Below are 288,358 nucleotides of genomic sequence, written 5' to 3'. Positions count from 1 at the left end.
GCTTTGCTGAATAGGACTGCTTTGATTACTTAGTGCCTAAATAAAAAATAATAATTCTTTGTCTCTTTGTTGCCAGGGAAATGGGAGATAAATGCCATAAGAAATTGATGTAAATTTCTGAGCTTTTAAAAGAAAGCAGGAATGAAGGAGGCCAGGGAGGAATCACACCAGAAATTATAATCCTGAAGTATTGAAATCTGTGTTGGAAAACTTAAGAGATAGAATTAACATAAAAGACTTGGGACTGAGAAAACTGTAGAATTGCATTGGTTTAGGTGTGAGAAGGCATTGATAAATTTTTCAAAGACCCTTAGGAGATGCATTCATAAACAGGATCTAGAAAAATCTGCTTTTAAATCTGACTTTGGAATGGGAGAGTCAAAGAAACTCTATAAGAGCTTAAATAAGATACAATATGGAAAACTTTTAAATCAGGAGAATTAGTGTTCATTCAGAATTACATAATCACATGTGGTATCTAATTCTTTTTAGGAACCCATGTCAGTAGCTAAAAGAGAGAGTCAAAATATATTGGGAGTTTGGTAGAGCTGTCTATAGATCATGTAGCATTCAAAGGCTCATCTTCCTCTGGTAGCTGAGAAGGGCAGGTGTCTTTAGTCTCTACTTCAGAGGCTAGGATTTCACTTGGAAGACGAAGCAATTCTGAGTTATCGGCATAGAAACAACAGAAGGAATTGTAAATGCTTCGTATGTTAATAACCTGGAAAGGGGAATTTGCAGCAGGATAAGAAAAAAAATATACAGTGATACAGAACTGGGAAACAAAGAGTTAGAGCAGAGGAGGTAAGCAACCTATAATACTTCTGAATACATCACAGATTAAAAGCACAGACAGATAAGCAGGCTGCACAATTTATGGTAAAGCTAGATAAGCCTATGGACAGACAAAGCACGAAATATAAAAAGATGCAGCAAAATAACCTCCGTGGCTGTACACTGACAAGATGGAAAAAAAAACAGATGAGAAAGGTAGTTGGATGATGTTGCCTTCATCACGAATGTTATCATCAGTACATTACAGCAAACAATATATTAAAGCACGTGTAGCAGAATGACATTTAAATCGGATGAAATAATCTGGTGCCAAACAAAGGACCGGGGACTACCTCTGCAGTCACACGTGTGTAGCTTTGCTTGCATCTTTCTCGGCTATAGGCCCAGACAACATACAGGAGAGGGTCGCCACGTTTTTCTTCTGAATTCTTGAACCGTTTATATGTACTGTCCTCACATTTACATATACTGTATTGTTAGACAGTGTATTGAGCATGTTCATTAAAATTAACCAGAAGCCATTACAACAAATTGGTTACACGCACAAAATTGCCGTTGTCTTGCAAAGGGGGGGGGAAGTATCAAGAAGAAATGCTATAATTACATTCAAGACTTCTAGAATGAGATTTCTGTACTTGCTAAATGTAAATTCATCCCCCAGATAGTTTCTTTCAGCTATTTATCCTCTGAGAATCTATTAGCTGTTGCTATTTCTGTGCAGGTTGTATAAAGAGCCATGTAGATAAATCAATAACATTTGCAAATCTGATGAACTAGGATGTGCTGCAGGTTGCTGTGACCGGACTGCTCGGTGGCCTAAGTACAACTCACTTGACTCACAGTCTATTCCCAGGTGCAAAAGTGTGACTTTCTTTTTTTTTTTTTTTGCCAGTCTTCTCAGTGACATAGTCGTCTTTTCTTTCTGGTGATGCAGCTACAAATTATGGCCCAACTCCAAGCTAGAGCAGGGTGAATTCCCTTCCTTGGTCTTCTTGCCTCTGTCCTCTTCTGATGGCTGACAAGGAGGCAGAGTCCTGGGCATGCTGTGAAGGTGGTAGGTGGATTGCCTTTTCCTAGACATCTGTGTGGCTTGTGGCTTACTTGCCATGTGCCTCTGATCTTGAAAACCCAGTTCCTTTTGTAGATCAGTGATGGGAAGCAGCTGCAGTCTTCTCTGCATCCTACCTGTCTTTCTTGCCAGCTCAAAGACATGGGTTGCTCTTGGGTGCACGCTTCAAAGAGACTGTCCTGCTTCCTTATGTGCAGTTGTGTTTTTCTAGGTATTGTGATATAGTTGCATGGTGAGCAGGGTTCACATCTTTGAACTAAAATCAGCCCTGTTCAATTTTAAGCATGTGGACTAAATTATTAGATCTGTAATCTTACTTCTGTAGGCAGCAGTGCTCCACGTGTTTGGGTGCCTGACACTGGATTAGTAGGGAAAGGCTGCTGCATCCACACAGATCAATTGAGCAGAGACAGCATGTGGGTCTGACGTGACTCATCTTGGACGTGCTGCTTTCAAATCTAAATCTGTTAGTTGTGGGACCTTTGGATCGCCGGCTGTATTGCACTGAGGATGAAGAGCACAGCAGCTCCTTCCTAAATCCTTTATACAAGTGATGTAGCACATCTGAAATAACCCCAGAAGAATTTGCTCTGTAGCTTCCCTTAAGTCATGTATTTTGAATTTGATGACAGCTCCTAATCTCACCGCGCTGTAGATGTTCAGTGGGTTAGAGCAGCAGTGGCTGTGTGTGCTGTAGTGGTTGCATTTGCCTCTGCTGTAACAGCAAGGGAGAAAGGTCTTTATTCACCAGAAGATCAATGATTAATTTTCAAGCTGCAGAGTTTGGAGCTGATCCAGCCTAGAACTTCTCCAATATTTATGGTGTTTAGCTCCAGGATTTTCCAATTTAAGCGTTTCTGTAGTCCAAGTAGGGTTATGAAGTGTTGAAGCAAACTCTCAAAATACTTACCTTGCCCTAAGAGGAATAATCTGTGCAATAATGTAAAAAGGTTTTAATCTATGCACTTTGAATAGTGGTTCGATAGTCTCTGAAGACGTCCCATTTAATTTGGAGTTAATTCCACCTTCATTGCTCCGTGGATGCACTTGAGGTGCTCTGTGGTGTTTAATTTGGGTTCTTTTGAATGCCAGATGCAGAGAATTAGAGTAATTATAGTGTGTAACTCAGCTTTTAAAGGCTGTTTCCTTTTTAGAGAGTATAAAGAGTATATAAATTGTTCTAAACGTTTTAGTTGGTATTGATGTCCTGGAAGATTATCCAGCTGGAAATAGAATGCAAGTTCTTTGTGTTTCTCTATCCAAAGACAACACCACCATTCCTGGCTGCTTTCTTAAGGAGAAAAAAAAAAACAAAAACAAAAATACAGCCCTGTGTGTGTGTGGGCGGGGGTGTTGTCAGTGGAAATGACATACATCTACACGTGTGTGGTGCTCTTTCGGAAAAATACCATCACTTTGTTGGAAATCTTCTGGTAGTGCCACCCTTTACTTTAGGGTCTAGGAGACCTAGTCACAGATTCACAAGCTACTGTGATAAATACTCTTTGGATACCAACGTACTGCCAGTACCCATTTTCAAGTCCATATTTTATGTCACCTTGTAAGAACTGTTACTCATGGGGGGAGATTGCCATATGTATCTGCAAAAGGACCTTTTATTTCTCTTTTGAAAATTAACCTTTGCGCCCACAAAACCCCAATAAATATTGGTTTTCCTTTGTACTAGTGCCTATTGTGGAATCTCACCCCACTGTTTCTATGTGCTGGCTCTTATGTCTCTCCTGAAGCTGCAGTGCCAGGAACAAGGACTTTGGTGTTACTGCAGCACCTGGCACAAATGGGGATGAAAACAAAGCTTTTGCTCTTGAATTAGTCCATGAAAAGCTAAGAAAGGAAAAAAAAAACCAAAAAAAAAACCCAAAAAAGCCAAAGTGTCCAGGGATATCAGGGTTAACTCAACTCTTCACCCATTCTGCAATTCAGCTGAGATTAGGAGTCTGGAGCTATCGACTGCAGTTCTTGTAAGTTTTTAAGGTGCGCTGAAGTTTAGAAAACGAAATAATAAGTGTTAATAAAAAAAAGTAATTGTGCTCTCTCAGTGCAGTCATGACAGCAGGTTTTTAGTACAGAATAAAGGCAGTGGGCACAGGCTTTGTTTTCTTTTCTGGTAATTGCATGCAATCCTACAGTCGTTTCTGGTGCCTGTGTTTTCGGCAGTCGGGTTTGGGGCATGTGGAACGTGTTTGCACCGGCTGGCCGTACAGCGAGGAGCAGCTGCCGTGGGGATTTTCACTGCACTGAAGAACTGACTCTTAAAAGCAGTCCTAAGTTTTCTGCACATTTAATCAGCTCTCCCACTGGGGAGCTAAAACAAAAGGAATATATGTACCGCTAAACCTAAATCAAATTTCCTGTGAAAATGTGAATATGACACTTGGGTATGACCTGTTTCAGTGCACCATAATTCACTTGGGCAAAATGTGGTCCTAGAGCTGCCTCACACGATGCACAAGCTGTGATGAGATGTACCGTCTCTGATGGGGGCTTCCGAAGCAGTGGCTGCAGTGGGAATTGTGTCTGACAGCTTAATATTTCAGTTGCGACTGGCCATACTTACAGTAATGAGGATGTAATTATATTTTTTTTTAGTCTGGTTAGAGCCACAAACATATGCTACAGTAGCAGAAGAAATTATTTTGGGTAGCAAGCCTTAAATATTTTTTTGGCAATCAAATGACTAGGCCTTTCCCAAAGGAAACAGAACTTCCCATAAAAGCACCGTATCGGTAAGTCTTCGTTACTGCTCTTCCACCCAAAGACAAGCCATACTTTCTCCCGTCTTTCATTTGGCTGTGAGTCTGGACAATATATTCGCTGTTGGCAATGCTTTCTTAGCTTGCTGTCACCTGGAGGAGAGGATAGCACAGCAGGGTCTCTTTCCTTGCTATGTGAAGGGCTAATGTGTTGAGAGAATTACTTTAGGTTTGACTTATTTTTTTAATTGTTATTTTTTTTCCCTTGGAAAGTGGCTATACCTATGTTCATTATTGGTGCAAGAGGAAGTGATGGGTTTTTGGAGTGTCAGTAAAGTTTTATAGAGTCCTATTGAATAAACAGTGAGCCATTTCTCAGATGTGCTGTTTATAGTAAAGCATGCAACTACTGAACGTTGGAGATCGGTAGCATCCTCTCCATGAGGGTCTATATGTTTTTGTGGTCCTCCTTGCATCCAGGGCTCTGTGCAGTGTAATACACAGACCTAGTTTTTTCTTTCTGCAGAAATGGGAAGTTCCAGTTAAAGTATCCTGTAATGAGTCTGTAGTCTATGTTTGCATGTCCTTAAGGCAGGTAACACATATGTCGCTTCTTCGTTACCATGTGAAACTCCGCCAAAGAAAGCGAGCACGTGCCTGGGATCCCAAGTTCTGCATGGGGGCTGATTGCTCCTTCTCTTTCTTCTGCGTGGAATAATTTCTGTAGCAGCTTTGATGTGGGCAACGCGGTTTGATGCACGAACTATCACGCAGGTTTGTGTCCTCATGGTAGCTGAAGGGGCTGTTTTGTTCAGAAGCAGGAAGGATCTGATCTCAGGTGAAAGAACAAAGTCCGGTGATCCCAAATAATATCTTTGTCAACATTTATGGATTTATGGGGCTGTGAATATATTGCCTCAGCCCTGCGAGAGCCTTTGTAGGGGAAAACAAATCTAGCATAAGTGGTCCTCCAACCAACCTTATTTTCCCTCCTTGCTGGAACAGAGCACACTTCCCAGTGTTTTCAATGTAAAAGGCACGCTTTGAAAGCGAGACCTCTGACCTTGCTCTGTAATGCAATGGTTTCTGGAAGCTGTGTTTTGCTGAAAGCTTTTGCTTTTAAAGAAGAAAAAGAGCAAACAAGGATGCTCCATGGAGTCAAAGCTAAAAAGAATTCCTCCTCTTTAATGTTTGCTCTTAGAAGTTGGAGAGGAATTTAGGCCCCAAAATTAAGTGTTGAGGTGTTAGTATAGGGAGAGCTGGTGCTGTACAAATGTTGAGACGAGCAGTATAGGAACACCTCCCAAGGCAGTTCTCTGTTCTCCCATCCTGCAGCATTCACAGTCCTGACCCCTGTCCTAAACTCCGTATTTAAATTTAATTTCTTGAAAGGTGGAGCCAGTTTCCCTTTTTTTCCCCTGCTAAAGGACGGCTGGAAGAGGTAGAGCTGGAGCAGGAGGAGCCGCAGCAGGAGCTGCCGTGCTCGAGGAGGGAATGATGGCGTGAGTCCTCTTGGGAAGAGCAGAGAACTGAAGTCACATTTTTTCATGTGGTGGGCACGTGGCGAAGGCTGCAGGCTTTCCTACTGAAGGAGTGCTGGTTATGCCCTTCACCTGCAGTGCTAATGAGGGGAAAAACTACAGAGCACAGGCAGGTTAGTTGATAGCTTTCCCAGGAGTTAGAAGGCCATGGAGACAAGTCGGGTATCAAAGTTGCTTTGATTTTTCTAACTCATGAAAATGACAGACAGATTTGTCTTTGCTTATAATTTACCTCAAGTTTGGATCAGACAAGGAAGGCGCTTTTTTTTTCTCTTCTCTTTATGGATAAGACAGCCATAGTCAAACCATTTGGTTTCTGGCAGGCAAAATGGAAGAGGGGGGGCATCAGGGTGAGAAAACCCTAGCATTAATTTTTCCATCTTTTAGCTGAGGCCCTTTCTCTTAGAAGCTTCCTCATAAATGCACATTTTTTTGTTTTGAATCCATTCTGTGGAAAGACTAAATGATAAATTGGATGTAACAATAAAAAAAGTCATCTCTTCCTCCAAACTGATTCGTTTATCATGTGATGCGCTATTGTTACAGAAAATTACTCTAAGTGCCTATTGATTTCACACAGTTGTATGTGAGGACTTTATTCTGGAAGAGCCTGGGTTCCTCTTGGCTTCTGGGGATGGCAGTGGAGTTGGAGGGTGCATGGTACCCCACCGATGTGATGCAGCGCTTTAGGGGAGCTGGATCCCAAATTCAGCCGGCTGCTTGATACTAGTTCATAACTTGGCTCATAAATAAGAGTTGGGAGATCAGTTCTCAGAGGCTGTTTTGGGGAGGTCTTCCCCCTGTGTTAAGTAATTTGCTAATCATCTTGTTCATTAGTTCTTGAGGGGAAGAAGGGGACCTTTATTGGGCAATGTAAACTGAAACAGGCTCAGAAGAGCTACCAGTATAGTGATGGATGGGGAATAGCAGAACTGGAGAAAATCTCCTTTAGCCTTTTTCCTATGTTAAGTATTGCGGGTGTACTGGTTTTTTCAATGGGATAAGGTTAATTTTCTTCATCATAGCTAGTATAGGGCTATGTTTTGGGTTTGTGCTGAAAACAGGGTTGATAAGAGGGATGTTTTCATTACTGCAGAGCAGGGCTTACCCAGAGCCAAGGGCTTTTCTGCTTCTCACCCCACCAGGGAATACGCTGGGGAGGCACAAGAAGTTGGGAGGGGACACAGCTGACCCCAATTGACCAAAGGGATATCCCAGACCATAGGACATCATGCTCAGCATATAGATCTGGGGGAAGAAGAAGGAAGGGGGGTACTTTTGGAGAAATGGCGTTTGTCTTCCCAAGTCACCATTGGGCGTGCTGGAGCCCTGCTGTCCTGGAGATGGCTGAACTCCTGCCTGCCGGTGGGAAGCGGTGAATGAATTCCTTCTTTTGCTTTGCTTGTGTGTGCGGCTTTTGCTTTACCTGTTAAACTGTCTTTATCTCAAGCCGTGAGTTTTGTCACTTTTACCCTTCTGATTCTCTCCCCCATCCCACCGGGGGGGAGCGAGTGGCTGCGTGGTGCTGAGTTGCTGGCTGGAGTTAAGCCGCAACAGTCCTTTTTGGTGCCCAACATGGGGCTCAAAGGTTTTTAAGGTAATGACACATTTGATTGGAATGTGCTAGGCCAGATTTATAGCTGTTAGTGCTGTTTAGCTGTTAATTGGCAGACTCCTGTGCTTGCTATGGGGCTTCCTTGCTCCATCATATACTAGTGTCTAGTGCTCGTTAATGACTACTTTTTGCTTTTGCTGCTTGCTGTATTGCTGCAGTGCTTATCATCTTACTCTGCTGTGCCTGGGAGTGTTTTGATAACAGCAATGGTGATGCTCCTGGGCTGGCAGATGGCCAGGGCATTGCTGGTGTTTCTGTGCTGCTGTACTGGACGGGCTGGAACTCCCGTGTGAACTCGTGTCGAAGGGACTGTGACCTGGGGATGAGTCCGTGTGGGAGCAGGACATCCCAAAGCATCCACGGCTGTGGATTGATAAGTGTCAAAGCGTCTGTGGCCGTGGTTATGTCTGTGCCGCAGCAGGTGTACCTCTGGAGGGATTGTGGCCCAAGGATAAGTCCACGCTAGAGAAGTTACACCTCAAAGTATCTGTGGGTAAGTCCATGCTGCAGTAGGTACACCTGGAAGCATCAGTGGCTGGGCATGAGGTCATGCTGGAGTATCTCAAAAGCGTGTGGCCATGGATACGCTCACGACAGAGCAGGTACACCCCTGGAGGGACTGCAGCCGTGGGTAAGGCCGTGTTGGAGCAGGTTTACTTCTGAAGGGACTGTGGCTGTGGGTAAGGCTACTCTAGAGCAGGTGTATCCCTGAAGGCGTTGTGGTCCATGGAGAAGGCCACGCTGGAACAAGCGCATCTTAAAGCAACTGTGGCTGTGGATAAGCCTATGCCACAGCAGGTAAACCCCTAAAGAAACTGTGGCTCCTAGATAAGGCTCCGCTTGGAGCAGGTACAAAACAGGGACTTGAGATTGGGTGGGTGGGCAAAAAAACTGTCCCCAAGGGCTGCCCAAAGCCTTGGGTGCAGAAGTGACTTTGAGTGACGGCTGGCAGTAGTCTGTCAAAGCAAGAGGATGCTTCAGGTTGTAGCAGCAAACTACAAGTGGCATTTTCTGAAGTAAAGATGTCAAAAGACTATATGTGCTTTGCTAGGAAAGTGCTTGATAGCAAACTAATTTAATTCCGCTAAAACTTGTCTTGCTCCTTTCCCTCTGCTACATAAATTGGTGATGTTTTATCCTGCTTTAGTCTATGGGAAGATGCACACTGTCTGCAGGTGGGACAGGTGTAAAGTCAGAGCTGGCTGTAAGCGTAAGTAAGGCTGGCAATTGCCTGGGGCAAAGGATTGCCAGGAGCAGCAAAGCAACCATGAGCACTGCCTTGCTGGTGTTTACGGAGCCAAAATAAATGACAGAAAAGGCAGGAGGAGGAGCAGAAGCCCTTTTTCCTTTTGTCAGGGCTGGTCCGCTCCTAAGGGTGTCCACTCATCCATGGGCAATAAAGCTTGACCCTGCTAATGGTCCCCAGAAAACACAAGCCTCTTGCAAACTAGAAACAAGACATGCATTTTACATAGGGAGGATCATCGAAATCATTGCCAGAATGCACCATAGGCTGTGGCATTCTCCATCAGTGACTATTTCCAAGTCCTGTGTCCTATTTGGTGCAGATCAGGCGAGATGTTCCAGTAGTTCCTTCAGGTTTTATCACCTACAAAACTGCAAATGTGTCCAGAGGAAATATTTGCTTTCTTCCCAACCCACAATTTCTTCTAGAGCTAGTGGGGTTCGTTATTAAAAAAAACAAACCAAACCAAACAAAAAAAATTCTCCTCTTGTTACACAGTCTCAGCTGGGTCAGGTAAGATGTCCATATACCACCAGAGGTGTTAATGGGAATGCTACTGGTCCCCTTTAAATCAATACCTGTAATAGCGGAAAGCACAAAGGCTCACTGGCACTTTTCGCCCGAGCCAGAAGCCGCCTGCTACCTTTGGGATGCAGGCAATAAAGTGCACAAATCAACAGGGTTGCATCTTGTGTGTTTGTGAATGTTTCCTGGTTTTCTTCACATTCTTGTTAAAGTGAAGCTGCAGCTCACCCCTGTGCAGGAGGCCACCGCAAGACACCTCCTGTCTGACCTTCAGGCCCTCGAGGCATTTTGGTGGGCATCAGGTTAGTGGTGTGGAAAGCGATTGCGAGAGCAGGCCTGATCTAGATTGTTAACTTCTCTCGAACACGCACACAAAACCCCCTAGACTCTTCCATCATTCACAGCTCCCGAAATACCACTAATTAGTGTCTGAGGAATACAGACTGCGTGGGAAGTTAGACATTCACCAGGCTGTTCATCTGGGAGCCGTCTGAGGAACAGCTCTTCCACGCCGGACATCTGCAGGATTAAAAAAAAAAAAAAAAGGAAAAAAAAAACCAGAGAAAGGAAAAGACACAGTTCATTAACCAACAACAACGTTACCCATAAAGCAACTGGGGAAGCTAATCACTGCCACTAAATCTTACTCTGTTTACCATCAATTAATATTTAGTCTCCCAAATTTGGAGCTCTTTTGTTCGTATGCCTCATGTCGCGTAGAGATGCCACAAATCTGGGAATTGCGACTGGCGGTGGTTTGCATCAGCATGCCCCACGGGCCGTGATGCTCACTGCAAAAGCCTTCAGGGTGCTAGTCTATTAAAGAGATAATAGTACAGATTTGAAAGCTTCAGCTGATTAATTAAATGCAAACACAAGATTGTACTCGTAGGCCCTTTCAAAGGACTCCAAGTCCTTTTCTTAAGTCGGTTCAACCTTGACCTGAGTAAGTGCTTGTGTAATAGATTAAAGGTGACCCATAAAGAGAGAAAATGGATTTGCATTGGTTTTAAACTTGGTTTTGTATGTTGTGGAGAGAAGATCTTTTCCACCACACATGCATGCCTGCTTACTCCCTTATGAATGCGTGGAAAACAGCATTTTGTGTTTCCTGACTATGTGGGGGGGTTAGGGCAGCACATCCAAAGAAAGCAGGGAGGGGAGAAGCTTTCTGCCTGGTTTGTGCAGCACGCTGGCAAGAAGCAAGTATGGCACAAACAGCATTTCTGGTGAACTGCTCCGAAGGACCCAAACCGTTAGAGGCTTCTGACAAGATTTTCTGCTTTTGCCCTTGGTGTGTGCATCAAAGCCCATCCATCCAGTGCTGGGTTGTCCGTGCCAGAGGTCCTGTATGTCTCTCGTTGCCTCTACTGTATGCGTGCACCCGGTCATCGCGGTGCAGATCAGCTTTATGCTGACCAGGCAAAGACTCTGACATAGCGCTCTGAATCGGTGGGACCGTGAAGTCTGTGCATCCTTCACCCGTGGAGGTGGGCGGCTGCCTCTCTGAAAGCCGTCGGTTTTGCAGTGGCGTTGAGGGTGGTGCGCTCTATGAAAAGGTATCTGCTCTGCTGAGCCCCTGATGGGGCAAGGCACTGAAACCAGGGGCTGCGTCGGGACCGTGGGAAACCAGCAGTGCTGGGACCCACCGTCTGTCTGGGAAACACATTTCCATCCTACTTGTTCTGGTGGAATTTAATTTTGGAAAATGCTTCATTAAAATTATTTGAATCTCTTTTGGGACCAGTCAGAGCAGGCTGTTGAAGGAAATGTTAATGTACTTGGGGATTCTTAAGGTACGGTTTCATTTGTTTTGTTTTACTGTTTAATTCTGGCCGTGCTTCTTATTTTAAAGGGCTGAGCTGTATGTCTTGCATTCGCTGAACAGTGTGACAACTCGTGAAGTATGTGACAACGTGGCTTGAGAAAAATAGTGTGGTGGACATCATAAATTACCTCTTCAGTTATATTTCTGAAGCTTTTAAAACAACTGAGATTTGATCCTTTCTAGCTTGAATTGAACCTTATGAATTGCAGATTACTATTATTTTTTGATCAGAACAAAAAAGGTTTTCATTTTCAGGCCACATAACGTGTTTTTCTAGCAGCTATTTCTTAATCTGTAGCTGTTGTAACCCCTTAGACTGTTTAATTGGGTGTTGCCAGCAAATATACAGAATTATAGTGTTAACAGTCATTGTACTACATTACAAAGCTGAGTTCATCCAAGTGTCCAATTTTTTTCTCAGTAAGTTTGTCCCTGCAGACTTCTCTTTAAAGTTAATGTTTGTCCTTGACAGCGCGCATATAACAGAAGCGGTAGAAAGGACCAGATGTAGTGTTATGGAGCTTCTTTGTTCTTCCCTTCATGATAAAGCATAAAAAATCCTACATAGTTTAACAAAACTCTAGTATCTGGTCCTAATTGCTGTAAGTAAAGCACGTGTGATCTAAATGTTAATCAGATTTCTACATTTAATGAGGGAAAAAGCAGCTATTATATGAGAAATGTTCAGGAGCAGGAGCTGTTCGTGTTCCAATCAGGTGATTGTGTATTTGAATAGTATTTCCATTTAAATAGCTTTATCGCCCCGCTGATTCCTAAGCACTGAGTCAAAACAAAAACTAACAGCTAAATTGATATTATTACTAAGGAGGAATGAATAATAGGCAGTAAATCCATACCTGCTGGGAATTGTCAATGTGTTCATGGACTATGTAGGTGCAAGGGTTTGCACCAACTCTATGAAACTGTTATACTTACAGAGGAGCATCGTAGGGATGTAATTCTGTCCTCCTGAGTTCATGTTACGTTTCCATTAAATTCTTCCTCTGCTCATTTTACTATTGATTCTCATGAAAATGCTTGGTCATGCAGTGGGCTCCTTTCCCAATTTGCAGCGTTTGGAGAAGCCAAGCCTTTCAAGCAGACGCAGTGAAATTTGTAGAGGTAGTGCAGGACACATACTCATTTCCCCAAATCACGTTCGCGGTTAGAGCATTTCCTGGGACATCAGTGCGAGTCTATTGCTCTGGCCACCCGTATCTCCTAATGCTCCTGAAAGGATTATTTTATAATCTTATCCTGTGAATGCAACAGCTGTAAGCCCAGATAAATTGCATTCCTCTAGGGAAAGTGAGTTGGGACTCGTTTTAACTGCATCCCAGTGGAATTACATCATCTATAATGTTAAATGGTATTTGGCTGGCTGTGATTGTGGCTGATTCAATGGAAGAGCCACCTTAGGATCTACTGGCCTCTCTCTGTTTACACAAACCAGGCATAAAACAGGCTGGTATATACTGATGCTGAAACCAAGCCACTAGCTCTGATGTATTTGCAGTGGGACTGCCCTTCAAATAATGGCCTTTGGGAGAGTGTCACAAGAAACACATTTTATTTTAGATTTGGCTATTCTTCTAGCACGTGCAGCTGTCATGCTAGGTTGGATACAGATACAATTAGACCTTACGAATGTTCAGAAACTCTGGTTCTTTCAGGCTACGCTTCGCAGCTTCACAGATGGTAAAAGCCAGATGAGGTTATATCATGATCATCGAGTCCTGCCTCCTGCGTAGCCTGGGCCAGAGGATGTCACTCGGCAACCCTTCCATCAGGCTCGATGCTTTGTGCTTGAACCGGAGTGCTGCTTTCAGGAATACACTCAGGCTTCTGTGAAACGATGGCGAATGCAGCCTGCCCTGCTTGTCAAAAATAAAAATAAGGGAGAAAACCTGCTGCTTCTCCCAAATGGGAACCCCAGTGTGACATCTGAGCAGAAAATGCTGTATTGGAAGGGACCTGTACCAGTGTGATTCAGAGCATATGAACTTTGGTCCCGGTGCAGAGACTGATCATTGCTTGCTTTTAAGTGTTGAGGTATTTTTGAGGCCATTTCATCACAGCTGCTTAAGAATTTGCTCACATTTTAATACATCTACTTGTTATTTCTTTTCCTCTTCCAGCTCCCTCAGGAGCTGGTAAGCAGAGTACTCCTATTTCTGCAGTACTTCTCTGGTCTTGATGTTTCTGTTCCGATCGCTCCCTGCTTTTGCATAGCCATGTTCGTAAAAGTTCAGGCCCCCCGTGCATACATGCAAAATAGATGAACACTTGTACTGTGTTTTAGGTAGTTAGTTAATAATGGCTAAAGAATAGGTATTTCTTCTTTAGGCTATTTCACGTATTTAGTGGAAGGGTGACTTCCTTTTTCAACTTTATGATTTTTGACTAGAAAATAAAAAAAAACTCCCAAGAAAAAGTGATTGCTTTGATTCTTAACAATATAACAGTGGTAACATCAAGCTTTGGATGTAGGGACCACACTGATTTAGAAATTTAGTAGGAAAGGATGCAGCAGTTTCTGTAGGAGAAAGGCTAAGCCCCAGTGCTGCAATATGCCCTATGCAATACGAAGGTGGAACGCTGCTATTGGGAAGGCAGACTTCTGTGAAACACCTTCTTGTCCTGTATGTGTATATATAAATGTATATATGTGTAATGAGGGAAAGGTGGCATATGTAGGTCTAATAGAATTGAGTATGAGGGTGATGCTCCAAGAAGATAAGTGCTTTGTGTTGGGAGAAGGTCCCCAAATACATTAAGTCCTGATTTAGCGTTTTTAACTACAATTTCTTCTTTCCTTCCTAGAGTATGTACAATTATAATAATTGTATGACAAATAACAGGCTGCATGTGAATGTTGGTTCCTAATGAAGAAGGCTGTATTCTTGAAAATGTGGCTGAAGGTATCAAAGATGAACAGGGCACAGCCAGGAACTAATCAGAAATGCATATATCTGTTGAATGAGAAGTAAGTCCAGCGATAGCGGAAATACATATGTAGCGTTGGGCTATTTTTGCCACTGGGTATTAGAATTTCATGTTGGGCTTGGTAGAGAGATATATTTGGCTTCAACATTACAACTTAACACCTGGAAATCAATTCTTACACGCAGCCTCTTTCAAAATGTTAAATGGAAAATATTTTCCTGACATGTACAAAAGCCACACTTTCGGCGATTAAGATTGGAAATGTTTACTAGAAATTAAATCAATGGTGAAGTCCAGAAGAGATTTGATTGCAGGTTTGAAATCTGGGATAGATGCTTTGTTATTCTCCCATTACCACTGATTGCGTTACTAAAGAAAGAAATCGATAGTGTGACCATACCAGGGAAGTGGAATAAAATGATTGAATGATTGGCAAAAAGACTTCATAGTATGAGACCTGTAGAGATCCTTTGCACAAGATGAGCATCTTATAGTAATGAGCAAATAAGTGTTTGCATGATAACTCTGCAAAATTCCCCAGCTAGGGGCTTTCTGCAGATCTAGCTCAGCTTACCTATGGGAGCACGAGAAGGTTCCCCTCCAGTGTCAGGCTTGGGGGAAAAAAAAAAAAAATCAAGCCCCACAGACCGAGTCAATAGTGCTGAATTGCATTTAGCTTTATGTTGAAGTGACAATTTTTGCATAGTTTTAATGAGAGGCAGCCCTGGGCCAGAAACTTCAGCCTGGGATGCTTCTTGCTTTCTGCCCTAGTTTGTTTTCTGTCGGTCTGAGAGTGTTTTCATCCCTATCGCATGAGAGTGCTGTCCTGTAGCGCATTAAGCAGCGGGACTAGCATCCATCATGTGGTGTTTATTCTGTCATCTCTCCCCAGGAATAGAAGTATGAGCAATGGAGTGGTTTATTTTAATAGCGTTTTTGTTTGGTTGGTTCTGTTATTGTGGAAGTCTTTTCTGAGGCAGGAGAAGGAGTTTTTTGGGGTTTTAATGCATCAGTTGCTGTGCACTGAAGTTAAAGCGGGGAGAATCAAGGCTCGTATCCTGCATTTGGGGCGGATGGGTGTGAATTTTCTCCTAAGCTTTGCAGATGATTCCACAGCCTTATGCTTGCCTTCAAGAACATCTGCCTTCTGCCCGGGTAAGCTTTAACTCATCGTGCAGAATGAGTTCCCAAAGGATGGCCCGTGGGCAGACGCAGTCTGCAAAGTCATTCCGTGTAGCTCACAGAAAGACTTTTTAAGATACTGAGTCACGGATAGATTTTGGTAGGCAGACACCAGCCTACCATCCTGCCTTCATCCCAGACTTTAGGGTAGTCTTTTAAATACCCTGGGCTAAGATCATGGACTACTGTGACAGACAGGGACAAAGCTGTCAAAAGATGACAAAACCATTAATATCTTTGGTCTGGTCATCATTTCACATTAGTGTCCTAAAAAAAACAGAGCTGGAGGAAAGCCGTTGCCATAGATGGCAATGTGAGAGCCCGTGGCCACAAAAGACCAAGAACTACAACTTGCCTCGGGAACAGCCATTGGACACATTGACCACGGCAGGTGGGAATATTTGAATGAAATGGTGGTGCGCTCTCCAGAGCTTGGTCTGGATCCAGCTGTGTAGTCTCCATACCTCTGTTTCTCCGTCTATAAAATTGATTTTTTTCTTTTTCTTTCTTTTTTCTTTTTTCTTTTTTTTTTTTGTTTTAATACCACTGTTGAAGTATAGACCTTTCTGTGCTACAAAGCCAGGTCAAAGTTAGATAGCTTCACAAGTAATTTAAAGTGTTGTGGGGCTAAAATGAAATGACTGGAGAGGTATCTGGGTACAAAAAATGGGGGAAGGGCAGAGGACAGAAAGAAAAGGAAAGGGAAGGAGGAACTAAGCACATCCTCTTCAGTTCTTCAAAAGGCTGCCAGGGGTGGAAAGTCTTGGGAATACATAATTTCAAAGTTTATACTCCTCACCTGGAAAATGAATGTATCTGGGTTTTATAGGATTAAGCAGTAAAAGTTTATTGCAGCTGGATATGAAGTGGAGAGGAGGAATTCATGGGGAAAAAAAAGAACATTAAATGTGAATTATTCAGCAAAAAACCAGTTAGTTAGCATGATATTTGATAAGGAAATGACTAGACACTTTCTTACTATTAATAAAATCAGCCTGTAAAGGTAAAATAAGAACAACAAACTTCAACATGTAAGAATAAGAGAAATAAGTAAAATAATGGTTTTTTTGCTGTTTGTAGGATGCATTGAAGATGATGAACACAGTAATAATGCTAAGATTACTGTTGGGCACAAAGTGAACTCTTAGTCTCGCACAAAACCTCTAGCCAACCCAAACGACTGGGTCAGTAGAAATTAAATCAGCACTGAGCCCCAGATAATATCTGATTGTGGGTTTATGTCTGGATGGATGGTTTCTTTCTTGTTTCCTCATTATGACTGATTGCAGTCACTGCAGAAATCAATAGTCTGGGCATAGCTGGGAACTGAAACAGAAAGGCAGAACGGCAGCATCACACAAGAGCTTTTTTGGAGGCTTTACAAATCCTGGTGCCAATCCTCCCAGGTGCACAGTACCTTCTAGTAGGGACTGAATACAGAAAACGTAGAGCTCCCAGTCCTGCCTGGTCAATCAGCCAGGCAAAATATTTCTTGTATATTCTCATGTCAGTATATGCTTCATCGTGGCACTGGAATTCCTCCCTGGCCTTCGTATGAAGGGTGTGCAAGTCCAGCTGGGTGGAAGGGAGCGCTCCTTGGAGAATCCCTGTTAGGGACAGCAACCCAAAGCTTGCCAAAAAGTTCTTTTTGGTGCTGTAGTAAACAGAGAAAGAAGGAATTATGATTTCTCCTGGGGGGGGAGGCAGCTAAAAGCTTTGAATCTGGTCTTCTGAGAGCAGTAACTGAAATTAAATGATAAAATTTTGCTCTGGTTTTCCAGTAAATTTTTAAAATACAAATTTAGATATAACTTTTAAAAAAGGTTTTCTCATTCACTACACAACCAGTTTTATTTTACTCTTTCATTGGTCTTATCGCTCCTTGGATTTTTATGTGGTATTTGTGAACAGCAGCAAAAATGTTATATACCTGTAAAATTAGTAAGTAAAATCCACTCTAGATCAGGTGGCTTATCATCTATTAGTTGATCACTAGCATATGCTTTAATGGATTTTTAAATCAGGCTTTCGGTTTGTAACTGATGGATCTGCACACCTCTGAGTTTTATAGGCAGGGTTCACACAGAAGCTGGACTGGGTTATTGAGTTTGATTTCTACAGAATCCTGCATGATTTTCGGGTATACATTAAAACCCACTGCGGGTGGTGGGGTTGGGGTTGGGAGGGGAGTGGGTGGTGGGACCTGCCCGGGTTTGTCTCCCAAGACCTTGGGGAGGTTTGGGTCTGTGTTACCAACTTTGCTATGTTTCAATATTCAACAACTTTTGGGGTATGCTGTGTGTGCCTTAGGCTGAGGATAAGCAGAAGCTTAATTTGTTCCAAATGATTTTCCACCCTTTTTCCTATTGTTTATTATTTATTCTGCTTTAATTTATTCACAAGATTAAGTGGGTAAACATCATCACAACTACTTATTGCTACACAGTCCAGTAAGCATAATGATGCCAGTTTTAAATGCCGAACAGCGCTGATTAGAGCTGTTATGCTAATATTCATTTGTTTGCTTTACCTTTACCACTTTGCTCACATACTTCACAAATTAGGGTATTATCCTTTTTTTCCTCTTACTGTTTTTATCATCAAATGAAGGTAATTTACCATTTTTCCATTTGAATTGTAAAGCTAATTGAACTTAATGGCTTTAGAAAAATCAATAATTTCCTACTGTTATTGATATAATGAAGCACATGTAAGAGATTATCCAATAAAGACACAAACCACTTAAATGAAGAATTCAACTCCATGTTGAACTATTTAAATTCTCTATGTGGACAATTAAGGGGAGATCCTTGTACGTGGGGAAACAACAATAATTTTAGTACATTAAAGTTATTACACAAACTGTGTAAGTCACAGAGGAGTGCGCCGCTCTGTTCAAAAGCCATCCACTTACACCTAGAAAATGCATTTAGAGTTCGCTCCTGCCTTCCTTTGGACATCGTATCTCCCATGGTTTGCAAGCTGTTTCCCCTCACATGCTACTAACTAAAGTTAATATTCTTCTCACAGGACAGTCGTGAACCTCTGATGGGTTTGTGCTTGTCCCATGCAGCTGAAGTACGTGAGGGTTTACCCCGGGAGGCTGTAATTTTCTATGCGTTGTCTGTAAGAAATACTGCAGTATTTTCTGTGTTGTAGTTTGAACTGGTAAAATAAGAAAGGCTGGTATCACTAACCTGCCTTCCAGGTGTTCACCCATCACTGCCCAACGGGGTCGCAAGAGAAGCAGCCCACGTTCTGCAAATAGAGTCCAAGAAATTAATAAGGATCTCAGTGGTCATAACAAGCCAGCTTTAACATCTCATTTGCAGCAGCTGGGCTTTTGTGATTTAACATACTCTATTTTTCATGGCTGGTTTTCAAAAGTAATAATTCCCATATTGAAATGTGTTTGGGGTCAGAAATCATCCCATGAGAAGCCTCCTCAGCTGCGCTGCTCTACCATGAAAAGGGAGAAATGGGGGTTGGTTGGTTAGAGATGGAAAATGTTGAGGTTTCTTCCCCAGTTTAAAAATACAGATTTATTTGGAAACTACGATTAGCTTGCACCCGGTTTCTGGCAGAGGTTTAATGGCTCCTAGGAGAGTATATGAGAAACTCCAAACAAAACACTTCTAAACCTTTAAATCTGGATCAAACCCGTTAAATCCCTAAATAACATAGGAGACATTAGGGTCCTTAATTTAGGGATCAGTGCAGTAAAAAGGGAATGGCAAATATGAAATTAATGACATTTAAATTACGGTTTCATTAGAAACCAATTTTGCTACAGTATTTTACTGAATTTAGGATACCCAGAGATCAATAGCAATCCCCTTTATTTAAGGCACTTGTGACGTTTACTATGTGATTTTTTTGGAAGGCAGTTGCTATTTGTAAAAATGTTCTTTGTGAAATATTAGTGGAATTAAATGCATTTTTAATTGCACTCTAAAGCTGTATTAGTTTGGCAGTTGAAACTTCCGCATTAATTCGTATGATGAAGGGATGTTGAGGATACAGGATGGACAATTTCTGCTGGATTTGCAAAATGGGAAAGGTAGTGCGGAGTCGTTTCAACGCCGTATGTTAAGGGATGAAGAAGAGAGGGGACATAATGTGCGGCTTTAGCTCAAAAAATGGGGGGGGGGGGAGGAGTGCTAAATGCTAAAACCTGGAACTTTTTAAATTCTCCTCCCCCAAAATTTTGGTAGGTGCCTTGGTGATGCTTCCCGAGCACCACCACGATGTCCACGTTGCCTCCGTTTCATTCGGCGTGCCAGGACTGTCCTCCCACGGGGCGCTGGAGTCCCCTGTCAGCGTGATGAGAGAAGGTACATCCCAATATATTTAGGTCTAGACTGTACTGGAAAATAATCTCCGTGAAGTAATCCAATTAAACCCCTCCCAGAGGCACTAAGGGAGGATGGCTGAGTGGAAACACTTTAATTTAGGAGGCACCGGCTTTTGTTGCAAATACCTGGAAGATTCCAAGGAGAATGAATACCTTTATGGAAATTGCCAGTCCACAAAGCTGCGTTTACAGAAGAAAATGTTTAAATGAGCTGTTGACAGTCAGCAATAATTGCCTGAATGCTGTGCACATCCACCATTTGATGTCTGATATTTTTACCTCCACAGTAAAGAAAAGGACAGTGAGTCCTGCCACGCACGGTGCCTGGACTTGCATATGCTTCAGGAGTGTTTTCTCAGTTTGCGGTTGAGTTACTTCTCTTCCAGTGCTCCCCGTAATATTTTCAGGATGACACTTATGGGCATGAAAAAAATGACAACAGTCGGAACAAACCACTCCTTTTTAACACTATAAAAATCGTGGCTATTACCTTCCCAGCATCCTCTCAGCTAATGGCCTGAAACAGGACCAATATTTGATTTCTACTTGCTGTATTTGCTTTATAAATAGATACTTCATGGGTTTCATTCTTTACTGAGATTGAATTAGTGGGTTAAATAGACAGAAATATTTCTTACCATGGCATACTGATCTCTTAGTATCTTGCGCTGACCTGATAACAGGCTAGCAGGAGAGTAAACTTAATTATTTTTTTAAGCTAGGGACTGACAATAGAGGACACTGAATATTTCTGAAACTGAGATCTTCTTTTCTGTCATTAAAAAGCCGGGGAAATCTGAAAGGAGTGTGAATTCAAGGCATATATCACTGCGATTATTGAAGGGTTTTCAGAGAGTGGCTTATCACCTCCCCGGCTTATTTACCTGATAAACTGAAGCCTCATGCTTCAAAAGCCCAAGCTCCTCAACCCTAGCGCGGTAGCCACCTCTTAGCGAGGATGAATAAAGTACAATGGCGTTGGCAAGCAGGACGTCACCGAGGCTTTTTGTTGCGATTTGCACTTCAAAAAATACCCCCCAAATGTTTCATTATAAGCAATAACTGTATAAAATGAGCTTGAGAAGGTGTCTGGGGGGGCTTTCCCTCTCCCATTTTGCTCTTTGAACTTGACTTCTTCATGAATAAAGGTGATGAAGAAGGTGAAGGGTGAGGGTCTGTGGTTTTAGGGGTGTTGGAGATGATGCACGAGCTGCTGAGCCCAGGTGAGATCTCTACCAGCCACCGGGCACGAGATTAAGATCTAATTTCAGATGGCCTTTACCAACCTCGGTGTGAAGAACAGTAATCTGCAAAAGCAACGATTACCCTCTGTGTCGGTGTTCGCCAGACGGCAGGGCCTCCGAAAGCTGCTTCTGTCCCCGGGGAGGTTTGTGAAGGGTTCCCATTTCCCCGCGCATCCTTCGTTGCTGCTCCCCAGCTGCAGAGCTGGCTCGCCCTGCCCGTCACGACGGCCCCCCCGCTTCAATGTGCATATTAATCTTGATTCTAAAATATCCTACGGACGCCGCATGCAAATGTATTGAGCGATTCAAATTGGTTTTCTCTGTTTGTAAATGTAGTGTTCTGTGACTGCTCAGGGGCACTTCTAACATATGCTCCTTGATATCTGACATTTTTCAAAATTTCAAGCAAGGAGTTTATTGGCAGCATAGGCACGTATGGGCCTGTTGTGCTGCCCTGCCTCTCCTCCCACCCCGCGGCGCACACCCGGAGCCTGCCTTGTGCGAGAGCGGGTTCAAATCCTTAAGTGAAAGGTTTTTCTTTTCGGATGGGTGTATACAGCGGGGACAGATACAAGCGGCAGAATGCAAATTCTCTGTGAATTAAGCAGAAAAGCCCTATCCCATTCCCAGCATTTCAGCTACTGCAAAGTCTATTATTCAGGAGGTTTGCGTGAAAATAGCATTACTTATCTTCTTGCCTTAAATTGTCTCTGCAGAGACCTGCTCTCTGCGGGCTGGTGATACGGGAGGGGAGAGCCCCGCTGCTGCTTTTACTCCCAGGTTGGGACCACCAGCCCTGGTAAGAGGGCCAGGGAATGGGGAAGGCACGCAAGAGCCTTTTGCTGCCCATTTCCACACCAAATCCATTTTCATGACCTCCACGTGTTCGTTGGTGCTCACGGTGAGACTTCTCAGTCCCTCTTCTCTCCTTGGGCAGCGTGATCTAGTGGGTAGCACCTGAAGGTCATTTAATGGCTCGAGTCACTGGTCTGTAAGCATGGATGGGTGGAAGTGAAGTGGCTGAAACTCCTGCTGCTCTCACCTGGTCGTCCTGCCGGTCTGTAAGAGGTTGCTGCTTGCGGATGAGGCATCCCTGAAATACCTGCGAGGCTGACGCTAAGCATGGTGGTGTGTTTTCAAACAGCCCTGATGGGCCCAGCTGCAGACTGGGAGTGATGAGGAGCGGGCTGTCGTGCCGTTTGGCCACCTCACTGCAGTGATGCTCCCCAGTGCAAAGACAACCTTCGGTCATCTGGGTCGAACCCACCTGCATTTGCAAGGCAGCACTGATTGATTTCTCTGGATGAGAAGGCTGAGGTCACCAGAGAGATCCTGCATTGCCCGTTGGGTTCCCAGGCGCAGGCTGCACCTTGGGCGCGAGGTTTGCAGGCGGCAGTCGAGGTTACGTGACCAGAAACCGCCGCGGTGCGTCCGACGAGAGGCTGCGGTGGTCGCGGTGCTGCCGGGATGGAGCTGCGCTCCCCGGGCTCCAGAAATGCACAGCCTTGTTCCTCGAATGCCTGGCTGCACCGCAAGAGTTTAGGCACACATTTTCACACTAACTCCTTCCACTGAAGGGGAATAAGTACTCGAACAGTTAGTTTGCTACAAAATTAAAATTCATGTTATCTTTCTTTAAGCTCAGAAGACTCTCTGTTGTCAGCACCTCCAGAGGTCCTAGTTTAGCTTCTTCTGGTTCGTTTAATGATACAACAGTGAGAAGTAGAGATATTCCTCTTAATGTTGATGTGCAAGGTTTAGAATTAAATGTCTCTGCTGGTTGCTGGGTACTTTCTGCTACTGCCAACCCCATGAACTCTTTAAACATATGCTAATGAGCCTGACTTGCTCCCATTCCTTCTGTATAATCCATGAAGGAAGAAAAGTCAATCTTAGTCTTACTGCCTAATGGTCTCTATACATTGTAGTTAGCACAAAACCACTGTGAAGTGATGGAGATCAAGAGTTAAATGCATGAATTAAGCAGAGTCCCTCTGACCACACTCCATTAGAAGAGAAACTGTCTCTAGGGAGACAAAACAAGATTTCTCTTATATATACATTATGAGAGTCGCCCAGTGATCCTCCAGGCATTTTGAAACATTACTGGCGCCCTAGTGATGTGGACAGAATATAATTTATCAATATTGCTACAACTTCCTACCTGAGATGTTGCTGGAATGCAGATGTGCTACAGCATAATAAGGTTTGAAGGAGTATGTATGTTATACATAGCATCGCTTTCTATCATGTACCTGACTTCTGAGCCTCGATAGAAGTCTAAAAGGTTTATTAATAGGAATTGCATTTATTTCAGCAGCCTAAATGGCTTTTTATTTTTAACACTGCTTTTGAACACCTGCATGCAGTTTTCTGGCTTGGCCAGCAGCTGTTTGTGAATGCTTTGCTCAGAAGATAGAGGGGGAAAGTTATCCAGCAAAGCTCCTGTCACGGGTTAACGCAGCAGAATTGCAGTGGTAAACCTCGTGCGATGGCAGCAGACTCGTGACCTTCAGCCATGGGACAGGAAAGTCTTCCACGGTTCTTTCAAGCAAAATCTTTTCATCTGTAGCAGCTGGGGAAAAAGCAGCTGCTGCAAAAGACTGCCTCCACTCCAGCACTGTGATGCTATTCTTAGTGTTGTTATGATTGATTACGGCATCTTATAGATTCATTGGGTAAAAATAAGAGACTAAAAGATCTCATCCCCTGCCTCATGTTCCTGCAGCTCCATTCAAAATGCTACTGCTGTAGTCAGCTTCTTACCTGGAGGTTTTGATGAGGATATGGGCCAGCCTTCTCTGCTGCGTTGGACACAATCATCTGATGTCGACTTTTGAAGCTATTGACAGCTTAATTTCTCTGCATTTATCTTATGGTGATCCTCCTGCTGCTCCTCTTTCTTCAGGCATTTCTCCCATAGCACCTTCCCCTCGCTGTCCCAGCCCCAGACACTGCTGTTGTCCTGCACACGCGTGGCTCTTGCCTCCCTGTGCCTTTCCAAGCCTTCCCCTGGTGCAGGCTGTGATCTGCTGACTGTCCTTGGTGGGACATCTCAGATACCTTTAGCCTGTGCCAGCACCGTTCCCCACTTCTCTGCCTACCACATCCAGTAACTGTGCTTCTATACCCATCTCCGACTGCTTTCCCTGTTTGGGAATGCAAGAAGTATCTGTTACTATGTTTTATATGTTGTTGTGTGTAAGTACGTTATCTTAACTGGGGTCTCTGGCTGCTGCTCTAGCACAAACAGGAATGTTTCCAGCAGCAGCGGTGACCACTGCGGTAACTTCTCCAGGGTGCTCGAGCAGTTGGCCTCAGCATTTTTGCTCTTCCAATTTTAGCGTGGGCAAAGAGATACCAGATAAGAATCTGGAGGAAAGGGACACCTGCTATTCGCCTGTAGAAATTGTGTGTTATGGAATGGGGTTGTAAAAATCTTATGAGTTATTTGGATAACGTCTTGTTAGCATTCTTCCGTAGATACTGCATGACCTTTCAAGAGAGGGTCTACTGTCAGCTATGCCTTTCAGTAGGGTTCAGTACCAGTACCGAAAATTCTGCTGGCTACTTTGGAGGGAGAAACTTTGAAGAATAAAAGTACAGCGAGTGTAACACCAGAGAATACTTATTTTTCAAAGAAATCCATGAATATGAGTTAGTTTTGTCACAGTGATTTGGGCAGACACATTTCTTTCTGTCGCTCTTTCAAATTCCCCAGAAGCCTTCCCAGTGGGGCCTCCGATCTTCCACAAAACACGTTAGGACATTTTAGCCCTTCTAATAAATTGTTTAGAAGAAATCTCTTAATCTATAATGAGAATCTCACTTGACATTGTTTGTCTTCCTTTATATACCTAAACATGAGAAGACTTCTGCAGAAGTTGGGTGTGGATGTTTACGGTGGAGTGTGATAAATTATTTTCAAGAACTATATGCTGCACTGGCTTGTGATGGCTTTCAAAACAGAAAAAAAAAAATCTTCAAGTGCTGTCTTTATCAGTAATTCCTCAGCCACAGGATCCAAATGTAATTATTAGAAGGGAGCAAAAGAACAGGAAGAGCCAAATTGGGTGTTCATACTTTTTCTGCCAGATGTAGTGTGTAGGTCTGAGTCTATCTGATTTCAGCGTGAACTTTGTAAATTTGTAGTCTGCAGTAAGACAACACATTGAGCCTCGAGTGCAGCATGATGCTGTACAGTGTTTACAGCTATTTTCTTTCCTCTCTGGGTGCCAATAGCTGCGTCTTAGAGAAACCAGCTGGAAGAGCGCTCCAGTAATCCTTTTAGAGCTTGCGGGATCCGAGTTTAAGTACTGCTTTTGCAGCTTCTCTCTTGAAGACAATTCCTTACGGTAGGATCAGTGTGATCAGATACATCATTGCTGAGGTTCTGTATAGTGCATGCAGCCTTTCTTCCAGCCCTAGCATGCCATGTGTATCAAGCCGTCCCCCCAGGAGGTGAGGTTCCAGATCTCCATTGCCTTGAACTCGAAGATGGTCACACAGGAAGATTTTTTTTGTGGTACTTCACTTCTGGTGCTCGCTCACATAATGCCATGAATGTGTTCTTTCTATAAAGACATGAGCTTTGGTTTAGTTTTGTGACATTACCACATTTCTGGGTTTCTTTCTGATGTTTATTCTTCGTGTTCTGGTCTCCCCCATCGTGTTTTGGTTTGATGCAAGCTTCTTAATGGAAGAGCAACTGCTTAGGGAAATATGATGCCTATCAACTGTCTGATCATGGCTATCAGTTCATGGACTTAAACTGAGACTGTATCAGTGTAAAGGCTCCATGAAGAAAATTTGCTTCATAAAAATCATCTTGCATATCATGACTCTCTTTGTCCGTAGCATTCAGAAGCTCACGGTTCTTTTCCCATAATCTACTGAATTGTAACGGTTAGCACTTGCATCTGCAAATCAATACGCAGGCTTTGGCTCCCGACTGTAGTGAAAGTTGTGTTATTGTATTAAACAGTAACCATTTCCTTTCATGCCTGTAACTGATTGTTGTGTTCTGTGTTTCTGTCAAATTTATAGAATCAAAGAATAGTTGGGGTTGGAAGGGACCTTTAAAGGTCACCTAGTCCAACCCCCCTGCAATGAGCTGAGGACATTAAGAAATTTGACGACAATCACCTCCTGAAGCTTTAACAAAAGGCAGAAATTCCCCCGGTGCTTCTGGCAATTACACATTAGTCTTCGCGGAGACAGAAGATTATTTGCTGATTCCTGTTTGCTGATTCCATTATGTATGCTCCAGTACATAATGGTTTGTTAATCCTTTAAAACAGCATAGCTAGAAATATTCTTTCAGAATTACACTGTTTTGGTTCTATTAAAAAAAAAAAAGCCATAAAAAATGATGAATTCCATAGAGTCTCTTACAACCACTGGGGTTTTTAATGTGATCACTATCAGGAAACTTATCATTATAGTAGCTGGACTGTGTGCTATGTGGTGAACTGTTTCCTTTTGAAGATACTCATTTTCCTTCTGTCGATTTGATGCGATATGCTTGCAGTCTAGCTGGGCAAGAGTAATAGTGGCGATGAAGACAGCTTGGTGTTTTATTGTGCTCTAAAATAATTCCATTAAGATCTAGTCTCTTTCTTGAGATGAATTCCTGTTTTCTCTTTGCTACATTTGCGACCACTCAGCTGCAAGCTTCACCCACAGCCCCGTCCTGGTGGAGAGCCGGCACTGGTTTGGCCTTATTAAAGTCAGGCTTTACGCTCTCATTAGGTTGCACCTCAGCCTTACTTGCAAAAAATGCAACGCTGTATAATACTGTGCTCCGTGAAGCAGGATTAGGACGTGGAAAACAGAACGTGATAAAAAGTTTGGCCTCGTCTTGCTTTGTACTTCGGTGCAAACCTCACCCCGCTAAGCTCAGCTCTGTGCTCTGCAGCCTTGTTCTACCCTGCACAGCTCACCTGCCCACGCTTTGGGCTTAGCTTAGCAAGGAAGAAGCATTCCTCATGGAAAAATGGCCATAACAGTCACTGCAAAGCCCTGCATCGCTTTCCCTCGAACCTGTTTTACGTTCCTTGCGCGCACACTTGGCTCACGTGAGGATGGCAGCGGTGCCATCCCGTGAAAGGTCGCGGCTTGTTGCTGCCACTGTGAGTTTGAAGGGGCAGAGCAGCAGGAGGTCCTGCTCTGATCCCGTCTCCGTTGTAGTCGATATTGTCCGTACAAGCTGTGATAGATAGTCCTTTCCCTGCAGAGCTCGCAATCTAATAGACAGGTCGGAGACTGCGAGAGTAATATTATCCGTGTTCCGCAGATGGGGAAAAGAGGCGCAAAGAGATTAAGCCCAAGGTCGCAGAGGGAGTCTGTGGCAGGACCAGGAATTGAATTCAGCTCTCTCAGGTCGTCGTCCAGTGCCTTAATCGTGAAACCCGCCCTCGCCTCTGTGCTTTTCTATTATTTAATCAGCTGAAGAAAAAAATGCAAATTGATTTAATTAAAGGAGAGAGCAAATTTCTAATTTCAGCCTGGATTCATTCTATGGTTATGGAAATTTTGGAGAATAAACATCTGTAACTTCTTTTCTTGACAGATGTGTTTTCATTTACACAGCTGTGCAAAAATTATATATTTTGTGACGTATAATTTTAGCCTAGAAACGGACTGGATGTTGGACTACCAAGAGGTGTCATTTTCTGGCTTGCAGAATAATCTTCTTTCTGGCAAAAAGTCAGTCATGTTTCTTCCCACAGACATGGTTTCTTCCTTTAAAGTGTCTCTCAAAATTATTTTATACTCAATGAAGCAAATCCTCCAAAGGCTTCATTATTCTGATGGTAGCATCATCTGATTGAATATTTCAATCATAATGTCCTTTGGAGAATTTTAGCAGTATCCACTTGGGATTTTGGAGGCTTGGATTCGTGTGTGTTCCCGAGGTTTTGAGGAACTGAGGTAGGAAATTCGGGTAATTTCAAATGCACAGAGTTCATTGGGGAGGTAGATGTTAATGTTTACTCTAGCTGTTGATTAGAATACATTAGATCATCTCTTTCCAACGTGAAAAACACAAATGCGGCTTCTTTGGGCCCTGCTCAGCAAAGCATTTAAGTATGTGCTTCTTTTTAAGCACACGAGTGTTGGCTGAGCATGTTCCTGCTGCGCAGTATTAGTAAATCGCAAAGGTTAATGCGACAAAGTGTCACTTGTCAACGTGACTGCTAGGGCCATCAGCAAGAAAGTGTGTGTTTCCTGATGCCAGGAAAACATTTGGTATTTGCAGTGCACGCTGCCCAAGATTCTCCCCGTGAGAGCTCTCCACCAAACTCCTCCTCTTATTTTGGTGTCGTTCCCCTTCGTATTGCCACGTTATTCAGAAGGCGGGGGCCGTGAGGCTGCAGGCGCTTGGGGACACGCTTCATTTCCACACGTGACAGCAGCCGTGTCGGACTGAGCGGGGCTGTGCGTGTGCTTTGCTGTCGGTGTTTTGCAAGTGTTGGTGAGATCAGGGCCTCTGTGAAGGGCAGAAGGGGAGGAAAGCAGCTTTTCTGCCTTCATCCTGGGTGTTTCTTCCTCGTTCACTGAAAGACTATCTTTAGATAATTCTGAAAAAAATTCTGTGTGTGTTTTGATAAGTGAATTCCTACAAGGAAGCCAATTTTAGAGCTTTCTAAAGAGCTACGACAGCCCTTGGTGCCCCGTTGCCTTCTTTCCCGCCTTGCATCCCCTGGAGAACGTGTGCGAGATTTTGGCATCCACCTCTGAAGGAGGAGCTCCTCAGGGCTACGTTGCCACCTCTGAGTTGCCGCGTAGCTAAGGACTACTTGTTAAGGTTGTTCTGCTTATTTCAGGCTCACATTTGGTTTTATGAACTTTAATGAACAGTAAGTAATAAATTCGCTGAAGAAATTGGGTTAGCCTGTGATTAACATTCAGAGTGATGCAGATGAGTGTACCAATGATGGGAACATGTGCTCACATCACGATGAAATGCAGATGAGAGGCCCTGGAGCAAGCCCAAGGATGTGGGCCAGCGCAGTTTCATCTCTGTCAGCTTTAATCTGATCTAAAGAGCGAGTGCTACCGGCCTGCAGAAGGAATCTCAAACCCTGGGAAGACCTAAACACAACTTTTGTTTTCTATTAGAGGCTATTAAAACATTTTCTTTACAATCAAAGCTCTACAACATAAAAGCTCAAGACACTGTATCTAAAAAACAATATTTCTATCAGTAGGGAAGAGAGAGGAAAATGGCTGGAAGATGCCTCTTGATTTTTGTTTAGCTTTTATAACATGCTGCTTTACTGAACAGTCATTTTAGTCAATTGAAACCCAGCTGAGCCTCATCGTCTTATGACAGCACTGTTGTACAGAACAGAGAAAAAAAAATCCACCACCCCCACCCCCCTTTTAAATGAAGTGCAAAGTAATGCTAGAAAGGGAAAGAATAAATCAATTTTAAGTGGTAATCTATGAAGTTGGACAGAAAATTATGAGAAATGAAGCAACTGGTCATAGGAAATTGACCTTGAAAATGGTGTTTATCTTGCGGACGCAGTGGCAGAGCCCTGCTGCTGCTGCAGGCCGGTGGCTAAGGGGGGAATTTAAATCAGAGTTTCTTTGCTTTGAATCTCAGTTGGGTTTTGGGGGAGTTTCTTTTAACTGTGTTCTCTGACAGTTAACGCCAGTGGTGTTGCTCGACAGCATCTGTCAGGTAGGATTTATTCCTTTGTGGCAGTCTCATATTTTACTCTGTTGCTTGAAAGGCTGCGTCTGTTTGGGAGTGGTAATTGGCCAGGGTCAGGAGAATAGCCGTGATTGTGTAATAGATACATATGCTAGGAAAAGAGATGGTATTTTTACCTGACTTTAATTTCCATACAAATAAACACATTAAAGCTAGTAAAAGGACAAATGAGTAATACATGTCACCTCTGCTATTTTAAACTATAACACCTACTTACACCAGAAGGATGGCTATTGCAGTGTTATATACATCTTTATTTACAGTAAAGGTACAGAAGGGTGTGGGAGGTGGAATATATTGAGTTTTCACTGAAATTCCTCTAGCAGAAAACAATTGACAGTGTATTTCCATGATTTGTGTCTTCCTAGGGCAGATGGTCAGGAGTCCTTCAGATTATCTAAATGCTTTTTGGTTCAATTGATGACGATCTTGTTCTGCCTTTTTTAGCATCGGCTGTGTCTGTAAGTGAGCCATATGCAACTCATTGTGGTGGGTCATCTCCTGTTCTCAGGCACCTACTTACTGGGTGTCTTGACTATTCCCAACTAAAACGTGAAGGTACAAGTAGCTGTCTGCCACACCACGGAGACTTTATGGTTTTGACGGTCAGCAAAATAACCTGATATTAACACATTAACTTTACTGAAACATTAGAAATCTTTGTGTCAATTCTAATCTGAACCATGTGAGTGGGCTGTTGGGTTTACTCAGTTGGTTAATGTAATCACTCACCTCCTTTGCTGCCAGCACAGATTCTCTTTCAGCGTAAGTCAGGTAGCAAACACAGGCAGGACGGTTGCTGGGGCTGCCCAGGTGTAAGGGAGACCAGGTCAAAGCCCTTAAGTGCCCTATATTGCGCCTGGTCACTTGCCGCAGACTTTGACTTATACATGAGCTTCTAAGAAGCCTGAGGAATTGCTCATACTGGTCTTTAAAAGATGTGGTCCAGGCAATATCTGCAAGTAGCAGTTGCTTCTGCTTGTATGGCCAGCGTCCACCCTAGCTCTGTGTATGTAAGGGCTTATTTTCCCAGATGGGACCATGCAGGGTTTGGAAATGCTCCAGCTCGGAGCTGAAGGTGTTTCCCTTGGCTGGGAGCGTTTCCTGATCCATTCGGTCCTGCGTGTGTCTCCCAGGATAGGATTTGGGATGAGCATCCAGAGCAGGCGAAGGGAAACAAAGGGAGAGAGGTGGAAGCGGGGCCGCGGCGGTGCTCGCTGGCCGGCAAAGCTCCGGGAGGAGAGGAGGGCAGCCCCGCGCGCTGCAGCTCTCCGTGGAAAACTCGTATTGATCAAGCGGTGGTGACATTCGGGTTGGTTGTGTTATTACGGCGCTTGTGGTCTGATGGAAAATAACAAATAATAAATCTAAGCAGTGTTTTCAGATGGTGCAAAAATTAAGAATTTTGAAGCAAGCTTTCTCCAGATATTTAAAATTCAGCGAGCTTTTTTTGTCCTGGGTCTTGAGATGTTAATGACTTTGACTAATTGTCAACACCACCAATTACTATGACTGATACCTTATCATTTCCCACAATGAGCAATGCTAATTAAAATTGATTGTGCTGCTGTTCTGGCACAGCAGCAAGTTTCCTTTTCATTTTTTGTTTAAACATGAGCTTATTGTGCCGATTTGGTGAATTAAATAAGGAAAGCTCATTATTCTGATGTTTATTTTTGAGCAGGGGTTTTAAGCCACATTGGAAGCCTGTTAGAAGTGTCAAAGAAATAGAAGAGCTTGAATGCATTGTATTTTTGGAGTACCAAAACATACACCTAATAATAATATTTAGCACTTTTATACCACAGTGCTTTTAACATGATCGCATTTCTGTACAAACATAACTACTCCTATTATCTCTGTGAGGTGGGTAAACACTATTACTTCTGTTTCACAGATATTGAAGCTGAGACACAGGAGCTTTGATTCTCTAATAGCAGTGCACTTCAAACTATTCACTTCAATTAGATTACAGATCTCTGTCTTACAGCAGTGTGAGCTGGCTAAGTTATGATTTGCAAGACTGGCTTGCTTGAATTTTATACAAACTTGGCCTTTTATTTGTCACTTATTTTTTTAAAGTATGATTATTTCTTTCTCCCAAAGATAGGATCAAGACTTCCTTGCTGCTGGCTTGCCCTGTACCGGCTCCTGCAGTAAATGTCAATTCTGCACGTGCAAGGTACAGCCGTACAGGAGGGCTGGAGCTGTGCAGCCTCGTGTCCCCCTTTTTTGCAGTCTTTGCTTCATCGGCTCAATCTCCTAGTGTCAGGAAGGGCTGTTCTTTATCGGGGAAAAGCTGCTTGCAGGGAGGAGAGATGGATGGATTATAGTGTGGGACGGTACCCTGAAACTCAAGTGTTACATATCTCCTATGCAGTGCTGTAGTTGTATTCCAAATTCAACTGTGGTTTTTTTATGTGAACTTTTCCGTGGGGAATGTTTATGGGACAGGTTATCAATGGAAAATGTACCTGGTTTTTGAACTGTTCTGCTGGTATCCTCTTCTTAAGTGGCTGACTGCAGTTAATAGCACAAGTCTATGACCTTATGCTGTTGGAGATTGATTTAATCTGAACAATTGATTCCTTCCATGATCGATATGTAATGAGTTAATATGTAATGGATGTAAATGCATGGAATTGTCCAAGATATTCCTTACTTCCTCCTACTTAGTCCATAAAATGAGTCAACTACTTCTTGGTAGTTTTTTTAAAAAAAAATCTTCTAAAGAATTCTACGTGTTGCACTTTTTCATAAACAAGATCTCTCTTAGGTCTTGACAGCAAGAGAACCCATGTTTGCCTGCACAGTGTCTTGCCTGAGCAGTTATAGAGGAGTATGTCAATCAAAAGATGTTTTACGTTTATTGGGGAAAAAAACATTTTAAATGCCTAGCACTTGAAAGCAAGATAAAAATATTTATATTACAGAAATACCAATAGTCCTGGGCTCTATTTCTTGATTATTTACAGCTACATGAATTTCCCATGAGCATTAATTTCTCTTCTGATCCTGATATGAGCTAGGAACAACCTTATAAATCTGTAGCGCTCCTTATGCCATACTGCCACAACTGACTCCAGGGCAAATCCTCCTTGCTGCAAAAAGTGGAAGTCCTTCTCTCCACAACCCTCTTGGTTTGGCTCTCCTGTTCCACCAGTAGTGTTCATGGGGACCTAGGTCAAGTTAAAAATCTCGCTGAAAAGTAAAAAAAAAATTTAAAAAATAATAATAAAAAGAAATGTTTTCAGTGGTGACTGGTTGTTTGACGTGGGTTTTCTGCATGATTTTGTGAAGGTCAAGGTGGCACCAGGCAGTGGGGGCTGAGAGTCAAGGCTTGGGTGTGGGATCTCGGAACCTGCCCACCTCCACCGCAGCGTCACGGTTTGATGCCTAATAGAGCTGACCCTGCAAGCAGGGCCTCATGCTGTCTCTCTAATGGCGCTCTCCTGAGCATTTCACCTAGGTTAATTTGTTTATGTTGGGAAAGCGCTAGGAAATGGTGCCGGAGAAGTGCAAAGTGTTCTGACTGGACGTAAGCACTCCCTCTTTTTTAGCAGTAAAAGAGCTGAAAAGAGCGGTGGTGTGTGTTCAGCTGCCATGCACTGATGGCACCATTATCAGAATGTAACGTGTTGCCATTAGCACGTGAAGCTGTGAAATAAAACGCCAAGTGTGTCTTCTTGAAGCCCATTGGACCTAATTCTCCTCTCATCTGTATTGATGCCTCTCCACGGACTACGCAGAAGTTGCTCGCAATTTAGACTGTAGAAAATCAGAGGGGAATCACGGGTGACTGACTCCCTCAGTGTAACAAGCTGTACGTGGAGGCAGAAGTTTTTACTTTCATTTCCAAGTGTCCCCTGGAGTTTTGTTGTGAAAAATCAGTTATGAAAATTGAGAGTGTGAAGGGGGGGAATATGTCATTTGGGTTGTGATTTGCCATTAATTAAACTTTAGCGTGACACATCCTTTATGTCAGGGGATTCCTGATTCTCATCTTAGTGGCCTGGTACGACAGAGGAGCATCCCCATCGAGATCAATGCTCATTATTATTTTCTTCATTATCATCATGATCCTCATCAGTATTTGTTCTACAACACTGGCTGTGGAATGGAAACGTAGGCAGAGATGACCCTCGCCCGTTCCCATTCAAAACCTTTCATTTTTAACAGATAAGAGATACAACGGCTGCGGAGGGGAAAGGGACGGTGAACTCATGACAGAGGATTAGATCCAGCTACTTGGAAGTCAAAAATCAGCCTTTCTTTCCACTGCAAATGACATGATGAGATAATCAGTTTTCATTATTTTCATCAGAGTACAAGCACTCACATGCAGGTTGAAACCCACGGCGCACAAGATGGTGATGGATGTTATCAGACAGGTTTTAGCTGCGTGAAGCTCACACATCTGTGCAAGAGAGGGACTCAGTGGTGGGTGGGAATGGAGTCTGCCCAAATAACAGGCGAGGCAGAGGGGAAAGGTGGTCGAATTTAGTAAATGTTCCCTAGAGAGAGAAGATCTGGCATGGAAGGTAAGGTCCACAGCCTTGACCTATTCATGTTTGATACCCTAAGTGGGATTTTGAGAACTGTTCTTCTTGCAACTGAGGAGAAAGAGTGTTACTGTGGGGGGAAAATACTCCTTTTAGAGTCTCAGGCCTGAACCATGGCTTTAGGGTGGCACTGTAAGTGGCAGGGAGCCCAGTATGATTTACTTGCCTAGCAGTAGCTCCTCCTTGAGGTGCAGGTGGGTGACATCAGGACGGGGAAGCTCGGCCTTGGAGGGAGACCAACAGAAGCAAGGTTCAACTCCTGCTCAGCGCCCCTTGAAATAACCTCCTCAAACCCTGTTACACTCACCGCGGGGATGCTGCTGGCATGAAACGCCGAGAAAGGGCAGACGCTGCCAGAAGCATGTGGGAAACAAATTCAGAAAGATTGTCCAGATGTGGAATGACATCTGGGGGCAAACGCAGGGGCAGAAGACCTGACTGAGATCCCGTTCCTGTCTGAATGATAATGAATGTAGGGCTGGAGAGAAGCTGGGCTCAGACCGTGATTGTAGACGTACCCTGGCAAGTAGACCTGTTTCTGGACCTCTTTTGTGCTATGTGTGGCACAGCAAGAGAAGCATCTGCACTGGCAGGTACCTGCGGGAGACCTCAAACACGGCAAGCATTTGATGACCTGACTACTTTGTTTTGTTGGTTGACCTCTTGTAAAATCTGCAAAAAGGACTACAGAAAAAGAGGTGTCCCTTCAACTTAGGGACATGGACCTTTCTGCTTAAAATGTTTCAAATCAGTTCTTTTGGATGCTCAGGACCAGAAAAGACTCTTGCCAACCTGACAGCTCATTTCTTCTGGTTTGAGATGTAGAAGGAGGGGTGCGATTTCTGTGACTCGTGTTCTGACAACCAACTGATAATCCCACAACCATCCCCTTAATACCAGTATTTTCTCTTTCTGCTGATTTCACATAGAAATGACGGGATACAAACATGTTGAAGTTGTTGTAGGCTGTGCCACAGGAAAAGCTGCAGCTTTCTCGTTGGGGAAAACCTCAGCTCAGACTATAACAACTATTGAAAGCTTTGGGGTTCCTGGAACAGATCAAAACTAGTCAGGATCAGCCTGATGAAAGAGGTGTTAATCCTGCTGCTCATAAAGAATTTAAGAATATAAATGTATGAGCTGCAGCCTGGAAGATTAGAAGAACACTTAAATAAATGATAGAGGCAGGATTGATGGAAAGGCTGTCATGCTGGGATCAACTTCTCTGTCTTCTGCACTTGCCAGTTCCCAGCTGCTATAGAGCTTCCAGTTAGGGAAAAGCACTGTTGTAATAGTGGTTATGAAGATCCCTGCCTATGGCCAGTGTCCACTGGTCCCTGTCATACCATTCAAACACCATCTGCAGGTCCTGTACAATGCACTTAACTCTCTATGGGATGCTGGTTTGACAGCAAGGTCTTCTAAATAAACACTTAGAAAGAAAGATGTGCCTGCCAGGGAATGGACAAGTGCGGTGGGTTGACCTTGACTGGCTGCCAGATGCCCACCCAGCCGCTCTCACTCCCCTTCCTCAACAGGATGGGGGGAGAAAATGTGATGGAGAAGCTTGTGGGTTGAGATAAAGATAGAGAGATCGTTTACCAATTACTTTAATGGGTAAAGCAGTCTGGACTTGGGGAAAATTAAAATAATTTATTGCCACTTCAAGATAGAGTAGGATGGTGAGAAACAAAGACAAAAGCTAAAACATCTCTTCCCTGCTTCTTCCCAGGCTCAACTCCACTCCTCCATTCCCAGCTCCTCTAACTTTTTCCGCTCCTAGCAGTGCAGGGTGGGTGGGAGCGGGGTGTCATGGTCAGTCCGTAACAGCCTCTCACTGACGCTCCTTCCTTCCAACGCTTTTCCCCTGCCCCAGCGTGGACCCTTCTATGGGCTGCAGTCCTTCAGGATAAACCTTCTCCAGCGTAGGCTCTTCACGGGTCATGGTTCCTTCAGGAAATACCCTGCCGCTCCAGAGTGGGGTCTTCAGTGTGGATATCTGCTCTGGTGTGGTCCTCTCCATGGGCTGCAGGGAAATACTTGCTCCACCGTGTTGTAGGAAATTTGTCCCCGTGACCGGAGGCACCAGAGCTCCCCTGGCCAGGAGGAAGCAGCTTCTGCTTGGAGGGGGGTTTGTAGCTGGCAGCGGTGGGGATCTGCACTGGGTTCCTGGATCCACGAGGCAAAGAGGCGATTTTGATGCGTTTTCCTGGCAGCACCAGCTGTGCCTTGTGTCTGTCGCGTGGTAGCTGTGGTCTCCCCTTCTGGGAGTCGTGTTAAGTTGCAAGTGTCTCATAAGGTAATCTTTTTTTGTTAAATGCTTATGGAAAGGATTAGCTATATTTCAGAATACCTAAGTATAGATAGCCTTCATTTAGAAAATAGATGACAATGCTAATTTATTGTAGAAAACAGAATACTTTTTTTTCTGAAAAAGATTCCATTGCAAGTTATAGAATTAATGCGTTACTCGAAAAAAAAAAAAGAAAGAAAGAATTTTTTTCTCCAAGTGCTGAGGATCTGCTCAGGTTCACCCTCTTGCTCAGTTTTGCTGCATTAGTGGGCTCTCCCCACTTTGAGCCCTGCGCACCCCAGCGTGTTCTCAGGGTTGCTCCAGGAACGTGGTTTGGGGAGATGTTTTGGTTGCATCAAAGTGTTTTGCGGATCAACCTCTGGAGGTGAACTGGCGTCATATTAAAACGTTTGCTGTGTGTAAGAAGAGATTTGGGGCTGGTACGGACCCAGAGAGGGTGGCAAGCTGCTCCCTCTCGTGCGAGCGTTCTAACCCGGTGCGTTTGCGTAGCACATGGGTTAATGGGCCGCGGCTCAGACTTGCTGGAAATTGCCCGTGACCGTAGCACCGCGGTGACGTTTGACCTCTCCTGGCCCTGAACCAGAGCGGTGTCCCCTTTGGGTGAGATCTCTGCTGCTCTTTGCAGCAAGCTACAAGTCTACAGCTTTTTATGCACTTAAAATGGCTGCCGGGGAGAGGACGCGGAACGTACTTTCCTCTTGTGAAACCCCCTTTTATGGTGATAGGTATATTTTAGCATTATGGATTTTCCTAACGTATTTTGTTGAAAGGCAGCGAGATCGCCAGTGTGCATCTGTGTGTGCTGAGCAGCTGCTGGCGCGCAGAGCTGGGTGTTGGGCCGGCTGCGAGGTTCGTCTATGGTAATTTGCCCCTCTAGAGCACGGCACAGCTAATGAGCACAGTCCCTCCAGTCATAGGAAGCACACAGACACTCATCAGAACAGATCGGAAACAGCCTCTGCTGACCAGGCTCATGAAAAAGCTGTATTTTGTGCATAGCACATAGCGGGATGTTGCATATTTTTCATTATTAACTTCGAATCCATACAATTAGGGGTAAAAAAGAAAATAATATATTTTTATCCCTTAAGTCTAATGATAAAATAATACCCAAGGAAAATATTGATCCCAACCTTGACCTCTCTCTCTTATAAATAGGAATTTTCATTGTTTCACCGGTTTGTCAGTGCAGTGCATGTACTGGAGTTGGCAGTACATCTTGTATAAACATGAGCTCTGCTGTCCTGTTCCCTTCCCTTCCTTCCACCAAGACTTACCTCTTTTTCCCTTCCTGTGGGTGATGAGGACTGTGTCTGCTCAGTGGATAGAAAGGACAAAATGCCTTCTTGTGACACCAGAAAGAAAATGATCCAGGGAGTTACAGAGCACTAAGCCTTTCATTTGTACCTGGTAAACTGGTTCAAATGATAAGAAAAAAAGAAAACATTTGGGAGATGCTGATAAGATCAGGCTTATCCAGTAGAAAGGTACTGTAGGATGTGGCTGGAAGTGATAGGAGAAGCCTAGGCTTGATGACCCAGCAGGTCACTTACAGTCTTTCACTCTTAATCTCTTAGAAGTCTTTGAACTTGTCAATAAGAAAGGAAGAGAGAGGAACTGGCTTATCTCATTTATTTACGATATTGAAAGGTCTTTAGCAAGGCCTCTCGTAGAAAGCAGTTAAAAAGACAAGGTAGGCGGGTGAAAGGGAAAAGTATAGTTGTGAATCAAAACCTGAAGCGAAGATTAGGTATAACTGGGCAATTTTCACCATTGCAGAGGGTTAAACCAGGGGTTCCTTGTATGTTTCTAAGTCCTATACCAGGTCTTTGATCTGGGATGGAGAAGAGGTGGAAGGGTAGCCAGGTTTGTGGGTAGCAAAAAGCCACTGAGATCAAGTCCAGGAAAGGCAGTGAGGAAGGTCAGAACAACCTCAACAAGCCAATAAATACGTGACACAATATCCAAAAAATGTTCAGTGTTAACGTATGGCTTTTGCCCATCCTGCGGTTTCCATTCGAATTTGCTATGGTCAAACTAGAAATAAAAGTCTTCCATTCTGCAGCCCATGTAGGAGAAGATCTTGTTGGGGGTGCTAATGAGAGAAGAGATGACTTCTCCCCCAGAACCTCCCCAGGAGGGTCTGCATTTCAGGAAAAAACGTATGTGCTTGTTTTGGCTGGGACAGAGTTAATTTTCTTCACAGTAGCTAGAATGGGGCTATGTTTTGGGTTTGCGCTGAAAACAGGGTTGATAAGAGGGATGTTTTTGTTACTGCAGAGCAGGGCTTACCCAGAGCCAAGGGCTTTTCTGCTTTTCCCCCCAGCCCACCAGCGAGTACACTGCAGGGGGCAAGAAGTTGGGAGGGGACACAGCCGGGACACCCGACCCCAATTGACCAAAGGGATATCGCAGACCATAGGACGTCATGCTCAAGTATATAAAGCTGGGGGAAGAAGAAGCAAGGAGGGGGACGTTTGGAGCGATGGCGTTTGTCTTCCCAAGTCACCATTGGGTGTGCTGGAGCCCTGCTGTCCTGGAGATGGCTGAACTCCTGCCTGCCGGTGGGAAGCAGTGAATGAATTCCTTCTTTTGCTTTGCTTGTGTGTGCGGCTTTTGCTTTACCTGTTAAACTGTCTTTATCTCAAGCCGTGAGTTTTGTCACTTTTACCCTTCTGATTCTCTCCCCCATCCCACCGGGGGGGAGCGAGTGAGCGAGCGGCTGCGTGGGGCTGAGTTGCCGGCTGGGATTAAACCACGACGCTGCGCCAGTGACTTCAGACTCCAATTAATGATACTTTTTCAGAAATACAGAAGGGTTAGACAAACACGTACATGGTATTATCTAAAAAAACAGCAATGGTACTCAGCATGAGAGTAGTCCTGTTAGTGAAGGAACCCAAATTAAGAGGCTTCACCTATCAGTATGAACAGTTTCCCCAATTACCACGGGGATTTAAGTTAGATTTTCTCCCTGTCTTTTGACACCACATCTTGTTTCTTTTAAATAGCCATGTCTGTCTCTTTATCCTACACAGCAATTTTGAATAGGAGTTAAGAAAATATCATCTGTTTGTTTTGCCTGCTGGTCTGACTGTGACAGCTGAGCGTGTTCCCTGCACCGCTGATCTAAAAGACGGCGGCACCTCTGAATTGAGGGAGCCTCCTGCCTGCCTGCCTTGCTCATCTCTCTGCCTTTCCCCGCTACCTTTTAAGCCAGAGAAGAGCTACTAGATGTCCCTTTCAAAGCTGGGGACTGAAGTCCTGAATGTTGCTAATTAGCGGTGAGAGCCTTTTAAGGAATTGAAACGTTGCATTGTTATGATTTGGGAAACAAAAGCTGAATAAGAACTGTAACACTTAACTATGGAATTCCACTTTATTTTTCTCTAATGCAGGCTAAGCTGCCTTACAGCAATCTTTTAAATGTAATGATTGAGACTATTATAGGAAATACTATACAAAGCAACATTTTTTTTTGCAGCCTAAATAATAAGTAGGGCAAGGTTTTAAATGAGGCTAGAGTAATGAATGCTGTACAATAATTTTGATGATAAATTTCCCCGGAGGATAAAGTGGAAGAACAGAAGCAGGCTGTATTTAATCATGCAAAGTTAAAGGAATGCAGACCAACAAATATTTATAGAGATGTACAGTTTTTCTAACCTTTTCTGAGATATTCTTGCCCCTTTTCACCTGAGAAACTTAGTAGAAATTCAGGTCTTTCGGTGCGTAATAATTAGGAGGAGGAATTGATCACATAGGGTCAAGTGTTTCTTTGATGTAGTGCGCAGAAATTCCTGCTTCCTTGCAGGCTAGAGGACTCAAACAATAAGACATTTGTTTTTCGCAGCTATTTAATTCATCAGAGAGTCTGAAAAGCTTGCTTTGAGCAGATATACAGCACGTGATGACATATTCCGCAGCTGCTCTTCACCTACTGTTGACCCAAGCAAATATGTCCCCACCATAGAGTAGAGCACTGCGCAGAGATGCTACCTTTGCTCCCAAAAGCAATATAGTTGCCTTCGTGCAATTCTACGTGTGGAATAATAAGAAGGCCTGGGCATTGCATTGCAGGGACAAGATCTGGGCTTCCACTTGCTGAGCAAGCTCAAAATCTTTGCTCTGTGCTCCATCACCAGGTGTAGACCTGCCCTTCCCATGCCTGTCCCAAAGGCCATTCTCCTCAAAGGTGACACTCCTCAGCTGTCATTTCTTCTGGTCTTTGCTGTTTGTCTTCAGGAGGCAAGCACGACTTCAAAAACTAAGAGACAGTAAAAAAGTCACTGCTGACATCTGGCTTAGCATGTTTCTGGTTGTTCTGCACAGATGCACATGCTTGTCGTAGAGGTAGGCAATCATTCCATAAAGCACAGGGTTGGTTTGCTTTGTGTTGTTTTTTTTTTTTTTTTTAATAACTGCTAAAAGTAGGGTGTTTCAGAGGACTTTAGCTCAACCTATAACAGTATTCACTCTGCAGAGGCAAAAACCTGAAGATTTCTGTTCTGCTGATCAATACTTAGAGCATATATCGATTTCCAATTTAGGTGTTAACTTTTTAGCTCTTAGAAATGCTCTTTATATCAATTTTCACCTTGCCTGATGTTCATTATATGCTGAACGTTATGACAGTGAGTAAGCTAGGATCTCATCTGGCAAGACAATTAGTTCTAGTGACTTTAAGACTGCAAGGTGGAAAGATTTACTTGTCTTGTGTAAGCGTCATGGTAGCACGAAATACCTGTGTTTAAGGCAATGACCTGAGAAATGCTTTTATTCTGGCCTGGCGCAGGCTGCTTCTAGTGTTTCTTAGTCTGTGTAGTCCATCCCTGAAATGATATACTAAACTAATTAATAGCGCTGTTTATTACATTCATGTTGTTTTCTCATAATAATTCATAGAAAATGAGCCTGAGGTCCACAGCTCAGGTTGCTGGATGGCTGGACTTTAAGCAATAAGACACACATGGTAAGCAGTGCATTCCTATGCGATTATGCTTCCAGTAGTGTTAGGAGGCACAAGGTCAAAAGGCTCAGTGACTTTAACTACCTGAGAAGTGCCATGTAATCCCCTGCAAATGGGCTGTCTACAATGTCTTATTGCTGTATCAGAGAGGGAATTATTTCTTTTTAAAGGCAGCTACATGAATTACCTCTGTAAGTGGCACAGGTATGACATCACTGACTGCCAATCAGAAATCCTCCTTGTCTTGGATTTTAACACCTTAATTTCAAGTTCAGGTCACCTGATCAAACTGATTTTATTAGAGTGGTGGTTTATCCTCTGCGCTCTGAGTCCCATCTGCTTGCTTTAGCGAGGAAAGCGCTATTTGTACTTCGCGTGTGCGTGTTGTGAATTGCTCTGCAGTAGCTTTTGCATCGCCATCAGGCGCTAACGGTGGCTGCAAAGTCTTTGTGGTGACGTGCAAGCCATGGCCTGACTTGTAGCGCCTAGAACATTATTTAGACTTAGGAACTCAAGCAATCAAGGAAGCAAGAGGAGGGCAGACAGCAAGGTAAGCACTTCAGGAGGCAGGCAGCACGGCCAGGATTTCAAAATCAATGCGTAGCCATCAAATTCTTTCAGCCTAGCTCTGTCTTTTCTTTTTTATTGGCAAACATAATCCCAAAATAATAAAATCATCCCAATTTACAGTTATTGTTGATAAAATAAGTACACATAGGTTACAGCTTTACTAGCCTGAGCAGATGAGGAGCAGGCTACAGGAAGGATGCTATTTATCTTAGTGATACTGAAAGGACTGTAGGCAGTTGCTGCCATTTTGAAGGGGGGGATGAGGGCCCCCACATGGGGAGATTTCCCCCTTTTTTTTTCCCCCCCCACTTTAAGCCCCAGCAGAAGAGAAGGTAAAGGCACAGCCCCTAGGAAGCCCCTTGGGCTCATTTCACTGGCTTCCAGCCAGTCGCTCCTTTGGCAGGGGAGAGAAGAGCCCGCACTAAATCCTGCGGTCAGTCCTAGAGGATGGTTTTCCTTTGGGAAAATGAGAAGGGATGCCAGAGGTCATGGCTTGCTTGCGTCTCGCGTCTGCTGCTGTGTGGGATGAGAGCGTCTGCGCGTGGGAAGGTGCGAAAGCCGCTGGTCGGGGGGATGCCGTGAATGTTGCTGTTCAGTTGCAGAGGGTTTGGGGACAAAGTGAGAGGAGTCATCATCCTGTTAGAGGGCAAAAATTTAACAAATAGTTTTAAAGGCTTAAAATAAATCTACCTTCGTAACCCGACTGCAGTGCTTTCTTCCTTATATATGTTATAGAGGTAATGATGCCTCTACAGTGAACTCAATTAACCTTCTGCAGCCTTCCGTGTGACAGGGAATCCTAAATCTTCTTTTTTATGAGTGTATGTGCAAGATTTGAAGCTACTCTGAACTTAGCATTAATAAATGCCATTTCCTAATTGGTGCCCATTTGTTTGTTTTTTTACAGTGAGAAAGTCATGGTGGCTGTGAGTGGGATCTAGCGTTCATGGTTGAAAAGAGCTTTCCGCACTGGAGTGAGGTAACTTTATATCATCATCATTATTATTATCGTAAATCTGTTGCTTGTGCGTGGGTGCCTTTTTGGGTTTCTGTTGTTCAGTGATGTTATAAGATGATCTTAAGGAATTTAGCTTTGTTTCTCTGTGTTGTTTTGTATAAATGGACATCCATTGCCAATAAGAACTATGTGGTTCTCCTCTGTCTGAGCCCCAGTGCATTTTGAGTGTCTTTTGGAAGTGCTACGGGAAAAAGGATGGGAAGAAAAACCTGTGTATTTAGGCTTCCACAGCTCAGTTTCCCTACAAATCTTCCTTTTGCTCTGTGGTACATCCTAATAGGTGCCCATCGCGTCAGGAGACTCAGTAGAGTTCGCTCCTGCCTCACTTCTGAGATCTTTGCATGAACACACACTGTACGAAGCAAAATGTTTCATCTGGGAGGGAAGATGTCAGCGATAAATGAGAAAACAAGAGAAATGGATGATCCCCCATAATGCATACCCTATAATATAATCATTGTTGTTTGATAAAAGAGAGACTTCTAGCAACTCTCAGTGCCCTGCTAGGTATGTCTGGATTTATTATTCAAAAAGGCACAATCAAATCTCTTCATTCGGTTGACAAATGGGAGCTATTCAATTCAGTATCTGCCTCTTATTTATAGCATATAGTGGGGTGATTTATATGCTAGCTGCAGATCTTCCAAAACAGTTTTAATTAGCAGCATTGGCTATTAGAATGAGAGTCCTGTAGCTTCCCTGTCATACGCGTCCCCTTAAAACCGGATAGAAATCTTACCGTTTGCCAGGCAATGCTTCTCTATTTTTTTTTGTAATGCCAGCAAGAAAATGTACCTGTGCTTTAGTAGCTCAGAGGATGCATTCAGGTTTGCAGCTCCGAGGGGGCAGGCAGGGGAGGACGAGGAAGGTAATGCCATTTATTGCTGTGCCTTGGGGAAACAGGGCAATCCTTGGGGCATCAGTGCTAATATCACACAGGAGTTTGCAAATGTCATAAGTGACTTTGGTTTTGAGAACAAAGTAGGCGCCAAAGAGGCCAAGGCCAGTTGCTCAGGCTGCTGGCACTGGCGTTTCTGGATTCTGCTCTGGATTTCTGTGCTTGGAGGAGGATGGGTGTGAGAAGGCAGGAGCCCTCATCTCGGCGTGTCCTGTGGTTGGAGCGTTCACAACATTATTTTTCCTGTGTGCATTGTCTGATGATATAAGTAAGCATTTCCCCAGCTGTTCCCTTATCCGCAGAGCTGCTCTGGCTTGTGGTCTAATTGGTACCCCTGAGGTGCAGACCAGAGTAAGGCACAGCGCGGAGGTGAGTTCAGTAAAGGCACTAGTTTGAGTCTCTATTATTTTCACGCATCTAGTGGGAAGGTAATCCCTTTGAGGCCTCTGCCTATCTGTCAAACCTGAGATCAGCCAACAGGTTCAAACATTATTTGGGGAAGCGATGACTGACAGAACAATTGCTCGTCTCTTGTTTTTTTTTTTTTTCCAGGAAACCAGGCTAAAAAAGCGCAGAAAACATAAAGAGTATTTTTTGTGGTTTATACAGTGTGTGTAGCATGCAGAATGGTCTGTTGTTACGTTTCCACTGATCTTTTTTTGACACGAGCAATGCAGTCATTCTGTCTTCGCATCAAATAAGCCTTTGTACTACTTGTCACCAGCGCGCAGTGTCTCTGTATACGTGTAAGCTCGATGTTTGCTACATCCCCTCGTCAAAACTCTGCTGCTGCTGCCTGCAGGTGGGCGGTTCTGCTAAATCTCTGGGTGTTTTACAGCAGCGTGCTGTCAGTGACATTTACTCTGGAGAGCAAGAAAACCTTAGAAAATCTTAAGTTTAAGGGTGACAATAATACGAGAAGAGTGGACATGAGCACTGGACCTGGTCGCAGATCCTTAGTGTCTCTGCATGTCCGTTCCTTGGCGGTGGTCAAGAAAGGAGGTCACAACTGAGAGACAGGAGGCGGAATAAAGTTCGTCGCTGCCGCGCCACCACTGTACATGTGTGATGCTTAAGCAACTGATGGGAAAATGAGGAAATAGGAGATGAGGACATAAAAAATCCTGCTACAAACAAGCCTGAAATACATGTGGTCAGAAGAAAGGGGAAATAGGGTGGGGAACAGCAGGGAGCAGAGATGGTTCCTGCAGTTTGCAACTGGGAGTTGATGGGCCCTGCAGCCAGGGCAGCAACACGGCCACGGGGAATTCACAAATCAATGCCTACACTGTGAAAAAGTCCAAGTCCTCTGGCTGAAGGCAAGTTAGATTTTTGTGGGTTTTTTTTCTCATCTACAAAACTTCTGTTTCGGTATTTTTATTTCCTTTTCTGAGCATATTGGTAAAGCCTATTGTTTAAGGAGGCTTTCACGTTATTAACATATTTGGTCTTGTCTTTGAGCCAAGTGAGTAGTATTTGGTAAGCTGTCTTTGGATATTACACTAAGTGCTTTTCTACTGCAATTCTAATAGAGTGTAGGGCTGAATTTGATAGTGTTGCCTATTAGTGATTAGAAAGCAAAGGGCTTTCAGTGTGTCTGTATTGCAGAATTGGCTTTGATTGATAGATCAGGCATTATGCATTTCATCATTTTAAAATTTGGTCTTAAAGTAATGAGATTTCCTTTTAAAATTCCTCTTTTCCCCAACGTTTTGAAAACATTTTGAAGGCAGGGATCAGGGAGGAAAAGAAAGAGGAGAGAGAACAGTTTTGTTCATAAACACTTAAATTGTGCATTAGTCAGTGGTACGGGCTGAACTCTGCCGGAGAAAGGTACTTTTAAATTACCAAAATATTAACATTGTAATTATTGAGCATGGATAATAGTCATGAATTATGGATCAGTCAGGTTAGCAAAGTCACAGCTGCCTAACAGAGAAAGGTATGATGGGAACGTGAGGCAAGATGATTGAGGATTCCCTCTTAATATTTTCATATGCTCCTCTCGGCTGCTTTTTCTGCTGGTCCCAGAGACCTGCGAAAGCCCACCGAGGGCTGGAGCATCACTGCCTGAGGAGCACTTGCTCTGCGGGGGGACAGTCGCTGTGCCACCACGGCTTTTTGGTGTGCCAGCCCAGCTGGAAGGCCCTAGGTGCTGAGCTTTACTTGACACTGTCACCGCTTGTCGCCACTGAAAAGTCCTGGCGTGCTCCGAGGCACAGCACCCGCAACGGGAATCGCAGCCGCTTTTAAACCTCGTCTTCCCTGAGGAGGCTGTGGAGGGTGGCAGCGATGCTGGAGTGGTTAAGGACCACGGCTCTAACTTTGCTGATGACCCGCTATCTCATCTTGAGAAAATAACTTCCCGTCACCGCCTCTCAGTTCCCCTGTCTGTAAAATGAAGATAACGTCATGTCATACCTCTGCAAAGTGTTTTGACATCTACAAAGGAAAAGTGCAACCTCGAAGCACGCAGAGAATATCCTACTACCAAGCAACTCCAACAGGAGCTCCGGGCAGTGCTCACTGTTAGGATATGTATTTTTTTCTCGGTGACAGAGGGTTGCTGTGGCAAGAGGTCCTGCCCTGTCCCTCTCCATTTTAGAAGGGCAAGTTGCTGGTGGTGCTAACACACAGCTGCTCTTCCATCAGTTATTCAATTTACATCTGGCCAGCTTCTTGCTTTTCTTCAGCTGCATCTATTTTCTCCAGACAAAATCGGTTTTGCTTTTACTTCATTTTTTTAGAGGAGACCTGTAACATGTTTGAATTGTTTGCAATAAACTTTTGAGATTCAGTGACCTTTGTTAATCAGGAAGGAGGGTTTTTTTGAGGTCTACAGGAAGAATTAATCATATGTAAACTGTTTGCTTTAAAAAGTCTCTTACTGGATTTGGGATTTCCCAGGTAGCCATCGAAAGGTCAGAGGCTGGAGGCAGAAGCTGTGAGCAGCTGGAAAGAGGGGAGCTGCAGAGCACTGCAGAAGGACAAACCGTCTCAGAGCGGTTTCAGAAGTAGGGAGAAACCTGTGGTAACACATGGCGTTGGGGAGAGCCCAATGTGTTTGAAAGGCTGGCCTCAAGCCAGAAATTTGGAGCCTCTAAGGAAACAATATACAGACTAGCAGCATGCCATTGTACCGCGCTCATCTTTTCTTGCAATATTCTGTGGTTTCAAAAGCAAGTTTGTGCTTTCAACAAAATGTTCCTCGGCCCTACAAGAGTTTTAAGTCATATGTGGCTCAAAGGAACCATGAGAATTTTGAAGAAGTTTGCAGTTGGCTGCTGGTGTCTCAGCTGGAGGTACAGTCCCTTCTCCCAGGCACACAGGGCACAGGAGTCTCTAAAGGAGAAGATTTGCCTCGTGGACCCTGCCACTGTCAGCTGTTGCTGAGAGCAGCGTGTCCCTCCAAGTGTCCACCTAAACCTTCCCAACATTGCAGTCTGGACCATCCAGACTCCAGTCCCCTCCTGCTGCTGAGAGCAAGTCGCAGGGCTGTGCCGAGGAGGGACATCCCGAGTCTCTGCAGGAACCAGAAGAGGCACTGCTGCCTGCATCTGTTGCTTGATGGGCTGGGGGAGAGGAGGTTACACGCAGTTCATCCTTGCAATTGCAAAAATGGGTGAAGTTACCATCAGCATCCTGAAGTAGCAACGGCTGTAGACGCAGAGGAATGGTAGGGACTTTCTAGGTTATCCAGTCATTTGTCCTATACCTTCGTGCCACACTTTGGAAGTGGATTCCCCAAAGAGTCCCTTTCCCAGAAGCTCCCTGGGATGAAGCAGAGCTGTCAGTCACGTTGGGTGGTTCATGGTCAGAGCGGTGGAAGGCGTCTCCAAAGCTGGCAGTGCAGAATCCATGAAGAGAGAGAAGGCTTTCCTCTGCAGGTCTGCTTTGCGTCGTTGCTAAAGAGGTTCGATGAAGTTTAGCTTGGGGGATTTCACTGTACAGCAAAACCCTGTGGGGTTGTCTCCTACCAGCCTCTATAGCAGTGATCATGGGGACCTTATAGCTCTGGGTTAAACCCAGGCAGGAAAAAGAGTTCATGGAGAAAAGGGCAGTTGTCAAAAGAGAGGGACAGTCAGTGTCATCGATATCCTGCAATGGCGTGGTGTATGAGGTCCTTACTAAAGAAAGTATTTGAATTTTACAGAACTCCGCATGTTTAAGCCAAATCCCTTAGTGTTGTTTTAATGTGTTTTGCTGTATTCAGTAGTGGTGTTTATCTGTGAGCCCTTGGCACGCTGTTTCTCAGTGAAGATAATGTTGGGAGATGTCTCACCAATTAGTTGCAGTGCAGTGAAGTCTTTGATTTCCTACTGTGCAGCTCTGTTGTTCACCCCACTTAGTTTCTTCAGATGATGCAGCAGAGCCTGTTCTCAAACTTGTTTTCAAATTTTTATCAAATCTTGGAAAATAATTGCATTACGTGTTACCCAGAAGCACATTTGGAGAGTTTCACTCACGGAAGCGCATCGCGTGACAGACATCTTCCTTGCCCATACAGAAGGAGGAGATCTTGAGCACTGTTAACCCTTCCTTCCCTTGCAAGCAAGCGGAGGGAGGGAGATGGCACCTCACCAGCCATCCGTCTGCGGTGTGCGCTCTTCACTAGGGATGTATTTAGGGCCTGATTTCTGCCGGTGTTCAGAGGGACCTCGGTCCAAGATGGCTCAGAGCCCAGGGACTTCTCAGGGCTCGTCCTGCGGTAGTGAAGCATTGGCATTGCTCTTTCTCCTGATGATTAAAGAACAGGGCTTTCTCTTTAAAGAGTTCGTTCCTCAAAAACATTAATGGAAAAGTTACGGGCTAGAAACATTTCTGTCCAATCCAGAACACACAAGGTCTGGATATGAATGATTTAAAGACTATGGGAAAGCATAAAGATGTTGAGGTGAATTTACTACTTTGTTCAGTGCCACAGATTGTGTGAGGGCTCTTCAGCATGAATTAAAGAAAGATCCCAGTCATGAGACATTACAGTCTAATTCAGACATTAGTACAGCCAGGAAGAATGCAGTAACGTAATTGCACAACCAAATAGGATTTCCCATACTGGATTGCTCCTATGAAGTATTTGGTCCTGTTTCTATATGGACAGTGCTATGTGTGTCAGAAAAATACTGTGATATGGGATAATAGGCAGCTGTGGAAGGATTTACCTGGAGCAAGCTCTATCTACTGATAGTTGGCTCATATCCCCCAACCCTAACCGTGAGAGTTCATTGTTAAAAAGCCCTGTTGGATGTGAGCGAGGATGTTCTCCTGACCTTCATCAGCCTCGATGCATTAATGAATCGCCTACATCTGCACCTTGTTCATATCAACTAGCAGTGGTTCTGTGGGACAAGGTGTTTAAAAACATGCACAACGTTTTTTTAAAGGCGGTTTTACATGTGACGTTTGTCAGTCATCTGTTGCCTCATTTTTGTACTGAGAAGATGGTATACTAGTGAGCCTGCTTTATCTTTGTTAAACCACTTGCCTCTCAAGTATACCATCCCCCTTCACTTTTTATTCATCTCTTCTCCAACTGAAGAAGGTACCAGTTCTCCTTGCCTCTGAAAATATTTGCAGATTGTATCTAAGCTTTTTAACTGTTTTTTTCTTTTCTTTTTGACGTCAGGTGTGCCAGAGTTTTAGTTGAGGTTGGACACATTTCCTGGCTTGGTATTTTAAGTGTCGTTTCTTGTTCTAGTGTCTCTAGATCTTCGCTTTGACTTTCTGACCGCTTCTGTTTATAGACCTATGACTTTCCTGGAGCTTTTATTTCTTCTAGAAAACGTGGAGGAAATAGAGGTGGCCGGGGAAAAGCCCTGTGCCTGTGCGACTTCTGTGCTAGAAGAACCTTTTTAGCCTTCTGGCAGCTTTCTTCCCCCCTGATTTTTTTTTCCAGCTTAAGAATTTCCAGCAATGGCTCTGAAATAATCCCAGTGCTCTGTCTCTTTCCATTTTTCGGCTGAGAAAGCTTTGCACTTTGTGTTACAGAGGCCATCAAACCGGGGTCTATTGCACATCAGCGGTCCGCCGGGTGTTTGCTGTTCTCTTCAGAAACAGCATTCCCGGAGCCATGCCGTGAGGAGCTCAGCGAACAGATGGGCCAGGAAAGTACCTTGCTCTCGGTGGGTCTGGAGAATGAACTCATTATCCAGCCAGTGGTCTGTCACACGAGCCTCATTTACCAGCGGCTGGTGTAAAAAAACAAACTCTGGAAAGCGGTGCCTTGCAGGGTGTGAGCGCTGCGGTGCCAGCCACGTCGGTGTCATTCAGCAAGCGAGCTTGTTGGGTATGAGGAATGGGGAGGAAGTCTGGAGAGGCAGAGAGCTTACAAACAGGCATCCAAAAGCTTCATTAAAAAATGACAGGAACTCCAGCTTTTGGGAATGAAAAGAAGTCACGTGGAGAGGAGTCACATTTCAAGGCTGGCTCTGAGATTTGGACACACCTGGGATGAAGGTCCCATTTCCTTAGTTGGGACGTCCTGCCATGTATTTCCTGAAAAAGTCATAAAATATTAACAAAACGTGTAAAAAAGTACTATGTTCCACCAAACAAAAGGGACCTAAAGTCCCAGGGTTATGTTAGACTGGATAGGTAACTGGACAGCTTTCCATCTTTCTCCTCTTCATATGCCAACTGGGAAACATCTCTGTCCTCCTTGTGGCTCAGCCTCCTGCGTTGACAGCCGGGGAGCATCTACGGGGCTGCTGAGCTCAAACCACCTGAGAAATGTAACGTCTTCCTTGGTTCTTGCCCGCTCATCAGCGAGGAGCACGCTTTGCTAGAAGCGTGGTGCAATTCTGAAAAGCCACGAGAGATGAAACTCTGGGGTTTAGCCAAAGGAATTGTTTGAAAGTTCGGGGCTTTGGCTCGGTTGTTGTGGTGATGGGTTGAGGATCGTAGGAGTTCTCAGTAGCTGCTGCTTCGGTTGCTGTTAAAGATAGGAAAGTTTTTGGCACTGGTTTACTTGGAGGAATCTAAAAAATGTCAGAGTTGGCAGCAGTCTTGGAAAGGGAAAGTACAGGGTGGGAATGCTTTTGTTTATTTATAGTAAAATCCATTAGAAAGATAGGGGAAATTATTGTCTCTGGGTTACTCTGTGGGTTTGTAAGTGTGTGATTGATAGCATGTTAATAGTTTTAAGCTCCCTGCTTCAATAATATCGTTGGGAAATCTGGCTGAAAATTATTTGGCTGCCTGCATAATCCAAAGTTTTATGCAGGCAAAGCATATAGTACTCACTGCTATCATGTGGAGCGGGGTCCTGCACCCTCATGGGAGAGTGTCATCAAGTAAGCACATATCTGATCGGTGCCAGTAAGATCTCCTGTGTTGGGAGAAGTGGGAGGATACTTTAGCTTTGAATTAAGCAGAATTTTGTATTTTTAAAAAGTATAAAGACACTGAAAATATGTCCCCATAGGCTACTGCTGGGGTTTTTTTTTGGTGTTTTTTTTTTTTTTTTTTTTTTAAAAACTAGTACCTGACACAGCTGGCACCGCGATGGTACGTAACCTTTACCATAGGTGAAGAGGCTGGAGGCAGACAGATGTTCCAGCGTTGTTGGCTGCGGATTCTGCATTCTGTGCCCGCACGTCGTGCCCAGATGGTCCTTTGTAGTAACGTGGCAGGCTCTACCTCCTAACGCCCCGTCCCACCTGTTGACACTTACAGTATGTCTCAAAAGAATAGCCGACTTGCTGGGGAGAGGAAGACAAAAAGATACAGCAGCACTTCTGGCTGTGAAACAAGGCAAGCTGTGTTGTAGTGCATAGCAAGGCAGCCAACAATTACAGATCTCTCCAAAGCAGGAGCCTTTATATAAATAATACATTCTGGTAATTCACCAGATTGCGGCGTGTATGGAAATACAGAGGGTTTTTTTTTTTTTTTTTTATTTTTTTTAATGAAAGGGAGCTTCTGTCCTGAGAAAAATTAGTCGATGCTGAATTGGACTTGGTTCTCCTCCTGCATGCTCAGCTTTATACAGAGAATAAAAAAGGGCAGAAAAGAGCAAATTGCCTCTGGAAACCACCTCTTACAAGCCTGGCTTCAATCCTGCCAACGCTTCCTGTAGAAATGAGCCCCCGCTCACACAGAGGAGCTGAAGTGGACAAACCCCTTTGCAGAGGCAGCTATGGAGTTTTCTTAGAGCAGTTTCACAGCAGTTTTCGGCAGACTGCACCCACGTTGCCTCTCAAGGGGCCTTTGCCCTCCCGGCTGGCTGGGACAGGACATTTCGCTCCTGCTCGCCATCCCTCGCCCTTGTCCTCGCCGCAGGAGCAGGACCAGAACTGCTGCCCGGTCCCTTCCAGCATCGGCACAGGTCGGGTTGGCTTCGGCCCTTCATCCGAGAGCTGGAAATAAGCCCCAAATAAGCTCAGACCTCGGTCTCGTTCACGTCGCCCTACTCTGCAGGTGACAAAGGAGCGTCTTCAGAAGTAAGATGTAATACTGGAGGACCATCACTCAGCACGTAGGGCTTCACCGCTCTCCTTAGCGGGCTGTGGGGAGTGTGCCAGGCTGACGGTGAGCTGGTACAAATTGACCTGGCGTCACTCACCTCAAGGACTACACTGACTCCCAGCAGTCAGAAAATAAAGTAGTAGTTAATGTTTTCTAATAAATTATAACTTGCCGTTATAAAATGGAGCACTGACTCAAGCTGACATTTGGGTTGGGTTGGTTTGTACCGGTTCAGAGCAGGAGAGCTGTATAGCAGGGTGTTTGTTAGCTGATGCACCACGCAGACCTTCGCAGCTGTTTAAGGAATAGTACTGGATCATGCAAAATATTTTTCAGGCAGGCACTTTGCAAACCCCAGAAAGTGTTTTACGGATTCTTCTGCAGAGGAAGTTGCCATTCAGTAGCATGGTTTATTTATTTTGTTTGGTTTATTTGGGTTATTAAACATGTTTTATTTATAGAGTGTGCTTTCTAGAGAACCATCTGCATATATGTTCTTAAATAAAACACGCGGGACTCCGTATTTGCAGATGCTGGGTTGCCATTTGTGCGTATTGGGCCATGTTTGGGCACCAACAGCCAGCTCTGTGGGATTTGTAGGAACGGGTGGAGCTGTGCATGGAAGTGCTCGCCAGTCACCTGAAGAGAAGAGCCAACGTTGCTGAGCTTGCAAAGAGAACACGCATGCGGCTCGCTCCGTGCTCCATCCATGGCGGCAGATCTCTGCCGATCCCTCGTCGCACCGCGCAGCTCCTCACCTGCTGGAGTCCTTTCACAGCTCAATTTTAGTGGCTAATCCAGAATGACTAACTCTAGCCGTAATCCTTCTAAGCATAAGCACGGAAGGATCTTGCTAGTAACCTTGTGTCATAAAAAAGTGTGAATTTGTGTGTGTATGAATTTTTGCACCATCTGTTCCCTTTCCTGCAGTACAGAGTGAGATTTTTGTCTCCTTTGCTCAGTTCCAAACAGGTACGTGTGATGCTGATGTCTGCTACAACATAGTACAGATTGCACAGATTTTTTTCCACTAGAACATGGGCATAGGTTTATCAGTGCAATGCAGGTAGATATCTATTATGATAAAAAAACCCTCCCTCCTTTATCTCCTCTTGTCATCCTCTTAATTAAATTGAAATTCCTGAGATGTATTCAATTTGGGATTTGTTTTTTCCGTACTGAGAAACCCAAGTAGAAGGAATTATGTGCATAATGGTGTGGCCAGCTGTCAGAGCTGTACAGAAATACAAATTCTGTATTTCTGGGTAGGCTTTGTCCTAGCAATCTGCAGAGCGGCCAGTGGGCAAGGAAACCCTGCTTGTAAGAGTAATTTCACATGATTATTAATGCCCTGGAAGCCGAAATGAAATACTGCCAATCTCTCCCACTCACAGTGCTTTGACACTGAGCCATTGCAAGGAAAGAGAAGTTTAAGTTATACTTTGATTATAATGGGTTTTGAGAAAACTAAGATTATAATCTAGAACAAAAGTCTCCAATTAGTGTTGTAGAATGAATTTAAAACTCTTTGGCTCTCCATCTAAACCCTCGGCCGTTTTAGGTGTGGTTCAGGGCATCAGAAGCCGTCTGCAGCGTGACGCTCATTCCGCTTCTTCTGCAGACTGCTTCTGGGGCCAAGGGTTTCATCTGTTTGGCAGTCTGTGATATTCTGGGGAAGAAAGGCTTACATCTGGATTGCGGTCCCTGCAAAAATGTGGCAAAATACTGGCTTAATCACCCACAGGGTGAGGTGGTGGTGTGTTTCAAAGATGCTCGGCTCTTCGGAAGAGCCACCCTTTCGGGTAATTCTGGCGTGCTGCGCTGCAGTGTTGCAGGTTGCTGTTCCTCTTGGCTAAACTGAGAAAGCCTTAAGGACTCACGAATGGAACGGGCTAATGCACTGACACCTCGCAAGCTGTGTTTGAAATTTCCTATCTTCCAATTGCATTACTTTCTCAGTCATTGCAGCTCCGAACAGAAGCCCAAGTGGTGTTTTATGCAATCATTGATCAAATTGGGATGCAAATGAGGTCCTGAAAGTATAGGTATAATGTGGGAAAAAAAGTACTTGTATAGATGGAAACCTTTGAAATGACAAAATTTTGTAGCTGAGGCTATCGTAATTTATGAAGATGAGCTATAGATTTTGTGTGGCAGCATAATTCAGAGTTTTCACATCTTGGCATTTCAAATAATTTTAATTAAGCAATAGATTTACAATTTGTTCCACAAGTAATACAGTCTGCTCAGATTACGCACATTTTCTGTAGTTTTGATTTTACTACTGTATTCATTTAGCTCAGCAAATTTATAAAACTAATTAAAACAGAAGTACTTTTTTGATTCAAATTGTAAATGAAAACCAACGATCTAATGTAAAATGATGCTTGCAGAGAAAATAAGATCAATTGCAACTCTATAGGTATTTTATAACTTAGTTTTTTAAACTAAAAGCAAGTATTTTTATAGCAGATTCTTGGCACGGTCCTACTTGTTTTCATGTTTTGAGATGCCAAGAGAGTGAGAGATTAGGATCTGATTCAGCAACATACTCAAACATGTCTAACGTTAACCATGTAATTAGTCCTCATTGAATTCATTGGATTTCTTGTTTGCTGAAGGACTTTGCTGAACTGAGGTGGTGTTTTAGAGCCGGCACTGACCCCCAGATTACCACTTCAGGTACCAAGGTGTGTCGTGCTGCTCCCCAGTTTTTGTTAAGTCTCGTGTCACCGAGCGAGTGAAAAGAAGCTGCAGTTCCCGAGCTGTCAGCGTCCCGAGGCAGCTTCTTCACACCAGGATTTTTCCTCATCTTTGGAGTCCTCCTGTCCCCAAGTTAGTGCTGACAGCCGAGCTTCATTATGGTACGGAGAGCAAGGCACATGTAACGTTGTTTGAACTCATTTGATGACACGCCATTGCAGGTTTAAACACCAATTACCACGTTTCAAGTGACAAATCTGGAGGGAAAAAAGGATGATCATTTAATAAATTTATTATGAAGGCAAATGACTCGTACATAAATCAAACTGCTTCATTAAGGGAGAGACTCAGTTGGCTAAATACAGAGGTGACAAAGGTTAACTCCACAGTCATGACACGAACTCTTGTGTCATTTCTCCTGAGCTCTCACGATGAGTCAGTATTGCAGCAGTGCCTGGTGTTGCCGTCCCCAAGTCCTCTGGCAGCGATGGCATTTCTTGCGTGACCTTTCGCAACATCTAAAGCAGTCTAAATGTTAGGAGAAATTCATAATCCTGCTTTTGACAGAGGTAGAATTAAAGAGTTTTGTTCCTTTTTCCTGATCGCATCTCGTGCAATCCACAGCGTTCCCGGCGCCTCTGTGATATGTACAGCAGCACGCTTCGCAATAACCCTCCCGGAGCAGGGTCCTGGTCCTGCTGTCTTCCAGATCTCTTGCATTAGTAACGTATCTGTCTCAGCTGCTGTCCTTGCCGTGCTGTGAGCCCGTGCCTTTATCTGAACTGCTATCCCGTGCCATTCCCGTGTTTGCTCCTACTGCTCCAAGACTGGTCTTTGCCCATCGTACTCCTGCGCCAGCCGTGGCTGCTGCAGGGCAGCCCACGTGAAAGGCATTTTGCAGGACCCATCTCCCACGTCTGGGCACCCGTGGGCCACCCTGCACAGGCCAGGGTGTTTGGCTGACACTGCAGGGCTGTTCCCAAGGAGAGCAATTTGTGTTTTGGCCTATTTCACAAGCTGATGTGTACCTCTCTGTGGCGTAGTTAATACACAGAAAGAGGTTGCGGAGTGCTCTTGGGGATGGGTGAGCCATCTCAATTATTGTCACCTTGTTTGCAAATGCCATGTTATTCTTTCATGCTCTGTGCTTTGGGAGTTTGTGAACAACGGTGGCAATGACGGGGCATATCAGCTGCAGTGAGAACAGAAAAAAGCACAGGAAGGCATTGGCCACACAAAGATAAAATGAGCTAAATTTGCGGTGCCTTTGGAGCTTTTAGAATTGATGAAGATGTGGCGAAGATTTTAAATAACCCTGATAAAGAATTTATGCATCCTTCTGACCCCATATGGTTTTGCTCTCTGCGACGCTGTGCTCACAAGCGCAGCCTGAGTCTCTCTTAATTTACTTATACCTTGAGCAGAAACAGGGCAGGCAGAGAAAGGCAGCACGAACACCAACCCGCCATATGTTGTTTCTAATGATTGAGAATACTGGGGGTGCGCGTCGGTCTCCCAACACATTCCTTAGGCCAGGGGCCTGTGGCACTACAGCTGTTGTGCTTTTATTTCCCCCCGTATTCTCCCCTCTGCCGCTGAAATCTGCAGCCGGGAAGTTGAAGATGCTGTTGCTGTGATACGCCTTTGGAAGACGGCTCTTCTGCGAGGATGCAGTTGCCACCACCTATTCCCCCTGAGTTACACAGCCCAGTGCTGGTGCCAGTTGGCAGGGAACGTGGTTACGGTTTGGGAATTTTGGGGTTTTCCAAGCCTCCGGCATTAAATACTTTTGTTCTCATTCGCGTGGCAGAATCCATTGCATTTTCCAGATTTGCGGTTGGTCCCAGTGCACTGCTGCTTTTGCACGTCGACATATTGCAAGGTAGTGCCTGAAATCAGCCATCAGAAGAGACAGGGGAAGCGTGTCATTGCACTATTAGTTCATATTTTTATAAAATGGCAGGAATTCGGAATATAGCTCTTTTAATGTCTCATTCAAGCAGACAGTAACATTGAAATGTATTTTATTTGATGCCCAAGAGACACACGCTAGCATTTATAGTGACAATAGAAATCTACTTGTATTCCAAACTCTTCAGGAGAAACATTGATAGCTTTATTCAAAATAATGGCATTCAGAATTGCTGAATTGCGTTCCCAGAGCGTCTATCCTGGAGGAAAGTCAGCGCCGTCATTCTAGTAGTATTTCCAATAATTAAATAATGGCTAAGTGAGGCATACGTGTCTTCTGGTCTGTACCGTAGGGAGGGGATAACCCATGAGTACAGAGAGGGGAAATGCATCAGGATGGTCCTGGCTCTGCTGTAGTCCCTCTTCTCCCCCATTTTTGGGGAAAGAAGTTGTCACCCACTATGGGTCACTGATTTTTGTGAGTTAGGCTGGCAGAGATGCTTAATAACAAGCAATAAGGAGAGTCACACATTAAATGCACTTTATTAATCTGACAGACAGTGTTTATTTGTTATATTTTTTGATACAGTGGTGAATTATCCAGCAGTAGTGAAGCCTCAGGCATAGTTGACCTTGTGGTGAATCTTGGCCATTTCATTTTGCTAAGGGTTAAAGGGAGGCTCGTTTCATTTTTATAGAAAAACTCTGAGGTCTCTGTACAAGCTTCACAAGAAGCAGCAAGATTCTGCTGTTACATTAAATGTAGTATTTGCTATGCATTCAGATCAAGTGGAAGTCTGTGTTAAACTGTCACAAGGCAGAAATTACCCTCCTATTCTTAGGCACTGATACCACACAGAAGATAGTCTATTTGGAGATCATTCTGCTGATACTTTTCTCTGCTGTATCCTTCTGGGGAGGAAAACAAGCTCTCAGTGGCTGAGGAGTCCATTTTCTCCCGCTGCTGCTTTTTTCATTGAAGTCATCATCATCCTCCATTTGTGACATCAGAGTTACTGGCTAGTGGGATAATTATGATTTCACAAACTGAAGATTATGACCTTCAAATGAGGAAGGCACAGTGGGGAGGACAGATTCCTAAGCAACAGCCATCAGATATTTGTGAAATATTTGCAAAAATGTCCTTGCAGTTTAAAAAAAAGATGAGGGAGAGAGGGCAGGAGGGAAACATCCAAAAAATATTATCAGCAGAATGAGTTGCCAGCCAGTGTTTTTTTCCCCGAGTTTTCCATTTGGTGCCCAGGATTCTCTAACCTGTCTCATTTAGCCTTAATGAACACGAGACGTTTTTTTAGCATGCCATATGTGCTGTGGTCCTTAGGAAAAAAAAATGCATCCAAATAACTTATTTTTTATGTTCTGACTCTACCCAATCATAATTTACATTTTGCACAGTTTGATGCCCATCTGCAACGTCTTTACTATCAGAAAAGGTAATAAGAAAGGGAGGAAAAAAACATAGGAACATTTTGAACGACTGACACAAGAAAACCTGGTTGGAAGAAAATCAGTTTTGTCCCTGTGTGAATAAACAACTCGGAAAATGGGTTGAAATCCTGTTTCCAGTGGTGGGGCCAGCTTCTGTATCAGCAATGCCTTGAGAAGAAGAGCCCCAGTAGTCGTCCGTGTGTCTCTGGGAAGTCTCTTGCTTCTATAAGGGGGTGGGCGAGTGGTTCCCTCATGGCTGGGGAGGTTGAGGAGCTGCTACACATCTTGGAAACGAGCCCTGCCTCTTGGCATGAAGTTCAGAAACAAGATCTCTGTACGTAGGAATTGTGCCTCAACTAATGACCACAAACTCTCCCCTGTCCAAAGCTCCTTGCAAACATTCCATCCTGAAAAGGTGAAAGACCTTGAAAGGATATCTTTTCAGTCTTCCCTGTCCTTAAAACCACCGGAATTGTGTATTTTGACTTTGGAGTTTGGCAGGAGGAGGAGGAAAGGAAGGGAACGCCAAAGGGTGGTCCCAGACCGCCAGCTCCAGAAGCACATTTCCACCACGTGGCTTTCTGCCTGCTCAGGTCGAAGTCCATCAGGATGGCACTGATGGACTGTGAGCTTCTCTGCATCCTCACGTTCTGCCGAGTGCTACGTGGGACCTTCTTCTCAGCGACTGCAACAAATGAGGACAATTAATTACATTTAGAAAACAATTAATGTTTTCCAAAGCTCCAACTGTAATAATCCATATTAGTCACATCAAGCCGTTGGAGAGCCTTGATATGGCCAGGCCAGAGGTCTGGTATCTCTGCAATTCCACCTTGGCTTCCTTGTGACCCCGCGCAGGGCAGAATGTCCGACGCAGGAGCTGGGGCTCTGGTAGCATCACAGTTCCTGGTTTTCTTCCTAATCACCTCTAAGGTCTATTTTTTCCTTTAGTAGCCTGAGTCAGAAAATGTCACGTATCCCTTGCCTGGAATGGTACAGGTTCAGAAATGTTTCATTTTGATAATATGAGCTGACGGGAACTATTACAGCCCGACCAGCCCTTCAGTTACTTCATTCCAGATTTTACAAACTCAGAATTTAAACACTGGTTGCAGTAGTCAGAGTGATGCTTTTAGCATTTTCCTTTGTGGAAAGCTAGCCATGGTTTTACGGCTTACAGACTCCTTAAATTTAGCAGGTGATTTAAATGACCCAAAAAGCAGCATTTCTTACTTATGTGACACATAGAAGAGAAATTCCTGGCATTAATATTAACTCCCAGTGCTCCACTGGGATGCCAGGAGTGGCGGGGAGGCAGAGGACTGTGCTTAAGGGGCACCTGAGGGACCACGCGCCCAGTGATGCACAGTCCGGCTCTTTTGTCAAGGTGAAAGAGGAAAGGTTTCTTGACATGGGGTGTAAAAGTCAGGATTTCTCCATAGGTCAAAATCTCCTCCATGCAGCCAAATTCATGTTTGACTCTGTTTTCGCTTCCCCCGCTCTAGAGCAGGGATGTGGTATTTGTACGTAGCTCTGAGGCTTAGGAGGTACTCACGGTATGTATGAGGTACTGGGGATATTCAAGAGCAATCACAGCTAATGTAACTTTAAGCTTGGCCATCAGAATGCTGGATACCCCAACCGTCGTCATGAGGGCTGCTTTGAGAAGCAGAGAAAGCAAGCTGTCTCCAGGAGCTAGATGTGGCCAATTTACAGTCAGAAGTACAAATCCGATCCAAATCCTCCCGTCCTGCTTGAATCTGCAGCAAACTGCTTGCGATCAAGATACAGACTAAAATCTATTTGTATAAAATATTTAGTGGCTAATTTCTCATTACAGATGCTTTGGGGAACACTGTAAGCTGCTTGCAGACAATTGGAAAACTAGGAAAAAAAAAAAAAGGGAAATTATTGAATACATTATTCACTGCACGTGATTTGACCAGCTTTAGGAACTGCAGTGTTAAACCACAAGACCAGACACTGCAGAGCATCTGGAGTGTCTTTACCCACTAATAGAGAGTAAAGGAGCAGCAGTACCTTGCCAGATACCACAGGAATGAGCGTACACATAGCAAAACAGAATTAATTTAAAGTTATAGCTTGAAAATGTTGTGGTTTGAGTGAAAGCCAAGTGTAGAACTGAACCATTGACCTCCCTGAGCCTTCCTCCTATGGTTGGCACTACTCAGAGCAACAGAGTATAATTTTTTTTCTAGTTAATAAACAAAAAACTCAGTTTATTTCTTCAATTTCACCTTTGCTAAACAGGCATCTGTGGCAATGAACTGAAAAAAACAGCAGAATAAATAAGTACAGACAAATACATGGAGGAGTTCAATTACCATTTTCCCCTATTGAAACTGCCTTTTAACAACTACATCTTCTGACTGACAGCTTATTAATACTAATTACATTAGATATATGCAACATAACTAATGCACTGGTACTTTCAATTATCTTCCCTTGTCTTCATTCCTTTCCCTGCTCTCCTATCCTCCCTTTTCATGCCCTGTAACTGCTACCTTGGGCTGCAGCTCGGAGCAAATGGATCTGTCTGTCCATGAGCAAAAGCCTTTTATTTCTTATATGGGTAAGAAATGCTGGAAACTCGGATGCGTGTTCCTGAGGCTGCGTGGGGGCTCACCAAGGCCCGGCAAGAGGGGAGCTTCCAGCGGCAGTGGGAAATGCTTTGGATGTTGGGGCGAGTTTCCTATGGGGGTCCTCTGAATTTTCTGTGGAGGTTCTGTGAAGTTCCTGTGGAGGTCCCACACCGTTTCAGGCTGTTGTTGCCTCCAGCCCTGGTTTGTACATCAATTTTCACAGCTTTTCCAGAGTGCGGTGCAAACCCAGCGCTAATCCTGGTGAATCCGCAGGAGATGTTTTGGTGATCTGAGATTGAAGCAGTACTGATTGACCCTCTCCTAGTTAGGAGCTCTGCCAAAGGACTCTGTGCACCGGCCTTTTTCTTTTACGAAGTCACAGTCGCTCCCCCCAGATCCTTGTTTAGACTAAAGTCCCCGGTATTGTCTCGGCTTTGTTTTTGTCTGGATTTTCCCCCCATATCCAATGAACTGTCAATCACTTATACAAATCAGGGTAGAAGAGATATTTAAAGGTTATTTATAATGCCTGGAAACATTATGAAATCAATTATTCCAGCTTTTGCAGCTCCCCCTATTCAAGTGTCATTTAGATCTCTTAACTTTTTACATTATATTGCTGTAATAGTTTATGTAAGAGGACAAAGATATATTTATTTTTTTTATATAAGGTTGCTGATTGCTAAAACACCTATGCCAGTTGACGTGGAAATCAGGGAGGTTTTGATAAGGTTTTTCTGATATGTAAATGTTTGTAAATGAAACTTTTTTTTAAACTTTTTTTTTAAGTTCTATTTAAGCAGGCAGTAGTATCCCATAGAAATTACACTTTAAAGAAAGGGCCTGAGATGATTGTTCATGTGAGTAACATGTATTTAAAGGAACTCTAAGAGTAAACATTGACTACTCTGTGCAGAAAGTTAGTGGAGAGACTCTTTAGTATTCACCAAGTATTGATAGCGGGCTCTTATGCAGTCAGTGTGCGTCAGCTGTAATATTTCATAGTTGCTAAAAGTTAGACTGGAACCACGGTCAGACACAAAATGAAATGGTTGTACAGTAAAAAACTCGATAAAATGGGACTACTACTGTGAACTTGCAAGTGATTTCCTATACCAGGTCCTTACACAGCAACATTAGGGCTTGCTCCTTGCCCCGTTGATGACAAGTGGCAAGTATGTCTCTGTACGGCAAGTTTTGTGCCTGATGTCTTTGAGCTGTCCTGAATGGTGCTGGAAGGCAACGTAAGGATAAATAAGGTCACCGCATCCCTTGAGATTTATTTTAATAGTATTTTTCTATAGAGTACATAAGTAATTTTTCACCTGGTGTCCGTAAGACTGCTGGGGTCATGGGGAGCTTGAGATGATGTAGGTGGTGGAAATCACCCCTGCATGGGGTCACGCTGCAGCACCCCGGGGCTTTGAGCAGCCCCACGTGGGCAGGTACGGTGGGTGTTGCTCAAGCACTTGATGTTTGCAGGATTTTTCAGTAAGAAAGATGTCCAGCTGTTGACAAATCTAACATCGGTCCTTGGCAGAAAAGAGAAATAATTTGCGCTCACTGGTTTAAATCAAGCATTTGGATCCTTAGGCACAGAGAGAACTGACAGCATTTTCCTGGAGGGGTGGGGGGGGAACATCTCTCTTGAGCTTTTAAACTGAACTTAATTTATAGGCAGAGCCATGCTTTTTCCTGGAGATGAGATACTGGTTATACTCAGCAGGAGTTGTGCCCCAAAGAAGAAGGGTTAAAATCGATATTTTGAACTGGATGCTAATTAAAGCTGAATCTTTCCTAGTCTCAGTGTTTTGAGCCCATTAAGCTTTTTGAGTGGTTTCCAGAGTGTGAACGCCAGACTGAAAAGAGGAACATAGTTCAGTGTTGGGGTCCTTGTTAGCTCTCCTTTCAGTTTCGGCCTCAAAGAGCCAACCTGATGTTTTCAAATAGCAAGTTTGCTCTTGTGGAGCATCTGCCACCTTCTGCAAATCGCACAGCTTTGGATCAAAGGACAAACGAAAAGTCAGGATGGAGGAGGTTGAATCCAAACCTCCTCCGAAATGGGGAGGTGTGGCAGGAGGTTCTCGTTGCTGGTCCTTCTGCAGCCTTGGATCTTGCATTGGTGGTGTGCCCTGCTGGCATTTCTGTTCAGTTTGATGGAGTTCAAGGCTCTGTTAATTCACCTGTTTTCTTTCATCTTTCAAAGTAAATTAACAGCTATTTTAGCAGTATCATGGCAAATCTGTAACATTTATTTTGAAAAGGAAAAAGAGCTCAAAAGATTACATAGGTGTCCAGCTGTGATAATATTACCTGCCTTGTAAAATGCCGTAGGTGACTTTGAAGATGTAAAGCAAATTGAAGATTACATTAACTTCCTTCTGATTTGCTACAATTATTAATTCAATATCACCAACTATCAAATAGTGTAGGGTAATTATTTTTTTAAGTATAAATGCATAACTATTTTTTATATGGATGGCCAAGTACTGCCTTCAAGTCAATAAAACCTTGTTTTGATTATATCTGTAGTAGAGGTTGGTACGTCTTTTTTGTTTTTTACTGGTGTTTTCTTTATAATACAAGATTATAGTAGCCTGCATTCATATTCAGCCTAAATAGTCAGAAGAACAAGTATTGCGTAGCAATGTGATTTTGTAATACACTAGTTCTACCTTGGAGATTCCCAAATTTTTTTCAATCTCTTTGCCTCACTGCGTGGCGGATTTGTGTTACATGTTACTCAGTAAGCAAAGACTGTGTTCACATCCAAAGCGAGTCAGTGGCAGAACTGGAAACACGGTCCCGCTTTCCCAAACTTTCTCGTCTAAAACATCACTAGCAATTTTGGAAATCTAGTTCTCCCTTTTTCCAAATAGGTAATTTTAGTGGTTTATCTATTCTATAGAGCATCTAACGTCAGTGTCAGAAGGTGCTCTGGTTGGCTCCTCTGCATGCAGGCACTCTTTGGAAGGGATGCCATTGCCGGGCAAGCACTCGAGCAGTTTCAGTAGTTTTGTTTCTGCCACTTCAGTGCTGGCTTCTGACTCTTCCCAGGGGCTGTGGGAAGAATTGCAGGGCTTGTTATCAGGGGACGTTGCAATGGCAATGACTTAGAAGAGGATGGCTGACTCTCAGCTCAGATTCCCAAAGCTGGAGTGGATGACACCAAACTGTACTTAAATCATTTTTAGCTCTCGTGTCCAGGCTGGAACGTTTCTTTTCTCTGGTGGAGACGTGGGTTTATTGTTTACTCATTGTTCCTTAATCTTGATGCGCTAGAGCAGGGAGTACAAAGAAAAGGTGGGAATGGCCAGGAGCAACTATGATCCACACAATGTAATGATGGTTTTGGGGATGGTGAGCCTCGCCAGTTAGGGAGGCTCACACCAGGTACCTGAGCTCCTGTACTAACGGTGAGGGAGAAAAGGGAATGAAACATTCACCCAACAGATTAAAGAAATACAATTATCTGTTGGGGCAGAATCCTAAAGTATCTTAACCCCAGGATTAATACAGAAACATATTTTCCAGTTCAGGTTCCCTATTTAGTCAGGCTTGGCTAATCCATGTTTCCAGGGCAAGACGTAAGACACAGTAGTCAATGCTGTAGTCCCCTACCTGCCCACGCTCTTCTGCCTGTGCTCTGCCCGTGATGCTTCCAACACAATGAGATCATTGTTTAAATTTCATTGCCTCTTCCATTAATCAGGAACAATTTGAAATCGTAAGAGCACTGTAGCATTTCTGTTAATCAATAACTAACTGAGCTATTAATTTTCTACTAATATATCGTTCTTTAGTGTGCAGAGGGTGAAAACTTGTCGATTACCTGTACTGATCCTACCCAGCACCCACGAGGTTCAGCAGAGAGATTTCCCTGGACTTCAGTGAGTGTCTAGGGATGCCCTGAGATGCCCTATTGGAGTTGCGAGAAAATCAGGAACTCTAAAGCCCCTCACATCGCTGCTGTTTTATCATTTTGAGGTTTTAAAAGCAGCCCTAACCCCAATTAATATTGGCAGGTTTGGGTTGCTTTAAGTCTTTGGCTTTTTTGAAGGCATCTTCTGACTTTATTTTCCTTGAAAGGTATTTATTGGTAAATTTGATTCAAAACTGCCTTTTCAACTAGGAAAGAAAATAACTGTGATGCTAAAGTACTTTAAATTGGGGTATGATGTGTATAGTAAGTTTGGACAGACACTGCTGACCCTTCTTGGGACCGGCAATGTGCGTTCTTCCTCTGCTAGCGAGTATAATTTCTATAGCAGGAGGAAGGAGGAGGAAGTGTCCACATTTTCATGCTCCTTGCAGTTCATTGTGACACATTAATATGTACCCACCTCTAACATCTGCAACTGCCCCAGCGAGGTCTGGCAGAAGACCTCAGCTAGAGTCCGTACTAAATGTCCTGCAGCAGGACGTCAGCTGGAAAATTCAATAGCTGTAAAATTTTACAGTAGCAGAACTCTGATAATGAGTTTAACAAATAATTAGCTGCGGTACCTCTTTGTTTTATAAAAGTACAGTAGTTGATGAACTTGCTATGCAACAATTAGGAGCTCATTAGCAAACAAAATTCAAGGGTAACAAATACCTTAAGGCAATGTTTTTAGCAGTATATAATGAAATCCTAAAATCGGAGGAAGAAGAGTGAGGAAATGTAAATTTTCTTCCCAGACATGGTACACACCTTCTGCAGGACTGGGGACAAGGCTGGATCTGGAAGTCAGAACTGAGGCTCACCTTACTTGCCAGGGCTTGCATTCACTTACAAATTTGAGGCCTTTCCATGTCATTAGAAATGGCACTGTATCCCCATTTTATTTTGCCTAGCTAGTAAAATCCATATTGTTTTTCTATTCTGTTGCTTAGTTTGATGGTTTTAGAAAAAAAGAATGCATTCCTTTTGCTATTGTAAGAGGACTGTATCTCAGGAAAGAGTTATTTCTTTGGTTTTGATCTTTTTTTTTTTTTCAGTCTCATTGAGGAAATAGTAATCCTTATAAAGCTGGCAAAAAGTATTTCCCGGGCTGCTCACAAAACAACAGGAGATACCTTCCACGAAGCCATGTACTCCATCAAAGAGTGTTTCTAGGAAATTGTTGCTATTGTTTCTATGCTTATTTGAAGATGTCGTTTTCTGTGGTTAACTCCACCACGTCTCCAGAAATCCATCCCTCGTTCTCTCTGCAATGGATAAAGCAATAGGACAGAGCGAGCTGGTTTCACCTTTGTCCTGAGAAAAACCTTTTAGAAAATGGTAATGGGCTTCTAACAAATGAGAAAGCTGGTTATCTTTGGGGAGAATTAATCTTTGACTTGATTGAGAATATCTATGCTAAATTACAAGCTACAATACCCATCTGCTTGCTGTTATCCAGCAATATAGATTTATTGTGACATTTCAGAGAAAGAGTAAGAAAACATATGAACAACTGTTTTGGTTCATTAGCCCTTTATTGGTAAAGCGTGGTGCTCAGTGATGTTAGAGGTGTACGGAAAGACAATCCTTTGGCTGAAATCGGTACAATCGTTGCATTTATGAGGCTGTGTAGAGCATCCCCAAGGACAAGCTTACAAATTAGCTGCTGCTTTATGTACTTGACCGTGAGATCGTTCTTTCAGTTGATACTGGAGTGATTCAGCCAGTAGCTTCAGGAGATGGGAGAAAATGTTGGGGTACATCCAGAGCCCTCTGGATAGCGGCTGCTTAGGACGGCAGACTCCCTAATCCCAGTGTCGGGCGGATAAAACAATCTCATCTTTCCTACAACTCCTTTGCCACCACAGCTCGAGAGAGCTGCTGGCGAGGTCGGCATGGGCGCGGGGCAGCCAGCGTCTCCTGCTCTTTCCCAGCCAACCCATCAGACCCTGGGCAGGGAATGGAACCACTGCTGGGAGAGTGTCTCCCCCAAAATTTCTAGTTTAGTCTCTTAGCTCTGGCTGTCATCATCATAAGCCCTTCGTTTGTGGCAGGTTTCTATGAAGGGAAATCCAGCTCTGTTGTCAGTTTCTTTTCTCACAAGTATTTATTTTTAGTCCGCTCTAGAGGCGTATTCCATGGGTACAACCACATCGGCTGTTGATTTATTTGCAATTAAGGATCTCAGAGTCAGGATGTTAAAGGCTTCTAAGCCAACTCCCTTTTCATATGGGAGAACCTTTGGAAATGCACTTTAGGTTTATGACGCTAGCGTGGCTTAATTTAATTTACAGTTCACTTAACTGATAATTCAAAATACCAGATGTGACAGACAATAGATTCAGCTGAATTATTACCTCACAGGCATGTTCAACATATAGAATATGGTCTCCATACGTGAAGGTATTGAATGTCCCCCATCTACATCCGAGAGTGATCAGTGTGGTTTTGAAAAGATGATGAGGCTGCATGGGAGACAAGGTTCCTCGTTTCTTCTGTAGCCTTTATAGTAGCTGATGCGAGAGTCTAACCAAAGCTCTGTTGCATGAGATAAAATGTGAACATCTAAAAAGCCCAGCGGCAAAGGATTTGTCATGCGTAAAACATTTGTTGTTAAGTATTTACTGATGTTAGGCTAAGTAATTCTGCTAGCAACTTTAATAAGTACAGTAAAGGCAGGCAAGAAAATGGTGGCAGAAATGTGGAACATTCAGAGTTTTTATTAAAGAGCACGTGTCTTCTGATGGCTGGGACGGTCCTTCTGAAGTGAGGGGTCGGACAGAACGGTGTTGGTAAAAGCGTGTGTAGGTCTCAAATACTCGCTGACTTTATGGTCATTGGTGCACTAAAACCTTGAGCTGAAGTAAGGTACAGGTGCTTCGAGAGCTGGTCGTTAGAGGTGGCATTGGCCATCAGGTAGGAACAGAAGAGTTGCAGCAGTCTGCTGCGGCCTCCCTCCTTTTCTCTCACCACTGCATTTATCCTGTGGAGCAGGATGATAAGTTTGGTCAAAACAAGAGCAATGGAGACGTGATTAATTCCAGGAGTACATGTAGTTCAGCAGGCAAGAGACCTTGCTTCTTTTGGAGGAGCAAACGTCAGATGCCCATCATCAATGTTTTTGAAGTTTATGGTCTGATGTTCCTTCATGTCAGGACAGGACCTATCTAGAGTACTCACCTAGACCTTTACTATTAAAGAAAGATTAAAAATTAAACTTTGCGTAGTGCAAGAACGTGAACTTTGAACTCCTATGTGCCAGTGGAATGTTAATCTGATCTCAGCCAGATACATGATAAAGTCAATCTGTCTTCCTTGCCTAGTTAATTTTTAATTATTTCTATGGATAGAAGAGCTGTGGTAGGTGAGACTAAGAGAAGGCCGCCTTATCACAGCCCCTAGATCCCAATATGGAATAGGAAACAATATGAACTAAACTTCTACCATTATTTATAGTTTGTATCATACCCCAGTATTTATTTTTCCAAGACTCGGTATGTAGGTGTGTTCTCTGGACTGATGTTCAAGGGTAATAGTACACAAAAAAATCTGCTTGTGTGTACATGTTCACAGTCAAGCTGTTAATGGGGACAGTATTTCCTAGGTCTACAGCAAATGTTTTTAGCAGTGCTAACTGGGAAAGAGGATTAATGTGATCAAAACCAAACCCACTTTTAGCTCCAATTTCGGGGTGATTCGGTAGTCTATCCTGGGGTACTTCTCTCAAACTTTATAGAAATACTTAATATTAACTTTTGAAGCATTCTTTTCAAGATAATATTTTGATTTTGCGATTGGTGATTTTTGCAATATTTCTGTCGTTCTGCATCAAGACTTACAAAGCATGCAAGGATGTAAAGATTAATGCCCTGTGTCAGCACAGCACTTAACGTGCTGAATTTTATCACCATTGTAAAGGGAGGGAACTCGGAGATTTTAAAGCCTGTCTCCATTACACGGCCAGCCCCAAATTACAGTGCTGAGGTAGCGGCAAGCCCGGGCTCAGACTCATGTTGAACCAGGACCACCTTAGCCAAAACCACTATAGACCTTCCTGTGCTTGCTCCGCCACCATCTCACTGCTAGTAGGGAACGGGGCAACTCTATTAGTGCCCCTCACATCTTTTTTTTGTGCAGCTCCCCAGGAGGAGACCAGCCACGGTTGGCAAGACCGAAAGGTTCAGGTGGCTGCCAGGGGAAGCGTGTTGATGATGGCCATAGGACCTCGGCGGAGGCGAGTGGGAGTTAGAGGGTCCCCAGGTCTCTGCAGAAGGGGAAATGTCTTCCCTGTTGCCTTACACGTGGATGGTTCAAAAGCATTTGTGTGCCTAACTTGCGCTGAAGTCTGAGCTGTTGGGCAACTAAAAGGCTTTCAAAACCTCACCCCAATTAATTATCTGCTTGTAGAAAAAAGCTGGATCGGCAAGAAAATGTAGAAAAGATGAAGCAAGATGCTGCAGATGCAATGTGGAAAACGGACATGTGCACTTCTAGCACTAGACTACCCCAACACATGCATAACTCATTTGGGCAACTATAACCTGGAATAACGTTGAATTCTCGGTTTTTTCCCAAAGTAGGATGCATAGAACAATCTTGTTTGCCTGGTCTCAGATCTGAGCCCCCCACACCTATCTGTCCAGTGCCATTTAGGGGAGCTAATTCTGTCTGGCAATGTTGGAGGTGGCAGCTCTGTGCAAATAATTAGCAGAAATGCAAATCAACATAAATAGTTTTTTTAATACTTCACGCCTGCAGCTGTGCTAAACTTAGCAGCTATGAATAAACAGCATCAGCATTCCCTTCCTTGAAAGGACAAAGAGCTTCCTGGTATTTGGGATGTCTCCGGTACATTTGCTATCTCAGTGTAGCCAACCCCAAACATTTAATAATGTGAGCAGGCCATCAAAAATTACTGAGATTAATAAATGTTGAATGTTTTCATTTCTGAGCCTTGAAGGTGTACTTGGCTAACATCTTTAAGCTTTTCTTTGCAACTAAAAGGCTGGGAAATTACTCCGGGTTAATGACAGTGAGATTCTCATGTAATCACCTTATTTCAGGAGCAAGACTTTTAAATAAACTCCAAGAGACTCATGATAAAATAGCAGGAACTGGCAATGTTGAAATATGATCCTCTATCATTAAACTATTCGCTCTTAATTAGTTTTTATTTGCAATATTGACAGCTCATCTCCTCTCTCTATTATATGTGTGCGACTTCCAATGATTGGCATAGCAGAGTATATATGTAGCTGAAGGCATAATTTGGTCTTCCCCACATAAGATTTCCAAACCACACAGGATTTTTTAGTAAAATTAAGGTGTATAAGACGGGTGGGCAAAAGTCAGTAATTCCAGACCTGACCTTGATTTCCCCTGTTTTAGAGCTAATGAGAGACTTATGGGACCAGTGACTAGATGCAGCCCAGTGGCCTGGCTAAAAAAGTAGTGGATGGTGGAATAATTGTATCCATCTTTCAAGATCATCCAATTTTTGAAAAATAAATAAATAAATAAATATCTTTCCATTTCAACAAGGTGACATTTGATGATGTTCACTAATTTAAGAGAGACTGATTTATGCATGTTTAATCTTCACTAATGATGACTCCAGGGCAAGAAATGAAAATAAGTTCAGTTAATAATATGTGTATATATTATTAACACCTTTACTGATGGAGATGGTTCTCCTCCTGGTAGACAAATGTACAAGCGATTTGTGGAAGATCCAAATGACTAAGGGCTGTCAGAACCTCTCTTTAACTTACTAAAATGTAGAGAGCAGGAATATTTGGACAGTAAAAATTCTCAGCTGATCAACTGTCATTTTAAACATGTATGAAAACCATAAGTAAATACAATAAGCAGCCCGATCCCTTATGTTTTGGGGTGCTGTATAAAAATGAAATTATGTGTATTGCTGTTATTATTATACCCTGTTTGCAGCTGGCTTCTCCTCCTACCATACAAATATTAAGAAGGACACAATCCTTGAATTCAGTCTCTGTGCTGACAGACAAAACTTATTGCGAATATTAATGTGCTTGGTCTAATCATCCTGCTATTTTTTGTGTAATTTACTCAGTCAGGGACTTGGAATTCCCTCCTAGCTGTTACAGATTCAAGCATTTATGCAAAATCCTCCAGTCTTGAGATTTACAGTGGATTATCTACAAATATTTGAATACATTAGTGCAGTCCTTTAAATGCATTCCCTTTATTTACATACAGAACAAATAACAAGCAACTTGAATGACAGAACTGTAATTCCATCAAGGAGCTCATGTCCTGAGAAACCACAGAAATAAAGTGCTAAGAGGCCTGTGCGTTTGGTGGAGCTCTGCCATGGAATTACAGTTCCATAACCTGGATTTCATTCATTTTTCGTATTTAAAAAAACCCCCACAGTTTCATAAATTGTGGACCTGATGTCATATTTGGAGGAGGGAAGAGCCAGAGAAGGGTGGGGCTGACACACTCTTCTCTCATCCACTTCTACCACAACCTGGGAAAAAAATCAGTTATTTCCTTCATATCACCATGTCCCCCAGCATAACAGCAGATCAGAGAGTAAATACAGGATTCACGTTACCGATGGGGCGAGGGAAGCTTTACTGCGATTGATGGGGGTGGTTTGAAGAGCTCCTTTCAGTCTGACCCACCTGGGCTAAGGATGGGTTATTCTGCGTCCGTGGCTGGTGTAGAAGCTTATGCTATTTGCATTGATTTATGAGGCTGCTGCACTCGCGCTCAATTGCAGATTATCGCAGTACATCGGCGGGTGGATTGATGCGAGAAGACCAGCCTGGGCTTGGTTTCTGTTCCAAATCTTCCTCCTGGAAGGAAGAGCGAATAAAATGAAACCCAAAGACTTGCAGGCTTACCCCTGTAGTAAGAGAGATGGGTTCCTGCTGATCCCAGAGGTAAAGCCCTAGCAGTTTCCATGGAATAGTCAATTATCTGTTTCATTGCACAAGCCAATATCTTTTCTCAAAAAGATGTATTAGAGTGTTTAGCCATTCAAGTGATCCATCTGGCTGAGCATTCTGAGATGCTCTTTAACTTGATTTATCAGGCCCAGAGCGGTGTCCTTGATAGCTTCAGGGACTGGATGGGGACTGTCCGTGCATCTGCTTCGCAGTCACGGGGGCTCACGACCTTCAGTTCCTAGTGGGAACAGGGCCTGTGCCATCACGCTTCTCAGGCAGGACAGCCTTCTTGCACATTAGCGTGAGGCTGCAGTGTAATGGCGGGATTTAAAAATTGCCGTTGCGGATGAGGGCCGAGGGGCCACCAGATGCTTCCAAGGAAAATGCGAGAAAGCCCCCAGGCAGCAGATCCCTGATAAGACACCGTCTTTTTCTCCAGCAGAATCTGCACCTAAATCCTAATGGAGTCTGGCTAAACCCCTGCAGCAGGAGATTGTATATTCCCTTTAAATCTCTTCTAATTATAAAATACACATTACAGCTCCAGCGTTCCCGTTATCCCCGTCAGGTATCACCTCCGACAGTTAAAATGTGGCACAGTTCAGTTACCGGGTAAGTCACTTTTCTCTCATATCCTCATCTTGTTGCAACAGGGGCTGCGCCGATCCGCAGCCGCGGAGGGTTGGGCACGGCTACAAGATGCCCTTGGGAGAAGGCGGCTAAGCTCCCCGTAAAACGGGGAATTGGGATTGCGGCGTATCTGGGTCAGGCATCGCCGGCGATTGCTGCCGAGCACGTGGCGAGATGCAGTCCCAGAGCCTTGGAGTGCAAAGCGGGGAAGACAAGGAGGTGCTGGGTTTGTATTTAGGACCAAAGAGATGCTCGGGATTGAAGGTGGGACCCAACGAATTACAGGGCACTGGGAACTGCTGTAACACAGGAGCAGCCAGAATGAGGCTATATGTAATGTTTACATCCTCAAAGTGCATTTCAAGGCAAAAACATTTACTATAACACAAGTGAATTAGATCAATGGTGTAATATTTTAATTACTAAAAACTTCAGGCGAAATCCTACGTATTTTCTTCTGGGCTATCATCTAGCTTTACAGCATAAATTCTTTAAAGGTAAATTATTAAATTAAATTAAGCTTTGGTTCCCACTTGCTGCTTTTTAAAACTGAAAATTGCTGCTTGGCATTGATTTATTCTTCTCCCTCCCCCTTTTTTAAGTGAGGATTACAACAAAGTTTAAGTATGAATGCATTTTGGAGCAAGTGGAATTATATATTTAATATAATCCAAACCAGATTGTCTACTCAAACACTGGTCATTAAATGAACTGTCTGCAAGTGTGATTTACACTGCAATGTGGTCATGTGGATGTCTGTGTGTATTTAATAACTGCACAGTAATAGCTTATTGGCAGGAGTGGTAATTCGATTTTGGAGTTTTATCTTATTTTTGAATTTCTGGACCATGAAATCCTGCTGTCTGACACAGTTTTCCATTGCTTAATCTCCTGAGATTTCAACTTTCCTCCTTACTGAAGATCTAGTGCCCTGCTGTGTATTTTTTTATTGCTAACCCCCCAGTGCAGTTATTCACATACACCCATCTCGAATTTATGGGCTCGGTATCACAATACAAACTGGAGTAATAGACCAAAATATTGACATTTAATGAGCTAAGACCTCCGGTCTTGGAGAAGATAAAATCTTCCAGTATTGCATAAGTGCAAAAATTTTCAAGGATCATTTTCTGCATAATCTGTTGTGTTCTGTATTTAACTTTCTGAGCTTTTCTATTGATTTAAAGTCAAAACTCTCTTATTTAATATACTTAAGGAACTAAATCAGTAATTCTTATTCCACACGGAGACACGCAAGTATGCTCTCCTCCTTATGGCTTGCAAGTTTGGCAGGTTAGCACCTGAATCAACCCAAATTATACTGTACTCGTCTTTTCTGAAGGCCTGGAGAAACACTTTTAGAACCAAGTGTTGGCATTTCTCCTTTGGAGCAATGTCCGGTGTCTGTGCATTGCAGCTCCTCTTCCCGAAGAGGTTCGTGCTCTGAGGGGCTCTCCCGTGCCTCTGACGAGCTGCCTCGAGGCCGCTCCGCCGAGTCCGATGAGGGGACAACCCTTGGGATGGCAAGGAGGACACGAGGCTTGCGGTGGCAGGATATATTAAGGAGAAGGGGATCTTTCCCGTGGCCCCAAGGATGCTGTGGCTCACACTTGGGTGTGTGGGGCTGACATGGTTGCGGGGTAGGGAGGCTACGTGCAGTCAGCCAGTATTGTCTGATGGGGAATTATTATTCATTTGCTTTTTTTAATCATCTGCCTTTGCTGTAGCTGTGGAGAATGATGTCTCGCAGCAAGTTCGGCTCCCGCCTTCCCACCCTTTCTTTTCTTTCTTGTGAGAAATGCGCTGCACGATTGAACAAAATATTTTGAGTACCCATAATCAAATATAATTTCACCTTCTGAATCAGTCAGCAGTGTAAAGGCTGTATAAAGGGCTCCAGGGGCCCAAATAATAGCAAACCCACCCTCTTACATGACAACACAGGCATCAGCTGTCATCTCCTCACGTCGCTAACGCGGGTTCTTTAATTCACTTGTTATTATTTTAGTGCCTTTCTGCCTAGTGCAACACTATTGTCCCCATAAATGCACGTCTGAATCAGCTAATTATTCATCCAGGATTAGAACTGAAATCCTTGCTTTAAGGCTAGCTCTACCCCTGAAATCATATTATTTAAGATTTTAATTATTTTAAACCATATATAAGTTGTTTCCTTTAAGTGTTGGAGCCAATTAGTTGTCAAATATGGTTGGGCAATGCAGATCTGATGCAAAAAATATTTCTTTTTTTTTTAAATTGATATTAGGTGATTCCAGAACCTGTAACCAGCTTGATAGTCCAGAGGGAGGGTCACAAAGCAACTACTAACGGGAAAGTAAGATGATGCAGAAAGTTGACTAAAACAAGGTTCATTTATGGGGAATTGCAGGTGGGAAAGAAAGTTTTGCGGTATAGAGGTTTCCTCTACCCCTACAGCAGTCACAACCAAACCTAAGGGCCCAATACGAAGCCTTTGGAAATCAACAGATAACTTTTAGGTAATAGTGGATAATTCTGAAGTTTTATTTCTATTTAATGTTTGTTGCAAGGAAACAAAGAGAAGAGTAAAGAAAACAAAACGGGAGAGGTTTGCATTGGCTTTTTAAGCAACAACCCATGCTGAGGGCCAGAACTGAGAGGGTCATTGGGAATGTTTCAGTTAAAGAATTGTGAAGGAATTGTTGAGCCTGAAAAGTTTGAAAACTTTCTGAATAGGAAATCATGGCAAATAATTGAGATTTTTTTGTTGTGTTTTGATACTGTAAAATACTTTCATGTTGCTCTTTTGTTCAGATGTATTTTAATGCTTCGGATCATACTTAAACATTAATCCTCATTATATGTATTCATAGCACATACATACGTGCTCTTGTTTTATGATCCAAAATTATCTTTCATTGTCTCAAGCTGAAGCATTTTAGCATTATTACAGCAAATCTTTTGATTGTTTAAAGTAAATTATTTCTCCATTTTTATGTTGCCAGAAAGGTTGAAATAGAAGAAGGGTTTGTTATTCAACACGGCAGCATCTCCTGCGAGAGGCTCTGACTTGGAGCAGCTCTGATTTTGTGTGAAAACAACAGCAAAGCAGTGATAGAAGATATTTCATGAACGTGTTTTAAAGTAGTTTTTGCTGGCCAGCCCTTCCTTCCTTGAAATCAGTGGTGGGACCCCCTGTGACTAGAGGGAAGCCAGCACCAAACAAATACCCCACTCGAAAACCCCATTTTAAAACCCAAAATGTTTATTGGAAGAGACGAGGTGTTTTTCAGAGCTAATATAACTCATAATCATCACTTAAATGCACAATTTTCTTTCTTTCTTTCTTCCCCTCAAAAGGAGCTTCATTAACACTTGTATGTAGTTTAAGAGACATTAATATTCACCTTCCATTCTCTTGACGAAGTGTCTGGCTATGGTGTGAAGGACCATATGCCATTAATGTAAACCCGCACACAATACAGATTGCCTCCTATATCCAGTGTTCTTTTGATAACCAGAAAATTAGGCAAGAAAGGGAAGAAAATATAACTAGTGAGATCGGAGCAAAAGCAAGCTTGTGTATACAACTGCAAGAAGTGCATGAGGCACTGGTGGTTTGGGTGGAATTTGGTGACCTCGCTGTAACTGTTCAAGGATTTTAAAGATTTCCTCTGAATTTTGTGGGGGTTTTAGTTAAAAGAGCTGGTAACAAGAGCCAAAGAGGTTGGTGAGTCTTAAGCTGCTCTCTGTGCTCATGGAGTTTTATCAGTCTTAGCTTCTTTCCTTTATGTGTGTGTATGTTTGTATCTTATCTGTATGCAATAATAGTGTCTAGTAGGGTAAATAACTATTTGGTGCATCTAAGTGTGTTATCTGTATGCTCAGAAGTTTTCTATCAGGTAAGTGAATGCAAGCTGCAGAAGCTTTGCAAAATTGATGCGAGCATTAGCAGAATGAGGAACCCGACTGCATTTCTACTGCCTATGCTGCTACCACACACTGACTCCTTCTTTGAAGAGTTCTTGTCCTGTTAACTCTGGCTTTTACTGTTCTAATTGATACACCATAGGGTTCAAAAGCATTAAGGCTATATGACAGCACCCAAGACAGTGGTCAAAATCCCCCAGGGCCACCACAGTAGCAGTGAACCCCGATTTGCAGAGTGTGCAATCTACAAAGCGTGCAGTGTTATCTGCCATCAAATCAAAATACTTCGATTTACCAGCTCCTGACAGTACAAAGCACAGAAGTGTTTCAGAGTTAAAAATGGGAAATAAAAGTGAAAATTCAGAAATACAGTTTCCAGAGTGCCAGGAGAAGTGCTGACTTGCTTTGCCTTTTTAGGCTGTGGGCTAGCGCAGACATGACATAGCAGAGGATTTCAATACTGCAGGAGGTTTGAATGCATGCAGCAAACGCTGTCACAAAAAATACCGTCCTGGTACCCCTTTTCCTTTCCTTTCCCCTTCCTTTTCCCCTCTTTTCAAAGCCATGTGCATCAGAAAACATCTGGTAAAAGCAGCAACAGCTGCTCTTTGGGCTTGGAAAGCACCAGCTGCCCACAGAAAAAGGGGTGCTGTGGAGGGGACCAGGTGGCACTGAGGACTCCACTCTGCCTCTCCAAATGCATTTTGGCATCCAAGGAGGAGGGGAAGGCCATCTGCATAAGGCTTAATCATACGAGTGTATGGTCAGCTGTGTCGGCTGTTTTATCTTGCCATTGCACTCTGTGTTTGCTTCTTCCCAACGTCTTATCCAGTCCTTCAGAAATTGTTGAACTCATTCATTTGGTTCTCATCTTTGGGCTTTGTCCTGACTTTGTTGACACTGCTGTGAAGCCTGGACCTGCTTCTGCATATGTTGAGCATACTAGGTACCCGGTTCCAGCTAATATTCGATATTTGCTAGAGCATGCCTCTGAATCCCTCCCGCAGCCATCCATCCTGCTGTTGTTCCCTATTGATCATCGTGAATAGCACTTCCCTCTTCTTCTGGGATCCAGGCACAGACATGGTTTGCTTTTTAACTGGTCACAAAATGAAATAAAGAAAAAAAAAAAAAAAGGCAAAGCAGAGCAAAATAAACACAACCCTGACATTTTTTGCTCTTGTGCTGTTGATAAATGTGTTCTCTACTCATCCCTAAAAGGCTGTTGTACATACTTAACGCCGTTGGTGCCATGCTGTAACAAAACCCAAGTCATTCCTCCCCACTTCTCCATATCTCATCTGTTTAGGCCTCTCAAATGTTCTTATCTTAATGGAATTTTGCCTTACAATCCAGGAATTGTACCAGGGGGCTCTTGCATATCCCGGGCAATGCTTTAGTATGCATATTATAGCACTGTATTGTCATATGTTACTATAAATAGCTCTCACAAAGAGTCCATATTTCTGCAGAGATTTGCCTGTCAGCTCTTAACAATGGTAGTCGTTCACAATGGGAAAATAGAATACCAGCTCCATCAACCTTTGACAGACTAATAGGGGTTATTTGACTTTCAATTTTTCATTATCGGGTTTGGCAGCCACAATCGTCATGTTGAAAAATACAAACTGATCCGCACTCCAACAGGAGAAAACCCTCCCGGTCCTCGTTCAGCGGGTACACGAATGCCTGCAATGCTCTGGTATGTGGCCACTGATAATACAGGACATAAAACCCGCCTGTAATGTACTAGAAGTTCAGAGATCCCAGTATTGGCCTTTTCTCCCCCACATGCTTTTGATAGATGGGGTAGAGTGGAATGATTGTGGGGTTGGAACTAGATGATCTTTAAGGTCCCTTCCAAACCAAACCATTCTGTGATCTTGCATTGCGGTGAAAACCTCACACCTGAGTCTGACAAAAGGTTGCTACAGCTGCCGTGAGGGCTATAAAGCATTTGTTCAGGACTGTAGCACTGAACCGAGGCTTATCACTGTCCTTTTGGCCATTGCAGCTCCTCAGTATGTCCCCTGTACTTGCATTGTCACCATCTGCTGCAAGATCTTGTAGAAATTACTTTTTTGGGGAAGTGACATTGTCACAAGCAGCTGTTCTGGGCTGTGCAAAAGGTGAATCACTCGATAAACATTTCAAATTTAGCTCAGGTTTGCCGCTGGCAAAAAATTCCACATGAGAGTTGGAAACACAAAGGCTTTTACTTTGTCTGTGATGTGAAAAGGCATCTTTTTACACCAGGATAATTGTCTTGGTGTAAAATCTGGCAGCAATAAAGGACAATGATCTACTTCAGGTCACTGCTTTTACCACAAAGTAATTAGTCAAGACCAGCTTTATAGGCCCTTTACAGGACCCATACTGGCTATTTAGAAGGAGAAATAAAACATTAACCTTTTTCCTGGAGAAGATGTAAGCTGCATGTCACACATTTCGGTAAGGTCCCCTGTGTGCACAGGTCAGCGCTGTAGGTGCCCAGGCCCTGTCAAGCAGTTGGTTGTCAAAGTTGAGTCAGAGTTTGGACAAGGAAATACATCATAAATAAGAGGTGTCTTGCAGGTTTCCATCATACAGATGAAAGGGGTTAAACTGGAATCAAACAACATACATAGTTGTCCCTGCAGAAGGCATGAAGTCTGACGTGCTTTGGTGATACCCAGAGCAGGGGTGCTCAGCGGCTTTTGAATATTGGACCAGGGCTCCCCTGGAAAGCTGCCTGCAAGGGCTCTCCAACCTCCTGCTGAATACCCACTATCACAAAAGACAGCACCTTGGGAAAAAAAAAAAATCTAAAAATGGATTTTCAAGTAGTCAGTGTTCCTCTAATTACTTGAGAATAAGTACCAGTAGTAGGTAAGTCTTCTAGCATGAACCTCCATGTAACTCAGCAAGGCGAAGAGAGGACTGCCCCGAGGACCTTGATCTATTATCCAAACCTAAATCCTAGTGGCTTTATATTTAAGGGCTATCCAACACATTTAAATATAAATGACTGCATGAATCTGTTAATTCAGAACATAGTCTAGCACTGGCTTACCTTTATAAATTGCAAGGGCTTACCCTTAAAAATCACAAATTACAGGAAAACCTGCTTTAATGGGAACCACAGTCTAAGATACTCAAGGGCCATCCTCCTCTACAGGCAGCAGTGGGGTAGCTTAGTCCCAAAGCTTAGAAATGGAAAATTTTTTTGTTTCCTTCTGAGTCTGGCACAGCAGCTGCGGGGATTAATTGAACTCATGAAATCTATTGATTTTCTGTAGCTGTTATTAAAAAAAAAAAAAAAGGCACTTTTGCACCCCGTGAAAGGTATGACTATCACTAAATTGTGTGTAATAAACCAACAAGGCTCTGGTCTGTTGAGAAACCCAGTGTCTCATTAGTCTCCTAATTTTATTTTAGAGCACAGAGACTTTTATTATGTTGCTGAAACTTCTGACATAGTCCTGCTGTGCCATCAGCATCATCTCAAGGAAGATACCTTGACAGTCCCCACATCTCTTTTGCAGATCAGCAAGAGAGATGCTGACTTGCTGGAGAAGCCACTCAGCCTTGCCAGAAGGAGGTTCTCACTGCTGCAACTAAAAGCTGTTCAGCATAAAGGCTTGTGCATTCTGCACAATCAGATGTTTGAGGAATAAATGCAACATGCACGTTCTTTATCTGCATGTGAACTCCTGCGAGTACATCAGGAAAATGAATTTCATTTTAGAAGATTTGAAGTATTCCACTTGTGATAAGACATTAAGTTTTTTATTGCCGACTTCCCTGCTGATAGTTTAGTAACAGGAAAGCTCTTTCCACCCAAGCAACTCAGCAAAGTCCTTGTCACTCAGGCCTCAGATAGTTTCCAAGAGCTGTGTGTGTTTACAACATTGAATAAGTTACCGCCACTAATAACAGGAATGAAACCAAATAACATGCTGTGTTTGGGGCTCGTTCTTCTTTATCACTTCAGTTGGTAGATCTATAGCGCTGCAAATAGATTGGTACACAAGCATTAGTTTTTATTTTTAAGTACACTTACATTTCTATAAAACCCACGTTGTATTTTAAGACCAGACCAAAATCCAAAGACAGCAATGTAATGTTTTTCATCTGAGGTTATCTATCTTAAAATATTTTGCTTATGTATATTGTCATCTTAAGTAGCACGTGGTGGTGGTGGCGACAACTTAGATGTTGCTTTAAGGCTGTCTTATTTATTTCAGTGATGAGGTTATGGATTGTGTCACCTCTGCTAAACAATGTAGTTAAATAAATCCCATACCCTCTTCTCTATAAACTAACAATTTATTGAGTCCTTTATTAGTCATGTGCATGACGATATATAATAAGCAAATTCCATTCTGCCTTCTGCATTAACTAGAAGGGATTTTAGAGCATACCCTTTAAATTTGATTTCCCAGATCACCATATCCATACCATTTTTTGTTTTCAGTGTTTCGGAGGAGTTTTTTGATAAGTAGTTGTTGGATAGCTAATGATTGGAAAGTGCTTTGCAAATGAAAAGTACAAAATACCTAGTGTGTGGTCATAACATGATTAACCTTTTAAAAACTACTTCTACAACATGTGTCTCAGGCAGCAAGAAGAAAGGAGTCCACAGTCAGTCTGCGTGTTGTATGAAAAAACCAGTTCAGTCTTTGTTTTAAAGTTTTCCAGTTTGTATCTCCATTGGCCTAGGTCAAAGGGGGCTATTTTATTTCATTTAATTAAATGTAAAGCTTAGGAAAGGCATATATACTTATTAAGATTAAAGCCATTTCTCTTTGTAGTTCTCTAAAGACCAGAGTACAGGCTTATAGCTGTCATTACAGAGAGTGAGAAGCGTGTGAGTATACAGAGAGGAACAAATAGACTTCGCTTATGTTTTAGCACTCCTGATGGAGTTTTGTGTGCGTGCGTCTCCTTCAGAGGAAACATCAGCCTTTCAGGAATGCAGTAATTGGGGTCTGTTTTTAAACATTCCCTCTTTGAACTGTTTAAGCATATGGAGCCTTTCCCATTTTTCACTCTGCTGTTGGCAGCGGTGCCTTTGCAGTTTCAGAAGTTGCCCCTTTTCAAGCATGGCAGGTTGTGTCATAGTCGAGAAACATGACAATGGTGTGCAATTGTCTTGATTAGATGGATACCAGAGAGTCAAAGGCTTAATGAGGTGCTCTGGTGCGTAATCATCATCACTAATGGGTACTTGCTTAGAGTGCATTATTCAGCTAGGATATATTGCGTCCTGCACTCTCTGGCTGTAAATAATATTTGCAACAGTGCACAATTTGTTGACCAGCTGAACGAGCTTTCAGTGAAAACCTTTAAAAATCATCTTTATTTCAAATAAGAGCTTGTGTCTTTCCATACGGTACCAATGAGAGCCACTTTCAGAAACTGTGTGGGCTGAATCATAGAATCATTTAGGGTGGAAAAGACCTTTAAGATCATCGAGTCCAACCATCAACGATGCCCACTAAACCATGTCCCGAAGTGCCTTGTCTACACGCTTTTTGAATACCTCCAGGAAACTGGTTTATTTTGCCACAACAAAATGACCCTCTGGTGCTTAACTGAGCCTGCATGAGGCTTGAACAGGCTCAGACTTGGGGCCAAGGGACAGGAGGAGGAGGACTGGGAAAAACTTCTTCAGGAAGGGGAACGTTGACCATATCATGTCACTGATGAGGGAAAATGGATGTAGACAAGGGCAAGTCCTGCATTACCACAGGACGGGGGCTGAGGGAAGCTTATCTCAATGACAGAATTGTCTGTTGATGTCAGGACCCCGTTCTTGTGGTCCTGCATGCCAAAAATGGTTTCTAATGACATGGACCTTTAATTAAATTTCAGGCCGTGACTGTCCTTTGGCAGGGAGTCAGTCGTGCTGTTGTCCCTGTCCCCTCCCAGCAGCCTGGTCAGGTGGCAACTCCAGAAGACTGTGTCCAACTCTTCCTTTGCAATAGTGAGTTGGTTACAGAAAACACTGAGGCTGGCTGAGGTTTAATTACCATTAAATTAAGGCAGCAGTTATAGCTTTAAATTGCATATTCTAAATGAAAGGAGAGTGGATGTTAAACTTAATGACCTGAAGGAAACACTCAAGGCCAGAGGTGTAGAAATGGGGATTGATCTCGAGACCCATGGTTTGTAAAGCCAGAAGGGACCAGTGTAATAATCTCTTTTGACCTCTTGAAGGCTACCCTGAATTAATCCAGCTGAGCTGGGGTGTATCTGTCAGAAAACATCCACTTGTGAAATACAGGTTTACAGTGTTAAACAATGCAGCTTAACTCTCGATAAATCATTTCCAGTTGTTAATTACTTGCACTATTAAAAGCCAGCATCTCATTTCAAGTCAGAACTTGCCTAGCTTAATTCCCAGCCACTGGATCGTGTTATAGCTCTGTTTATTTCATAAAGAGGCTCCAATTATTGAACGTCAGTGTCCCATGTAGGTATTAATAAGCTGTGATCAACTTGTGCCCTCTCCTTTCTTCTGATAAACTGAATAGATCAAGTTCCTTTCTTTTTGCACTTCACACATATTTACCATTGCTTTAATCATTCTTGGGGCTGTTTCATGCAAGACCCATCATGACGACAACACTGCTACATTGCTGTTGTGGTTGTACCAATTCACATTAACAGTGTGATAGAATCTTTCTATTCCTGTGTGGCTTTATTCTGCTAACACGGTCATGGAATGCATTAGTCCCTTTGCTACGATGGCAATGCCTGGTCACGATTTCTAAGTTTTTCTGGTTTTTAGCCCCTGGCTTCCCAAAATAGACTTCTCCAACCTGTAAAAGTGCCATATGTTCTTTGTTCCTAGGATTCAGTTTATCCTAATTCCTAATTAGGATTTAGGACTCATTCAATAGCTGTACTGCAGAGCACATAATATTTGCTCGTGTTGATCTTATCAGGTTGCTTTGAATCAATACCTTCTCCACTTCATTATTTACCATTCTCCTAATCTTTGTCAGTCATTTGACATTTTTATCAAATAATGTTTTTGTATTTTCTTCTAGCTTGTTGATAAAAATGTTGTATAGCTGAGGGTCAATTACTCAGGGTCCTTGCAGGATCTCATCAGAGACACCCAGCACTCCTTGATTCCTGTGTGGAGTGACTGAAATGCAGTAAAATCAAATGAATTGATTAGTGAAGTGATATAGGAAACAGTGACAATTAGGAAACCGCCACATTAGCTGGTGCTGTGATGGTAGAATTCAATGATAAACCATTTGGTGTCATTGTCTTTAAAAGAATTTTGACTATCTCAATAGAGAAAATAATCTCTTGTTATAATCCAGTTGCTCTGGACTGGGAGCTTTTACGGCAAAATTTTTATATTGGAAGAAGCTTCAGTATCGACATGGCTGTGATTTTTTAAAAGGTTGTGGTTCATTCCAGTTTCTTTTCTTTTTGGCCTTGTTTTTTTCTTGAGGAGTCAATATGTATTCACCTGCATTGGCAGAGCCATGCTGACAATAGGAGGGTTACATAAATATCTGGTGCATTCTGATATACCTTCTTTTCCTATAGTAGTTTGCGTTGTTATTTAAGTGTAGTGGCTGAGGATGGTGAGTTACCTTGCTAGAAATGGAGGTTTCTGAGTGTTAGGTTAAACAGCAGCAGGACAGACGTTGTAGGGGAGAAGCTCAGCACATGCTGTTCGACGGTTGTTGAGTTTAGGGTGACATATAGTACTCTTTCTTCCAGCATTAATGTGGAAACATGAGGCTTGCCTTTTATCTTTCGAGTAACTGAAGAAACAGGTTTAAAGCAGAGAGTCTTCCTTCCTCCATCCCTGCATGCCCAGGCAACGCGACCACACTCCTTCTTCCGTAGCTGGTCTGTGCTCCCACCCCTGTTCAGGTCCCTTTTGCGTTCGGGCTCAGAGGACCCCCCTGCTCAGCCACTCTCATCTGCCGTGCCCGCTCCCCTCCTGCATGCCAGCACGGGCTGTTCTCGTGCAAGCTGGTTCCCTGCTGTAGCACAGGCAACCACGTCCCTTGGGAAGTCCCTTCATTGCTTTGTGGTTGGGGCTCAGCTCTGTTACAAAATCCCTCCCCGCCCCCCAATCAGCCTGGTGGGCTGAATCTCCAGTGCAGAAACAGTGAAGGATGTATTCTGCCAGAGTAGCTACTCAAATAAATATAAGCACAGCTGATGGGCAGGGTGTTGTCAACCTCATTGCATTTACATCAGAAACTTTGCCTATTTTAGTCATGTAGATTATGGGATGTGATTTTTCACGCTCTGTAATATCAAGCCAAACCCTACCAACAAAGCTTTGTTGCCTCAAGACTAATGAGGTTGTAAAACTCTATCCATAAAATCAGAATAATAGTATTCCCTTGCATCACAAGATTGCTGTGAGTACATATGTATATTCTGCACTCACATGGCCTAATGTTGTGTGCTGCACAGAGAACAAAACCTCATTTATTAATGCGAAGGACAAGTATCTATAGTGTACAAGGTTACAGTTAAAATCCCAAGGTTTTCCACCTACATCTTGCTATGTAAATAGAGAGGAACACTGATACGGTTCATTTTTTACAGTGAATAAAATAACACCAGTTATTGCTGAAATCTTTATTTGTCTTTTCATGTAGTTATCTGCTGTGGTTTCTTTCGTATGTTCTCATTTGTTTAATTAAATTATGTTTGGTCTTCTCGGAGTCCTTTCTGTCCCTACTTGTTGTGGACATTTATTAATAGTGTCACTTGGTTGATAGTCTGTTAATTTTAATCTCATCTGAATTTGATTATCTTTATCTATTTACACTTCAGAGACTTTTCCCTGAATTCAGAAGGACCTGCTCTTTCTTCCCACTGTTATGCAAGGCAAGTAAGTTGTCATGTGTACTCTGCGTAGGTGCTTTAATGGCACTAATTAATCAAGCAGCAGCGCAACAGAGGAAGAAAAACATTACAAATGAGTGCAGCCAATTTATATGCAGAGTACCATGACTGACCCATACTGGTAGTCTGAAGGGACCATCCTTACTCTGGCATTACCCATCAAGCAAAATCAGAGTACTGCAGGAGTAAGGCAAATAAGATCACTGACAAACGATTAGCGACTATTCCTTGGCACCCATCCCTTTTGCTTTAGGTCAGGTTAGGTTTTAAAGCACTAATCTCTAGTGCTTTAGGTTTCTGAAATCCTGTGATAGCGCAGTGTAAGTACTTAAAGAAACCCAGTCACTTCTGGACACGTTCAGTGCAGTTCAGTGTAACAGCATCATGTCAATGTTTAAATGAGTTTTGTCAGCTCTCAGGTGTCTCGTCTTTTTCTCAGGGCATCAGGTCTCGATCTCTCACCTTGCTCTGCTTTTAAGTTTCTAGCGCTTAGAGTTGATGGAGGAAAACTTTAAAAATGTGAACTTGAAATAGTCAAAAACCTCTCTGGAAAACAGGAGGTAAGTATAAAAATAAACACTCGAATCCATTAATTGTTAAGTCCATTATCTTAGATCATTCTCAGAAGGACTGAGAAAGGGTTGAAGGGAGCCAGGGAGAGCCCTCCCAGGAGGGCAGCAGTGAGTGGGTGAGCGAGCTGCCCACCTGCGAGCTTACAGCCTCACCTGCAAGGAGGGCTGGACTGTGAGCAGGAGAGGAGACTTCTCAGGGACCTGCCTTTTTTGGAAACTGGTGAGTGCTCCCAGGAGTAACTAGAAATTTGTCAGGGTGGGGGAGTGGAGCAGAGGATGGCTGCATTTAGTTTATCTGGAATTTGCTTGAGGGTAGGCTTTGGTAAGCAGGACCTCTTGCACAACATGGGGAAGATCCTCTTGGGTTTCTGATGCCCGAAGTGCTTTGGCCACCAAGGAGCACAAGAGAGAGCAAGGGACACCATCTTTAGCTGGTTTTGAACAAATACAGTCACCTCTCCTTGTTTATCCATTTTTAATAGAAATGGTGCAGGCGGTGGACTCAAGGCAGGACGTCAAATGGGGGCAGAGCCTCATGTGCAGGAGGGAGATAGGACACAAGGCACACGTGTCTCTTTGCTGGTTGTGTCGAGCGGCTTTTTGACCTAGTAATTTCAGTTATGTTAAAATTCACTATTGGTTCCCCTTGATCTGTATCAGAAAGTGAAATACTCATTCTTAGCTCCAGATTCATCTGTAGGGTTTAGGAGTTTAAGTACCTTATAGCCCGAAGTATTGTTGTCCAACTAATAAAAGTGTTACTTTACGTTGCACCAGCGAAAAGTCAGAAGAAAACAGATCTCTATACCCCTGTGTATTCAAAGAGATAATGTGTAATTAATAAGAAACGCTGTTGCCAATTGTCTCCTTTCTCTCTCACAATGGAAGCATGGGGCAAGGATCACACACAATCACCTTTCCTCATTTTATCTAATGAGGGTGAAATTCTACTGTCAGGCATATTTTCCAGTTTAAGTCGTGATGTACAGCAGATTGTTATGCATGATTATAAAGCCTAATAAATTTCTCACCATGTCATTTTTCCTGGCTGGTGCAAGTCAAGGATTAAATGCAGTCCTGATGGGTGCTAAGGTGAGGTGGAAGACTGCAGGCAAAGCTCACAGCACGGGGCTGCATTTTCCCCTTAAACTCTGTGTCAGCGGTATGTCACTTGGGTCAGCTAATGTGGTGGAGGCAGTATCTATTTCCCATTTTCCCTACTGGTTTGGGGGCTTACAAGCCAGGAGCCTGTGGGTCAATACACTTGAGACTGGCTTGTCGGCCTAAGCCAGAGAGACTGGGACTTGCTAGTGCCACAGGAGTGGGAAATGAAGAGCTCGTGTAATGGTCGTTCAAGTGAATTTGGTTTGCTAAATGTAAGAGGAGGTTCTCTGGTCACTTTGTTCCATCGTTAGTTCTGATTTCACATAGGCAGTCGATAATCTGTTGAACGATATAATGTCTGTTTGGGTTATCTTGAGTACGTGGTATTGCCTTAGGCAGGGCCATGGTACTCTTCTAAAATTAATATGAAATGAATTCTGATCGCAAAATGGATGAATTAAGATTTGTGAGTGCTCTATTAGCTGGCTTCTCCTTGAGTGGTGTAATCCATACTGATGTTGGCTTTCATCATACAGAACAAAAGCTTTTGTAGTTTTCATATTCGTTTTCTTACAGCAACAGTCTATCTGCATTCGGTGCTCCACACTCCCTGTGACTACTTTTTTGCTCATGAGAAGGCAGTGCATGCTAGGAAATGTTTAACATAGCAATGATCAGAGGGTGAGCCTGGAAATATTAGAGAGACTGTTCCATGATGAGGTTAGGAAGGGAAAACTGAAAGAAAAAAATATTGTGGTCTTTAGATAGCGTTAACTATTTCAAAGGTACTTGAGAGGTTTTGGCTCCTTTTAACTTCTTGGAGTTGTGAAAATGCTAATTGAGTATTTCAGAGGGTGACTAATAAGTTTCTGGACTATAACATGTTGTTAAATTGCTTATCTTTGCTAAACATAGAAATCCATAATGCTAACAAGGGACAGACTACAGCTGCTATTTATTTCTACAAAGTTCTCAACATGGACAAGTGGCTTTCGCAGTACCTATGAGAAGACTGGCTTGGCTCGGCTCAGTGCTGTCAGATTGTTTCTCTCAAGGGAACTGTCAGTGAGACAGGCATTTTCCATTATTGCTTTCCTAGTGTTAAATTTGATTTGTTCTCTTACCTAGTTCTTGCTACAGAGACTAATCATGCCCTGATTTACTTCCCCCTTTTTTTTTGGTTACACAACCATTTGGAAAGAACACTCCAAATGATCTATTCAGCTTCAGACCGGCACAACTCCGCTAAAAGGTTGGAGTCATTTAAACTGCTTTTTTACCTCCTTCTTCTCTCTCTCTTTCTCTTCAGGTTACTTAAAACATCAGCAAGAAAAATACTGCTGCACCAGTAATTACTGGAAATAGAAGTTCTATTTAAATAAATATATGCATCATACTAAGCATTGATTTTCAAGAACTGTGTAAAACAAATCCATTGTAGATGGAAAAATGAGGGTGCAAAGTGGTACAGTGGCAGAACTGGGGTACAGCTGGGTCCAAAGACTGGGTTCTTTGGGTCAACAACTGAACTGGAAATGCAGTCAGAGGGAAAGTTGTGGGAATGAAATGGAATCTGTGGATAATATGTACTGTAACGTACTGAATCTGTAATAAAATGTACTATTCAGTACATCAGGGAAAAAACCATACCACTAACAAGTCAAACCACCCATATTTATGGCTAATACTGACAAGCAGGAACTTGCTATTAGAATAATTTGAATGACCGCAGTGGAATAAGGTCACTCTTCCCATGACTTCCTTGATTCTTTGTAATTGTATGGTACATGTGATTTTCTGAAATATAATTCCTTATCCCTACATACAAATTTCTTAAAATTATCCTCCCTTACCATTTTCTGTCTTTATTAGTTCATATCAGTTTCTGCTCACTTTAATTTTTTTCTGTACTGACACAGTGTTTTCTTGCGGAGACGTGTTTTCACCCGAACCACATATTTTTGAAAGATCCTGCATGTCTGAGATTCCACCTAGCTAAAACCATGAGTGCTGCTGAAATTGTTAAAATATAACTTCGCAAACATGGATGTCCTAAATGCATTTTGCACAGCCTTTAGCATGGGTCTTTTTTGTTCTGAAGGGCACAGGATGGAACAGAGTAAGGTTTAAAGCAAATCATGAAATGGTAACATCATTAACAAAGGAAGCCTGTTAATTGATAGGTTTGAGAGGGAGTAGCTATTTTGGTTCACTGATCCCTATAGATTTATTGGCAAATGCAATCTAATCATTGCTTGCAGTGCAGTTCCAAAAGGAAAAAAAAAAGCAAAGCAGCTTTTCAGAGCTCAACTTTATTTTAATAGGTTAGACTGGTGCAAACCTGTGTGATAGTGTTTCAGATGAAAGGACTTAGATCTAACAAGTCTCCTTTCTGTCAAACTAGAAAGGACATGAACTATTATTTTTGACACAGAGGGGAAGTAATCAAATATTTAGGTCTTTTGTTTTCATTAACAAGAACAGGAGGATAAAAAATAGATACCAGAATATTCCTTTTGATTTGCTTCAAGAGTAAGTGAGGCATAGCTATTCATTCTTCTTCATTTTCTTTAAAAGATGAAAATCAAGAGTAGTGCTGTCCTCCCAGAGTGTGCTCCAGTTTGTTACGGTAGGAGCATTTTCTCTGTCAGCTTAAAGTGTCCATACAGAGCACTTTGTCTCTCTCTGTCTCTCTTTTATTTATATGAATGGTTTTTCAGCAGAAATAAGTGCTTAAGTGCTAACTTTTTTTCCCTTGAAGATAAGATGAACTGCGTGTCAGTGTATACAGACAATGGATGAAAAACAAACAGAATTTGTTTCAGAGGTATTTTCATTTACACATTCTCAGAGCTTGATGTGAAAGTGCCTTTAAAAATGCCGTAGACACACCAGCTTTTGTACTCTAAATGAAGACTGAAATTCTTTGCTTTCCACGAGAGTCATTCAGTAGGGTGAAACTTAGCAGTTATACATTGATCCCTCTACAGGAGAGTGTTTTATAAAGATACCCATATCCCCATCTTGGAGGTGGAGAAACAGAGAGAGACAGGCAAAGAGATTTTTGTAGGGCAACACACCAGAGGGCAATGGCAATTCCAGGAGCGTACCCCAGGTCTCCTGAGTCACAAATGAGAGATGGTTAAACTCTTTACACAGCGGAGTCTGGGCTATAATGTAAGAATTTATTCAGGTACTGCTGGGACATGTATTGCAATATGATAATCATTTGAATGGACAATTGTCCCACAGGATGTCACTGAACGATCCTAAAGTGTGGTTTGTCTGCTCGGCAAAGAAACTGTAAATGAACTCTTTTTTTTTATTATTCCTTTTGTTTTGAAGACCTTTTTAACTGGAGAAATCATCCTTATGATGTCAGCAGGGAAAGATTATCCCAGTGCATTCTTTCTGAAGGTGAAAAAACATTGAAAATTGCCTTAAGAAAATTACATACTATGTCCTGTTAAAAAGCCATTAATGTCTAAGGCGTTGGGGAAGAAAAGGCACTGAAATTTCAAATATATTGGACAATTTTTTGCCTGGCATTTAAAGGAACGAGTGTATGCTAATTATTTTCTTACTCAGATTGGCTTTTGTTGGTTTGGTCCAATATTTCTTCATTGTGTGAAAATTAAGCATTGCAGAAACATAACACTTTTTTCTTTCTGCAAGATATCCTGGACAATTTCTTGTGAACAGCGAATTCAGTAGCTTACAAGTCATGTAATTAGAGGATTAAAATCTAAGTGTAAAAGGAATTCTGAGACTCGGGTAACAGCTGGAATGAGCAGGTTTTCTTTGCAATGTCTGTAGGAGGTTGTCAGAATTAGGATCCATTTTACTAAAGAAAAGTGTAAATCCTGGAGCCAAGGATTTTTCCTTCTGCATGCTAGTGGAGAGGACCGCTTTGATTTAAATCTTGGTTATGTGAATGTCGCAGGGGAAGAAAGTTTTTAATAGATCCAAAGTGTATTTCATATATGGCTTTGTGATTTGTATCAACACTCTGACTTGCACGTGGAAGCAAATCGGATTCACTGCATTAAAAGACTGACCAGAACAGCCCATTATTGGTTAGGAAAAACTGGACTATCTAGTAGCAGTTTTAAATCTACTATCCATGGGAAAGGGTGGGAGAAACCTTGGAATAAATGTATTTTAAATGTCTGCCACTGATGTTATTTTCTGATAAGCTGACCTTCATGCTAAGAAATGATGGAAGATTGGCAGTCCTTTGCTTTCTCTCGGACTGAAACAAATAGAAATGTATTTGACAACAAAGTTGATGAATAAATTTTTTTTTTTTAGTTCTGTACCCTGGCACGGTGAAAAACATGCTTCCCTGTGTGAGGAGAAACAGCCTTTTGATAACTAGTAGCATGTAAGAATGAAGGATCAAATCTGCTGTTCCTTGGACTGGATTTACCAGGTTGCATCTTCACTGACCCTATTGACACTGGAGCAAGAAAACCTAACCAGCTGCCAGCAGTTCACTTCCATTTTTCACTTCCACTTTAAAAGCTACTGCTCCCAGCTGACATGCATTGACTGATTGTGTGTGTCCCTCTAGTCTTCTGCAAAGCTAAGTGAAACAGCTCAGCTTAACTGGCCACTGGGCTGAAGTCTGTAATACTGCACATTGTGGTAGACGAGGAGCTTGAGTACCACTGCCTCTTCGATTGCTTCCCCTGGAGGAGGTAGTAACTTAAACTGCTCTAACTGTAGCTCATGCCTTTAGGCAGGTCACTGTCTAGACCCATAATTGTTATGGACGTGATTCTAGTCTTCAAACCCTTCTCTGCATGAGCCGCAGTAAAAGAAGATGCGTGAGAGTAATGATCTACTTGTGTACATAGCCAAATTCTTCCTTTAATTGTGTTAGTACAACCCATCTACAGAGTTCAGTAAATGCAGGGTGAGCTCTGCCCCAGCACGTTTTGATATGGGCTGCTGATTAGGCCACAATACATATTTCGCTTTACCACCAATAGGACCTTAACCTCACTTAAAAAGAATAATGACAAAACAGCCCAATTATCTGTTCCCAGAGAAAAAGTCCATTACCGAGGGGGAACCAAAATTACCCTTTCTGTTCAAACAGCCCAGTTCTCTATTACATTTGCATTAAAAAAGGGTCTGAGATTAGGTTGCCTTTGTGTTAGGCACTGTACGATCACGTAACAAGAAATAGGTCCTGGCCCAAAGAGGTTACAGTGTAAATTAGACAGAAATGGAGAGAAAGGCAGTGGCTTTTTTTCCTTTCCTAAGGGCAAATGAGGCACAGAATGTGTTACATAGCAGAAGTGCACAGTTAACTGTGAATGAGCTAGAAAAGTCCAGATACACGTATTATACTGCCAAAAGGCGAGGCAAGTAGTGATCTGGTTATTTCACTTCTGGAATTGGGACTCTGGGACACTCAAGTGATGTGGAGACATAAGCACTCATTTGAAACTTGCTTGGGTTTCTACGTGGAGGTGGTGTTTTAAAAAACATTAAAACAGATTGTGGCACCTGCAGTGTTTCTTCTGTCTCTGTCTCCCTTACTGGGAAGCACAGAGCCCCAAAACCTCAGGGTCCCTGGTCATGACTTAGGTACCCGTGCATTGGTGTCCCTGCTGCAGAGGGAAGTATGTGCCGGGTAGGACTGCCCGAGGCAGTGCACAGTGGGAATCCTGATTCCTGAGCAAACCAGCAAATGAGCTATTGGGAAACAAGAGCATTGAAGGTTAAAACATCTTAGTGTCAATAAATCAATATTTTTCCCTGAAAATCTGTTTTGTCAGAAATTTGCTGATGAGTGCTGCTAGAAGCCAAGCTCTGTCTCTGTTCATCAAGGGAAGTTCCTAAGGGGTAGGGAGTAAAGTGAAGGTAGGAAGAAGCCAAGGATGGCTTTGGCCTCCCAGCTGTGTCCTGCTCCCCCTGCCAGGGGTGCTCTCTGGGTCCCCTCGTGTTGGGCAGTGGGCCCCAAAGCAAAGCAGAGCTGCCTTCAGCTCCTGGTCTTGCCCTCTGCACCCCTGGTTTGCCTTCCGCTGAGTGGGTGAAGCTGAGAAATAGTAGTTTCTGCTAAAACAGCAGCACTGATTCTTTCTTTTTTCTTTCCCCACCCCCACCCCTTTTCTCCCCTTTCTGTGTTCTGGCTGGATTTCCATGCCTTACATCAGCTTTGTATTGCTGGGAGGATAATACAGCCCTGAAGTAATCCTTCATTTTAACACCTCCATATCTTTGTCTATGATTTGAGGTCATTTTTCTGACCTGCAAGAATGAATTCTGAATCTTCAGTGAATCTCGCTTTTTACTTAAAATACAGTTGTTGGTCACGTCTTTTCTTTTTGACTGTCTTCTTTCCCTCAGAAAATCCATGGGTAGAATCCTGACTTCTATGAATTTATTGGCAAACAGCTCACCTCACATGTTTGGTAAGAGACCTTTCACAACTGCTACAGGAAGAACTGCCCTTAAACAAGAGCTCTGAAGAGTCTGGAGCACAGCCAAATGGGGAAACAAGGTTGTTGTTACTGGCATGATTTTAATCATGATAGACAATTAGCAAAGCTTAATTATATTGAGAAAGAAAATCAGAGCAAGTGGCAGTAATGAATTTTCCTAGTAAATCTCTTGTGCTTCAAAATAAAACTAGCTGGCCTATAAATACAATGAAATTAGAAGAGGTGTTTGCCCATATGGCTTAGCTCTGTGCTGCTTGGTCTGTGAGTGTGACTGTCCTACATGTCCCTTCTGAAATATCTTTCTCTCATGCAGTAATAATCCTAGGAACAGTATTGCATTTTAGCCATTTAGATGACATCCAGTGTCAATAAGTGGCAAGAGGGGGCGCTTTTTTTTTCCTGTAGCTGAATTTGGTAGTATTAGACATTAATAGGCTTATAGAACCGAGGATTTTTAATATACTGCCGTTAGCTAAAATAAATACTATTTAGAAATTAGTAAGCAGGTTATTTTTTAATATTGTGAGAGTCTTGAATATTTCCAGAGGAATTTCTGGCTAAAATAAAAATACTAAATTGAGTACTCGCAGCCTTAGAAGATTTCAGAGAGGATTTCTCATGTTTGTGTTTGTAGCCTATAGGTCTGATACTTGGTGGAGAGTGAGAGCATCTGCCTTAAATCAAGAGCGCTATTTAAATCATTAAACCTTTTAATAGTGCCATAGTAATGGAGCTTATAAAACAAAGAAGCTTCTGGTGAAAGCAAAGAAACCCATGTGAGTAGTTTTATGTTAGAAGTCTTTAAAAGAAAGCTGTGGTCTATGGAGGTGTGAGCAGTTCTTTCTCTTACTTGTTTTAAAGCTGAGGAGAGCAAAATGTATCTCACTGGCCAAAGACAGCCAGGTAGGTCCCAGTTCCCATGAGTGGTGCTGTGAGCCCGGCGTGACCTTCAGGAATTCAAATCTCCTCATCTAGATTTGCATGATGGCAGATGACTGAGGACAGAGCTTGTCTCCGCTTGTTGCACTGCAGTATGAAAACTGGAGGCTTCTGGTCCAGCGATTTATTTGAGTCTGGGTAGCCTGAATGCATCTCATGTAAGGACCCATCTGTTCCATGGGTGGCAGTGCTGTGTTAAAGTTGTGAGCCGTATCAATTTGCTCCACTTGCACAAATGAGGGCTGCTGTTTTGCAAGTATTTACATATGTGCGGAACTGCGATTTCAGTGGGATTAATCGAAGGAGTGAAGTTCAGTGGGGTGCATTCGCAGCATCTACGCCCCAAGCTCTCTCTTCTGCTCTCTCATTTGTGAATCGCAGTTCTCCTGACTGAAAGATGAGATGAGATGTCTGTCACTGCCATGCTAATGTGTAGTGTTCTGCATGCTCCTCGGCAGTTTGCAACACAGCTGGATGCATAGAAGAGGGGTGTGCTGGTCCCAACTGGCATCTGGCATGAACACGCCTGAACCGGGATCACACTTTCCTGTGTTTTGGGAATTCTCTTCGTGTTGGTGTCTCCAGGGAGGGTACCGAGTGCTCAACTTGGTTGAAACCAGAGAAGAAGCGGGAAAGTGTGTATTTTTCTGGCAGTCGTGAGGATTTGCTGGGTTGCTTTACCACTTCAAATTGGCTTTTCTGTTAAACTCAGATATGGATCTCCATGGCAAGTCACCTGCGATAAGGTCAGCAGAAATTTAGATTGAGCTCAGATATTCAAATCTGAGAAACTTCACATCTGGGGCTTTACTGTGGAACTCTTCTCAATTTGGCTTTTTCAGTCTCATCTCCAGACTACCTAAGCAGATGGGAGTGAGGGGCTGCTCACACTGCCCTTCGTAACAGAGACCCTAATTTTGACTGGCAAGTCATATTTCCCCAAACAGAGGAGAAAACCTGAGAGAGCGTCTCTTTCCAAACCATTTCCAAAACCCAATTAACTCATTGGAATAATCTCTAACTATTCTTGTTAGACGCTCCAGTGCCTAAGCAAGGATACAGAGCAGGATTCTTGTTTTTGTGGAAAGGCTGCTGTGTGAGTAGTGACAAACAAGTTCTTGCCTGTGGAAAAATCTTTTACAACTGAAGAAAAATGTTTTAGCATTTCAAATAGCTAATGCTCTGAGATCAAGTGAAGTTCTTTGCTTTAGGAAGTGAAATGAATCTGTTTGACGGGATATTTTATTAATCGGTTTTAAGTTTTAGCAGTTTAGTTTTACATTTCCATTAATATTGTAGTATCATAGGAATTTGAGATAATGTTATTGGGATTATTACATGCAAGTCACTAATAGCAGAGAAGATGTAAAAATTCATTACCATCATTGAATTTTAGAGCGAAGTTAAGTCAACCTAGTTATGTGTGATTTGTGCGTAGAACTATCTAAGCTGAAATAGCTCAAAGCCTTTCATCTGCATTTTGTTGTGTTACTGAGCCAGCGGGATTTCAGTTGTGACAGTGTTTGGACAGCTTCTGCTCTGTCTTACACCATGGTAAATCCTGTGGAGCTACCTCAGATCGAAAATGGACTGGAAGCTAATTTGTCATATGCAGTGTGTTACAAATATTTTTCATCTGTAGTTAAGAACACAGAGAAAATTAACAAAGTCGCATTTTTACCATTTGCTTGAGGCAAAATCATGCAATTAGTAGAGGGATAGGCTGATGTGCAAAAAGGGGTAGCTTGGGTTACTATCTTTTTTGCAGTCCCTGTTCAAGGGTCAAAGTTCTGGAACCAGAATTAATGCTGAAATGATGAAAGAAAGAAAGGAGAAAGTATGTATACAGCTCTGTACATCATCCTTAGCTGGACTGTTACAGCTTCATTGACTTCTGTGAAGCTATGCCACTATTTCACCAGCTGAACAATTACACATCAGGGTGTACTAAAAGCACACAAATATCTGGGATAGCAGCTAATAAAGTCATCATTTGCTCTGCTTGCTGAATTTAGTCCCTCTGAATTAAGTTATTGCATGGGCACCAATTCTCCTCCTTTCTATTAAGTTTCCTTACTGATATAAAGCTGGATTATAAAATTGCAAAGAAAACATTTACTCACTGGGAAGTGTGCACCCTGGTCCAGCCATTGTGCAAGTGGTGAAGTGGATTTTTCCTCTATAGCTCCAACGATATGAGCAATTGAAAGCAAGATCTTGATATATGCTCTCTTTTGACTGCTAGACTAATGTATCTGTGGTGAGTGTCTGCCTCCAGCTGACTTTGGGGAGTGGGAAAAATTTTCATGCAAGAGTATGGCTTTTGAAAATGAGGTGAAGGGCGGGGGGGAGGTTTTGTTTGTTTGTTTTTGTAATAAGTACCCTAAAGTATTTGTGACCTTCTCTTTGTAGATTCTAGTCCTTTGTGCTTTGGACTACACACTTAAGAGCTAGTCACTGATTTTGAATGCCTAAATCAAGCTTTTTATTAGCTTCTTTTCTACGAAATGGGATAACACGTTCTCTTCTATGGAGGTTAATAAACACTTGTGGAAAGCTTGTATTCCATAATGCTGAGTGCCTGGAACAGTCTATAAAGAAATGAGCAATCTCTCTCTTCACAGACAATCTTGAATGGCGTACAGTAAATACAGTGTGGGATTACACAGTGGCCAGGCAGATGAAGTACTCTTGCATAGCTGCTTGCTGCATGAGCAACCCTCATGGCCTCTCATTGTGTAACCAGCCTGCAACCAAGAAATGAAAAGCTGTGTCAAGCAGCCACACAGAACAGGGCTGAATTGAAAATGTGTTGGAAAGATGTTCCCGAAGGTCTTGGTTATAATGCAGTGTGAGAGCTGCAGCTCTGGGTCTGGCCTGAACCTGTATTTCCCTTCTCTCTTTTGGCTCCTCTATGGACAAGAGACTATTTCAGGTGTTCGCATGAGGTTTTGTTTCCTTTTCCTAGTTGCTGTGTGGAAGACCAAAGAGCAAGGGAATGTATGCAGGTATTTACTAACCTGGATTTACGGAAGTGCGCATAGGAGGAAAAAAACCTGTACTGCTTACATATGTTTAAATTAACCCAGATTCCTGTAGTAGAACCAAATGGAAGAAGTGAGTGATCAAATGCAGAGCTGTGCCAGCAGATCGGCGTGGATAGCACCTCTGGTGACAGCAGAAGGAGTGACATGGGTGCAGCAACATAACTCTGCTTCTCTCAGAATCGTGTAGTCAAGGCAAAGATGACAGAAGCGTTTCTACAAGTTTATAATAGTAGATTGTGTGCAAAGCATTACTCCAGTCTGTGTTGAGAGGTCTTATTTTCAACAAACCTTTCGTTTTGGGGCAGAAGGCAGACTTCTGCTTGTATCTGTAGTAGTTAAGGAAATGAATGCAAAACCGTCCTTGCATTTAAAGGAAGATCAGTGGTGGGTGAAAGCAATGGAACATTTTTTCTTTTATGCTGTTTTTGTCAATGGCTAGTAACTCTAATTCAGATAGAAGAAACTTACTGTGAAATACGATACCTGTGTCAGACTCCTGTCAGCTTATGGTTAGCACCTTAGGTTTTCCATTTTTAGGAAAGAAAAGAACCATAGCAAACCTAAGAACAGTAGCAAATCTGTATTATCTTACTATGCTTTAATGTTTAGCAAGGACTGGGGAAAAGGGTTCCATGGGTTAATTATGCATTGCACAAAAAGGAAATTTCCTTTTAACAGTTTTTTTTTCTGAATTCCACAGAACTTATTAAATAAATGGCTATATGCCTGCATTGTACCATTCATTTCCTGCCCTCTCGTTTCCTCTCTAAACTAAACAGGCTCAATAATATAAGCTTAACCTTTTGAGAGCACTCTTTGTGCCACTAACCACATAAAACAAGCATATGCTCTCCAGGAGTCACAGGGCAGAGATGCCACTAAGTATTATCACCTCCTCAGAACCATTTTGGGGCAGAGTGCACCTCTGGATGGCTTGTGCTGGCTCATGTCAGTGCCTGCCCAGACGTCTGGTCACTGTGTCCCTCTGCATGATGTAGACGTGCCTTTCACCCACCTCTGTGGATGCGTTTCGCCATTGTGCTGCTTCTGGTCTGTCAAAATAAACCTGAGTTCATACGAACTGTAACTGGGTTCACCCACGGTGGGTGGTGTGGGCATTACTCACGTGGGTCACAGCTCCTGGCGCGACATGCCTGCCAGATCAGTCCTGCAAGCTGTAAAACTGGACAACTTATTTTTAGCATATTCCCAGCCTAACTTATCAGTAAAGCACTTTGAGGTAATGACTTCAGCACATTTGATGATGGTTCATTTTGAAAGATGTCATTTTAAGAATTTCTGGAAGTTTCAGAACTGCCCTGTGGGAGATCTGTTCCATGCCAAAATGTCATTTCAGATTCTAAACTACATACTCCCTCATACTTTCACTTTATAAATGTTTCACAGCACCTGCATTTTTTATCATTGCACTTTTATGTGACCTATGAGTTCCTTGTAGCTAACCTACAAGGCTTGTCTGAGGGAAGTATGTAATATATTTTTTTAAATTGGCTTTTTCCTCTGTCAGAAGGTGAAGCCACCACCCAATTGCTCCTTCCTTGTGCATAGATATTTGTATTAATATTTTAACAAATGCAATGTTTATAGTGTCACTCATAGGTCTGTGTTAAAATTAAAACAAATGTGTGCTGGAAAGTGAATGCTTAGTTTCATTTCTAATAGTTGTTAGAATCAGGCCTTATTTCTTCAGTAGTAGATCAGTCTCCTGATATTTTCTGCAAGTCATCAAACTTCATTCTCGGGCTGTAATTACGTGTGAAATCCTGCCTGATCGCTTTGCTGGCAACACTACCACTCAGTGCGCAAAGCTAACATAAAAATAACCTGAGATAATATTTGCGTTGGTATCCTGCGTACAATGAGCACCACTGAAACATTAATGGTGTTTCCCTTCAATGAGCTGTCATTAAGGGGAAGGATAGTGAATACTTGAAGCGTTCCTACAAAGGCTGGTAGCATGGGGAGGTAAGCATTAAGTGCAGACATGCAGCTCTAAAAATGGAAATGTTTATTAATAACAACACAAAAAGAGGTGAATAGCATGTATAATGCCCAAGAATCAGAAGCTCTTTTCTATTCACAGCCCTTTGAAGGCCTGTGAGATGGCGGTGCGGATGGGGAGAAGCAGCCCTGGGGAAGCCAGGTGGGCATGTAACGGGGAGCAGCGGTTTTAACCTGTCCTCCTACAGCCCTTGTGGAGGGGGACTCAGCCACAGGGCTGCAGATTTGTTCTGTTGCTTTTGATCTCTTCTGTTTAAAGCCCTTCCACTTTGTAAGAATAAATATTCATCAAGCTAAAGGGGAGGGGAATGAGAGACTGAATACTTGGACTTGAATTAGAGAGGGCATGAACTTAAACCTGGATTTCTCTTATCTCAGTCTCTTTCATGGATTTTGATCAGAAAATTCATCCTAGATCTGTGAAATCTTTGCAAAAAATGTTTTAGGCAAACTGCTTTCTCCACAGCCTCCCACAAATGCAGTGTTTTTAATGAAGCAGGTTGTGCTGATTAGCGTGCACAGTTAAAACTAGTAGGGAGGGCAAGTCTGAGGGAAATTTGCTCATTAGCACGTCAGTCACACAAAGATCATAAGGATGTAAACTCTTCAGTTTTCAGTGGGGGTGTCTGTACTATGCAGCTGTAAAGTTAAACCTGCTCCTTCCACCTGTTTGGCTTTTGCGTTTTGGATTTTTTTTTCCTCCACTAGTAACTTTGCTAGGATTTCTTGGTCCTCAGAGTCCTGTATTGGATTTTCCTTTTCTATTGAGTTGTGCATAAGATGGTATAATAAGATCTGATGGTTATATCTTTTCTTGCAGCTACAAAGTCATGAACTCCAGGGTAGTATTTCCACCTCACAGCAAGCTTCAATAGAGCAATGGTAATGCCGCTGGCAGCCTTGGGCTGCTCTGTTAGGAGGAACACTGGGTGCCCCCGACAGTGCTGATTTAAGCTCTATAGTTAACATTACTTTTAAGGACTCAAGACATAGAAAACCTCTGAGAATAACTGGTCGCTTCTGTGTTCTCCCCACAGAGCTGATACCGAGTATCAGATGTCACAGCAAACCTTCTCAGGAAGTATTGGCTAAAATTGTTCGGAGGTAATCTGAACAGCAAAAAACTAATTGCTTAAAATCAAAAATAAATCCTGGGAGATATTTCTCAGTAGTTTAACTGTCAGGAGGAAGAGACTCTGGTCTCAGAGGTAAATAGGTCCCCTGGAAAATACATTATTTTTATGCTGAATATGTTATTTTTGTGATGCTAATGGAAACTAAAATCCTGTAATGTCACCCCTCCTTCCATTTCCTTTAGTTCCTTGCTGATGAAGATGTCTGACCCTTCTCACCACACCCTGCACCTCCATTTCCCTGGCTCTGCTCTCATAAAGATGTTTTCATATCCAGGCACAGCAATAGATTTGCAACAGTGGAGAAGGTTAATGAGCAATTGGCACTGATTGCCCTTTTCCAGGCCTGTGGAGCAGAGTCCCGTGGGTATCAGGGATGCCTACCCCGTCGTCCTCCCTGGGGACATGAGGGGTCACTGGCCAAATAGCAAGAGATTGGTATCACTTTGTTTGCAAGTAGTGCTCCCTACTCCACTGTTTTCTGGACCAAGCTGGCAAGTGCTGTAGCATGAGAAGGAATTAACTGAAAAAACTAGTCACCCTATAGCCCTGTATTAGGAAAACAAATTTTGTAGTTAAAACAAGCTTTTTAACTAAGTCAAGAAAATCAAGAAATATGGTTGTCAATACCTTGAAGTAGGCTTCCAGACAGTAGTGAAGCAGGCAATGGTACACCAGAAGGGTATAATATATTTCCAACAGCTTGCAAGACTTTATGTAAGCTTGTAGCAAGAGCACTGACTGGAAAATGATAGAACCGTCTTGATGACATCCCTCCACCAAGTACAGATCTGGAATAACAGAAGACAGAAGGGCTTGTTCTGAAGTCAATAACCAATTTTGTTTGCTTTGTTTAAAAAATTGCTTTTTAAACAGTGAACAATTTTGCATGAGACAAGCACTGAGGAAAATGACAAGTTACTGTTTCTGTTGAAAGATTAATTTAATTTACATTCAGTTTGAAATTAAAATTTTGAGTTAATATACATTTAAAACGTACTGTTACCAGGAACCAGCGCTTTACTGTTTTTGTAGAAAGTGTTTATAAACTAATTAAGAAATAATTAAAAAAAACCCACAACACAAGAAAGCTAGAGGTAAATGGTCAACGAGAGTAGACAAAATTTCAGACTGTGTTTGCAGTGAACCTGTGACAAGAAGGGAAAGTTTGGGCAACGCTAAGGGAATTACTCTTTCCTACAAACCCATTTATGGCCAGATTTGTTCCAATCTGCTATGGTGATTTATTTTTTTTTGCGCTCTTCAAAATACAGTCTGCATAATGCTAACAAACCATAGAACTTAGAAGCCCATTAACGGTGTAAATGAGGAATGTGGCCAGAAGAATCAAAAGCTGGTTTTGACATGCTTGGTTTTATAAACAATAATTAATTTGTTGTGCATAGACCTGCCTGTGCAAAAGCTGCTATTAGAAGAGTTTCTGTTCTTTGCTCACCCACAAGCTGTGGAAGGACCTGTGTGGCAGCCTTGCTCTGACTCCATCTGTCCCTTCATCACTGTATCCCCATTGCAGCTTTCAGGCACGTGTGCCTTTCTCACCGTGCTCTTCTCTGCCAGACTTCCCTACCCCATCTCCTTTTGTTCTCATCTCATTAGGTTACCTAATAATGCTCTTTTTCTTCATTCAGAAATCATGAATTAGAATAATAAACTTGTTGCTATCAAAATATGTGTTTCCAGGCTCCCTTCCAGCCAAAGACCGTATCAACTGTTTAGATGATAGGTTCCTCAGGGTACAGGTCCTCCTGACCTACTTTTATTCAATATCTGATAGGACAAACTCATAGCGGGCCTTTGGGTTTTGAAGCCACGACTTCTGTACTTTTTTGTCGTGTATGGGTTACATGTTCCAAATTCCTCAATGCAAGCATTTATAAAGTGCATGCTTAGGTGAAGGAAGTTATGCCAGAACCTCTGCCTTTGATTTTATAGCAATTATTTGAGAATGCAAGCTATGTGAAGACTTCCTTTCCACACTTATACCTTTAAAGGGATACAGAACATCTAAAGTGATGATTAATATATACAAAATTACATAACTTCAACACTATGGATAAGACTTGACATAGAGTCTGCATTCATCAAGAGCAAATAAATAACTATTGTAAAAAGACCTATAAAGAAATCCTTTTTCTCTTGATCTTTTAATGGAGACATAAGTTAATAAACCCTGTTAAAATGTAAACATATTTTGTGAGCTATTATTCAGAAGTCTTGATGGCTTTTAACTTCAGGATTTTTGAAAGTCTTTCAAATACAGTCCATTCTTTATGAACCATAGCTTCTCATGTCCTGAGATGAAGCCTAAAAAGACAACAGTGATTACATGCTCTATAAAGATTCAGAGGGAAAAGGCTGAGAAAAGAATAGTATGATTGTACTTCTTTGCCACTGCAGCGAGTAATGCAGATTGTATTTTCAAAAAGGGGGGGAAAAAGTTTTGGCAGGCTTCACTAGAATAAGCAATTTAAAAGCTATCACAGAACTATCTTACCAAAAAGACTGTTTTTAATTATGCTTATGGGATGAAGTAATATAAACAAGAAAACAGTTTGATCAGATTGGGCGGATTCTTACACAGTTGAATCTGTTGTGAGGTGATCCAACGGGAACTCATTTTCCTGCAGTGTAAGTTATGTTTATTGTACATTATCCCCATGCTGTATCATGTTCCTCATATATTTTGCTTTATGGGACAAATCAGATAACAGTTTAAGGCTGAGTGGTAGCTGACTATATATATTCCTAGCTAGTTAAACTGCTGGTTGTCAATGGGCATCTTTCATGTGAAAGGCAATTTCAAGGGGATGAGATTCTATCTAACAGAAGTACCTCAAGTACATTTTTATACATGCTCACACACAGTATTTATTTCATAGCTATCTATGCAGAAGATAGATGTGAAAGATACAATTACTGAAAATCCCTCAACCTGCTTGTGTCATGTGATTTTTTTTGGCTCAAAGAAAGGTTTCAAATGATTGTCCCTTACACAAAAATGATAAAAATGATCTTGGTTTTTTTATAAATGCAGTTTTGTCTATTCTTCAATTTCATGTTCTGGAGAGGATTTCATAGTACATGTGCAAATGTTTGTTTATATTTGATACCCAACAAGCAGTGTGATAATTGCCAATTTTTGCTAAATCAATTCCAGCAAAGAGATAATAGTAGATTTTGGTTACTTTATGGCTTCTAAGTTTAAAAGAATTCATCAAAATTAAAAAAATACTAATTGGATATCTTTATGGCTTTTCTGTACATGTTGCATTGAATGTTGAGAAACCAACAAATGTATTTACAGAATAAAAAGGTTGTCTTATAAAGAGAAAATTGGCTGAAAGAAATAATCTTTAATACATATCTATGGTGACATTGAAATTGTGAGGTTGTGATGTTATGAGAGTTACGTTGTTTACTCTGTTATATTGATATAAAATTATATTGATCATATTAACTTTTGTATTTAAAATGTTATCCCTCCTGGCTGTTGATAGATGCAATATCTTTCTTTTTTTTAATTTTCTGTTCTTCATATAAAGGGATGAAAATGGGGCAATGCCTATTCCAGTTCAACTGCCTTGAGACACTTCTGTATAGATTTTGTGTGCCTTCCAGAATAATAATAGTAACAAACTTTCAACCAAATCTGTAAGGGCAAGATACTTGATAATTATTAACTGCACATTCCTTTCAAGTTTCTCAGCGTGCTTTACCAACACTGACTCATCAAAGCTCATAGTGTGTCTTGAGGTAGCTGTAAATACTCCCATATCCAGCAGAATAATGGAGACAGAAGACAATATGAGAGAGACCGAGAAAGGTTTTTAGATGCTTAATGCATACTGATTTAGATAATGTTAAACACTTTTAAAAGTTAGACGTTAAACACTTTTAAAAGTTAGGCCTTACTGTGTTTTCCCCAGGGTCCTTTGTAAAGTGAGGAATACAGCCTACATCTTCTATGGGGACTTTGTTTATAATTTCTTATGGTCCCTTTGTGCAACAGAAGAAAAATTCACTGCAGCAAGAGCACAACTAGGATGCTCTGGCCTGCAAACTGGTTGTCAAAAACAAGGCTGTTTCAAAGCTGCCCGAATATAAGAAAAGAGGCGATGAATTGAAAGCATGACATTCTCCTCTGTTTCTTTGGAAAAAGATCTTAAAGTACAGTAACATAAACAATATCTTTTTTCCTACTATTTTAAAGTGATAGATATGCTGGTTCATGAGCAGTATTTTACCACATGTATATCCAATACTGCAGATATGTTTTCCTCCTAAGCTTATTCTATAACCCCATCCTACTCTGCATTCTGTAATTGTACTGATCCATAGCATACTGGTTTTTTTCCTAGCTGACCTTTGCTTTTCACTGACATTTGCAAAATGTGACTAAATGAAACCAGACTAAATAGATGTTAACAGCAAAATCTTTTTGCTGCTCTTCTTTCCATTAAAAAAAAAATATCTATTTTCTGAAACTGCAGAATGTGAGGACAAATGCAAAAGTTCAGATGTTTGTTCTTACTACACACTACATCCAAATGCAATTAAAGGCATTGACCACTTGTTTATTTTTATGTGCTGATTTACACAAATCTATTCAAAGTAATGAGAAGCCCAGCTGGTACAAATCATTACCAAATGCCTTTCATAGCCACCTTTAGCTGGAGAACATTTGTTCTATGTTAACTGAGAACAAACTGTTTGAAATCATGCTGGAGTCTCTCAGAAGTATTAGACACAAGTTTATCAACTGTTTTGAAAGGAAAAATTAATTTACCTGCTTCCCTATTGCCAGATGTGCATTCTGACAGGTTGTGGTACAACAGATCATAGTGTCTCAATGCAGTGCCCCAGCTTTTGGGTGGAGGGGACATTTCCTTGCTGGGTAAAGCAACCTTGGCAGCAGAAGCTGCTCAACAACCTATTTATTAGTATCTGTACTCCTCCCCTGCTGTTATATTAATATAATGAATTGTTCACAGGTGCTTCAAATGAGGTTTAGATGATCGCTGGGAGCTTTGTTACTCAAACAAGCCAAATTGAAAAGAGCAGATGCAACAGTCCCCTAGCAAAAGTACAAAGTATGACTTAATGAAGGTCATTTTGCACATTTTGGCCTTGGTGACCCTAAGAACAATCAGACTGTCGTTATTTTACTGTTTCTAGACAGAAAGGTGATTGCTTCTTGCCCACTTGCCTTGATTTTTTTTTTAGTTGTCTTTATTACATCATTGGGAGCTCTTAATTGCATCTAATCCTACTCCCTTTTAACTAAAATGAGATAGTTCCCATATGATTGTTGTTAAACTGTGCTCTAAGTCATATCTGAGCTTTAATGCTCTTTTGTGTGGCAATGTTTAAATTACAATGAGTATTCAAACACTAGGCTAGGTGAATAGGTAGTAAAATGGACACTCAGCTGGATATGCAGACCAGGTAAAAGAAAACAGTTAGCAGTCGTGCCAGATGCATGACCTGAATGCTTCCTACAGCTAGTATTTGTACTGTCCAAAGCTTGCGGTTTTCTTCTCTTTCCTTCTTTTGTGGCAAATACAGAGAAACTAACAAACTGCCATTATCCCAGAAAGGCCTGTGTATGCAATTAGCTTTGTAAATGTTGATTTACTGGTCTACAAGGTCTCTTCAAAGGCCATGCATGATGTGAAAGAGCTGCAGTCCCTGGAAGATGAGGTCTGTGTCGTAGATGCGTCGTTCTGAAGTGAAGGTGTCAGCCTAGCAGTTGGCAGAGACCTGGGTCCTTCCCCCTGGCTTTGACACAGATTTCACTGGAATTTTGGAGAAAAACTCACTTATGTCCTATGCCTTCTTTCCTTATTATGGTAACAGGGATGAGGATGTTTTCTTACTAGCCTTTTCAGCTGTGTTTAGTTTATGCATTTTTGAGATAAGGCTTTTCTCTTGCTTTATGTCTTACACTGCTCACCATAAAGGGATTCTGGTCTCAGCTGAAGCCTCTAGGGGCTATAATAATTGCAATAAAAGTGAAGGCTACTGTACCCAAAGAGCCACTTAATGCCTCCCTCCCCCCAAATTGAAGAGAGAAGAGGCTCTTTTCCTTCCCTTTTTTAGATGTTTAAAGGGAATGCACTAAGGTCACAATGTGCATCAAAGGCCTATCTTTGCATCGCTTGACTATCCACTTGGCAAGCTCTCTAATGTGTATACTTTGATAGTTCAGTGACAGATATCACCAAGGAGAAAGGACAGCATTTTAACCTTGAGTACACATTGCAGGAGAAAATTACACAGGGACAGAAAAACCCTGTACAACTCCTGTGCAATGAGCCGAAGAAAAAGATCTTCATTGGGCTTTTTATCTAGAGAGGGTTTTGGAAGGAGCTGCCAAATGCTGTTGTTTTGTAAGAGGGGGTTTATAGTGTGTTCATTCTGGCTGCAAGTGGTCAGTGATGGAGTTACCAACAGGATGCCATTCCTGCCAGCAAATATTGCCAATGAGAGTGAAATTACAGTGTAAACGTGGGCACAATATTCTTTGTTCTGCCCAGAAGAGACATCAGTTTTGTTCTTTCTCCAACAGCGTACATCCTTCTTTGCTCCAACAGGACATAGTGTATTCAAGATTAGCTACAACCTAACTCTTGGGTGGGTTTTAGTGTAAAAGATGTGTATTTGGATGGTTTTCTGGCTTGTGCCTTGCTAGACTTTGTTTATAAAAGTTTACACTGGACTCCTGGGGTAGGTGTTTCTTTCATGCTTATTGGGCTTTATGGCAGAGTCCACAGAGTGGAGCACAGAGGTAATTGTTGAATTCAACCATGAAAACTGCTATTACTTGGTTTCTCTGTGACATCTGTTACATCCTGTTGTGCATGTGATGAGAAGTAGATTTTGTTTCATTTTGAAATCTGTTGGTGAGCTTGAATAGTATCTGAAATAGTTGATGGCTCATCAAAACACACAGAAAATGCTTCCTGAGCTCAATGCAAATAATCTTCTAAAGGTGTAGCAAATTAGTGTTCTATAGAGAGAGGGGTTCATTTTCCAGACTATGTTAGAGGCAAAGCAGTGAGTAGGTGTGTCAGACAAACTGCAAAAACCCTCATGGATTAGAAAAGGAAGATGTTAATAGAATAGGAAAAGCGGGAAGGTGGATTTATGGCTACCTGGACACAAATGTTAGGAACTTCTAGTTTCATTTACTGGTGCTGTTTAATTTCAGCAGATTTTCCCGTGAACTCTACTTTCTCCAATCCAAGCCATGCTCGTGTCTTCACGGGAGATTATATACCAAGCACAAATATGGACAGCGATATGCAGGACTGGAGCATATGTTACTACAGATCTGAAGTTAACATAAGGGCATGAGGCTGAGGAAGCTGCATGCTTCCATTTTCTCATCCAGTATGCGCCCTTGCATATGTGTTCCTGGTCACACTCCTGTAGCTGTGAGTTTTACAGCACTCTTTCTTCCTCATCAACAGGCCAGATGGATCTAGTCTTGCTTACCACCCACTCCTGAGCTGTATTATTTATTGACATTTGTCAGTCCCAAGCACTTACATTTCAATGGAAGGTAACCATTCAGTTGAATGCTATAGATCTTTTGTAATGCTATAGATCTTTTGTAATCCGTTACCTATTTAATCAAATTTGGATTCTGTTCCTTGCTAAAGACCATGTCTATGATGTATTTGAAGTCCAGAGTGAACATGCTTGCATGTTCAAAAGCCTTGTTTTTTTAAAGTATATGGATTTTTCCCTGCTCTGAAAGCTGACAAACATCTTGGTGTTCTTGTTCAATTTATTTTTATGTTGTGGAAACGAACTTCATTGTAAAGGGAGATACACTTAGGCAGATGTTGATGAGAAATGAAGGAATCAGAAAGGAATGGGTTATTCAGCTTAACAATAACTTGGATTTTTTTATTCTGTACATAACCTTGATTTCATGTAACTTCTTCTGTGGATACCGATGCTGCTGTTTTTGTCAGTTTTGCTAGAGGTTGGCATACAGATTCAGTCTTTGATGCACAATATATGTGAAAGTAAGCCTTCTGAAAGTTGCAATAGTGCGTGCTTAGCATGTAAAACTGGAACTTGGCCCTCATATTGGGTTGAAGGGGTGCCATTGTATTCTCTGGTTTGTTGAGTGTTATCCTGATTTGGAGAAATACCACCTTAGCCGGAGAAACCACATATCTGAAAAACTGTCATGTCTTCTATCTATATGCTGCATAGTTTCAAACTGAGCCTTAAGCATATGACAACCATCAGTCTTTTAAAAAATCCCATTTGTTAACCATCTTTGAAATTACCCTGGTTTTGTGGCAGCGGCTGAGGACTCCAAAACTGGGTTGTATAGGTTCTGTCTTGGTTCTGTCATAATTTCCTTTTGAATGTGAGTAAGAAAGCCAGGAAAGCCAGTGACATAGACATTTAGGAACCTAAGGTACCATTTAGGAACATTTAGGTACCATTAAACAGTTTTCTTCTATAGAAAAATAGTATGCATTTGAGATGTTTTGTTAAACCTCTGTGTTTTGTGTCAGGCTAATGTTATAATCTCTTTCAAGTGAAGGATTGTCTTTTTAGATAGACAGTAAAACCCCTTTAGAAATGAAGCCCTGATCTAGTTGACACCTATAAATTTATTACAAAATAAAAATACTTCAAACATCCTTCATTTAAATTGTTATTTGAAGATTTGTATTTTTGCATTGAGTTGCTATGGTGGCACTTGCAATTTACATTTCTGCCTGGAAAGCTTAAAGAGAAAAAAAAATATGAATACCGCACGTCAGAAAGTAATGATTTGTCAAGTTTTGAAATGTACTACAGAAATATCAACTTAGGCAAATATGTTTGGATAAACTCCGGCATGCCCAGAGTTGAGGTTTCCAGACTTGTGCAAACCTTCACTGTGCAGAGTGCCTGGGGACTGGGACCTCCGTCCAGCCTCCTTGCTGGACAAAGAGAAAACGGACATCCCAGGAGCTACTTTTACCTGTATGTTAACTTCATGGTGTGTCATAGGGGTCCCAGAAGCAGAGATCTTGTACTTGAACGGCAGGTGTTAGCCCTGGCAGTTGTTTACTGTTGAGCCACATACATGGAAGTCTTGAGTTCATAAGCAAGTGAACCACCCTCACATAATTCCTCAGTCCTTGGCTTCAATGTGCTCCACAGCCTGAAGGGTGGATGAGCTTTGGGGATGGTCCCATCAGTGTCAGTTCCACTTCTGTCATGAAGGAGCAGTGGCAAATCAGTCAATAATCAGCAGCTGTTGAAGAGGGATTATATCTGGGTTCGGAAATGCTGATGTTGGTTCTGAAATGGCAAAAGAAAACATTTATGCTTTGGTACCCATGAGCTAGACTGAGAGGCTGAACACTCAGAAACATAACGAGAGGGTAAAAGGAAGTGTCAGGATCGTAGATAGTAAAGGCAAAGAAATGTACAAGTTACTATTTATACAATAGATTTTTAAGATATATTATTATTAAAAGGAAAATGATTAAAAATCAATTTCATACTTTCAAAGATAGTTTTACATAGCAGTGGGCTCAAGTAACTTGAAAGTGGGCTTAGCAAGTTTCAAAGGAAACTGTTAGGAATCTTTTCGCATGCCTAACAGAAATAACACATTAAATCTTACTTGAAAACGCCTTGTTCAGCTAGTGCTCATAATACCATGCTGAGGGCATTTTTTCATGATGAGTCTGAGGTTAAGAAAAACACCTACTGAATAACTAGTGCCACTTACTTCAGCACTTGAGTTTTCCTCAGAGGTCTTCTCTCCAATTACTGACCAGATCCAGTGATATTTAACTTATCAGATCTGACAAGAGCTGAACCCAAGGTAGAATGACTGCTTAAACATTTATTTGTGTCAATGACATGTTTAAAACTCTCTGCTTTGTCTAAATATTTAAAGGAAAATATAAAGAGGAAAATGTAATGTGACATAAGAGGAAATGACAAACCTTACTGGTTGAGGACATTCACTACATGCAATTGCTGTATTCTGAATACCTGTTATTTTGGCAGAAATTGAGGGGAATGCAGTCCTAAATATCATGCTTGTCTGTCTCTTTTTAACAAAAATGATTTTTGCAATGGCAAGTGGATCTTTTGCTGTCAAAATCATGGAATATGACAACAGCCAAGATCTTTAGGGATCTCTGAGTCTGAAGTTTTTGATTGTAAAGCTAACATCTGAAAATGAAGAAATAATGAAGATAAATACATACTTAGTAAAAAGAATTTGCAGCACTGTCCAAATCAGAGAGCTTATACGTGTTGACTACTTGTTAAAGTAGACTGCATCTTAAGAGCAAGTTGCAATAAGCTTCCTTCTTGGAGAAGTGGACAGTTTAAAACAAAATCTCCAAACCCCCTTTTACTGTCTAATTCAGAATAAAGGCAAATTTCAAAATTCTCTATAAAGCAGATCTGTATTTTCCATGGGTAAATAGATTTTTCTATAGTAAATATACATTTTTCCATAGTAGATACACTTAGCTGTCAGTTTATGTGTGTTTGAACTAGTATACTTTCCAAAGTAATAAGGAACGTGTGGGCTTTCAGTATATAAGAGATGCTGAAAATTTTCTTCATCTGTGAACTTTTCCTAGAAAAGAGCTTATTTAATTCAGAGATTTCTCTATGTGGATCATCAGTGATGTCTGGGGGGGGATGAGAGAACAATGGAATTCAGAATGTGTGCATATATCATGCTCTTAGCAACACATTCTCTGTTGGAACCTGACACTTATGTTTGCAAAAGCAAACCCACTCTAAATTAGTTTGCAGTTAATTGGCTGTGAAGGGAAATGCACCTTGCCAAAAAGGATTTGAAATATGAAGCTGTTTGGATTTGTGAAGAAGTTGATCGCTGTACTTGAAGAATCACAGACTCTTTTATGGGCATCTGGGAAATAATGTGGTTCATAATCTCCAGCGCTTTTGCAAATTCCATTATTTGGCAAGACAGGCACCTACTTGCTACCATCTACTTGAAGACAGATTTTAGAGGGGCAGTCTTAGAATGTATGTTGGAGCTGTTCATTTGAAGTTGAGGAAAGAGATTTCATTAGGGTTAGTTCAGTAATGTTTTGAATATGTGATGGAGAGTAACAGGAGCTAGCAGACACAACAATAAGATCTTTTTTCTATTTTTCCTCCTGGGACTGAAAAAGGAATGAATGGTCACATGTAACAATGGTTACTGTCTGTGTAGTGTTATATATCCTTGCATGTCTCTGTGGTCTTTCGAAATATTAGTGGAGAAAGTCTCATAGTAGGCCTGTGTGTAGAGATGGACATTAAGAAAAGTATAGTTGGCTTATCCAAGGTCACACAACCAGTCAGTGACAGAGCTGGGATTTGAACCAAGCTCCTGAACCCTTTTTGCATGTCTAACTACAAGATCGTGCCATCTTTTTTGCGATACACGAAAGGAAGAGTCCCTTCTGTGACCAAGCTGTAAATACAGTAGGAGCATACAAAGGTATACCTTCAGAAACCAGTGATAAGTCTCTGGAACTTTCAAGACTTAATTTCATTTTCAGTATTTTTACTTGCTGGTTTTTAAGAGATATCTGGGACTTTTCAGGATAATACATGTTTCACCAGATTGCACTGTGTGGTGAAGAATTATCATAACCTCTTCCTGATGTGCCACTGCCAGAAGATAGAGGGGCTTCTCATTTTCCATGAAGGATCACCACAATTCTTCTGCATAGATCTTTTTGATGGGCAAGAGTAGAGTTCAGCAACATGTTCTGTTCAGTCACCTATCAGCTGAGTAGGTATAAGTAGATGAGAAAATATCCATAATAGATCTCTAGTGAACTGAAAGTGCTGAGTTTCTTCCCATTTGAGAAAATAGAGGATGAATACCAAATCGTGATTAATTCTGCTGAATGGCTAAGGAGCTAACTGTGTGGCTACAATGGTAAGAGATGGGCTACCATAGCTACTGATAACGCAGTAGGTATTATTTTCAGTCAGTGCCTAATTGCCTTAGAGGAACTTATTAGACTGAAACCACTCTTGTGTGAGGAACTATTAATGTAGAGTATCTTGAGAGTGATCAAGATGATCCTGCTGTGGGCTACAATATAGATCAGTAAATGTGAAGACTGGTTTTGTGAGGAAGCTAACATTTTGAGAGCTCGATTGGCAAGGGATGGTCTGCACATTGTGCTGTATTTTAGTAAGACTTTAATAGAAGAAATAATGGCTGATTCTCTTTTCAAATATTTGAATACCCACTCCAAAAATCACACTTGAATCAAGTAAAGTGTAGCAAATATCTTTTGCTGCTAGATTCTTTTAAAGCACCACCTGAAGTTCATTCTTGAACAATGCCCAAAATTTCTCTGTAACATTGTTTGGTAGCCCTTTATAATTACCACAGCTTGAGATATATGAATTAGTTTAATGAAAATAACACCTATATTCCACCTCAGAGAATGTCCAATTCTCATTAATACTAATAGTTGTTACACATGTGCACTGAGAATAACCTTACAGGTTTTATGGCCTAGTGATTTACCATTTCTGCAAGATGATTCTAGTTTTACAGTGTGGATACTATCTTAGCATTTCATGTGAGAAACACATAGGCTTGCAGCTGGACAAAACCCAGTGGATTAAATAAAAGAAAACTTTCTTCTCCTTGGCCAAATAGAACGCTAAAAATTTCCATCAGCAGAGCAGATTTTAGGAATGGAAGCTCTGGAGATCCATCTTGCAGCAAATGTTCCTCATTTGGGTCTGCTCTGAAAGGAAACGAGCTCCATTCTTAGCTTGTATGCCTAACCAGGGTTAGCTGATGCTGATTAACTTGCCTATGAGGTGAAAGCGGGAAGTTTTTTGAGTAACCTTTTCTTAGGGGGTCAGAAAACTTGACTCTGAATTATCAGTGAATTCACTTTCAATAATTACGCTGCAAATTATCCCTTATTTCCAGGTAAACGTTTTTGCTCTGTGCGGCACTTCTTATAGCGGTTTACTAGCAACTGCAGTTCCTATTGTAAATTGGGTAGTATAACAAATTACTTAAAATCCAGGTGTGCAGGTATCAGTAGTGGATCTTTTAATGTTATTTTGAGGCAATTCTTTAAACATTTTATGCAGTGCTCTTGGTTGTAACATTAAATTCATCCCTATCTCAACCAACGTGTACCAGAACACATAAATAGCTTATGATCATTGTCCTGTTAGCTCAAATCTAATCAAGAATTAAGAAGATAGTACTACTTTCCCTTCAGCTGTTTTAGCAAGTACTAAGGGACTGAGTGCTGCAGAGGTAACTATTCAACACACTGGAAAAATAGTTTAGAGAACTACTTTTTTAGGTTCCTATCTTCAGCTCCTCTAGCTGGTTAGTGATTAGTGGAAATGACATCTTTGGCCTACAGTTCTTAATAAACAACTCTTAATGGTTTATCACTTAATCTGTGATGATATAGTACATCATCAGAAAGGAGAATATAGGAATGCTGACTTTAAATAAGCTTTACAGATAAAGACAAAAGAAAGCTATGCCAATCATTACACCAAATTTCTTGCTCTTTTGCATCTTGGTCATGTTTTTCACTAGGGACGAGGAACTGTGACCATATAAATGTTCTCATGTGAGAATTTGTGTTGCAAAGTTATGGCCTAAAAAATATTTTACATTAAAACAGAGCAGATTGCTTATGGCAACTCCTGCATAATGAAGGAACACAATGAAGAACTGCAGTTCATATTGCTCTTCAGGTCTGTTCTATTTTCATAGTTTTTTTTTAAAAGTAGAAAATTGCATTGTATAATTACAAGTTCATTTGCATTCATATTACAAGCTCTGAGCTAGTACAGTCTTCTATATTTAAAAAATATTGTTAGCAAGTGTGACTTGCATCCATAAATTTCAGAAATGGGAATAAAGTTTACACTTATTCAAAGTTCCTTCTCTTCTTAGTCAAGAGCTAGGACCCTTCCTGTAAACTGCAGGACCTCAGGGAGGCCGGCAACATGGCAAATGCAACTTCATTTTATAGTGTAGTGGGCAGGGGTGTAGAGCACTTCATTTACTGTTTCCCCAACAGAAAAATATGCCTTTTGGGAACTGAGGATCACCACATTATATTGGACTTAATACTTATAGGCAAGCATAGCCACAGGTCATCTAGAGGATACTGTCGTATCATTTCCTAATGGAAGGCTGACTTCTGTTACTTTATTTTTTTCTTAAGTTCTTTGTCTTCCTGAGATGGCGAAATTCTCAGCAATAGGAAATATTGCTGCAATTAAGTTTACTACTAGGACTTGATTTTTTTAATCCACATTAGAATAAGTGGGTTCAATTGATAATCCCGCCTTTCATTTCTGTAATAAATGGAATTAAAGAAAACAGATCTATAGTAAAAGTCACCATTCCATCAACTACTTCTATAAATGTGGTATGACTTTTGAAGTACGTTTTTGTTAAGTCATAAAGGTTATTAGATTACTTTATCTTTTATGCTTAGTACCTAATGTGCTATGGAAAGAATAATTGAGGAAGATGAAACTGAAAATGTTTGAGAATGTTACCAGATCTTTGCACGCACTTTCAATAAATCTGTTTGCTCAGCCTTTCCCTCTGCTCTTGGATGGGTGCTCCCTGCCCCGTTAAGCACGTTGCCACATTGGTTCAGATCTCCTGCCTGTCAGTTGGAGGTAAAATAACCTGTGGACATCTTTCTACCTTGTGGGCGTCTTGGTGATGCTCCTTGACTGTCATCTCGAAGAGTGCATATCAGCAGTTAGGTATTTGCGTGCCCGGCATTAACATCTCGCTCGTAATTTCTGATCAGATCGGATGCTCTGTAATGGTTTGAGCCCTCTTCCCTGTCAGCCAAAGGAGACGCTGCCACTCAGACCCGGGAGGCGAATGAGATCTATCTGGAGGCTGAAAAAAAGCTTTTCTTTTAGTCATTTACTTCAGTTAGCTAGAGCAGAGCTACTTTTATGCCTTGATTGGAGATAATACTAGTGAAATAGCAATAACCTCGCGAATGTACTTCTCTTCTGTATGTAAATCCTTTCAGGAAGTGCATGACAGACTCCGTTCTCTGTGGGTCTCCGTTTGTAAAGAAGCTGTTATCACAGAATAAGTTTAATGGGTCGTGAATTTTGTGTTGAAAGGAGAGTCTCTCTATGACTTCTGATCTGCCTGCAATAGACCTATTGGCTCGGCAGCAAGTGCATTAGGCTAAATATGCTTCCTCCATTGACTCTGAAGGTAACAGCCCTAAATGCCTCATTAAATTTTCATGGGTGACTGGGAGAAGCCATGAGAAAAACACCACACTAGCAGCAGTCTGACGGCCCCCCGATACCCCCCCCCCCACCGCCCCCCCTCAGCGTGCACCACACGGGCCGTGGGCCACCAGCTCCCGGGTGGGGGGCCAGCCTGGCCACGGCCGCTCCCCTGCGGGCCCGGAGCCCCGCGGCTGTGAGGAAGGGCCGGGCCGGGGCGGGGTAGGGGGGGGAGAGACCGTGTTCGCGGCGCCGCGGCCGGGTTTCACGCGTGGGCAGGGGCCGGCGGGCCGCTCTCCCGCCCTGACTGACTGACTGACTGACTAACCGCCCTCCTCCACCCCCCCCTGACGGGGAAGCCCCTTTCGCCGACACCCCTAGGTGACCGCTGCCCTGGCCGCGGCTCCAGCGCGGTGAGGCGGGAGCCGGGCGGCCGTGAAGGGGCAGGGCGGCGCTGAGGGGAGTTGGGCGGCGGGGCCGCCAGCCGCTCCCTCACACCACGGTTGCCCCCGAGGCGAGGGACAGGTTGGGGGCGAGCGGGCGCGCCGTCCTCCCCCCCCGCCCTGAGCGGGAAGAGCCCAGCCAACCCCCCCCCCCCCCGCTCCGGCTCCCATCCCGCCCCGGCCGTCCGCCTTCTCCCTGCCCAGCTGCACCAACGGCGCCGAGATTCCCAGCCCTGGGAGAGGAGGAGGAGGAGGAGGAGGAGACCGACCCCTCAGCAGCAGCTTTCCTCCGCCACACACCTCCCCTTTTCCCCTCCCTCTGGCCTCAGCGCCGCACTGGCGGGGGCCGGAGAGGGCAGGCAACGCGGGAAGGCGGCTCTCCCAGCATGGGCGAGCCATGTGTATCCTAAGGAATAACAGCAGCTGCTGCGCCCACGATGGGGAGCAGAGGAACGCGAGGAGGAGAGGGCTCGCTGGGGCAGGTGAGGGCGCCGGCTCCCTTCTCCCTTCGGCGGCCGGGGAGGGGGGTGTGTGAGTGCCCGATCTTCGGGCGAGGCGGCAGGTGCGGCTGGGGGGGCAGCGAGCGGGGCGGGCGGCTGCGCCCCGGGGTGCCCGGCGGCGGGGTGCGTTGGTCCCTCGTGTGAGGGGAGAAGCCCCTCTCCCCGCAGCGGGCAGGGGAGGGCGGCTGCTCTCCGGAGGAAGTTTTTTTTTTGCCCGTGTTTCTTCCCCCCCCCTCCCCAGCTCTCTCCCGTCACCCGGAGCGGGGAAAGGGCTGAAACCTCCTGCGAGTCGCGGGAACTTGCCGGTTTGGAGGGGAGCGGGGTGCGCGGCTTTCCTTCTCACAGCCGAGTCGCGGGGTAGAGGCGGTCTCTCTCTCACACCCCCCACCAGCCCGGACGCACTGTCCCCTGGCGGGGGCAAGGAAAAAAAAAAAAAAAAAATCGAAGAGGGACCCACAGGCGCGATGCGGCTGCGGGATTTCCACCGCCGCGACCCCCCCCCCCCCCCCCCGGCCGTGAGAGCCGCGCCGTGCCGGGGGGTCCGCGGGGCTGCCCGGGCTGGGCGTGCAGCCGCTCCGCTCCCAGTAGCTTCAGCCGCCGCCGCCCGCCAGCTGGAAGCGCCGATTGCACCTTCGGTCGCGGCTGTGCCCCGCTTCCCGCGGCGCGAAGCCGGGGGGAGGGGGCGGGAGGAAGGCGTCCCCCCGCTGCCTGTCAGGGCCGCCGGGCAGCGGGCCCGGCTCCCCCCCCCACGTCGCTCCCACCCGGCAGGGAGCCCGGCGGCGGGCTGGGCTGCGCCGTCGCTGCCTTCCCCGGGAAGGTGCAGCGGGGGCGGCAGACGCCGCGCTGAGGAGCGGCGGGGAAATGGCGCCTGGAGCTGAGGGGCCGCTGGCCGGCGGCGGGACGCCAGCTCGCCCTCCCGAGCCGGGGGAGCTCCTCGGCAGCGCGGTGCTTGGGCCACAGGCCCTCCGCGGGAGCCGGCGGCTGGTCCTCGGCGAGGAGCTCCCCCCGCCCCGGCCCCCGCCTTCCAGCGGTGGGCGGCCAAGGAAGTGGGTGTGAAGCGGAGAGTTGCGGTGTGGGGGCTGTGGGTTCACGCGCCTCGCCTTTACGGCGCTTACTTTGGGAAGAACGACAAAAAAAAAAAAAAACAAACCCTATCTGAATGTTTCGGGTGCTTTTTTGTGCCTGAGCGCGGCCACCGAGTCACCAGGACCGTCTTGACAGGCACCCTTGAATTAGCTGAAGTTCAAAACGCGCTGCTCCTCGGCTGCCGTCCGCGGGAAGGTGCGCGCAGGGGCTCGCTGCCAGCCTGGATCAGGACAGTCGTGACAGATCCTGCAAGGACTGGCAGGACAAGCACGGGACTGTAAACTCTCCAGGAGCCAGAGCCACCTCTTTCTTTTGTGTTTTGCAGGGTGTTTCGCACCACGGGAGCTCATACTCATGACTGGCACATGTCAAACGCCTCTATGAATGGTAAAATAGTGGGGTGGGGAACTGGGACCAGTATTCATCTGAACAGTAAATAACAAAACTTGTTTCTGATTTGGACAGTCGTGGAGCTTGCAGATGAGCGGAAAGTTTTTAATTTCCCTATGAACTTCTGTTTTATTGTACATTTCAAACCGGTTAATTTAATTTTTAGGTCTTTCCCCAAAGTAGTTTTAAAAGCAAAGTCCTTGGAACTCTGCCATTTGTCTAAATTCTGAATGCACGTCTGAAGCATTTAATCATGTTTATTGTTTTCAACCACTCAAACGGAATAAAAATTACTTATCGTTGATGAAGCTTATCTTGCAAGCTGTTTCACAGTATGTTTCCGTTGCAAGACACAGTGCTGTGTTAAACTACTGATGATTGTATTGTTTATTGTTCTTTCATTCTCCTCCCTACCCCCCCATAACGCCGGTATCAATCTGTTCCTTACTGCTATACTCAAAAATAATGGAAGAGCAAGTTTTTACCAGTTAGTTTGATATTTCTACTCCTATTTGAGATTTATATCTTTTATATTTGCCCTTAAGCTATGTTTCATTGAGTGTGCTAAAGGCAGCTGATACATTAAAAAAGGAATTAAGGCACAAAGCTAAACAGTGCTTTCAAACTCTTCAAATGAAACTGTAGGTGGAATTAGTGCTGGATTCACAGTCATTGTTTATTTCTATAGCTACATACATAACGCCTTCCTGAATTGTAAAATTCCTTGCCCCTTTGTCATTACCACTTTGTTTCATTACACATTTAAAACGCAGTATTCACATTGGTCTAGAAGTTCAGATTTATTGTTTGGAGTGTTTTGATACAGATGCTGATCTTGGACTATATCTCATAGGTGGTTTTGCTGCACTTTAACAGTATCTCAGCACAGTGATGGAGGACACCATCATGTTTTCTTGTAGGATTACCTTCGGGACTTTAGTGACTGCACACATCAGTGGTTTCATCTTAGGAGGATTGAAATTGATTTTCTTCTTTTTCTTCTTTTTTTAGCTCAGCTAGTGAAAGACCCTGTGTATGTCCTTTGACCTGTGGCCTCACATGATGAAGTGACACCAGTAGTGGAGGATGTAGACTTGAAGTAGCTGCTACTAGGGCTTCAAAAGTAGAGGTACCAGAATGAACACACTGTCCTGGTGGTCAGCCTGCTTGGTTCTTTGGGCAAGGCACAGGTTTTTTTAAATACACATTGGAAGACCCCTGCATATATGTATCAAAATAATTTTAAACCATAAACCTTGTGATTCTTTTTTAATACTTTTGAGAGGTTCTTGCTTGAGCAAAACACAGGAAGACTGACCTTTCCCTCTCATCCGTAACAGACCCATTTTCTTTTAAATATTTTGGATTTCAGATTTTGCAAGATAGTTGTGTTGAGTTTAGGAACAGTTAAGCTACTCAGTTAAATATTGATTAGGTGGGAGAATCTCTATTTTTACAATTGTGTTTACATTTTAAAGTGATAGCAAATACTAGTAAAGAGGACCAAGATTTTCTAGACTTTATAGATCAAATTAACTTTCCCAGTCAATATTTGGTCAAGGTCTTGATGGTTAAAGTTAACTGTCCAAGTCAATGTTTAGTCAAGGTAATGACTTGATTTTTGTAAACACTACCCGAGCATTCTTGCAAAATTAATCAGAGTTGCTGGATCACAATGCGTTTGCTCAGCCAATTACTTAGGAATAAAAGTATGTTATTACATGGTCTCTCATATGTCCTGTACTATTAGGTGTTATTTCAGTGGTGCTTGCCTTCAGCTCTTCTGTGGCTTCGTTCTTGCAGTACTAGTTCTACCTTTAAAGCAGTTATCTGTACGAAGGATTTGTGAGATGAAGTCAGTCATGTACTATCCTGTTTTTATAGGTAGGAAGATGAGGCACAGAGATGCCAGGTGCTGGCTCCCGAAAGGAAGTGTAAAGCCTTGCAACGTGTAGTGCAGCAGCAGCAATGTTTACGTATGTAGTTCCAAGAGAGTGTTTCAGGAGCCTGTGCTGGGCACCCAGCTCCTTGTACAGTGTGCAGGAAGAGGTGGGCACTTCTGATAAAGCAGTCATTGGATAAAATATGAAAGCAGTTGTGGTGTCTGGGACAAAAACGATGAAATTGAGTATTTGGTACATCGGTACTTGCAGCACTAGATTGAAGCATATTGTGATGTGGGAAAGAATTGGAAATCTCTATTACAGTTCTTCCTTTCTTTGGTTGAACAGGGATCTTCATTCTTCCAGAACTTAAGTCTCTTAAACTGACACTAAAATCACAGTCTGGACTTCAATTGTGCCAGTGTTGTGGGTTTTTTTTTCTTTCTTTCTTTCTTTCTTTTTTTTTTTTAAATTGTACCACTTGCAAATGCATTCTATGCAATTACATGGGTATTAGAGTAGATACTCATTAGGATTTTACTAATCTGAACCTCAAGTGCTGTTCTGCAAATTTGCCAGCCTTTGTAAGGGAGTGCTTGACTTCATCAGCTGCACTGTTTTATTATGAGTATTTTGATACAGCAGAATGAAAAGCATATATTCTAAACCAAGTAATTAATCAGATTTAAACACTTTCATACTTTGACTTGTCGCATAGAGAATCTGCAACTGTGTATTTTGCCCTTAACGCTAGTTTTTACCCAGTGTAGCAACAGCAAAACTACATTTCATGGTGGCGGTTTAAGAATTTCATCCATGAATCAGTCTTCCATTTCTGTTTAAAGGCAGCAGAATTGTCACAACTTAGAAAAAGTGAGTAAACCCAATATTGGAAGTTACAGAAAAGCTAACCATGTTTACTGTGTGCAACCTCATCTTACACAGCCATCAAACACATTTTCAAGTGTTACAGGTATAAGAAATGTTCACTGGTTTTAACTGTTCAGTATGAAACTTCCCATTCTTCTGTTTGCAAAGAGCTTTCAATTGTTTAAGCAACAAACTTTGTAAGAATTTGTGTGAAAATGATTGTAGTGAGAAGTCCCTAACTGTCTGTATTTTCAGTGGTTCAGTCACACACAGAAATCGTGTCAGAATCTGCTAGCATGAGCCTTGCTGGTTACGGTGGGGTCTGTGCAACCGATTTTCAGTGGTGGATCTGTTTCAAGATGTGTGCCATTTTGAAGAACCAGATCGGAGAGAGACCTGTCAGCATTGTCTCTTAATCAGTAAATTGCTTTCTGAGGAGTTAGAGTGAAGCTCATGCCCTGGGATGACCAGTTGTGTGTCTGTGCAGGTGCAGAGGCTGTAGGCTGTCATGTCCCCAGCTGTGGGGAAGCAGCTAGCCAGGAGTAGCTCTTTAGACTCAGCTGCATGTCCTAACCAGATCTGTCCACAGTGGAGCAACAGGACTGCTGAAGGGCTACTTGTCACATCTTGTGCTGACTCAGTCCTCTTCTTAGATATGTGAAGTAGTTGGCGTGGTCTTATGGCCCTTGGAGGCGTGAAGATTTACTTCAGTTGCTTATAGAATCAGAAAGGGTGATAACTGTGGGTAAGCTTTTAAAAATGCAGTGTTCCTGAGCAGGAGAAGCCTGCTGGGGACCAGGCTCAGAGCAGAGTTGTCAGCCTGTAATCCTTTGCACTTTCTACAGATAGTGCTTCTCCTGTCATTCCATTACTGTTGGTTTAATGAGGATGCATAAATTGTTACTTTTCTTAAGGATATATACAATGTAAAAAAATAGGGCAGTGTAATACCTAAGTACACAAAAGCACTTGCGTTTTTTTTTTGTATTGAATTTTGTGTATTAGTGTCCATGGATACATGTATGTATGTGTTATATATGGGCAAAGACTTATTAGCTGCACTTTTTATTACGTAAAGATTTCTCAGGTCTTCAGATATTGTCAGGTGGTTACACTGAGAGATTTCCAACACCCCACCCCCCCCAATAGTGATTACTCTTGTGGGTAGAAGAATAGCATCAGTTTCTTGAGAGTCTTTGCAATTCCCCAAGCCTGAAGGCAAATGAATAGAAATTTAGTGGACCACCTAGTTCTTGACACAGAATCCTCCAAAGAGGAGTCTGACCTAATTTACATTGTATTGAATCAAATAATCCTATTGTGCATGTGTGCTTGCCGTTTTGTTTTCTTTTAGCAGGCATATTGCTGTCTTGCAAAACTTCAGATTTAGATGTTAGGCAATGTCCCTGTGGTTTTAGTAGGTGCTTTTTCTGTGAGTAGTTACCGGAAAATTACATTTAGAGGACATTTGTGAAAAGGCAGACAATCAAGACGTAATACTAAGGCTGGTAGAATTATTCATACCTGAATGTGAGTATATCATTGTTTAGTACTGAGGGTAATCAGGAGTCCTCTAATACAAAGTCCTCCCAGTAGTACTAAAGATGGAGCTGGAATCTCCCCAGAATGCTCTTTGTAGCAAAAAGCAGTATAAGTATCTTTGTCATCAGCGTGATAGGGATACTGGTAGGTGTGCTTTGCTGTGGGTGACTGCTGCACTTCATCTTTGCAGGGTTGCTGATGATAAGTGGTACTGAATGTATTTGTTGGGGCCAGCATGCTTTGAAGCTAATTGGGAGCTGATTAGCATCCAGGCACTGCAGTTGTGGCCTCTTAAAGCAATTCCTGGTGTGCAAATCCCTTTTCTGGTGTTATTCTCTAGGTAGTAGGACCCATCAGTCTATCTGTGTAAGGTCCAAAGATACACTCTGAAGCTTATCAATCTGTCTACGTATGTTTATGTTGTGGAAAAACTTTTTAAACCTGCACAGTTTTATTCTTGGAAAGCTTAGGAAAGCTGTGGGTCTGCAGAAATTCAAGATCATAGCAACAGTTACCTGAAAACAGTTCTTTGCTCTTAGAGTAGGTATCCCAGCTGCAGGTCTTTTAGGCTTACTCAGTGTCATTCAGGGAGGTTTTGCTTAAACCTCTTCTGACAGCAGTTGCTTTTTTGCTTAAAAGTGTATCTCTTCCCTTTTAAAATGTAGTATTCAAAGCCTTTTGGCTTTCCAGCTAGGGATGTGTCTTCCCCTCCACTTTCATTTTAGGCCAGCTGAACGTAAACACACCTTTAGAATGGGTGAGTGATTAGTGAGTTAGTAGGTTAGACAGTCACTGAGTGACTCTTCTTGTTTTAGGTCTCTGCAAAATAAGAAAGATCTTCTTTTTCAGCTGTGGAACAAATTGTATGAAGCTGCACTTTTCTTGGACTGTGTGTGGTCAACATGAGAGAGAGAACAGAATAATGTGCTGTATAGTGTTCTTAGCCCATGTTAATGATACTTGAAACCAAAAGAGTTTTTATCTTCTGGCTGTCTTTAAGATTCTGAACATACTTAACTAGGAAGAAAATCCACAGTCTGAAGGTGATCGGTTACAAAACTTTAAAATAATTTTTTTTAAATGGAAAAAAATTGCATACTGAACAATAATGGGTATTAAGAATGTCAGTTGATAGAACTTTTAAATAGTACTATATGATTTGAAATGGCTGCTTTCCAATAAGCGCAAGAAGTTTCAAAGTTGCAGTGGATTTTGCAGTGTTACTATATTCAAGTCATGGGAAAATTTCTTTTTCATTGTATCTGGTCATCTGATTTCATACCTGCACTCATAACAACTGCTTTTGGTTAAAAGTTGACATACTAATGCACAGCATAAAGTAGCTTCTTAAACATATGGTGGTCTTAGTTGTACCTACCAAAATTAATTTTATCAATCAATTGAAATGTTTAAATGAGATTATTGACATTTGTAGCTTCACATTTAGAATTTGGAAAAGCAAAGGCTTTAAATATGCCCATTTGAAAATGAAGAACTTGAATTACTGGGAATCCTATTGATGTAATGCACATTTCTCATTTTTCTTTTACATAACTGTCTTCTAACCTGTTGACAGATTGGTTACTTAAAGAATAGCAGGCATCATATTGGTAATTTCTCAACCTAAATAATTACAAATTTTTTTCAGTACTTAAAGTAACTGAGGGGGAAAACTGTAAGAGATGTCTGTACATCATACAAAAAAAAAGTTTCATTTCGGTTCCTAGATACTTGAGATGCAGCTCTTAATAAAGTATGCTAAAATGGCAAAGAAAAAGAACAACTCAACTTGCTTCACCTTCATTGGATTTATTCACGTGCCTCAGGTGGTTCCTGAGATGAAGCCAGAATGAAGAGATCCAAGCCGGCAGGATTCAGTGCTCATGCAGAAGCAGACAGTGTGTTAGTAATTTGACAGCATTTCCAAGACCTGTCAGTCTCTGCCTGGAGACTGGCCGTAACAGTTCAATTGGCATGTGCTTTTTGCCAGATTAACATGTAGTAGGTCACTTGAATTCTCCCCTTATTGAGTTCATACCTTTCCTTTAATTCTCTCACAGTAATCTGTCAGTATTGATGGGAGGAAAGAAAAACTTACTCTGTATTTACGATGGTGGGTATTCTTAACAGGTAGTTAGCGTGAAGAATTTCAGTTTTATCTTCTTTTTGATTTCTTTTTGTAACCTTTACCAACCAAATAATTTTTAACATATCGTATTTTGCTTGTGGCTGTGGTGGTGTAGGAGACTCTGCTTCCTTGAACTTTGCTAGCTCTTGAAGTTAATGGTGATGGGCTGCTAGTGCACTGATAGCATGGACTTCAGTGCATTGCTGCAAATAGAGGATTCTGGGCTGGAATTTCCAACTAGCTACTTAATTAAGCCAAGCATAAAGGTAATTAGGAAAAAAACAAAGTACTTTTAAACTTTAATGCAGTCCAGCTGATATTCATGAAACTGTACTGCTATTTAGTTCATCAATAGTCAATGCAGTGAATTTTATTAATATTTAATTTATAAATATTTCAATTTTCCCTTTCATTCCTTTATGTAACAAAATAGTTAAGTTAGTTTTATTGTTACTGACTTTTATGTCAGTTTTCTTCAAACTCTGAAGTATATTAGCAAATTCAAACCTTTTAATGGCAAGATTAGATGACCTATTAGATGTTCATGTCTTATCTGTAGCAGCTGTACCACTAATACCAAGGGTTGTCCCAGTAGCTGGGGTTTTTTTTCTTTTCTTTTTTAATATAATTAAGGTTTTCCCATACTAGGATTTTCTTCCCTAAATGTGCATGCAGTTTAAAATCTGGTCAGTGTGCCACAGTAACACTGGCAGTATCATCTGGAAATGTTAATGCCCCTGTTTATTGTTTCAAAACACCTGGTAGTTGATTGCAGTAAAGACTCCCCCTTTTAATTATGCTATAATTAATACAAAACAAATCAACAGGAAGTGCTACTTCACACAGCATGTTGGCAGTTTGCTCAAGTCTAAAAACAGTAAAAAAAAAAATGTCAGTGAGTTTAAAAAAGATTATTTTATGAATGGTTTTTTGTGGCTGCTGAAGTAATCAAATCTCAGATTGTGGCTTCAGGACAGTTTTCCGCCCACCATCCCTGTGTGATAGTTTTTATATATTCAGACCCATTTTTCTTCCTTCTGAAAACAAGAGAAATAAAATGTTTGAGAAGTCCTAAAGAGGATAACAAATTGAATTGACCACTTACTGTTCCTGGCACTCAAATTTTATGATCCTTAACTCCCTAGTGATAGAGTGAGCTATTCAAAAGCACTGTGTGAGAATTACAGCTGATGAAATTTGGTAAAGTTCTTTAAAATCAGAACTATACTGGTTTACATCAAATGAGGGCTTGTCTGCTGTTGCTATGTTACATTTGTAGCAAATGTTAATTGATTTTGGTGCATACAGATCCTCAGAGAAAAGTGAGAATTATTATTGAGTGAATCCCACTGTGCCAAGCTTTAGTTTCTGGATTTCAGTGCAGGATGATCCTGGAGAGGACATGAAATCCTCTTTATGCTGTGAAACAACACTAGAAAAATAACTCTGCCACAGCCGCAAAGCAGGTCTGAGACTTCAGCACTCCCGATTTTGGGCTTGACAAAGAACAGCAATTGATTTTCATAAAGGAGCTCTCTGTTTGCAGCTTCGTTTTTTGTGGCAGGACTGTTGATTCAACAAGCTACTTACATGTGGTTGTCCCTTTTGAATTCTTGCATAATTTGTTCTGTTGGGCTCTTGGATAAGGTGAAGAGATGGCAGAGAGAAGACTCTCCATCGGTTGATTCTGTCACTTATCGTTCTTTGTAGAAGAAGCCTAGTTCATTAGCTTATACAAGATGACCAGTCCTGACAGCTAAAATTTAGTTGAGAAGAATTCTATTCTCAGTCACTGAACTCTAGCTGCCTTGCTTTTTCCAGACAGCAAAAATCCAGAGGAGCAGATCATGTGCATCAAACTTCAAAATATTGCTCAAGCCTATGTAGAGAACTAACTGTTCTTTATGGCAAAGATCATCTTTAGTTCAAAGAACAGATTGCAGATGACCCGTAAACATTGTGGGTGGCTGATTCTGCTAATCAGTATTTTTAGATGGAACCTTTTGGTGGAGATGGTAAGACGTACAGTACAGAGAAGGAAAATAGTACAGGTAGATGTCATTTGTTTTGTGGGTCCAATAACACAGGAATACATTTCTTGATGAATACAGTGTTGATTTTCTTCTTTGTGGCTGGAAGTATGTACATAATTTGCACGTGGACAATGAGTAATGCAGCTATAATATCAATTTTAATGTCTGTAATGGTCTATGTCTGAGGGTTTTTTCCCTCATTTTGGTGGACTATGCTGTATTATCTTTAGCTGCTTCACAGTGATTTATTTATTTATTTATTAAAGAGAAGTACTTTTATGTTCAATGCTGGTGAATGTATTTCATTTTCATATGTGGACATATATTTTCATGAGAGAGACTAACATAGGATTTTTCCAAGACTGTCTAGGGTTTGATTTGTTAGGAGAAACAGGCATCAAGAAACCACCAGGAATTGTGCTGGTTTCTAAGAAATTAGAGTATGTATGGTTTCTTCTCCAAAAAACATTCTGGAGGTCAGTGTAGGGTTACTGTTGTGTATTCAAACAATACTGGTGTCATGGTTTAACCCCAGCCAGCAACTAAGCACCACACAGCCGCTCACTCACTCCCCCGCATCCAGTGGGATGGGGGAGAAAATCAGGAAAAGAAGTAAAACTTGTGGGTTGAGATAAGAATGGTTTAATAGAACAGAAAAGAAGAAACTAATAATGATAATGATAACACTAATAAAATGACAACAGTAGTAATAAAAGGATTGGAATGTACAAATGATCTGCAGTGCAATTGCTCACCACCCACCGATCGACACCCAGCCTGTCCCCGAGCGGCGATTCCTGCCCCCACTCCCCAGTTTCTATACTAGATGGGACTTCCCATGGTATGGAATAGCCCGTTGGCCAGTTTGGATCAGGTGCCCTGGCTGTGTCCTGTGCCAACTTCTTGTGCCCCTCCAGCCTTCTCGCTGGCTGGGCATGAGAAGCTGAAAAATCCTTGACTTTAGTCTAAACACTACTTAGCAATAACTGAAAACATCAGTGTATCAACATTCTTTGCATACTGAACTCAAAACATAGCACCCTACCAGCTACTGGGAAGACAGTTAACTCTATCCCAGCTGAAACTAGGACAACTGGAAAAAACAGACAGACTGGAAACAGGATCTCTGAGGATTGTTTCCCATTTCAGACATGAATGTTGCAGGTGTTAGGTAAAAAGAACAACATAATCTTAAGTTATAATCAACAAGAATAGAAGTAGTTCATAACAGCTCTTTAGTTTTCACATTAATAAAATATGAAAAAATTCAGCCTAGAGTTACAGAAGATTGTTATACAGGTTTTGGTTACTGCTGGCGTACTTCTCTTGGACTGCATCTTAACATTTTAGTATCACTGCATGAGATGAGATGCAGACATGACAACATAGTGTATATTAATCTTGTTAAGTCCTTATGAGAGTCCTAATTGTTCCAGCAATTGCTTCCTGTAAGAAGTTGGCTACAGTGGATGCATTAGGGAGAGCGCAGTGCTAAATAGAATGAATTGTGTATTCAGAAGTACTTTAGCTTGTACTTCAGTTGCAAAAAGTGGAGAAAATCTTGTCCGCCTGTCTTGAAAGTATGGGGGATGATGTCTGGAGGAACAGTTCAAATGCTTGACAATTAATAATAGTACTTTAAAGAGAAGCTTTTAGCAGAAGACAAGCACATAGGTTACAGAACAGTACAGAGAACAATGTATTTTTTTGTGCTGGTTCTAATATGTTGAGATCAAATAGCTAATTAATAGGAGAACAATTTATAAGGGTGATGCAAGTAGAAGAGTAAAGTTCTAAATATTAATCTACTACGTATATTCTTCATCATTGTAATAAAAGCTTGAGAAGTAGACATGGGAGACAGAAATGCCTTGCAACTTGTAGCAGTGCTTTTTTAAAATAAATTTTCTTTAAATGAAAAATGCTAGTGTAGTGTTTTGGTGAGATGCTAGTAATAACTTGTGATGATTCTTAATGCACCTCCATGCAGTGATGTGAGAGTGAAACTTCTTAATCATGGTGCGGCAGCTCAGTATGTCTGCAGTGCTCCGAAAAGAGCTTGGAGCTAGAGAACTTACGGTCACTCATTCTGAGGAGCAAATACTGTGTAAATGGCTACTACAGCTGGGAGAAGATCTAACTTACCTGTGGAGTATTGAACTAGGCACAGGAGAACTGCATGCTTGTGAGCGTAGGAGTCTGGTTGTGGTATGCAGCTGTTTTGCATGAATGAATCAAGGATGTTTGTTCTCTCCACTTCTTTAAAGATTGTTTTAAAGCTTATGAAAAAGATATTAATATATATTATATATGTAATATATGTAATATATAAGACACATAAAACCTTTTCTATAAAAGTAGGAATCACTAATGGGGTCTGTCTTACAGTTTTGTAACAATATACCACACTTAGGAATGAGAAACTCTTGAGTTTTGGTGTGCAGAGAACAGTCTTATTGACCCTCACACCTCCGATCTCACATGCTACCTTTTTACATTTTTATCTCACATGTTACCTTTTTGAAGTTAAAGAAGACTATTACATTTTGTTGTTGTAGCCTTAGAGGCTATGCTACAGTGTACCCTATATTATTTCAAAAATACAGCCTGAAAAACAGATTAGGAAAGAGTCACAGTACAGAAAAGAAACAGTTGCTGTTATGGGTATAATGTGTTACTACCCAGGGCCTCCCTTTCTCTTCACTGAATAATTCTATATTTAACTAGTAACTTGTGAAACAGTGTAATGGTCTGTTAATAAACTGGTCAAAGGTGTTATCTGCTGGCCTAATTCTCCCTATCAAGAGCATGTGTATGTGCAGATGAATATATTATGTATCCTTTTTTGAACAGCCCATTCGTTTTGTAGTACAAAGGCTTACATATTTCTAAGCATTCAAAAACCTGACATAATTCTGAATCCCCTCCTGTGATAATTCTGATTGATCACTGATGCTTTTAAGACACTAATACAAGCTGTAGAAGAATTCTTAGCATATGACAGAACTGTATCTTGCTTATTTTGAAGGAGTGGAGTTCACGTACGTTTACAAAGATTTGTAAAACAGTTCCTTGTAAATCTTTGCAACGACTGTAAGTCAGACAATGCATTGTAATGGAGACTTCAGCCTTCTTCATATTTTGTGAAAGCTTTTCCATGCATTTCTTCTTTTTGTTTTGCTCTTGCATGATTTTCTGGCACATGCTGATGTTTGAAAAATTGTTGTCACATTCCAGTACACAGGTTTAGGTAGAAAACAGCTTTTCTGATGTTAACTAATGTTAGCAGTTAACTTTTGTGGTGTTAGTCAGAGATGTTCTTTCTGCCATTAGATAATTTTCATATATTATTGTTGTTGATTCAGTTGTCTGTAGGAATGTGTTGTGCTTAACATAAAAAATGTTGCTTGCCCTTGGGTTTATGCTGTGGTAAAACAGACGTTCTCATGCTCTCCTTTAATGCTTTATGCCGTTGTGTAGCTGTAAATCTTACAGACAGGATTCTGTACCCTGGGGATTCAGTTTTTCCTTGTACCCAAGCGAGCAGTAAAAAAGCTTTTGCTCTGCATAGAAACCTGTAGGCCTGCAAGCTCCGCATTTGCTTCTAACTTCAATGCTTTCATATGTATTGGATGTAGGTAGAAAATGTAACACTACTTTCCGAAATGGCCATCATAGCTTTCTAATTAGACATTTGGATTTTTTTTTCTCTTGTGACAGAGTTTAAATGTTAGGTATTAGCAATAATGCTTAAATTGATGAAGTGTAAAACTGGTGAAATGGGTTACAGGGAAAGGAAGTGAAAATATTACGAACCATATGCCCTAATTTATGTCTTCTTAGAGAATTTGTCTAATGAAATAAAGTATTTGAAATAATCTGTCTTACAATGTTCAATGAGAGGTACAGCAGTAATGGTAGAATGATCTTACTTCTAACATAGTAAATAAAATAGAACTCCTATTTTGTTTTGGGGAGGAAGAGTAACATCAAATTCCATTGTGTTGAGATCCATGTGCATTGTCAAGAACAAATTTTTTTGTCCTTCCTATGGACGGGCTTACACCATTGGGTTTAATTGAGTAGCTGTGACAGCAGTTTCTGCTGTGTTCTTTGTGACCCTTAATAGAGAGACAAATGAGATGCATGTTCTTCACATTCTTAATCCTGGTTTCCTGGGTACCATGAGTTAGGTTTCCTTTCCTCCTGGCTCCTTATCTGGATGTAGCACCTCTCTTACAGATGACTGTCTCCGTCCACTCTAATCCTACTCCTTCCCTGAAGCTATTTTTGCCTTTTGACTCCCAGACTAACTCTCCCAACTCTTCCATCGTTAAACAGCAGTAACAAATTCTTCTTTTCCAGTTCTTGTGATACAAGATTTCATGTCAAAAGTCTATTCCTCTTTTCTCTAGTCTGATTTTTGTACCTTCTGCATTCAAACTCAGCAGCTTGCTGGGTGCCTTAACAGAAAGACAAACCTCTCACTGTTGGTTCCAGTGTTTTGTGTCATTACAGTTCAGAGCAGTAATTATAGGGATAGCCCATTTTGTGGTACAATGTTTATAGGAATGTACATGCACGTTTTAGTTCCTTTTGGAGGATGCAAGAGGGGTGACAGTGTAGACAAATTGTAGTACAAAGGAGGAGTCACTGGACAAGTGTAAAGTCTGTCATTTTATAATTTGGGTAGTTTTGTGTGTTTTTTTAGGGTTAGCAAGAAAAACAGATCCATGATATGAGGACCAAATCTTACTCCCAGTTTCAAAACCCAGAAAACTTTTCAAATGTAAGTTCATAATAATTATTTAACATGGTAAAAACATATTATTTTCATACAGTCTAAATATTGGAAGTGATTCAACTCATTGCTCTTATCTCATGTCCTCAAAATTGCCCCGAAGCAGATACACTTGACATGTAAAATCGTAGCCTGAACAGTTAAAAATCTGGCAAAGTTGCAAGCAATTGGAAGGAGACTCTTACAGTGGGAAGTGCCAGGCAACCTTAATCATAGGTGGTGCTTCCTGCCCTAGCTTTGAGTAGAGAAAATTTAAATAGGTAACTTATTTAAGGGAATTATTTAGCAATATTACTGTTCATAGCAGCATCATAAATAAATTGCTCAAACTTCTCAGTGAAATATCTGACCTTGAGATCAAAGATTTAAGAAGTAATTGGAAGAGCGTATTGTATACAGATTGTGTACTCATTAAAGTACTCTGTGTCTGGTTGTTTCAGTCAGACAACCGTAGGGAAACCTGCCTTTTATCAGCACATGTGACAGTGAATATTTTGAGACTATGTGTTACAGCTGATGACTCCTGGGAGGTAGAGTGCAAAGGTCATTCATACAAAGAGTCCTGTTGACTGGGGAGAGCAGAATTTAAACTATGCTGGTGTTTGGGCCTTGGTGAGAAGAGGATTTGAAATGTGAGGAGCTTGGAAAATGAATCTAGCTTGATGAACTCTTACACTTAGGAAGTGATTAAGAGCTTCTGAAGAAGGAATACAGTACATGTAGTCACAGCACTTGGGCAGATTCAGATGGCTTGCCATCTGTATTTGCTTCGCAGTTCTAATGCTACCAAACTACCCTGTGGTGATTCAGTTGTGACTTATTAGAGTTTTCATAGCAATATGTCATTAGCAAGAGTATAGTAAATGTGTCTTCTGCCACGTAACACTGGTATTGACTGTTGACTTCAGTTTTCAGGATCATATAAAAGTACCTCCACCTCTATCTTCTGTATTCAGGAAAATCATGGTGTTTTTAATGGCTATATGTGTCTGAAGCATTTTGCTTAGATAGATGAGTTTGGGAGGTGGTGTTGGAATTTAGAGGGAGGAATATATGTGAATAAAAATAATATTACTCTTCCTCGGCCATCACTAGAGAATTCAAGACATGCAAATACTAAGTCAGTGAGTGGAAATGTCATCCTTCAAAAACATATGAAATGCAAGGACTATGATAGAAGTGTTGTGCACTTTAAGGTATCTGAGTTACAAAGAAAGCTTGTAGTTCGTGGAATTATATCTGTGAGTCTTTTAATATACTCAGGTTGTTCTTGATCTCCTACAGAGCATTGCAGAATTTGTTTCCCTGGAGGTGTCTGAAGTAAGGTTAGAAAAATCCTACCTGATCTTTAATAATCCCTCACACGCATGGTAATACTCCAGAATTGTACTATCATTGTATAATTTACACTTAAATCCTTTCACCTCTGTGCTCCCACCCTCAAAAGAGTCCTTTAGTGTTATAGGGAGCCAGTGATTGCGTACTCGAAAAGCCTTGGCCTTGTTGCCAGTTTAGGCTCACCTGCTTAGACTGATTTATTGTGGGTTTTTTTTTGGTTTTTTTTTTTTTTTAAGAGAGTAAGACTGAAAAATACATTTCTCCTGTTATAGTTAATAGATTCAGGAAGTAATTTGCAGATTGGAAAACAATGGTTCTTGTATAATAAAAGCACTGCTTAGGTAATTCACAAGGAAGATAAACTTGTATTGTTAAGCTTGCACATTTTACTCTTATTTGTAGGCCATGTATTGCTCTCCTGTGCTTTCTACCATTAAGCAGTAATGTTATTGCATGAGTAAAAAGCACAGCTACTTTGACTGGCTTACAAAAACACACACAAAATCAAATAATGTATTTTACTGAATTATGAAAAAGTGTGTTATTTGTTTAACACTCAGTTATTGCTCTCTGCTCTATGTTACAATTTAATCACTGCTCTGCATCTCTTGAGTTCATGCAGGCTGGTGTGAGGCAGTGAAGGGACAAAGCAAAATGACTGGCAGTTAAGTGTTTCAATCAGTCAAGATACTGATTTATTTCTTTGAGGAGGAGCATAAAGGAAATGAGAATGGCTGGTTTTTTGTAACTGATGCACTGAATAGTCGTCAGTTAAACTGTAGAGGTCATACATACAAGTTGAAATAGTTCTTGAGAAAGGAAAAAAAAAAACCAAAACCCAACCAGAAACACTAGAGTCTGTTTTGACATCCACACTGCACACAGTCTTTGTGAAGCTTGTGATGTTCAGCATGTCCTGAAAAGGCAGCACGAAGGATGAGTCTGGAATCCTTTCACTTACAGGGTTTTCATCACAAAAGAGGCTATATGAAGAATTAAAATGAGGGTGTTAGAAATTCTTTGTTGTCTGTCTAGTTAATATATACAGCTGCGAAGTTTTTAACTATATTCAGGATGTTGATACTGCAGAATGTTTAAACTGGAATGCTACTTGGCTAGTGAATCCTATCTCTTTGGAATAGGGCAGGTGGTATGAATATCTGTAAAAATGGATCCTTTTGGGGGTACAAATTATAACTCAACTAGAGCAAAAATAGGAGTAAAAACACTGGAGGAATATTATATCTCTGCTTTAAAATACTCATAGGTATGCCTGAGATAGGAACAGATAGATTAAAGTTTTCATTGCCCACTTTGATGCAATAGAAATGTAATTTTACATTTCTCTCCCCCTCCAGCTGAACTTTGTCCATTTAGTAACAATTTTTTTTCTTACCTTGAAGTGCCAGTTTTAATCTGGGAAAAAAAAAATGCTTTTTAGATCGTCAAAACAATACATACTCTATAGCAAACCTAACAGCATTACATGATTTTTACAAGATACAGAAAATTCAACCAAAGTTTTTTGCTAATGATGTATCATCACTTTTTTTGCCCAATTCTATATTCCATCTGTACTCATACAGATATAAAATCCAGAGGAAGCAAGCAGATAGTTTTGAATGAAATTAGGTCTATCTAAGACTTTAAACCTCCAGAGCCCACTGAAAATCTGTGCTCAACAATCATTGCTTTTACAGCAAGAAAGATACCTTACCTATCATGAGATTGCTTTAGTGGGGTATTCCCTAGAAAGCCCGCCGTAGCCTAGCCTACATTTCATGTTCTTTTTCTAACCTAAATCCTGAGTTTTTCAAACAGTTTCATAAAATGTATGAACTGAAATTTGATGAAAATGTGGCTACATGCAAAAAAAATATAGAACTAATTTAAGAGAAGCTTTCAGTGCTGCCAATAGAGAAACTTTTCACTGTCTCATGGAAAAGCGCATGGCTGAAAGTACGAATACAGAGAGAGGAAAGGTGGCTTGCCTCTTGGTCAGAGGAGAAATTTCCAGGCTTGCTGCTAAGTGCACTCTGGGGGAGTGAAGGTATCTGCAGTATGAAATGATAAAAACAGCCCTTACTACTGCAGTGGCTGGATGGCAAAGGAGAAGCCCCACTTTTTAATGACAGAGAGTTCTGGATGTTTTATGCATGTTACACGTGCTGCATCCAGATGACTTGGTATTTCTTTTGATGACACCCATTAAGACACAGATTTTGCAGGAAACGAGCAAGATATTGTGATAGATGTGATAATGTATGATTATTATACTTTTGGAAGATGAAGAAGAGAAAGTGTACTGTGGGCAGGAAACAGAGCTACTTCAGCATTTCTTTTCCCTCCTGTCTTTTTTCTGAGCTAACAGTCCATTCAGTCTGAATACAGATCTATTCTTAATGTGTTGAACCGCATTATTTAGCCCACCACTGCAAGCCAAATCGTTATCCCTTGAGATTAAATTGCTAAATTGATTTAACGGAGCTTTTTTAATCTAGAATTTCGTTTATATCTTCTCTTGGATCTGTCCATTGTATGTTCTCTGTGTTTATTAGGTATGATTTTGACAAAAAGACACGAATATACACTAATAGCTATTTAGCTAGCTCCTCAATGCCTGGGAGAAAGCTGTCGAGGAGACTCTTGTCTTGTAAGTAGCAGTTAGAACTTGCTATTAAGTCCTGTAGTGCTTGTGTTTGCACCACATCGATCCTTTAGAAGTGAGACACTGAAGAAGCAGGTCTCTATTATGCTCCTTGGCTGTGAGTAATTACTGAGAAATACAGAAAAGAATACCTGAGTGTTTTACTCATAATCTACTTAGTGGCTGCATTCCTTACTTGTGCATGTTTTGAATACCGTTTGCTAGAATGACCAGTTGAATACACAACCAACCGCTGGCTGAAAAGATCTGCAGCAGTTAAAAGTACTGTGAGATGTGCTTGCTGAGAAAGAGATCAAATAGTCCCCTGGAAGACTGTGGATAAGGATTACAGAAAAGAGAGAATCTGCAAGTCTGGAATGTGTTTTTCCTACAGTATCTATTTCCATTTTCTATGAAATGACTTTCAATATTTAGGTTATTTCACATTTTGTCACAATCTCTTGGATGGAGATCAGATTTGAGATTTACAGCCTGAAAACAGGTTGAAATGGTTCTTGATGGTGTCTGGAATATTTGCAAGGTTTTAGCAGCAGATATGCTGCAGGTGAGTGCATAATACAAATAATAGCATTTATTATCTATATTGCCATCCCATTCCCCAGAACTGTGCAGGTGGATTGGGGCCCTCCTTCCCTTCGGTTTCCCACAGTGGTGCTAGGCACTGTATAAAGCAGACACCTCCCACCCCCCTGAATTACGTTTTAGCAATGCTTGATAGTAGAAACAGTAGCACTTTTCTGATGAGGAAATACCGGAATGACGGGACTCTGGTTATCAGCTAGTCTGTGGTGTCACTACTCAGCTACCGACATCTTCTATCCCTTATTTCTCTTTCATTAAATTGCACCATAAAAGATGTATTCGAGGTGAAATTTTAACAACAAAGAATTGGCTTTGGAGAACTGTGTGGCAGTGCTTTAGGAGGGCAGTCTGGAACCTACCCCCCATGAAGATGCTTGTTTGGCAGGAAAGTGTGGTGATGTAGATAAAGAGGGTCAGAAATGGGATGAGTACAAGTTATTAGTGGTTTAAGAATATTATGTGTGATAAAAATGGTAAACCCGGTATTCATTCTCCTACATCAAGGAGAGACGTGATGAAAGACGCCACTAAAATGTTTTTTGCTGTAGCTTTTTGGATGGATTATGAATGGAGCAAGACTGAGATTTACAGACAAGAAGCTGTAGTAATTGACTTGTGAGACAACAGCTCACAGACAGGCTGTGTAGCTTTTAAATTAACTTCTGGATCAAGATATTCATAATATTGTACTGAATCTGGTCACTTAGTACTGTCTCTAAAGAGGGAGGGGAAAAAAGTTTTCATAAGTACTATAACCTCTTAGCTTTCCTATCTTCTTCAAGCACTGCATTCAGTAGACCTTTCCACCTTGAATTTTGCATGATGCCTGATCTGCTGCAGCTGCATGTAAGCTCTGGCTACTGAGCAAATTAACCGACTCACCTGACTTAAGTTAAGACTTACCAGGGGCAATAAGTCTTTCTGTAACAGGTTTTTGTAGGATCAGGCTTCTGTTTGCATGATTTGTTTGTGTATTTCTTAATGGAAAAAGAAAAAGTTCTGTATTACATGTAAAATGTTGAGCATTTAAAGCTTTCTGCTTGCAATCTTCAGCTAAATTTGAGGACAGATTTGCACCATTAGCAGTATATTGTCTCGAAGCTGAGATTTGCGCTAAGGAAAATATGATTGTTGTGATATAAGGACAAAAGGTGGTCTTGCCCATATTGCCATGTTTGTCCATAATTTATGTATTTCTCCTGTTAGTTTCAAAGGATTTCTTTCTAGTCGGGAGTTAAATGGACCCATTCAGTGTTTACATTTATGCAAATGATCGTTGTGTCACTAGGGTTGAAACATTAAAAAAAAAGTGCCAGATACTTTACACGCCTTTGAGTATTAAAGTGATTACAATTACCTACATAAAAGGAGTTGCTTTATTAATTAATTAACTTGGAGAAAAAAGGCTAGTGACCCTCTGAAGGAATATCAATAACTGAAACATTAATTATGCAAATAAGAACTGTCTTTACTGTTCATTATTCATAGTTTAACATGAAAATTGCCTTTTAAAAGAACGCTTCATTCATATATTTCAATAAATGTCTAATCTGCCTGGGCTGTCACTTGAATCTAGATTTTGAGACAAAGACTCTGCAGTCATTGTTGATACAGACAGAACACTTCTTCCCTGTGGCATTTCGTTCAAGTCACCAGTACCCAGTTCCTAATTGCTGGGCTGGTATTTTTTTGAAGACTTGCTTTCTGAGGCGGCAGTCCACTTTGTGAATAAGTTCTTGCAAAATTTGTGTTCAGAGAGACAGAGTTACTATATTTCATAGGTGAGGAAGGGGAGGAAAGAAGCAGCAAAATATTTGAAAAGCTTTTGTGACTTTCTCATGGTTTCACAAGGGAGGCTGTAGCAGAGCTACAGAACCAGCCCAGCTCCAAGTCCTGTGTGAGGCTGTTGAGTTGTGGGATTGACTTTTCTTTGGCAAGTCAGTGGAGGTAGTACCAAGGAAAACAAATACTGTAAGGAAAACAAAGTTAGGCTGTGTGTTTGATTACTCTGAACTTATGCACTCAGTCAACTTGGTAGTCCTTTTTACATTTTGAAAATGTGACTAGATGCTGCCTGTCAAGTGCTGCAGGTCATTTCATACAGGTTGTGAGGAGAAGACTTCCCTTGTGAAGAGCTCTGCCTTTCTATTTTCTGATGTTTCACAGTGTGTTTGCAAATTCTGGTGAAGGATTCCTGATGGGTTTTATTCCTTTTCATATCCCTAAAGACAACAGTCAAAGGTTGCCAGGACTACTTCTTGCTCAGGTGTCTATAAGCGTATCTACAAGAGGAGAGAGAGGAAGAGCTGTGTTTTCTTTTTCATCAGCTGAAAGGCTGTGCTGCAAATAATCTTGTTTCAGTTTTGAGTATGCAGACAAAAAGAAGTAGCTATGCAGTCCCGGAAAATGTTTTACTCCTCTTCCAGAAGAGTACGTGGTTGTAAGCGTAAGATGTTAAGATTTCCTTTTTTTAATGCCCTAGAACTTGCTATGCCAATAGCAGAAAGGGCTGATGAAGAAATATGTCCCCCCCCCTTTCCTTGTAGCGTGATGAATCGTGGAAGTCCTGATTGAAAATTCTAATCACAGCCTTGCAGTCCTTCAGATCACAACCCTTGACAGTTGATTCACTCCTTTTCATGCCTGCTGCCTCTGACTGCTTCTGGTGCCTCTTATGCATGAGTCTATCATTAGCACACAAAGCATGATGGATTGGTTGGGGTACCTCTATCCTTAGAACCTGGGAAATGCTTCTTTTTCAGAATCAAAGAACCTGTGTGTGACATCGTCATGAATGAGAGAAGAAAGTAATACAGTATTGGATGTGCCTGTTTGCTGCCACTGTGTAGTAAGAAAATGATGCATTATGGGGAATGTAAGTATATGGCCTGTTTGTTTGGGTTTTTTACTCCTTGGTAGTGAACGATGTAGAAAATCATGGATCTTAAACAATGCATAAGCTGAGTCTGGCAAATGCATAGCAGTTGTAATACTTTTTGGAAATCAGAACTGTAAACACTTCCAGAATTATTCTTAAAGATCAGGTTGTTTCTGAAATCTTTTAACTTTCAGTGTGATCTGATGACCAAAATGATTAGGAATAATTGGTTTTGGTACTGACTGTGGACTTGATTCACTTCTGTGGTTTCTGTTCTATAGAGCCTTTCTACAGGAAACTTTTGCAAATGTTTGCATCTTGCAAATGCTTTTATTCATCTGTGTGACTTGGCATTTAATGTTTCAGTGAACAAGACAGTTAAGTTTTGGCTCCAGTGAAAGATTGATAGGAACAATTTTCAAATGTGGTATCAAAACAAAGTGAAAATATGTCATGTTCAAATACAGAGCTCTGATGCGTCATGTGGTCTTGTAATAAATGAAATAGCACTACAAACCTGACAGATTTGTAAGAAAATGTTTTTAAATTTATGATGATTAATTTTCAAGATGAACTGCAATAAAAAAGTGTTAGTAGATGCTTAAAGAAGGTAAGGGGAAGCAGCTTTCTAAAATGAAAACAAGCAGGTAATGATAAGGCTGCCTTCACTTTTATATCATGCTTTCTAAAATTTGTGCAGTGAGTAAATTGATAATTTTGGCTGCTGCAGCTGGCAGTAACAGCTACTCATGCAAGTGTAACATCTCGTGGAAATTCCACTTCTTGGATTTGTACTGTTGCTTTGTACTGGTTGTCTTGGAAATAGGAGTAACACAAAGCAGGGCTGAAGATTTTCTACCAGGACTGGTGATTCTCTCTGAGCCATCAAAATAAAACAGCACTGAACCTAGTGAGAAAACAGAAGTAGCTGTGTAGTTTCTTGAAAGAAACACAAACTTTTCTTAAACTCAACATGTTCATTCATCTTGAGCATTTGCCACTTGAAGGTTGACTGTGTTTTGCATTAGGACAGTTAAATGCAAAGAATATTGTTTGGTGAGATATAAACTGATTTATTTAAACTTTGTTAGGTAGTATTGGGCTAAAAACATGCCTTGATACCATTTATAGTTAGCAGGAAGTCAGCCATACATGCCAAGTGCTTAAGTTTTATTTGTATTGATTTAGATTTATTTCTAACGGTAGGGTTCCTTGCTTCACTTCTTTCCATTTCATTGTGTTTGCACAGATGCCCTTGGCAATCAACAGGTGCAGAATAGCTTTATGCACCCATTAGTACTATGTCGTTTCTGGCAAACATGAGTTAATGGAGTGAATGAAGGAACTATACACTGGGACAGATCCTGGATCTAGTGTAAATTGGCACAGCTCTGCCCCAGCATAGCTGTTTTGAAGTTGTTTGTTCCATGCTGTTACAGATCAAAAACTGCATTAAACTGATGATTTGCATGTTAACTCTTTCTTTGGTAGCATTTCGTTTAACCAACACTTGCTTTTTGAGTTACACATTGCCAATTGAAGACTGTCTTAAGTAGATACAGGCATATATGTATATATATACACACACTTATATAGACCATCTAGTCAATATATAAAGTAATATATTGAAGCAATGACGTTATTTTGCTACTTTTCTGAGCATGTGTTTAGCAGTTTTTACTGCTGCAAGGCCTCTTTGCTGTATCTAATGTCTCTCTTGTATTATCAATTCCTGCCAAATGCAAAAAGGTAAAATAGTGTCAATCCCTAGCAGTTAGCCTTACTTCTCCTTTACCTCAAGGAACTGTGTTGCTGTGGAAACAGGTATAATTTTGCTCGTGTCAGTTTGTTTGCTTTTTTAGTCAAATCTATAAAATGTGCATGTATATGCACAGAACTGATGTTCCAGATGTTTATTTTAAAACTAGTCACTGAAATGCATATTTATGCATCTAAGTACATGAAGCTACTACTAGTGGTTCACGCTTTGGTAAGACCTGATTATGCTCAATATTTCTTTATACTGGGTATCTTTTTTAACAGCTGAGGCTGCATTTCCATGAGCAGCTCATTGCTGTCAAAAGGGCAAACCTTACTTGTCTCCTACACATGCCACACTGTTGTTTGTTGGGTGTCTCTTGTTTAGCAGCTGAAAAGACATTTCTGTTAAAAAATATAAAAAACTTTTTGAAAGGGGATGTTAGGAAGGAAATGGGACACATTGTGACTGAAGCGTGAGAAAGGAAGGAATGAGCTTTTATGGTGTGTTTGGACAGAGACCTAGCTTTGTCATTGTGAGGCCAAAAGTGAGCTTTCAAGTTGGACATGGGGAAAAAAAGCTTCAGAAAGGGTATGAGCTGCACTTTTTTCAAAACAGGAGTTCAACAGGAAAAAAATAAGTGAGAAGTATCAATGTCACGTTATTTTGAAACAGCCAAAATGCGTTTAAAAGGAGATGTTATGGTTATGATTAGCACTGTGAACTTTTACATGGGAATGTTTTATGTTGGTAAGAAGTTATGTGGGAAACCCAAACAATTGTCTGCCAACAGTTAATTTCAGGCACTCTGAGGACTCGGGGCCTGCAGCATCTTCTCCTATCTTACCTTCCTCATCTTCAGCAGTGCTCCCTCTTCTCTGTCAAAGAAATGCACTTGGTGGTCCTAGAATATTCCCTGGCCCACTTGGGACAGTGGGTGTGTAGCTCAAAGGCAGTTTTTTGTCTAAAGATTATAATTTATGTTCACTTGATACTTAGTAGAAAAGAAAAATTCTAGAAGCCATTTTGGTCAGAAATAATTTTGAGCCGGGGTTACTGTCTGAAGATAGATCTGAATGCACTTGTGTTTTTTCTGCAGAGAATGCCTGTCACAAACAAGGTCCCTGCTGGTCCCTATCAGGTCCCTATCTTAGTGTGCACAGAGAAGAGCAAAAAACAATACCCATCTGAAGAGTTGAAGGATCCAAATATAAAATCAGTGTAATAAGAAAAAAACCCCACCAAAACAGATGAAATGTGTATGCAAGTGTACACTATATTGTGCTTGCTGCCTTTAGTGAGCCTCATAATGGCTTTCAGATGCAAGCAAGTTGCTTTGGTCATCACTCCTTAATATCAGGAATCATTTTTATCCACTAAGATCCCCAAAGAATAACCAAGATCGTGCTGAAACTGCATGTTCTTTACCTCCAACTAATGCCAATATCTGTGCTGGAGGGAAAAAAAAAAAATCTTTCTTTGCAGATGCTTGCAGCTGTTTTATCAGTAACCATGGAAGGGGAATGCCTGTGTTTTGTGCTAGTCTAGAGTGCGTGTTGCTTTTCAGATGGAATCACTATTTTTAAGGGGAGTATCTTTCATCAGCATGTAGATATTTTCATGTGTTCAGTAGAGATCAGCATTAATTAGTTATTCAGAATTAAAATACATGTGGATTTCCATAAGTTGAAATGTACTAGCTGAGACTTTCAAATGACCACAAGAAATCTAGACATGCTGCTTCTGTCATTTATATGCTCTACTTTGAATGTCAGAATCCTGGTATCTAAAATGTGTTAATTATGTTCTGTACCTCACTTAACAACTGGATAGCCTATACATTTACTGCTTACTATTTGCAAAGTGTTATATAGTCATCCTATGTGGGCTTGTTTATACTGAGGCTGTTTTCCATTCCCATTGAATGCTTTGTCCCTGCTCTGGCATTGCCAATAATCCATTGACAATTCACTTTCACCAAAACCTGAATTTTTCACTGTCCTAGTTTGTTTTGGAAATGAGAATATTCTGGAAGACTTTCATGATCATGACTGATCAGTTATACTCTGGCATTTACATTTGGATAGAATTCAAAGTTTCTTAAGCATAAATATTCACAAACATATGATGTCTCATGTGAATGTGTTGTTTAGTGACTCTGATATCTGTTAGCACCTGACATGAGGTGACCAGAAAAGTGTATTCATTACTTTCAATAACAATTGGATTGTGTCTCTTTTGCAGTTTCTGAGAAGTTTAGCTCTCAGATAACGTGTAGTTGTTTACCATCTGAGCTGATAAAGCCTTATAAGTTTTGGAAGTTAATTCAGAGTACATTTGAGTTGTACTTACCACGAAAGAAGTTGCACGCATAGTGGGCTGGATTATATTTAAGGCTGTAAAGTTTCATGATTGTTTGTCTTAAGGATTCATATTGTGTGCAGTTACATGCAAGATCTAATGGTCTAAAGTCTTTAGCAAAGTAGGTTTTTTTAAAAAAACCCTCTTTTCTCACTTCTGTATTTTGTATGTGTTAACTTAGATTTTCCGATATATTTAAATCAATGAAATTTCATCTAAGTATTCTATTACCTAAGCATCATCAGAACAGATTTCATGAAATGAATATAAAGAAATATCCAAATTGTTCTTCATTACCATGTAGAGTTGCAGTAGCTGTACCAAAGTTAACTTCCATCTAGACAGCAGGAGTACTGCTCATGTGCCACCTGTGACAGCTCAGGTTTGAAGGAGGCTGTGCGAGCCTGCCCACCGCTGTCAGTGCTCGCTCTTCGCAGCCTTATCTTGGCTAGTTCAGGGTCTGACTTAGTTATATGCACACAAACTGCATTCCTATTACCTAGGTTTATGTGTAGATGATTCTTACTGTAACTGGAGATTTTAAATGCAAACTCATCAAATTTTAATATCACTGAAACTAAGCTAGTTCGTGGATCTTGTGTGTGGTCTTGTAGTGATCCTGTGTGTGAAGGTTATCCTCTTGCCTCTTACTGCCTGCTGACAGACGGTGATGTGTTTGTGTTGGGACTTGTCTGGAGTTTTGCATAATACTGGAATTGGCTTGAAGAAAGAGTTGCAAGATTATTTTTTTTTCAATAACCTGTAAATATTTTTCACTAAACAGACAATGTAGATTCTGTTTTAAAATCTTAACAAATACGGATTTCCTCATGTCCTTTGCTTGCAGATCTACCATGAAAGAGGCTACTTATTTACAAAATAAGGTGATATTTATGATCACTGTAGTGCAAATATGTAACTTCTTGACACAAAATAGAAAATATTTGTAAAACTACGTTGATATTTGAGATGAGTATTCTGAATCCTATCAAGAAGTACCTAAATTATATCCACCTCAGTGACTAACATTTTGACATTTACAGAATGGTCTTTGACTTTATAGTTTGTCAGATGACCCGCACATCCTAGGCTATATCAAATCTGAAATCTGAAGTATGAAGCTGGAGTCCATCTGTGCATGCAAATTCTTTTTTTTAAATTTCACTATAAATACTTTTTACACCTTAAGATAGTTCCCATCTGTGATGTGAGTTACCACTATTGATACGGTTATTAGATTAGATTAGAATTATTAGTTGTTAGAGTATTAGAAATAAATTGAATTAGAGTGGTTATGAGGTTTGGACCTTATGTAAAAGCTTCTGGAGATAATAGAAAGACTCCCATTGAAGTTAGCAGACTTTGATCTCACTGTATGTTATTTCTTCTGATACTTAAGGCTGCAGTAGTGCAGTCTAGTATGCATGTACCACATTGTAAGAATGGGGATTTATCTAATATTCTGATATGCACTTTGACAAGATGAGCTAAATTCTTAGTGGAGATTTTAGTTTGCCTCTTAAATTGGATAAATAATTTTCTTCTGAAGACTGAGTGTAGAGTATTTCATCAGGTTTTGTATGTGTTGAACTTTTCTATTTATCAATGCTGCAGCTGATACACACCCTCTGTACTTACTCAAAGCGGAATTTGTGTACTTGAAAGTTTTGTTGAAGAGGCTTTGCATGTTCAGAAAGTTGACCATGTAAACTCGGTGTATGAGCCTAGTGGTAATTGCTGGGAAAATGAAAAGTGCCACGAAAGCTAAATTTCCATCCCACTCTGCCATTTTTTGGTGGGAGTTACCTAATCATTTTTGCAATAGGTAATTCAATATTCTAGCTTCCTTTTTGACTTGTGTCTTGGCAAATGAAGGCACACTCATCAGAAGAGACATTGTCAGGTTACATGTGAAGGAAAGATTTGTACTTCCCAAGGAAAATGTGGATTTCTATATAGTCCATTTTACAGTCCAATGCCAGACTTTATTAAATATTAAAAAATGTGATCTGTAATAAAAATGAGAAAAATGTATTGATATGTTAATCTTTTAAGCAATAATCAGTGTGGCTTGTCTTAAATGGTCTAGACTTCCACTTTAACTTCTAGTGACAAAGTGGAAAGGCTGTACAAATGTATGGTACTTTAATTAATGGGGGCAATATTAAGCTTTGGAAGTCCTCTGGAGCTTTTGTCTCTGTTGGAGCATTCTCTGAGCTGTGAATCTTCCCTAATAGTTAAAGCAAATGAACTAAAATAGCCTTTGGGCGATTTTGTTGCACTGTGTTGTTGGGGAAAAAATTAATCCTGTGCCATTTTGCATTTGCTGTCTGTGAATCAAACTGTGAAAGCTAATTTAAAAACTTTCACACTTGGCTTGAATGAAGACTGCCAGTGCTTGGAGAATGTTAAATTGAACGCAATTAGCTCGAGGTGGGCTAGCTTAGATATACCCATCAGCCTCAAAGTGCCCAGGCTTAATGACTGCTCCGATAAACTAACACAGAGGTTACAGAAAAGAATTTGAAGGCATTAAGTTGCTACTAAAAACTTACCCTGTGTAGAATAGATCTTTGAAACCAAAATAGTTTGTACATCAAGGGGTTGGGAGCCCTGCTGACAGGGAGGTGGTGAGGCCCTGTGGAAAGGTGCTGTATCTGTGAAAGGGAAATGAAACAACTGAAGAACCTGCTCTGAAATTTAAAGACATAAATAATGTGATTATTTGTAAGCATAATACATTGTAATAGCAATAAGTTACTATTTATGGCCTGTGAAGTAGTTGGGTGTCATAGATATTTAAAGAAGAGGCAGCTGGTACAGCTATGGTAGAGTGCAGTCCTGGAATGTCTTAGGGAATAATGGCTATACCAGTGCTAGTGTTTTAGTCTGGAGAAGTAATGTGGTTTTGAAGTAAATATCCTAACTGTATCTGTTTACCAAGTGCTGCATCAACCTATAATGGGGACATGAGGTCCAAACTTAATTGATAAAGTGAAATTCCATGCTTGGTGTGGGAGTTCAGAGTAGCTCCCAGACTGGATGTGAGCGGACTTCTCAGATTGCAGATGCTCTAGAGCTAGGGATTTTAGGAAAAGGACTGAAGAAGAAAAAGGTGATGAGCAGCTGAAATTGTGAGAAGAGTTATCTACAATAATGTTAGCTGCTACTCTATGTATAATGACTCCTTTCTTGGAAGATGGGACATTTGTCAATCACAGTGGACTGTGGCTTTTGGGATACCATTTTTCCATGGCAACATGTCAGAAAATGTGTTTGGAGCTCATTCAAAACCTTTCTTTTTTTTTTTGTGTGTGGTTTTTTTTTTTTTTTCCCTTTCCTCTTCTGTTTCTTGGAGAAGACTGCCTACAGAGTTTTATCTCTAGGTGCTGATGAGGTCTCGGCTCAAGTTATTCTATGAGGATTGTAGTAAGCGACCACTGATTCTCCTAGTGGAGAGAGACCCTGATGGTAAATTGAAAAGAACTGAGTCTGTAAATTAGCATTTTACATGTCATCCATTCTTCTGAGAGCAATACGAATTGTGCAGACAACAGCAACATTTTTAGTTAATGAACCCAGCTATAAGCGCTATTCACATTTAACATATTTACAGGGGGTAGCATCCAGTCAAAAACTTCCAATAATTCTTTTTGCATGAATATTGTGTGCATGAGTACATATATTTATGTGTGGATTTGTATATATGTGTACACTATTAGTGTATGCAGTATTAAAGCATATATAGTAATTCAGAAAGAACCACTGAAGAAGTTTCATTATGAATGTAAATATATTCAGCAGAAGACTTAAAATAACTCTTTAATGGCAAAAAAAGGAAAAATTATGCCATTTGACATGAGGAATCTATTTTGAACTATAGTATATGCACAGTCTGTTTTCTGCCTTTCCTTTCTTGAAATCGTTGCCTAAAATATTATGGTGGCATGCAAAGGCTTTGCTTTAAGTTTAATTTTAAATTTAATTTGCCTGAATGCTGTCAGGATATTTTTAAATAGAGAGTAAAATTGGAACTTTGTAATATTTGGCACTCAACTTCTATAGAAATGGCATTCAGGATAGAACTTTGGACTCATAAGTAAAATAAGATGAAATCACACATGTTAATGATGATTTTTAAATATTTTCAAGACTTATGTAAATGTAATTTCTGCCTTGATTTGGTTAATTATATGGGCAGCAGGGGGGAGTGTTTGTAACAGTCATAGAGATATAAAGCCATGAATGAACTTTTTCAATCTGTTAATCCAAATGTTCTTTAATGGATAAAAATAGAATCAAATTACTTCACATAAAAAACGTAGGCGTTGCTTACTGAGCTTCAAACAGAATTATTCTTCCAGTAATATTCTGAATATTCTTGTGGTTTGGTCTTGAGTAGACTGACAGAGGGTTACTTTGCTGCTAAAAGGCTAGGCATCCTCACTTGTGTTTGCTTATGATCTGGTGACATCAATTGTTCTTCATTTACACTTCAGTCCTGATAGGAATGCTAAGACTTGCTGAAAAAAAAGAATTTAAAGGCTTTTATTAATATGAAGTATTTGCTTTGAGAAGGTGTTCAACCTGTTAATACATTTGTTACCCATATAACTTTCTCTTAAATCACAGCCAACTTTGTGAAGATTTTTGTGAAGGTCACTGTGGATCTGTCTCAGTTATTCTCCTTGCAGTGTTTCTGAGCTGTTTGGCTCTGATGAGGAGCCATCTCTGGCCTCCTGGTGCTGACTCCAGTGCAGGTTCAGTCCCTGCGGCTGGACCCAGCCAGCAGAATCCATATGTTTACTTCTGCTTTTATCAGAGCTGTGGCTTATAGCAGAGTAAAGCATAAATCGCAATGGGACATGTCTACTGTAGGTCCCAAGGCACGTGTTCCTTTCAAAGTCATCAATCTGGAGAAAATAAAAGGAAATAAAACCCTGTCCAGAACACAGGCTTTCTTGTCTATTTGGTACCAGAGGCTGTATTGCAGGTGTTCTGAACTTGCCATCATGACCCCCTCTGTCATCATCTTGGGCAGTTCCAAGATTTTGAGCTAGCCTCCTTATGGGAAACTAAACTGGCAAACAGTCTTGCCTTCTTCCGCCAGGCTGCTTCTCAATGTATCCTGGTGCTGAATGTGCACAGCAGCAGAATTTTATTCCCAGTTGATTAGTTTGGTCAGGTCAGCCCTGTTGATTGACTTGCCAGAGCTTGTAGAACCAGTATCCTGCTGTCCCGCCTTCTCGTTGGTGCTGTATGTGAAACCACCTGGTTCAGGAGTGACTGTGGTACTTTGTTGTGGTTTTGAGGTGGTGGTAGATAAAGCACCACCAGTCTTCAGTGGTGTATAATATGTGGAGAGGAATGGAGAAGATGAGAGAGAAGCTTTTTTCTTGGCTGAATGCCACATTTCCTAAGGAAAGTCTTTGGCTCAAAGATGGACTACTGTGTGTGGTTGGTTGGTTGGTTTTATTTAATGAAGTAGTGCATTCCTTATAATAGAAGCCCTCTGCGAGCATTCAGGGCCTCAAGACTGTGTTTTGTTTTTCCAAGCACTTTTTGATACAACTTAGACAGAAACAGACCTGAAAGTCACAGTTACAACTGGACCTCTTGTTTTTCTTTCCTGTCCTTCTCTGCCAAAGTCTTCTTTGAGGGATAGTCACTTCTGCCAGACTCTAACCACGTATTGCTAAAGTAACTTTTGCAGGAGTAGGTGCTGAAAGAATGCAGCTTACAAGCTGAACTCAAGAAGACACTGCAATATGGTTGTGGTACACCTGTGTTGCCTCTTTTTCCTGTATGTTATTACACACATACGTAAAAATGTAAATTACTATTACAGAGCCAAGCACATCAGTAAAGAAATGCTAAATTTAACATTGTCCAGATGGAAGATAACTGAATGCAAAGTTTTGTATGCAGTCACATAGTAACTTTTCTTTCCATGTAAAGTCTTAGTGCAAAAGAACAAATCTGAACTGGAGGATCAAAATCAGGATTGCATGATAAAGGCAGTCACTGTCTGTAGGAAACTTTGTCGCTTACTGAGCAAGGTAGGAGGAGGAAGGGAAGATCTCATGCCTCAGGGCAGCAGGATGAGGTCTTGGGAGATTGAGCTGTCTGTATCACTACTTTTTCTAAGTGGCATGCAAGATGTGAGCTCTCAGTAGGTATACTTTGGTTTGTTGAAGTTATAAGGAGCTAAAAAGAGAATTCATAATGGGAAATGTCAGGCAACTTTAACAACACATGATATTACCAAAGACCAGTATAATCAAACCAAAATACATCATCAGTAATCAAAATAGCAAAATCTCTATAAAAGTGAACAAAAATACTAATAAAATTCTTGTAAGAAATATTAGTTTTGACTCGGATTTTATTGTTGTGTTTTTGGCATCTGAAACTTGCATTTCTTTGAATGGATTACCTGAGTTAATGCATTAAATATCATGAATTGTAGCTACTCTGTAGCTTCATGTAGCTTCTGTGTACCTGTGAACTAGAAGTATAAAGTGTTTTCTGCGACTGTGGTTGGAAATAAATCCAGAAAACTCTTATAAGCATAGTTTGCAAAAGAAGGAATATTTTTAGACAATGAACTGAACTTTTCTTTGCTGATCTGATACCACATCAATAGTCTTTTTTTTTTCTTTTTTTTTCTTTTTTTTAATTGACTTTATTGCTAGGCACTGTTCTGTACTGTAACTATTACCAATGTAATCATCAGTAACCTGCCATTCTCGCTGTGTTTTTGGAAAAAATATATCTGAAGACAGAACCCAGTATGTGTGTTTTTATAAAAACCCCACCTCTATGCTTTTATTAAAATTAAAGAATATGATGTATCTTGGGCTTTTTAAAATCTAAGTGGGATGAAGAATTCACTGCAGATGATACTGTGGAAAGGCTTTGCAAGGGGAGGGCAATCAAGTAAGGATAATTAGAGTTACTATTTAAGTATGCAGAAAGCAAAAAGCTTATCTGGAAAAGCAGAGTGAAGTTATAACAGCGTAAGACTAATGTAAGAATGATTTGCAAGCAATAAAATCACATCTCCCTGACTTTGTAAGTACAAAATAATAAGCAATATTTAATAATGGAGGCTGTAATAGTCTGAGTTATAAACCCAGTGGTATGTGATTTTACCATTAGATCTTATCTGAAGGGGATAGATTGGTTTAACACTGATAGAGTTGAGCTATGTGAGGATTACAGGTATTTGGTATATGTGTGCAGTAAGGGACGAGAGTAATTGCTCAAGATAATCTCCTAGCAGTTAACTCAGAATAATGATATGAAGTTGGCAGGACCTCTATTCTCGGGTTTTACTTATTCCTCTGAAGCAGTCTGAATGTATGAATGCCTCTGAAGGAAGGAGATGTGACTCTTACTGCTGGCATGATTTAAAAAGGTCTGATGAAGAACAGAAGAATGGGCTGTTCAAAATAAATCCTCCTTGGCAGAGAAATGGGTAGATGGTCTTCAAGTTCTTAATCATCTCTGATTTTTGTAACTCTGTCATTATTTTCATTAATTAACTTAAGTGGGTAACACAAACATCACACTTCTTCCAAAACTAATATTATTGCTGCCTGCTATTTAGTCTGTGGAACTGAAAAAACCCAAACAAACCAAAACGTTAAAGCGACACATAGGCAATAACTTCATTGAACGCATATTTATCCCAGCGGCTTTACTTGGACATCATCTGCAGTCTCACCGTGTCGTACCGAGAGCCTGTCTGATTTCATAAGCTGGGCAAGGCCGGGCCTGCCTAATGCTGGGCGTCGTGAGGAAGGTCCCAAGGAGGTGCTGGAAAGGCTGCACTTCAGGAGCTGGCATTCTTCCCTGGGGCTTAGCTAGAGGGCACGTGGCTGCCGAGGGTGCCCTGCTCAAAGGAGAAATAGAGCTGAGGGCTGGCCACTGGTAGTCATTTGAGTTCTCGTGGCCCTTTCACAAGGGCATGGGTGCTTAACCCAATGGTCCTGGCCACGTTCCAAGTGGAGTAAGTAAATTTTGTGTTCCTAAATTCCTTCTCATTTTAATTGGATTAGATGTTCTTCACCTTTTGGCTTTAAACTTGGCTGGCTAAACAATTGTTTTTCATTATAGCAGAGTATTTCAAATTAGTTTATATTATCCCCAAATATAATGTACATTGTTTTAAGTGTACCAGGTGTTTCAGGAGAGCAGTGCGCAAGGTACATCAATATTTTACTTATATTTTTAATTGATTTTTTTTTTGCTGTACTGAAGTACACTCATTTGATGGTCATTCCTGATTGCGCTCTCAACTTACAGGCCTTGTTGAGACTGTATAATCAAAGGCAGTTTATAAAAATATTTTAGATCTTCGCTGCATCCAGGAAACCCTCTGTTTGCCTGTGTGTGCAACTTTCATCTCATTTGTATAGTCAGTGAAATCTAGGGCATCACTGGAAGTTTAGTCTTCAGTGTGTATTCAGATGTTCACCTGATCATTGAGATTGCTTAGTACTTGCAGCAACAAGCTTGTAAACAAGGGAATCTATGCTACATCTCCTCTAAAATATGGCTTGATTTCTAGTGTGCCAGTAACTTCTGTTCAGGTACTGGAGCCTAAATAATTGATTTTTCAGTGTGTGCCATGGCACGGCATTTTAAAACCCAGGCTGCATTGTCAATGCATACTGTGATTCTGCAGAAATTTTAATTAATGGGGATATCCAAAAGACATGTGAAGTAATGAGAGTGAATACATGGTTTAAATCTGAGAAGTTAATTTGTGGACAGTACAAATCTTTGATATGGATAAAATTGAGATTAGTTCACTTAATGGTTCACCTGGCCCTAATGATACCTAAATTTAGCACTTGCGAGCACCACTGGCCTGTAATCAGAATATGTTTTGCCCTGCGTAAAACGGAATTATATTAGTCAATTCTCATTAGGCAAGTCTGAATTCTGTGTCTGGTTGGATTTAGTTGCACTCTGCTGATGACAGAGCTCCGTTTGGCTTTTTGCTTGACCTGGATATGTGCATCTTTCTTAGTGCTGTCAATCTTCTCTTATGTTGCTCAGTGTACTCCTGATACTGAAAATCCAAGATCCATAGCCCTTTATTAAATTATAGAGTACATTTCTTGTACCAGTAATATTTACCTTTGGGCATTAGGACTTTTTTCCTAGAAAATAAGCTGGTACAGGATTTTGTGGGTGTTTCCTACTCTAATGTCTCTGAAAACTCTTGAAAGGAAAAAAAAAAAAGGGGGGGAACAAGAAAACAGCCAGGCGTATCTTTGTGAGAAAGTCTTAAAAAAAAAAAAAAAAAAAAAAGTAGAAGTAATGGACACGTCTGCATATTTTATATATTTTTTTTTAATTAAGGAGTATATTTCTTGTAAGTAATTGCACAGACGTCTTTTAAAAAAAGGAGGATCCTGCCTGTGTTATGGACTAGAAATGCATTTTCTATAGCATTCTGTCCCCTTTCTCTGTATTAATTCCAGAGGACTGCTCTAAACTGACATAAAGCCTTTTCGTTGTGGACTTGATTTTGTTGGTATGCAAAGAGGGAGGGTAAAACCAGCATCCTGTCTTTCATCCTTCTGGATGAGGATTAATCATGATCACAGCTGCAGAATAATGCAGATCTTAGCTGCTGGGGTTGGAGGGGGGGAAGGGACAGGCAGTAGGGAGAGCAAAGGACATAGGCTGTCTTTACTTCCACATGCCCCTTATACGCTCGGAGGCACTGCGTTTAATGGAGGAGTTGCAAGAAGCAGATTCTCAGAAATTGTTTTCCTTCCGTTGACTTAGCGGATCCCCTTGTATTTCAATTTATGCTTGCTGTCTGCCAGAAGCGTTCCTTGACTTCATGTGCACTGCCCCTTACTACAGGATACAGCACAGTACTGTCTTCACTGTATGAGAGCTGTTCATATTAAATAAAGGCACAGATTTGCTGTTGCCCTAGCTTACCTTTTTTTTTTTTTACTATTAAATTTTTCATACATCTTATATTTTTTCCTTTAATGATGAGGAATGCATTCAGTTTACCAGTGAGACACACACACACAGTTTTTGCATGGCTTACTTGCTTTCTTGATGATGCATTAGGCAATGGATGCCGAAATGCTGCTGGCTTGAAGGTACACAGATTTAGACCAGTGACTTTTACTATGTCTCTGTAGATAGCCCTTAAATGCCTTGCAGGTCAACTATTTTTGAAATGGATAAAAGTGTGCTAATTCCTTCAAGGTAAATCAGGAGGATTATGACATCTAGGAAGAAGAAACTGCCAGACAGCTCATGAGCAATATAACTAGGACTGACCCAATAGCATCTCTAAAGCTTCCAATAAAATTGCCTGAGGAGTCTGCCAAGAAGCCAGATGCTGCTGCTGGAAAAATACCTTCTGTAGCTTGGCATTTGTCCTGTAACTGCTTCCCAGAGAGAATAAACTGTAGCATGACAGTAGAAGGTGAATGGTTCCTCACTGCATGCTACTTGGGTGATTTTTAAAAATGTTTAGAAAATAAGCATGGTTTTGTGATGCATTACCACTCATGCAGGTCCGTATACTCGTTTAGCTGCTTAAGAGTTCCCCATCTGAATAATCAGGGGCATCTTTTTTTTCCTGACATTTTAGCCTGGCAGTGGCTTGATTTTTCTTTTAAGTAACTCCTTTTACAGTTTAAAATCACTTTTAAACCTGATCACTTAGGCTTTGATTCTGTAAGTGCGTGCTGTGGTCATGTAGACCCCTTCAGTTGAATGGTTATAGCAGAGTAGAGACCAGTGTGTTTCCCTGTATGAATGTTTCTCTGTATGGAATTATGATACAGAAAACAACACCTGGCCCACGCAGGTTCAAGGGTTAGACTGTCAGGTGATATTTTTTTCCCCCCTTTAGTATACTTTCCAGCTGTGGGAAGACTGCTGTCTTTTATTAGTTAGAAACACTGCTGAATCTTACCCACAAACGGACAATGCAGAGCCTGACTTCTTATGGGAGGTGCTTCCGCCCTTTTAAAGTGATTAACTTTCTTACTGATACAAAGCAGAGGCATTTGTGGAGTAGTGTATAACGTAATCAGACGGGTTTGAAATTTCTCAGTAAAATCTAGCAGCCGTTCTCAAATACTTCTGTTTGATATCGTTCAGAAGTCTGCCTGCTGTTCGTCTTAGCAGTTGTGTGGAATTATCTTCATGAGTGACATTGCTGGTTTGAAGACTGGAGTATTTAAATGGAATTGTCAAAAGTATTCCTGTAGCTAAAACTCATTTACAAGACTATTTAAAATACTGATATTTGTCAGTTGTGGAACAACAATGTAAAAATAATTTTTGCTTGTATGTGTAAACTCATACTTATGGTCCCAGAAAGCTTTTTCCCCTTTGCTCTGCTAGTCAATGAACTTTGGTAGAAGTCTGCTGGTTGGGTTTGGTGTAATAAATCAAAAGTCCGATTACAGCGAAGTGAAGTCCTCTGATTAATTTTCCTAATACTTAATTTTTAGGGAACAAGGACTGAGTGTTGAAAAATAGCAGTGAATAAAAATCCTGGCATAGGGTTTTTTTGTTGTTGTTGACATTGGGAAAGTTTGCTTTGCTTTACTGTAATGTCAGAAAGCATTCAGAAAAGTGAAGGGCATGATGTATAGGTTAACTCGTGACTGAGCAATTCTCAAAGGGACTTGAAAAAGTTGGTGCAAAATTCACATCCGTTAAGAAGGCCAGTATAAAGCATCACTTCAAGCTCTACTTCAGATTTCAAAGTATAGCTTAAGTTTGGATCTTGTGTAGGTATTTTGCTGTATTTTATTTAAAATGAATGAGAGGGTGAGTCCCAGTTCAGTCTCACTTGCAATATTAAGGAAGTCATCTTGAAATTAAAAAAAAAAAAAGCTGAATTAAGATACTTCTATAAAGGACAGGAGATTAATAAGTTGCCTTCAACTTACTGTGCCACTTAAAAAACATGCTGAGCTGTCCAGGATGTGAGACATTTAATTCCATAACCTTTTCTTCCAATTAGAAGGCACAGATTCTGATTGTGAGGAATTTGCATTTAAATATAAAACGTGGTGTCTCTGACATTGCTTTTATCTTCTCCCTGGTGATGCTCCTGGCTGCATACTTCTCCCTTTCCTTCAGTGTGGTGATTGCACCACTGTGCTTTAGTAATCATTTAACAGGTCTAATTACAGAATACTGTGATCCCAACTGTGTACTTTGTCCTTTTTCCCTTCTTAGTCTTCACTCCGTTTCTGTAGTGTCGAGAGGATCGCAAAAGAGCCATTCTTCTGCTTTGCAAAAATAAATTCCAAAGACCCTGCTTTGGTAATGTACAGATTTGCATTTTCTTGTTGCTTTAATGACATTGAATTTTAGACATATAGGGGTTGGTTGGTCTGGTGTTGTTTACATCAGTCACACTGGCATAACTTCACTGACACTAATGCAGATACACCAGCATAAAATTGGTGTAACTCCAACTCCATTAAAATCAATGGAGTTACGCCAATATAAGTCAAATGTAACGCTATTGATTTTGTGCTGGTGTGACTTTATTGACTTTAATGTAGGTAAGGCAGTTTTCTGCTAGTGGAACTCAGATAGCAGTCAGGCTGTGCCTGGGCAGCATTTGTAGCAGTTGTGAGTTTTGTTTCTTGTTTACTCTTACACAGAGTTATTAGAAATTATTTTTCTTTTCTGCTTCAGGGTCAACAATGTACTAATCTGGGTATGGTGAAGTCTTCGTGTAATGCTATTCGTATAGGAAAAGCATTTAGGTAATTCAGTTTCACTGTAAGCACAGGGAATCTCTAGTCCAATCTGACTTCCTATGCTATCTGGTAACATAGCAGCCTCTCGGTATCGGAGGAATGAGGTAAAGTTTTTAAGCCTGTGCTGTTCAGTGGCAGTGCTCTTTTTTATGTAATACCCTGCAAAAGCTTACAAATAGCACTTTGAGTGGAGTTTTGCATCTCGGAGCAGGAAAATATGCCTAAAGGAACAATGTGTGTTGTATTTATACCCCCAGCACACAGGGGGGGTGTTACTTGTTTTCAGCTCCCTGCACTGGAGTTGCATTCTTTGCCACACAGGCAGAGGAGAAGCAAACATGAGCCTGTGCATTGCTGCCTTCCCAGGGTCTGGGGGGAGAGTGCTGGGAAGTCAGCGCGTGTCTAGCCTTTTCCAGGACTGACTTGTTTCGTTCAAGGCTGCAAATGCACTTGTCCAAGGCTGCAAATGCACTTGTCCAGCAGACTTGCATGCTTTCTTGTAGAATTGAAGGCATACAGTGCTGCCACGACTGTTTTTAATAACTGTAATTTCCATTTTGATTTCCAGCCTTTAATTTTCAGTGGCAATAGGTTTGGGGTTTGATTCTATCCCTTCTAGCCTTGCAAGACTCCTGAAAGCAATGCTACTCGCGTTGTTTGATGATGCTCCCAGATATATACCTAGCAAAGAAGAGGTAGGTGTTAACAAAACCTCTGGAAGGGATGTTAAATGTTACTTCACAGAGTTGAAGCTGATAGCTTATTGTTGGAAATCAGACTGCGACCCACTGGAGGGAACACAGCAGCACTGGAATTACACAGCACTAGTTCTGGTCAGCAATAGAGCAGAACAGGGGAGAGCAGCAATTCCTGGGTTCTCAGTGCTGGGTGAGGTTTTTTTGTTTTGTTTTGTTTTTTTTAAAAAAAAGGCTTTACACTGTGATTATAGAAATTCTTTTAAGACTATGAATTTCATGTGGAAAGCATGGAAGGAAAAAATATAAATACTTTTCTACTGGTCTTTAGCAACTGGCTCAAATCTAGCAGTTTTTCTTAAAAGTATCTGAATATCCTTCCGCAGAGAAATTATGAACTGACATCATGTATGTAGTTTTTCCTGAATACAAAATGACATTCTTTGAAAGTATATTTCAAAAATACTGTTACAGCAAGGTCAACGTGTTCTGTTTTGCCTTTGTTTCCAGAATGCTGTCCTCTATAATATAAAATAGAAACTGTAATATTAAAATGAAATGTTAGTAATTTCCCATTAAAAATGTTGATGAAATCAACTCATTACTGTGAAAAGCGTGTTTTTAATCCAGTCAGCACTTTCTAGTGAGTAGAAAATTCACAGCACTTCTGGTGAATAATTGGTGAGGTAGAGTGTAGTATTCACCACTACATGGAGTGATTTCCAGGAGGAATTTTAGTAATTATTCCTGCTGTCATTGGAATACTAATAAACATCTTACTTTGGAAATATTTTATAGGTCATTTTTTTGGCAAGATGCTCTTCTAGTGGTAAATCAGCTTCAGTGGTGCTATTTACACAATCTGAGGAACTGGGTAGCATGCCTGAAAGATGCCCTAGAGATAGAATAATGAAGCATATTGCAAACCACAATAAATTTAATAAAATGTGTTATTGGCCATAGTTACATGTAGGTTTTTTAAAAACAAGCTGCTTGTTTTCAGGAGAGAAGAGAAGTATTTTATAAATACAACTGAACAAATAGCAACTATATACAATGGGAAATTAAATGTTATGGTTTGAGTACTAAGTAGTTTTCTGATGTCGGAAGAATTAAAAAGGGTTAATCAGGAAGTGCTGGTCTGGTGTCCCACTACAAACAGTACAGACAGCATAATAAAGCACATAAATCTCCTCCCTTCATCTTTATATATAGAAAATTAGAGGTGGACAGGAGTACTTGCTCATTTTAGAGCAAACAAAACTAAGTATGAAATATGGAGCGGTTGTGAGTCTTTGCAAGCTGTGTAACTTAGGTAGTAGGAGGAAGAAGTAGGGTGCTGGGTTTCAGAGGAGCGTTTGTAAGGGGAGATTCGAGGAGCTAAACTGGGCACTTGGCTTTCCACGTGTCTGCTGAGGGAATGAATTTTGTGGGGGATCTCTTTGTGCGCGTGAGCAGTAAGCTTGCTTTCACCTTTACAGGCTACAGACGTACCAGTAAAGAAATTGCAGGAAAAAGCAGTGATTGGCATGCCATGCTGTGACAGAGTCATTTGACTTTGTCACTAAAAACAGTTTATTATGCTGTTCTGTAGGCGAATGACAAAACTAGGGAAGAGAGGCTGGGCACATGCAACAGTCTAATGGAGATTGTTTTGTTTTGCAGGCTAGCCAGAATTTTAATGCATGAGCTGGCTTAGATTTCGCTGCTAAACACTTTGTTATAGAATTTGCTTTAATGAAATGTCTACACAGACATCTTCTGTTTACTTTTCCTTCTCATTTTCTCCTCTGTGTCAGTATCTTAGGCTCCCTCTTTTACTTCATCTTCCTCATTTTCTAATTCTCACTTATAGGCCTTATTAACTGAAATATATCAGTGGGGTTTGGACCAGTCCCTTGGGTTTCAGTTTGGAATTAGTGTAGTGCGTTCTGTAAAAGATTAATACTCTGATACCAAGTAGCTTTCTGCAGGATGTTCACAAGACCTGACCGTTAGGGAAATGAGCTGATGAGTACAAAACATTGTGAGCAGCTCCAAAGGGTTTCATGGCCTTCTTTCTCTGGAAGGGTATAAAGGGCACTGGTGGCCAGGGTGGGTTTTTCCACTGTCTGTTGTGTGTGGTCCCACTGAAGTTCTCTGTTCGGCTTTGTGGTCAGGTGAGAAGTTGATGAGTAACATTTTTCTCCCTGGATAGCAGCCCTTCGCTCTTGAACTGTTTTCAGTTTTTCAGGATCACAGCACTTTAAAAATAATTTTGCCACTTATATTTTGCCCTTTTAATATGTTTGGGCTTTGTTTAACACTTGCAATATCATGGGCCTCAACGTTCCCTTACAGCTGATTATATTGGGTGCTTTGGAGGAAAGGAAATGAATCACAAAACTTCAGAGGTATAAAAGCAAGAGCTGAGGATGGTGGCATGTTTTTTGTTTTGTCAAACCAGGGTTTGGGAGGTACCACCCTCTTGTCAAATCCCACTTTGGGGCTGCAGAGAACTTAAATACCTACGGAATGCCGGGGCTTAGTTTCAAATCCTTTCTAAGACTGCTTTTCCTTTACATAAGCAGATGGAAACTGGTTTCAGGGGAGGGAACTTCTTAAGTTTTGAAGCCCTGAAGAAAATTAATAAATTCATGTATTTTAAAGCCAGAGGGGAAGTATTACGATCATCTTGTCTGACCTCCTTCATAACTTGGGCTAGGGGAAGTCTCCTAATAACACCTTCATGAGCTCGCTCAACCGTGGTTGAAAAGACAAATGATTTGACAGAAATTGTTGTTTTACAAATGCGTGGGGGAGGCGGGCGGAGCATGTGACTAATTTCCCTGTGCATAAAAGGTCCAACCTGTGTTAATCCTAACTACAAAGTGAATTTACAAAAATATTTCTTCACTAAGGCTTTAGGTTTTATGCTGGCGTAGGAGTAATGCAGAATGCAGGCTTAAGACTTCTCTTGGAATTAAAAGCCAGTTAATTCCAGAATGCGCTGATTGTGTTCCTGCTGTAGCCACTTAATAAGGGAACAGAAAATGTCAGTATTTTGTTAAAACGAAGAGCTCTGAATCCTCTTTAGGAAAAGCTGAGGCATGCACATAACATTGTAATAGCTGGAACAGTAACAAGGCACACAAGAAGATCATTAGAGTGGATACGTGTAAGATGATGGATTTTTTTTTTTTTTTTTAATGCAGCTAACAAAATTTGTCTTTAGAGCAGGGAGAAAAATGTGGCAGAACTGATCAAAGAAAATAGCATCTCATTGATAAAACACATGCTGCAGTACTTCCCATAGTTGGAAGACCTTAGTATTTAATAGCAGTGACCTAGATTGGAGGAGACAATAAAAGCTGTTGCGGTGAAGAGCAGATTGACTGCCATTCTCATCTGGGTAATAAACGGCTGAAATATGGACAGTGTATGAAAGTTTACTAATGTAGCTTACATAAAGACCTATACTTTCGGAGGAATTGTCTCTGTAGCAAATTCAGTTTGAACTATAGCTTGCATCTGACAGATGTTTATGTGCTCCTGTGCAAAGATACCTATTACTTTATTCAAAGATCTATGAGCCTGCGAGAGTATGACCTGATTAGGTTTTAAAGTAAATCAATATGTGAACCTGTCCAAAAATAGACATGCATTTATTTTAAAAAATATTACTCAGTGGGATAGCCTCGAGGGGATATAGGTTTTCTGGAGAGTTTCAAATGAGATAGCAGTCATATGTTGTTATTTTAAAATATTCAGTACCATTCAGATGCTACTATTTCAACTATCCTGTTGAACGTAGTTGGCAACGGGAGGTTACATTCTTGATGCTTTGTACCTACAGCAGTCTTCTAAGACATTAAAAGTTTCTTAACTCTTGACCGTGGGGGTATTTTGCATTTAATTTTTTTCTTTGTTTTGTTTTTTTTTATATAAATGGACCTATTATAAATATTTTCCTTTTGTTAAGTGGTTCATGTTAGTGCTTCTTGTAAAGTTACGCAGTTAACCTTTAGGTAAATGTAAATCCAAGTTCTAGAAAAATAAACTGTCAATCCAGCTGTGACTTGAGTGATGCTTTAAGTGCCAATGAACTGTAAAGACTGATGCATCCCTACTGTGCTGTAAAACTAAATATTATTAAATTGGGTTGTGTGCAGGGGGAGGGGCAGGGGATGGGGGTTGCGAGGGACATCTGTTCTCTGCAGCGCTTTTCTCCCTGTTTGGTGGGGGGATTTCAAGCGTAAGTTAAGAGCAACTGTAATGACGGTAGGGTGAGGTGGTTCCCTGGCTGCACAGTGAACGCATCGATCTGTGCCGGGGCCCAGCAGTCACCGCATGTGGCGTCCCACCGTGACCATGTTTGGGGGAGAGACATCTCCCTGGACCTGGCCAAAGTGTGCTTCACATCTGGAAAGGCTGTCAGTTTGGGGGCTGTTATCTTATTCCTTTTCTCTCTGTGATCAACCTTCGTTTGCTTTGTCCTTTTCTACGGTTTTCTTAACTAAGAATGTTAATCAAAAAGCTTTTAGTTTATTCAGGTGTTCCAAGAAGGTGTATTTAGCAAGCACTGCAACTTTGATTTGTAAGTTGTTTTATTTTGCCTCCTTTTTGCTATGCGGCACGTATTCAGACTCCATAGAGGAGGAACAGGGAATTTTGTATTTCAAAATCAGTTCAGCAGATTTTGAAAAGCTATCTTTGAATATTCCATTATACACATACAGATTTGAAGAGCTTATTAAAGAAAGCCCCTGACACACTTCAGCAATATTAAATCACTTCAGATGGTGCATGGCAGTGTAATGTTACTGAAGCATTTTAAAATGTTAAAAGAGCCTGGATTTGAAAGTACTAGTGGCTTCACAGCCCTTACTGTGAAAAGTGATTTGAACTGTCAAAATTATTTCAATGTTTGCAGTGTATTACTTTCTTAAATGACAGAGAAGGGACATTAGTAAATAACTATAACTGTAGTTAATCTCTGGCCAGCTAACCAGCTGATATGGTGGGTTAATTTCTTTATTAAATGCTTATTTAATAACTGGGCAGCTTTTCAAACAGGCCAGATGGACTTCACTGTAATTGTGCTAATAATGAGAACTTTTTCAGAAAAAGAAAGGGCAATAAGAAGATGCATTTAGTGAGGGAACATCATGACAAATGGCTTTGGGACAGTATGGTCCTCTGTCCTCGACAGACTGGCTGAAGTAGGTGGCTCATCCTTCAAAGCAAGAAGGAGCAGCAATAAGAATTGGAGTAATGGTTTATTCTTTGCCTGATTGTTTATTCTTTGTGTATTCCTTGCTTCCAGAGCCCATACATCCCCAGTCCTACTTGCAGCCTTACAGCCAGCCTTCCTCATACCGCTCCAGCACATTTCTGCAGTTATTGCTGTGGGTTCACGGCTGGTGCATTTGTGTATCTGCCCAACAAACACATGTTATGTAAAGCTGTAGTTTGCTCTGTGAATGTTATCTTTTTTGCCCCTATCCCATTTGTATTTTGTAGGTTTAATGAACTGTATTTTCAGAGTTCTTTACAAGAAAAATTACTAGATGGGCGTTAAGAATTACAGCTTTGTTTACATGGAGGCAGATTCTTTCATGCTGGAAACATTATCATAAGCAAGAGGAATGGTAAAGTGTGATGTTCTTAGTAAGAATAATGAATACATTTTTCATTTGTCTTTGTTCAAGTAGGAGAATGAAAGCGTTCAAAGAGCATTTGAGGAGTAAAAATCTGAACTTACTATCTGGCAATATGTTTTTACCTTGGAATTGTTGCATTTAAGAATTGAGTCCTTGCAGAATGTTCTGCTTTTGGTGCCATTTCCAGCTACTTCCCAGATCATAGTCTTTGTCCTCCAGCTGCTGGTCCAGAAGTACAGGTCTTCTGTACACCTTGTGTGGTGTCTCTGGCCTGTGAAGACATCTCAGATATGCCAAAACATCTCAAACAGGACTAGATGACTGTGTTTAAGCATCTAAAATTGTGGGCAATTGACTCTGCAGATGGAGAACTTCATAGGTTTCTTTCTCAGTAGGCTTGCGATGGTTTGCCTTTTTTTTTTCTTTTATGTTTTAAACTCAGAAAATGACAGTTACTTTTTGTTTCCTTCTTTAACAGCACTCAAAAGGAGTGAATGAGATGAACTGTTTGGGTTATAGTATCTGAAAGGCTAAATTATTCTCTTGGAGAGACGTTCTAAATGAGCCTGACTGAGATCCTGGATCTGTGTGAAGAGGACTAAGGATATAGGATGTCAACTGAGACAGAACTTCAAGTGGCTGTTAAAACCAGCACAAAGAAAGACTCCAAAAAGAAAGGTAGTGACTCATTTCTCTTTATTTGTGTGTATTTTGTTCTTTAATCAGCTCCTACATCAGCTACCTTTTAAGCATCTGTGATTCTTCTGTTATCTGTGCGCTCAGTGAAAGTACAATTTTTAAGCCCAGTGGAAGTCTGGTGTGGGAACATGGGATTTAATTCTCTGACATTAAAAATATATCTTATTGAAATATATTTTAAAAGGAAGAAAGAACTCATGTATTACAGTTCATTAATTTTTACTCTATTTGTACATTGCAGTTGTTTCACAAATGGAACTACAATTTTTAAAATTACTCTTAGCAAAAGATAACTTTTTTTTTCTCTGTTGATGAATAAATTTTCTTCTAAAGGCTTTGTTTCTACTTTGTTTTGAGCTCAGCAGAGCTTAAATGCACTATCTGTTACTGGAGGTTGAATCTTGCCGACACTTTGTGAAGTTACAGAGAACTCAGTAGCAATCTATAGAGACATTAATTGTCATCTGATAAAGGAAATATAAACAAAGAGGAGGAAAACTCAAAATTAAGGAGAAGCTATGAATAAATGCATGGTTGGATAAGTTCATATTTGTATTTACAATTTTGCATCAGATTGTAGGGCAGTTATTAGGATTGCTAAGCATGAGGAATGGGACAATATGAATTTGGTGCTTATGAATAGTAGTACTGAAAGATTTTTAGCAGGGATTTTTATCCATCGATTTTTATCAGTATTTTTTTGCTTATGGTTTTAAGTACTGATGAACTTGGATGCCAAGACCTTGAATTCTAGGGGTAATTCATGTTGTTCTGTGTAGCTGTCTTTGATTTTTATTTTTTTTTAAACCTATACTGATAATGAAATTGAAATTGAAAACAGATTTAATATGAATTGCTTGAATAAAATAAAAGAATGAAACAAAAAGAAAAATAATTTAATGGTTCTAATACTTGAGGCAGCAAGATTTGAACTTTCATGTGAGCTTTTCATTTTGTCATCCTGTTTCTTTTTTGCGGGTATATAATTTAGCCATTTACTTCTGAGGATTTTTTAATATTTTTTTTAAGACAAAAAAAAATTCTCATCTTTGCTCATATATGTGTGTGTTGCAAATTTTACTTGTCTTAGATATCTGATCAATAACTTGTTCAACTTCTGGATAGCTATACCTCTTACTGCAGCGATTCTACCAAACCAGTAATTAAGGCTTTGTGTTTGCTATAGCTTTTGTATCAGAAATCTTTATATTAGTGTTTTTAAGAAGAGACACAGCAGTTAAACATTTTTAAGCATTTGTTTGGGAAGATGGTTTAGAATCCTTATGACTACTCTAGGCCTAAACTCACAAGGAAAAAATGATTCATTTAAGACAAAAAAGCTGTAGTTTGGAAAGGCAAAAATAGGGAAACTGATGTAAATGAGAATGTGATCTGAGGGAGATGTTCAAGGCAAGTAAAGAAAGTAAAGGCGGTTTGGTTGTATGATCATTCAGTATTTTGGGGCAGGCAGGAAATTTAAAAATGTCAGTTCTTTGCAATGTGGGTAACATACTTTTGATGTGTGTCTCCTATGTTATTTCTTCTGCTGGAGGGTGAAACTTTTGAAAATGGCAAACAACTGTTTTAGGAACTTGATGTTTATGTTAATAAAATATTCAGCATCCAACTTCTAAAAACATTTTCATAAATCATAATAAGTGAATGCTTCTCTGCACAAAATCTGATTCTATCCCCCAAATGGAAATTCTGAGAATTGCCTTTACTGCTGAGAAGAATTATAAAATATGTTCTATGGCAGCGATCAGAGCTCCTTGCAGTGTGTACAAGTATCTGAAGAACTGGAAGGGACAGTGTATGGCAGTAGCACATCTCCAGAATTAATCTTGTTCTATTGTATGTGCAAGTCTGAGCGCATCTGATCACATCCAGCCATCTGAAGGCCTTGTGGTACAGTGAATGCTTTATACAGACAAGGTATACAATTCAGACAGTGTTTGTTATTCAAATCCCACATAATAAAAGTCAAAAGAAACTTGGTGTGCTCATTTACTTGTCATTGAATTGCATTTGCGTATATTTCAACAAATGAGCCCTCCCCTGTATACTGTGAATGATGGGCGTGTGAAAAACAGGCAGGGTTTTTTTTCTGCTTTTTTTCCCCAAGTTCATTAACTGCAAGCAGTGACAGGTAGCAAGTACTAACATGAAGTTTCTAATGTTACTAATCAATGAGTTTGATTATGCAATGGAACTGAGTATTCCCAAGAAATTAGTCTTTGCTTTATAAACAGAAATTTCAGCTCTAGTGTATTTCCAGTGAATGAGGTTTTGTTGTACTTCTGCAAGAGCCATGCAACCATTTCCATCCAGATCAAGGAGCGGCCTCTTTTGCTGTATTATCTATCATTCTGGTAGTTCTCCTGCCATCTGCAGTTCACAGCACTGCGCTGAGAAAGAGCAGTAAGTTTGATAATAACTTCGTAACGGAATGTCTGTCCCACAGATGTATCCCACGCTGAAGATCTAGGGTGACTGAAAGGGGGTGAGGATTAGTACGGAGTTAGAGCATGGGACAGGGTTCTTCTGATCTCAGCATAAGTCTTCGGTGTAGTGTCATCTAAATCTTTAGAGGTCTCTATATCTGTATAAGGATATAGTAAGGTAGTGTTTCTTATTTGAAGTGTTGAAGTAATACAAAGCTTAATTCCTAAGATTTGTAATGTATCTGAATATAAAACATGATAAAATGTTAGATAAATGCAAGGTGCTCTTCTTATCAAAGTACAATGTCCAAAAAGAAAATGATGGTTATTCAGATGATGTGACTTGTATGTTTGTGGTATAGTACCTACCTTGAGTTAAAGGCACTGTAATAACATTAGTTAAGCAAACAATTTGATAACTTGGACAGGTTAGAGGAAAGGTCTGGGAGGAGTCTCATGATACTCAGTGAGTGCAAATGCGAAGTCCTGCTACTGGGATAGACTAACTCCCTGCAGCGGGGTGTGGTGTGTTTTTGAAGTTCTTTTATGGTTTCTTGAAACTGTTTTTAGGCTCTGTTGCATAGATTACTGATTTTTGGGTGATAGGGAAATAGTTTGATTTCTGCTGCAGATGAGGCAAATGACATTAACGCTCCTGCAAAGTTACGGATTTTACCAAACATTTCTTTTATGTGTTGGGAACACTTATCTCTTTTTGTAGTCATATGCAGAGCAATTCTCTTACAAGAGATTATTAAAACATTTCCCATTAGGCACAGTGTTTTTACAGCCATAAGCTTTCTAGTCATGGTCAACTCTTCAGTTTCTCTGTGTTGTCATCAGAGCTGGTTTGTAAAACAGTATTCTGTTCCAACACTAAAAGATTATTACTATAGTTAGGACAAGGACTTGCATACAAAATCCTCTCAGAAGCTGCTATTTAAGTAGAATCGCAGCTGTGAAACTCTAATGTACTATAGGTAAGTTCAATATTAACATAATATCAAATTTTAATTTTGTATGTTAACATTATCACCCTGGATAATCTTAAAAATAGGCTGTTAAAAAATTAAGTACTAAATTTGCCTTTTATTCAGTCAACATTGATCTGATGGATCCAGAATTTGCTGGGCTCTAGAAATCCTACCTGGTCACACTCCCAGCAGAGGGTAGGAGTTTTAACTGACTTGAAGACACAGTTACAAAAATGGAGGTGAGCCAAGCACCTCCTTTCCTCTCCAGATTGTCACTTCTTGCTCCCATGTACTGTGAAGAAGCTTATCATTTGAGGACCTGTGTTTTACCCTGACCTCTACAGCCCTCCTTTCTAAACTTTATTCCATCTTATGGGCTTACAACGCACTAGATACTATTAGTGGAGATTATATTTCTGCCATCCCCCACCTCCAGCCCTAATCTTCATGCCACTCTTGGCTGATACTGCTCGTAACTGTGGTGTAATTACCTATTTTGAGAACTTGCTCAAATTTTAAAAGACATCTTGAAGGGGTTTCATGTTGGTCTCTAAAAGGAAAGAATGCAAAATTCTCAGGAGATTTGGAAAGCTCTATTCTAGGACTTTTTAGTGATTTTCATTTTTTTTTTCTTATGAGTTTGCCAAAAATCATATGTTCTTCAAGAAGCATTTAGAGAATTAATGATTCAAATAATGCTCTTAAAGGCTGATTTTATTTCATTTGTTTATGTCATCTGGTTCATTGAGAGGTGAATAAAAATTACGTGTTTGTACCATTCAGGATAGGAAATTAGAATTTTTTATTAACCAAAGTTGTTAGAAACATAAACCATGTTTGTCTTGTATTACATGGGGAAAAGCCATTTTATAAGTGTGTATGGATTATTGAATCAAATTGAAAACATTTACTTGAGCCTATTGGAATTAAAATTGATTTAGAAACCTCTTTGGGGGAAATGTGTTGCATTGATGTTGAATCCACACTGACAACTGCCTTGGAACATCTCTGCTTGCAAAATTAACTTAAACAGGAAAACTGAAATGGGAGGTCAGTAAAGAAGTGAGCTAGGCTACCAGATTTGAATGCAGATCTGCACCTGCTTGGGGAGAGGCCAGGAGACTTTTCTAGCAATTTGGTTTCTTCCTCTTGCACTTAAATTCAGTAATTATTCTGTTCGAAGCTTAGGATTTTTTGCAAAATCATCTCTCATTATATCCCCTTGAGTCAATTTTCAAAATGACAGGGACTTTTAAAAATGGAGGCAAGATACAAAGAGGAGCTCAGGCATGTTGACAATCAGCATAACAATCATTGATGCTAAGGATCCCCATGGGTGAAATTCCCTTATTTAATAGGTTTCCACTGTAATCCGTGGGAAGCACGTGGCATCTGGAAACAGATTTCACAGTAGGCAGGCCGCCAAGCCGGGGATTGCTGTAACTAGCCAGTAGGAACATGAAATTTAGAGAGGGTGTGATGTGCTATGTCTGTACCAGAGCTAGACGCCTTCTCACAGCCATGAGTTGGGCACTTTGTTTTGACTGAATGAATACACAAGTTCTGAAGCTGTGGTTGAGGAGGGAAAGCGAGAGCGGACTCCGCTCAGGGGGCTGTTTAATGCCAGGTAAGGAATTACCCTGCTTGCACCAGCAGAGCAGAGGGAGTTGCATGGCAATGCTTTCTTGGCGGTAGACGATCCAAGTTTGATCCTCTTGGGATCAGAATGGCAAAAAGCTTAAGTGTCCCATTTTAACTGTCTTGACTACTAATTAAAAGGCATGCAGTGGCTCCAGAACCATTCACGTATATATTGGATTGGGCCTCTGGCAGAGTCACATCTCTTTCCTGGGTCTTTTAAACTCTAATGAGAGACTGGAGTCTGTCTAACTATCTAAAGGAAAACCTTTGCATCCCCAGAAGCAAAACTCTAGTCGTACTAAGATCAAACAGGAGGTACCTAGTTAGTTTAAAAGCCTTTGGGGATAAGCAGCCTTTAAACAAGGTTATGTTTTGTCATTTTCAGTTTTCATCATAGGTGCCTAATGCTACCCAAGTCCTGTTTTGGGTTTCTTAGACCTCATGTGAATCTAATCTTTGGACTAATCATTGCTAAATTTGAGAGTGGGATGGAGGTTTCTGGTTGATATGAAAGTTACAATTTTGCTGATACATAGAAATCTCAATGCAGTTTTTACAGGTTCATTTCCAGATTGGAACTTCAGTTAAAATTAATGAGCGCTATGAACAATGACGGTGGATTTTATTTTTTTTTTTAGTTATTTAACCTTTTTTTAACATTATGATCAGCTAACAACAATTAAAGCATTGTCACTGTAATGAGGCATTTCAAGTAGTCAGAGTGGCCTAGGTTCATTTATTTTTCCGATGACACAGCTAAGATTCATGGAATCCAGCAAAATTCAAATTTGATCTGAAGAGTGATGAAAGAGGGGCACAGTCAGGAGGTTATTTCATTGATGGGGAGTGGATTTGCTTTGTTTCCTTGCAGTAGTTATGAGTTTTTCAATAATTTATAGATCAAGTAACAGCAACATTAATTGATACACTAATTGTGTCCACATGCCTGCCTTTAACGAATCTCTCTTGTGAAATGGTTACTGACAATATTAATTGCACATCTTTTGAGTCTTGATATAAGTTATGAATTCATTCTCAAGTTGAAAGAGGGTGGGAAAATCATTAATTTTGACATTGTGTAGCTATAATTAACAAGAGTTATCCAATAACCTATCATAAATTAGAGAGCTCATGAATTCTATCTTAAATACCGTGTTCAACCAAAGGGGGTCCGTGGTTGTGTTAATTGAAGCGTTCTTGGAGGGTGATGGATGCTGTCTCTTGTTGCGGTTAAAATGTTTACTGTTGGTTCTAATTGAGAGACAGAGCTGCCTAAGTTAAGGTTGGAACTCTTGTCACTTTGCTGCTCCTAAGCAGAGGAATCAATAATCTGTTGAGTGTTAAGAATAACATTTCCTGAGAGCTTCTGGTGTGTTATCATTTCTCAATGTTTTAACAGTCGTCAAAGCATTTCAGTTGAAACTAGTAATTAGGAGCTTAATGCAATGTATGTTCCACAGAGGATTTGACTCCTGTAACAGTCATTAAATACAGGTGGGTGTTACTGTGCTCCAAGGTTGGCTCTACATTAGGAAATCAGTTGATTGCTGGCAGTGAGGATCACCTATGAATCCAGTTCAGCCTGTGTTATACACTGTTTCTGGCTTTCATCCACTTACACTATTAAACTACAATCAGATTTGATTGAAATATGGAGAAAGTGAGGGGCTGGGGCTGGTAAAGAGGTAGAACTTCCAAACAGGCAAAAAAATTAATTTTCAGGGAAACTTTTTCTCCACTTGCAGTCATTGAAAACTCCCAGCAAAATTTGTATTAGGACCTTTGTAAATGAAAAGTTTTGTTTAGAGAGTTCGGGGAAGAAAATTCTGTCGTGTAATGAATGTAACTGAGCAGGAGTGACCTAATTCATCCATATTAGTAGCTAAAATGCCTCTAGAGGTTTGGATTAGTAGAAGTTTCCTAATATGGTTCACATAGAAATGTTCTACAGGGACAAGTATGTTGATGATGATGATGTTTTTATATCGTTTTTCATCCAAAGATATTTGCTTGAGTAATAAATATTAATGAATGACATTTCTGTCAGCGTGTTGCATTTTGTGCATTTGAACATTTCTACTTTTCTGAAACATTTTGTCTTTTCCATTGACATTATGGGAAATTCTGCAAGTAATAATAAAATACATCAAAGTGTTACCTCTAACCTGTACTTTACAGTGAGTATCGGCTGTATTGGTAAATGATCCCATTTTGCTGAAGGGAAAGCAAAGACAAGTAAATCTGGAAAATTATCGTAGTAAATGAATCACAAAGACTTCAGTTGAAAAATAACTGTGTCCTTAATCTTTAATGTCACAGACCTTTTGAACACTGATCACTTACTGTTAAGAAAAACTTGCCCACAAGATTGGTAGCCTTTTGAAGTGTACTGTGGCTGAATTTGTAAGCCCTTCATTCATGTCTTATGGCATATTCCTCTTTAAGAGCTCAAAGAATTATATAGTGAATTTGGCCAAGTGATAAGCTCGAGACTCCCTGTGATAAATATGTCAGGCCCAGACATTCACTGTGCTCCTCAGGAGTAAAGAAAAGATATGGCTGTGATCCTTGTAGATGATGTGCTTTATCTATGGAATCAATATTGACATTACTGGCCATCCAGAATACAGATAATATAATATGTAATGTATTTGGGTTGTCCAACAGCACAGTGGATGAATGTGTATAACCCTCTTGAAAATTAATTCCTCTTAGAGATAAACATGTCCTCAAAAATGATTACATATTATTTGTATTATTTTTAACTAAACATTGTTATATGTAATAGCTAGTGTTAATGTAAAGACAGGAAAAAATGCATTTCTCTGATTTTACAGTTGGTTGGTTTTGCAGGTGAGACAATATATTTAATTTGTTTAACTAAATAATGGATTTGTGTGGGCCTTTTGTATGAAAGCAAAGGGCTGAATAAAAAGCAAAATAGTTTTTTCAGTTTTTTAAACTAGGCCAATTCATAGTGAAATCATAGGTAGGTGTATTATTGCACTTAATTGATTTTTTTTTTTTTCTGGTTCTTTCAATGTGTATTGCATTGCAAGTGCCAGATGATCACATCTTAACGTATAGGTATAGAATTTGAGCCAGCATAGTGAGTATGAAAAAGAATCAAGGTCCCCTGTGATGTAAGCAGCAAGAAAGAGAAATTTTTTTTAGAAACTAGCAACCAATGCCAAAGACGACTGAATGCATTTGTTTTTGCAGGAAAGGAGAAATCAGAGTACTTTTTGGTACCTTTGCTCTCCCAGGAATATGCCCCCAAAGATGTGTGTAGAGTCCTGGAGTCCTGCATGAAGTAGGTTTTGGATACAAAGGAAGATGTGTCTCTCTGGAGGGTGACAGTGGAGGAAGCCCTGGCAGAGCTGGGTAGTGAATGTGGAGAAATTGCCAAGGGTCAGACCAGCCTCTGTAAGTGGGTTCTGGCCCCTGTGAAATTGTGGGAAACCTGTGTCCTGAGAGCAAAGTGGTGGTGTATAATAATTGTACCAAAACCGCCAAGGTTAGTTCTCATACTGTGTACCTCGAGAGTTTTTCTTCGGTTCACATGCCATAGTGGTTTCTGTTTCTGGTTTCCTGGTGCGTATAATGTTAAGATCATGAACAGCTGGATGGTAGACTGATGGTTTATGCACCTATGATCCTGTTAAGTCACTTTTTTTTAAATGACAGAAGTAATCTTTCCCTGATAGTATTAAGAGCACTTGCTGCTTAGAAAAATACCGTGTCGTTTATGAAGTTCAGAAAGATTGTAAATTCAGTGCATAAAGTTACTGGCACTCATCAGTTGTTCGCTGAAGACCTCTATCATTAGGGACCACCTTCTGAAACCTTTTCTTGTCTTGAATACCTTCTCATTCTGCATTCAGATATCATTCACACCAGAACTGCTTTGCGTCCCGCTAGCCCAGAGCTCAGGCTGCAGAACTTCTATCCCTGTAGCTTCATGGACACTTAAATGGCTCATCAGCAGTGGGAGCTGCACCATGTTTCGCAGTTAGCACTCTGCAGTGAGGCATTTTCCAAAGATGACCCATTTTCTAAGCCATGAAAGAAGGCAAATCTTCATGCTTGAATCTGTGTAGCCTCTGTGAATAGAAACTGTACACGAATCCAAGCTGTAAGGAGCAAATACTTCAATGCTTCTTGATGTCTTTCCTTCTACTAGTAACAATAGTGAGGCCAAAGATAATCAACTAACCTGAGATTTGGAGGAGGCCATCTTTCAGTCTGTTGCTGTCTGTACAACCATGTGCGGAGGCACTCTTGACATCTTACAAGCCAAACTTTTCTACTTCGACCCTCCCTGAATAGCCAGTGCCTCTCCCCCACAACCTCTCTCCGTAGATGAGGATCAGTGGAGTTGACTCACTTCTGATTTAGACACAGTGTTTATCCTGTTCTTTTTGCCCAGGCTGAAATACCAAACAATGGAGGTTATCACTTATTTGCAAGCAGGTGAGTTTACACACTTTATTTACTACAGTACTGTTGGCTTTTCCCAATTCCTTTTATTTATGCTGTTGTGCAGCGCAGGAGGGCAGTTGCCAACACAATATCCATTATTATTCTGACAAGAACAGAGTAGCTTTCACTTCCATTTCTTGGAGACAGCATTACTCATTGCTGCAAAACAGCAATAAAAACAGGAGAAGTAGGGCAAATTATCATTTGGCTGCTGAGTTGTGAAACCGCCCTTCCTTGCTCCAAGTAGATCAAGTTTGAAGTGGAGGTGTGAATAGTGTATGGTCTCTCTGGGCTTTGTGTCTGCTTTGTGATGCTTGCATTAGGGAAGAAAACAAACTGTTGCTCCATCAACACAAAAGTTGGTATGTGTGGAACCAAAGAGGTTAAAATGATAATGTTTCCAAGATCTTCCGTTAGAGGTAATCGAATCTGGTGGGCTAAAGGGCCCAGGGGGTTCATCCTCTCCCAGCCTGATACAAGTCTGCTGAGGTTTGGTGTATCCAGATCCAGGCAGCAGCAAGGCTGAGCATGTATTCCCAATAGGCATGTATGCACACACTGCAAACAGACATACGTATCACCACCCCCAGAGCAGAGCTTTTACCAGCACCCACATAATCAGAAACAGCACCTATATATACATGAACAGCACAGATGGCTCAGTGCTGTTCCTCCCCTCTGGCTGACCAGGTATGAAGTTTGCTAGTGGACACACATACACACGTACACACTCTACAGTTTTCTCCATAGGTGACGTTAGACATCCAGTTTGTCCAGTAGCTGTCCCTCCAGACATCAGTTTTCTCCAGTTTTTGGCACCTGAACCTATGACCCCTCAGGATTTCAGCTTCATGCTTCAGTGGCTGGTACTCAGACCTCTCCTCCTACTTGTCAGCCAGTCTGACTTGAAGATCACTAGTGCTCTTACGCAGGCTCAGAGTGGAGAGCATGCCTGCAGTGAAGTCCTCACCCAGGAATATAGGGTGAGCTCAAGGGGAAAGGAGACTTCCAAGTCATGCGCTTACTCCCGAGTTGTGGGTCAGTGTTTTGGGAGGCTGCTATGTGGCTGTGTAGCACAGGTAAGCCTCTGCGCTTCCCTGATTTGTCCTAGCTGTGAAGGGGATGATTTCTTGTGAGGGATTCCTGGGACAGCATTGTATCCTCCTACCTTACCCATAACTGACCTCAGTGAATGCAGCTGGAGAAGGTGAGAGATCCTCCTGGCAGTAGTTTCAGAGGTGGTAGGATGTCCTGCATTGGGAGAGCCCGGCAAAGTTGTCCAAAAGCACAGAAAGCTCTAGCCTTGACTTCATAAATGTTAATGTTTCACAGCAGTCTCTTCCACAAATGATGGAAGGAACAGCTTTCTCTGGAGTCAGCTTGCTTTTAATGTCTACCTCATTTTAACTACTAGCAAATGTTGAACAGCTAATCTGTGATCTATAATTACACCTCTGATTCTTTTAGTTTAGTTAGAGGAGAAATTGTATAGTGAAAAGGATGATTTGGGGAGTGAAATGAAATTAAGCGTAGTAAGTCTTTTGAGGTTAGCTATTAATTTCATTTTTAAATATAAAATTGCCATCAAAGTATTAAGAGGGTAATATTCGCACGTCACAGTAAGGTGGACTAGCATGCTGATATGAAAACCAGGTGGAAAGCAAAAACATCAGTAGTAGTTGACTGAATTAATTTTTTTTTTAATACCTTGTGTTGCCTATATGAGTTATACATTGAACTCAAATGTACAAAGTCACATAAAGTGAATTAAATGCATCAGGGAAATTGGGTGTACTCTGTACTTGGGCATGGCTTAAGTTTAATATTGATATGGTTACCTATGTGTGTTTAGCATTTGCTATATTTGCTAGTGTAGGGATGTTTATGGATTGCAGTTTTTTTAAAAAAATGCACAGACTCTGAAATGTCTCTTTAAAAATAATGTGTCATCAGCCCTTCGCAGTAAAACTGGATGTGGAAGAACACAGCCTCCACTGTCATGAGCATGTCAAAAAGATGGCAATGCTGGAGAGACACTGGAGATCAAAATGAAAGCTACCTACAGAGTTCTTTATCTGTCTCACCTATTTTCTTTCCCTTTGCTAGACTATAACTAAAGCAATATGTTATATCTATACCTCTATATTTAATTGCATTAAAGAAATGCCAGGGCTATAAGGTTAAGCGCTAAAATTCTAAGGAAGCACAGGCTCAAAGTTGCCTGTGTAAGCCTAATTTAACATCCCTTCAGGATATACATTTTCATACAGTTTTTAATGAGCTGAGTTCATACTGCTGTTTCCTGGAGACCTTTGCCCTGTTCAGTGAATGGAAGGACAGTGGTCAGGGAATGTGCTCCATTTGGTGCAGCTTTCTATGCTTGACAGTCAAGATGGAGCTGCCTGCTTTGTTTGCATGGTACCCCAACCCCAACGCGAATACACAGATATTGATGGAAGCACGAGAAGATCTAAATTCTTTACATCTTAGAAAAATTCTTTTCATATATATTTCTTAAAAAAAAAAAAAAAAAGTCTAGCAACAGGTAGAGGGGGGTTGTTTTGTTTTGGTTTTTTTCAGAAAGGATTTGAATGATTTTAAGAAGGCAGTCTGATAAACAGCTTTTGCAAAAGGTCACATCATAGAGACATGAAAGGAACTGGAAGAAGAAAATAGTCACAATATTCAAGCTGACAGTGGTGCTTCAGTAACGTACTCTGATAGATGTAAAAAAGAAGACAGATTGGCTTATGTGGGAATTAAATAGGGCCATAAAAACTGTAGGTGTTCTGGAATTACTCTTAGATATTTTTTCAACAAAATGAGCAGGTATGTTAACAGAGGAACTTTTTGTAGAGAAGTATTATTTTCAGCTAAGGCTTCGTTAAGGAAACTTCCTCAGATGCAAGATAACATTTCAGAAAGAGAAGCTTTGTGTGAGAGAGGTTGGGGATCTCTCCCATTCATTGGAACAGGAGAAGAGCTTGCCCTGCGTGCTGATTGTGGGACATGATTTTAGGGGGAAATCCCATAGCTCTGGTGATTACCCTGGGCTACTTTGGCATATATATGTGTCTCGCCATTTTCTTCATCCTTTCTTCCTTCTTTGTTTGATTTTGCAGCTCCTTTTTCCTTTTGGAGGATATCAGAACAGGAAAAATCTGAATATTTTGAATGTGGATCCTATTTTTGAGCAAGCTTTAGCTGGAAGAAGGGAACAATAAGTTTAAAATGAATAGTCTGAATGACTGGAAATCAGTGCAGAGCTTCAGAGGGGGGCAGTCAGAGCAGTATTCAGGAGAGATTATTTTGGCAGCACTTTCTGAACTAGTAAGAGGAACAAATGGTAAGAGTCTGAGTTGTGAAGCAGTCGGTTAAGATAAGGATGCTTAACATGGCCACAGGGTTAGAACAGAAGGGGATGAACAGTCTTTAATGATACTAAGAGGAGGTTTATTTGAAGTTATCTAACTATTTAAAATGATGGAAAGGCCCATACTTGGTAGCTCACCTGTATGTGCATACATTAATGAGGTCCGGGATAATGCAGGTTTATCTTCTTTCTCTTTAGGCCAAGTCCTTCCCTACCAGGCAAGTGTAGGTAGTCCCACTAGCTGCTAGACTACTTACTTCAATGAAAAACACACAACTTGGGTCTTCAAAAATAGCTTGAAAGGAGTTCTAACAACCTGAAAGCCTCCTTTAATGCTAGTTTGGATGTTCATGGGTGTTTTTTTTTAATGTAGAGATATTTAAGAGACCAACAAGGATCCTGGGGGCAGATCTTGTGAAAGCAGTGAACCTTCGTTGTGTTTAAAAACATTTAGGATATCACATTAATTTAATTATTCATTCATTTTAAATTATCTCATAACCATTTTCAGGGACATGGTCATTTCAGCAAATAAAGACAAAGTAAATAGATATCCCATATATTTGAAAACCTAGTAAACTCTCTGCAGTAATTCCTTAATTCAGTAATTCCTCATAGTCTATTCAATGCATAAACTGCCAATATACTGAAAAGATTATGAAGATCACAGAGGAAGTTTGTCGTTTTTGCTTTTTTTAAATCTTGTGGTGGAACTAATCATTTAGCGCTAAATGTCCATAGAGCAGTTGGATACAGGAATTTTAGTAAGTGAAATTATTGTGTGTTTATATGAAATACTTTGTGGCTTTGTATTAATCTCCTCAGTTCTCAAAACAAAAGACAATCTAAAAAAAAAGATTTTGTGGGAAGATTTGGGTCCTTTTCATAATGAAGCAATCAATGGAAATTTAAAGATGCAATAAGAACTTTTATAAACATACTATGAAAACATATTTCCTGCCGCTTGGTGGTTATCTGTTAAGATAGACAACTATAAAGATGTCACTGTTAACAAGTAACCTGACTTGATGACTTTTTATACTGGAGTCCAATTTTATAGTAAGACTTTCGCAACAGAGGAAATTTGAAGCCTTGTAATTTTGAAAAGCAACTGTAGGAGTTGTTTTTCATCTTTTACTCAAAGTTCAGCTTCCAGGAAAGTCATATCGATATTTAATCTATTTTTGAATATTTCATAATGAGAAAGCTCATTTGTGTAACAACAAACACAACTCCATCTTTTGTAGCAAAGTATCAGACTCCTGGCAACGCTTCTGTGTTAGCTTGAAGTCAATGGTGGCAGCGTTTCTTTTCTTCTGTAATGGCACCCACAGTCTCTTTCAGATTGTGGGGTGTGAGACCATAGGGCCTGTTGGTAACACAAGGCAAAGCACAGCATTTGATCTTCAGCAGTTGAACCATTTAAAGTCTGACAAAGTGCAGAATAAACTTGTGAAGGAGTTTGTGTGTGGCTGGAGTTCGAGAGTCAGAAAGAACACATGGGACAAGGGTGGTGGAGTTTCTTCTTGTTCCCAAGAAACTCTCTCATTTAGAGTTCTGGGCAAACACAAAAGAATAAGAAAGTCGGAGCCACACCTTTGTGCGGAATTATCTAAGAGGACTTTTGTGTTTTATTAGATTTGTATGCTGCATATTAGACATTGTTTTCCACTGCTGAATTGCAGGAGAATGCACTAGTTAGAGATAGAAGGGGGAAAAGATACCAAAGGCACATCTTATAGTGTGTTTTTTTCAGAAATGTGAAGCTATCTTGAGAAATGTAACTTGAAACTCATGTGAGTTTATTGACCATCAGATGAACTCAGTGAGGTCAGTATTACATATTCTGTCCTTTCTTCATGCTCCGTTCTACACAGTGTATCTCCAGCAGATAAGTCTAAACCATTAGAACATCATCTTTTGTTAATGCCCTGTAACCTCTACAGGCCAGATTTTGTCATTTCTGTTACCACACTAATTCTATCCAAACACAAGTTGATTTTTTTTTTTTTTCCAAAGCAGATGATGTTTGGAGGAGACTGAATTCTCTAAGGTTAGTAATGAAATTTCCATTTGAAGTAACCTAGTTCAAAGGGAAAAATTTCCCCTTTAGGTTTAGACCAAAGGTTCTAAAAGCCTGGGATGTGAAAATAGAGGCCCTAGCTATAAATACCTTTGAAATTATGTCTCTTTAGACTTGCTGAAATGTGTGGTTAAGCTTCTTTCTTGCTGCTTTAAAATATTCAAGGTTATTGGCCTGCATTAAACTCAAAACCCTTTAAATACCATTTTTTTTAACCAAGTTACTCAGAACTGACAATCTGAAAGATTTAGAAATGGGGGTCTGTGAGGGGGGAAAAAAACAGGTTTGAAAAAAGGAACTGGGTATTTTCTCCTAAAAAAATACTTTTAATATTTTACACACAAAAGTGAATTATTATTATTGGTTCACAAAAGTGAACCAGTTCCATATTGCCAGTGCTGCTTATGTAAGCTAAGCATCCCTGGAATATGGGTATTTAGTCAGCCAGACTTTCATGTCTAGAAAACATTAATATGCTTATGCTGGTATGACCAAGGTGAACTATTTAGAGTACGTCACCTTTCAAAATTCCTTTGCCAGCATTTAGAGTAGGATTTTCATTTGATCTGTTGTGTATGATGGGCTTTGAGGTCTGAGATTTCATAGTCAATATGTTTCTATTCATCAGAATTTCATTTGCTTAGATATGTTAACTTAATAGTTTACTCACCTCAAGCCTAACAGTAGTATTAATTCTAAGTCACAGTTGTTGAGGGAAACACTTTTGTTTCATGAAAATTTCAACTTTGAATCTGGAATTCAACCATTAGATGATAGAGTTTGGAGTCCAGCTAGAAGAGTCTGGTCCCAGCATGCACAGCAGGGTCAGTTCTTGCCAATGGCAATGACAGTATTCCTCCAAATGATGATGTTTCATGTACCGATTTAGAAAGGGAACCAGATCACAGCTTGGCGTGATGGCTGGCAGTGAATCCCAACAGTCATTAGATTAAGTAGAAGCCCTAGATTCATTGTACGATTGGAGGTAGCTCTTCATGCTCCATTTTTTAAAAACCTTGTAACCTGTAAGTGGTATTAAAGATGGCAAGATTGTGCCAAAAGCATTGAATAACTCTGAGTATATCAAGCCATTGTATCCTGCAGATTTTTGTTTCATATGGCAGATGAAGGTGTGGCTAAAGCTGCATATGACTCTTCTTTAACGTACTTAACCTTTGTACCAAAAGCATTTTTATTCATGTAGTTGCTAAGTATGAAAGGAGATTGGAGCAGCATGCCATTGCAAAACTCTGTAAATGCTGTAATTGTGGTATTAACCTACTTGAAAGCCTTAGGAGCATGCTCACTTTGTGAGGGTAGTAAGAATTTTTTCATCACTCTGAGTTCACTGACAGATTTTGAAACCAAATCATGTTCCTTTCAGTTGTGTCTTGAAGTGGAAAGCTACAGTGAAAATGATTGTTCCATCTTACATTCCACTTAAAAGAATAAGAACTTCTTACACATTTTCTGTGCCTGCATGAGAAGGTTTGTATTTATTGCTGCTGTGCGTAGATGTGGAGATTTTCCTAGCATCTGGAATGTTGTTTTAGGAAAATGAATGAATGACTTGATACATCCCAAAATAACTTACCAGTCAGCTTTGGATTCCAGCTTACAAGAGCTTACAGTTATTGCAAGCAGAGTCCTTTCAGCTCTTGAGGCACAAGAAGCAAGTATAAAAGGCAATGCTTATATGCACCATGTACCACTTTCATGCTTACAATACCAAAAGATTGCATGCATCTAAAACTAACCTGATGCTTTAGTTAGAAACCCATGTACAGAAATTTAAGTATGGTCAGGTTTGTAGCCAGCTGTATGTAACCTGATGCCTCTTTCCAGTTCTTATCTCCTGCAACTGAAATGCAGCTTTCCAGGTTCGCTGGCATGATTTTGACAGTACTGCTGTATGTGAACAGCCCATGTTAACATGCGAGTATGTTCAGAGGAAGTCAGATGGAGCAACTGATTCATTAAAGGCTGAGTTGCCCCCAAAATGGAGCCTTCAAGGAAAGAAGACTAGGAAGGGGGAAGGAATAGAGAAACAGGATTGCTCTAAATAGAGGAAATGACCTAAGAAATGCAACTTTTTCAGAAGGTATTGAACAAAACAGCAACCTTAAGAAATGGGTTCATGTCTTATTTATCATTTGAGGATCAACTTCTCTGTTTTACTTTACTTGTTATTTTCCAAATTAGCAAAGATAACTAGTGCAGGTTATACAGAGGTGATTACTGGAACTCCAGGGGATTGGGATGTGGCAAGGAAAGGATCTGCAGTGAAAGGGCAGGGGCGGCATCGCGGGTGGGAGTATAGGGAATGTCTTTGTTGAAAAAGCACTTCCATGATGGCAAAGCCATCAGCTACCGTCTGGAAGAGTAGACAACCAGCAATTCTGAGGAACTGAAAAAAGGCAGACACTGAATACCATTACTGAGGGCCATCCAAACCCCATGATTAAGACATTTCCTGATATTAATCCGAAGTCACAGTTTATTGCAGGCATCTAATTATTGCGTCTGTACTTTTGCTCTCCCGTGAGTTTTCTTCTGTATTGCCCCTCAAAAGTGTCAAGGATAAACCACCTGTGGCTGGTACCATTCTCCTACTGCATCTCAGACCTTGCATGTTCGCAGTGCGGGACTACAGCTGCTTTCCTGCTGGCTTTCTCTATGTGGTAGATGCTACTAGTTGGGTTGACCTGTTATCTGCGGACTGTCTTATCCTAGGGCTCGTGCCGCAGAGCGGGGCACAGACCAGGCAGTTGTCTCACCTGGCAGAGCTCTTGGCTGAAAGCAGCCCTGCTAGAAGGCATGGGCCACTTGCAGCCCAGCTGCAGGGCTTGGTAGTTGACACAGGAAAGGTGCGTAGTCTGTACTACTCTTGGCTATTGCTATTAATCCAGTTTATTAATTTTCATTAGCCATCATCCCTGAACCAGCCCCACAGAACTCAATACGTGGTCACGGCACTGCATCTCTGGCGTGCCTTGTCTCCTTAAAAAGAGAAGAAGGTGGGAGCCATTTCTAGACAAACTATCTCTGTTTTCTTTTCAGTTAATTTTAAGTGAAAAGAAGCAACCACCAGTTTTGTAGTTTTAATCCTACTCGTAATAATAGCAAGTTGGCAGCAACAGTGAAGGAGGGAAAATTCACGCCTTTGCAACTAAACATTTTGTTCTGAACTGTATTTTAATTAGAAAATGTCACTTCATGATAAATGAAACTTTCTTCTTCTAGCTGGTTTCAATTAAGTTTTGTTTTAAAAAGGAAGAATAGGTTTTAATAAGGCTCAAAATACATAAAAATATTTCATTTTGACTTTAGTAGAACAAAGAGGATTTTAATGTTGGATCAATACTGAATAACTTGAAGTTATCTTGGCTGTGTGCCTTGGTTTCTTGCTGTCCAGGTTGCTCCTTTTACTGGCCAGGGTCACCACTGGCTCCAGTGGGTGTTACCTTTCCAGATGCTGAAGTGTTGCATCGCAGATGTTAGCAGAAAAAGTCAAACCAGCCTTGTGCTTACGGTTTCTCCATGCTTAAAGGTTTTATGGAATTAGGCATACAAACATGGACTCACTTTATGATTAAGGATTTTGCCTTAAAATAAGAAGCTGTTTCCAGGAAATCCTGAAATTCCATCAGTACCAGCAAAAAGATCACTATTTTGTCTTAAAAATGAAGTTGAGCCTTTATCCTCTAATACATGCAGGTCGGTGTTTGTCACAGCTGTATTCCAGAGTGCCTGGCCCTGACTCAGTAATTAGACTGGAAATATTGCATGACCGCAGAGATTCATCAGGAGCTAAGAAAGTTAACGAAGGCCATGTAGGTGATAAGTACAGATGCATAGGAAAATGAAGCAATCAGACCTTTCTTGCTTAGATTTCTCTGTGAGCAGCAGCAGCACCCAGTTTTAATCACCGGGAGGTGACTGTTGTAACACCAGCAGAAGAGTGGCTTAAACTTAGTTCTCAGTGGCTTGGACATGTGTGCTGAAAAGCAATTGAGAGTTACTTACTGATACAGCAGCATAGGTCAGCTTGGGCAGGGATATGCTGACATACTGTTCAGGCAGTACTCTTGACACCTTCCATTTGTTTTTCCAGTTAAATGGAAAACCTAACCTGCAAATTGGAAACATTTAGTGAGATAGTGAAATAGCTGCATTTTAAATAAGTAAAAACTTGCCTTAAAAGAGCAGCAGGCTTTACTCTTCACCTCTTTCGGGTAACTTTGTGCTTGAAAGATAAAGGTCTCTAACTGTTAGTTAGATCTTACTGTGGTGAATAAACATGCTGCTGTAAAATAAGTTTTAAATTTACTTTTGAGGTAGTGGATTCATCAGAAGACAGTTTACTAAATATATTCTGTCTGGATCCTATTTGAAGAGCTATATCCTTCATTAACCTCCAGGCTGAAGTACCTTTGGTGAGATTTCATGTAAGCAAGAAACCTACCACAAAATGTTTACACTCTTGTGGGAAACTAAGAAGAGAGAATTAATTTTTTAGTTTGCTGGAGCTATCCCACTTAAGACAAATTTGCTGGGGACTCTGGAACTAATGCAAAAGTTTTGCACATTTAATGTGGTGGGCTGAGGTCTCAGTTGTTCCAAAATAGATATGCTGAAATCAGCATAGACAATTTTCCCAGAAGTTACCAAACCAAGACAATATTTTAAAGTATATCTCCTGCTAGTTGAAACCAGGCTTGTTCAGTATGGAAATGTGTTTTCCTGGAATATACATTTTGAAATGGACTGTTATATGTTTGTGTATTTTTAAGACTGTAAGATAAAATTGTCTTTGTTTTTCAAGATTGGCCATTCCATCCTAATTAGGACTAGCTGAAAAATGTAAGGATTGTTAGCATCGTGGAAAATCAGAGGTCAGAACCATTTCATGTTAGTGCTGATGTACCTGGTTTGTTTCTTATTGTCGTTTTTATCTATTACAGTTTTCTTTCCAAATATAACTGACCACTAAATTGAGATTCATAATGTTTTGCTGGAGTAGAAAAGGGATAATTACAGAAAATAAACAATAATGTTTGTTTTTTAACTTTTATTGAAATATAAACATCATAGGAAACTAAGGTGTGCCTGTTTATAAATTAGGCTGTGGTACAGCAAGAAATACTGGGATGCTTGTGGGTTTATTGGTTCCCTCATGAAGCTTTATTTTTGTGTTTTGGGAAGTAAAATATGTTTCTTGAAACTATTACACATGCATCATTGTTTTGCTTGTTATGTGAGCAAATTATTTAATCTCCCGTGTTCATTTTGGAAAGTTCCTGTAGAAAGTAAAAAATTCTGTCGATATTACTGTTGGCATAAGGCAGGCATTCTACTGTAACACTTCTTAAATTCAAGCTGCAGACACTCACATGGAAGAGTTTGGAGGTGACCAGTTCCAGTGCAGCTGTTGGCTGAGACGGTCACAGTACCCTTAGGCAAGATGAAAAGATGTGCTTGTAGATGTTGCTGCCTATGACGATGTTTATGGATTTACAGTTCAAAACAAGCATTTAAACGTTACTAGGAAATTCAGAGGCATCCAACTTTCATGCCAATCAGGAATAAAGTAACTTAAAAATAGTTATAGGCAGCCTCCATTCATTAGTGTGTGAGTGGTCTTGTGGAGTTGCTAAGGGCAGGGGACATGGCAGTAATTTCAGGGAATGAATGACCCAGGTGTCTGTCCATGGCGTGACGTTTAGATAAAAGAAAATTTGAAAAAATAGCACTATCCTGAAGATGAAGGCTTTTTTTTTTCTTTCCCTACTCAGCTAGACAGCAAACCCACAAAATGTTGCAGTGTAGACAAAGCCTCAGATTGGCTAAAAGCCTTAAATTCCACTTAATGCTGGCTGCTGGGCAGTGCATCAGCCACATCCAGGCTCTTAATGGAGCACTCTGGTAAGGGAATGTGATTTTTCTGTCTAAGATACCTGAAATAAAGCTGGTTCTCTAGGGAGGAGAGATTTTAAGTATCTTGTTGTTGTGAAGGTATTTTGGTCCCCAGCTGTAAGAATAAACAAATAGGACTCCAGGTTTGCTGCTTGCCGGATTGTGCAAAATACTTTGAGGAAAATAAATAAATACAGTGATTTTCCTAATCATCCTTTAGATGTGAATAAATACACCTTTCGATGCAAGGTTTGTCTAGTTTTTGTAATGGTCAACATAATATGGGTTGTATACGTGACAATTAAATGCTGTGAAAAATCTTCTGGCAGTAAGAGAGATGTGGCCAACCCCACAGCAGAGTGCATTGGAAGAGGAGCAGGTAAGTAACACCGAGTAGCTGCTAAGCATGCAGAGGCTTTATTTTCTTTGTTAGGGAAAAAGGCAGAGAGCTTATGGAGTGCAATTAAATTGGAGTTTCTCTAAAATTTTCATTTTCAGAGAAACAGAATGAAATTGCTACTGAGAATGGAAAAGCTGGTTCAGAAATCAAACTGCTATTAGATTCAGTGCTTTGTAAATACTGCTTGCTCTGTGTTGGCACAAGTTCATCACTGTCGTGTAACATAACCTTTATTTCTCTTTTTTAGACCCTTTTTTTTCCCTCAGTGTCTGATAAGGACATACATCTTACTGTAACTTGTAAAAGGCTGTAAATATTTTCATCTCCTGCAGGTAAAATATGCAGTGTGACATAATTAAAATATGAAAATATTCACTGTATTTCTTAACCAATTTTTTTCCCTTCATTAGGCAGCACGTTGTCAGGACATTCCTAATGAATCCAGTCTGCCGCACAGCAACAGAAGCTGATCTCTTTCCAGTTTCCCTTTATGAGTTAACAAAGAGAGAAAAGTAGGAAAAGTGTGTCGATGTTATCAGAGAAAATGACAGGCAGCTTCAGGGGCAGGTGTTGCATCTGCACAGCTCTGAACATGTCAGTGTGCCTTAAAACACATTTTGGACTCTGCTTGTAGGAAATTGAGAATTCTGCCCAAGGCAGATAAAAAGAAAATTTGGGTTTGAACAACTCCTGTAAAAATAACTTTGGCAGAAACTCCTTTTTTTTTTCTTTTTTTTTTTTTTCCCAAAAGATACACAGAAATCACTTCAGCCTTGTTTTCTGAGGCTTCTTTTTTTATTTTTCTTCCACTTTTATTCAGCTGTGTGGCAGATTTAGGCTATGTCGTGCTTGAGTTTTAAGGAAGTTCTGACAGTTTCATATTTATGACTTGTCTTCCCTTGAGGAAAACTGTCATGGTGAATTGCAATTAGACATACTAGCTGGTCTGTAATTTCAGGTATTTCCTTAAACTATTTACAAATATTATTGGAGCATATCAAGCACTTTTAGTCATGTATTTTTCCTGAACTGAGTGATTGCTTTCAAAACACCTGCTTAAATTTGTCACTTTATACTTAACATCCCCAGTGTGCTGAGATACCATTGTAGTCCAAATACACCCAAACGGGGATCTTTTCACCAGTACTGGAGGTCTAATCACAGTGAGGGCTGCAGGGTTGCACTCCTGCTTCTAAGATGTCCTACAGCCCGCTGGAGTAAAGGAGCTGGGGGCTGCACCTGCAGAAAGCTGCTCCCCTCCCTCGCTGCCCTGGCTTAAAGCCAGAATGGTTGGTAACCCTCCCTTTTTCACGGTTGTTTTTTTGCTTTATAATTTGGCTGTTTATAGGCAGGAGTTTGTGTTTACAAAATGAGAGTGTGAGGCTAGTTATATATTTATTCTTGATGGAATGAGGAGCCTGCTGAAGGGGAAGAGCTGTACAAGCTTTTTTAACCTTTGTCAGGACAACCACTTTGCATCATGGCTACTCGTCGGCTGGGGCAGCATCTTCATTAGAAGTCCAAAGGATAAGTAAATACATAGTGACTGATCAGGATTTGTAATACTTTGGTTTTCTTGAACTCTTTTTATAGTCTGAATCTAGATAAATTTTTTTCTTTCAAATTGGATTTAGTGGGATATTCGTGAAAAAGCCCCATTCTTCCTCACCTGCCCATCAAAACTGACAGCCCAGAAGTCACTTTGGGAACATGGGAATGGCAGTATTTGCAAATACACAGGCAGAAAATTTCTCTAGTACAGCCATTAGTCTTTATGGGTTTACCTTCATAATTAATTCACCATAACTCTAAATGAAAAACTGTTTCGTTTTTTTTTTCTTAGGTGGCCTGAAATACAGTATTTCAAGTAAATTGTCTTTCAGTGTCTTCTCAATTTAATTTGTTTCACTTTAAGTACTGCTCTTTGGCATCATTACAGTCTTGTTTCCATTTCTATCTAAACATAATGTTTCACAATGCTTTTCCAGAGGTTGCAGGTAAGGAACAATGCCAGTGATGCAGAATAGAAAATGATAATGCATGTTCAATCTCACAATGCTTGGTATAGTTCATGGAAAAGAGCCAAAGCTTAACTTCTGTGCGTTACTAAAATAAGCATTTTGTAATCATGAGACAAAACATCATATCGTTACTGAATTCAGAACTTAAACACTGGTCAGTCACCAATCACATCAGTATATTTGTTTCAAGTACGGAAATAGATTATTTTCCTGAAGTGTCAGGAACTTCAGTGAACTGCAACATCTATTTTGATTTGCCCTATCCTTATTTTTTGTGGACCTCCTATTGCTGGGGTTTTCTCACTAAACCTGGTTTACAACAGTGTCCTGGGAGGTGTTGCTAGCCAAGTGCAAGGATTGTTTCTCTAAGTACATCCTAGAGGCCTCCTGCAAACCTGGCTTGCCCTCAATCTCTTCTGTTATTTCTTCCCTTATTATACCCATATATCCTGACACTGAGAGCTCCCTCGCAATCCTACTCATGCTTTCATCCTTGCTAAAGTAGTCTGAGATTTGCTTGAAAAAGTTACTCTATGCATATTCTTCCATAATACACTTCCCATGAAGGTTTCCAGAATTAACCTGTTATTTAAAATAAGCATCCTTTTGCTACTGCGCAGTTGAAAATAACCTGATAAAAAGATCCTGACAGTGGCTTCTTTTTGTTGAACTCACGGTGAGGATAATTTTTGAGCTTTCCATTGCTGGAGATATTTAGGGCATGTTTGAACACAAAATTTGTAGAGATGCTGTACACATCTGTAAATACTGTCTATGGAGATGGAGCTCTGTCTTTTTTATCCTACATCTCGAAGTATTTTCCAAACTTTAAAACTAAATAAAGACCAGATTCACAGAATACTGCCTAGAAATCATGGTGCACCCTGCCTATTGTGAACAGTGCTTTTTAAAATTTTGTTTTAGAGCTACTTTTTAAAAATGAAAATGAACCTGCACACATCAGTGATGGGCAATGAATGCAAAAATAATAAAGCAATCAGCCACCACTGAAATGCTGCCACCTCTCAAGAAATGACAGCAATTTACCATATGCAGCAGCGCATTACAGTATCATCCCTCATTTTAATACTTGATTTCAAAGATTCATGTTTCTGATATTTATGACAGATGTAAATCTTAGAAATCCAGAGATGTAAAATTATGGACTCAGGGCCCAGAAGCTTTTGTGCTTCTTTGCTACTAAATAACATCAGCGTTAAAGGAAAAAAAATTCTTCTGCCTGAACAGGAGTCTCCCCAGATGTGAATGTCTTTAGGTGATCTCTCTGATGATATGTTACCAAGTTCTGTGATTTATCCTATATATCAGTGGAGGGGTAGATGCACTACATTGATTTTACAAAAGAAAATGCTGTTTTTCTGTACTAAATGATACCAACAAAACTACCTGCTTGTAAAGCATTTTATCCTCTGCGGAGACATCACTCAGGTTTTTTGTGTTGCTGGCTTGAAGCATTTTGGGACTAGAGAAGTTTTATCTGTTTCTATGGAAGGGCTCGCTGCCAATGGGTCTGAATGAAATAAGGTTTTCATTTCCAATCTCCAACGTGAGTTAAAAGCTGAATTTTTACCTCTCTGTCACTCAGCTTCACTTTTGTGAAAAATTCAAAGCCCCTTAGGTGACAGCTTCAGCACAAGGCTGCTGCTCTGAGCAGTGTCATGTTGGGCTCTGTCACTAAACGCGCAAGAGCGAAAGGCATCGGGGTGTCGAGTTCCACCTCCCATTAGGACTTCTTTATCAACACTGCATCAGGGTTGTAATTGATATGATTTTATTGCAAAACCATTTTTAGGTGAGCCATCAGGCAGGGATGATGGAAATGCTCAGCCTAGTTAAGTGATGTTCTAGCAGTGCTACCTGCAAAGTTGTGAATGCTTTACCTGGAGCTGAAATGACTTGTAGCTGAATAAAAAAGACAAACAGCTGCTTCTTAAAAATTATATTAAACTATTCAAAATCAAGAAAGATCTCCCCTTGTATTTACTGGGGAATATTCACCTGGATTTCACTATGCCTCTGTTGGTAAGAGCTGAACGCTTAATCTGTATTGTTGAATTATTTCTGCATGCTATATTTTGCTTTGTCTGTTGGGTTTTTTTTCTTTTCAATAAAGAATAGGCTTTTCTGTAGCAAGTGAGCAATTTGTATTGTAGATTAGACATTAAAACGTTTCAATTGGGCCAAGTTGGTTGCTGCTGAAACTCAAAGTGCAGGAATGGATTAAGATCAGACAGAGCCGTGTAAAGTTGGCCGTCAGCTACACTCAGACTTTTGACGGGGGATGTAAATTATACTCTGCTGCGACTCTCTTAGTTAGTTGATCTATGGAGTGAAATTGAACCTGACTACCCGGGCGGCTGTTCATCTTTCTTCTTGATTGAGAAAGAGGTGCTAGTGGCACTGAACGGCAAGTACCAGTGTAGAGGGAAAAGGCTCAGACTGGGGGAGATCGGGGGAGAGGGGCATTATCGAAGCACCAGCCCTCCTTCACCTCTGCTGCTCTGCAAGGGGAATGGTGGACATTTAAAAAAGAATAAGAAGAAAAATAACAGAATGGCAAATAAAATTAAAATACCTTTGATTAAGAAAAACAAAACAACACCCAAAAACCAAAGCTGAGTTGTAACTTTCTCATAAGTGTGACTGCAATTAATAAATAAAAATATACATGTGAAGTACTTGGAATGGAAGGTGAATATGAAGTAATTATTGAATATTATTTATAACTCAAATTCAACTTCACCTTTAATTTCCAGTGCTTTCGCTCTCATGTATGTTGTTAGAATGAGGATATGATTCTTAGAAGATTTTCAGGTTTAATTTTGCTTGTGCTGTAAAAATTATCCTTGAAACATTTGTTCCCAAAGCAGATCTTTAAAATCAGTTGTTTTGGTTGTTTGTTGTCCAGGTTATGAACTGAGCAGGACTGTCAGCGAAAGAGGATATGAGTAATTCTGTGTTAGCCGAGTCTTACTTTCTCTTAAGTGCAGTATTTAACATCTAATGATGAGATTGAATTGGTGTTGCAACTCTTCTCTCAGTGGGGACGTTCATTTGAATCTTTTCCCTCTTTCTGGCTTCCAATCTTCAGAGAAGCTATGAGAACTCAACCTCTTCCATATTCCATTAAATTTGATTGCAATTAGTTGGTAGTTTGAAGCATTTTAACAAGAGACAAAATTTCAGTCATCATGTCTCTTTAGGAAACAAGCTTAAAAAACATAAGAATGGGTAAGCGATGACTAAGGAAAAAAAAAAACACAATAAAAACGTTTGCCTTGTAAACTACCAACTTAATAGAGGAAATATTGTATCGATAGTGCTCAATGATGAACAGGCATAGCCATATATTTCTCCTCCACAGGAGCATAATGAAGGTCTCGGGTTAGAAGACAAACCACAATGACATTACTGAAAGCTACTCCAGGAAACTTTCCTGTATGTAAGGCAAAATATATAACTATAGATTTACTTTTACATATAACTACATATTTACATTTGAGTCAGCACTGTGCCTGGAAAAATCGTGGTGAATAATTGCTATTCAGAAAGTGAAGTGAAAAATACTGTACTAATTTCAGCTCAGCTGAATCCTCTGCAGTTCAGTGAGATAATACTCAGCTTGGATATGTTTTTCACCTGAAAGAAACACAGTGAACTGAGGGCAAGGAATAGAAAGAAATCTCTAGAATTGATGACTCCAAAGAATGGTTGCAGGAGAAAGGCTGAAGATGGAAGCTGTAAACTTTTTGACTCAGTCATGGATGATACTAAGTTTGCGGTCTTCAAATAAAAACATCTTGGCTTTATAGGTTCTTGTGGGAATTTATACATTAGACTTGCTGGCAGCTAGGGGGGGAAATTACAAATGCTTCCATTTATCCTTTAAAAACATGAGCTAAAAAAAAAAAATATCTAAATTATAGTAGAAAATGAATTTGATATAATTTTATAGAGTTATGGGGCTTGAAAATCCTTTGGAAATCACAGAGGTAAGATCTGGACCATGCCAGGCAGATGTTTGTCTAAGCTGCTTTTCTAAAAACTTTAATGAAGCAGCATGTTATCAATGGGTAGGTGTGTTCCTGTGGTCCAAGTGTAGGACAGAAAGTTTTCCTTAATCTCTGCGCTTTAAATTTAGCTGATTTCCTCTTATCTTTTCCCACCATACAGAGAAAAATTAATTGCCTGCCCCTTAATGCTGACAATATCATAGTATGTCTAGAGAATGGAATAAATAAAAAAAAAAATTGCAGAAGTTCTATAATGCCCTTATGCTACAGGGAAGTATAGTCAAAAAGATAGTAGATAGGGAAAGACACAAGAGAAGTTGGATAGAATTAGTATGGTTACTGCAGAGACTTGGCAAAGATAAATCAGATGCTTCATGCTAATAGATCAAACAAGAAGAAAAACCTGAAGAGCAGTAACTGTACCTTAAAAAAAAAAAAAATCTGCCCTATGGAACTCAGTGCTGCAAGATACAAGTGCTGAAAATTTTCTTTTTAAATAATGGACACTTATTCTGAATACCTGGATAGCCTGATTTTTTTTTTTTTTTTTTTTTTTCAAGGAGAAAAATCCTGTCCAGCCACATCCAGAGGAGACTTTCAGAGATTGGATTTTGCAAATCTATTGACTGAATTGAAAGACAAAAGACTTATGTGTTAGCCAGTGAGGCACAGAGTCAGAGATAGGGCAGCTGTAAATGTTTACTTACTGTGCCTCATTTAAATGTTAAATATTACTCTCTCAAATCAGTAGGCGTGTGGGAAAAGGTCACCTCTGCCTTTTCACGTTGTGGGTAGGCTGACTGCGCAGGAACAGGGATGAGTGCAGGCAGCAAAGATTGTGGTCAAAGGATAAAAGTTCACAGTGAGGAACAGGAGTCTGTGCTTGAGTGGGATCCCTTGCCCATGGGTGAGAAGCTCAGTCTAGGGCTCCGCAGTGCTGGTGGGTAGGTCCTCGTCCTTTCCAGTCCGGCGCTGTGATCCTCCCCTCGAGCCTTTGTGCAAGGAGAGGAGGCAGCCAGCGGCAGCACAGGGTTCATATTCTTCCAAGTGCTGCTTCCATGTTACGAGTTGTCTATTTGAAAAAAAAAACCAGGGTAGCGCACCTCAGTGCTTCCGCACCTTAAAGTAAGCACGCGTGACTTTTTTTGAAATGTCTCATTACCGTTCTCTTCTCCTCCGTCATCATTTTCATTAGCTAGCATTGTTGGAGTGAAGCTCTCGACTGCTGAGGTCTGATTTCGGCACACGGAGCTGCTGCTCGCTGTGCACGTAATGACGGGAGGCTGCAGGAGAGCGTGGAAGGGAGCCTAAGAAATTGGGGGAAGTCTAACGCTGAGACCAGAGGCGTGTTATGACTTTCAGTAGTTATCCTCATTATTCAATGGCTCCACACAGAATCATTATTAATAACCTGGCCTGAAAATCCTATTTGTCAACAGAGATGTGCCAAACAGGTAAACTAGCACTTTAAAGCGCCTGCTGGTGCATGCAGGATTTCCTCGTGCACTTGTGTGGCTGCTGGACAAGTATATGCTTTAGTGTGCGCAAGAAAGCATTTGAACGTAAGAAATAGTACAAGTCAGTTGTCCGTCTTTAGCGTTTGTTCTCCGATTTTGCTGTATTATTCAAAAGATGAGCTTGTAGAGGATAATAATGACATGTCTAGCCTTGCTGTGAGCAGATGTCCTTGTATAAATGAGTGCATATTTCTACTGCTTTTTTGAGTCTGAGGAATTTTGAAATGACAGCACTAACACAAACAGCGTTAAAGTCTGCTTTGTTCTTCTACTGTGGTTGTGCATTTATTTAAGATCCAGTGTTTGTCATTTTAATTATAGGTAAGCCAAGGAGGTGGCGATGAGGAAAAGGTTGTGTAAAGGTTTAGGCTGTGGCTTCAGACTTGGTTTCAAGGTAAAAGAGCTTAATTCCTGCAAGATATTTTAGCAAAAGCCCCAAATTGAGTTGTTCTCATGTGACAGGCCAGCCTGGAGAGGTTGCGGCCACCCTGGTATTTCTCTGGGCCACAATTAGAAAAAACTGGCGTAATACTGTCTTGTCGACTGAGCTAGAACAACACACATAGTGCTGAGTTTGGGGCTGTTGTAGTTACTGAGACCTCTGTAAGCTTGAAAAGCATAGCTTTAGTGATTGACACTTGACTGTACAAAGGCATCAGGAGCTACTGCTCTTTCTAAATGAAGCTCATTTGTCTTCCTACATCAAGAACTTAAAACTTTCTGTTTCATGAGATCATTGGATTGGGAGGAACTTTGAGTCCAGCCCCTCGCACAGATAATGATGCAAAATATATGTAGGAGTTTATTGTGGTCTGATTCTTCACTGTCATGTTGCTGTTTCCAGTTAACTTCTGCATATGCTAGACTAGGCTGTGAGCAACCAGCATGGTTGAATGTCAGGCAGATGACTTTCCAGCTGCAGTGTAGTTGCTGGGTTTTTTTCTTGAGCTTCTTCCTTTGCTCTCCTGGTCCTCACTGCATGTCGCTACTGTAGATGTTCTTCTACTCAAGCCTATGGCTGATTTCTCAGGTTTGTATCACCATACCATCTTCCAGAGCTCTCTTCCCTTATTTTCCCTGTAAATCTAATAAGCCTCAGAGGAAGATACTTGAGTGAATAATTTGTATTGCCTCCTTTCCACATGCTCACTACTCCTGTGAAAGACAGCTTTAGAAGCTCCTTGTTCCAGCTATTGCCACCACCCTTGCAATTGCTAGCATAAATGTTAGCTATCCAAAGTACATTGACATAGTCTTTATGTAAGGCCATTCCTGGTGTTTGTCTCCTTCGTGTGTGTACTTAAACACCAGCTTTATCCTCTTTCACCTTGGTGTTGACAAAAGGGAAAAAAACCAAAGTTCTCTTAGTCTTCTCTCCTGTGTTAGGCTCTGGGGTCAATATTCAATATTTAGCCATCATGAAGCAAATAACTTTCTACTTTTTTTTTTAAGTATTGGGTACATCTCAGTTCTCTGCAAATGCTTCCTTTTTTATCTGGAGAAAATGAGAGCTGACCTGACCAGGTTATACAGAGCTCTTAGTGCTGCATGTGTCTAACTTCAGTGGAAGGTGAGGGAATTGGCCCATGACAAGTTAACAACTTAAAAGTTCTCTGTTTTCCTTCCACACCTGCCTCTAATTTACATGCCAGTTGTGGAAAAGCAAGTCTAAATGTAAATAAATATTCTGTTTCTAATTTTTGTTTCTTCCTGGAACAGGCAGACAGGAGATAGCAGGCATCTTTGTCATACAGATTGAGGAAAAAACAACTGGTTTTGTAGCGTATTACTTGAAATTTCCAAGGACACTGGTCTGGTTGTCTTTTAAATGAGCAAATAGAAGGTGACCATATTTAGGGGGGTTGTTGTAGTAATGTTTTTGTTAATGGGGGTTTTGGATTGATTTGATGGGACACATGGCTTAAACGTTCCAGTCTCAAAGTCCCTGTTTGTCCTGTGGAAAAAAATTTGGAAGGCTGATGTGAAATACTCGTATCTGAGATCCAGGAGAAGATGTTCCCACATCTACAGTTGTTTTACTCGAGCAGATTTGTAATGGAAAGCAGGTAACCTTTGGGTAGGTGTGGGTGAGAAGGTGACTCGTTCTTCGGAGTGGGAACCCGGAGAGCTGCAACCGTTTGCAGCAGCTGAAAATCCTGCGCTGATGTGAGCTGCAGCGGGTGCTCTCCTCCTTGCCTGCCCTGAAGGCAGGACATGCTGTGCAGAGAAAGCTGCTGGCAGATAGGCAACAGGGGAGGCAATTTGAGGAAGGCTTAAATTAAACTCAATCAGGCACGGCAGCCCTGAGCTGAAGGGCCAGATTCTGCGCTGGGATACATGCACTTAACTTCTGTTTCCATCTATAGGGTTTGAGAAAGCAATGCTGGCATCAAAAATGTGAGCAGAAAGCCTTCTTGTCATCCCTCCTGTGTTTAATTTTTGACAGTCTTTTTTCCCCTGTTTTTTTATATCTTTTCTCTTTGAAGAATTTTTCACTGAATTAAAAATCTCAAGACTTTAACTGTTTGTAGGCATAATTATGTCTCTTCATATTTACTTAGGAGGACATAATCTTACTACTTGTTATCCATACAATATTAGTGATAACACATTTCCCTGGGCAGGGTTGCAAGTGATGTATTTTCATGAAGGAAGGGAAAAAAGGATGAATACTTTGCATAGAATAACTTGTCTTATTTCAATAAAAGTAGGCAGGTGCTGTGTTTAATATGTTAACCCCGTTATTTGAATTTGTTTTAGAGACCTTCTGTGTTGAGATGGTAAAAGACTGGAAGGGAATTCAGGAGACCAAAGAAAGTCCCTTGACATTTTTATGTGCTGAAGTAACGGGCAGGCAATCTTGCTTTATAAAATGCGGCCTTCCTGTGTAGAACAATTAGTGTTAATATGGTAATGATAATTGTTTCTGTAAATTGTTCTTAATTAACTATTTATGTAATAAGACATTTAAGGATCTGTAACAATTTTGAGGACGTTTTTCCCCTGCTAATTGTTTTGCCTATATATTTCTTTCCTGTGCTAGCGACTGTCTTCTGTTCAATATTAACTGTGTGACATCCAGGCTTAAAATTTGGTATAGATGATCCTTAATTAACAGAAAATGGTGCATAAATGATCTAGTAACAGGTGGGTTCCTTCCTTTAGCTATGCTGTAATTGCCGACTGCCGGTTTTTCAGTGAAGTAATCAAGCTCTAATACAGATCCCAGCTTGTGGGGCCACCAATCCTACCCGCTATTGTCACCCTGCAGTTTTCAGTAGGTGACAATATGCCCCTCTGCCTTTCAGATGTTAAACTTCTTTCTGTGCCAGATGTGGAAGTGCCTCTTTGGGAGTCTTCTGTATCCAACTGGCACTGCCGAGTCAAAAGCAGAAAGGGGAAGAGTGTTTGAAACAAAAGCTTCTGGGCAGTCAGTTTACTCTAGTATTCATAAGCAGGGAAGAGAGTAATGACCATATGATCTCCTGCCTCATTTGATGTTGCTTTATATATTTTGAAGGGGTATTGAAACAAGATAAGGGAATGGGAAGAGCCTGCTATGTCATGTGCTCTTTAATTAGCTCCCGTGGTTCTGGTTTGGACTTTTTTCATCTTGAAAATGTCACCTGCTGCCCTGCTTTTTCCTTATTGTTTTTTCACTTGCGTATGTGTGAAGCATATACCAATATTTTATGTATATAATTGGTCTAGGTTTCTGTATACTGCCTAATGTAAAGTGCACATTCTCCTTTTTACTGTGGTTTATGTTTATTGCACTCACTACATTGTTTTATGTGCACAGTGTGCTTATTGAATGTGTGGTGTAGTCAGAGAGATGTTATATTCCATTCTTAGCATCATTAGTGCTGTTTTCCTCACCGATTTTCATCAAGCTATAGTTTAATTTAATTCACTTCATTATTTTGCAAAGCAGTTCGTATCTGTTGGATTTCCCTTCTGTTGCTTTTAAAACCACCAGTGTCTCAAAACAGTGAGAACCTAAGTATTTTTAGCTTTGTTTTTCTTTTTTTTGACATATTCTGAGCATCCTAGGATTTCTGTAATACATCCAATCAGTTAAAGCCAAATACTGATAGCTTTACAAGTTAATTAGCACCTCAGTTCATCAGCAAACTCAAATTAATACTGGAGTAAGCATATCAGAATCTCATCTTCCATTTGCATTTAGTGAAGGTGATTTTGCAATATGTTAATTTGTATTGTGTGCAGAGTGTATTAAATTTTCAGTGCTCTTATTTTTTGGCCTATTTAAACTCAGGGTCCAAAATCTTACAGGAATTGGCTTGTTTCAGCTTGTGTAAAGAATATGGAAAACTCAGTCAATTGCTAGGATTTATTCTGATTAAGCAACGCCGACTAATGTGTTTCTTTACTCATTCACTTGGAAGGTAGGTATTATTTGACTATTTTGGTTTCTTTTTAAGTATGTGCAGCTTGGGGCTCTTGATGTAAATAAAAGTAACTACATGACTAAAGTAGGAAAAATAACTTTAGCCTAATCAAGCCTTAATTGTCTGGACTAGTACGACCTACAATAATTAAGATACTTTGCAGAAGTAATAAGCTATTCATATTCAATCCATTGCATCCTTAGATTTTCGCTACATAGGCTTTTCTTTCAAAGACTGAAGGAAATGGTGGAAAGAAATATTTATACTGGTGGTGAGCTCTGGTATATATGAGAACAAATAATTGGAGTTTCTTCTTTTGGGAAGAGTACAGATAATTACTATTTATTGTTGTCCCCTCAGCTGCAGCCTATCAAGAAAAAGTAGCTAATATAAATTACTCTTCCTTTAGAGACAATTATTGTGGGAACACTTCATCAAGAGTAGTCTGCACTGCTGCAGAAGACTCTATCCAAATGCTGTTGGTGAGCATGAAGCCAGAAGCTCGTGGTGGTCCTTCCTCTGCAGACTCAGAGAAGGAAAGTCCTTTGAGTCGCAAGTCTAATTTTACACCACTGCAGTGATGCTTAGGGCTGAATGCGGTGGAAATGCATCAGTACTGCTCTGCTAGCTATGTATCCCTACTCTAAGCAAGCAGTTATTCCCAGTACTGATGTATTGATTTGGAGGGTATTAAAAGCTGAAATCAGGACCATGTCTCTCAAGAACACTGCTCGTGACTGTGTTTTGGTTTGTAGGAGTATTCTTCAGGGTTTTTAGCATACATACTGCATATATACTGTACCATCATGTCTTCCTTTGGTTTTCTTGGGGTAGAGCAGAAGTAGAGGAAATCTGAGTGTAGCCTGTTTACGGTAAGTATGCTAGGTCAAATAGATTGGCTGCCTGCTGGAATACAGACTTTTATCAAAATTTACTGAACAGGGTACAGGTAAATGTTTCTTTCTTTTAATCAAGGTTGATTAAATTACAATCAGAAAGATGCCCCTGCTCCCTTAGGCACATCACAACCTTGTTATCATCTCAAATTCATCCAGCCTTTCAAGAGAGGGTTTTATTAGCTCTTCCTAATCCCCAAATAATTACTCTAGACAAAGAGCTATTTGTAGAGAACATCTTGTCTAAGAAAAAGGGATTCACAAGAAATCACAGGCCCTAATAAATTCTCTGGTTCTCTGTGACACGAGTTTCCCTGGTTGTCCTTGATCTTAAATCACAACTGGGTCACACTACTAAACAGCTGCGAGGGGAATGGTACCTCAGTCGGCAGAGGTGCCTCCTCCTTGGGGTGATGGGGTTGAAATTTTATTCTCAGTACTTAAACCTTGTGTTTGAAAAGGAGGAAGAACTTTTTGCACAGACTGGTAAAAGGGAGAGGAGCCTTCTTCTTGTAAGAGTTTACTTTTGCCCTTAAGCAAACTGTGAAGCATGGTTGCACAGCATCCAGAAGTCATCTTGCAACCTGTCTGTAACAAGCCGTGTACATGTTTCTCATACTGTGTACGTAGGGACTGCACGTTGCAATGCAAGCTTTAAAACGCGTGGTCCTCCATCTCCTCTCTCTGTTGACGGAGTCCGGACTACTCCAGCTCCTGTGGCCCTTCTGTATCACATGGGGAGAGCCAAATCTCTGAGGCTGAAGTTCAGAAGAGTCTGCAGATAGACCAAGACAGGAGTCTGACCTCCTGCCCTGCTCTGCGTCTTAGGTACCTGGCGCCAGGCTGCATAGCTACGTTTGCTTCTAATTAAGACAAGACACCTGAATCCTCCTGGGATTTGCACCCTTTCTTTGGGCATAAAGCAAGGGTTCCTCCTTTCTCTTAAATACTGTCACTGCAGGAAAAGGGGGATGATTTTGATGATTGGTGCTGCTGCCCTTTTATAAAATAGCTTCATGATTACAGGAGTAGGAAGTAAGAAACCCAGCGGGATCATTAATTCTTTAAAGTTTCCACTTTTTTTCATTACAGCTACCTCTAAGAAAGGTTCCTACTTTCTGAGCTTACTGTATTTCAGAAATCAGCAAATTTTGTGGGGAGTTTTATCACAGTGACAGTAAAAAAAAAAAAAAAAGAAACAAACCTGGAATATTTTATGTACTTTGAAGTCGTTTATTTACTAACTACTAACCACTAACACCCAGACTATCTGCTCACACCTATTCCTGTTTTAAGGCAAAATGCCTTTACTACTGCAAACAGAGAAATTAATCATAACTGGCTTGTTCTACAAAACATACTCCCAGTGATGGTGAAGGTCTGATTTTTTTTTTCTCCCCTCAAATAAGGAAACTTAAATTACTTAAGGGACTACTTAGCTTCCACTGGTGCAATTAGATTAATGTAGGAGGAATTTTGATTTATTTCCAGAGATGAATGTATGTTTCTAGGTCAGTAACTCTATTTAGAACAAAAGATCTTAAGATTTTTCCAAAATAAATCCAAATGTAGCGTTAAGTGTGCTGCTCTCCATTTGAATTTCAGTTTAGTCTTCATCTGATTTTTTTTTTTTTCCCTTTTCTTGAGAAGTGGCATGAGTCCAAAAATGTTAAAGTTCAGAAGTAATAAATGAATTGGGAAAGAGGGGAAGTGGTAATAAAATGGTGATCTTAATTTGCATTGCCAGAGGAGTGGTGTCAATCACCCCGAACCAGTAACATAAGCCAGGACGGGGGCAGATAGAGAGGCAGTGATGTTTGCTCACAGTAAAATACTATCCAAAGCAGTAGAAATGAAATATAGCAGCGAAGCATTGGAAGATATGATGATATTGAATAACTGGGCAATGAAGCAGATACAATTCAATGCTGATAATGTAAAACAATGCACACAGAAGGAAAAATAGTAATAAATTTATTTGTGCGGTGGTGGGGTCTCATTTCTCAGTCGCCACTTTGGAAAGACATCTGAAAGTTTAGTTCTACAAACCAAGTGAGCAAGCGTTCACTGATCCTTTGAGGCCACATGGGGCCGGTGAGAGCTGACGGGAGCTGGATTCAGAGGGAGCAGAACAACGCTGCATTGCTTGGGACTCCTTGCAGCAATATGGTTTAGGGAGTAGGTTTGTGTCAGGTGCTTAAAGTTAAAAAGCAGTTGGGCAAGGTCAATGAGTTAAAAAACTATATTGGAGGCCACTAATTTGCAAAGTTGTCCCTTCTGGCACAGGAGTCCCTGGGGTCTGGGAGGGTGTTTCAGGGTGGTATTACTGTTTGATTTTCCATCCCACCAAACTTAAGGAACTTTATTGACATGTTGAACACAGGCTGCTGACTGCCTTAGCATCCATCTCTAGTCAGTGGATCTTCAGAGGGTGATTTATCTTTTGGTTGGTACTTAGGCGTGGGTGCTGTGGTATGGAGGTTCTGCCTGAGATAATGCCATGTCCAGGATTGGGGGGTCCTTCAATGAACTGTGATTATTAATAGAGCGGTGTGAAATGTGTTCTCAGAGAAATAATTTACTTTATGTCACTAGAAGGGTGGATTTTATGAAGCTAGAGTTTGCTGCCTGTCATGACTCCCTTTCTATGAATCAAAAACAGATTTCTGGATTTGGCCCCTTGTATGCAACCTGGGGAATATATCATAAAGGACAGGAAATTTATCAACTGAAACAAAATTAAATGTGCAATATGTTCCAGTGTGTACTACTGGTTTGGTAATGTGTCTGTTGACAAACTTTATAATAGAATTATTAAAAGTTGACCTTTGGAGAAATGAAAAATCAAAGAATTAGTTGAGCCTCCTTTGAATATTCAGGATGCCATGCGAGACTGAAAATTAACTGATGTTTCTTGTGGAAAAATATCCTCTGGCAAACTGTTAAACGTAAATTTTGAGGAAGTTATATGTATCTATGCTAGTTTAAAAAAAAATGATTACCCATTAGATGTTCAGTTTAATAAACCTTCCTCTTGATAGCTAAGCTACCAAGGGGCATTTGTGGTAAGTGTTGGCTCAAAAAACAACCCCATGCCCTGAAACCCCAGCTCTTCCTCCTCCCCTAAGAATCCCTTGCTCAGTCCTTGAGCACCAAACCAGGACCCAGTCTGTGGCCCCCTTTCTGGTACCTACAGTCATTTAGAACCACTTGAGTGCAGTTGTGAAGATTGTGACTGAGCTAATTACCCTACCGTATCTGAATTTACAGCCTGATAGTTAGTTATTCTGTATATGCCATGTCCTGTAGTTTACATGTAAACAGTCACTGGAAAACAAAATAATGCTCCACAGTAAAATTGAGTATGTTCTGAGGAGTATTCTCTGTTTCCATCTCAGGAGCAAGATGCTCTTCTCTCATGTTCCATCTTCTTAGGGGTTTTTTATAAGGTGACCTGTTACGTATAAACATGGTTTATCCCCATCACCAATAATGCTTATGCAATTGTTGTCTGAATACTAATCCTGAAATATAGTTTAGGCTCCTTTTGTGTTCATGATAGATTTCATGAACCTTTTTCATTGCTGATGATGTCAGCAGAATCTTTCTATTGAATTATGGATTAGACATTTAATCAAGGTCTGTGCATTATTATACAAGTCGCTGCTTTCAGTTTTCTCCTGAAAAACGAAATAAAAAAAATTTGATTTGCAATGGCATTGAGTTAACACCTGATAAATAAAATTCAGTTGTGCATCTCTTACCTCTGTCTAACAACATGCAAATGTAAAACACGAGTTGTAGGTCCAGCAGGCCTCTCTACTGGAAGCCAAAGAGATTTTCTACATCAGTAAGAAAGGAATACAAAGTTCAGAATAATTTCCACCAAGACTGATGCACTTTTTTATAGCTTTTCCTGCAGATGTTAGTTTTAAAACATCTGTTTGTCCTGGTGTTTCTTTTCTCAGCATCTTGAATCAGAGTTGAGATGTGGCTGCAAGACCAGTTCAGGACCACCAGACTTGATGGTTTAGCAATTACCTCTGGGTTTATTCCAAATTATGTTTTTGTCCAGCTGTCTTTTAAAACCATTTCTGTGAGTTGCTAGGATACATTTCTAAAAGTGGAAACTGTTTACACAGCCTCAATATGAAAAATCTTTGTATTTCACTTATTTCTTGCCAAGGCTTCATTACAAGGCACCGCTGAAGTTTACCAATCTCTCAAAATTGTCATAGAATCCTGTTTCTTTGTTTGTTGTAATCAGAGAAATACATAGCTGATTAAATGAATCTTGTTTTGTCTACTATTATTAACTCCTTTGCTGAGCTTTCCAGTGGCATTATTCAGAATGATGGTTAGTCAGCTCAGTCCTGACCAAGGCCAATCCTGCAAGCGCTGCTGGACGAGGTGGTTCTTACCGAATTCAAGCTGAAACGTCTCCCTTTCATACATGCACAAGTGCATCTGCGCTCTCTGCTTTACAAATGCCTAATATTTCAGATGGTGAAAAGGTGAAATCAGATTACTTGAAATAAAGTCAAACCCACACATTTTCCTAAGGAAAGTATTGAAATTTTAGGTAAAGAACTTGAAATTTGTGTGAAGGATGGGCTGAAAAGGCAGTGCAGACCAGCCAAAAGGCAGTGTGAGAGTTTGCATAATGAGTTCTGCGTAATTTTTAAATTGCTGCTTGCCAAAATATGATCCCAAGGATCAAGTCTTCCTCATCTTACAACATTTGCTGTAACTTGCCTTGTCTCCTACTGTTAGGTTTTCTAAAATACGACGGGTTTTTTATATAACAGTACTCTTCTAATTATATATCTATACAGTAGAAATATTTTTTCAACATCTAAATTTATATTTTGATCTGCCGCTTCAGGCTTACTGGTGATGATTTTACTATTGAATAGATTTTATTTTGGGGGTTTCACGTAGGAGGGTGGCTGAAGAAAGAATTGGCATTTAAACCTTAAAAGAATTTTTCTTAAATGGTAGTCTTGAGATTAGTCTTGTTAGCCACCGTTGTGATTCTTTCAAACCAGCCCAATAGGCAGCTAAATAACTGCCACGGACATAATCAACAATCAGATTATATTGCATGCCCGCAGACTCCACCAGAAAGGTCTAAGGGAAAACTATTACAGATGAAACAAAACATAGCATTTAAATCCTAGCATGAGTAGCACCCAGACAAAGGGAACACAGATCGCGGTTTGATTACCCCTGTAGAACAACATTTAGAAAATTAATATTAGGGCATTGGTAATTGAAAGCATTTAAAAGTGTTAATGGCCTCCTTTTCTTTTCTTTGATTAAAAAGGTCGTTGACAGACCATAGCTGTGTGCATACGTGGTACCTCGAGCAAATATGGGAGTAATGGCTGGAATGTGCTCAGGTCTTTGTACAGCTCCTGCAAGTGTCAGAGGACCAAACTCTCAAGGGTGGTACACAGCTTCTTAAAATGGTGGCCAGAAACACACATTTGTATTTAAAAGCTTATAAAAGTAGCCACATGGTTGATGACTCTAGAGTTTCAGCCTCTGATGATTTTTTCAGGTGCAGCCTTTCTATCTTGGTTGTATCAAGGCAACCTGGAGATGTGTTAATACACAAAAGTGAAAGACCATCAAAAGTTTTTAAGTCCTGTGTGTCTTGTTCAGGGACAACTTCTTAACTGATGAAAGGTAAAGCCATTCCTTCCCCTCTGTCCTGGAAGCAATGAATCCTATAGACTGTAGACATGTTTAAGCTATTCCATATGACCTAGGAGGAGAACCTGCACATGGCCTTTGTGCCTTTTGCATCTTGCTGTGGGCATTGCTCTGAGGAGTGTCAATTCATTTTCACTTACCAGTACAGTGCTAGAATGGCATAAAAGAAAACATAGTAAAGTGAAGAATTATGCTCATCATTTTTTCCCTTAGGAACGATAGTACTATACATTTTTCAGTTGCACCTCCTGGCAATATATTAGAAGATGAAACACAGGCTTAGGCAGCACTTGGGAGGAAAGTTAAAAGATTTTACTTCTGCCAAGCCTCAAGTTTTTAGAATGTTTAATAGGGATATGGTCGGTAAAAAGTGGAATCCATCGTGTGGGTGCTGATAAAAGCAAGTACTGGTAAAAGCAAGGGGTAATCCACAGGTAATCTGAATGCTGCAGCAGGGTACAGTGGAATGAAGAAAATGGTGATCTTGAAGACCTTTTCTTTGCCTGCAGTAGGAGTGAAAACCTCAGAGTTGCTATTTATTCTTGTCTTTGTATGATCCGCTAGTCACAGATGGCCTTGGTTGGGTAACGAACCTTTCCATCTCCCTGTTACTGCATGAGTATTACCTGCAGCTCGGAGTCATTCCTAATCTCGCACTGGAAGGGGTTAGAGCTTGTTGAGCATGTGGATGATCTAAGTCATTTTATACCCCCCCTTTCCTCCTGGTAATCTTTTCATTTTGATGGAAAGACTTTGTGAGTTGAGGAACTGGGAAAACCTGGTTTCTTGGGTCTTGGTGTTGATCGAAGCTCTAAGGAAAGACAAGCTCACAGCATGGCCTTTCCTCAGCAAATTCATGAATAGGCTCTCTCCTCTATTCAGCCACCTATTTTCCCCCAACCGGTTAAGTGAAAAATTCATAATATTGATGAGACTTGACTGAAATTGGCCCGAAGGTTCAAGTGTTAGCGCAGGGAAGAACGGGCATGAGAAGGGAGGATGGGGGTTTCTGTTGCTTTGCATGTTCCCACATACGCCCATGGAGCGTGTGGCTGTGTTACTCTTGTTTCCTTGGGAAACTAGACTATAAATAATGGCAAATAGGAAATAAAACCAATTCTGTTACTACAGAGTACATTGTAAGGGAAAAACATTATCCACGTCTCTGGACTACTAGAGTGTTTGAAGCTGTGATAACCCAGTTGTTAGCAACCATAATTTAGATATTTTTTTTTTTACATAAATATGACTTATTTGAAGTATGTTGAATTAGGAAACTCATGAATAAATATTTTGACATAATCAGAATTATATGGCTAGAAATTGACCTACTTTGCATGACAGATGCTTGAGAATCCCCCAGCTAATAGCATACTAACCTGGCATAGCAATGCCCTATCTTATAATACACTAAGCTGCATACAGACATTAAATTATTAGATTGTTGGGTTTTTTTCACGGAGATTAGACACAGTCAATTTTGTTTGTAAATGAATAAGTTATAGGCAAGTTATTGAGAAGGCATTGGGGTGCAGTCCAAAGGAGGATTCATGCATCATTTGATCAATGTTTTCAGCGTGGTCTCACAAAATACTGTTAGAGGTAGAAACAGACAGAAAAGCTTGATGGTTCCAGCCACCAAATATTGGTGGAGTGTTACACCAAGTAAACAGGTCTTACACTCTTCAGAAGATAAGTACAACTGCGAGAGGAATAATAATGTTTTAAAAGTCTCTTAATATTTTAATGATACAAATAGAATCTATTTTTTTCCCCTGAGGCTGCTCTTTATGCTTGTGTTGATTTCAGCAGACTGATTTTATCTGCATGTCCTTAAAGTTAATAGAACAAGGTTTTTATACAGATTAAGTCAATGAAGAACTCTGACCTAAGAATAAAACTTCTCCTTCTTTTGAGTTCATACAAAATGTTTTTGGAAATAGTCTTTCTTTATTATTTTAACAAACACAGGTGATGAAACAGTTTAGGTGCACATTGCACAGAGTATAGTTTTCAGGCTTCATAAATTTTTGTTGTTCAGTTCTAGCACAAGAAATTGTAGTGCTTTTATTTGTGAAATACCATTGCTTTTTATTTTTAATGGGAGAAAGGTAACTTTATCTTGGCTCAGTTTCAGTGAAGAAAACCCTCCTCTCTCTTATTTAATTCATGCAATGAAAAATAATACCATCTTCAATGTCATTAACTCCTTTATTCGCTTCCCAGTTGTTTTCTCTGTTTTTAAAGAACTTCTGTAGATGAAGTCAACGTTGTTCACACTTTTTTCCCCAGGGTCTTCAGAGGAATGTGATTTTCTTCTCTTGTAATGAACTCTTGTTATCAGAGAGGTAGTAAAAAAAGCATGTATAATCTTGGCAAATATGTTCTCTTTCAAGCCTTACGCGGGAACAGACCGAGACACAGCTCCTACCCTCTGTCTTGATTTACTCCAGCAGCTTAAAACTTCCTAGAACTGGGTTAAACTGTCCCTTTAACACTCATACTTCTCCCAAAAAGGATACAATTCGCTCAGCCTTGCAGTGTTGAGCTACCAGAGACGGCCTTGGGGGCTGTAAGCAGAGACACTTTCAGGTACTGCTCACTTTGCGACTGAGCTTCTCCTTTCAGGTAACGAAGGCATCATTTCTAAATAAGTCATGTGTGGAGGACACTGATTTGCAGTTAGGCAACTTGGTTTTTTTCGAAACTTCACCAAAGGGCAAGAGACAGAGGTCATTATTTGGCTGGGTTAGTTATAGTCACCCTTTTCAAGAGCTTCTGTCTGGCTTGCAGGGTTAGGAAGGAGGGTTGTTACTATTTCTTTCTGGTTGCACTATACCTTGCTGCCGTTCTTGAGGTGAATAGCTCTGAAATACTGGACTGGTCTGTAGGTGGCTCAGCAAATTTGTTCAAATTTGTAAAAATTTTGGTAGCACTAAGCTTTGGTTTTTTGTTCTGTTTCCCCTCACATACCAACAGGCTCTTCAGATTCAAACATTCTAGGTTAGCTTGGCGAGCAGTTGGGTGCTTGTGCCCTTACAACTCAACCCATTTACCCAATGTCTTGAAAAAGTGCCCCAACTTTTCCCAGTTGAGTAATTTCCTTTCCTCTTACTTGAAGTAGAGTTATCTGGTGGGTTTTGTCAGTTTGGTTTTGCTGTATTTTATAACTTTTCTAACAATATTCTATTTCATTCTTAGTTTCTTGAGTACGTGCCCAAACACTTCGGCTCTTCGATGCCTGATCAATGTAGTTCCAGAAACAGAAGAGTTATCCTGATGTGCTGATCCTCTGTCGCACTACACACACAAGAGATGCACAAACCCCAATTTCTTACCTCTGGAATTTGTTAAGGCACAGGGGTGTTTCACTTCTTATTAACGCTTTGCCCAAGGGTGATTGCCGGCAGTAGTCTTTTCATTTCTGCCTCCTGCTGCCACTTTGACAATAGGAATGGCAGCAGGAGGCAAAAATGAAAGGACCAGATTGAAAGAAGCACTTTGCCACTGTTGTAATTTTGAAATTGATGGCGTTTTTTAGCCCAAAGTCTTGGGAAAAAAGCTGCTTTCCTCTTTGCCTCCTATTGTTTTTCCAACAGGGAGAGACATTCTCTGATGTTGCAGAGGCAGTGGGAGGCCAAAATGAAAATAATTTTCTTCCTGAAACATTGGATAGCAAAATGTGAACAATTCCAGCAGGGAAATAGTGGTTTGAGGTTTTTTTGACTGCCATGTGGTGAATACTGGTATTTCCATTTGCCCATGGAAAATAAATAGCAGCTGCTTTTCTTATTGAATTAACGTGATCATAGGATAATTTCTACAAAACTGTGCGTTTTTACCAGATCATTTTCATTTTTCTCCTTTTTCTGCGTGAGAATAGGCTTTGTAAGGTGGGGACATAATTCCCTTCTGAGGCCACGTGCTGCTTCTAATGCCGTGGCCTTGGAGCCAGATTTTAAGCCACAAACTTAAGGGTCTGCACATTCCAGAACTGCATTTTATACCAATATCATCAGAACAACTAATAAATTGAGACATAATCATTAGTGCCACTAATTCCATAGGAAGAAAGGTGCAGGGTGGTTCTGCAGCTGCACTATCGCATTGGTGACGTAGCTGCCATCACAGCATGGTGCGTGATGCAGCTTTTCTGCTGGAGTTTTTGCTCAATGGTATCGGGGGTTAAGTGAAGTGGGAGGTGGGGTGGAGTGAGCTTCAGAGGAGGCCAAGTGGGAGAGCTTTTGTGCTTCGTTTGAGACTGATGTTCACCTTCTCTACCCCAGAAGACCAAGTCCTGTGATTTAGGTGAGACTTCATTTGCAACGGAAAACCAAACCAGTCAAGGAACAGAAGCACAACCAGCAGACTCTGCAGTCTGCAGATGTTTACAGCCTGTTGTGATCTACTGCATCATTTTGTAACTGTTTTAATGAGTACTGGCATGAGTCTTCACAAAATAAAGTTCTGCATTGACAAAGAGGATGGCTGGAGGAGAAAGGTTGCCCTGGCACATGGCCATGATTTTATCCAGTGTGGTGCACAGTCCCATTTCTGTGCGTGCACGCAGCACTGATGCAGCAGGAGCACAGTGTTGACAAGAGAGGGTAAAGTGTAAATCAATGAATGGCTTTGTCCTCCTGCTTTAGCTGTTATGGGCTATTGCTCTTTTCTTTGGGGACTTTAGTGTGTGTAATTAGTTATCTTGGATGGAAAGATTTTTCTCTTATTGAACATGTGAGAAATTTGGGAATGTTAATCAGCAGAGCATAACCTTTTCTTAACTTGCTCTTTTTATGGTCGCGGAGAATTAACATTTATCTTAGGGCAGCACAAGAATTGGCATTTGTATGAAGTGAACTGATTCTCCACCCTTTCTCTTTCTTTATACATAACAAAACCTAAACTCTTTGATACACTCATGAACGGAATATATTTGTAGGCTTTGAAGTGTAAATTGTGAATTTGTGTATCTCAATATGATATTGGGGTGCCATGTGTAAGCACATGCTTGTCTGTGTCCTGGATTAGTTAAAGTCTAATTAAAATTGTTCTCGAAAACCACATACTTAAAGCCAGATACAGGTAGACACACAAAAGCAGCTTGATTTTTTTTTTTCATATGTTCTGAGCACTTTTAGTTCTTGCAGGATTAAAGAGTCAGGGGAATTCAGCAACTCTGCAAATCTTGTTGCATGTTCACATACCAAAATGATTATTTAGATGCTCATCTTTAAATGATCAATTTTCCTAGTGTTGGCTAGTTTTTCAGCTGCTTTAAGGTGCTTCTCAGTGCTACGATGGAGCTTGGAAGGAAAGGCAATTCTAATTTACTTTCCTCTTCCCCAGCAAGTTCAGATTTGGTTGGGAAATGACACATTCTGGGGTAATTTAGCAGCGCCATTTGGACTGGCCTCTCCTTGCTACTTTGAAAGTCCTTTATGGAGATTCTTGGTAGTCAGTGGTATCTATTGGATGTCCCATTAGGGCTCTTTTGCTTGGGCATATTAGTACAGCTGTAACAGGTCCCTTGGTTTTCAAAGTGGCTGGGCTTTTACCATGCCCTGTCCAAATGCAGTGCATATATTAATGCCAATTAAGGATCACTGTAAAATCAATTACCTTTTCTCAGTTTATTTTGTCTCAGAAGCAACCAATTTCATATTGACATCCAGGCAAGCGGGTAAGGAATGAACTGGTTGATGGCCCTGTTTTCCCAAGGGCTTTATTTACTTGACATTTTGATGTCTGCATGATGTAAACATTTACCCCAGCTTTGAAACATTAAGTGAACAAAGTTTGCTAAACTATCTTCTGTCTTTTAAAGAGCAGAATCCACAGATACCTGTCCTCTCCCTTCCCTTCTAGTTGTCCAGAAAACATCATTTTTATTCTTAATCTCTAACAGCAGAAAATGGAGTACCAAGTTTCCCTTGCTTCACTTTTGGTTGTTCCCTGGGGCTTGCGGAACAAGGCTAGCACCCCAAAATGAAGTTTTATTGCGGTGTCACATTTCAATTTAAGTCAGTGTAGAATTTGGGATTTTAGCTGCTTCTGCATCCAGCCTGTAACAGGCACCTTACAGAATGCCGTTCAAAGATTTATGGAGACTTCCATGGTACAGAGGCTGAAAGGAAGTTTAATTACATTCAGCTTTTGGTCATTTCTCTGTCTGAGGATGTGCCCATATAGTGTCATCTCAAAGACCATCGAAGAAAATAAAATTGATCAGTGAGCCTTCTGGCTAAAACTAAACTGAGTGCTTTGTCATCTGCCTGTGGAGCGTATGTGCTCAATCACTGCCATCTCCTATGTGCTTGCCCTAGACTCTCCATCATTGAGATTTGTCCAAAATTTTAATCAAACATTATTTTATACTGAGGCCTTCTCTGTAAATGATTGAATTCTTCTCTTGACATACTCACACATACTTATTTGTACTATAAAGAAATAATTTAATCTAGCCCACGAAACCGTTTTGCTTTGGAGACAGTAAAATGTACATCTTGTTTTGTATTAGCTTATGTAGAATACAAAGCATTAAGATAAAAACTTGGCAAGTGCAATTGCTGTCACCTTGTGAATGACATCTCTGCTCATAAAGCTCTGCTCAAAGACAGCAAATAGTATGGGAACATCTTATTTACTTACATAGGAAACTTGGTTCTAAGAGTGGGGATGTGTAGGTGTCTTCGAGTACAGTAATTCACAGGCTAATAATGCCAGAAGCCATAAAATCTCTCAGTTGGAGGTTACTGTGAATAGCAGTGCTGAACAATCGGGAAGTACTGCTGAGATGATAGTCTGAATGATGATTGAGTTTTCCTGGAGAGCCCTTATCTGTGTTTAAATTGTAGGTAATGTTTTTAAATTTAACCGTAATAGAAGTTCATTGAGCCTTTAGAGTGGTTCCTGTGTCCTTTCTTTAAATGGTTTATCATTTTCAGCAGGAATATTCTCAGTCTTTGCATTCAAGACAAATGTTTGCCTTGCTGTCAAAATGGGACATTTTACCTCTTTCTGAGCAGAAGGACCAGGAGGACCAAAGCACCAGCAGGACACGATGGAGGTTCTCCCTCTAGTTCCTTGTACTAGGAGGCTCATGTGCTTCCTGATGGCACTCTTGGGCAAGGAGGAGGTTTAAAATATAGTTTGCTGAGGTTTTATGTACTTGTACCTTGGCAATATCACTTTGTCAATACAGTAGACCCCAACAGGGTTCACTTGCTGACCCTACAGCAAGCTATCTGTAGCTGGGTAAGCTAGAAGTACTCCAGAACATGTCTTGCAGAGTTTTTAGGAGTTTCCCTATCAGTTGGTGAAAGGAGAAGTTTGCATTCAAGTTGTACTCGTATACTGTAAACAAGGTTTTGTACAGGGTCCTATACAGAAAAGAGGTACTTATTCCCTATAAAATTTTAACATGCTTTTTAAGGTTGTAATCCACCCCCCGTAAACAGCTTGCATTTCACTATATCAGTAGGTTTTTTCAGTTGCTAGGAGCTAGCCTTTATCAATGAAATAAAGTGTGAAATCCAAGGTACATCTTCGTGTAAAAGACAGAAGTGATTGATGTTGTGAGCACATCTTGCTGCAAATGTACTCTGGTCACTTGAGATGAATTATAGATCCTGAAATTAAATGCTTAAGTAACTCTCATCGTAAAAAAAGTTAAAAATGGCTAATTGCAAGAAACTCATTTGAAAAATATTTTTAGAGGAAGAGAACACTAGTGATAAGACTAGAAGTTAAATTGTGTGCACATATACTGCTAGATATGATGTGTTCTCTTTTCTAAAATGTTAAGTTAAAAAAGGAAAACAGTTTTATTTTTCTGTGTCAGATCTCTAGGTGCAGCACAATGGGGTTGGCCAGTCATGCTCCCAAAGACAGTGACAAATACACGACCTGGCAACTTGAAGTTTTCTACCTCTAGCAGAAAAGTTCAAAAATGAGATTAATGGATAGCAGGAGGATCTGAGAATTTGTGGGGTTTTTTTAATTTTAAAATCCCAAATAAGCATGCTGCACTGAACTTTTTTATGCCTATGAAGAAAGAATTGTGTTTCCAAGGTGCTGCAGTCTTGGTATCAAGATCCATCCCTTTGTGCAATGGATAGATTGGAGCTCTCTGTACTGGACTTGCGGTTCTGTGAAGCCATTGAGAAAAATATGCCGTCAAGGAGACTAATCTGTTTGAGCTTTTCATGATTCCTTCATGAATTGCTGTTTAGTTGCTGCTGTACTGAAAGGCACATATAATTATGTATGTATTTTCTCTTTTACACCTGTTTACGTACTTTTTTTTTTTTGAGAGAAATCTGTAGCTGATTAAAATTACTGTGAATTTTCTTCAGATAATTGATACGAAATGAAGCTGTGCACCATATGTGTATGCATATGTGCAAATACATAAACTTATGGATGCATATATATGTGGACATGGGGCGTATATGTGCACAGCTAATGGAAAATATCCTTCACTTAGCAATTAATTTAGTAGTCTTCAGTGTGTGCAGCATCTTAGAGGTCATTCTGCACCGCAGTGTTTTGTATTTTCCACTGTGTTGGTGCTATAAAAATGCTAATTGTCCCCATGAAGATGTAGGCTGTTTATAAGTGCGTACGTGATTGTTTTTCAGCCCTGCGAGATATAAGGAGGTGTTATTTCAGGTTTATAATTTGAATGTGTGATGGATACAACTTTGACAGTTTATTAGTTAGAAAAGAAGGAAAAAAAAGACAGTGGTGTGTCGTTCTTCAGCGAATTGATTGCCAGGAGCATGTTATTGACTTTGGTGATAATATCATTATATATTTTACAGTCGTAAAATCAAGAAATTCAGATTATGCCCTGAGGGCTTCACACATTTAAATAAAGGATATAGCCATTTCCAGGGCTATTGGTTTAGATTAGCGGGTGCTGTGAAGAATGCGTACTGTGTTATAAGAACATACAGAAAAAGGCAACAGTGTGCTTATTGCGGTGATGCTTTGGTTTATTTTCTTTTTCTATTTATGAAATACGCTCACTCACAGATCCCCTGGGAGAATGAACAGCGTTTGCTCTAAATGTTAGCATATTAATACAATGTTAGCTTGGTGCTCTGTTGGGCTAAGAGCCTAAATCAAGTGTAATCCTTGACTCGTACTAAGAGTGAGGATAAGTCTTCTTGAAACACTCACCAAAATACACAGCGCCTGGGAGGAAAACCTTGAGTGAGCTGCAGTCCGTAAAATTAAGAGCATTACATGGAGCCAAATAAGCTAATGCAAACACAGCTCTCCCTCTTGATGTCCGAGTCCGGGTTGAACGGCAGCTGGTGTGCTGCTCTGATGGGAATGCCCAGGGAGCAGCTCCAGTGACTGCTGCTGGGTACGACCCGGGGAGCGCTCGCCCCCGGCACTCAACTTGGGCTGCTCTGACCTGCGTCTTCCATAATAGCTTATGTTCCTCTCGGACCGTGTACCAGTCACGTCTTGGGACTGAATGTACTTGAGGTACTTGGGTTGAGTACTTGGGGTTTTGGGTTCAGGTCTGTCTTTAGCTTGCTTGAGGGAATCTTAGTTTAATTAAGGTATATTGCCTCGAATAAAAATGATTGACTGTGCTAAAAACCTTGTTTATTACTTCTAGGGTAGCTTTAGTGAGATGGATAAAGTACCTTAACACTGCTCATGATGATAAGCCTCTCTCTACTTTAGATGCAAGCTCAGAAGCATATTGCATCACCCAGCTCTGGGGATTTATTGTTCCCTTAAAAGACTGTGCGAGTCCAAGTGCAATGTCACAACTCGGCAGCAAAGGTCGTGTTTGCCTACTCAGGCAGGAGCAGTGGGTCCAGCTGGAACACATATGGCTTAAAGGTGAATGCTGACATCTATAGGAGTAGATGAAATAATTACTCTTACATTTACATTTTAAGGGCCTCTGAGGATTATAAATCTATATGCTGCAAACAAAACATTTCTTTGCCTGTGTCAACAGCAGCACATTTTCTAATTAAACGTGATCACCTTTCTAAACTGAATTTGCTGTTATTGGGTTTTTAGCTTTTGCATTTTTTTCTCAGTTTGGGGCATGAGAATCAAATCGGTTTTAGTTTTGTTGATAATCTTGTGCCATTTTGGATTGTAAAGCGCTGTGTTGAGTTGCAAACAAATGCTTGGGATATTCCTTTGCTTATGAAAAGCAATTTGTGAAAGCATTTTAGAGCAAACCATTGGAAATTATCCATTTGGTCTTGAAGTTAAAGAAGTTTTAAAACAAAAATTTAATTTAGGATCATTTTAGAATGATGTAGTGGTGCTGGTCCTCTGAAGAAGAGTGCTGGGCAGATCCCTACCTGTGCAGGGTATGGTGAACAACTGGGATGGGCATCAGCAGCTCACCCAATGTGGCTTTGGCAGCTGTGGTGTTCTCGAGTCAAGAAATCCTAAAATGAGATCTCGGGAAATGTGTTGTGGAAAGAAGTGGTTGTCATTAAACACATGCTTCTAATCTTGCTGTAGATTATGGTCTAGTAATGATTTGAGACCTCAAGCTTCAGTTTTCCATAAAATCGTAGTTGGTTTGTGAATGTCCCCCTTCCTACCCTTGAGATATTATTTGTAGTTTGAGGAAGGCAAGCTGAGAGTGAAAGCCCCAAGATGCAGCTTCTCGTTATTCCAATAAAACTGAGCTCTGGCAGTAAGTGCAGCCCCACGTCCAGGATAATCCTCCTTCCCGCAGACTGGGACTGAGCAAGCGCAGTGGCTGGAGAGCCGAGCACAACAGCAGGTCTCTGCTGACAAAGGCAGGAGCTGGGAAGAAGAAAAGATCGACTCCACTCGTTACGTGGAAAGAAAGAGGCAGCGCTTTCCTGGGCAGGTTTCTGGCACAGGTACAGCTCTCTGGTTTAGTGGTTTAATGTTATTACTCACCCTCCTCCTAACCTTAAGAAGAATTACAGCCTTCTAATTCAGGCATCTCTTATTTATGCAGTTTCAAACACAGAAAGGACCTTGTTCAAGAACTGTCGTTAAAAAATTTTTTTTTGTTTTAATGATGAGATGTTTTTGAGAGTCTGGACTATCTGCCTTATAAGAGTCCAGTGTGCAAATGAAGTATCACCCTGCATAAATCTCACATCTCATGAGTGGTATAAAATCAACCATACAGACCGTGTTTGTCATATGGTCATTTTCCAAGCAGGTAGGAAGTTTTTCAGTGCTGATTGCAGCACCAAAATTTGGGAATGCAGTATGAGCATAGATCGGGGGAAATCTGGATATATGCTGAGAAATGGTGACTGTTGCAGATGGCTGATTTATAATATAGGGCAGTGTGTGTGTGCATTCTCTCTGCTTTTTCATGGGACACATGCTCAAGGGTTTTACGGATGAATTTGTAGTCTCTAGTAATTTGCAGTTTCCACCGCAGTTTAAAATATCTACATCATTTTCACGTTGATGATTTTTCCCAGTCATTTATCCCAAAAGCACTTTATCCTACTTAATCTGGGTCATAATTGACATGGGACTTGTGTGTAAGTAAACATAGCCATAAGTTGTGTTTGAATGGGCTATTAATGTCAGGGATTTAGTTACATGCAGCAAAATAGATCAGAGGTTGGAATAAGTATAAATGTTCAAATAACTGAGGAATTCAAGGTTGCTATCATGACTTGGACCCAGGAAACACTCTTGAACACTTACATGCTCATGCTGTTAGCACAGCTGCCTTCAGCTGTAACGAAGACGTAAGGTTGAAAATTGTTGGCAAGAAAGCTGTTGGAATTGGATTTTATTTACTGCAAATCAACAGGATATCTTTGAGAGTATAAAAGGCGTATGGAAAAGTCCACTGTTATCGTTGTACTTTGTTGTGTCTCCAGATGTTCTCCCTCCTGCCCCACTCTGGAGGCTGAAAGTGGAAAATGGGTTTTCATTGTATTTAGCTGATGGTGCCAACATCTGCCTTGGCATTTTCCTGGGGAATGAGATTAGCACTACTTCGGGTTTCTGATTTATCATTTGTATCTCTATTAGATTATTTTTTTTTTAATAAAATATAATGTGAGAGCATGAAGTTTCAACCCCGTTTATTTCTTCTCAGGGAGCAGGAGTGAAAACGAATCAAGGGAAACAGTTGGGTGGCTGCTGGCCACAGGAACAGTTGTCAGCTGCCTTATTTTTAAGGGGCTATAAATGAAGTATTAAAACATTGCTCTGAGCTGATATTTTCATTGAAAGAAGTAGTATTTGTGTGCTCAAACACACTCGAAGATCTCCATATGCTTAAAATAGCTCTATTTTTTAACATACATTTAGCCCATCATTACTTCACAGTGTAGACTGTGCTGTGCTCTGGGGGAAGGAGAAGCAAATGAGTATGTTCATTTGGAAGTACTTGTCGTTGGTCATGTATGCTTCTAGATATTCTCATAGTGGTATTGTAAAAATTTCAATTCCATAGTTTTGAACCTAGTTTGTTCATCCACATGGTGGGTGTGTAACACTAGCAAAGTTGACCCAAGTGTTGACAGCTGAAAAAGGTGCTTTTAAGAGAAATGCAAAACAAAATAGCTTTTTCCCCCAAAGTTTCTGTACTTCTGCATATCAAAAACCAGCTCCACAGAAGCAGATTTTATTAATTTTTTGGTGCTTAAATCTGACCTTTCAAAGGGGAATGAGCTTTGGAGAAAATGTGGGCCAAAATTCTCAAATATAGGTGTCTAAGACTGGATTCTTACCTATGGTTCATTTATAGCAGACTCTAGCTCTTTGTTCATTTTTTTACAAAAGCTAGAAGGATGGGGCAAAATCTGCATCTAGGGCTCCTAGGTGGTAATAGTATAAATTTTAGCAATGTCAGTCCATGTTTAGGGAAGTTTTCTGGTGGAATCTGTTGGGTCTGAGAAACTTGAAATTCTTTAAGATCTCACATTTTTGCTTTCTTCTTTGTGCCTTGGGTGTTGTTTGTTTGGTTACTTGTTTGGTTGCAATTATTTACAGTTCGCTGCTGTGTTTTTTGAGATCCTAGCAAGAAATTCCACAGACAGCTGCAAAATATATCTTTAATCAATTTTAAGAAGACTGATTCCCTAACTAACATATTTCTTCCAGCTAAGACATAGTATAAACTCTTCTGCAGATACTTGGGGGGAGAAAGTCTTCCTGACAAAGATGTCCTTTTCATGGATTGCTGTAGTGTCGTCATTGCATGGTTCAGGCTAGTCTGAGCTTTGTAATTTATGTACATTGGCCTTATCAGTACTGTGCTATCTTACCCCCTGATTGCTTTTTTATTAAGAAACATCTTGTGCCTTTTTTTTAAGCTTCTCAGAGTGAGCCTGTGAGAACCGACTTCACTAGTTATGTCATTTCTGTATATGTCTATAAGCAGAAAGAATAGAATGAGGAAACAGTATTTCTTGTGGGGGTTTTAGAGCAGCAATATTCTATAGGCAAATAATATTTGTTTTTCCATCATTCAAATGTTAATAGTGTAAATATTGCTGATATGGTTAGATAAGTCAGTATATGAGGAAATTGTAGCATGTTTCTATTAGAGTTTTGTCTCCAAAATGAAGAATTCTCAAGTGTATTGGGATTAAAACAACCCATACAGATCAGAAGTTTTCAGATCCATGAGGTCTGATTCAGGCTTATCTCTCATTTCTGTAAACCTAATTTGTGTGCAAATTTCATGCAGAAGATTTTGTATGGCAACAATTCCACTGTGAATTCATTTGAGGTAGTAAGGCCAAAAGGTTTTATTGAACTAGTACTGTTTCCTGTAATTTTATTGAAATGTTTGCATGTTTAGGTGTTGAGATAGGAGTTAGATCTAATTTGCCACTTAATTTTGAGTATTTATTAATTTATTTTCCTTTGCATTTGTGTAAATTTCCTTGTTTTCCTTATGTCTTTTCAGGTCAGGATCGCAGTGAAGCCACTTTAATAAAGAGGTTTAAAGGTGACGGTGTCCGATACAAAGCAAAACTGATTGGGATAGATGAGGTTTCTGCGGCACGAGGAGACAAGTTATGCCAAGACTCCATGATGAAGCTCAAGGTGCAGTGAAACTTTTAATGTTTAATATTATGGAGTCAAGAGAAACAAATTTCAGCTTGAACTTTTACTCATTCTCCTTTCATGACACTGAGTCTCACTCTGGTTAATTATGTATTGAAATCAGTCAATTTTACATGAACTCCTGGCTGGTATTGCTTATCCCAGTTTAATTTTAATACATTATCTCTGAGTTCAGTAGTTGTTCGTGATTGACACCACTGCAATTTGTCCACAAATTATAAACAACACATCTGCAAATTGAATAATTTTATTATGCAAAAGGGGAGGTAAACCACTATGAAGAAAAATGGTGTATCTGAACATTTTATGACAGTGCTAATCAACTACAGCCCTGCCTTTGACCGTTATCTCCTGTTGGGACAAGCAGGAAGGGGTGAATGACGGTGTGGGGTGTAGGTAGCCAGATATAGGGGGGAACTGGTGTCCCCACTGGGAGAGAATGTCTTGCACCTTTAGTGGTAGGATTGATCGGTTACAAAATCGGGAGGCAGTGCACTGAGAGGATGGAGCATGAGAAGATAAAGAGGAGTCTCCAGAGTTTAAGGGAAGAAATGGAGCAGTGACAAAGGCAGATTTTGAGTAGACTGCAAACTTAGAGAGTAGACAGAGTCTGAAAGCACTAGTGGTGTAGGAGGGTGGACTTTCTGGAGCCTGATCGACATCTCTGTCTGTCTGAGTCTTTTCTTAGAACCCTCAAAGAGCATAAGAGCTCTCTATAGGAAGCATCCTTTATCTCACCCTGGGACATGTGGAAGAGCTGGAGTCATTGAAAAGGAAGGATAGGTTATGTTTTCCTTGAGTGCAGTGCTGGCTGTTGGCTTCCCATCTGCATCGTAGGTTTACAAGCTGGGTCTAGGAGTAAACACTTTGCAGTTTTTTCCTGTTTTTTTTTCTTCCAGTCCTCTCCCCAGCACTCTGTCAAGAGAGCTGATGGATTTTCCATTAGTGATTTTTTCAGGAGGAGAAATCACTAAATAGTATCTTTCACACTACCAACCAGCAGGGTTCCAGTCCTGAGGACCTGGGAGGAATAGGTGGTTATTCATGAATAAACAGCAAAGGGTGACAAGCATCTTATGGATGAACAATCCAAAAGCAAGACCTGGTAAATAATTTACAAATCAGTTACAAACATTTTATGACAAGCAAAATCTAATCTGTTCTAAAAGCTGCACTGTTGATTTATTACATCTGCCACAATATTCCTATCTGGTTTAATTGTATACTGGATATTTCTCACCATTTCACAGTTCCTAGAAGCAATTTGGGAGAGTTGTCATCGTTCTGCTGCACAAGCCTTTTTGTCTCTCTCCTCTATGGATTACCATTTCTGCATCTCCCAGATGCCTGATACCTGTTTGCAAAGTGGCAAGATTGATCTAAACAGTGTTGTGAGATGACTAAAACTATTAAGGGAAGGGAACAGTAGAAATTCATGTTTGTGTGCAAGGCAGCATAGCGTGAAGTTGTGGGCTCTGGAAACCTAGTGTATAACAACATGAGTTTTAAGGCCAGGCATAAAGTTTTGGGGTGACTTTTGACAAATGACTCCATTTTTTCTCTTTAATTTCCATGTCTGTGTAATGAGAACAATGACATCATGAAGGTCTTAAAACATAAGTTAGTGGTTGTTAAAACATGTTGAAATTGCAGAGCATCAGATAAAGGCTAAATGTTTTCATTTATTTACTAGTGCAATTGATTACATTTGATCTTAGTACAGTGTTATTGGTCAGGGCAGGCTCCTGAGAAGGTGGATAATAGAAGGTACTTACACTGTGGGAGAATAATACATGAGATGCATATCAGCAAGTTCACTTACAAAGTAAAAGCCTGAGATCAGGAAAAAAACTAACTCTCAATACCAGTTTTTACAGCAGAGGTATAGTTTGATTTTTGAGAAGAATTTTCTTCAACTATAAAAAGCTCAATTTGCTTATTCCACATAAGTATGCCCATGAAGTAAGCTAAAGTTGTTGGTGTTTTTTACCTCCACTGCTTGTTGGGTTTTTTCCTTGGGAAAAAAAAAAAGAAAACAAAACAGCTTATAGCTGGGAAAAGTGTGCTAGAAATGACCTTCAGCTTCCATGAAAACAAATTTCATGGAGGATTACTAGTGCAGAGCCTGGAAGTGGGAGCACGCTTGAAATGCTGTCTGGGTAGCATAAAGAGATGTGGTACCTTGAAAAAAGGGAGGAAGCCAGAAGTAAGAGGGGGACTGTTCCTGGAGAGCCCTTAAGTTTTCCTAGAAAAGTGGTGAATTGTCCACAAGCAAATCTTTGTGCTCTGCTGTGGCACCTAGAAGAGTAATGAAACCAGCCAAACTGTTCTTTGTTTCAATAGGGAATTGTTGCTGCGGCTCGTTCGAAAGGAGAACATAAACAAAAAATCTTCTTAACAGTCTCCTTTGGGGGAATCAAAATCTTCGACGAAAAGACAGGGGTAAGTAAAATAATCATGTGATGGAACAGAATCGAATCTTTTCATGGATGTTTCTTGAAAAGCATTTCCTAGCTGAGCAGTAATGTCTCACCAGTGTAAGCACACATGAAGCATCTGAGACGCTTGATAAAGGGTTATCATATATCAGAGCAAGCCATTAAATGACTGAGGTGTACAGTGTAGCATGGGGACGTGGTTTATTGTAAAGCCTTGTCCTTGGATACTTCTGTAGAACCACTTACTTGAGTACACAGGTGCTCCTTACGTGCAAAAACACTCACAGCTCCAAGTCCAGAAAGTGGCAAGAAGGGATTTGTTTTCCTTCCGCCAGATAAAGAATTGCTTCTTGGAAATACCAGCCCACTGTTTGCAGAAGGCAACTGCTGGCAGCAGCACACACTTAGCTGGGATTGTCCTGAAGATGTCCCTGGGGAATGTAAGAATTTCTATCAGGTCCGTAATTCCACATGAATGCAGTTGTAGTCACCATGATGCAATATGCTCCTATTAACAGCAGTAACGGTCTTCTGTGAGGTACGCAGTAACCATAAGAATCAGAGCTTTTGTATTGTCAGTGGTAGAAAAAGTATATATTGTATGGAATTGGAGGTAAAAGATACTGGAAAGTTTGAGGTCGCTGTTTGAGGCTGCTAAGCAGCAACTTGTCCAGTAGTATCTGGTCGAGGAAGCTGCAGGACACTTCCATGCCTTACACAGTTTTTGCCACAGCAGTACCATGTTTGATTTTTTTAAATTGCTCTGAAAGAAGAAACCTAAGCAAAACATTATACTACTTAGATAAAAAGCGACAACACACAAAGTGTTTTAATCCTAATTAAGAAGATTTTTACAGCAGTTTAAGCTCTGCCTTGAATTTTAAAAAGCTCTTGATTTAATCTTTTGAAAGATTAACTATTTAACATGATGCCAGAAATAAAACCCTACTGATGATAGATGAAATTATCTTTGCCAGTTAATTTACATTATTAGAAAATCAATGTCATTGAGCTCACTGATACATAATACAAGTAGTTAGTAATGAAAAGCTCATTTGGAATGTGTTGTGTACAGCGTGTGTAAAGTATTCATACAAAAGCAGTGTTTAAGAGAACATTGCTGAGGTTACAGCCTGTGCTTAGAAGATAGGAAATGTCAGAATTAGGGCTGCCAGTGCAGTCGTGGTTGGATCCTTTAATAAACAGACACTAGGGTAGTACTTAACTATGCAATGACACACCATTTTGTGGCCAGAGAATACCAGCTTCGTTCAGTGTACAGAACAGAGTTTAGTACACTGAACAATATGGTAATATTTTGTTTTCTTTTTCTTCAGCGTGCAGCCTACTGCCTTGCCACACACTCTGCAAATTGCACTGAGGCCACAGTTACTTTCCTAAGCCTTTTCTTGGAAAAATAAGAAAGAAGAAAGAAAGACTAGTCCTTTTGCACTTGGTCTCTGAATGTTTCACAAACATTGGATTTCTTTTCATAAAATGAAGGGGGAAAAGGGGATGCATTTTAGAAACAAAGGTGTATTTTAGCCAAATTGCTTTTCCTGCAGCGTCCTGCACGCTCTCCTATCTGCAACTAGTGAGATGGGAACATGAGAACAAGTCTCCTTCATTTTGTAACTTTGACACCCTATACTCTAAATCTGACATAACTATATCATCCTTACGGTAACCTTGTCACTCACTCACTCAGGCTTAGACTGAAACCTTTTAAATCCACCTTCCAGATGTCTGCCCCTGAGCTGCTGGAGTGATGGACAGGAGTATTGAGTTGTCCTTTTTGAAACAGGACTGTGACAGAGGGATGTGGGGAGCTTTCGACATCAGTTTTTACGTGTTGTTTTGAAAGCAGGAGGATCGTGCTTTCCATGCCAAGCTTTTGAAGCAGGGATGCATGAACTCCTCTGCCGGTTCTTCACAGCCACCATCCCTTCGGCTTTTTCCCCAGCTTGGGTCTCTCTGTGTCCCCAAGTTTCACATCCTTGTCCCACTCTTCTCATAGTCTCTCTCATCCAGCCTGTCTCTGCTTTGCCAACCTACAGTTGTCATCTTATTCCCATTCCTGCTGGTAGTCACGTACAATCTCATCATCCGAAATACACTGGGTGGCATCAGCAACAGGTCATGGACAGACCCCGACGGTGTCTCTGAGCTCTCTGAGCCTGCAGGACACTACTGAGCCAAGGTGCTTTCCATAGCACAAGAGACAAATATAGAGGGGTGATGCACTGTGTCTCATCCACACGGCTTTGGCTCATCGTGGTGTAATGCTAAGAGAAGTCAGCTGTTGTAATAATAAATAATACCGTCTGTGTAGTCTCACATCGATGTCTGTGTGCTAAAGTCACCCCCAAAGAAGGCTGCATTACTGCTATGATGCGGAGCCTCCTATAAGGCAAAATAAGGACGGTGCAATTAGGTGATGCAGGACACTGATAATCCCATTCTTGACCTAGAAGCAGCAAGCTGGCAAAACTGGGGATGTACGATAGCTCAGCCTGACTCTTGATGGGAAGGAAGCAAAAGGGGTTGCAGAAAGGTTGTTTTGCTCACACAGATCTTCTGATATCCATGTTAAACTTAAGAATTTATGAAGTGTGGAGACTGATGTTCACATTTGTGCAACAGGGAAGAAAATATGCCCTTAATTGGAAAGAGCCTGGATAATACTGCATTTGCTTTCTCCTCCTTTAACAGCACTCCCTGTCCCCCACAATGCTTTCTCCCTTAGTTGTGTTTCCATAATTTTGGAATTCTCCAAAGGATATTTTGGGCCACGGTGCTCATTTATTGTTTATTTGGAAAGGTTATTTACCTCTCTACAGAGGTAATTTTTATCATTGGCTATTGCTATTATAGCTGCCATGATGGCAGTCTGATGTGATAGAAAGAGAAAAAATATTCTGAAAAAATGTAGGCTTCTGTATGTTTAGTATCTTGTAGGCTACTATTGGATTTTAATTTATCACAATAAAAAATCAATTTGTAGCTCAAAACTAGCAAATTTTTTAAAATTGACAGTGTCATAGCTGACTTCATACAGATGATTTAGGGGAATTGCTCCATAATTCATTACAGATGAAGGGCTGTAGTTGGGTTACTACTGAAAATGATAAGCAAGGTTTTTTTTCCCCTGTACTTTATAGCTTTCTCTGATATGTTCCAGACCTAATATTCATCAAAAAATATTGATTTAAATAATGCTATTATTCCAGCCATCAGGAATTCTGCCCTTTGAGTAAATTTATCCATGAAGGAGATTAGGGTGAAGGTGGAATATCATTTGGGAAGAATTTATCTCACCGAGAAAAATAACAGCAGGATTTGCTGTGAGTCTGCACTGTAGATGCGATACGATTTAGTTCCTCTATAGCACTGCAATAGAAATAACTCCTCTCCTCTCTTATATTTCATCATTCTATTCCACGGATTAATCTAAATAGGTCCCTTCATACCACTTTTCAAATACTTGTCAACGTATTTAGAATGCGAGAGAAGGGCCCTGCTTAGCAGAGTTCACCCCGCAAGCCTGTAGTTTGCGTGTGCTGTTGTATAGACTCAGTCATCTGCTGGAGGAGCCTGCTCACACAGGCAGAACACCACAAATTGTTCTGCTGTTAAAAGTCCCAACATTAGCCGTATATTCTGAAGTTGTATTTAGTTTGACTAACAGGTTGTTCTCCTGTCGTATGCCAATTGTCATTACGCGTGGGGTTTCACCCTGTTTTTTCTTATCAGTGTACTTTTTTGTCTCCTGTCGTATGTTGGCCATCTATGCCACTTGCCTTTTCCAGAACATGGTTGCCAAATATATACGCCACCTGAAGGAAATACATTTATTTTTTTTAACATAAAAAAAATCTACCACAATTATTACTAAACCCAGACTTTTTCTACCTAATGCCACTTCAGAGATTTCATGGCTGCATATTATATGAAAATAATTTTTGATCATTTGTTCTGCCATATTCACCTGGCACCCTGGCGACATCTGAAGACGTCATCTTTCAAACACAGTACGGCACAAGCTGAAATGTATTCTTCATTGGTAGACTTTCATGAGAGTTCTATATTTTCAAAAGCGTGGTCTGTAGAAGGCAAAAATGCAAATAGTTGCATTATGCTTTTTAATATTGTCCTTTTCAGGGCGGAACTTAGTGGTTAATGTGTTCCTTAGAAAGCGACAAAAACCATAACTCTCAATATAGCAAGATATGCAGAATTTTTAAAGGACCATCATTGTTCATTAGCTATTTATGAGTATTATTTTGTTAATCACACACATCAGGCTATCTCCCTGTGATAGCTTAGTAATGCTTCATTAGATGTGCATGACTAATATGGTTTCCATAAAGAGGCTGTAATTGTCTCATTGTTTATTTATGTAACAATAAATCTTTGTTTACCGTAGGTTACTTTCCAAAAATTTATTTAAAAATAATAATTAAATTCCATAAAATACTTGGGAAACCGTTTTCTTCCACATTTGTGTAATGAGGTATACTTTTAAACTCATGCACTTTCTAATTGCAAAATCCTGTTTACTTTAATGGAAGACCCAGACACTGTGAAAGAGAAATATGATGAAAGCAAAAAATTACTATTTGGCTTTAGGTAAAGAATTAGTGCTGTTAAAGTAAAATTTTGTATCAGCTGGTGGATATGCAAATTACCAGAATATACTGCAATATATATATATTTATATGAGCTATTGTTATACATGAAATATTTGTCTAGACTCTACAGTTGTCCAAAAACCATGATAGACCTATATCAGTATCTTGTTTCTTTGTGAGAAGTACCCTAAACAGATGGATTGTAACCTAGTTTATGCAGATGATAGCCATTTCACCAATTTTTCTTTTTTTGGACTATGCAGCATTGTAAAAGTGAGTTTCATTTGTATTACCTATTACACACTTTGGAGAGATTGACTAGTCTTTCAGAGATGTTGACCCATATCTTTATCAAAATACAGGGCTTGGGCACAGCCTGTGGGATTGTAAAATTTCTAGGAATACTGTAAGTGTCTGATTGGGTTACAGTATTGCAGACAAGGATTGCAGTGTATTACTCATGTTTTATGAATTTAATCTGTAGCCATTTTCTTCAGGCTGTCGGTATGAAATCCAGGAAGGAAAACTATGTATAAATATGTATCTCATAACTGTATGTATAAATATATATTTCGTGTTGATTATCTATTCTAGTTCTTGTTATCTATCCCTTACTCTAACCTTTATTATCTTTGAGGAGGATTAGGTGACTCTCATACAGAACAGGATTTACCTACCTGAGAAGGTGTTACTTGGTGAATAATATCTCCCCATTCCATGGAAGGGGGACCAGATCTTACCTGTATCATGTTGTACAAAAAAAATTTAATTTGCATTTTCATTCTGGCCACAGAACTAGTGATTGTGCTTCTGCTTTAACTCTTAACAATGTCCAAATAAATAACGTGTAGTGGGTGGTTATAATCCTGCTGGCCTCAGATTGTTCTCTTCTAGTGAGATAATGCTGTGGCTCTGATATGATCCAGCCACTGGTTTAGATGCCTACATTTTGCCCATCTTCCTGACCTTTTAAGCTCTCTTGACGTTATAATGCATAGATTTTTCAAAGTTGTTGCTAAGGCTTCTGTAAAGCATTTTCCAGCTTGTTCTGCGACTTTATCAGGTTTGTGCTGATAACCCCTGGATTTGCTGCTCTTCTCCATGTGATGTGAATGATAGCGTTAATTATGCTGATATATCGCTAACAGGACAGCTAAACTTGGCTGAAAGAAGATTTTAGCAAGATTAAAATTCTCACTCTTGGCAGAAGTCACCTCATTTCAAATGTACCAATGGTACTTCTTGACTTTACTGGAAATCTGTTGGTTCTGGCATCTTTGACCAGAAATCGAGGTACGATTATGGATCTGTAGTTGTTCCTTGAAGCACATGTGCTGGAGCAGACGAAATGTCAAACTGTCAAGTCTCTATCACTGAGCATCTCTGAATATTTAAAAATAGAAATAAAAGAAGGAATTAACTTTATCTGCTCTCTACTTGCTCTGCAGAGAGCGGGGGAGATGGTGTGATTAGTTTACTGAATTTTTGTGTTTGCCAGAGCATGGTATTGGCCAGGAGATTGTTAACGGTCCCTGCGTGGGGCTCCTTCCAGCTCCAGGCCAGAAGCTCCCAGAGGTGGGGTTTGTCCCCTTCATTTCTTTGAAAACTGATCTTCCCAAAGTTCCTGCTGGCCTCTTCGTGGTTGATCTCAGGTGCAGCATTTCCTTCACATCCTTAACTTACCAGCTGATTTTGAATAAGTCCTTCCACATGGCCTCCATGACTTGTCTCTGGATTTTACCCCCGTGTTTCTAATTTCTTTCTCTTGCAGTTTTCATCTGGGATTTCCTGGGTGCTCTCTGTCCTTGATCTCCTTTTCTTCCTGCTGTGCTTTTTATCAGAGATACTTCATATGCAAATACAAATTTGGTTATTGTGTCAAACCAAATGATGCCGGCCCTGTCTCCTTCTGTTCAAATCTTGACCTGTCTCTCGAGCCCTCTCCTTACACGTTTAGCCAACAGTTCAAGCTTAACATGGTTAATCTGGGCCTTTTAATCCTGACTCCCAAAGGTCTTTCTCTGACCTCCTTTTCGGAGTGCTGAGGAAACTATCAGCATCATCTATTATTCAGCCCTGTAAATTCAGCACACTTTTTGACTCAATGTTGTTTCTGATTGTCACATCCAGGGTAACTCCAGATCTTACAGATTCTTCTTAACTGCTCTGAAATACAGCATTTATTGTCGTAAGTCCTGCCTCTCTTCATTTTGTGTCTCAATTGTTATCCTTTTCTTTGTCCTTGACAAATGTGACTTTTCTTTTTGAAATCCATCGTTACTGCCAAGATTGCTGTCTCAGCTTATTCTTTTGATCATGTCACACTTCTCTTTGCATTCCTACGCTGAATCTGCCTTCTCTATTTTACAGTCCCTTGCCATGTTTTTTTCCAGGCTCTTCATGGCTGCCTTTACCCTTCATCCACTTTCAAGGAGTCGTTCCACAGTACCAACTTTGATCACTCCTTTATTCAGTTTTCAAATAAACGACTCCAAGCCTCTTCCCATCCTGCCCATCATGCTTTGGAGGAATTCTTTGCATGTATTCATGCAGTACCCCCTTATTTTCTCTTCAAATCCCTCCTTAAAACACCCCCATGCTAGAAACTTGTTGGTACCCTGTGATCGCAGCCTGTCACGCAGAGCTGTGCAGCCTCTTGTAGTCACCTTGTTGTCATTTGCCTGGGATGAGGACAGCCCATCTAGTGGCTTGTAGCAGCTCATGAAATCGTTCTTCTGGCCGTCTGTCGTTTCTGTTGTGGCCTTGGAGAGGTATGGCTTGGGGATTGGTTGCACAGGTCAAATCAACCGTGCCTTCTGCTGTGTCAGCCTGGTATTTCAGGGGTGAGCTGCCCACAGCGTACTCACCCGGGAGGAAAGGGCAGAGGAATGGTGGAGGACATCTGCCAGGGCAGTGAGCGAAGAATTTCTTCGTGCCTAAGGGTTTATGAGGAGGAGCTACAGCCGTCATGCATCTCAGAGGTATTCCAGGGGGCATCTGGCCCTTAGCTTTCAATGGTTGGAAGTAAAAGCATGAACTCTCTGGGATTACCTTGTAATTTATCAGAATTTTTATCAGAATTTTCTGTTTATAGGAACTTTTTGTAAGAAATGTTGGATCTTGGACCATGCTGAGGACTTCTAAGGACTGCAGTGATAAAAATATTACGTAATAACGATAAAAAGCATACTGAAGAACAGCAAAGTCAAATTTTACATGTACATTTGAAAATGGTGACACCTTCCTTAAGCATTATGGGAATTGTATGCATTGTCCGCAGCTTCTGCCTGCGAAAGATCCCTCTGGCCAACTGGGAATCTTGCCCTGTTGCTTGGCAGTTTCCTATCTTTCTACTTGTGAATATGAATAGTAAGACATGGCATTTACTGCTCTACATGCAATAAATATACCTAATTAGAATATGGCAGAGTAGGGGACTTAAAACCCCTGCATATTACTTATATAAGGTATTTATAGTCTTCTGATGCTTCAAAAGGTAAACAATAACACATTTCATAAATAACACTTGACAGTTAGCAAAATGTAAATGTCAGAAGAACCTACTTCCGTAATTACATCCCTTATTGACTATTGTAATTAATTTCTTACTGGCCTTCCAAAGTGTGCCCTAGACAGTTTGGATGGTTCAGAATGCTCCACTGGGATTTTTAATAGCCACAAGCTCACAGAGATACATTTTATAGATGCCCAGTTTGCTCTATGAAGGTTGTAAAAGCTTTATGTATTATGACGGTTTTGTCACTGTGAAAAAAAAGAACCCAAAAGGCAAAACTCAGATGTGATTTTGCACGCTGTGAAGTCTGAGCGTTTTGGGATCTAGAGCTTTGGTTTGAACCTTAGGTCTTTCCTCCTAACAACTTGGCATACAGAGGAAGGCTGAAATTTCTCTCCTTCCTCTCATCTGGAAATGCTCTGATCTAGAGCTGAGTTCAGCCTTGTAGTGAGTATCCGCAGGACCTGCCTTGTGATATTTCTGATGTTAATTGGCATGAAGATAAAATAAACCTATTCCAGACATTTTATCCAAACTGAAATCATTTGTGGGAATTTGTTGTAGTTGTATTTTTCAGTGTGAAAAGGGTAGAAATTGAATTGCTTTCAAAAAGGCAGAAAATAAGATTTTATGACTTTACTGATGGTCTCATTTGGCTGTTTATGGCTTCCTGTTGTTTAAGCCAAGCACCCCAGGATGCATTTAAGAAAGGGAGGTATTGCCACGTGCATTATGTGTTATGGTATGGGGAGCCTCACTATATGCATATTCCCAATCGCCATTAGGCCTCCATTGCAAATGGGGCAGGGGGGAAATCTGTCTGTAGAGCTGTTGTACTAAAAATTACTATGTAAACACTTCTGATACCGTTTAGCTTTAATGTTTGGTATGCTTAAGCAGAATTTGGAGTGAATTTTACTAAAAATTTGAAAGTCAACTTTTGGTTATAAAAATGTTTTTTGTTATAGATCCCGTTATATAGTGGAGCTGCACTGTATGCCTCTGGTGAGGTACTGTCCCACAGCAGAAAACTCGAAGTATAAAGTTATATTGGGGTTTTTTGCCTATAATCACTACCCTTTTATGATTCAGCTATATAAATTAGGGTATGAAAGCCACATTGTAGTCCCCCTGATCCCAGCTGTGACTTTGCCTTATAGAAGAGCACCCAAAATACAAAGTTGCTTGGGGTGAGGGAGTTGTTTGCAAGTACTGGTATTTTTAAGGCAGGTTAATGCACTAACTAGGAAAATGAAAGAAAAAAACACTAGAAGAAGATTTCAGGCCCATTTTCAGCACACGCAGAATTGTAACGGCTTGAATTCAAACTGCTCGGGAAAGGATTTAGTAAGAGAAATGCTGACATAATAATAGCGCAGGCGGCTGAGATGCACTGAAATCTCCCTGGAGAGCGGTGAGGGACTTTCAGCGGGTGCCATAACAGAAAGTTACGTCCCCCTTTGAAATGTGCTGTTCCTTCCTCTTGGAGAAGGCTGGGAAGCATTATGCCCCAGGTGTGCTGGTGATTTTCCTTCCTATTCAGTGCATTTTATCTGGTAGGCTGCTCTGCAATTTTCTGTATGCCCTCGTAATAGCAATACTACCGACGATGCTTCTGAATTTCTGTGCTAACTTGTAGGCTGTTTAACCTCTCCCATTGCTGGGGTCAGATGCAAGGGAGACGGATGACCTTCGCTGTCAATGTAATGGGAGAGGGAAACTACAGGAAGGTTTACTTTTAAAGTTACCTGGAGTTTGTGAGATGATAGCAATAGATCTCTATTGGCACTAAAATTAGTGGATGATGTTCTGCCCTCAGGAACATGTTTGCGTTTACAGGGAAATCGGCAAGAGCTTTGTTCAATCTGATAGTCCAGGGGGACGAGTAAATGCCTTTTCTACCATTTGGTGTATGTAATAAGTGGCCCTGTGGAAGGAGAAGAAGAGGAAGGACAGTGGTTACCACTGGATGCTTTTACTTGTCAACAGTTAACAAACACAAATACCTGCTTTTATCCCAGTCTTTCAGTTGAATAAGTAATAAATTTCAGATACCCATAGATCTTTGCTCAATACATAAGTAACTGTTCATAAAAGTTGTCTTCCTAAATGAGGTGATTGTATTCATAAGCTTTCTGGTTTATGCACTGTGTGCTCAGCATGCAGGCAACCATGTGTCGCAGAGCCTAAGGGCTGGAACAGCATCTCCCGTTGTGCTACCCAGCACCTGGTAGTAATTGTGGAATTACAGCAGTGCCTAACATGTCCCTAAATTGTAGCACTTCTCTAGAAAAAGCAGCTTTTAATGGAGTCTACCTATCTCTACTGTTAATACTTCTTAAACCTTTGTGGTTCCCATCCTAATTCTGCATCACTGTACTCCCAGCAAAGCAAACAGCAACATTCCTGCTGACTTTAAAGGGAGCGTTATGAAGTAGGTGAGGCAGAGCACTAATTAATTTGAGTGCCTTGACATTTAAAGCAAATAAGAAGTCTGGGTGTCTGAAAATATTGCATATGGCTCCTAGCCCCTGCTCTGCATAGCTCCGAGTATTTTTTTTTTCTTTTTAGGTAGTCAAAATATGGATCTGAATCCAATTTTTTTGATTGTGTCCTTGCTTTTAAAAAGGCTGAGTTGGTTTGTAGAAGCTTTTATAGCCTTCTGGGATCTTTAATTAGCCAAATGCTCTCCTGTGAATGATACAGGAATTTGGAAGTATTTTAAAGTCTAAAGCATGTGAGACTGTAACCTGTACGTGCATAAGGCGCAGTGCTGAGACTGAAGTAATGAGGAAGTTCAGTTTTGATTAGGAGAAGTAGAAGACATGCTGTGCACAGAAGTTGTAAAGGGTGGGGGAGAACTAAAGGAATAAGTAGTAGAAAACAAGCCAGCATCCATGCATCAAAGCTATGAAAGGCTCTACTGCATGCATATAAGTAAAAGGTGAGGGCAGCACTGCCTGACAGCTTTTCTGAAAGGCAGACCCTGTGTGACACCCACTGCCAGGACAGAAGAGCAAGGCAGGAAGAGAGAAAAGCAAAGGTAAATGAGCCATGCTCTCTGCTGGGCCACATCTGCGTGCGGACTGTTTAATCAAAGTTTGCTTTTGGAGATTTCAATTAGCAGAAGACTAAAACTAAACATTCAGCCTGCTTTACATGAAAATGAGCAGGGAAGAAACAACTCTGGGCATTAAAATGTGCAAATGGGAGCTTTAGGGCTCCCTTTTGAAAGGTGCGAGGGCAGAACTTACAAATACTTTCCATTGCCTGAGTTGAAATATAGAACTGTTGTAACACAATGTGCCAAACACCTACTAAGTGCAACTCCAAAAGAAATTTCTACTTTGGGATAATGCGGGGTGGGTGGGAAACCCAAAATCGAGCCAACAATTACCTGAAAGTTCTTTGTTCTTTTTTAGAGTCTCTTGGAGGTTTACCTTTTACATTTTATTTTATTCTTATGTTAGGGGGCTCAAGTACTGCACACACTCGTAGTGTTGCTACGGATGCTTTATAACCTAGGTTAAGTGTCTGGTTTGGGACCTGAACAAATGAAGGAGTGGCACATTTATGGGATTATCTGAAGTTTGTTTATACATGCAACTGTAACTCAAAGGAAGAGGTTTCCTCTCTTTTTCTGTAGGAAGACAGAAAATAAAATGGCATGGCCTTTATGACCAGTATAGGTACTTAATGATACTGTTTCTGAATTGTAAAGCTTATCACTCCAGAGTCATCTTTTTCGAACCTGCATATACACTGAGTCCATCAACAACCCTCAGGCACCTTCAACCCAGGCGTCGTTATAATGATCTGTGGTTGTGCACTTCCAGTTATGGAATAATCTGAGATCTTACAATATTGACAGAGGTTGTTCTTTAGTCTTTTCAAAAATCTGCCATAGCCTCACGGGCCAGTTCTGCGTTGGGAAGAATATCCAGCAGCTCAGACATCTCTGCTGGGAACCAGGAGAATTTCTCATGATAATGAATTTGGGCAAAAGTATTGGTAGTAGAGAAGGGTGACCCCAGGATGAAAAGCTTAACTGTTTGTGGTAGGGAAAGGTAAACTCAAGTGTTTCTTATAAGCAAACCGATGTCTGTGGTAGGAGACATTTCAGGATGTCTCCTTTAGCTGGTACTCTATATGTTGGCCACTAGAAAATTAAGCCATTAGAGATGAAGAGGTGGGCTGAGTTGATTTTGTCCAATTGAGTACTGTGCCACTTGAAACCAATTTGTCGTTGTGGAACACAGGATTTCTTGCTTGTATGCTTTGGTTTATATCTGATCGTGAAATCACTTTTGTATTTGAAAGATATAAAACATTGTGTCATGTGAACTTCTCAACTTTTTTGCTTTCATTTTCAGTTGGCTCATGAGCATGGCGTACTGGTTATACACAGTTTGTGAATTCATAGAGTCCTTTTCTATTAGTCTTCTTCTCTGTACATGTGCTTTCCCTCAGACCCCTCTAAAGTCTTATTAAATTGGTATGAGTATCTGGGAGACAGATAGATAAATATAAAATAAATCCCTCTTGTCCTTTTTCCCCTTTTCCAGAGAAGTTTGGAACGTTACAGAAGTAGATTTATGGCTAAAGAAAGTTGTTGTTTGATGACTATCCAGTGCAACTTAAATTTTAGTATTGCCAATATGAGTGGGATTTTTGTGATGTTTGCAAGCTCTGCTTTATAGGGTTTACATGACAAATCAACAGAATCAGAGGCTGGTTTTCACTGATGAGCTTTTCAAATCACAGGCTACAAGAAGAGGGTGGGTCATACTGCTTGCTGAATCTGAAGCAGTTAAGATCTGAGACAGTTAAAGCCAAAAAATTGCCTCCAAAGCTCCTAGGAGCTGTATGAAGGAATTTCTTGTGCTGTTCATGTAAATCAAAAGCATTTTAGGAGGTGAGGAATACTGGTGTAAAGGAACAAAAGAACCTTGTAAAAGTAAAGGCTTCTCAAAGACATTCACAAGCTATAAAGATGACTGCAATAAAAATATGGAGAGGTTCAGTGATACTGTAACGAAATGACTGTCTCATTACTGAATATTGTGCTCCCTCAAATACAAGATTTAATGAAATTTCAGGGTGTATCAGGAAAAAATACAAGGCATGGTTGGAGGTGCTACACTTAGGCTGTATGCAAGCTTTGGCTTGAGAGTAGAGAGCAATAATGGTATATTTATGGCTATTTTGATCTACTGACCATTTTGCAGAAGGTGATGAGGTGGAGACTAAGGAGGAATACACTCGGACAGATGTGTTACAGCCCTGGAAACCCAGCAGTGGCCACTGGGCAGCTGCCATCCCAAAGAATAAAATAATATCCTTGTAGGCAGGTATTGTTACTTGCACACCACATTGAAATAGTGAAATGGCAAGGTAAAACAATGTATTGTAGTCTACAGGTGGTCCCATACAGTTGCAGTGTAGGGCCGTATTGCATTACTGAGCTGATTATAGAATCGTAGAATCATAGAATTATTTAGGTTGGAAAAGACCTTCAAGATCATCGAGTCCAACCATCAACCATGCCCACTAATTATGGCCTAGCAGAGCCATTGACTTCGGTATCAAGGATCAGGTTTGCTGCTTCTTGGTATTGTTGTGCAAATCCTTCTTTGTTTTAACCATTCTGATAAAACAATGACTGTGTCTGATGCAGAAACAATAAGAAAATAGTACGAGACTCATGGGAGGTCCAGCATCATGGCTTTAGTGTAGCACATTTGTTTTTCCAGAGCTCTATGAAAATGTTCCTTGCCCTTTAGGATTTTCTTTGTCCTGGAACAACATTTGCAAGTACCTATTTAAAATATAACTTGGGATTAATGGTAATTGGACAAGGGTTTTAGATTTAGCTAGCTGCTTTCACTCCTGGTACAATAAAAAATTGAAAAGCCTTTGAAGTGAAGGTACAAAATTAGTCATGTGTGCGTTCCAGTTTTGTTTTGTTCCTTTCCAAATTCATATATCTAATAAATGGATCTTCTGCATGAGCAACTTAGCATTTGCTTCCTAAGACAATGAACAATAACTAAACTCCTATCTGGTCTTTGTCAGACATTATTACAAATTATGAGAGCCAGACAGAAGTTTATTACCTTAGTGGTGTTCTCTTTCACAAATTAGGTTCTTGGAACATCCAGCTAGCTCGATATCATAGATCCATTCATCACAATTAGACTGCTGTGCTGGCAAAGTCAAGTCCCGCTAACTTAATTGACTCCCAGTGTATGCCAGGGGTCTCGGGTGAGGATAACTCCAGGCCAGCCGAGAGCACCACCGCATGTGCCTATCGCAGCAGGCTCGAACAACGACACTCGTGTTTGCTCTCTTAAGAATTTGCTGCTTTTGCTCCCCGGGTAAGATACAGGCAGTAGCAGGATACTTTTTTCATCAAGCAAAGGAAATGGTAAGGATTAATTCAGATTCTAGCTGAGGCTGAAGTACCCTTTTAAGCTATCTTCCCGAGTCCAACCAAAGAGGCTCCTACCAAGGGTACTTGCACCAAGTGGTTGCCTTTATATAGTGTGAATTGGAGTGTACAGATTGAGTTTAGTCTAGCACTTCACTTGAAGACGTGCTTATCCTTAGACATACGATTATGCTCACTGACTTTCGTCTTTCCTGACTCAGCTGTACGTTGCTGTGTAAGCTTGGGAAGTCACGTAATCTGTTTTTTGCTTCAGTCTTCTCAGTTGCAGGAAGAGAATGGCTCTTCAGAGTTTATTGTTATTATTGTTAATTGTTATTAAGAGGAAATTAAATTTACACATCTTTTGGGTGCTTTGCTGTGACACAGCCAGACTGCTGACCCCCTGGAGGGACTAAGTCTGTGATAACTGGGACTAAATCTGTCTTGATTCTTTTCTTTATCAGCACCATATTTATGTGCCCCTTTGCGATACATAGGCCAAGCTTTGATCTGCATATAATCTGAAAGTGTGCTTTTTGTGCCAAGTGTTTTTATTGCAAAGCTTGTGCACTGAAACGCCTTTTAGAAGTTGGCACTTGGAAATGTCTTTCTTTAGGTTATTGTCTGCAAAATCAGTGTGTATGGAAGAAGCACAGGGATTAGACAGATTTATTTTCTTCTCATTGTGAAGACATGCTTAAAGGCTGCCATCTGAGAAGTCCCTTCAGGCTTGGAGGACACTCCAGAGGTTACATTTGCCTTTTCTGCTCCTATTCTTGGTTTTTTTGCAGACGGAAAGTCCATAACATATTGCTCAGCCCAAACTCCATGAGTGGCTTTCGGTCAAAAAGATTCAGGGCTGGGACCATTCATTTCAGCTCTGTAGTAAGTAGCACATGTTTAGTCTCCTTCAGCACAAGGGTTCAGTTCTCACTCCATGGTAGTATGTTCAGTTTATACTCTTTTATGATCAAAACTGATCATAAAGGCCAGTACCTGGAAATGCCTCCCAATACCGAAATCTTCATAACCACAAGAGGTTTCTAGTGGGTTTTGCTTTTCAGGTATTCATATGTGAGATGTATTTTTGAAAGCTGAATTGAAATGATACTTTGTTCCAAGACTGCTTGCTCTTCTAGTAGGAATTCAGTATCTTGGTGAATTGCTAAGCTTAAACTGTACTGCTATCTTCATTTTCTAGATCAAACTAGGTTAAATTTTCCATCTATTGTACTAAATGTTTATATAACAGATTTTTTTGTCTATCAAGTGTTTACCCACACCAGCCACTACCACATTTAAGCCATATTACTGTGATCTGTCATATATTGTTTATTCTGCTGTCCTCTCCCCATGGACACACAACTGGAGTACTCATCATGGTAGGAAAGGACTGCCAGATTCAAAATATGATTTTTGCTATTTGCCTTTTGTTTAGACGCATAGTTTCTAAAACTGTTTCTCTTGTGAGAGCTATTTTTCCTCCTTTGCTCAAACGTCCCCTTTTGTATTATACGGCCTGGGTGAACTGTTCCCCTCTTGCCTTTCTGACCAACTGGAGCAAAATCCAAACGGATTTTTTGTATTCATCTTTGGAAAATGGGCAAAAATAATAGGAAAGGAAAAAGGATAATGAAAAGCATCTGCCCAGTGGAGGCAGAGAAGACTGCAGCAGTAATACCACAATTTGCAGCAGCCTGTCACTAATAGAGAAATCAGCAGCAGTGATAAATTTACAAGGTGTGTTGTAAAGCCTTATCAGGTTGGATTTAGCTGCCTCTGACAGCAACCTGCAAGTTCTGTCTCTTCATTTACACTTTAGCAACACCCATAATGCTAGTGAAATGTTTTTATACTGCGCCAAGTGCTCAGGAACCACCAGGGAGGCAGGGAAAGGCTGTGGGTGAATGCACTGACGGCGCTGGGGGAGCAATTGACTTTTCGGGTGGATGAGCTCTGTCACCACCCCTGCTCTTGGTCGCCCTGTGCTGTGTCCAGTAGTAATTTGCAGGGAGTTTGGAGTTGTTGGTAACTGTAGCTCTGAAACACACAAAGCTGTCTCCTTTTTTGCTATTTCGCATTAAACTGAAATTTTTTGCAGTGGTTAGGGGAAGGCTTGTTGCGTTTCCCCCATCTGCTCGTCCCCTGCATATCTCGGTAGGTTGATGCCTTGCCACCCCATCTGCCACCCAAATACTAAGTTCCAGAAAACAACACGGGAAAGTTCATGGTGCAAATATGATTTACTGATTCATTTTCCGTTTCACTGACATTTGAGATCATTGACTTTTTCCCCAAATTGTCCGTACACAGTCCCATCGAAACATACTTGTCTCTAGGGGGAAAGGAAGTTGAAAGGTTCACAACTGCTTAATAGGTATCCATGCACCATTAATGGGTACCAGGGAAAACTGCATGCCAGCAAGGGGTTTTTGGGCGGTTTGGGTGGGGTTTTTTTGGTTGTCTACATATGGGGGACTGCTCTCCATCCTTGCCTGTAAGTTATAAAACTAGGCAGGTCTGGGATTTGAATCTAGAGCTGTAGAGAATTCAGGTGTTTCATGTCTGCTCCTTAAACGTGTATTTGGACTGTGGGGTGTTTATGATGGAGACGAGCAGCTCCAGCCCACCTCTACTAAGTGCATTTTAACGAAACAGCAGAGAAGCATTGCAGCACAAACATAGGCAATTAGAGAAACGCTTGTGACCAGTTGTTGTCCCCCTGATCCCTGCAAATCTCAGCTAAAACAAACAGGAGTTGTAAGGAAATGGCCATGGAGAACAATTGACGAAGTGCCGTAGTATGCATGTCTTGAGCTCCGTTAAGGACCACAGCAGCCTCCTAGGTGTAGTGGAGGAGCTGGCTACACATCTGTACCACTCCAGCATTTCTTGCGGCAATGAGATAACATTCATCTCAGTAACACTCATGTGTTTTACAATTCATTGTTTTCACTTAATGTGTTGCAGTAAATAATGGTCAATGTACTATTGCACTTCTGGCTTTCTAAGCTTGTTGTTAAGGCATTGCCATAATTTTCCACATTAGGTTCAGGTTCTATGATTTGTTCAGTGGTCTTCCTAAACACACAGGGCCTGATTTCCTAATGTGCTGCTGAGCAGTCACATCAGTTGGAGTGCAGGGGAATTTTAGGTAGACAGCAGCATGACTGAAACTATAGTCCCTAAAGTTATTTTATTATGAATCTATTAAGCATTTTGCAGTTTGTTGAGTAATTCTGATGTTTGAGGAGCTTTATGTGACACACAAAATGTATTATTGCTTATTCAAATGTGATAGATGGGAATAGAAATGCAGAGGATGCTTGGGCCACGTCTGTCACCCACATCCCAGTATTGATAGCGTGGAAATTGTAACGGCGGAGCTGTCAGTTGATAGCACCTCTCTGAAAACAGGCTCACCGTTCAGTTATTCAAGGTGAAAGGCTGTGGAACTTAAATCCCTGTGAAACTTGTCCTTATGGATATAATATTGTATGGTACATGCTTCCTGCTTTCGTTGGGGCAGCTTTTATAGGAAGCTTTGCAGCTTGCAGGATATTTTTTGTTGTGGCTCTTAACACTGTGCCCCAGGCTCCACTAAATAGACAACCTCATTAAAAGAGAAATAGCGATAGTAAAGCAGTGACTTTCTCATGCCATCTAACTCACATATTTGACATGATTGCTGGACCCTCCAAGTACTTAATTGATTGTCTTAATTGATTTAGTGGCACTGGAGGCTACAGCATGGAAATAAAGGGGCAAGATGAGGATAAGGGGTGAAAAAATTTATGATAGGTGCCAAGCAGCCTGAGGGAAATTAGAAATGCTACAGATCTCAGAGGCAGCTAAATCAATTCAATGTGATGTACAGGGAGTAACCTGGGGGAAGAGGAGAAGCGGGGGATAGAATGGAGAAAAGGAGAGAAAATAATGGCTAGTGGGAGAGAGCAGAGTAAACTTAAGGGGAAGAGGGAAGACAGCAGCCTTGGCGGAGGTGGGTATTTTGGACTTCTTTAAGTTTAACACCAGGAAAAAACTTTCTAGTGCATGAATAAAATATAATAATGACATCATGTTTAGCCTAAAAAGAAGGACTCGTGCATCACGAGATTGTCTTAGTTACCTGGTTTGAGACTGCGCTTCCATTTAAAATCCTCAGTGTTTGCGCTTCCATTTAAAATCCTCAATGTTTGCAACAGCGACTAAAGTCACAGGAGACCTAAAATAATTTGGAGGCTATGTACAGTGGATTTTTTTTAACAACTGAGGCCTAAATGTTGAATTACTTTCTAATCTGTGCAATATTTAATTGACTGTATTGTACCATATAATACAAATTAAGTCTTCTCTATAATTTGTTCTGTTGTACTGCAGCCCTCCAGAACAATTTGATACCTCACTTATGAATTGGTAAATGGCTCGTAGCAGCGCTCAGCAAAGATACAGTAAAAACATCAAATAGTGTGTGATGGAATCCATCAGCATGGGCATACAGGGGTGTCATAAACATCCCGGAGTTATGAAATAATTCTTTTACGTGCTTCTGACCCACTAGAGACAGGATTGAGTCATGGTAAAACCTTGAAGATAATAAAAAAAAAAAAACCAAAACAACAGGCTGGGGAGAAAGTGGGGCAGATCATCTTGTGAACATTAACTGTTGAGCTCTGACTGCTACAAGCAATTTTGCATGGCTTTTGTTTTATTTCCTTTCAGAACTGTTCATATCAAGTATCGAGGGGGTGGCTACATGTGAGCAGTTATAAACTGAGGGATAAAGATGACATTTCTATTGGTTGATCTCATTTTATGGGACAGATTCATCTATGCGAATGCATCAGACACAAATCTAATCAAAACACGCAAAGAGCCTGTATTTATATAGATAGCCTCAATTGTAAGTCTCTGTTGGGTGGCTGGATGAGATGGTATTTCTCCTCGTGCTGTCTCTTCTGCTGTCCTCTACTCTCGCTGCTGTGAAGGACTCTGCGGGGTACTGGGCAGGCTGCGTCCTTAAAACAAAGATTTACAGGAAGGATGCAGTTCTGATCTTGCATTTTGTGGTGGTAAATCTCTACTGACTGCAACAGGAGTCTCATTTCTGCTTTACGATGAGCAAAGAATCAGGCACTCATTAAATAACATTTGGAATGAAGTATTGGAATATGTAGAAAGGACACATTAGGTGAATCGAGGGCTGTGAAAATGCAGGTTCGAAGGAGTGATTATATCTACATTTGAGTACAGATGTGTGTATGCAACATTGCATTTCATGTGTATGTTCCAACTCAGTATCCCTCAAACAAATGAAAAACTCTTGCTAAACACTCCATACAGTAAAATATGTGAAAGGATAATGTTGCAGTCACCTTTACTTAATTTGTACATCTATTGATACAGTATGTAAAATATCATAACCATTAAAAAAGTAATGATTTTCGAATGGTTAATGAGGGTTTCCCAAATAAATTGGAGTGTCTCCATCTGCTGTCTTACATTGTGGGTGATACTTTTCCATGGTAGAATGATCTTCAAATTTAATTCCATGAGGAAGGAATCTGATCACAGTTTAATTTCAGTGCAAAACGCTGTCTCGCAATCAATAAAGCAATGTCAAAGAACTTTGATTTAATAGGAGCCAGAAATAACGTTTGCTGTCATATGCAGAATAGAGAGATGGGAACATTTCATTTCATTGTAACAGATAGCATGCAACTTGGTTTTCAGAAAAACCTAATAAATCAATACCCCTGTATTATCTAAGTAAGATCCCATCATTAATTTTAAACGCTTAACACGTTGGAAGAGTCTGAAGTGCACCTTCAGCTTAGCCATGTTCAGCCTGAAGTCAATGGCAACACTTCCATTCTCCTACGAGCAAGCAATCTTGATCTTGGGAAGTTAGGAGTCATTTACTGTGAAATGAAAATGAAACATGTCCAGTCTTTTGTTTTATATGTAGTCATCTGTCTCTTGCATGCTGCCTCTCCTTTTAAATTTCAATCCATGTTCTACAAAAGTCTCACCGCTTGTCGCTTGCCCTGCACGCGCTCAGCCTTTTTGTTTCTACACACACACATCCTCTCCGGTTTTGAATTTTAAAATGTTTTTTTAAAACTCTAAAAATAACTGGTTGTTTAGAGATTGCCTGGATACCATGCTGATTTTCAAAATGTGCTTTTCTCAAAACCAGCAGGAATCTGGACCTCAGAAGAATTCTTTGTGAGGCTTTGCCTGCTCTCAGAAATAGCATTATCCCTAGATGATAGAAGAGCAGGTCAATGTATCAGGAGGTAGAAATTCAAACTAATAGATTGTTTTAGATAAACTTTTCAAGGACATTATTCTGAGTAGAAATACTTAAGTATTACTTTGGTAATAAACTGCTATTTAGGCTGAAGCGGGAAAGATTCTGGCACTCCAAGACATGCTTATAGGAATCTCAGATTCATGTCCTGGCTCTGGGGAGAGTTTTACTCATACATTTAAAACAAAATTGAGTCTTTTTATTATTACAATTAACCAAAGTGGGATTTTAAATAAAACGTGAACTTTTGCATTTAGCATCGATTTCAAATTGAATAATTGCATTTCCATTAATTTTATGGGAAAAATACATTTTTGGAGCTCTGTTACTGCCTTAAATGAAATATCGCTTGCTGGCTGATGCCGAGTGTTGCAGAGAGAAAGCAAGCCTGGTGCCGATTCTTAGAGAGATTGGATATCTCAGCTCTAGCACTGCAGCCCCTGCAGATCAGTCTGTCCTCAGAGTCACCCTGTATGAAGCTACAGGTAGCTTTTGCCGCTTCTTTTGTATACCTACAAATATTGATTCTGTACCTAGGATGCTGTGTAGGTAGTAATTAGGTAACGTGATACTTTCTATTGAATTATATCTCACCAAAAGATACCAAGAAAGATCTTCAGCTGAAGCTTTTAGTAAAATTATTAAAGCAAGTCAAGTTTGGCTAGATTTTGAAAAGAGAATAGGCTTAAAGAGTTCAGATATTCATTGATTCTGATACCAGGATATGTTTGCTTGTTTTAAATCCATAGGTGTATTGAGATCCAGGTAAAGCACTGTTGAAAGAGGAATTCTAACGCTTTTTAATGGAACATTTTCATGGATATTTCTTACTGTGTTTTTTTTAATAGCTACTACAGCATCACCATGCAGTTCATGAAATTTCATACATCGCAAAGGATATCACAGACCATCGAGCATTTGGATATGTATGTGGAAAGGAGGGAAATCACAGATTTGTGGCAATAAAAACAGCCCAGGCAGTAAGTATCAAATCACTGTCATTTTCTACACTGTAGCTCAATAGAAAAGCTGTGTTCATAAGAAGCTGTTCAAGAGGCAATCTTGTATTGTTTATGATTGTGCTAGACTTGTCACAGGTGTCTGCTTAGATTCTTAAAGAGCAAATTAATGAAACCAGCTCTGGAAAAAGCGAATGTATTTCACTATTTCTGATTTTTCATGTTGTATTTTTTTTATAATTAGTTATTGTTTTCTTTCTAACTACACTAGACCAGATACAGATAAATTTCGTTATATTCCTATACTCATTTAAACAGAAAGTGATAGATACCAAATAGCTACTTTGCATATAGTCTACCGTAATTCCATTGTATGAGAAACCACTAATAAATATGCCTTTATGTTCATATATATGCCTTTTATATTCATCATTATAATTACTATTAATTTGCAAATAAAGTTAGTTCGATAGAAATTAACCCGAGCCTGGATGCTAAGGTAGAAATTAATTCTGTATGAAGTTCTTTCCAGTTGTGGAGATGCTGTAAGTGCTCTATCAGCAGGATGGGATAAGAGGTGTATATTTTCCCGTATAGAAACTTTCCTTCCTCTTTTTGCTTCCATAGGCTGAACCTGTAATTCTGGACTTGCGAGACCTGTTTCAGCTCATCTATGAACTGAAACAAAGGGAAGAAATGGAAAAAAAGGCACAAAAGGACAAACAGTGTGAACAAGCGGTATACCAGGTACACACATAAGCTTAGACTACTGCCAAGAAAAGTATGGTTTGAAGTATCCCCCAAAGTTGCTCCAAAGAGGCACTGAGCATCCTCAGCATTTCTTAACGGCAATGGGTTTGAACGGTGCTAGCTTCAAGTGGACAAATATGAACCTAACAGCCATCGTGAGCTCAGAAGTAGGATTAAAGTGATGAAAGCTGTCACTTGGGGTATGATGAACATGTTTAGCAACTGGAAATGATCTCTTCATTTCCCACATAGTGTTTCTTCTGATTCAGAAGGAAAACTTTAATGAAGGTCAGTGTATTTTAAGTCAGGTTTTTTAACAGTGTCTAATACTTTAGGGAGGATTCAATATACTTCTGAATGTGTGTATTTGAATCAAATCATATAAGGTGCAGATTGTTAAACTCGCATGAAACTTGAATAAAGTTACTTTGTGCAATAACGTGACTTTATCTGTATACTAAAGAAAGAAAACTATATACTTATCTGCCCATTTTGCTTATTTCTTTGCTGTCCTTTAATTTCTGAATACAGTTCTTTTATCTCTACTGTTTATGTCTTTGCTTTTACTGCCTGTCCTCTTACTTTGCTGTAGACAATTTTGGAAGAAGATGTAGAAGATCCTGTATACCAGGTAATTTCTGAAGCTGTATGGCCTTGGAGTTTCAGAAATGACTAGATATATGCTATCTTCAAACACAGCCAAAACCTTTGACAAGATGTTTTGAAATTTACTAAGATAGGTCTTCTGAGGAACTTGTAAGATTTTTACAGAAAGTAGCATATTTAGAGATTAAGCTGTAAGCACAATATATCTGTATAGAATAGAATAGAATATTTCAGTTAAATATGTCATAAATATTTCCTAAAATGTGGCTTGTCAATCCAGATTTTGAGTTTCCAAATGAGATTTGTCATCATTTTTGAATACACTAACTAACTGAAAAAGGAGCTACTTTGAGAATAAGGAAGGTGACATCTTAGAATCATAGAATCATTTAGGTTGGAAAAGACCTTTAAGATCATCGAGTCCAACCATTAACCTAGCACTGCCAAGTCCACCACTAGCCCATGTCCCTAAGCGCCACATCTACACGTCTTTTAAACACCTCCAGGGACGGTGGCTCCACCACTTCCCTGGGCAGACTGTTCCAATGCTTGACAACATGTCAATTTATTACTACCTTGTGCTGATAGTAATAAATTGACATTTTGTTTTTATTTTCTGCGGGGCTAGGATTTGATTCAGAGGGTGAATATTTGGAAAAAACAACAGTGGAATTGACGTTATAACACACTCCCTTGTTGGCATTTGGGCTATGATTTAATAATAGATCTGAAATTTAAGTCTTGTTTCATCCAAGCAGAATGTCTGGGAGCAAAGATGATTATCAGGAATATGTCAATATATTCATGTCCGATACCCTACTGAGTATGAAGAAGAAAAAGATGTAATTTCTTTCTCATGTTTTTGTGCTGAAACAAAATATATGATAGGTTACTTTTTTTTTTTCCTGGAGATTTTGTGTTCTTCCACACAGGCATGTCAGTGGGAGGCACGCTGAAAGAAACTGATTCAACCATTAGTGAATATTGAACAGTGCCTAAGGTGCAGCAAGAAAGATGATAAGATTTAGGATGCCCCAGATTACTATTCAGCTTTCATAATGTCAGGAGTTTTACTTTGTGCTCCTCACAATAAAGCAAGAACCTGAAAATGAAAAGTGTTGTGACAGCCTTTTGCCATGTGGCCTGTTACATGAGTACCAGCCTATTCTCCCAGTTTGGATTTAGCTCTTTTATTCATAGATAATAAATATATGTGGAAATAATTGCCATTATGTAAAAGAGGCAAAATTCACGTTGACTTCAGAAAATTAATATTGGGCCACAGGCAGTCTCCCTGGCGAGAAAGAATTAGGAAGTTGCTCTAATGATCATTAGAGGAGATTTAGGTCTATTCATTGCCGGTTTATGAAATATGAAACAACCTTACTCTGCGCTTTCCAACAAACCAGTTGTCCTGCTGCCAGCCTGTACTTTGAACTTGTTTCTTTAATGCCTGCCTATGTTTTTACGTGGAATTCCAAATCGCCTTTTTCCCTTCTGTTTCATCTTTGACTTTTCCTCTCTGGCGGCTGGTGTAATAGTACATTGTGTTTGAGGCTGGACACGAGCCAATCCGTGAGCCTGAAACGGAAGAAAACATTTATCAGGTATAAAATCGCTAACTTCGGTGTTTTCATTGCAACAATTGCAAGCATTTATTAAAGTACATTTCATATATAGTTCACTTTTATTAGTTTTCATTCATCACAAAAATGTCTGGCTTTTCATTCCGGTGACATGACATGAATAATCTGCCCAGTCTCAGTGTGATTTTTCTGTTGTTTGTCATTTCAGCTTCTGCAAATTTTATTAACTCTGTCAACTTATGAAAGGTCTGAAACTTTTGAGTACACCATATAAGGTGATAAATAGTGGATTCTCTTTTTTTCTGTTAATTTTTTGAAATTTTTTTACACTTATTCTAAGAAATGGATACTGAAATCTCATGGAGGGCAGACCATCCAAGTAATTCTTAGAAAGACATTTTGATGGTAGTGCTCTTCTTTCTGGCTAACCAAGGAAAGAACCGAGCAAAACCTAAGAGCTCTCAATGGACATCCCCCAGGCTGGGAAAAATATTTTCAGAGTGCATATGTTATGTTACAGCCCAAGCTCGCATTCTTCACACTGACAAAAAATTACATTGAAAGCAATATAAAATAATGTTTTGTCGTTCAATTTATCCTCAAGGGATCACTACAGGGTTTATTAAAATATAATGTAATTCATTTTGTATCACATAGTAGAGGCAAATCTGCAGATAGACAGAAATCTCTGTATGCTGTAAGAAAATTGTGATTTGAGGAAATCATTTAGTATGGAGGGGAAGGAGATTCAAGCAGTGATTCGGCATTTCATCTAGCTGTACCAGAGGTTGATCTGCTAATAGGAAAAGCTCTTTTAAGGTAGACAGGAGCAAGGATAGAACAAAAAAAAAAAGGAAAGGAAAGGTATTTTTTTAAGTAATAAGAAAATGTAGAAAGATAATAGAAAAATGAAAGGATAGAGTAGCTGTAAGCCAAAATAGAAAGAAGCAAAGTGGGAAAGGGAAATGCAAGTTAAACATTAGAAAATAACCATCTTATAGACCCCATCGCAGGGTCATTAAAATGAGATACGTTTAGCCTGTCTCTGTTGATGTCCTGGCACCCCTGCCACGCACACTAGAATATGCATCTTGCTGCATCTCTAGACCAAGACATGCAAAGCTCTCAAGGTGAGAAAGTCTTCTGCCACATAGTGTTGAAAGTTTGACTAGTTTCAGGAAAGCAATCTGTTAAAAAATTACTGCTCTAATTGTCAGTTTTATGCTAGAAATGAAAATCCTATGACAACTACATTCAGACAAAAAAATTCTGATTGTTGTTCATCGAAGTGCAGAGCTTTTAGTGACATTTTAGAGAAGTAGCAGTGGAAGCAAGGAAAATGGGGTTGTCGGTCCCAGTGTTTGGAGATCTTGGAGCAAACTTTGGTGGGTAGGGAAGAAATAGGAACTGTGTTCTGAGGAATGGCCTAAAGAACAGGAGGACTCTTTGGACAGTTTCTTTTTCTTAAAATGGAAATAGAAGATGATAAGCAGATAGTGAGGTCTTGCCTCATCTCAGGGTACTGCTGTTCCTGTCCTGTAGGTCACCAGAGAATTGCTCAAGGCTTCATTTGACAGTATCTGGCTGTGATGAAGTGTTTCCTCCCACAGTGGTGCACAGAAAATGCCTGTGATTAATATACCATATTCCCAGTATATGCAGTCTAGCATTGTCCTTCTCTGTATTTACTACAGACAATAGGCTGAATACAGCAAATACTGAGATTAGGGAGCTAGGAGTCTTTTTCCATTATCTATTGTATATTGACAGATGCTGAAGTATCGCTATTGTAGACTTGCCCAGAGCCGCGAGCCTCCTAGTTCCCATGGACTTCGTGAGCTCTTGGCTTGCTATAAATCTGGGTTCCCACAGGTCAGATCTGGCACTCAGATCACTGGCAAAATGGTTTCTTTTACAAGAGCTTGATGATCTCAGAACCATCCAAGCTACTATTAGAAATGAAATGAGAAACGGTCCTCTTTTTTTTGTTTGGTGGGGTTTTTTTAGTTTGATGCAAATTGGTGCCAGCTTCTATTATTTACTACAAAGCCTTCCCCATACTACACTTTGGTAAACATGCATCTGCTCAGTAACCTCATGCATCCTCGCTTCAGCCTCGCCAAATCTTTCTTCTGGTGCTGCTCTGTTTTTTTCAACCAAGAGCTGGTATGCAAAGAATTCACTTCTCCCTTGGTGGGAAAGATTCCTACCCAGTGGGAAATTGGAGATGGAAGATATGTGCTGAAAGTGACAATTTCTATTTCTTTTTAACATAGTAGAGGTCACAACTTTCTTTTTAAGCATTCTTTCTCTGTCTGTCACCTTTCTTTGATACATTACCCCAAAGACTGTCTGTGTCTGTCTGCTTTTTTAATATCGTCTGTCTATATAAGTTGCTCTAACGTGTTAGTTAGGCAAAGACTTGATCACTGAGCATGTACCAATCCTCTCAGCTCGTGTCAGTTTTCTTAATAGCATCTGTTTTCCTCTGTTGTTTTAGTGAGGTGGGGATGGGATTTTGTTAGGTGATTTTGTATTGTGTATGTAGCAGCACTGGTCTCTGTGGAGAGGCAAGTTCTGCTTCATGAGGAGCTAACAATCTGAGATGGGGCTTTCTCAGTGTGGTGCTTGTATTGCTGGTAAGATGCAAGTACATCAGAATGGTTCACAGCCTGTCACAGAGACAGAGCTGTCACCAGCAATAGTGCTGGTACCTCTTTGCTGATATTGCTAATCAAAGAAAAATCAGGAGAAATCCCTTGCAGACCCCCAGTCTAAGTAGCAATGCAAAAAAGCGTGATGATACATGGCAAGTAAAGACAACAAGAAGACAGGTGGTATTGAGTTGGGAGAGAAAATTGTCTTTCAGAAAAGTTTCTGAAAAGTCAGGAGCTTTTCTCTAAGTATAAGCTGGAGTGAAAAAGGGAGGATCGATAGTGCAGGGAAATGCTCATTCCACAATAAGCTGTGGATAGGAGTGTGCAAATTGGGATGACATCATGGAAAAGTTGGAAAGAAGAGGAGAATGACTGAAGGGGAAACTTTCCAGAGAGAAAAGAACAATGCACCCTAATGATAGTTTATAAATAGTTTATCTTACCACATTTGTCCTCTTTTTATGAAGACTAAGCTTTCCAGTGACTTACTAAATAGACCATTCTTGGTTTCTGCTCTTACACTGTCACTTAAAGCTCTCTCTCTTTACAGACTGTTATTTCCATGAAATTGAATTGTTCCACTGTTACCAGTTTCACATATCTAATGTGTTAGGTGGTGTTAGTGGAAGTGGCCAGTGCTTTCAGAAAACCAAGGCAAGGAAGTCATTCCCGGGATAGGAATAGAAGAGATCTTCTAAAAGGCCCGTTCAGTTTCTGTGAGGGTTCTGCGCTCGTGCTTTTGGCAAACTTCTGCAATGTGTGCCAAGTTAAAGCTACACAATTTCCCATGAAGACTTTGATGTTTAAACATGAACAAGAGAATGTTTGAACAGTAGAGCGAGTTTTTGATATATTATACAGAATAAGAAACGATAGCACATCTCACTGAATAAGTACCATTCCTTCAGCTTCCCCTAAACCAGTGCTACTCTAATATCAGAACTCTAAGATATTTATTGTCTTAGGAAACAAAAAGGTCATCATTTTGTCATATCTGCAATATTATTTCTCCTATTGACCTGTGAGGCTTCAGTAATGTCTGAAATGTAATGTTATGCTGAATGCCTTTGTTCAGTGGAAAAGTAGCACTGATTTATTTAGAGCATTCATGCCAGTTTAAACCATGTTTTTACTGTTCTTTTTGCTTGTGCCATTTACAATAGATGTTCAGCGCTTCTAGGAAGGAAAAGAAATATAATCACAAATTATAAATATGTAAACCAGCAGTCCTTAGGCAAGCAAAGCCCAGTATTAGAAAGCAACTGAATTTACGTGAGCAGGTTATAAATGCCCAAGGTGTAAATCATGACTGTTAACTCAACTAAAGACTCGCCCAAAGTTTTTTAAGTGAGTTGTCCCCTGTCCATGCGAGGCTGTTGACTTCAGCTCCCTGGCTGTGTCAGACTCTGGCAGGCCAACAATTCCTTAGTAAAATTGCAGCATTGTAACTAAACATCGCTTAGAGCAGCCGCAGGGCCCCATAATTGCAGGGGTACGTGTTACGACTTTACTTGACTTAGATTATTAAATGAATGGGAAGGAAGAAATCTAACGCCATAGGCCAAACATCTTTTTCCCTCAGATCAGTAGCTCTACTCTGGATCTCTGCCATGGAGGAAGATGACATACTGACCTGATCATGACTTCCATGTGCATCTTCTAACCCTCAAGTAAAATGAAAAAAGCAACCATCTAAGTAGGAAGGAGATCCAAGTGCACCTGTACTTAATGCAACCAAAATTAATTGAGAATGAAAATCTCGTTTCTGAACACTACTGGGCTTTAGGATTTAAAAAATTCAGATACGTGTTTTATTTCTTCAGTATCTTCTCCATTAATGGTACCGCTTGGATGAAAAGGGTACCATCCATAATTTCATTAGTATTAAGTGACTACCCTGTACATAAATATCAGTTGCTGATTTCAATTTTTCGTCAAACCTGCTTGGGTAATGACCTTTGTTTTCATTTGCTGTTGCAGGTTCCTACCAGCCAAAAGAAGGAAGGTGTTTATGATGTGCCAAAAAGTCAACCTGTAAGTGTAAGTACCTTCCCTATTTATATGAAGTAAAGAAGGTGTGTTTCTTAGCTTCTGTGACTTTCATTATTGTATGTAACATTTGGTACGTTCCTCATGATGTGAATTTTATCAGTGATGTGTTATGGGTTGACTGGGTTGGTTCAGAGTAACCAGAATTGTAATGTCACTTATATCCATCTCATTCATTACTTAAATCTCCTTTCTGTCTTCTCCAACTCATTCTTATGAAAGTCACCATTTATAAAAGTATTATCCGTGGTTAAGAGTCGACAGTGAGCCTTAATGCATGAATTGTTGCTGCCTGGATTAGAAGGGTTCTTCTATTACCCAACGCTGTACAAGGCTTATCACTCTGAGTGAGCATGGGCTGCATGTTCTCCCCTGTGTGCTCTGTCAGAGCCAGACTTTGTATATACTGCTCCTTAACAGCTTGGTTTAGTAGGACAGCGGGGGAGGCAAGGTCTGAATAGAATGGAGGTCGAGAGAAGCAGCATTAGGAACAGGTATGTCAGAATATTGCCTGTGACCTCTACGGTAATTTTCCGTGGTGATAATGTCTGTACCTCTCAGAAGACTTCCTGGTGAATACAGTGTGCTGATAGGGAAAGATTTCGTAAGGAGCTTCAAATCAAATTTTACCAAAAAAAATGGGAATTTGCATTAGAATTACTTTTCTGTCGTTTGGAAAAAAAACCCAAATGAACAAGTTACATCAAAATCCAACCTAACATGCACCATAGAAAAGCAATTATTTTTCCAATAGAACTGACTTCTGTGGTTTTACTTCTGGTCGTACTTCTTAGTAAGAGCTGTAGAGTTGTAGGGCAGAGATATGTGCAATTGCCATTAGTTTAAACAGCTGTGGGAAACTCTGAAAGGAACTACGTCAAGATGAAGTGTGCAAAAAGACCTCACTCAACAAATTCCTGAGTGGCAGAATTTTTTCTCTACGTATTGCCTTGTTTTCCTGGTTATTGTGGGCTGTAATCAGCACATGGAGATTTCCTCCCAATATTGCTACATAACATTTCTGTAGTGCTCTAGGTATTCAAGAGGCTAAGGGTCAATCTAGACTGTCAATTCTTTCTGTCCTGTGCCTTGGGTGGACAGTAGACTATTAAAAAATTGGGGTAATATGCTGTTGTATCCAAATGGCACCATTCCCTTTCTGTGTATTAAGATTTTGAAGAGGTGAAGCGTTTTATCCCCAGAATGTGTAAGGAATGGTAAAAAGTAGTTGAGAGAAGAAGTGGAGTGACAGATGCCTTAGCAGCAAGGCATGCATTTGCTGAAGGGCAGGTTATACTGTTTAATACGAATTTGTGCTATGAATACCTTGAGAAATTGTTTGATTGCATAGGTTACACAGAAAATTAGTATTTCTGAGGATTTGTGTGAGAACAGAGAAAAACAAAGGAAAAGGTTGGGAATTTCAGTCTGCTGTAAGCGTGGGAAAAATGCCTGTATTCGAGAGACTCCTTTCACATGAGGATGAGGTAACTTGCACAGCTTGGGCTGAGCACGGAGACCGAGATGCTGAATAAAAAAGATAAATGCTGGGGAGGGGCTGGATGGGGGCCTGAATTGTGACACTTCTGTGGTTTGCACAAACAAACAAAACTTGCCATAAATATTTCATGGTAAGTCACTAGGAGGAGGGGGGCATCATCATCGTGTTGCCTGGGAAAACCTAGTAAAATAACTCATGTTGCATAACTAATTAAGGTATTTGTGGGCATGGAATAGCTGTAGATTTGTCACTCATTTCTCATATAGTTCAGTGTTACAATTTTTCCGCTGTACATTTCCTGAGACTTTTTTATTATTCCTTCAGCGATGTTTCAAATTTACTCTGGGTATAGTCTGTAATTTAGGTCGTTGCAGTATGACTGGGTGTACAGTACACTTGCAATCATGTGTGCAGACACTTTGGTATTAGACTGTCCTGGTAAAGAGCATGACTGTGAGATATAGGGCGTATGGAACCTACTCTGTAATCATCAAATATATTTAATCTGTCATCTCCATGAAGCTGGTTGCAGACTTAATTTTTTTTGCTATTTCATGGTTAAATTTAAAGTGATTAGAGCTTTTTCTCCAAACAAGTTATGTACTTTAATTTATGAAAAAAAAAAGAAAGGAAGAAATAAGTAGCTGAGATTTTGTTTCACCTTTTTCTATTAGTATGTATTAAAAGAAGAAAAAAAAAAAGAAAAGCAGCAATAGCTCTTAAAATTAGCAATTTAATATTCCACTGCCCATCTGATTTATTGCTCACCCTTCCACATGTAAGACTCTCTGTCATTGAGACACTTGCCATAATTTTTTTTTCAATTTATAGCTGTCATTATTATATAAACCTCTAAAATTCAATCTGAGGGCAAATAATGTAGCTCATCTACCTGGTTTAAACATTTAAGGACACTTTCTTTATTAGGATATCTTGCTTTCAGTAATTTCATAATGGATCAATAAAGTGAGAAACTTTTTGCAGCTCCTAATAGGTTACAGGCACCAAGCATTCTCTCTCCTGACTATAAATGCAACACAATAAAAATGCAGCAAGTTTTGCTTGAGTTCAAACTGAATTGCCCACATTCCCTGGACAGAGATCGGGTTTCCATGTTGGGGTTTTTTTCCTCTGGTGTGTTTCCAGGCAAGTTGTCTCTAGTGTCTGCACATGAAAGTGAGGGATACTGAAGTAGTCATCTAGATGCCCTCCATCCACCCTTGACTCTGTAGCCAACAGAGAGAAATAGCTGCTTCATGGCGAAATTCCCCGTCTGCCTGAGATGTCCCTCTCGGGTGGAAATAAATGCACATCTGGACATCGTTCTTTCATGGCTGCAGAAGAACTTTAAATGACTTGCAGGTCTGATAACTTCTAAATAGTTAGGCTTAAGTGGGGTGAGATCTACCACAGTGTAAAAACTAAAAGCCAGAATCCCTTTCTCAAAGGCTGCTTTGAAACTGGGAAGTGTAATTCGTACTGATTTTCAATAAGATACAGCTTCCTAAGAAACCAGAACCGTTGGGGCAAAGATTTCTCTGTGTGTATGAGATCCCATAGTGGCTGAAGGTATGAAGCATCTTCCTGGTAGTGCCATGAAGCACAAGTAGTCAACATTGTATATGCATCGAGATAGCTGACGTACTTGCACAATACTGTGCCATTGTGTGAGGCTATTTGTCAGAAGGTGTCAAAGTACTTCATGGTGTGACTCCTCATGATCTCTGATACCAAGTAATGTAAATATGGTGCAAATGAGGCGGAAAGGAATGAGTCTCGGATCTCAAAATTTGAACGTATCCACTGAACTCATTATGAGTGGTGGCTGGTTGCCAAGTCACTTCTCTGACATTGGGTTTAAAAGATTGCTTACTCAATGTAATTCTTTTATCTCCCCGTCTCTTTGCTGCATCCCTTCCCAGCAAATCCTGCTCTCCTGTAGATTTCCTCTGCCAGGTCAGCTCCAAGCACACACTTTTCACTGTATCCAGTTTCCTCCCAGTATCTCTCTCTTCTTCTGTATCAGCTCACACTTCTTGTATTCATTCCTATTTTCTCTGTGCTCCTTAGACCAATTCTCCTATTTTCTATTCACTGAGCGTAGACATCAAGCCAGACAAAGAAAACAAGCTTACTTCAAAAAGCTGGTGTTAAAGTGGTACACGGTCCACTTAGAAATTGTAGTTCTGTATGTGAATTAACTGTTCTAAAAAAGTGAAATGTTTAATGAGCTCTTTTTGTCATAATTTCCCATCGTCTCCCCATTATACATCCACATCAAGTTCTACCTGTCATGGTGTTTTTAGTAATAAGAGTCAGACTGTAAATACCCTTCCCGGAGACTGTCAGTCACGTCACAACAAAACCTTCTCTTCTCATCAAAATGTCTAAACTCTCTGCTTACAATTTTATGAAGGCTTTCAAACAACTCGTCTTACTGCTGTATAAAGATTCAAGGCATTATAGCTGATGCCTTACAATGCAGGCAGCCTTTTGGCTAGTACCAACGACATGGAAAATATTAAACCAGGGTGGAATGGCCAAGGAGTAATTTGGCTGCCTTAAGGGCAAGGCATGGGACGAGCAGATGAAGCTGGGCTGGACCTGAGCACGCTCGGGTCTAGAAGCCGTAAGGGCTGCCTGATCCTTCTGCTCGAACTAGGAAGCTGCGTTTGAGAAAGCTCCGTTTTAATTCTGGCTGGGATTACAGTGCCATTTGCAGGTCTGATTTGTTCAGGTCTCGTGTCAGACGAAGTGTGCCTGGCGTCATCCGCAAGGCATGGACAGCCCTGGGCTCCACCAGCTCGCACGGAAAGTCAGTCCCTGGAGAAACAGCATACCGAAATGTCTGGGAATAAAGTAGTTCAAAGCAGGTTTTCAGGTAGCTCTCACCATTCTCTACAAAGTAAATTCTTTCTATGACACTTGGTCTAGAGAAGAGCTTTGTAACGCTGGCTTTTCCCTAAGTTTGCGTCAGTGGCTTTACAGAAACAACTTGCAGACTGGTGACATTGACTTCAGCCTCCACAATCAGGCTTTCAGGATCAGGTTTTCAAAAATGAGAAGAAAGAGAGTGCACAGACCCAGCCTCTGACCATCTGTGCTGGCAAGGCTGTCCGTTTTTATTTACGTTTGCTACAAGAGACACCTGTGTTCAAATGCCCTGACTTAGTTACACTCAATTAAACCCCATGTATGAGGTTTAACATTGCGGTGTGGCACCTGCGTTTTTAACAGGCACAGCTACTTGTTGCAAAGTTTAAAAATACATAAGTTTGTTATGATAATGTCTGTGGCATGAGTTTCTTCGATGTTCTGGTGGGCCTGTGCTATTTTTTTAGGCAGAAGTGGATATACGTGTCGGTATCTGTAGTGTCGACCTTGCACTAACTGTTCTGAGAAGATTTTGTGCAGCGCTGTAAACACCTCTGCTCTGTGTGCTCCTCCGCACAGCTTGTCGTTTGATTTAATACCAATATTAACTCTGATACCACTGCTGGCTTATAATGGAAACATTTAGCACCATGCCAAAGGTAACAGCTGAGCCTGGGAGGTGAGATGATGTTGTCACATACATGTCTTCAATAGCGAGACCGTGCTGTAGCAGGAGTCTCTTGTTATAACAACTTCTCCACACATCAGCCATTTGTCTCCGTCTGCGGCGTGGGTACCGTCCCCTTTGCGACCTGCATCCCCTGCCCTGTGTTATCCTCTGGGCAATCGCAGCGGACGTTGCTAGGTGATCTCCAGCAATGTTGCTCACATTGCACTGTCATGTCTTAAGATACTTCTATCTGACACAGAGATTTTGTTTGGACTTTGCATTAGGTATGCCTGTTACCAATCAAGGTCTGTCATTATCTGTGATTTAATTACTTCTACGTTGTAAAAGGTCACTGAGATTTGTCAAGGTGGTTTTTCCTTCCTTTTGGCAAGACCCATGGTCCTCATCTTCTGCTGGTTTATACTTTTTGCTTCTGTTTATACCTGTGCAAAATGCAAGTAAAGAGTCTGAATAAAAGCCTTTTACCTTCACTCAGTGCCAGCATAAACAGCTATGCAACTCATAGTTTGGAGTGGATCCACAGCAAAAAAACCCTTAAACACCTGAATTTTCACTAGCAGGCTGTGTTCAGCTTCAGCTGAGGTGAGAGGATGGGTCTGAGACTTTGCTCAAACTCCCATACCTCTTTTCCAAGGAGAAGAACTAGCCACCATCAGGGATGTTTACCAGACATCACAGGCCATCAACTTGTGGCTACTGTACTTGGTGGGATATTAGTTCCCTGATCAAGCACTGTAATAACTACATCTGTATTTTTTTGTTTGACTTTGTGTCACTTTTTAGTTTTCTTCTTTTTAAGCTGTTTTTTCTGGGGGTATGTTGTGGTTTACTCCTTGATAAAAATTTTTAGTGGCACAGGAAGCAGAAACCAGGTCGTCCTTCCTAGTCTTCCCAGATTATAACATCTGTAACATAACACGTTTCTTCATGTGTGTTATATATATGGCCTATGTAGGTTTTAGCACCTGAGCTCAAAGTTAGGGATATTTCAACTGAATCTTGAAAAATTGTTCTTGCAATGCCGGGTAGAGCAAGAACATTCAAAAAGTTGTTAACCTGAATTCAGCATCCAATTTCCAACAATCTGGAGGGCTAGATGTTAAAATTAATCCATTGTTAATATATAGATCGTTTAAGATTATGAATCTTAATCTGGATAGTTTCTGATCATTGAAAATATGCCCATGCAAACTTCTGGTTTCAGTCCATCCATAATTTTATATCTAGCATGTCAAATAGTGGGTTTTAATAGTGTAGGAATGCTGTTTCACAGATGAGAATAAAATGTCTTGATTTAATTGTTCTTTTATGTCACATTGACATTGTGGGTCACATCTTGAGCTCTTTTTAATCCATAGGAGTTGTCCTGCTAGCAGACTTTCCATTACTGTATTCGTAATACCATTCCCTGAATGTGGTCCTAAACCCTGTTCCCCCAGAAGAATGATTACATGCTATCAAAGCACTGAACTTACTTTACTTCCTAGTGCAATCCTTTAGGATCTTGGGACATAATCCCATAGTGTGGGAAAGCTGTAATCCAGCAGCACTGCCCTTAATCAGTTTTTCATCGTTGTCTCTCTGTACTGTACAAACAGCAAGAAACAAGGGAGCAAACAAAAGCTGCAGGTTTTGCCCTGGTGACATGGTTATCTTGTTGGATATAGGTGACATGGTTATTAGTATGGCAGTTCAGATTTTTACTTTCAATACAGAACTCGGGCCCTATAAATAAATTACAAACATTTCAGTGGCCCCTTGTAGTTACGCAGCCTGTTAGGTCGCTTGTCTAGTGGCTTCATGTGTGTTTGCATTCCTAAATTCACCTGGATTCCTATACATTTTCCGGGGTAATATTTTGTCCCTTTCAATTTTCTCCAAAGTGGAAAAAAGAGTGTTGCTGAACCGTAGGTCTAGCTCATTGGTTGTGGGGTAAAGTTCTGTTACATATAGTGAATTTTTGTCTTTTATGCAATATGACTCATGCAGATTTTATCTGATGGCTGCTGATATATTAAGTTGACAGCTGCACATTGTATTGATTCACTACATTTTGATTTGCTGAGAGCCTTGCAGCTCATAGTAATTTGCTAAAACATTTATTTACACACAATCTGCTTTCTAAGTAGTAGAGTTTGTAGCTTTACCTAGTCTGTATCACTGTATGCATTAAATGATAGCAGTTGCACAATTTGGTGTTTATTTACAAATTAAAGGGAATACAGTTCTGGGGAAAGTGCATGAATTTTGCATCAGTTTGGGGAGAAGCTGTTGTAAATTTTTGCAGATTCATTCAATGCGTTATGTACAGAAGTACACGGGTCTTGGTTTTTTGGTTGCTGAAACTGAGGAGATTTCAAGGTTTGGAAAATACCGTGATGATGCAGTATTCAAAAATGAAGATGGAAATAACTTGTTTCTCAAGCTTGGTTATAGCTCCAGTCACCTGTCATTTTGAAAAGCATTTGATAGACCTGTATAACTGTGCCTTGCAAGTATTTTAAAACAGTAAATTTGGGGTTCTTTCTAATTCCCTTCCATTGTTAAGTTTATTCCCTGCAAGCATCCAAAGCTGTCTCCGCTGTCACAGTCTAGAAGTGGAGTTTTGCTCCCACGTGGAAGTTTGGATTCTCGCCATCACTTGTCTTTCCAATCTGCAGTTAAGGAAAGCCGTCCCGTGTCACCACGGCTGGCTGCACTGTGCCACCCGGGCGGTGCCGTAGTCCCCTGACATTAAAGAGTTCATCTTTCCCCATCGGAGCTCTTGCTGTGTCCTGTGCCACTGTCCTCATTCCCATTTTCCCCAGGGAGAACCGGTGGAGCTACACACTGGGCACAAAAGGTGCGTTACTTTCAGAAGTAGATCTTTAGGCCAGAAATGCCACTGATGCCAGTGAACGTGCCTGGCAATAACTCTGGATGCGCAAACCTGGCCGAGGCTGACCCTGACACTGAACCAGCCAGCAGCTTGTCCTTGGTCCCTGATTTTCCTGCTCAGACACGCTTCCTCATGCTGAAATGAAATTTGGTGTAGGCTGGCTTTTGCCACTGTATCGGCTGAAATGTTTTGCTCTACCCCTTTGTTTCCAGTTTTCTGTTGAATGGAAAAACATGTTTCATTTTAGTATCTTTGCATTGCATCAGCCTATGCAATAAATTGCACATATTCGTAAAGGTACCTAAATCTAAAGCCAGGCTTGTGTTTCTAGAAGACAGATGTCAGGGCCTGTTGCTCCATAGTAAATGTAAATTACAACAGCTTTTGTAGCTTTTGTCAACATTTTGAAAGCCTCAGTGTTTAGTTCAACGACATAGTGATATTTCTGGACTTGCAGCATTTCTTTTAAATATGCGTGATGTGACCGGTGTATACCGTGGTGCGTACCACGCTCTCTGAACCCACCACATGGGGTCCAGAGAAGATATGGAGGAGGTGAGCATGTGGCTGGGACCTTTGCACCAGCATCCTCTGTGCTCTGGGAAGTTTAATTATCGTGGGTGTTGTGTTGTCTGGAAGCAGCATGGGTCTCGCTTTAAGCTAGAGTCGCTCTTTTGGACTCTTGATTTATTAGAGTCTGTCAGAGAAAAGTGGTAATTGAAGCATTTTAAATACCATTTCCTATAAGAGTAAATACGTAAAGTACACAGGGAATTCAGAATTAAGTTCCCTTCAAATGAAGAGAAAATAAACAAATGAGTAAGTGTATGTTTTGATCATATGAAGAGATCCTTAATTTAAAGGAAGCTATCGAGCAACAGTGAAGCAATTCACTCAAACACTCCTCAATAATCTATTAAGTCAATTATCTTTAACCATCCCACCTCTTTAGCTGCACAAGGTTGACTAACAGCATTTTTAACTAGCACATCCAGCGCTTTCCAGTGAAGCAAAGGAGACTGGACAGTTGGTGAATGCAATAAAGCTTGAGGCTACCCTGTAGTTGGGTACATCATACCAAAGTCCGTACTTGGGTTTATTACTTCAAATAAAAATACAGAGGAGAATTACCTGAAGAAGAGTGCTCCTGACAAGTAAGAGTTACCCTATGAAACTGAAAAGAGAAACTTTAAACAGGAGGGTTCCCGTGTCCCATGGGATTCCGAGCACTGGATTTGAACCCTGTGTAAGTGAAGGATGCCCAAATGCATACATTTTGGATAAAAATCAATCAGTGTGGTTTTATGGCAGCCCATGTTGCTGATGTGACTTGTACCCAGTGGGAATCACCCTACATTTTCACAGCAGCCTTACAACTAAAAGGTTGTGCTCAGCTCTACCTGTGTAAATCTGGGTTAATGGTAACGTCGTGGCTGCCATTACCTCTGTAACTGGGCAAGGTTACGGCATTCGAGGATCTTTAGGATCTGGAGGAGGCTGAAGATTGCAAAAGCATTGCCAATTTTTTCTTCACACACATATTCTTCAGTGTATTCTCTTTAATTAGGAAGTAATTGAGCAATTCTTTGTTGAGTATCATGCTACTTCATTAATCCAACAGTAGTTTTACAGGAAAACAATATGTCTGTTGGATGTTTTTAGTGTGTCTCAACTTACTAGACGTGGGTTGACTGATGATCAGTTTAGTCATGATTCTGACACACTCCTTTGTTATAGTTCTAATTGTTTTTTAGAATGAATTGTAGTTAATTAGCAAGCTGCTTGCAGCTCCTGGAGCTCATAGTAGTATCAACACTTGTTGTATAAGGCTGTGCAAATAACTGGAGGTTTGCTTAACTAAAATAATGATTTGAACCATCAGAAAAAATATTTGACGTAGCCAAAATATTTACGTTTTCAACTAAAATAAAAGGAAAAATCTTTAGTTTGACTAACCGTTTGACTTGTCATTAGACTTCCAGTGTAAAATACGTGTTAGAAAAAGGGAATTGGAAATGCAGAGAGGCAGCACAGTTGGGTGATCCCTCTTTTGTCTACTGGGCCGAGTGGTACGGCACTTACCCTGAATGCAGGAAACCAAGTTTAAATCCCTCTGCTGTCTTAAAAGATTTGAATAGCTAATACCCAGCTCAAAGGTTAATTACTAATTGCTGGTTATTTGCTATATTTAGTATGCTTCATACTCTTTTTTACTTGCTGAGCTCTGAATCAGAGTACAAGTTAATTACTGCATATTTTTTTCATGCTTTTTAAACACCATCTTTGCTTCATTCTCTGAGATTTCAGAACCATGTTTTGTAAGACGCTACTGTTATCATCTTGTTTGCAAAAGCAATATTAAGCAGGTTTTCTCATGCTATAAGTCAGTGTAGATCCTTTGCTGTTGTTAAAACCAGACTGAGTAACAGCAGTTGAATATTCTGGCTTGATATGTCTATAGGAGTGAAAAAAGTAAGGTGCTTCACACCCCAATGAGTGCAAGAGGCCTGTCTTAGATTTCCCTTTTCAAATCTGAACTTTTGCGTTGCTTAGAAAAGATGTTTTTCAGAGTACTTGGCTATCAGAGGGAATACTGTAGTGGAGGTGCATCTTTTTTGCTTCAGGTTTATGAAAGCTGCAGTTTATTTATCTCTTATCATTGCTTCTGTGCTCTTGGTTTTTCTCCAGCTCTTAGATAATGTGTTTCTCTTTAGTGAATAGTGAGAAGTACCACGAGGAATTTCATTACTGGCTGGAGTGGTTTAAAAAGCTTGCTGCTGCTTTAAGAAGCCAGATTTACATATTTCATGTTTAAAAGATTTACAATATGTCTCACATGCCTGTATAGAAAGATGGAGCTTTCATTATAGGTTTAATGTCACCGCGATACAAGGATTAATACTCTTTCCTCCGCCTCGGTCTGCACGGCTGGTCGCAAGTGACTGGTGTGTTCCTGGTTGACTAAGCTGTAGGGGTGTTTTCATATTCAAGGAGATGCATTTTTGAATAATTAAAGCGAGCTTTTACATCACTCTGTGGAGAAATCCACACACAGCAATCCTAGAGAAAGATCAAGGACTGGAGCATCTTGCCAGGCTTCTGGTTATTCTCTATCATGCACCGGGGAAGGAAGGAGAGGATTGTTGACTTAAATTGCGAAGGTTAAGTGCTTTGTATCAAAAGGCTGAACCAGAGGAAGGCTCGAAGGGCCAAATTCTGCCCTCGGTAGCCGTCTTGCAGCCTCGGCACAGTCGCCATTGCAGGCTGTTCCATGCTCTAACAGACAGGGATATTTCACCCTTAGGAAGTGTCTCCTCACCAGCGTGTGATGCAGAACACGAGCTAATGGAAGACGCAGCTCAAGTGCTACATGATAATTGGGCACTTGGGGATGTGCCGTGACATGTTGGGTAAATGTTTTCTGCGAGGTCCCGCTGTAGCACAGGTGGGAATTTCTAATGGTCTGTTGAACGCCGCGCACATGTTTCCTCTGTGCTGAGACACGGTTATTTCTCAGCTGGTTTCACAGCGCGATCGGTGTGGCTGGGGGCAGGATCAGAGCGACGCGAGCTGCATCCCTGGATGCTGGAGGATGGGGGGGGTTAAACGAGGGGGCTGGCAGAACAAAAAGTGATTAACTACTGGCCAAAACTGGGCCCTCCTGAAGGTGTAAGCCCTTCTGGTTTCATGTTAAGAATATTTTCAAGGTCTTTGAATAAACGGACACAGCTTTTTTCACACTTTCCTTACCTGGGGCTGGGGGAACGTGCTGTCAGCGCCAAGAAGGTGCAGGACTGAGTCCTTTCCTGGTTGTGCACGATGCCATTTTCTTCCTTTAGCTTTGCCTTTTGCCAGTCTTTTTTTTTTTTTTTTTTTCTTCAGGTCTGTGATGAGATGAGGGGAGAAAAAAGCATTCTAGGCTGTTTCTGAGATTTTTAAACTTCTTTGTTTTAAGTTGGCATGGGATTACTGGCTGGTAACTTGTATGAAGCTTCTCAGTCATCTAAGATTTGATTGTTGATAACTTGCTGGTATGTTTGTTTCTTAAGAAATAAAGTCTCTAACGCTGCAATAAATGGTATCTGAAATTTAGCATTCTGAGGACACTACAGTGATAATTTGTGTTAAATATGTAGGTGGATATAGATATGTATGCATGTGTGGGCAGTATACTCCCACATATATTTACACACACACAAACTATGGATTTAAGTATAATTTGAATTGACTTATGTGAGTAATTTTGAAAATTACTATGGAAAGATAATACTCAAATATGTTTACATTGATGTTATAGTTCTCCTAGTTAAGAGGAAGCTGTGTTTTTCTGCAAATACTTGCTTTTAGAGCTTTTGTTGTCCAAAACTCAATTTTTCTTTTCCTCTGAGGATGTTAAGACCGACCTTTCACCAAGCCAATGAAAAGTTTCATTAATGTAAGCAGGATCAGAGCTCACTGGGTATGCTTATTGCTGAATTAATAAATATCTGGGAAAATAAGTAGTTATGATGCAAGCGGCAAAATTGCCTTATACACCAGAAGATGAGATTTAGCACGAATAAAGTGTATGTTTGCCCCACATCCCAGCAGCATTTAGACTCGCTGTTTTGACTGCATGATTTCATATCTGTGCTCGCTGCAAGATGGAAAAGGTTTTCATTTCAATACTGAAGTCAATAATTATGGAGGTTATCATTTTCCTGCTCAGAAATTCATGTCATTTTCATAAATCATTCATTTCATTTCATAAATCATGCTTTACAGCTGCAGAATGGAAACTTATTGCTGGACATTGATGAAAATCTTGTTTCAGTCACTCAGGTAAGGTTGTGACACTAAAAATGTTTTAAGGAAATATAGATGAAATCATCTATAGGAATAGTGCAATTTCAAAATGTTCGGCTTGGGATTAACTTCACTGGAACGTAGCTAATATCAGATGTGAATAATTTAAAAAAGCATAATGGGTGAAATCAGTTCTGTAGTGACAGTGAAATCACAAAAATAAAAGATAACTGTTTGGTGTCCAGAATCTCACATGCTGCGAGTGGGTAAAACTACGTCTATGTCAGAGAAGATGCATTCATTTATTCAGGCTGAGAATTGGCTTGTAGGAAAAAGCTAGATCCAGAATCCGGATCTGAACCATTTGGGACTTTAAAATCCCACCTCCAAGTGTTGCTGTTTAAAGCTGTCTCTAGTAAGTAAACGAGGAAGTTGTGTTCCCACTAAATTTCTGTTTACATTCTCTGACGTAGTTCTGTAGTTCTTGTTGCATATAAGGTTGCTATTCTGTAAGAAGTAACTCCCCTGTAAATATATCGCTTTTTCTTGGGGAATATTGTGAATGAGGGTTTGCTACAACAAATAGTGGAGTCGGCTTCCCTATCACTCTCTCCAGCTGCCTGTTTAGAAATCCATCTGCAGACTTCCTCTGAAGAGCTTTTACAGAATTATATCTGTGAAGAGTTTCCAAAGATCCATCACCTTGAAGCACTCTGAAAAGTAGTATTATTCCCATTTTACAAGGGTATTGAGGCATAGAGATCTGAGTTGCCACCTTTCAAATACATACCATATAATCCTGAGTTCAAAAGTATACTCACTATCAATTTTCAGTATTGATATGAAATGTATAATATTTTTCCCACAAGAAATGTATAACTTTACAGACTCTTCCTCTTAGTCTGTGTAACCATGTGTGCCCTGCCCTTTCACATCCCCTCTGGCTTGCTCTCCTGCCTCCTCACCTGGGATGGAAGCAGTGGAGGAGCCTTTGCTCGTGGCCTCCTCGAAAGGACACAAGCTATTTCTTGGCAAGCCAGAGAGGAACCAACAGTGAAAAACTCACCAGTGATGCAGGCAAAGGGCAGATTTAGGGGTGGTGCTGAACAAGCAATTTGGAGAGATGAGAAGAAAGTGGCTCTTTCCATGATTCAGTGTCACCTGGCATCTCTTGAGTCAGTAGTGCCTGCAGGAGGCTTGAAGTGATTTCCAAGTGAGCGCTGCTGTTGTCATTATTCCAACTTTTCTGGGCATTTTAACAATGCTTGCCTAGTGTGTTTGCACATACTGCAGAAGTGACAAACGGGCTTTTTTTTGCAGAAGCTACTTCTAGCAGTATTTTAGTAATATACACTAGAATCGGTGTACCCTGAAGAAAACATGGATTCCCTTTCTTCCTTCTTCCATTTGCACGTAGATACTTAGAGGGTTATATAAGCCTATAAGAAGAAAATATATTGTCATAGCACTAAAGCAATGTGATCTATTTAGTATATGACGTGATGTGAGGAAATGTGAAGTAATTTATCCCTGGGTACATCGTTAGACATAAAGCTGAGAATCATCCAAGCTGCTAGACAAATTCCAGGTTTAAGTGATTGCAGCGTTGCTTTTGTATATGGGAATAGAGATTGGATTGCAAAAATGTATAAACCTTTGAAATTATTATATTCTGAATGATAGTCTTATTTCTTGAAGGAGCATTTATAATAGAAGGTTGAGGGCGGGAAAAAAATCTTAGGGTGATCTTGCTCCTTTGGTAGGTTGTAAAGATTGACCCCAGCCAGTGTGGTTAGTGTCCAAAGCGCTACGTGGCTGCCTTTGCAGGTCAAGACTCAACTGAATTCCAAACCTACATATGTTGTAGGAGGCTGCAAAGTTTATGTGCCTAAGCTGGAGAGGAGATTCAATGAACTGAATTAAGACTTGCATTAAATCTCATTCATAATGAGAATTGTGGCTTCCCACGTGTGAGGGTATGATTGAGTATGATACAGGGCACAAGGAAGCCAGTAAGTGGAAGAAAGGTAGTAGAGAAGGAGTAGTTCTTGAGTTCCCATCAAAGCTTCCTAGAATAGCCACCCTGCTAAGGATGGTAGATGGGTTTTAGGTTTCCTGCAGAGCTATAAGGGATCCATGCTTTACCATCCCTGGACTCAGCTGAACTGAGTTGCAGATGCAGATGGGTGGAAGAAAGTAGTTTTACTCCAGAACATGTGAAGGAGCTTTGATTATGCAGCCACTCAAGGTGCTCCTTATTATGAAAGTGCTTTTTCTCTTCTGGTCCAGTTGAGTGAGACCTGTATGGGTGACCTATTTTGAGATCAAACTGAAGGATGCCCTGAGAAGACATTTCTAGCATGAGTTAAATGTAGAGCTACAACCTTAAAATAACCCAGTTGTGCATCCTCCTTCAAGTCCACTTATCCAGGTCACACCTGTCCCATGGGCAAGGGGAAATCAGGCAGCACTTTAAAAGCCCTTCCCTTCTGTATCCTTCTGTCACTTCCACAGTCTGCTGCCGTGTTTTAAGACCTTGAAATGTGGGTTTAGAAAAGGAGCCAGGGAAAAGGACTGGCCATAAATCGTGCTTGGTGCTCACCGATGTTAAGAGCAGAGCAGTAATGCATCCAGTCCCATTCTGGATAGTTTTTTCACACTTTATTCATTTTTTTATGGTGGAGAATTACCTACAGAATCATTTTATAGGGTCAGCTGCTGGCTATTTGGGTCCATCAGCAATATCAAAATCCCACAGCTTGAACCCATGTAATTCTGCCATATGGGACTTGACATTTGAAGCCTACGTGGCTTTTGGGGGATTTATATTGCTAGCTGTTACTAGTTAACTTTACAAGTCATAACTAGTTAACTCACAGTTTCTTCTCCTCAAAAGATAAATGAAATTTTTTTTTTTTTTTTCTTTACAGGCTGTTACCCAACTAGAGCTTTTTGGGGACATGTCCACTCCTCCTGATGTAACCTCTCCCCCAGTGAGTACCCAGGGAAACTGAGCCGTGCATTTTTCTACATGCTATTTTCAGCACATTTATTGAGCACGTTTACAGTTCGGGTCATCAGCCATTCCAGTAGGGAGGATTTCAAAGTAGTTTTTATGTTGCAAGAAAATAAAAGTGAAGCAAATTGAATGTGGAGTCACTGCTTCATGATGATGTGCAAAAATATCTTCAATTTTTATTTTTCTGATATAGGGCTAAGTGTCACATAAGATATAACCTGAACTGCAGATCTCCTTCCCTGGTGTTTATCAGAGGTGCATGCTTCACTGCACTCTGTCTCTCCACTGCACTGCAGGAAGATCCAGTTACAGCCTTATATATCATGTCTCTTTGGTTCCACCAAGCACGTATCCCAGAACTGCTGTTAAAGGAAGGAATACAAAGCAGTAAAGAGAGAGGGGGCTGAATGTCTTTTGAGGGCAAAGAAAATTGTCTCAACATGCTTTTCTGCATCATAAAATGAAAACACAAATCATTTTCCTATAAAGTTTTTGAACCTTACCTTAAGCTGTAGGGGAGTATGAACATACTGAGAAAATTGAGGCGCTCTGAAGTCAGGAGCCTCAGATCTCCAAGGTATTCTGGAACATGTCTGGGACTAGATGTTCCAAGTCCTGTCTCCTCATCCTTAGCTTGCTCAATTGGATTGGGTTTCTCCTTTAATGTAGACCTATGGTTCTGGTCCTGTTGGTTAACTGGAAACAATATTTATTCACTTTTCTATAAATCCTGCAGATAACTTCATTTGCCTTTACTATTTCTTACGTTAATGCCTTGGTCACTTGCCTCTACTGGTTGTCACCTAACAGCTAGAACCACAAGTCTGTATGTTCTGAAGAAATTATGTCAATATTTTGCATGTGATGTATCCCAGGCAAATTTCATTTTAATTTTTCCCTCTGGTACAAAGTCTCTCATTTTCTTTCTTTTTCTCCTGTCTCCAGCAAATTCTAATACTCCTTTTTCTGTTGCTTCTTTCCTTCTACATCTTTCTGTTCTTTTTTTCTTTCTCTTTCTTCCATCCAAACCTGTATTTTTAGAGTTATGGATGATGTGACAGCAAAGTATGTGCTGCAGAAGCTGCAGCTGTTATGTCATCATTGTATTTCATTCCTGTCTTCTTGCAGACTCCTGCTACTCCAGGTGATGCCTTTATCCCATCTTCATCCCAGTCACTCCCTGCTAGTACAGACATGTTTGGTTCTGTACCTTTCAGCACTGCTGCCGTACCCTCAGGTAAGAAAACTACTGGGAATACAGGCTCAACTCAAATTTGGTGATCAGTTCTCAGCTCTGGTTTGCATTTCAGTACTCAGGGCGTTAATTTAGTAGAGTGGAAGTGAGGAAGGATTTTGAGGACAGTGCCGCAGGGCAAGGCAAAACAAGTCTTTAGCAAGCAAGGGAGTACATTATTTTGAATTTACCCACACTTTTTAAAACAAAAGCCAAAAGAGTCACTGGGAGTTCAACCATAGTTGAATCCAGAGCCATCTGGATAACATACCTTCTAGGTACAGTAGCGAGAGAGAAAAAAGCATTTAGTTTAGCTTTGCTTTTTTTTGCGGTAGCAGTGAATATCCTGTGCTGTCTCTAATAAAGACAGAATGAGACAGAGAATTTGATTGCATTTCAAAGGTATTCCACTTAGTCAAATCCTGGTATTTCCTTTAGACTTTTCTGTGTTTCTCAAAGTGCTCAAAATTCAAAAGCGGTGTAGCATTCTGCACAGACATGCAAGGCATGTGGTTGTGACTGCTGATCCCTCCCTTGGATACTTGGAGCACTGCAAGAGCAGCACTCTCAGCTCCACTTAGGAAAAAAAAAGGAGGAGGAGTGCCTTGAATCATTCAACAGTGACTTTCTAACTGGTTAACTCCTCTGATGGGCTGCGTTGCAGCATCAAATTAGCCACTGCATCTCAGAAAGGTTACACTGATGGTGAAGTGTTTGGGGATAATGTCAGATGAAAACCCTTGCTGCTTGGATGAGGTTACAGTGGGGGCAAGATAAAAGGACATCTGGAGAATCCATCATAGCCATCTATTGAAATAGATATGTATCTGAGTTACTGTTCCTTTCACCACTCATTAATTTGGTCTTTCAAAGTGTCTGGTTTTTATTTTATTTTATTGGGGCTTTTCCTTTCATGATTTTGCAACCTAGAAATAAAGCAAAGAGGAAAAGGTACAGGAGGACTCAGAAAAATACTCAGGTTAGAAACAACAGTTTTAAAGCTACGACAGTATTAAGAAAGGTTGTGTATTGTAATGTATTAGCAGTAAATCATTAATTTAAATGTGAAACAGTATATCTGTAAGCCATAATACTTCTATCAGTGGAACATAATTGTACTACATGGTTTAATTTGTAACATTTTTTACAGTAGCTTTAGTTTCAGATTTTTTTTTTCATTGTAAATAACAAAGCATCATATAATTCCAAACTCTTGGTAGCTGGAAAGGAAGCTTCAGGTCTGAGGGGAAGCAATTATAATTTTAGTTTTAATCTTTAATTTCCTCCCCAACAATTATGCTAGCATAATACCTGAAGCAGTTTGTTGTTATTAGGTATGTAACCAAATGTGGGGGGGAGCAATCTGAATTCATCTGGGCTCTGTCTTTTTATGATACAATTTGAGACACTTGCTTTGCTCTTCGGAGTCCCAACGGTTTGAACTGTAACTGTCAGAAGAGATGGCACAGAGTCTTTGTCCTGCAAGAAGGTCACACATTAGAGGGCCCTTGAGCTGTCATCTAACACATATAAAGGTGCTTCTCTATAACTTCGAACCAGTTTTGTAGCTGTGCCATTGGCAGGAGTTGGCTGGTGTTGGTGGGTCACTCTCCCCAACAAAGAATAAAAGTGAAAAGGATGAGGAACTGTGGTAAAGCTACGCAGAGGGGCGGGAGTCCTGGCCATCCTCTTCCTCCCCTCTGCTTGTTCTGGCTGCTCATTTTTTAGCAACGTATGGGCTGCTCTGAAAAGATGAACTCCATCCCAGCCTGACCCGGTGCATCATGTTCAGTTCCAGAGATCCTTGCCCCGAGAGGAGCAGGACGGGCAGAGGTGAAAGGCGGAGGATGGGGTAGTCAGGGTGGTAAGAAGAGCCTGCAGAACTCAGCGGTGAGGAGCAGGGTTGTGCTGCAAGGGGGAGAGTTTAGGAAGTGTTTTAGGAGCTGCTGTGGTTCTGGTAAGTGGTTCAGCCAAACTGATCCTGGCTGTGCTTTGCCAGAGCACCAGGGAAGGGGGCTGCCAGGTGGCCAGCTGCCGACCAGGTCCATGCAGGCAGGTCTTCACAGACCCATGGCGGTACTCACTGAGGAAGAAGAGAAGAGCTTTTTTGTTCAGATGAGGGGAAGGATTATTACCAGTCTACCAACCCGTGTTCTTGTGTACAAGTATTTGTTCAGTGATGTGAATTCAACCATGTCTTTCAGTTTTCTTTTTAAGTGTGCTGAAGCTCTGGGCTCCCTAATGTAGCCTGCATGTTTCTGATTTGTTGTGTAGGTTTTTCTGCATGCTCTTGACAGTAGTGCTAAAATCTTTCATGGTTTTTTTTTCCTCTGCTCTCTTTATTCTTTGAAGGTTATGTTGCCATGGGAGCTGTTCTGCCCTCGTTCTGGGGACAGCAACCACTTGTTCAACAGCAGTTGGCCATGGGTGCTCAGCCTCCAGTTGCTCAGGTGATGCAGGGAGGACAGCCGATAGCGTGGGGCCAACCCGGTATTTTTCCTCCTACTCAGCAACCGTGGCCATCTGTAGCTGGTCAGTTCCAACCAACTGCCTTCATGCCAACACAAACTGTTTTGCCTTTACAAGCAGCCATGTTTCAAGGTACCATCGCTCCTATAGCTACTGTTCCACCCACAAGTGATTCCAATAGATCGAGTCCACAGACAGACAGGCCCAGACAGAAAATGGGAAAAGAAATGTTTAAAGATTTCCAGATGGCTCAGCCTCCACCAGTGCCATCAAGAAAACCAGATCAGCCTTCCCTCAGTTGTACCTCAGAGGCCTTCTCAAGTTACTTTAACAAAGTTGGGATGGCACAGGAAGCAGATGATTGTGATGACTTTGACATCTCCCAGTTAAATTTGACTCCTGTGACTTCCACGACACCATCTACAAATTCACGTGAGTATTCATATGCTTTCATCCATACCTTTCCTCAGACGTGACTGCTCCTCAAAGCATTTCTTTCTTTTTTTTCATACAGTAAATTGCAACACAGATACGGACTGAGAACCTTCATGCATGGTCTAGCTTATTAAATGTGTTCCAGCCATAAAGAAAACTATCAGAGAGGAATTTCAGAGACCATTGAAATCAACAGCCCCGATAGCTGCAGTCTGAAATTTAATTTCTAAGAAGACAATAATATATGTTCTGTGCTAGGGACAGGCAAGCTGGTTGGAAAATGCCCACAACATTCACCCTTACAAGTGGTTTCACTTATGTCCCATTCAAGCCATACTTTGCAGAAATTAAGGGAGGGGTATTTATTTTAATAGCTTGATGTATTGGACATGTGGGGAAATTCACTGAAGAGCTGTAAAATAAGTTTATCATGTTCGTAGCATGGAGATGGGGGAATTTGCAGATTGCTGAAAAGAGGAATTCATGAGACAGATTTACCAGGGGCCAGCCGGAGACCTTCTGCTTCGCTTACCCGCCATAGGGCAGGCGACTCATGCATTCTTAATCTAATGTAGTGGCGTCTCCCTGGTTCCTAAAGACATATGCCAGATGCAGCCAAACTTAATTTGGAAACTGCTGAGTGAAATCAAATATATGGAATTGATGATGACTACTGTGTTCAAATTTACCTCTTACAGCTCCACATCAGGAAATAATTTTCAGGGGTAATAGAAGTTGAGGGCTCTAAAGCATGAGCAAATTTTGTGCTGCTGTGTCTTTGTGAACAAATTAACAGACAAATATTCTGTTACTGTTACCTTAATCTTTGTTTAGCTCCAACCCCTGCACCCAGACAGAGTTCTCCATCAAAATCATCAGCATCTCATACCAGTGATCCTGCTGCAGATGACCTCTTTGAAGAGGGGTTTGAAAGCCCAAGCAAAAGTGAGGAGCAAGAGGCTGTGAGTAGCAACAAGGTTTCTAAATTTTTCTTAGCTAGAAAAGGCAGAAGTTGCTTAAATGTTGTTTAGTAGTGTCAGAAGTAACTATTCTAATAGGGCTGGGTGGTATTTAAGGGGGAGCTGTAGGCAGAATTCACTTCCCGCTTTGGTTTTGATAGCTAGTAGCATGACATTTCTGTTGATATGCACTAATATTGCATACAAGGAACCAAACTCAGAGTTCATATGTAAGGTTATATATGTTAGTTGTATGCAGTGTCCTTTTTAGCGTACCAGCGTTCACTTATTGATGGTAACGAAGTCCGAGGTAAAACAACATACATGCTGAGGCTGCAGAAAGAGATGTGAGAGTTTGTGTGTTAAAAGATGATGGTTGATGTTGTCTTGCACATTCTTGCATCCCAGTGGCTTGCCTAGTTACATTCCTCAATGTTCTGGCCCTCAGTATGTGATTTCTTTGCCTTAGACTCAGTGGACCAAAGCAAGAAATGTTACCCAAGCAATGACTTTAAATCACAAGGTACCTTAGGCGGATAAGAGCCCAAGTGAGCCAAAGGCAAGAGGGAGTCTGTACAAAAAAAGGACCCAACGGTACAAAATAACGCAAGCTTGGACTCTCTCTGATTCACATAGTTTCATTGGCTTTCAGGCCCTTTTGCCGTTCTGGTTTGTCTGAGCCAGAACATTCTGAAGTCTGTGGCAGCTCCTGCATGGGCTCCAGCAGGTACTGGTGAGGTCCTTTCCTGCCTGCATCAGCTATAGCAAACCATTATGGCTTTTGAGAACTATCAGCGGTGAGGTCTCACTTTCTGGTTTTCATGAGATAGGATGTACTTGTTATGCCCACAGCATGAAAATAACCTCATGTTGACTTTTCACTTTCTATTGTTGAGAAAAAAAGGTGTTATGTTCTTGTATTCTAGCCTGATGGGTCTCAGGCCTCATCCAACAGTGATCCATTTGGTGAGCCAACTGGTGATACTATAAGTCCACAGGTCGGTAGCTAGATAGCGCAGGTTGGGGTAGGTATCTGTCCTTTTTTTCTCTACACCTTGAGGTGCTCACTTATTCTTCCACCAGTGCCTACCATTGCTTTCATGGATGCATGGTTTATTTTTCCTTTCCATCTCTTCCGTTTTTTTCCTCTCCATTATCCACAGTGTATTCCTCATGCTCAGTGGTTTGCATGGCTTTTGCCATTCACTAAGTGTTGCAGCTTATGCAAATATGTGTGTTTTGGCTGCCTGCATGCTTTAAAGAAATGTAGACTTTTTTTACTTTGTGTTCAAATTCTAAGGGGAAATAGGGAAACTGAGCCATTACTAACAATGTATTAGGCAGAACATTTTTTTTTTTACCAAATCCACTCTGACCTTTAGTCAGATGTAACATATTAAATGGAATAAGACGTCTTACCCATAGATGTAACAAACATTAAATAAAATTATGTAATGATACATGAACACCTCTACCCTAAATCAATGCGATAATCAGTAGAAGCAGCACATTTATTATCTGCATGTAAAAAATATTGAAATGGGTTTGTGTATTTTTATCTCCAATTGCAAATTAAAAACATCTGAAAATTATGATCATTCATATTACCATTGGTATACTGATGTTTTAAAAATTATTCATCAAATGTAAGTCATTTAAATCCAGACAGACGGGAAAGATGATCTTTTCTTCTTTTGTGTTACAGAACACGTTAGAAAATGTGGCTGCCAGTGAATGTTCTGTGATTTGTTTCAATACAGTATATATGTTTTACCAGAAAGACAGTAAAGCTACAAAGCTTTATGAGTGCTGAGCATTGTTATTCCATCCAAACACTCTCTAGTGTTACTATTTGAAGGATATGTTTCTTTCTCTTCTCCCTGTCTGCCATTCATGTTTCGTATTACCCAAACACGTGATCTGATACTGCTTCTGTGCTTCAGCACAGAGCTCCTGGAGCAAATCCATAACAATGGTAGAACCCTTTTTATTTTTGTACAGAAATTGCACTGTGTTTACCAGTGACTTATCCACCCTGAGCCAAAGTAATTTGGTTTTAACTCAAAATTAATAGTGTTTCATTAGGAGTCAGTTTACTTTGTACGTTAAATATGGTTAAAAAACTCTTAGAGTAACTTAGCTTTGATCCACTTGGGAATAATAAGATTATCTCTTAATAATATGTGGTGCTGTGAGAAGGCATCTCCCCCTTCTTTAGCTTCACCAATGTACTGCTCAGCTCTTGGGGGCTAAAGCAAAAGTATCATTAAGGTTTGTGTCTCACTGAGTCTAAAAATGACAGTGTAAGGATAGAGTCAAGCTGGGATGAGCTTCTAGCAGGAGCATCCATTAGTTATTATACTCCAGCAAGAACTGCTTCTGCAGATTGATGGTGCCACATAGTAATTTGGCTTTGCCTTTGCCTGACCTCGGCCAGCACTTGACATAGCTGGCTGTCCCGGCTTCAGACCATTTCAAGAGTTCTTTCCTAGATCAAGAAAGAGAATTTGACCTTTATCTGAGTCCCACACTCTGCAAACCCATATACATTTGTTTATTGTCGTTTATCCTAGTCAGGGTAATTCTGAAATTCATCATGGGGAGAATAATGATAAAATCTCTTTCTAATTTTCTGACTGTCACAAAGATACTTAGCATCATTTGTAAACTAGCATCACACACATTTACCTACCAGGATTTCTGGAGCTAACTTGAAACAGTAGTTTAAGTCTGTTAATGCATATTACCGTGTAAGGCAGTCAAGTGAGGGACTCCTTTTGTTCTGCTTTTATATAACGCTTAGTAAAATACATTCTTTTACCTGTCAAGGGTCTCTGGGAGCTACAAGAACAGTATATTACCAGTGATTCTATATGTTTTTTCTATATTTTTTGTTAATCCTTGTAGAGTCTTAGATAAAATATGTATAGTTCTCAGAAATAGGTTCTGGGAAATGTTAAATAATGTTACTGATTATCGTATTATAGTAATTCCTAAAAGCTGTAGGCAGGAACAGGAAGCTGAACAAAAAGAAAGCCTCTATCCAGTCAAGTTACACTGATATCATTGTGCCTCTGTGCAGTGCCATTCAGCAGCAGTCCATAGGAAATCCACTTGCTAAAACCAGCCCATCTAATTCTGAAGCCTGGTATCATCAGAGCAACGGAAAGTCTAATCTCCATGGAAAATTATCAATTCAGGACTTACTACTGTGTTGTGTATTGAGCTCCGCATTTGGAGAGAAACTTAATGTGGAGAAACATGTAGTACAAAAGAATCATAGTCTGCATAAAAGCCACTTTTGTGTGTTAGATGAGAGATTACTTCGCTCTTTAGAACATGGTTCTTCACACCAAGAACAGCACAGTATACAACTCAGATGAATGGACCTCTCAGGAGCATGACACAGTATTGTGTTCCGAAATTTCAAATATATCTGTTCCCAGTATCTCTACGAAATCAGCTATGTCCATACAACATCTTTACTTATCTTGATGTATTCAGAATACTCACCTGCCTAGTATTTTGTACCCTGATCTTTCAAGATACCTTAGCAATTTGGTTTCTTGATTCCTTCTGATACTGCGTATTCTCATTTAGAAATAATTCAGCATATTTCAGTTACTATCTTCATTTCTCTGTTTTTCCTCTCTTCCTCTTGCGATCTTCAGCTTAAGCTCTCAAAATCCTCATCCTACTGGTAGCTGTTCTTACAAGTTACTCTTCTACAAATAGCTATGGGTTCTTAGTAGGTAAATGTGACATTTTATGGATACGTTACATTTTTGTCCCATTACGGTTGGAGATAAGAAGCAGACGGACCTAACTTTCACAGATGAACTAAAATCAACTCTTTGCAGAGGTGTTCATAGCAAGATTTGTATTCGGGTATTTTCCTTTTGTTCATGAGTGGCGTCGAGGACGAATAGTGATTTTCCCAAAGGGGTGAGGGGAACACTGAATAAGACGACTGCCATCTTCAGCTGACTTACGTATAATCCCTACTGCTATCTTTAGACTGTGTGTGGAATAACTATCATGAGAGAGAAGGAAAGAACTGTATTTAGCTACGATTCTACTGAATGTGTTAAACCTTTCTTATTATTCACATTTCGGGTTAAAGCAAGAAGTTTGAATGGAGGACTTTTCACCTGGTCATCCTCTTTGTATCAGTGCACCCAATCAGCCTGAATTACAGGGTGCTAGGTACAGACCCTGCTGGTGTGGATATTTCTGTTCTTGGGGGTATTTCAGCCTCAACCGCTAACTCAGCCTTAGCAATGGGTCTAGCATGCCGTGACACTAGGAAGCCCTGAAGCTCTACAACTGAAAGCTTAGCAAAGGCTATAGAAAGGGGAGCCTTCAAGCGTGATGAGAAAAGGGAGGGAGAGGAGCAAACTTTGTCCCTCAGATGCCAGGCTTCTTGGGATACCTGTGGTTACGTTGGCCAGCATCTCCTAACAAAGCATCCTGATTGTAGAAAGAATAAATTTGGCCTGAATACTGGGATTGGATATCACAAATGTGGTCTAACTCCATATGGACCACACAAATTTGTTCTTGAAGGCAGATTAGCAAAAAAATTCTGAAAGAGAATAAGGGAATATTTGATACCACAATTATTGCAGTAAAAGTCATTTTAAGTGCTGGAACAAATGCAGCTCTATTGATATGCTGCCCAGTTCAAGACTTGCACTGGCAGTCGTTCATGAGAGATTCTCAGGAAACCTTCAAAACATTTGTGGCTAGAGCATATCTTCCTGAAAAAGTTGTTTAGTTGTTCTGTGAAATGTGTGCAGACAATTGTAAGCCCTCAAAATATGTCACACCCTTCATGATGCTATCAGCACTGTCAGGAGAGCAACAGTTCATTAGAATATTTGTCTATCAGCTTTTGGTGGTACTTTGGTGGCCTGCTGCCATCATCCATCTTTGAGCAAGTGCCATTCTTAGTGATAAATGTTCCTAATAATCTTAGTCAGCTCCAGGATGGACTAATAACTATTTGGGCTGTTATTAGGAAGTTGAAAGAAAATAGCAACTTATGGACAAAGCATTGGCTTACCTGGGAGCTCGGTGAGCCGCAGGAGGGCATATTAAGCTGATTCTGCATCCCTCTCTTCCTTCTGCTCCCTTTCTATCGCACTAGGATGCCGAATGGCCTCAAAATACCAAATGTGGTATTTGCAGGATCTGTTACTATCATTCATCCGGCTCAACAGGAGCTGAATAGAGTCCAAAGAGAAATTCGTAATGATTATAGGTGACCTGTTCTTACTGTAGGGTCTAAAGCTATCATTCTAAAACTAAAGACACAGCACTGAGCAGGGCTGTGAACCTGAGAGAGAAGAAGTAGTGTTGTGTGTTTGGAAAGGGATCACAGTTTGGGAAGTACTGCTTCATTCCAGAGAAATCCTAAAATTGTCATTTCAGGCCTCATGCTTGTTTGTTGATCATCGTATTTCTGAGGTAATCTGAAGGGAAAAGACCAGAGAAATTGAGACTGCTCTGTGAACAGAGGCATCCTAGAGATTTGCCTTCATGTCTGCTGCTACAATCCCCTTCAATCTATCCATTTTAATGCGACCAGCTCATAGACAGGTTTCTCGCCTTTTCCAATGTCTCCAAGCCCACTTGAAGTAGCCAGGTACCCTTCCATTTCTCCAACTTCTTCCTCTAAACAAGAGATAACACACTGTGTAGCTTGTCTAGAGCCATGTACTTGCTGATTGGCAATCCAGCAATTCAATTAGGGGACGAGCTCTCCTAGCTTTCTCTGTAATGAGGTCGTTTAAAAGTTCCCTGTCTTCTGCACAACAACTGATTTTAAAAAGGCACTTGTGATAATTTAGTATCTTTGAGACTTCTGAACAATTTGCTTCAAATTGGCCATCGGGTTCAAAAGTTATGAAGAAGAATTGACAGATACGTAGATGGAAAGTATAATTGCGTGGCTACTGTTTTGTTAGAAAAGGGGCCCAGAAGTAGTAGGTGTGTTTCTTGGCTGCAGTTCGTTATTATACCGGGATCAAGATGGAGCAGGGTTCACCTTTCTGTGTAGTTCTCATTGCTTTTTCATTTTATGGACTTATAGCATCCATCTGGATACTGAAATGACAGAGACTTTTAAAATCTTAATAATTAAACTGGATATTTGAGACTAGGAAATATTCCTAGGTAGGTTATACTAAAAATAGAGGCGATCTCCAGTCATACTCCCAAACTGGAAGCATATTTATGCTGCTAATGGAGGTTAACGATAATAAAAATAACCAAAGATAAGCCACTGGCTGTTAATGGGCCAATAGGAACTACCTGTCTTATCACCAAAGATATTTAATTTGAATCCCACTTGCAAAGTTTACTTTTATTGAGTCAGCATGCAATAAATAGAGAAGACGCATTGCACTCCCATTCCCTTCACTTGCATCCCCAGCACAAGATTCTCATTTTGGCTGGTGCTCCAGCACACTTATTTCATGAAACTCGATCATTTGAGCCTGCCCTTTCTGATCAGTCAGCCAGGAGTAAAACTGGTGCTGAGAATCTATTGTAAAGGGCAAAGAAATCTATGCGGGCCTCACCTCTGCAATTCAGTACATCTTGCCTGAAGCTTTGCACATAGCAGGGTGCCTTGCCATGATAAAAGGACTGCGAGTGTAAAAATAGTTTCTTCCTAACCAAGCCCCATGTTATGTTTTGTGAGTGAGCGCACCTACACAAGCTCAGGCAGATGCTAAGTCTTTCAAGAGATGTTCTCCGATGATTAGTTCTGCTGGGGAGCAGATGTTAATATCTTTAAATTGGATGCAAATTTACTTCTAGTATTTACATAATGTTATTCAAAACTATTAGCAACCTTGTTACCTCATGCAGTAGTGTACTATACCAGAAATACTTACTGTTTGCTACAGTCTTGTTTATTGTGCAAAATGTTCCTTAAAATGAGAAGAGGAAACTGATTTTAAGCATGAAGTATCTCTGGAATATGTAAATGTAGCATACGTAGGGAACATTTTCTCTTTGGCAGTTTTTGCAATTAATTCCGAGAGACTTCATAACTCAACATTTACACACCATACTTGCAGCTTCTTGAATATTTAGATGTCTAACTTAAAGTATGTATATTTAGACATTTCTGGTCCCTTACTGCAACCTGTCACTTTGGTCAGATACCTGACCTGTGAATTCATATCCTTTTCCTGCAATATCTCGTTATTTGGAGGCTACTCTTCAACATAAAGAGCCCCATTAGTATGTGAGAGTATAGCCAAACCCTACTTTGATAGCAGCTTCCAAACATAAAGGAAAACATTTACTTTTCAAACATCTGCCAGAAATTGCCTATCGCCAAAGCTGATAGAAGCCTTCGAGTAGGATTTAGCAGTACAAAAAGGTGCTGCCAGTTGTCTTCTTGGTTTCTCCCTGTGGGTTGATGAAAGCACATCACAAGTGCTTCTGGGCGAATCCTATAGAAAGGAAAACACTTTAAGATTCAAGGCATTTATGTGAATTGGAAGCTTTGTATGCTATTTTATTTGTTCCTCTCTTTTTTTTCTGACAAAGACCCATTCTTTCATTTCCTTCCCTCCGGATCTGTTACTAATACAGTGGTAGAAGTAAAAAGCAGAACACATCGGTGAGATGATTCCGATACTGTGAGAAGAGTTAGGCTCGTCTGCCTTTTAATGACATTCCCTGTGACTTTTGCTTGGAGTATGTAAAAAAAGGGGGTTATTTCTGCTTCCAAGACCCTCCAAATAATGCTTGTGAAAGCCCCCCTGCCTGGCATTGTGAGAGAAGCTACCCATGAAGTCAACAGCACTTGACTCTCCTTTTGCCTTTTTCTGTCCCTTCCTGCTCTATTTTGCTCTCTCGAGTATCATTATCAATACTTCACAGATACCATTTGCAATGTTGGGCTACAGGCAAGATGCACTGTTTGAATTATCTCAAAATAATATTAGAAAACAAATCTCAAGTCATTGACAAAAACTTTGGCTGAGAAGATTGCACACAATTACTGCAATTAATTTCTGGTTTAGGCATCTGAAGGGGGAAGTCAACTAAAAGGAAGACATAAGACCACAATTTTCATTCAAAATGCTCTGGTCTACTGGAAGAAAAATTACTCAAATCAGTGAGAAATTTAGACCTTTGCCACATGAGGTGTATGTTCAGATAAATGTTGGGTACACATACAAGAAATTTCTAATTCTAAAGGCTGCCTTATGCGTCGTTGTTAAAAGTCCCGATGACCGTTGATGAACAACTCCTCCTCTTCCAAGGGTGTCAAGTTCAGTGACACCTTAGGACACCTGTTACTTAAGGGCATCTGCATATCTTAAAGATATTTGAGGACAGCTCTAACAAGCACGCTTGACATTTTGAAAAGCTCTTTTTTTCCCCAAAGGCATTTGAAAAACTGACATCTTTTGTTCAAAAGGGGTGTTCTCCCTCCCTCCCCTTTTCTTCTCCTCCTTCCTTTTCGCTTCCCTTTGCAATCACCTCAGGTTCAGCAAATGCCTGAAGAATGGCCTGGTGTGTGTCAGGTTCCCACATTAATTAGTACAGATTTTCTCTGAACTAGCTGTGATAGATCATTCTGCCAGCTTCATGTCTGTGGTACATGAAAATTGGCATAGGTAGACTTAACACGCAGAATGTGAAATGCAATTATTTACTCTCAGTCATCTCTTCTGATTACCTTTGGTTTTTCAAGGTCACAAAATATATTTGCTTCTTGCTGGGGATAATTTCAGCAGCCTTTATTTAATCATTCCAAAGGATTTCTCTCATCCTCTCGTAATGCTCGTAGTGTACTCAGGGCTTCATGTAGGCAGGAGATGGGGAAGCAGAGTCTCTGCAAGCTCCAGAAATGTAGTCATTTCAAGGAATAAGAGACAACTTCTCTTGGCATGGAGGAAACAGGTCACATTTTGGATTTGTTGTGTTGCTCCTCATTCAACACGGGATGCACAGTCAGCTGGGACGAGGCACAGCCTGGACCACTGGCCAAGGTACCCTGGGCATGGAGTAAATATAGCCCTACGGATCCACCTTTTGGGCTGTTCTTCTCATCAGCAGCATCATTTTTATAAGCAGTGATTAAAATCCTATGCCACCCCCTGCCAGACATTTCTGTGCTCCTCAGTGCCCAGCGATTTGCCAGCCTTCGGAGGTTTTTTGCTCAAAGTCGGCTTCTGCTGATGCTGCTGTAACATGAGTCGATTCTAACTTGGTTAAATTCAATGTCGTGGCATGGTATTTGAATATTTATCAAGCTGTGGAGAGTTAATGCAGTATGGCATTAATTAGCCTTTCTGCCTGTCTTGTTCTTTTTTTAGATGTCATTCTTAGTTTAATAAATTAGTTTCTGGAAATGAAGTAGAATGGATTCCAGGGTCCATGGATGGTTTGCTTCCCACTGCAGCCAAGATGAACATAGTATTAAGAAAGCGCAGGGTGTCAGCTATGAAGTAACACTGAAGAACATGGCAGCTTTTTTTCCCCCCACATCCAGGAAATTCCCAAGAAAGTATCTGTTAGCGAATTGACATGCTTTCCTCCCGGCTTTAATGGTTGTACTAATGGTTATACAGACTCCTAATCAAACTGCGCAGAGCTAGCTTTCCTCATTCTTCATAGGCGACTCATATTGTTATTTTAAATCCCATCACAGCTTCATTAGCTCGGCTTTCAGCAGCGCTTTCTGTTTGCAAGTGTTTTTCTCCGCGAGTTGTGTAAAACCCACAGCTATCTTCTGTTGTGCTGAGGAGGGAGGCGGGGGGGTCTCAGCCTGGTGCGAGTAACAGTGTTTTACGCCAGCTACATTTCTGGCCTGCAAACTTCAAAACATCCAGTCATATAAATATCATTTCATTTCTTCATATGTCTATGCCCAGCAATACCTCCTGAGGATCGGTGCACGGCCAATAGTGGAAGAGGAAATTGATAGTAAGCATTCATTTTCTGAAATAATGTCGCATTTTCTTCACAATTCAACCGGGGTGCCGTGATCACTCAAGGCAGCAGAGAAAACAAACGCTTCCTTTGGGTTTTGACTCACGAGGTATTGCTGTTCTCAACCAGATGTTCTAAAAATGTTCTAAAAACTGTCTGGAGACACCTCCGCTTATTTTATTTTTGTTATCCCCAGGAAGCAGAACCTCTCTACGCCCAGATCAACAGACCTAAGAAATAGCATTGTTACAGGCTTGTGGTGCTCCAAGACTAAAATGAAACCCTACAACCTGGCAGGCCTTTGGCTCTCATGCTTTTTTCCGATTGATTTTGACAAGGAGAGATGATTGCCCTCCTGGACTGGCTCTACAAGTGTTCCTGACTTTTTTTTTTGGCAACTAATGGCAGATTCCTATGGCAGCACAAAATAAAAACTCTCCCTGCTTATCATACCACGAGTCCAGCCCTGTCCTCACGAGTCATGGGTATCCAGACTAGGAAATCTTACTTCTCAGTCTTCTTTTAAACATTTGTTATCTTCTGTCTGCCACATATAAATAATGAGCATCTGAAATTTATTGAGTATTAGACATTCTTTTTCTTTTGAGCAAAAAGCAGAGTCTGTATGTAGCAGTGGCATTATCATTCAACAGCCTTTTGGGCACAAGTCGGCACTTTTTATGTCACGGTGACATGTTTTTCATCATCATTTACATCAGGCTGATCCTGACTTTTTTTGGTTTTTTTTTTTCCTGCGTAGACATATTTAAACAACAACAAAAAATCCTGGCAGTGTCTTTTTTTTTTTTTTTTTTAATTTCTTATTCTGTAGTTTTGTATGAGTGACAGATCTAACAGCAAAACGCCTCCTGCGGAAATGATTCCTGACTTGAAACCACAGAGTAAAACTCGGTTGTTTATCCACCCTGACTGAAAATGTTGCCAAATGGACCTTTAAGTTCTAGCGCATCATGAGGAAGAAATGCTGCTTTCTGTTTGAATACTCATGTTGTGGGTAGAGAAAGGACATCGAGTCCCACTGAGGAAAGACGAAAGAGACAGTATTTCCTAGGAAACTCTAAACAAAGTGCAGAAAAGGAATATTTTTATTTCTTCAATATCTTGCTGCTGTAATGCTATGCAGACAAGTGTTTTCTTCTCTGTGTGCCATTTTTGATGAAAAAAAAAATCATTTGCCAAATAATACTGGTATGATTCTGGTTTAGGAATTTGGATGAAGCGGACTTTACAAATGGGACAAGGATGGCATGGATTTTGGAATAACAAACTGATTCCGTGATCAAATTGTTCATCTTTATCACTTTTTGTACATCAGAAAAATCAAATGGGATTTTTATTTTATAACTTGAAAAAATCTTACTGTTAAACTCTTTAAATGTTTAAGGGGAAATGGCTTTAAGGAGTTCGAATGAAAATTGCCAGTTTTTTTGTAAATATAAATGTTATGAAAATTCTTTTACTAATGCCATTACACAGTAGAGAAGGTAGCAAGTTGCAGTGCTTGGGAGGTGTGGCAAACCCTATTTGTGGTTCTCACATCACATATGTTTTTTCACATGCTTACGATAATGGGCTGAAGCTCAAGTGCATTTGCCAAAAGCAAGTCAGCTTGTCAGCGACTAGTGAAATTAATGGGAACACATGATTTTATGATCTAGCGTTATCACACGGACATACTCCACTTACAAGAAATCACATTTCATTGACATTCCTTTGAACCTCTGCATAGAAGTCATCAAACTGTTTACACACAGAACAAAAAAAAATTAAAACTTCCTTTTTTTACATTTATGAAGCAAAAGTGCAGTGTTTGGGTTCATATGTTTAGCACATGATTTTCATAAAGAATCTATATATTTTTGCCCTACAGAGAATTGTTATACAGGTCAAATGTGTTTTCCTGATGTTCCTATGCAGTTACAGTATATTGAATTTAGTGGTTTAACACTAAAAAGAAAAAAAAAAAAGAAGAAAAAAAGAAAAAAAATGGAAAAAAAGAAAAAAATAGAAAAAGTAAAAAAGGTTAAAGAAATCAAATGATTAATCAGTTTTTAGGGTTATTGTGCGGATTTTGTTTTTAAATTGACACATTAGGATTTACATTTTTGTCATGATTAAAATAGGCCTGGAGTTCTAAATATTTTACTTTCTTTCATCTCTGTTATAAGCTAAAAATGGTTTAGAAGAGAGAATAACTGGGGTGGCGATTGTTGATATGTACAACCAAATCTCACAACATGATTCCAGTCTTTTATTTTGAATTAGAGAAATTAGAGAAATGTGCATTACAGAATGTATGTGAATGAAAAATTAGCTGTGAATAGACCTAATGAACCTGCAGAGAAGAGAACTTTTATCCCCATTCACGGTCATTTGACGCTTATTCCTTAGTCATGTGCAAACAGCTTTGTAGCAAGTCTTATTTTCCCATCAGAAGAAAGATCAAGTTTTCTAACCGGAGAAGATAAATTAAAACTTGGCGGATTGAGTGTTTCAGGATTAAAAGCAGAGGTAAAAGCGTTTCTGAAGGACATTTCTTTAAGAGTATTTTCCTAATTTGCACAGTGGTGCTACTTTCTTCCTCAGTGGCTCTTTTGGGTTTTGTCCTACATATGGAACCGCGAAGACAATTTTGGTTCATCATAGACATTTGAGGTTTAGTATCGTCAGTGCATTTCCAGTTACGGGGTAAAACGTTGAAAGAAAAAGAAGAGATTTATGTCTCAGAGGATCCGTTGACATCGTATTTGTAGGAAGCAGATCATTTACGAATAGGTGCCGAGGGAATGAGGCTGGGATTTTAGTGTCTCATGAGAGACAGCTGGACCATCACCATGGACCTTTGTCTTACCTTTACCAACGCTCATAAATAAAAACAAATTCTGAATTGTCTTGTCATACGATTAGATTGTCCTTGTCATGGTTGAGATGCTGAGTTGAGAGGACTGGAAGACCTCTGCACTGTACCAGTATTGTAGATAACTAAAATATCCAGCTTGTGCAATTGTTTAATCCCTCATCCTTCACTAGCACTAAATTCGTCACTTTAAATTTAAAAACCAGGGAATCCCACCAGCCATCCTGTTATCATCCCCCATAGGTTCTTGATCTTTACCTGTCATGAAAAGATATTTTGATAGATCGTAGTCATCCAAGTGTCTGATGAAACCTTTCATCTAATAACGTACTGGGCACCTTCTTTGCAAAAATGTTTACTTCGTGGTTTTCATTCATTTTTATTTCTGCATTCTGACACATATTTTTTTAATAAAGATGAGAAAGATAAAATGACTCTTGCAGTACATTTCTAAACCTACTTTAACTTTACCTCAGATAATGACCATTTGTTAACATATACGGACACATTATTTTTAACTCTATGTATAATGCATTCAGCAACAACAACAAAAACCAACAAATTTTTAGAAATTTTCCATTAATTTCTGTAACACACCATGTAATACTGTTATGAATAAAAACATTAAAAAAAGGTGTCATTTCAGTAAGTTTGTTTCGTAGCTTTTGCTCTTCTCTGATAATTCTGCCATTCTTACAGTGCAGTGTTGGTGTCTGTCATGGCCAATGTTTTTAACAGTGTAAATATCTGGGAAGCGAGAAAAAAAAGTGCCTCGATTTGGGGAATACCTAATCTTAAACACTCTAAGTGTTGCTTATCTTGCAGATACTTAATTCACTGTTTTTAATTGCTGCCTCCCCATTTTTGGCCTCTTGTGGGGTGTTTTAGGATGAGCATCCCAAACCAGTAGATACTTTAGTCACCTCCTGTAAAATCCCATGTTCCTGGGACAGACCACGCTATGCAATGCTACCAAAGCTGGAGTACCTTTGTGGCATGAGAAGCTGTAATTAATTTTGCTCACATTTTCCTCTTCAAGTAATATTTAAAATGAAAAATGTGCATTTAAACATGACAATTTTGAAAGTAAAAAACCCTCAAGCTTTCCAGTAATACGCACAGAATTGAGAGCAACGCCTCGATCCAGTAAAACATATTAATGATGCCACCTTCTACTTCAGTGGGACCTTTCTACCAGTTGGAGCAATGCATAGGGTAGGCTGACGTGTTTTGCTGGTGTGAACTCTTGATGCCACATGAAAAATAACGTTGTTTGATATTCAGAGGTACCAAGTACTGGGTCTCGCAGTCAAGATAGATAAAGAGTAGTACCATTCTTTGCCAAGCAAGTAATGCAAATATGCAAGATACAACATCAAAATTGAAGAGTAAGAAGTACGTGTCTATACACAGGAGGAGAGAGAGGTGTGGATGTGTGCACCTATATTTTATTGTATTTCTTCTTCTTGATGTCTCATCCCTTTCTCGTCCACCAGAAATGTCCAGTAGGTCATGTGGAAACATTCGTTGCCTTTGTCAGTGAAAGTTGTTGAAATACTTAGATCCCACCTGAGAGTAAAGGTCATTCCGTTGTGATGAAAACATTCTAGCGTTAATGTCATTTTGACTTTGTATGTAGCTAATTGTTGTATGTAACTAACTGTATTCAAATGTTGTTGGAAGGAGGAACGTGATCTCTCTGGTTTCCAACGAGCTACGAAACATCAACTTAAAGTGAAATAAGGCACAGCTACGCATGGTTTTAAATTAAAATGCATTTTTACAATGTAGGCCAAATCTAGTCTTGTTGATATTCATGCGGTACCCCCACAATGAAGTCGGTTTTTGTTGAAAAATCAGAAAAATTGGCTCGTGTTGCACAGTTGCTATGCAGAATCAGTTTAAAAATTCAGAATGAGCAGGTTTGAGATCTAGTCCAGTGACAGTGAGGAATCTCAAAGTAGGAAGGACCTGGCTGCGTGTTGGCATTGTTCAGAAGGGGGAAAAAATCTGATTGTTACTGTGTTGTGTCAGTGTACTATATTACATTCATATTACTGTAACTTAAGCGCACTAGGAGTCTCTAAATTGTATATGAGAGTATCCAACTCAAACATGACTAGATCAAGAAATGGCCCCGATTTAACTAATGCTAATTAAGGCCATGATCTCCTGCAGTAATGAGAATTTATTTAGCAAACGGTTTGCAGAATCAACCTGCGGTTTTACAGAAGTGAGGACTCTGACAGATCTTTCTTTTCCATGTCAGTGACTTCTGGGAAAGCAATTGATTGTATAGACTGGGAACATGCAATTTTAACTCGCTTACGTTGGATTAAAGGCAATGTTTTATGTGCTTTAATCACTACACAGTGACAGTTGCTGCAGCAGATAAGCTAACTTCTTTCTTCCTTTTTCTAGGTTGTGATATATATTTCCATGTACCGTTTCCTTCTTTCTTTCTTTGCCTTCTAAGCAGCTCCTGCCTTGTCAGGTTCAGATTCATTACTTTTCTGGTAAATACTGTTCTCAATCAGAAGAATATCATTTCAAAGAAATGAAAGGGGATACCTGCTGGCAATTTTCTACAGAGTTTTGAATCCATTGTCTACAATTATCTCTTTAAGCCAACATGGAAGGCACACAGTGGTGACTGAACAAAGTAAAAGTCCATATGGCAACCAGCAGATGGAGGGTTTGGGTGAACGTGTGAGCCTGGATCATCTACAGAAGCACTTATACTAACACGATTGCTATCACTGTCCTTACTGCTGTATGTACTACTCATGGCTTCTGGTTCTGCTCCTGTGTGTGAAATCAGTGGGATTCACCCCCTGTTCCAGGCTGTGGTCTGATGTTACTACTGCAAAAGTCATGATTTGTAAGGGTACTTCTGTCGACTCTCTTGTGACGAGGTCTTACACAAGTTGGTCTTCTCGTACAGATTTGGTTTTTAGGATCAGCTTCATTAAACCTTTTTTTTTTCAATAATACCTAAGGTAAAGCAGAGGGCTGGCATAGGGAAGGAAAAAGGGTATTTTTTTTCTTGCTTTATTTGCTGTCTGAAAGTGTGGGGAAACTAAATTATACATTTCAACATGACAGTGAGGAATATGGGGAGATATCCTGATACGATTTCCTGATTACCTGTAACATTGCCTGTCTCTTTCTAAAATTATACTACTGGAGGCAGGAAATATCAGGTCTATTAGTGAAACGACTCTCAGGCTATTAGTTTTTAGAGCTTTAAATAGTCTTATCTCAATGGACGTGTTTGCCCTGTGGCTCATCTATCACCCCTAAAATGTTTTATCAGCACCTGAAAAATCTCAATAAGAAGAATAGCCTCAAATGTTACTCATTCAAGGGGCTTTCAGATACAGAGTGTGTTTTTAAAAAAAAAGGTCTTTCAAGATCTGATATTATTTGCTGGCTTTTCAACCCCATTTCATAGCTCCCGCAGCACCACTTCTATAAATACTCCTTTACCAGTGAAGAAAGGAGATCACAATAGATTAAAAGAAAACCAGGTTAACGGGCAGCAAATCGATGTCCATTCAGCCTCAGACATTTGTGAAAATAAAGGATTATGAAGAATTATTGCCAGGTACTAGCTGTGTGAAAACCTTTTGTGGCATCTGTGTCTTCTTTAACAGATAGTTATTAGAGATCTAAGAAAAGCTCTTGGCGTCAGAAGCCAGTTGTATTAGAAATAAGCAGAAGTTACAATGCTGTAAGATGTTGCGGTTTTTTGTAAATTTTGTACTACTTGATGTATTCAGATTATGAGTGTCTTGTTTTTTCTTTAAAAAACGCTGTTTCTAGTTTGAAAAGGAGTTTGTGTGTGTGTGTTATCTTGAGGTCTAATGGAGAGGAGATGGAGACAAGGGATGGGGCATGGTGGGTTTTTCTTTCTTTGTCTACTCATTACTGCAACCCCTGTCTTACCATCTTCAGAGGACCTTGGAATCAGAGCTTTCAGAGTAGGTGAACCTGTGCCCAATTTGGACTGAGTCACTACAAGGCATTATTTTTAGTAATTCAAAAGCCAGAAAAGAGAATTAAGCTCAGCAAGGTGAGTTTTTTATGTCCAGGGCCTTTCAGAAACCAGCCTCACCACCAGAAAATAACTGTATTAGTAACAAAAATGGTGATGCAACAGAGTCAGTTGTAGTAAACATCTGAAAACATTCCTTAGGGTTTCTTACTTCTAAATTTTACCATCTATTTGCCACCTTACGTTCATCACCATTAAAATTGGTGGGCAAGCCTCCTCTTACCTTTGAATGAGCCAGTTGTGTTCTTCTGCAGAAGGAATAGCATTACAAGTTATGAAGCAGGGAATGAAAAGATTGTTTCAGAGAAGAAGAAAAAGAAACTATTTTTTGAAAAGTGTGCTAACACCACCATAAACAGCTGCTTGCTGGCTCCAATCTAACCTTTCCCGGGGAAGGCCTTTCATCTCTGATGTGTTCCACTGTTTTTCTTCGGAAAGGAAACTGCCATTAAAAAAAAATAATCTTGTTTGGTGAAACTGTATAGGTTTTATTTACAGGGAGCAAGGGGTTACAAACTTACGTTGGTCTTACGAACTCTGCAAAGGATGCGTTGCACTTGAAAGCTCGGTGTTCTTGGTGGACACTTAGTGAGGCTTCATTTTCAACTGTGATGAAACCCACATTCAGTGACTTACAGCATTGTTAGTGCTAAGTGCTTTGGGACTTAAAAACAGCTCAGCAGACAGCCACGGCTATTACAGTCAGCAATGAAGAAGGAACAAGACTGGGGAAAGGACACAGGCGGTGTTACCAGGTGACGTTCCTGCTGATCCATGGACCTGCTACGCCCCAAACTGCAAGGAAGCAGAAAATGAGCTATGCTTGTCATAAATTTTATGTGTTAGACCTACCTCTGATTAAAGAAGATTATAAATTATGTGGAAAACCTGATTTTGCTTTTCAGTTCTCTCTGAAAAGTATGTTAATGTGTAGGAAATTTTGTCTCTTTGGTCCTCGCTCCTGTTTTAACCTAACTTCTTTTCTGCTAATTCAGGACCAGGCACGTTCACCACTAAGATGCGCATGGTAAGAGACAACCAGCAAACAGGAGCAGGTTGCCTTGAGATCTTCACACGCCAGGATCATGTCATGGTTTGCAGTTAAATCTAGAGGGTGCTCTGTCCTTATAAACTTAGCTTGTCTTCCGCTGCTATTGAAATATTGGATGTGTACTGCATTTCGCAGCCAGTATAGGTCCCGCATATGGAGAGGTCTATTCTGTAAGTGGGGGTTTTTTTGTCATGGACAAATGATTAACAGGCAAATCAATTGTGTCAAAGGTTGAGCAAGCTGTATCACGTAGGCACATTTTGGGTTCAGTCTGGGGCAGTCATCTGAAACAAAAAAAGAAGGCAAAAAAGGCAAACCAAAAGCTTTGCACAGCCTAAGCCATCTTTCCTAACAGTTTGTCCTCCACGTCTAGAGGGCAGTTAATCACTGACTGTGTGTTCAGTAACTTTGGGTTAAAAAACTGGCCACCTGAAATACAGTCTTTTTATTCAGAGCAGATTCC

General features: G+C 40.6%; 1 protein-coding gene and 1 long non-coding RNA gene across 3 annotated transcripts; one reads left to right on the top strand and one right to left on the bottom strand.

Annotated features, from left to right (window-relative positions):
* Positions 1-108,711: 108,711 nt before the first annotated feature.
* Positions 108,712-117,680, bottom strand: LOC142035266 (uncharacterized). 2 transcript variants are annotated; one of them, XR_012651843.1, is made up of 4 exons: positions 117,348-117,680; positions 115,851-115,939; positions 115,548-115,751; positions 108,712-110,134 (listed from the first exon to the last, which is right to left on the bottom strand). It is a non-coding gene; the product is annotated as an uncharacterized LOC142035266 (long non-coding RNA). The 2 variants fall into 2 exon arrangements; XR_012651842.1 differs by having other exon boundaries at positions 115,548-115,939.
* Positions 117,681-118,453: 773 nt separating this feature from the next.
* On the top strand, positions 118,454-283,398 carry DAB1 (DAB adaptor protein 1). Its single transcript, XM_075037198.1, has 16 exons — positions 118,454-118,517; positions 162,958-163,157; positions 217,008-217,147; positions 219,512-219,610; positions 241,343-241,474; positions 242,081-242,200; positions 242,796-242,834; positions 244,351-244,416; positions 249,033-249,092; positions 261,810-261,866; positions 264,761-264,823; positions 265,978-266,086; positions 268,436-268,984; positions 269,822-269,949; positions 270,873-270,971; positions 280,106-283,398. The coding sequence occupies exons 2-15, from the start codon at positions 163,091-163,093 to the stop codon at positions 270,954-270,956; spliced, it is 1,713 nt and encodes a 570-aa protein (XP_074893299.1). The 5' UTR covers positions 118,454-118,517; positions 162,958-163,090; the 3' UTR covers positions 270,957-270,971; positions 280,106-283,398.
* The last annotated feature ends 4,960 nt before the right edge of the window (positions 283,399-288,358 follow it).

The sequence above is a fragment of the Buteo buteo genome, chromosome 10 (genome assembly GCF_964188355.1).
Source record: "Buteo buteo chromosome 10, bButBut1.hap1.1, whole genome shotgun sequence".
NCBI lineage: Eukaryota > Metazoa > Chordata > Aves > Accipitriformes > Accipitridae > Buteo > Buteo buteo.
The sequence above is the reverse complement of the archived record's forward strand: the minus strand, read 5'-3'. Positions and strand labels throughout refer to the sequence as shown.

Excerpts from the sequence above, each read along its gene's own strand:
- DAB1 (XM_075037198.1), top strand. The coding sequence starts at position 163,091 with ATGTCAACTGAGACAGAACTTCAAGTGGCTGTTAAAACCAGCACAAAG. Across the intron at positions 242,201-242,795 it reads GTGAACAAGCGGTATACCAG|ACAATTTTGGAAGAAGATGT; the intron begins GTACACACATAA and ends ACTTTGCTGTAG. Across the intron at positions 269,950-270,872 it reads AAAGTGAGGAGCAAGAGGCT|CCTGATGGGTCTCAGGCCTC; the intron begins GTGAGTAGCAAC and ends CTTGTATTCTAG.